At 48.8% G+C, this 249,543-nt stretch overlaps 1 protein-coding gene and 1 long non-coding RNA gene across 6 annotated transcripts; both read left to right on the top strand.

Annotated features, from left to right (window-relative positions):
- The first annotated feature begins 47,405 nt into the window (after positions 1-47,405).
- Positions 47,406-224,312, top strand: MEF2D (myocyte enhancer factor 2D). Of its 5 annotated transcripts, XM_067569624.1 has the most exons (13): positions 47,406-47,712; positions 96,394-96,463; positions 138,814-139,093; positions 155,166-155,369; positions 177,059-177,196; positions 183,912-184,122; positions 185,851-185,907; positions 192,748-192,938; positions 195,232-195,252; positions 200,391-200,520; positions 204,696-204,879; positions 209,260-209,578; positions 211,381-224,312. In XM_067569624.1, the coding sequence occupies exons 3-13, from the start codon at positions 139,040-139,042 to the stop codon at positions 211,420-211,422; spliced, it is 1,551 nt and encodes a 516-aa protein (XP_067425725.1). In that variant the 5' UTR covers positions 47,406-47,712; positions 96,394-96,463; positions 138,814-139,039; the 3' UTR covers positions 211,423-224,312. The 5 variants fall into 5 exon arrangements, with proteins under 5 accessions (XP_067425725.1, XP_067425726.1, XP_067425727.1 ...); XM_067569625.1 differs by lacking the exon at positions 96,394-96,463; XM_067569626.1 differs by lacking the exon at positions 195,232-195,252.
- A 7,089-nt stretch (positions 224,313-231,401) lies between these two features.
- On the top strand, positions 231,402-234,675 carry LOC137167502 (uncharacterized). Its single transcript, XR_010924122.1, has 3 exons — positions 231,402-231,484; positions 233,743-233,824; positions 234,474-234,675. It is a non-coding gene; the product is annotated as an uncharacterized lncRNA (long non-coding RNA).
- Positions 234,676-249,543: the final 14,868 nt, after the last annotated feature.

Here is a 249,543-nt window from a genome sequence, read left to right as displayed (position 1 = left end):
ATGGTTGATATCTGACAGAGGTGATTCTAGAATGAATAATCCCGAGGCCATGAGGGGAAATACAGACTAGGCCCTCGGTCTTGCAAGACACCTTTATGCCTGTGTTTAACTTTAAGCATGAATAATGCTATTGATAGCCCTAGTCATGGACCAAGACCCCCACGGTGCTAGGAGCTGTACAAATACAGTACACAAAGATGGCCCCTTCTCCCCAGACTTTACAATCAAAAGTGCCCTAGGGTTACTCATGTGCGTGCGTGGGGGGAGAAAGGGGTCTAAGATGGCAGATGTCTGTACCCCTGTGTTACAAAAGCACCTGCTATTTCTTATAACCTTATGTACTCGGAATTTTTCTTCTCAGTAATTTTTAGAACCCCAGTAAGACACTAATGAAACCTGCCCCCCTAGCGCTAACAACACTCCACTGCCTATTCCGGGGCATGTACTCAGCATGCCTACAAGTGCCTGTTATAGTCAGGCAACAAAGCAGCCCGGCGAATGCTTTATATTACTTGTGTTTTATAACATGGTGTTGGGGGTGTGCAGGACACTTCACAGGGCTCGTCTCCACTACACAGTTAAATTCGAGTTCTGTCCCGAAGTCGAATTCCTTGGATGTATACACACCTTTAAATCAAGTGGGCTAGCTAGGTGGCCACAGCTTGTTAGCACAACGCGCCAGCTACCATAATTGCTCTGTGCTGTTTGAGTGTAACTTAAGTGTGAGCGGCCGCCCCGGCCTGAGTTATCCACCCTCAAGAGAACTCTGCAGTGAAGACATAACCATCGCTGAGCAAGGCAGTGTGGTCCAGTGGACTGGGAGCTAGGAGGCTGAGGATAGAGCCCTAGCTGTGCTAGTTACCTGCTGGGTGACCAGGGCTAGGCCTCAGCTTCCCAGTCTATGAAACAGGGATAGTAAAAGAATACCTAGCTGGTTACAGAGAGAACCATTTATCATCCACTTCTATAAAGCAATGTGAGCTCTGTGGATGAAAAGGCCTGTGTTAACGCTGCGTGTTAAAACGGGCACGTCTCTGCCTAAGAGATCTTAGACTAAATAATAGATTCGTAACCCTTAGGACCCTGGCATTTTCCATGCCCCTTGCCAAGGCATACTGTTGGCCAGATCTTCAGCTGATGCAAATTGGCAATGGAGCCAGGCTGTCTTCCTCCGGTGGAGGCTCTGGCGCAGCCTGTGTAAGGCTGCAACCTTGAAAGGGCAAGAGAAAGACGCCCTGAGCTGGGTGTTCGTGGTAACGAAGGACGATTGCTTTAGCGGCAGCAGAAAATTTATCTTAAAGTCCAGCTTCAGCTCCCTTTAAAACACGCTCCTTTGCGGACACACTGTCACCTCGTGGCCTATGGGAGTATTGCCTTTTAAAATACATTTTAACTTCAAGCTGTGGGGAGGGTTATGAATCTGCTACAGGGAGTTGGTGTTAGCTTTACAAAGCAGTATTATAACAACAGACATTTTTTTCAATGACATAATTTTGCAGAAGCTCAGGAGTGAAGGGGGGGTGTGTGTGTGCGTGCGTGTGTGTGTGTGTGTAAGGAACTAGGAGTTATGGTAGATTAAACTGAATATGAACCAACAACACGGTGCAGCTGTGAAAAAGGCTAATATCCTGTTGGGGTGTATTAATAGGGGTGGCACATGTAAGAGATGGGAGATAACGGTCCTGATCTACTCAGCACTGGAGAGACCTCATCTGGAGTACTGGGTCCCGTTCTGGGTTCCACACTTCTAGACAAATTGGGGAGAGTCCAGAGGAGAGTGACAAAACTGTCAGGTTTTTTAAAACCTTTGATCCGAGGAGGAAAGGCTGAAAAAATGGGTATGTTTAATCTTGAGGAAAAAAAGATTTGAAGGGAGACCTGATAAGTCTTCAACTATGTTCAGGGTGTTATAAAGAGGACTGTGATCAGTTGTTCTCCAGGTCCACTGAAGATAGGACAAGAAGTAAGGGGCTTAATCTGCAGTAAGGGAGATTAAGGTTTGATACTAGGAAAAAAAGTCTGATGCACTTCATCAGTGATCCCCTGGAAGAGCTGTTTAGTAACCATCCTCCCTGCCCAGCTGTTAGATTTATACTACCCTCCAAGTGAGGACAGAGCCAGGTCTAAACTTAAGAGTCCTGAATCACCAACAGAGACTGGGCCCTTTGTGCTGGGAGCTGTACGTACACATGGTCAGAGACAATCTGTGGCTCATAGAGCTTTGGCCAGGTCTGCATTAGGGTATAGGTCTGCCAGCATGCTATACCGCCAAAGCATCCTAGCCTATATGAGCACAATAAGCAATATTGCTAATTCCACCCCACCCTGAGCGAAACAAGCCATGCCCCAGAAAGCACGGTTTTGCCAGCATGCCTGCATCGGCGGTAGCGATCTCTGCTGGCATAGCGGTGTTGATCGGAAACCACACCTCTTCCCGCCCCGCATCTACATTGTTACACCACCAGAAGTCTAGTGTAGACCTGGCCTCAATCTAAATAGACAAAAGTTGGGAGAAAAGGATGGTTTATCTCGCCCTATCTTCATGATGCAGATGGGGAACCGAGGTATGTCTACACAGCCCGCACCAGCGACCTTCTCAGGCCTGGTTGGCAGACTCGGGCTAGCTGGGCTCACGCGAGTGTTCTAAAAATCGCTGTGTAGGTCGTACTTCAAAGTTGGCGTGCAGGGTCTGAAGCGCTCTCTGCTCCCTGATGTTTCACAGTCTGCCCCAACCTCAGATACCTCTTCAAAGTGCTGCCTGCCCCGCTGGTTTTCAAGTGCTAGCCCCAGACTGGCTGGGCTTGATTCTCTATTGCCTTGATCCTTGCCGAGTCAGTTTGCACCTGTACAGAGCGGGTGGAAAATACTATTCTGCTGTGGTAGCAACGTCCACCCACTGCAAGGCAACAGAATCGAGCCTGTTGTCTTCGCTCAGGACCCGGGAACGAAGAGACTGAGGTCTGAATCCCCAATCCAGGGCCTTAACCACTAGGCGAACCTTCCTTTCTCATCAGGGGCATGGGCGTGTGCTCTCAGGAATTCCACCAGTGCCATAAGCAGGGCCTGCGTCTTGTTCCCTTTATGCTGCTGTGGCAGCACAAAGAAGCCTTAAAGCCGCTGTCAACTCGTCACACCCAGGGGGTTCAGGCACTAGACTGAGCGGCAGGAGACCTGGTTTTGATTCCCTACTTTGTCCAGCCTCTCTGTGTGAGGTTGGACAAGTCTCTGTAAAACCTTCCCTCTCTCCCAGGGGTGGCGGGAGCCTAAATGCACTGAAGATCGCAAGGTGCTTGGATACTACAGTAATGGGAGGCAGATCAGTACACAGACACTGAAAGGGGCCTTGATATCAGTGAGAACCTAGCCCAAGTCAAGATCTCCTCCAGCTAACAACCTGCGCTGTCAGAATGCTGCCTTCCTCCCGGTATGCAATAAAGGGGAGCTTCTAACCCGTCCAGTTCTAGCTATTCCCCGTGGGTACTGGTTTGGAGTCTGTTTTAAAATATAGCTGAATTAGAGATGGAGCTAAATCTGCTGCTTTTTTCAATGCAATAATACGTGTTTGGATTTAGCCTTCTGACCAGCCCGGGCTCCTTTCCCAGTTGCTGGGAAATGCCTAAAACATCCAACATTTCAGGGGCTGTCTCAGCTGGCTTTTGCCCAAACCAAAAAAACATCACACGTCAAACATCTTTTTGTCTAGTGAGGTTGCACTCAACCAATTGCCAGCTCGTACATTAGGGCCCAATCCTGCAAGATGCTGAGGGCACTGGCCCTGATCCAGGACGAAAGCACTCGTGGGCCTGATCCTGCCAAGCGTTGCACATCCTCTGTTCCCGTGAAGCCAGATCCTGCTCCTCTCGGCACTGGAATAAACCAAGAGTAACTCTCTGCAGAAGTAATTTCATTGCTAGAAGGGGGAAAAAATGGTGTGGAGCAGAACTGGGCCTGTAGACGTCAATAGGGATAGAGAGTGATGGGGATTGTGCAGAACCGGGTCCTAAAAAGAGATTCGGGTAGCAATCAAGGAGCTGATCCTCATTTACACTCCGGCCCCTCTTTGCACCCTTCTGGCAGTGTAAAGGGAGCTTAAAGCCAGTCTAAATTAAAGTGGGGACCTTATCTTTTAACTGTAATTTATACCTAAGCAAAGTCCCCATTACACTGGCAGAGCAGCGTAAAGAGGGCCGGAGTGTGAGTGAGAATCAGACTGTCACACCGATATATGTGCTCGTGTAACTCACCTTCCGGCGCAGTCGTGACGCTCTGGGATATTCTCTCACACGGCGCGGTTAAGCTGGGAACTGTATTGCTGTCTAACGGTCTTGGAGACCAGTTCCTGCTGTGTCTCTGGAAGGAATTTTTGTGTTTTTTATATCTGTTTTCACTTTTGTCATGCAATTGCTGTACATAGTGTGTTAGTCCTACCTCGCCAAGCTCGTGTATGCTGTACTCAAATCGCCATTGCTTCTCTACGCCCGCACCTGGCTCGGGTTATTCCAAATAAATGTGTGTCTGGAAAGAAATGGTAGTTCAGTTATTTTTGTTACAGATCAATTCTCTGGAGCAGAGGGCAGCATGGTGTAGTGGCTAGAGCATTGCACTTAGAGTCAGAGGACCTAGATTCTATTCCTGCTTCTGCCACTGGTCTGCGGGGTGACCCTGGACAAGTCACATCCCTGCTCTGTGCCTCTGTTTCCCCTTTGGCCATTTTGTCTATTTAGTTTATAAGGCAAGAACTATCTATATCAGTGATACTCAGACCTCAGTGGTTCAGGAGCCAAATTAGCAACCAGCATTACCCAGAAAAGCCACAGTGGCGTGAATTCATTGTTTCATTTCCTAGTTTTATTTATATATATATATATATATATATATATATATATATATATATAATTCTCACAGCAAAACGACTGACCAAGCATTATGATTTTATCAGCTAAGAGTGGTTAATAACAGAGGGAAGGCCTCCTCGTTGGTTAAGAACTTAGACCGGTTAATAATTAAATCACAGTGTTTTAAAATCACGGGCTGCAGGGGACGCATTGAAAAGCCACTTGGGGCTCGGGCGCCTCAGTCTGAGTATCGCTTCTCTACACAGTCAGCACCTGGAGCAACAGGACTGTGACTTTAAACTATGTCGTCTTGATGCTACTTTAAGTAATAATAAGGGCCAAATTCCACCTCTGTAGCTCTTATTGCATTGAAGGAGAAACAAGTACAGTCCCGTGGGCAGACTCCAAGTGCAAGGAGGCCGAGGGGGGGGGGGGGGGCTGCTTTTCGATCAATATTCTTAGCAAAAACGACCCCCACTTGATCGTCTTGAAATGCCACAGATAAACACCTTTTGTGTTTATACCGCCTCCTCATGGCGAGAGGGATCCCAAAGCACTAGGTGTTGGGGTGGATGTACCCTACACTGGCCAAGAAAGGGTTAACCCCACACGATGGGCAGAGGAAGTCCTGCCCCTTCCTCCTCCCCAACCACCTGCCTCAGTATAAAAGGGAGCAGCCCGGCCCAGCTCACTCTAGGCTTACCACCAAGGTGGAAGGACGCATGGTGGAGGTGCTAACCCTGGAGCTACTACAGTCTTTGCCTGGGAACCAGGCAGGATCCCCAGTGCCTACGGGCTTCTGACGTGAGTCAGACTCTCAGGGAACTACCTGTGCCGGGGAGCCTGGTGGTGCTGATGACCTGTGGACCACCACGTCAGGAGATGAGGTAGGAAGTGGCCCAGGGAGCGGGTGGGGACAACTGCGACCCCACCTGGGAAGGGTCAGTGTGTTGTTGGATTTCTCCACTGATCGGCTGGGGAGCACCCTTGCCACTGCCAGGGGCCTGGGTTGGGACCCGGTGGAGTGGGGGGGTCTGGGTCCTCTTGCACTGGCTACCCTTCCCCTGGCGACTGCTGTATTGACTGGCAATGGAGCCACATCGCCCTGGTCCTCAGAGCAGCAATATTGACTGTGGCTGCTCGGCTGTACCGTCTTGAGGCAAAAGATGGTCAGGTGAGTGCTCACCATGGGGCTGCCCCACACCCCAAAGAAGGCTGGGGTGGACATACCCTGTGAGAGGGTCAAAAAATCCTTTGAATCCTTCAGGGAAAGGCAGCCACTGCTGGGGTGAAGCACGCCTGCTGTTCCACAGCAACATCGCTGTTCCAAGTGAAGATTTTCTTTTATCCAACTCAAACCACAAGATAAAAATCTCTTCAGGCAAGAGAAACATAATTACCCTCATGGGATTCTGGCCAACGTAAAGGCGCTACCCTCCCTCGACTTTTATGAAGAGTGCTGTAGGATTAGTGGCTTCCAATGCTCACCTTGCCCCCTGGCCATCCCAGTTCAGTGGGCGGTGCGCCACCTACTGCCACGCACGCCTTCGCTTGAGATTACACAAGATACCATGTGAAATTCATGGCTGAGAGGTAAAAATGTGGCCTGACCTTACAGGCAGGAAGGCTGGCCTTGTGGTGAAGGCACAGGGTTGGGTTTTGTGTGATGTGGCTGCAGCCGTTGACTCTGCTCCAGCTTCCCTGTGCTGGGCAAGTCATTTAACCTCTGGGCTCTGGGCTTCATCTGTAACACAGGGCTCTTGTCTCCCCATGTGCTTAGATTGACAGTTCTTTGGGACGGGGACTGTTTCTCACGAGGTGTACGTACAGCCCCCAGCGCAGTTGGGGTTGCGTATACAAACAAGCCAGGCATTTCCAAAAGGGGGAGAGAGTCATTTCTCCCCCTGGTGTCCAACCTCAAACCCTGGCGCTGAGCGTGAGCTGGGACACCTGCCCTTTGACAATCCAGCCCCACCCAGGTGTCTCCAAAATAGCTGTCGGAGAAGCTCAGCCACAGCTAATGATAGGGCGGCTGGGACTTCTGTCCGGTGAGATGATTGACGGTCGGTAGGTGGCGGTCATGCGGGCAGAGCGTCGCTATTTGTGACTAAGCCCAGCGGGCGAGGCCTGCACTTGCATTCTTATTTACTCACTTCTAATCCATTGAAATTCCATGGAGCTGGGAAAACAAGATCACGCAGCAAAACCCGTCCCCTCCAACCCCCCACCCCCATTTTGCCTGCCTTCTGCTGCACCTCCCCGGGATTAATATGCAGTGCAGATCATTCCGTTTATAATGAGCGAGATAATAGCGACGTTAGCCCAGAATGCGCTTCGTTTAAGTCCTACTGAGTCAGATGCTTAGGTATCTATTCAGCTCTTGTGCAGGGAATTTAGACCACTTTCAGACACACTTAATTCTTACATAAATACTATGATTACAGCTCATAAAGACTATGATTATATCTGTAAAAGAATAAATTTGTAGCAAGCTGCAGAAACTCTTCACGTTCTAAAATCGGAGCGAGCGGTGGTTAACCTGTTGGATGCTGCGCCACGAGAAGAAAGCTTATGTACATGAACAGTCCGGCTGGGGGGGGGGCAGGAGGGTGATGTGTGGCTATTTTTTTCCCCTTCTTCCATTTGCAGCTGAGAAATAATAGGTCCTTATCTGAAACACACAGTTATCTCTTCAGCTGCGACGCAGCGTGTTCCCTTGCTCTCGGCAGTCTAAACCTTTCAGCCTCAACTTGGTTTGAGCTAGGAAGCTGCTGTCAAGACGTTCACAAGTAACAAGTGATTTTTTTTGGGGGGGGGTGTTTCAAGTGCTAGAGGCCCTGTGGGAGATCCCTTTAATAATCATAATGCCTACCTCTCTTCAGCGGCAGATCTCAAAGCACTTTACAAAGGAGGTCAGTATCATTTATCCCCCTTCTCCGATGGAGAAACTGAGGCACGGGGAAGGAAGTGACTTGGCCAAGTTCACGCCGGTGAAGGAGGGGTGGAGCCTGGACTTGAACTGCAGTCTCTTAAGTCCTAGTGTTCTAGCCACTAGGCAAGGCTGTCTCCTCGCCCTCTGAAAATCCAGTCCCTTGAAGGTGTCTTAATTGAATATCTAAAAATCACTTGCCCGCTTTGAAAATTGTGGCCTGGATATTTTGGGGGGAGGAGGTTTACTGCTGAGACACTTCCCCGTGGTGTCTGTGCACCTGACACAATGCTATTCTCACCCCCCACCCCTGGTGTTTGCTTACCCTGCTCAGGCAGTATTATTATCCTCCTCATACAGCTGGGGAAACTGAGGCACAGAGTGCCAGGGCCTGGTTCTCTGCTGCCAGGCACATGGCGGCAGTCATCGGCAACAATGCAAAGTGAGTGGCGAAACACTACCCTTCCGCTTTGCTGCACGCTCCCTCTTGGCTGATGTAAATATCTGCCCCATTGGGCTCATGGAAGGGTCTGTGGCCAAGCCAGGAATCCAAGCCTGAGCTCTTGTGTCCTATAGCAGCGTCTTAAGCACAGGACCAGCCCTCAGGCCGGTTCGTGTTTCTAATAGCAACATTTAGCTCATTGGTTGTCCTCCCTTTCCTCTCCTCCTCCCCCCAGCCCCTCAAAAAAGAAAAGCACGCGTCCATGGCCCAGATTTCAGCTCTGGTGTAAATCAGTCTCACTTCACTGATGTCAGCGGGGCCAGATCTTCAGCGGATGTGAATGGGCGCCGTGTCGTAGCGCTCAGCAGCGCCGTGTCCACTCACGCCACCCTGGGCTCTGACCCTAAATCCCTGAAGCAGCTGGTGGTGTTTTGGACCCAGTGGAACCACATTTTAAGGCGTGCTGGGCGGCTCTCTGTTGCAACCTGGCCTTGGCTGCTGCTCCAAGCCAGGTGTGAGGTTTTTGTTTCCTCACCGCATGTTTAAAAGGTGAAGGGGGGGGGGGGGGGGGGGGAGAAATCCTGAAAATGTGATCGAGCTGCCGCACCAGCAGGATCTCCAGCGGCAGTGCCACTAGATGTCATTGTATCCTGGGGAACGGTACACCATGGGGGGAGGATGTTCTGCTGGGCTGGCGACGCTGTATCACGGGAGTGTGACAATAATACTTCGAACTCGTATAATAATTCCGCTGTGGAGCTCTGCGGTGGGCAAGTAACGCTGCCCGTGGTTTTACAGAGGGGAAACTGAGGCACAGAGGGGGCTGATTTGGCCAATGGCTACCATCTAAATAATAAACTCTCCAGGCTGCCTTTTTGTTCTGTGTCCATGCGGCTCCTAGGTGCTGCCTCTGTGCAAATAATCGTAATTATGTATATAATAAAAGTGGCTAGAGGCTGCAATCGGGATTGTGTTGCGCCAGGTGCTGTACGTACGGGTAGTCAGACAATCCCTTGTCCCAAAGAGCTTAACATCTAAATAAATGAGGCATTGTAGAGTGAAGGTGATGCATCAGGCCAGGCAATAGGCCCTGTATCTCCAGAATCCCAGAGATATTGCCTTGTCCTGCCCCCTCTTTGTTGTGCTATTCCTGGCCCCCCACCCCACCCCACCCCGTCTACCCCCATGTGCTTCTCCTAGGGGCTGGAGGAGGGATCATCTTTTGGATTGTTGAGACTTTTCCGGCTCAGGGGGGTCAGGTGCTGGGGACAGAGACCGGGCAGGTGATCACATAGGACTTTAAGACACGCCCGCCGCTGACCTGCCTGCCATAATTTGGGGACCCCGCCCAGTCCTTCTCCCCCAGTTCTCTCCCTCCCAGATGGCTGGGAGCGGTACAGATTCCAGCCCCAGTCCCTCTTGCGTCATGTGGCCCTCCAACCCCCTAGGCCCAGCTTCGGGGTGGAGCAGTGGGTGTGCTGCAGGGAGGGGGGGCGAATTCCCCAATTTCATCACAGCTCCCCGCCCAGTCCCACTCTCCCCAGCACGAGCGCCTCTCTCCTGCCCCCCCCCCCCCCCCGCGGCTCTGCACGAAGCGCGTCACCTCGCCCAGGATGGGGCTGTGGAGTCAGACAAATCGCCAGTTGCCAGGCAACCCCTAGCAACAGCCTTCCCGCTTCCCAGCCCCACTCCATCTCCCTTGTTCTCCATTATCCTCCGTGCCTCCGTGAGCATAAACTATTTCAAACGCTCTGACAGATGGGTGCGTTGTTGGGTTTTGTGTGTGGTTCTTGATGGAATGCGGCCAGCAACGTGAGAGCCACGTGGCCTGGGGACGGGGTGTGCGTGGGATTTCACAGCTAACCTGGCCAAAGATATTTTTTTTTTGGGGGGGGGATTCAGATTTAACCCCCAGGGGATTGTGGCTCTTCAGAGGTTAAACACCCCAGGGTCTGATCCTTGACTTGTGTGACTCCCTTGTACTTCTGGGGAGCTGAGCTGGCTGAGGCATTCATCCTTCACCCGCGGAGGAGGCTGGGAGAGAGTAGACTGACGTGCGATTTAAAAGTATTTTGGTGGCCTGTGCCCTTCTCGGACGCATAGGTCGTAAGGTCAGAAGGGACCGTTCTGATCGAGTCTTCGCCTGTAAGCTCTTTGGGGCAGGGGCTGTCTTTTTGTTGTGTGTTCGTACAGGGCCTAGCACAGTGGGGTCTTGGTTCATGACCGAGGCTCGTATGCGCTACCATTATACGCAGAATCGCAAAGAAGAGTGTACCGCAGTTAGCAAAATAGGGTCCTATTCCGTGACTGGGGTGCCTAGGTGCTACTGTAAAACCGCGAATAGCAATAAAAAGGTACAGCATCTAGCACAAGGGGAGCTTGGTCCCTGACTGTGGCTTGACTTTTTTTTAAATGGGAGTTAGGTGCCTGTGTGTCTGACCCCAGGTCATACAGGGAGGCTGTAGCTTTGTAAAGCGCTTTAAGATCTACTGATGAAATAATAATAATACCCACCTTTTACCAAGATCTTTTCCTCTCTAGCTGTCAAAACACTTTCTCAAAAGAAGATAGCCTCCTCGTTTTCCAGATAGGGGAAACTGAGGCACAGAGCCGTGAAATGACTTCCTCAAGGTCACACAGCAGGTCAACGGCAGGGCTCCTGCATCCTGAGCCAGTGCTTTCACCCCCCTGCCCCAAGCCACGCAGGCATTCACAGCCAACATAACCCCAGAGAAGCCCCATTTCCCAGTTTGCAGTGGTGAAACAATTTGAAGTCCCAGGAAGGCAAGGCCTTGTCATTTGAGTCCGAGCCTTATTCTGAGGGAGTCTGTTATAGTGTGGAGTGGTTTAGCTAGCAGGTACCACATCTCTGGGCCTCTCAGGCATATTGCTGTGAGATCATAAAGTGTGTATTTGTGACTGTTAAATATCCTATAGCCCTCTTGCATAAGAGGAGGAATTTACCCCATTGTTCTCAGCCAAAATTATATCTTCTGAGCAGCCCTGATTGTTTCACCTCTGAAAATCCAGATCCCGGACATCCAAGGCAAAACCCAAATTTGGCCATATTGGATTTAAAATTTCAATACGGTGGGTTGCTCTGCTCCACCCCAGAGCTGGCTGCCTTCCTGATGGTGCTGTAACTTTCCGAAAGGCTCTGAGATCCTGCTGTGGGCGCTGTACATGGAAGAATAATCTCATTCTCTTCTGCGGGTAGCAGCTTCGTTGTAGGAGAAGGGAAAAAGCACAAATCGAATGAGGGAAGAAAATAAAATGGGAATGTTTGCCGACTGTCTGCTGTGTGTTGTTGCTGTTTGTTGTGTTTCTGCAGTTGCCATGGCAATGCTGGGGAAGACATGCCAGGCTGCAGCATCATGGGTACCAATGTGCTGTTAAAAAATGTCAGGTTTTTTTGGGAGGGAGGGTCGCAGGTCCCCCTTTCTCTCTCACTGGGCTTAGATTGTTTTTCAGTCTGTTGAAATGACCAGACTCCTACGGAGGCCCTGATTCATTTGGGGCATGTGTTTAAACTTAGACAGGTGCTTAGGTCCCATTGAAAAGGAAGGGTTTGTCTACATGGGGGAATTGACCGGAACAGGTATTCAAGAATAAGTGTCTACAGGGGGAGTGAATCCGGAATAGCATTAGCTCCTCAGTCACACCCTAACTTAGTCCCAATTAACTTCTCCGCATAGAGAAGCCGTGAGGTTACATGCCGTCCGATTTCCTGAATCCGTACCTAGGGCAGGACTGAATGTGGTTTGTTAGCATCATGGACAAGTGGCTGGAATACAAGGCTTTCAGGCCTGCTCTACATACGGATTTGACCCCTGTATAACCGTGATCAATCGTTCTCCTGTGTCCGCTGTCGGCTGGACAAGAAGTAATGGGCTGAACCTGCAGCAAGGGAGATCTGGGCTCGATATAGGGAAACCTGTCTAACGCTAAGGGTAGTTAAACTCTGGAACAGGGCCCGATGGAGGCCGTGGAATCCCTGTCATGGGAGAGTTTTTTTTCAGAACACGTTGGCCAATGCCTGTCCGCCATGGTCTGCGATTACTTGGCCCTGCCTCATCCTAGGGGCTGGACTCGATGACTTCTCAAAGTCCCTTCCTGCCCCGGGTTTCTAGGACTCTGTCTGCTAAGGGGGGGGTGATGGTTTTTTACCAGTCGTTTGGTTGGTCCAACCCCCTAGTGTGGCTGCAGTTGTAAAGGGGCCGTAGCCTGCTGTTGTACTGAGGCATGGGGGGACATGGGCAGCGAGCGGGGACTCGAAGCTGGGTGTGTCGAGTCCCACTACCCTGCTTGACGCACAAGGGCGATCTCCGCTGCCAGTCCCTGCCTGCTCAGGCAGTACCCGGACAGCTCCGCCGGGAGCTGCAGAAGAACAATTCGAGCCAAACCAGGCGATTCTCACCTGCCGGGAGCTGAGCACAGGATGGTGCCCACCTCCAGGGGGAGATGGATGGACGGGTGGGGGCCCTTCCCTGACTCCTCAACACTCCCCCAGCCCTGCAGCAACCTGCCTCCGCAGGGAGATCGGCGCTTTCAAGTTGCCAGCCAGTGAGGAACGCCCAGAGGCGTCCCCCGGGCTTAACTTTGTTCCCGGGGAGTGGGTGAAGAATTCGCCTCTGGGGACGGGCTGCTGCTCTCCCAGCAGAGTCTGATTTTAAACACCCACGCGCTCCGGGGCGGCCTCTTAACCCCCAAAGTGCTGGAGGAGGCCAGCTTGGTGCCGAGTTTGAGCCACTGAGCAGGGATGGCTCCTGGAGGGTCACGGCTCTGCTGGAGCAGCAGGCGACCCGGGTGTTTCACCTGCTTTTCACGGCGCCCTACTCCATTCCGGGGGGGGGGGGGGGGTTGCCATTCAGGGCACGTGCCAGGAGAACAGAGGGTGGCTGTTAAATGTTCCCTAGGCCTTTGCCGTAGTGTCCTTGGCCAGACGGATCTTCCGAAGCAGCCCAAGTGACTCAAGGTTTAACAACCGGTCAAGTGTATTTCTGTTCTGGGCAGGCTCTTATTCCACCCTCAGCTGTGCCTTTTTGGAGCCCCTTCCCGTGGAGCATTATGCCACGTGACCCCCATCCCTTGCGCGTGGTTCGTTCACGCCCTTGCCCAGGGGAGAGGGGTTTCTGTGCTGGGGTGGGTGGTTTCAGTAGGTTTTTCTTGTTAAATGGCCCTGCTGCTCTGTGTTCCTAGCCGAGGAGGTTGCTCAGAGGAGAGCCCCGAGCACTTCGGATGGGCAGGGACGATCCTTAGTTCCTGTGGGAAGTCTGTCTACAGTCTCAGGCCAGCGCCTGACTTGCCTGAGTCCAGGCCCCCTGTCTCCTGTAGGCTGGAGACTGAAATCCATTGCTTAGCCCCACAGCGGCATCAGTGTGGAGTTCTCTGCCTCCAACCCTCTGCATCTGCCAGCAAGGAAGACCAGTAGAGGTGGTTTTGTGAGACAGACGCCTGTCTGTGAGTGACTAGGCTGAGGCCCAGCAAACTCACTTCACGTAGGTCACCCGTGGGGGCGACCACTTTCACTTGCTACCAGCCGGAGCAGGATTCAAACTGGTGACCATGGAGTGAAGGATTTCCGCTTCCATTACTATGGAGGGGCCCAACTCTAGGCTATAGAAAACAACCCCTCCCAGAGCTCAGCGACCCCCCCACAAGTCCTGGTCCAGTCCTGCTGTAACCAGCAGCACCGTCCCCACCGGGAACTACCAGTAGAATCCAGGAGCCTTGTATCCCGGTCTCCCTGCTCTGGTTGCTAGTCTCACTTTCCCTCCTACAGCTGGAAAAAGACCCCAGGCCTTTTATCCCCCCTGCCCCATGCCACCTATCTCCCTAACCACTAAGCAACACACCTTTTCTAATCTCTCCTGCAGTGTAAAGGGGCCTGGGCCTTTCTTCTGGTTTGTTTCCTTTTGCAAACAAACCCGCTCCGCGAATGTGATCTGGAGGGCAGCCTGCGGAAGGGCCGGGGATCGCTGTGTGCACAGGCCACGGTGGCTATTCGGTGCCCACAGGCCCCTTGCAGAATGAGAGGTGGTCTAGGGATCTCAAAACCCCTTTACAGACAGGTGTCCGTAGCGTGATACTCCTTTCGCAGAAGGTGAAACTGAGGCACAGAGAGGGGGCGGGAGCCTGACCAGGAGTGCCTGTTCCCTGCTGTAACCACTCGAGAAAATGCCCTCCAAGTGCCAGGTTGCCTAGTGGTTAAAGCAGCGTTTTATGAACCAGGGAGCCCCCCCAACCACCACTGTAGGATTTTATTCCCTCCATGACACAGCCCGTGAAGCGGGGCGCAGTGCTCTTATCCCACTGCGCAGAAGGGGAAACAGTGATTTGGCCAAGGTCACACAGGGAATCGGTGGCAGAGCAGAGAACTGACACCCCACCACCACCATTTCCTCCACTCCTGCTCCATGCTGCCCTCTTCCTTTCCCTGCATTGCCCACTCCCCCTGTGCCTCTGTGTCAGTATGAATCCTCCCACCACATAGTCTGTACCCCCACCCCACCCCATACTTTCAGAGCTTTGTCCCCTCCCTCCCTTGCCTCCCCCATGTGGGAATTATCTTGCTCCAGGTGCTGAACCAGTTCAGGCAACCCTGGCGCTTCCTGCCAGGCCCCTCTGTCCCCTGTGCACCGTCTCTGCCATTCGACTGCCTCCACACAGCCCTGTTGCCTCTGTCCTTGATTTGCCCTTGGTGGAGTGCAGAGTCCCCAGAGAGGCAGCCTTCCACTGCTCCCAGGCTCTGTCCTGGCTCCCAGCCCCCCCCCCCCCCCTGCTTTCCTTCCACAGTCACAGCGGGGGGATGGTGCCAAATCCAGCCCTGTTTTTCTTTCCTCTCATCCTGGTTCGTTACAGAGCTGGGCAAATTCTGAGTGTCACACCAGGGTAAATCCAGAGTCACTCTGACACTGGCAGAGCTAGAACCAGATCCTGATCCCAGTCTCACCGCTGTAAATCTGGAGTCATTCTACTGACCCTGATGCAGTGAGGGCCAGAGTGTTATGGCAGTACACCAGTGTAAATCCAGAGTCACTCCGTTGACTTCAATGAAGTGACTTTGGATTTACACTAGCGTATCTGAGGACAGAATCTGCCCTCTGTTCTCAGTTTCCGTGGACTGGATTTTGCTCTTCTTCATGCTAATATGACCCCATTGACCTCCGTGAAGTTACTCCTTCTTTACCCAAAGCCAAACAGGATTAGAATCAAATCCAGTATGTCTGACTCACCTTGGTATTCAATGATTAATTAAAATGTTGCACCTAAGGATCTCGCAGCACTTTGCTGTCATTAATAATTTAGCACTTTCATCTTCAGATAAATAGCTGAGCAGTGGAACCCTCTACTGTGCCATAGGGCATTTATTCTCCCCATTTCACACGTGGGGAAACTGAGGCACAAAGCAGGTAATGACTTGCCTGAAGACACACAACAAAACAGCAGTAGAGTAGGGAACTCAGGAATGCTGCCTTCTCACGCACTTCTCTAACTGCGAGACCCTACTCATCTCCCAGAACTAGGAAAGAAAGCCAGGAGTCCTGATTTCCAGGACTCCGCTCTAACCACTAGACCACACAAAGATGGCATCAGATCATAGCTGATGAGTCATTAGATGATGGGGGGGGAGGGGGGGGCGGGAATCCCTCATTAGTCCATTATCTAGAAGGGCCAGAGTCTTTTGACTTATGAATCTGGTTTTTTGTTTTTCTTCAGTCTCTTTCTCCAACTGCCAGAAACAGTCTCCTCCCAGCCTCCTCTCCCCATTCCTCCCAGATGAACAAGTGCAGCAGAGAATTGGAATCAGTTGAGCCCAGGGTCCCAATTAAAAGTTGAAAAGAGAGAGGGGTTTTTTTCTGCAGGGGTGCAGCATCTCAATGCCGTCAGCATGGGACCGACTGCTGGGATGGGTTGAAATCTCATGGGAAATACACAGGAGTCTCTAGTATTTTTATTACGGTAGCACCTAGAAACCCATACTATGATCAGGCCTCATTGTGCTAGGTGCTGTACATACACGAGAGAAAGGAATTTCCATTGCAGGCTCTTCTGCACAGGGCTTGGCTCTGTAGGTGTAAGACCCAAAAGGATGGATTCCCGAGAGCTCAGCCCCCACCCACATCTGTGCCTGGATTTTCCAAAGAACTCTGCACTCGTTTAGAGGCAGATTTTTTCAGGTGCTCGGGATCCAGCAGCTCCTGCTGTGACCCTTGGAGCTAGATATTCCACCCAACGTGCTCAGCTCTTTGGAAAGACCTGGCACTTCAATGGGAGCTGCCTAGGCCTTCTTGAAAATCTGGCTCATTTTTTGGTTGGTGAGTCCTGGGGGAAAAATAGCCCCATGCAACTTGTCCATGTCTGCACAGGGAACCTGGCCAGAGCCAGGGAATAGAACCAGGCTCTCCACAAGCCCATCCGTCCTTCCCATCTCCGATTGAGCCTTCCTGTAATTAGCGAGGGCCCTGCGCATTCTGCCAACATTTGGCAGAGGCTACTTAGCGCAGGAGCCATGCTCGGCTGCTGGTTGGAACGCAGACTGCAGCCAGAAACCAGAGTGCACCATATCAGAAATGACTGACTGGAGCAAGTTCCTGGGCCAACAGCTCTTCCCGGAAGGGACAGACAAGTTCTCCTCCAACACCCTGCGAAGGAACGCAAAGCGAGCAGTGCAAAGGCCCATGGGGCATGTGGTCCCGGAGGTCCCCAGTGCCACCTGCAAGTGAATGCATTGCAGTCCCAGCCTGCATGCAGTCCCGCACGTGTTTTGCAGACTGGCTGCTCTCCCTCGGGCTAGGTCACCTTGAGAGAAATAACTCGCGAGCAGAGACGTTCTAAAGCCACACCCAGTCTGCATGGCGCTGTCCTCTAGTGAGTAACTTGCAGAAAAGACACGGGGTTAGTCTCCAAAGCCGTACAGAGTCTGATCCTGGCGCTGCAGAGCATAGACGACATCCAGGGTACTTAGTTTTTCCGCTTGGCATGCGTGGTGTAAGTAATGACTAGCCACGGTCGCTAGGTTTGCAAAGCTGCATCTGTTCTCCTCCTAGTGGCAGCCACAGACCGGGGGGTGATGAGCCGGCTATGGCCCCGGCTGACATCTGGGTCTCTTAGCTCTGGCCGAGAAGATTCATGGGTTAAGTGCCTAAGATTCCATTCCTGCTGCCCACAACCCACCCAGGAAGGTGACACAGACTTACCCCGGGTGTAAGTGGGGTGAGCGAGAGGCCTGACTTGTGGCTGCATTCGCCAGGGGGATCAAGCAGTCGAGCAATTAGGCAAAGCAGCAGAGTTTGTGAGGGATTAGCGCCGGGGAAGCCAAAGCCTTGCAGGCGTGAAGGAATGTATCCAAAAGAAAGCGAGCCAGAAGGGAAGGTGCTGGAGCTCCAGGGAGAGACAGTGAGAGTAAGTACAAGGCCCAGCGATTAGAGAAGTGAATCAGGACTTCAGAATGATTAGGGAAAGAAATCAGGTTTTACACCAATTAGGTAAAGTTCCCCAAGTGATTAGATAGGGTGGTGTCTGAAAACAAAGCTTCCTGGAGGCCCTCGGTGGAGATGGGGCTGAGAATTGATTTAAAGGAGGCATGGGAGGCCGGGAGCAATTTGATAAGAAAACAAAACAGTGGATCAATTAGCCGGAGAAAGCGGCTGAGGCTGGGAGATAGTGAGCGGAGGGGAATGGAGCTACAGAAGGATTGGCTTGTAAAATAAATCAAAGAGGAGGCCTTGAACCAGCAAAGAATGCAGTGAGGACTTGAGAGGAAGAAGGGCCTAACAGATAAGTTCTTTGTCGGGGGGGGGTGCAAACACTCTTGTTTTCTTTATAGTTAGATGACAACAGGTTCCCCCAAAACTTTGTTTTCCTTTGAGAGCCCTAATATAGTACAGGTTGAGAGCCACTTGTGTAGGGGTTAAGGCACTGGAACTCAGGCAACCTGTGTTCAGCATCTGGCTCTGCCACAGACTCACTGTGTGACCTTGGTCATGTCACTTAGGACCAGATTTTTAAAAAGTATTTAGGTGCCATTGAAAAAAGTGGGGAGACAGGTGCATAGCGGGATTTTTAAAAGCACTTATCTGCATCTTTAAGTGCATAAATACCATTAAAAATCTGTCCCTCAATCTGTCCGGGCCTCAGTTCCCCATCTGCAAAAGAGGAGAACACTATTCTTCTTGTCTATTAGTTTGTAAGCTGTCCAGCACAGGGACCGCCAGAAAGAGTTCGTGTCCCTTGCATCTGAAGCAGCAGGAAGGTAGATCCAACCAATGAGAGGCTTGGAATAAGTGGGAGTACATTGGGCCTGATTCAGATCTCATTTACACAGGTGTAACTCTACTGATCCAGAGTGACTCTGGATTGATACCTGTATAAGGTGGGCCACTGGGTCAAATTCTGCTCTCATTTATATCCGCATTAACTCAGAGTAATGTCACTGGGTTAAATTTCAGGGACAAATTTCACCCTCTGGCTTCAGTGGAGTCAGTCCAGATTCACACCAATGTAACTGAGAACAGAATCGGGCCCTTTAACTCTTAATTATTCATGAGCCTGATTCTGCTCTTGGTTACAAATCTGGAGTAATCCATTCATTTAAAACTGAGTCACTCCAAATTTACACCCATGTAAGTGAGAACTGACCCCAGGTGCTTGGGGAGCATTTAGATGAGGGAGCCAGGCTGGCAGAAAAAACAATTTAGGTAACGCAACGGAGCCTTGGAATAATTAGATCAAGGAACACAGCGAGATGGGTTCAGTGAGGAAATGGAGCCTTGGAGAGCCTGAGATGAGGAGGACGCTCAGGTCGAGGTGCAATTAGCTAGAGAAAGTCTGCTCCAGTCTGATTAGAGGAAGAGAGAAGAGCTCTGTACGCAATGGAGTGAGAAAGATCAACTCAGGGCAAGACTGGGTGAAGGAAATAGGGCATGGAAGAGATGAGGATAGGATATCAGTGGGAAGGCAGATATCCAGGGATCAGAAATTAGACCAGATGGCTAGATAAGAAACTTTCCCCATTTAAGGGGGATTAGGGTGGGGCACAGAATTTGGAGAGGGCCCTAGATGGGAGGGGATTGGGCGAGGGATTGGAGAGAGTGTTAGGGAACAGACACAGGTTTGGTGCAGTGGGCAGGGACAGGTTCTCTCTCTCGGGAATTAAATGTGTGAACCTGAGTCTCTGATCTGGTGACGGAGGGGAACCAGGAATCCTAGCCATATGTAGAAGGAGAAGAAGAAATGGAAGGATGGCAGCTGGGAGGTGTGGTTGCCTAGTGGCTAGCACCTAGGTCTGGGAATCAGGCTGCCTGGGTTCTACTCCTGAGTCTAGTGGGGATGGGGAATGGATGGGGAACTGAGACGCACTGACTTGCTCAAGGTGACACAGGAAGTTGGTAGCAGAGCAAGAACTTTTAAGTGCTGGACTAATGACCTAACCACCAGGCCATCCTTCCCCTTAATGACTAACACAAGCGGTGATGTTCAGTAGATATAGCAGTGGAGTAGGCGTCCAGAGACCTAGGTTCTAATCTTGACTCTGCCACAGATTTCCTCTTTAACCTTGGGCAAGCCATTTAGATTCAAATCCTCCAAAAGGTGCTTAGCTCTCCTTAAAATCCTACTGAACTCAAAGGGAGTTGGGTGCCTTTGAGGATCTGGGCTGTAATCTCTCTGTGCTTCAGTTACCTGACAGTGCCAGCGTCACACATTCAAAACCCATGAGCCCCCACCCCCCAAAGCAGAAGATTTTAACAGTTCATACACTTGGGGCTCATTTTATGCTTTTGGATTCTGAGTCTTTTACACTCGGTTTGTATTTTCTAGCTTTTCTCTGCAACACAGCCCTAGAAACTTGCTTTTTATTTAAAAAAAAAAAAAAAGAAAAAAAGCTGCAATGCTCATGTAATCACGTGACTTCAGCAGCTGGGGTTTGAAGGAAAACATCAAGTATTTCCTACTCAGTAAGTTTTCAGACAAGCACCTTTGTGCTTTTTTTTTCCCCACTGCCCCTCACGCTTGGAAGACAGCCCCAGTCACCATCCACAAAACCACCTCATTCGCCTTCAGATCCCTTCTTCAAACTCTCCTTTGCTGTGATGTATACACAACACTTGACAACAGTTCGGCTGCTGGTGCGTCAGCCAATCATGCTAACCAATATTGACTCACTGTTTCCTTGTACTCCCCCATCTGTCTGTCCGTCTGTCTCCATCTGTTGTCGCTTGTCCTACACTTATGTAACCTCTTTGCCAGGTGTTCTCAGCAGCAAATAGGGCCAGGTTCCATTATCTAGGGCTGCCTTCTGAGAACTTAAATAACACGGACTCAAGCCCTCTCCCACAATGCTGGGACAGCTATGGGTATGTCTTCTCTGCCATGAAAAAGTCCTGCAGTGCCAAGTCTGGGAGAGCAGGTGAATTAGCTCAAGGCTGCGGGGCTAAAAATAACCCTGGAGCCATTTGGGCTCTGAGACCCTTCCCCTTCATGGGGCCTCAGACCCGGGACTCCAGCCTGCGCCCGAACATCTACACTGCAATTTTTTAGCCACACCATGGGTCTTTTATTGCCGTGTAGACGCATGGTAAATTACCACCCCATGGCCCCTGGGATGGGCAATAATTCCCCATGTGCAAGCACTGAGTCCAGGGCTTTAAAACAAAGAGAACATGATTGGTGACTGGGGTGGCGAAGGGGGCGGGCAACAGTATAAAGGTGGGGAAACCGCCAATTAAAAAATAATCTGTTAGGTAAGAGCCCTCCCCCTGCCCCACCTGGTTGGCCTGGTGACAGCCTGACATCTTTGCCTCGGTCCTCCACCCACCATGGCCAGCGATGACTGAGGCAACATGCTCTAACACTGGCCACTTCCTTCCTCCACGGCTGCACGTCCTGGGTGGTGGGAGTCCAAAACGCGGGCAGGGCTGTCTCTAGCCTCCTCAGGGAAGGCTGCTGGGGGAGCTCTCCCCTCTGTCCCAGCTGAAGTGATCACAGCTCTGGTGCCAAGAAAGGAGAGCCACCCCAGTTTGCTTTAGCTCAGTTCAAGCCAACACTGTGCTATCAGCTGGCTGTGTACTGACTTTTCAGAAAGAGATCCACCCACTCTGATCCATTCTGTACCGTACCGTACCGTACCACATCTCCCCAAACCCCTGTAAATAGACCAGTTCTTGGCTCTGTTACTCAGCCAGCCCAGACTATGAACAAGTCAGGGTGACTCCCTCACCCCAGGCATGTAGGTGCCTTTCTCTTGCATTTTCATTTCCCGACAGGGACGACAATGTTCTGTTACCCCCAAACTCAAAACATCACTGTATTTTGGCAAAATGTCCTCAAAGTGACATAAAACTGGCATGCAAAGTGTGGCCCCTTCTCGGGTTTCCCCTGGCTCACCAACAGATAGCAGCAGAGAGCTCCTTCCCAATGGAGCCCTGTCCATCTGGCATTCTCAAGCCATTCTCCTCCCTGTTCACCTGCAGGTGTTAATAACGAGCTTTGTAATCTCTAGGGCTTCTGGCCACACGGCTGGTACTTAGATTTTACATACTTTGGGGGCAGGGCCCATCTATTTGTTCTGTGTTTGTACAGCACCTAGCACCATGGGGTCCTGGCCTGTGACGGAGGCTCCTCTGATAATACAAACAATAAATAATAATGAATTAATGGCAGCTGACAATACTGTTTACTCCTCTGTAATATTGGGTCATGTCTATTTACACTGTAAGCTCCTCGGGGCAGGGGACTGTCTCATTTTTGTTTATGCAGCACCCAGGACAACAGAGCCCTGATGCTGCAGGTGCTACCATGAAACAAGCAATAGTAGTGGGCTGTAAACAGAGCTAAGCCCAAGGTCACGCAGCTGGTCCCCGGCAGATCCGTGGCTAGCAATATGCTGCAGCCTTGGGGGCTTGATTCCTATTTGATCCGCTTTGGTGTTGCTGTCGTAGACCTGCCTGGCTTTCTCTACTCCAGCGTGGATCTGTTTTTTCTTCTGAGTAAGGCCTCAGCTGCAGACACTAAGCTGGACCGTGACTCTTTGCATCTTCACTCCGTGAACACAAGAAGAAAGGCAAGCGAAGCCGAGGAAGGGACAGGGAAACACGGCATCATCCCGGCACATGATGCTGACTTGGGTGCCGGCGGAGGGGAACTTGTGGTTTCGCTGTCGGGTCAAATATCAGGCCTCGGAAATGGCCCCTTGGAAAGATAAGCGGTGGCTTACCAAGTATGGTAAGGACTGGAACTTTGCTCTGCTCCATTCTCCGGGCGAGGGGGAAAGACTGCAGGGCATCGGAATGTCATTGAGCTCAACGCTTCAGAGTTGTAAATGGAGTGGGCCCTTTTGAGAGAGACTCTCACAACGGGGCTGCATTTTTAAACGGCGATCAGGCTTAAAATAATAAACCTGTTTCCCTTTTGCAGGTTTCAGCGTTTTTCTGACCATGTGGTTGCACAGTGGAGATCAGGTTAGTCATATAATCCAGGGCTTGGTCCTGAAGTGGGATATAGAATTAGTCATATGGGCTGGTGGCTGGAGTAAAATACTTTAGATTGGAAGCTCTTTATGGTAGGGCCCTTTTTTTTTTTTGTTCTGTGTATGGTACCAAGCACCACCCGGCCCAGGTCTGTGACTACCACAATGCAAAGAATACAGGTCTAGTCCTCAGTTGGTGTGATTCAATCTACCCCAGTTTACTCCAGAGTGGGGAACTTGCCCTTGGATTTTACTCCTCTGCTGGCTGTCCTCAGACAAATCACTTCACTGCTCTGTGCCTCAGTTTCTCCATCCGGAAAAATTGAGGCAATCACATTTGAGGCTGTGACACCACACTGCCTCTTTTTCAGTTTACTGCAACCATAAATCTTTCTGGAAACTGCCTGTCTGCTGAGGCAGCAGCCCTCTTGTTCTTAAAGGAGAGAGAGCACAGCGTGCATCTCTGTTCTCCATGCAGACTTCACTCTTGGTCTGTCTTGTTTTCCTTAAATCTAAAATAAGCTTCATTCAGACTAAAAAACATAAGATACAGGAAACATAACCGCACCTGGCCTCTAACTGCCCGAGAGCCCTGGTGAAAGGTGCTATGTAAGAACAATGGGCCAGATCCTCCTGTGTTGGGGAGGGAGCGTGTCCTAATGGGTAGTGCACCGGAGTTGGTATCTGGAGACCTGCCATTAGCCTGCTGTGAGCTAATGCAAACCACTTCCCCATGATGTGCCTCAGTTTCCCCATATGTAAAATGGGGAAAAAGAAACCGATGTGTTTTGAGAGCTACGATGAAAACAGTAGCTCTGTTGCTATCCCTGTAGCTAAGGATCTGGTCCAACAGCTGCAGTTTGCTCTCTCCTGGAGCAATGCCTGATTTACAAGAGGAGAAAGCAGCCTTGGATCTTTCATGCCCCCCCGCACCCCCTCGTGGCTCTGTCTCTTTTAAGGATGTTGGCTTGGCGCCGGTGTAATTACACCCACATGAACTCTTCAGGTGGGGTATAAACCCCAGTGGGGCAACACAGCTTCACTGCTTCTTATTATTTGCACAACAGTAGCATGGTGGGGCCCCAGTGCAAACTAAGGCCTCAGCGTGCGAGGCGCTACACGTACGAGTTCCCGTTTCCAAAGCGCTTCGAGTGTAAGCAGAAAGGTGAGAGGGGAAGTGACTTGCCCAAAGTCACCCAGCGGGTCAGTGGCAGAGCTGAGAAATTAGAAGCCGGGTCTCTTCACTGGTAGGCTAGCGCTGTAGCCCCGGGACAGCACCGCTCTCCCCGGTGCAGGCCGGGAGCGATGTAAACAAGGCCTCTTCTTCACGTGAGCACTCCTGTTGCAAAGCCTGTTGCTCGCACCCCCGTCGCTTGCTCAGGGAGCCGCGATGCAGCAAGAAGAAGCTGCGCTGACAGCACGCGGGGCTGCCTTCGAGACGATCAGCTGGAGCTGTCACCAAACGCCCTGCAGTGTAATAAGAGCAGCCTTCGCTTCCTGCCAGTCAGCTGCTAGCGCCGCACAGGGCTGCGGGGGAGCTGCCTGCGCCCCATTGCCGGCTGACAGGCCGACCCCAGAGGGGCTGTGCAGGAAGAGGCGCCTGGAATTCTCTAAGGCACCCCCCTGAGCGCTGCGATTCTTGGCTTGCGCACACACTTTAAAACGGTGCTTTTTTAAATTTCCTAGTGGGTTTCGCGCAGCTGAAAGGACCCAGCCTGAGGGCCTCTTCACCTGCTGACCAGCCGCGGCATGGGCAGTGGTAAGGTAAAGCTTCCACATGCACGCACCCACTGTTCCCTGCCAGTGCATCTCACCCTGCCTCCAGCAACGGAAGGAGAATTCTTCAGCGGGCTCATTGAGCCTTCGGCTTCTCTGCTGAGCCAGGGGACCAGCTGTGCTGGGGGTTTTCGGATGGCCAGGTTCCGCTAGGACCTGGACTGAGACCGGCCCTACTGGTGTCAGACTAACCCCAAAGAGCGCTCGTGTCCAAAGAGGAAGGGTCATCCGGGGGCTAGGATGCTAGCCTGCCATTCTGCAAAGCAAGGTTTAATTCCGTGCTCTGCCCTGGACTTCCTCCGGGATCTTTGGCACTTAGAGATCTTTGTGAGTCCCGCTCGAAGGGATTTACTGCCATGGATTTCAGTTCCAAAGTCAGGCAGCTTTGAGTCTGTGCGTCTCTGTGCCTTAGTTTCCCAGCTATAGACTGAGCTAATGGTCTTGTGCACAATGGATCCCTTAAGGGGGGTGTGGTGCTCTGATTCAATGGAGACGGGGCTCACAAATCTACCAGAGAATGAACGAGTATCGGCTGGGGCTGAATTTGAGCTTGGAAGCGTAGAATGGGAAAGGCTCCATGTCCCAGACTCCTTATCCTAGGCCCATACCTTTATCCGAGGAGCCTGCATCTCGTTGGACAACCACAAAGGCTCTCACCTCCTTCATCCCATCAGCACATTGTGTGGATGGGAAGAAAGCCAGGAAAGGCTCAGTAATGATGGGGCCAGTGGGGAAATAGCACAGAGCTGTTTGGGAAACCATCTCTGGGCTTGATGCTGATCTCACACCCGCTTTATGCCAGCGTAACTCTACTGTCTTCAACAGAGCTACTTCTGATGTGCTGCGGCGTGAGAGGAGACTGAGGCTACGTCTACACTTAAAACACTAGGGTGACATGGCTTCAGCCCTGTAGTGCTTCAGTGTAGATGCTCACTACAGCCATGGGAGGGGTTCGCCTGTCACTGGAGTTTAATCCACCTCCCTGGGAGACGGGTGAGGTTGAGGGAAGAATTCCTAGTGCTGTCTAGGCCGGGCGTTGGGTTGGCTTAATTACACCGCTCAGGGGTCGCACCCCCAAAAGACGTAGCTAGGCCGGTGTAAGTTTGCAGTGGAGAGCAGCTCTGGTGCTTTGACTCCTAATTTACACCAGCGGGAGAGGAGATTTCTGGGGATTTACTCCAGATTTTACACCAGTGGAAGTGAAAGCAGCTGCTGGCCTTGTACTTCTAATTTTAGTCTTCCGCCCAAGAATGAGAATGAAATAAAATCCAGGGTCAGACCTCCCTCCTGCTATCGATTGCTGTAGAGCCCCTGAAGTCAAGGGGCCAGAGCCCCCAGTGGTGGACAACCTGGGTTTCACTGTTGTGACTCCTTTTTTAATTTCTTTTTAAAATGTCAATGAAAATGCAGCTGAGGAAAAGGCAAATGTTTGGACATTTCGCTGACAGGCTGTGTGGCTGGGAAGGTTCTGACTGATCTGCTGCCATGGAGCACTGATTACGTGCGTGGTTATGAAACGCCGGCACGAAACGCCGGCTCAAAAGCTACGTGCCTCTCCAACGGCCTTTCTTTGGGTGAATGCTCGGCTCTAAAAAGTTTTGTGCACCCAGGAGGAATTTAGCTGCAGAATGGCCAGCCCCACAGGCTCAAAACCCGGGAGGCGGGTCCCCCCAAAATCCCTAGAGATTTTCGTAAAAGAATGAATAATTGTTGGATGCTCATTTATTTACCCGTCTGGTTTTTGGACGCTTTATTGCTCTGATCTGACAGCTGATCGCTGCAGCTGTGATGGCTCGACGCTTGGGCCCAGCTCCTCAACGGTTTGAGAATGTGGGTCTGGGTATTTATTTTTAAACGAAAGCTGAGCCGCTCGAGTCATCACTTGAGTCCAGGAGCTGAGGCTTTGAGCAGCAGCCTGAACAAAAGGCACGAGTGAGCACTGCCAGGGTCACGCAGCCGGCGCTGCAGCACTTTCTATCTGCTTGCAAGTTCAAACCCACCGTGCGCCAGTGGGGCGGGTCTCGTTAAACAGACCCGATTCAGTGTTGCCATAGAGACCGGAACAATCCTGCTCTATTTTAGGTACTTGCAGGGCTCAGTTACCAGAGAACCTCACAACCTTTAACGTAGTTATATGCACCTCCCCCGCTTCTGGGGCAGGGCAGTGCTCTTATCACCCTTTCACTGATGGGGAAACTGAGGCACAGACATGCCAAGAGATTTTTACCTAAAGTCACCCAGGGAATCTGGCAGAGCAGGGACTTGAAGGTGGGTCCTCCAAGCCCTAGATGAGCGCCCTGGACCGTCCATTCTATGCAGGGGATGCTCCCCCCCGGCACAGAGCAGGCTCTGCCTGCAGGGGCTGGGGTGTGGGCGGGAGGTAGGTTGCAGAAGGGCTGGGCAGCCCTGTACTGGTGCAAAGACACTTGGAGTGTCACGGGGGCCTGCCCTGCCCTGCAGCAGGGGCTGACCTGGCCTCCAGAGTCTCCCAGTAAAAGCACAAGCTGCCCGTGCTGGTCCCTGCCTGTGCTGGTGCAGGGAGGAAGCGGCCCCTAGTGGGCAGGTGTCTGCACCGCAAAATCCTCCATCCACCTTAGCAGAGAGGACCGGATGGGCCGTGGAGACCCAACTCCCCTTCTCTCCCCTCGAGGGTGGAGCTCGCTGCTGTGGACAAACGGGGGGGGAGGAAGGGGTTTTAGGTTTTATGAGGCTCCCCAATCCAGCGCTACCTTCCCCGCCGCCAGAGAGCTGCTCCCACCCCGAAACTTGCCCTGCCCCACCCTGTTTTTCTATCACACCCTTGTTCTTCCTCTCAAGGCGATCCAGGAGCTGAGAGAGGCAGAAGGGGCTAGACCTGTTCCCCACCACCCAGGCTGGGCTTTAACCCCACCCAAGGCCAGGGGGACTGGAATAGCAGGGCTGCCGGGGCCTCTCCCCTCTCTCAGGTCTGGGAGCTCATCTGACGGATGCTCTGCTTTGTTACATGTTCATCCCAGCTCCCTCTCCCTGCCTCTGCAGCTGCCTCTCCCTCCCACTGCCAGGTCAGGACTGGATCTCTGCTGTCAGTGACCCGCACCCTCCACCCACCGGCTCTGCCTCTGCCCTGCGGAGGAGGTGGACATTTCACCCAGACCCAGGGGCCCTCAGTGGATCCATCATTGCCCCATGGTGCCTCACGCAGCAGTGGTGGCCTTTTCTCAGAGGATTTGCGACTGTCTCCCTCCAGTAAGGGCGTACTCTGTGTACGTACAGCACCTAGCACCGTGGGAGAGAGTGGGTTAGACCAAAGAGCTGCAGAACTGGATGGAACCCTTTCGGTAGTCTGTGCCAAAGGGTCCTTTAAGTTGGCATTGGGGCTCAGTTACTCACAGGCCCCTTTGCCTGTTGTTATAATTGCCCCTTGGGAAGTGATGATTCTAGGAGGCCTTTTCCCACCTCAAACTCCAGTAAGGCTACAGCCCTGTGAAGTTCAGCTTGTTTTCCCCCCCCCCCTCCCCCTTCCAGTGAGTCACCAGGACTGAGGAAAATAAATCTCTCTAAAGAAGCGGAGGGCTGCCACTGTGTCTGAAAAGGCTTTGCTCCACTAAAGCAGAGGCTGTGAACCAGGGGTTTTCATCGCATTGCTGTCTGGATGCGGCCTCCCGTTCCACTGCTTCAGGAGACTTCTGTCCTTTTTAAGACAGAAGAGGGAATCTGGACGCCTGGGTTCTGTTTTCAGTTCTGGAAGGGAGCGAGAGTGGGGGGTTGTTGTTGGAACAGGGGACTGGGAATCAGGAATTCTTCTTCTCCGCTCAAGGAGGATGGGGTCTAGTGGTTAGAGCACGGGACAGGGCACCAGGATTCTAGTCTCAAATCTGCAGCTGTGTGACCTTGAGAAGATCTCTCCCTTCTCCCTCGCGGGGGCAATGATCTCCACCTCACAGGCTCCATTAATTCATGTTTGGGAAGTGCCATACAAGCCTTGCAGAGTAGTGAACGTCTCATCACTAGCTGCCTGCGGAGATAGGCTTATTCCGAGACTCTGCTCGGAGAGGCGATTTCTCCAGCTGCTTTTCTTATTTTCTTATCTCAAACTCCCCCAGCCTTCGCTGTGTGAAATGTTGAAACTTTCAGTTGCATCAAGCCCAATGTTTGTTTTGGGTTGTTCTTTTTTTTAAAGAAAAAGGAGACCACTGCCTTCTATTGGATGGAATCAGAACAACTCCGCTGTGTGTCAAAGGCCCTATATAGCTGTTGGAGATTCTCCCATAGCTTAGGTGGCCCAAGTCTGTTCTTTAGAAGCAAGGAGGCCATGAAGTCTTAAGTGGCTGCATCTCCACTGCAAGGAGATTTTATTTTGCCCTTTAAGCTCGGTGGATGGATAAACCCGTTAGCTGACCCCAGAGGCAGAGATCTGGGATCTGTTGGGGGTGGGGATGGGGGAACATCCTTTGCTAAGGTTTCATGCTTGGCGTGGGAGGCAGCCAGCAAGTCACAGGCCCAAGCCAGATGCGTTTACCTCGTGGGTGGCTTGGGCGGCAGTGGGTTCCGACTCCCCCCCATCTCTCTCTCTCTCTCTCTCTCTCTCTCTGCTCTCGTTAACGTGACCCCTTATTACACTCCGCAGGCTCTGCCTCGCTGCCGTTGCCAAGGCAACGTGTCGTCTCCACGGCAACCATGACAACCTTATGTTCATTAATTTAAAAAGGTTCACAGTGTAACAAATGAAATAGTTATAAGCTTGTCAGGGTGTTAAGCCCCCCCCCAATCTCACCAGTTCTAGAATATCAGCGCCCCATCTGCCTCCCCCCTACTCATCCCTACTCAGGAGTCTCGGAGCGGCCCATTTTAGGGTCCAGCCTGGAGGTTTCCCACTGGTAAAGGAAATGGGATGTGTGTGTGCTCTAGCGGCCCCCCCAGAGACCTGGATCCAGATCGCTGATCGAGGGGGGGGCCCTCCTGGATGTAGAGCACATGGGACAAAGGCGGCTTCCAAAATCTGGGTCTGCCTGGGTTGGGGAGGCCCCCGTTCGCCTCCCCCACCCCAGCGTAAATGAGAGCAGTCCCAGGGCTGCTCTGACATTTGCTACTTGCAACGGCTCCCTAGGGAGCTGTCCAGCAGTCCAACTTAGCTGGTGCATGCAGCAGTCTGGACCTGCCCCCTTCCATGGCTTACTCACACAATGGGTGAGTGGTCAGATTGTTTACACCAGCCTGCCCCATTGTGGGGGGGATTCCCAGTTAGGGGGGACCTCCTTGAGGGCCCCAGCAGAGAAAAGGGGCTGAAATGCAGCCCAGACAGCGCCTTGACTTTGATTCCTCCCGGCTGATGTTTGATGGTACTTTTGTGCAGTCAGTTTCTCCCTTTCTCCCATACCGTCTGTGTGCTAGGCTGTTTGTCTGGGTCTCAGGCGGTGATGGAGCAGAGAGACACGGAGAATGAAAGTGGACATGTGTGATTGTAAATCCACACAAAATTGGCTCGGGGCAGGTGGTGTTCCCAGAACTATAGACAGGGCCAGATCCACAGTGGGTGCAGATGAGTGTCACTCCATTGAAGTCAACAAAGCTATGCTGATTTACATCAGCCGAGGAGGTTGCGCTTAATTCATTTGGTTTTAACCTGAGCAGACGTCGGTGTGACAGCGCCTCTTTAATCCAAAACAAAGGCCATTCTGGGCTGCAGATGTTGGCTCGCTGGATGTGGGAACATGAAAGGAGCAGGTTTTTAAAAACCTCCTGCCATTGAGATGCCATTCAACGAGCTGAAAATAAGGTCACTTTTCAGCAAGAAAAGCAGGAGGGGCCAAAAGGAGTTAAAAAGCGGTGGGGCAGATGATCAGCTGATGTAAGTGAGGTAATGCGCCGACTGGCAGCCTCTCAGAACCGGGCTCTGTACTTTCAAGCACAAGCAGAATACAGGTGTTTTGTTTAACATTTCTGTAGGGCACCATGGGTGTGGACAGGACCTTACAGAGCAAAACAGGATGTGGGACCTAATTCTAATCTCGCTTACACTGGTGTAAATCTGGAGTCACTCCCTGGGCCTGATTCGGGTATCAAGATGGCTTGAAGCCATCTTTAGTCTGAATCCTACCCAGCCGCAGTGTAAGTTAGAGCAGCCTCGGGGTTGCTCTCACTTCCCCTCTGCTCCCCATGGGAAGCAAAGAATACCCATAGTACTGTGTGCTCCAGCCATGGCCCCCAAAGCCACCCCCCTGCATTCCAGAAGGTGGGAGTATGGTGGGTGCAGGGCCCTTATGCTAACTCCATACAGGCTAGGGAGGCCCCAGTGCAGGGGAGATCCTCAGGCCATCGCAGCATGAAGGGGTGTTGCGTGTGACTGATCCCACATACCACTCATTCCCGCCTCCCCATCTCCTAGGCGCTCCGTGTCCCTTTAAACGGTTCCTCCACTGGGAATGTGCCTTGCGCTTGTAGAAGGGTGAGGCCTCCCTAACCCAGTACTGCTCTGCTCCCTGCTGTGGCTCAGTGTGGGGCACGTAGACCCATCACACTGGCCTATGGCCCCCTACCCTGGGTAGCTTCCAGTCCAGCGTTGATCCGTCAAACACTGGCCCGTGAGTAACTTTACTCAAAGATGACACCAATAACTAGCTATTTTTCCTCCCTAGACCTCAAAGCGCTTGACAAAGGAGGTCAGTATCATGACGCCCCCATTGGACAGATGGGGAAACTGAGGCACAGAGAGGGGAAGGCACACAGGGGGTCAATGGCAGAACCCAGGAATAGAACACTGGGTTCCTGACTACCAAGCCAGACTACGCTACGCTGTCCTGTACTAGGAATCCCAGTGAAAGGAAAGTTACTCAAAGACAAGCGTCCGCAGGACGGGTCTTAGCTTGGAGGCAGTGTGTGCCATGGGAGTATGGCCTAAAGGGACTCTGATCTTGGTTATGGCCTCTGAGTGCTGCTGTACGATAAATATTAATCCCTAGCTCTTATATAGCCCTTTTCATCAGTAGATCTCATAGCACATTACAGATGGTGAAACTGAGGCACAGAGAGGGGAAGTGACTTGCCCGAGGTCACCCAGCAGGCTAGTGGCAGAGCTGGGAATAGAACCCAGGTCTGTCTGCTGAGTCCTAGCCCAGTGCTTGATCACTAGGCCACATTGCCTCCCATACAGCATGTGAAGTGTCGGTGACAGACATTGGCTTCTTCCCACAAAGAAGTGGTGCAGTTGGAAAAGAATTACCTGGGTGCGCCTGTCATCAGTTCCTGAGCTTTAATAGATCCTTCAAAATCTTTCTCAATAATTAAACAAGCAAGGACTAAAAATAGCACTGAGTTCTACAATATGTGGCAGGCTAATTTAAGGGGAAAGCAGGGCTCTAGGGAAGAAAATGTCCTTCTCCCAGCCTCTCCTGATTACTCAAATAATGGGCATTGGATGGGCATATACATTTTGCCACATTTGAGGTGACAGACTCTTGTTGATGGATGGTCTGAATGTCTTTCAAAATGACTGTGCACAATGGGCACTGAAAAATTTCACTCTGAGGAGGTGAAGCTGTTTATTCTTTCTTTGTGTTGCAGTCGCACCTAGTCATGCTCAAATGCTCTGCACTGTGCAGATCCATGCACAGTGCCTGCCCCATAGAGCTTGCAATCTGTTATGATCCCAGCACACACAGAAGTTAGAATACTCTTTCTGGAAAGCTGCAACATAACGCTGCTTTATTGCTTAGAATCCAGAACGATAACCCATTAGACCAAAAAAACAAAAACAGAAACCAGAAAGAAACAAAACAGGCTGCTCCCGAAAGCAGACAGGCATCACTCACTCCAGCTTGCTCTAATATGGCTCTTTTCAGACTTGCCTCATCTGGATCCCATGCTACCATACAGCATCCCCTAGCCTGCAGGCAGGCCCAGGAATTTAAAATGTTAACGTGATAGCATGTCATTTTAACACACTTTTCAATGCACCTTGCCACCGAAAAAGCCAAAACAAAGGGTGCGAGAGGAAAGAGAGGAGGGAAGTGACGTGGTCTAAGTCAGGCAGAGTCTGGAAGAGAACCTAGGTGTACTGCACTCTCAGGTCCTAATCACAGCCAACCCCCAAACAACGGCATCTCTTCAGCCTGCCACAGGGTAGATACAACCATGCTGTCGAGCCGACACGAATATCACCTCTAAGGTGAACTCTGTTCCTCTGGTTCTCCTCTGTGTTGCTTCCAGAGGGAGGAAGGCTGGTTTGTGGCTCAGGCCGTGTCTAGATTACAGTGACTCCTGCCACTCCACTGTGGTGTCAATGCTTCCTACGTCGATGGGAGGGGTTTGTCCTGTCGTTTCTAGGAGAGGTGGTAGCCGTGCTTATGCTGGAGGTTAGGATGACCTAACTCTGGTGCTCACGGCACAACATTTTTCACAGCCCTGAGCGACGTAGCTAAGTATATCTAGGATTCAAGAGACTTGGGGTCAGTCCCTCGGTTTGCTACAGACTCTGTGACTTCATCTCTCAGCTCCCCGTCCGTCTCATGGAGCTGGTCATTCTGAGGTGGCTATTTAGACTGCAAACTCTTCAGGACAGGGACGGTCGCCCTCATTGTGCACAGCTGCTTAAATAGCCTCGGACCTTGCTCTGCGCTGGGGTTTTTGGGTGGTCTTGGAAGAATGATCTACTGATTACGGAGCTCTGCACCGGGGGAGTGAAAGGTGAACGAAGCCTTCTGGCCCACAACATTGATATTCGAGCACCCTACGAACGTCAGTGAGTTTAGTTTCACAGCTCTGCTCCGGCAGGGCAAACGGGTGTAAATTATACTGAGTGTCACGGGGCCTGTGCATAACGCCATTGGCGTGGATGAGCGTTGCTCCTGATTTACACTGGTTTACCAAGGGCATGTCTACGCTACAGCGGCACCGCTGTTGCATGGATAGTATAGATGCTCCCTGCATCGACGGAAGGGTTTATTTCCATTGCTGTCGTTAATCCACCTCTCCGAGAGGTGGTAGCTAAGTCAACAGAAGAATTCTTCCATTGGTCTCGTTGCAAACTACAGTGGGGGTTTAGGTCACCCAAACGACGGTGCTCGTGAAGTCGCATTTTTCACAGTCCTGAGCGCTGTAGCAAGGTTGAGCTAAGTTTTAGGTGTAGGCGAGGGCCAAGAATCAGACTGCACTAACATAGGTGGTAGCTTTTCACACCCACTCAGTACCGGTGTCAATGACCGCACAGTGTGCGGGCAGCAGAGGCCGGGAGAGCAGGAGCCTTGCCCAAAGTCACCCAGCGGGAGAACGGCAGAGCCAGGAACAGAAACCGGATATCACGAGTCTCCCGCCAGCGCTCCATGCACTAGGTCACGCTGCCTCCCGTGACAGCCCTTGCCCTAAAGGGCCGACAGTCTAAGAGTCCGATCCTGCAATCCGAATTATGCGGAGATCTACTCAAGTCTATGTGGTGTGGGTGGGTGGGGGATTTTCGCTGGCCCAGGCACTCCCTGTGCATGTATCTGAATGCAGGATGTCGGGCCTAAACAGGCCGGGTGGGGAAAGGAGAGGCAAACACACAAGCAGAGCGAGCCAGGGGACGGGGAGCGAACGTTCTGATTGTTCTGCGGGCGCCTGAGCTGCACTGAGCACATTTACAGCATTAAACAAATGACGAACGGGGCTATTACCGCTCACTAATTTAGCCTGGTGACGGTGATCCTGTGGTTAAATTCCATTTAATGTCAGACAATTCAAATTTCCTACACCCAACTTGCACATGGCCTCTCCTCCTCACGCTAGGTGCTGTACAGACGCAGACGGTCTCTGCTTTGGAGAGCTTACAATCAAAATAGAGCAGACGCAGGGTAGGGAGAAAGGGTTAAAACACACCAGCAGAGAAAACATCATGATAGTTCTGCAATTTTTTTTCGGGGGGAGGGGAGGGATTTAGTTAGGAGGGGTCAGCTAAATGGAAAGAAAAGTGAAGGGCGCGGGGACACGGAGGGGAAGGAAGGCGAGGGAGACAGAGCAGTGGAGAAGAGTCATTGTGACTGGGCTGTTCCTTGCATTGCAATAATCAGCTGGCATGAGGGTCCCGTCCCTGGCCCTGTCGCTAACACGTCCCTTTGCAACACGAGGAAGGCAGCTCAGCTGCACATTACATCACCGGGAAAAATTTGTTCTCTGGAGCCCGGTGGCTCCTGGCCAACGTTTGGCATTAAAGCGAAGGACGCTGGGAGGGAAACTTGGATTACAGGGATAGGTGATGGCAGCAGGTCGCTGCTCAATAGCAAATGAGCAGCAGCAGGCTGTGACAGCAAATGCCTTGGAGAGGTTTCGTTTTAAAGGGACACAGTCCAGAGAAGGATCACTAGCAATTGATTCGCTACTTCCCTGCACCTTCTACGCCACCATCAAGTGGGTGTAAAATGCTGTCGAATACGAATGGAGGGCCGGCTTCTCAGCTGACGGCAGTGGGGCTAGCATGTGCCCAATCATGGTTCGATTGTTGACGCGCTCACTTTGCACAGGTGTAACCCACGAGACAATTTGCAGGACAGTCTAGAGTCAGGTCCTGCCAGTAAGGCCCTGTCTACACAGAGAAGTCGCTCTTAAATTGACCCAGTAGCATTACCATGGAGTAGATTTCCCCCAAGATGTCCTAGCCACATGAAATGGGGCCTGATTCTGATCTCACCTCTGCTGGTGGAATGCCATTAACTTACTTGGAGTTAGAATCATAGAATATTAGAGGTGGAAGGGACCTCAGGAGGTATCTAGTCCAAAGCAGGACTAACCTCAGCTAAATCATCCCAGCCAGGGCTTTGTCAAGCCGCAGCTTAAAAACCTTCTGATTTAGGTCTGCAAAGTGTAACTTTAAGGAGTCCATTGAAACCAGACTGCAGCCGTGCAGCGCTACTCCTCACAGGTGCCAGGAGCTGGCTGAATGAGCGCCCCACTGAGCCTAGAATTGGGCCCACAATAAAGCCACACACAACTCACCAAAAAAGGGAAAGCCAGGGTGTCACTGCGTGCTTAAAAAAGAGAGCGAGAGATCTGGTTCCTTTGAAATCTCAGACACTTTGCATTTTTGTTCTGTGAGACAAATATTTTCATAGCCTCATTAGCTGATAAACAGCACTGCTGGGCTCAGTCCTCCAGGCTTCTCCCCTGCCAGTAAATCCAACGCATTGGGAATTGGGGAAGGAAGTCTCCATGAGGCCTTGTGCATGCTGCGAATTTGCCCCAGTTACAGCCACTGGGGTAGCCAGAAACCGCCAGTGTAGACAGGCAAAGCTGCTATTAGCTCCATTGAGTTTATCCCAGGCAGGGGTAAACTTCACCAGTGGCAGTTTTACTGGTTTTCAGCTGTGTAAGTACCAGTGCAATTGTACCAGTGACTGTAAGCAGTTATGTCCAGGTCCTTGGAACTGGTGAGGCCTAATTCTCCATTATGCTAAGGCCCCATTACACCACTCGGGCAGTGTAATGGGGCAAGAATGGTGTAAAAGAGCCTCAGCGTGAATGAGAATCACGCTCCAGGGCTCAGAACGGGTCGGAAAAAATTTCAATCCCACTGCAAAATGCCAAAAGTGCTTCTCACGTCCAGGCTGGGCTTCTCTGCTCAGGAGGGACACGCCCGGCAATAGCTAAGGGTTGAGTGGTTAGGGCAGTCACCTGGGAGACCAGCATCAAGCCCCCGCTGCGAATCAGATAGAACAGGGACTTAAATCTGGGTCCGCTACTTCGCAGGCGAGTGCTCGAAGTATCAAGCTGTCGGATACCCTTTGGTTGGAGGGTCTTTCATATTTTGTCCTCAACATTTTTGGGATGGTCTCTGGTTTGTGCTGCTGCGGAATGAAAACAAATGCCAAAACCTTGAAAGCTTTCTGCAAAACAGTTTCCCAGCCAGCCCCACCCGGAGGATTTGAATTCCAACTTCAGCAGGTAGTTCCCTCGGGTGAGGTCAGTTGGCTTCATGGCCTTCAAGGGAGTTATGCTGATGGACCCCAGCTGAGGATCCAACAGCACGGCCACAGCATTTTACATGGATGGGGACAAGGGCCCAAATGAAAGGATCTGAATTCTGGGGTGTTTGAAATCCAGTTCCAGATTCTGCAGCTTGACTCAGCTTTACTAAAAAGGAAACACATTCAAGGGCTGGACTGAAGACTAAATAATAATGTAACAAATTAGCCCCCATTCCCTGTTGCACTTCCCAGCGGGGGCAATTCCCCATGGCTCTGCACCTTGCACAGTTGTGAGACGATTGTTGAAGCCCGTTACAGGCATGCTGTCGAGAGGAAGGATGATCTCGTGGTTGGGGTGCTAGCCTAACGCCTGCTAGATGTGGGTTCAATGCCTTACTCTGCCACTGACTTCCTGTGTGATCACAGGCTGGTCTCTCTCTGACTCACTTCCCCAGGTATCAAATGGAGACCTTGGTGCCCTGCCTCGCAGGGGGAGCTGTGAAGATGAATATGTTACAGACCGTGAGGTGCTCGGAGGCTGCGGTAATAGAGGCCACGTGAAAACATAAGAGATGCTTGAAGAAGAGCTCTGTGGAAGCTCGAAAGTTTGTCTCTCTCACCAACAGAAAGAAGTTGGTCCGGTCACAGATATTACCTCACCCACCTTGTATCTCTGAGACCCCTCGTGCTGCATGGATGGCTGCAGCTGTCACTTTACGGAGAACTTCACAAGGAAATCAGGGCTAGAACTGGGATCCTCCCGCCTCTAAAAGCCCTAGTCCCTTTTTGACCCAAGGGAGAGTCTCTGTTAGCTGTATACGGTCTGTGACACACAGGGGTGGTGTTCCGATACCGTCCAGTAGAAGGCAGACACTTATACGAGCCACCAGTTTGTTACCGTATTATTAGGTAGAGAGAGGTAAAACAATCTCACTTCAAGACCGAGGATTAGGCACAGGAATGAAAGTGCTCATACAAATACTACAGAAACCTAGAGCCACACAAATTCATTGCACATAATAGAGGGGAAAGGAGCAAAAATACATCCCATGGCTGCAATGTTGGCTCAGGCAGGAAGCGGATAGTTTACAAGGGTGGGGGTGTATGGAATTTCCTTAGCTCCCCTCAACCCCGCTGCATGTGAATCATTGGGTAACTTCACCAAGTTTATTTTTAGTGGTGTAACAAAATGTCCAGGAGCAAAAAAAAAATTGCAAACGGATCTAAAGAAACGCACCTGTGACCTTGCAAAAATTCATGTACCCCAGGTCTGAGACCTGGCACAACTCATTCCACCCAAGATCTTGCACATCTCATTCCTGCCAAACACCCTGGACAACTCATTTCACCCCCATCCCCAAGATCCTGCACAACTCACTTTACACCCCCATGCCCATGAACTTGCACAGCTCAGACCATACCGTGACTGAGACGCCACACAACTCATTCCACTCCACACTTCAGTCCCCACTTGTGCAAACTTAAAGCCATGTGATTTCAGATAATGGGGAAGATCTGCCAAACATCATTCAGGTTTTCGGGTTTATTTGGAGCCCAGATCTCAAAGCTCAATTGAAACCATCCGGATTAGCCGGTTCAGCGCATACGGTATGCAAATAACAGAGGGACCCGGGGGGGGGGGGGTTTGGCCCGGCCACGCGTGTCCTGGGGCTGCAGCCTGGAAGGTTGCAGAAATGCGGTGGCGTGGAGGAGCAGGGGTTCAAGGCCGTGACAAAAGGTTTGCACGTGGGGCTCTAACACAAACCAGTTTGCTCTTGGCCTATGATGAGTCCCCTCCCCACCAGGGAACGGGTTTCAATTCAGGATTTGGCGGAGCAGCAGCAGCTGTAAGGATGGCCTGGGGGCAAAACACACCGGTCACACTGGGCACACTCCTCTCCTGCACCCACACTATCCAGGCCCGCCGTCTTCCTAGGCTGTATCTCAGCTAGGGTTTTACAGGCACAGTCTTGATATTTGGGGCTTTTTCTTACATAGGGACCTATTACCCCGCCCCCCCCCCACTTCCTGTCCTGATTTTTCACACTGGCGATCTGGCCACCCTCAGCTCACCCCAGCCACAGCCGCAATCCAGGGCTGCAGGCTCTGAGGCTGCCCCAACACCCCACACGGTCTAGGGATGCAGCCCCCGGGGGGAGAGACGGGGTGTGGCTCTAGCCCCTCATGCAATCCAAGCCCCTGGGGGAGGAGGGGGGCCCCCTGAACCCCCTGAGTGCTCTGGTTTGAGTTGCCACCCCCTCCCCCCACTTGCCACCCCCAAAGCAGGCGCCTGCCTCTTTAAATCTCTCTCTCCCACGTGCTGTCTGGTCGTGCTGGAGACGGTGACGCACGCGGGACGTCAATGGAGGCGGTGGGAGAATTTAGATTGGGGGGGAGGGGCCACCCCTTTGCAATACAGCGGTGCCCAGCCAGGGGGGCGGGGAGCGGGGCGCAGGGCAGGGCTGGTTCGGGCCCGGTGCATGCTCCAGCTGGAGGGGGGGGGGAGGCTCATCCCCAGCCCTTCCCAGGGTGCATCCCCCCCCCGCAACCCCCTCAGCCTCTGCTCAAGCTGCGTGTTGCAGTAAACACTGTGTCCCTCCGCCGCCAGCTGGGGAGGGCAAATAATCCCCCCGGGTGTGCCCGTGAGACGGGCAGCTGGGCGCGTGGCAGCTGCTGAGAGCAGCCGAGCAGCTGATTGGGGGAGGGCATGGAGCCAGGGCTGCCCCCCCCATTTCCCATCCAGTTCCCCCCCTCCCGCAGGGTGACCAGATAGCAAGTGTGAACAGTCAGGGCAGGGGGTGGGGGTAATAGGCCCCCATAGAAGAAAAAGCCCCAAATATTGGGTCTATCCTTATACAAGCAGGACATTACCCTCCCCTCCCCGCGCTGCCCCTGGCGTCCTGCATCGTGCACCCAGCCTGGCTCCTGGTGCGTCCCCAGTTCCCAAGGCTGCCGCTCCCTCTAACGCCCCACTCCCCGGCTTGGCCCTGGGGTCAGCCCCTCGTCCAGCCAGGTCCTGGGCCCGGCTTTTGTCACCTGACCAGCATGACCAGCTGGTGGTGTGTTCGTGTCCCCAGATGTGCCCAAGCCACAGAGGATATGGGGCACCCCATGGCTGCCCCTCGTATAGCGTATAACAGGGTGCCCTGGTTGCCAAGAAGGCTAATGGCACGTTGGGCTGCATTAGTAAGAGCATTGCCAGCAGATGAGGGGAAGTGATTATTCCCCTCTATTCAGCACTGGTGTGGCCACATCTGGAGTATTGTATCCAGTTTTGGGCCCCCCACTACAGGAAGGATGTGGACAAATTGGAGAGATTCCAGCGGAGGGCAACGAAAATGATGAGGGGGCTGAAGCACAAGACTTCTGAGGAGAGGCTGAGGGAACTGGGCTTGTTTAGTCTGCAGAAGAGAAGAGTGAGGGGGGATTTGATAGCGGCCTTCAACTACCTGAAGGGGTGTTCCAGGCAGAATGGAGCTAGGCTGTTCTCAGTGGTGGCAGATGACAGAACAAGGAGCAATGGTCTCAGGTTGCAGTGGGCTAGGCTGGATATTAGGAAAAACTTTTTCAGGAGGGTGGTGAAGCTCTGGAATGGGTTACCGAGGGAGGTGGTGGAATCTCTATTCTTAGAGGTTTTTAAGCTGCGGCTTGACAAAGCTGATTTAGCTGAGGTTAGTCCTGCTTTGAGCAGGGGGTTGGACTAGATACCTCCTGAGGTCCCTTCCAACGCTAATATTCTAGGATTCTATGATGCAGCATGCATGAAGCACTGATTCCCCGTGCCCAGAGCCTTCCCCTTTGCACCTCTTATCTCCAGGGGCCTGGCCCAGTGCATACACATTGCTGGCTCCTAGACAGAGCTCTTAGCCTGTCACCAGCCCTAGGGAGAGGCCCCTTGGGGAAGCAGACGGAGGAGGGAGTCGGCTTTTTTAAACGGTGCCACAGAAATATTGGGGGGGGGGGGGGGCAAACAGTAACTGAAAAAAATCCTGAAATATTTTCAGGATGAGTTTTGAAAATCAAAAAGATTTTTGTTTTATTTTCATTGAAAAATCAGAAATTCTTGGAAAGGAGGAATTTTTTTCTGCAAAAAAAAAAAAAAGTGCGTGTGTGTTTTTTAAAAAAAAAAAAGCGTTTTCTTTAAAAATAGCAGGTTGGCCAGCTCCAGCGATCTGGGAACGTTTTGCACAGCGTTTCCACTGGTGCGGGTCACAGCGCAAGGTGCAGCACCACAGAGAATTGAGGCTGCAGTCCCAGACTCTGCCTTGCTCCCTCCTGAGTTCTCTGTAGAGCCCTGTGTGTGTGTGTGTGTGTGGGGGGGGTTGAGCCTTCAACCCTGGCCCAGTTGGACTAGAAAGAACAGCCTGCGGGCTTGTGGTTGGAAAGCTGATCGTCAGGGAAATTGCTGAGCGGGGCCAGGCCTTTTGCACCAGGGAGGATTTATATCTTGATGAGCGATAGACTTTGCCCTTATACTATATAATGCTTCTATTTCACAGGCTTTGTAATAACCAGCCGAGTTTCACACGCCACCTGTGTGTGGTAGGGAAGTGTTAATATGCCCACTTTGGAGCTGGGGGAAACTGATACCCAGAGGGTTAAATGAGGAGCCCAAAGTTGGCGCAACGAGCGTGGAAAAGACAGGGTGGGCCAGTGGAGCGGGCAGTGGACTAGTGGAGCGGGCAGTGGGCTAGGAGATTTGGATTCTGTTACCAGCTCCCCATTAACCTGCTCTATAACCTTGAGTGAGTCACTACTCCGTGGACCTCTGTTTCCCTTCCCACCCTTTGTCTGTCCTGTCTATTTAGATTGTAAGCTCCTTGGGACAGAGGCTGGCTCCTGTTATATTTATATAGCACCTGGCGCAGGGGCTTTGAGCTGCTGTTATAATACTACCAGTCATGGCAATGACAGAATTAGGAATAGACCCCAGCAGTCCCGGTCCTGTTGTCCAACCGCTAGACCGTGCTGCCTCTTGCCAGAGGTGTGAAACTGTTCACATCTGTCACTCACTCACTTCTTTGTGCCTCGGTTTCCCCACCTACAACAGGAGGCTAATGACAAGGGCCTGCCTCGGGAGGAGGTTGTGTTAAAAATACTCGGAATGATGCTCAGAACAAAGGTGTCCCCATACTTAATTATACGCAGCTTTTTCCAGCTGTGCGTGACCTGCTGCAGGGAGACCCTAGCACTCTGGACCGCAACTCAGTAGACGTGAGTCCTGTACGTGGCTCTGCCACGGGGTGACCTCGGGCAAGTCACGTCACTGCTCTGTGCCTCAGTTTCCCTATGTGCGCCACAGGGATAAGGATAATGACCTCCCTTTGTAAAAGCAGTTTGAGATCTATGAATGAAAAGTGCAATATAAGAGTCAGGTTTGCTTTTTGACCCCATTATAGACCCAATGGGGGGGGGGGGGGTTGTGTGTTGTGGGGGGGAACAGCATCAGTGGAAATACGCATCAGTGGCTGACTGGTCAGAGACAAGAAGAGCTGGGAAATACCTGTGTAATAACATCCCCTCCTCCTGCTCCCCCAGAGTCATCAACAGGGTCTGAATGCAGGGCTTTCAGCACCAAAGCAGAGACTGCTGCCATTTGCGCTAAAGGAGACATACCGTAGTGCTCTGTAACTCTTTCTCATTCTTTAGCAGCATAAAGTGGCTAATGGAATCCTTTCTTTAGCTAAAGCTAAAAGCCCTGTGAGTTTGAACCCCACCGATGTCCCAATGGGCCCTGCTTACTCTGGCAGCAGTAGTAAGTTGTTATCCTCTAGCTGACTAGCCACTAGACGGGGATGTTGGTGCATGCTGGTGTGCTACCTATAGTTGTGTCTGAAGGCCCAGATTCCCCTGTAGCTCTGTGGAAGTCAATGCTGCTATATACCAGCTGATGATCTTCATCCTAACTGCAGGGAAATTATACTCCTGCTATTTACGCAATGTGTGAAAGCAGCAAACATTTTTCACCCTTCGTCTGAGCTGCACAAGCGGGGGGTGGCGTGTATTTATGATTGAACATCTAGGATTCCTCCTCCTATCCGTCCCATCCCCCTTCCCGGCACGGGGCAAGGGAAAGCAATAGACTGCATACCAGCTGTAGGAAAAGATCAACCCATCGCTGGGGTGTGGGAAGAGAGTTACTCAGCATTTGGTTCCCAAGAGAAAAATTGCAGCTCAAACTGACTTTCCAACATACTCGGAGGCGCCCTTGCAGTAATATTCTAGGTTTCCAGGGGCTGCCAGGAGCCTAATAAATATCCTGGGCTTCATTCTTCGCTTGTTTGCACCAGGACAGATGAAGAGGAACTCCATGGAAATAAGCTAGTGTAGGAGAGAGAGTTGGGCCTGTTGGAGATGAGTTTTTTTTTTCTGGTTACATGATTGCAGCTGATTGGAAAACAAACACCCAAGAATCCTTGCAAACAGCCCTCGGTGGGATGACTAATTCCGTCTCAGTATAAACTGATATGGTGCTAAAAATAGAGCCACTAACAATAATAATACTAAAAAAAACCAACAACAAACAGTCCAAAAGCCAAACAAACAGAAAAGTCCACCAGAAAGATGCATCATGAGATGACGTGGGAAGGGACTGACATGAAATTTGCTAGGATCATCTCACTTTATCCTTTCCTGGGCTTTGTTGCCCATAGTCCTTTCTGTTCTCAGCCTGTGGTACTGCCATAGTTTAGTCTCCAGAGCTCTAGATGACCTGGTGGTCCCTTCTAGTCTTAAACTCTATGAGCCCAGGCAACTTTAACTGTGGCAGACAAAGGGAAGATGGCAGGGTTGTTAATTAAAGGGTCCTTATCGCTTCACTCTGGTCCAGAATGTAGGTCTCCTAAAAAATAATAATGTATAAATATATTTTGTTGCACAAAAAAAATATGAATATTGATAGAGGCCATCGCATAAATCAGATTCCTTACAGGTCAGCTGAAAGATTTTAGGCCTCAATCCTGCAATCGGCTCCGTTCGTGTAACAACCTTTTGCTCGGACTGGAAGCTCTTTGAGGCAAAGGCTGTCTGTTCGTTCTGTGGGTGCATGGTAGCCCGATCTCAGATCCAGGCCTCTTGCTGTTACTGCAGAACAAATGTGACTAATCACGTTTATTGCAGTCATGCCTAGAGGCCAGCAAAGAAGGGGTTCCAGTGTGGTAGGTACTGATCGCCATAGTTTGGGGTCTGGAAGGCATTTTCCCTCGGGTCAGATTGGCAGATATCCGGGGGGGGGTTTTTGCCTTCCTCTGCAGCATGGGGCCCAGGTCACTTGGAGGAGTGTAAATGGCAGATTCTCTGTCACTTGAAATCTTTAAATCATGATTTGAGGACTTCAGTAACTCAGCCGGAGGTTAGGGGTCTATTACAGGAGGGGATGGGTGAGGTTCTGTGGCCTGCGATGTACAGGAGGTCAGACTAGATGATCATGATGGTCTCTTCTGGCGGTAAAGTCTCTGAATAGGAGGCAGTCCTTGGCCCCAGAAAGTTACAATTTAAATAATAAAGCACCCCCCTGCATGAGTCATCAATGGGGCTTGAATCCAGAAATGTCCATTGCGCTAGGTGTTATACACAGAGAATAAAAACCCAAAGAGCTCGCAGTCTATGTGTCAAGAGACAACAGATGGATACAGACAGATGGGAGAGTCCAAGGAAACAACGACAGCATATTGGTCAACATGACCAAAGCATAGACCCTGCGGAGTAGCTCCTCTAGCTGGCAGCAATAATAGGTTGTTACCCTGTACGCAAACCAGATGCAACACACGCCATTATTGGAGTTATGGGAGTGTGGAAAGGCCTCTTTGTACCAGGTGCTCTACCTGCACGTAGTAAGAGACAGTCAGTCCCAAAGAGCTGACAATCTAAATAGACCAGATGGCTGGTTATCCCCAAATTACAGCGGGGGAAACTGAGGCACAAAGCAGTTCAGGTTGGGATTTTCATGGATGTTTGATGTCCAAGTCTTTGGCTTTTTTGAAGGTCTCAGGTTAAGTGATTTGCCCAACAGGGAAACTGAAACTAGGTTTGCTGAGTCCCACTCCAGTGCCTTAACCCCGATCTTCATCTTACAGGAGCAGCCGACAAGCTTACTTCTTTTTTCTCTTTCTGAAACCTCAGGCACCCATCAGTTATCTGTATTTCAGTAGTGCCTCTGAGCTCCAGTCCTGGACCATGACCCTGCTGTGCTAGGTGCTGTACCAACACAGAACAAAAAGACAGTCCTTGCCCCAAAGCGATTACAATCTAAGATCAGACAAGAGACGACAGCTGGGTACAGACAGACGGGAGTACAAGGAAATAATGAGACAGCATTGATCACTACTGAACATCCAACGTCCTTTATGAGCTCCTTTTCAGTATAAATGCAGTGTTTATCTACCTCTCCCGGCCATAAAGCCTCCTGGTGCTGCTGCGTTCACACATGTTGTATAAAAGTCACCACCTACCTTCCATGCACGGGGAGCCGCCTCCTACGCGAAATGCATTGTAAAACTTCCCTATTCCTCACACAAACTCTTCCTCCTCATCCTGAGTCACTCGCTTTGTGGGTCCTCTCCTTGCCTCAGCGGCGCCGGAACTTGTGCTCTGGAAGAAGCTGAAGGCTGTGAAAAAGAGGTTTCACTGGAGCCTGCATGTTGCTGAGCTCCCACGCCGGCAGAATCCTTTGCGGGTAGAAACTGTCTTTTGGGTCTGTGTCGGTAGAGTTCCTCGCACGGGGGAGGGAGAGGGGGGAAGGGAGGGAGGGTCCTGGCCCATAACCCGAGCTACTAGCTGTTACCCCAATACAAACAATACAGCATTACAATAATTCTGCTGGCAGAAATACAGTACTTGGCCTGTCGTCCTTCCCACTCCACGCTGCCCCGATTATTCTCGGGGCCTGACACTCCTTTTGCTCCTGAGCGCCAGGGACGAAGGTGGCTTTAAGGCCCCCTTTGTGCCTCTCAGATTCTGGGGCCACGTAGGGTCCTGCACAGTTCATACGATAAGTTGGAACTGACTGCTCTGATTTACGCACCGCTTCCCATGCTCTCATAATGCATGTACTCTGGCCACACAACCCCCTATTTCCAGGCTGGAAGCAGGGCCCTTATATCAGGGAGGCCCCCTGTGCAGGGGGGATTCTCTGTGGGTCATTTCCACCCACTTTAAGGCTCTTTGTGCTGTTGGAGTGGCCTAAGGGGACCTTATTGTCTCTGAGAACCTGGTCTTTCAGATCCCCCATCAATAAGGCGGCAGGTGTGCTCCCAGTCTCCAGCACACATCAAAGAGGAGGTGGGATGCTGTGTAACTGGTGGTAAGTGTGTCAGGTGCTTCTAGCTTTCCTGAGGATTATCTCATTTTCCCAGAAAAGTCATTCCCAATCAGGTGACTTGCCCAAGGTCACATGGGGAGGCTGTGGCAGAGAGGGAAACTAAATCCCGAACTCCTGGGTCCCATTCTGATGCCTTAGCCACAGGACCAGCCTTTTTAGTCTTGAAACATTAGAGGAGCAAATTGTGAGTAATACATTTTCCAGTGTGAATTTTAAGACTAATAATGACTCATGTTGAAGGATTGAGCATGGGGCTAGGGGCCAGAAACTCCTGGATCCTAATTAAGCCTCTGCCATTGAGTTGGGCGAATCATTTCACTGCTGTGTCTGTTTCCCCTCTAAAATGCTGATAATCTATCACCCCCCCCCCCCCCATACAGAAGCGCTGTCGGGCATTAGTGAATGTTTGTACAGTGCCTGGAAATTGTAAAACACTAAATATTATTATGTAAGATACGAGTACATTTTTGGCTTTTATATATTTTGGGCCAGAGCCTCGGTGGTGTAAATTTGATGTAGCTGCATTTTAGTCAATGGGATGGATTCCTAGTGGGTATAGATCAGCTTAGTTCCATTGAAGTCAATGGGTTAGATCCCCAGATGGTGTAAATTGGCATCGGTTCATTGAAATCCGGGGCCCAGTTCCTTGTTCTAATCCACATGGCCGTGCAGGGCTACGGACAAAACCCCGAGCCCTGACTTCCAGGCCTCAGCTCTAACCACTAGATCAAAGCCGCCTTCCAGAAACAAGAATAGAACCCAGGAATCCTGACTCCCAGCACCCTCTTCTCTAACTACTGGACCACACTGCCCTTTGTCCAGTTTATATCCTGCAATGTTGCTGCCTGTCTAAAAACACCCCGCTGCCTTCCAAAATCCACCAGCAGTGCAGAGGTGCCGGTGGAAGGGGGGGGGGGGGAGCTCCACCCCCCTCTCTTGAAGTGGTTTCCATCATTGGAGGGGTTCTGCAACTTTTTTTGCTGGGACCCCCTTTGAAAATATTTCAGGCTGGGATGACCCCCCCACATGCCATACCATCCGTACGGGTATGTGTGGGGGCTGACAGCTCATAAACCCCCCCATAATAACCTTGTGACCCCTTGAAGGGCCGTGACCCACAGTGTGAGACCCCCACCCCTCAATATACAGTTTTGTTCAACGGCTCTCAGCACCCCCCCCTACCAATTGTCCCGAGGCCTGGCTTAGGGCATGGCTGAACGGCGCTCAGGCGCTGAGCGTGGCGCCAGAACCTCTGCGGAACAAAACGGGGGCAAGTGGGGATTTTGCTTGGGAGCCCCTTTCCTTGCCCCTGGTGCGGGGGGGGGGGGTGTGTGTGTGGGTGGAGGCCAAAAAAAAAAAACCCCAGAGGTGCAAGCTGGGTCTGAAGGAGCTCGCCCCTGACCTCCAGGCTAGTCTAGCTGGAGGGAAAAGATGGATGGAGAAGGAAAGCAGCCCCCAGCCTAGCCAGGGCCCTTTAAACCCTGCCTGCTACAGAATCCAGCCAGGCGGAAGGATTTTCAGCAGGCACGCTGCAGCCTAGCTTGGGGGTGGGGGTGGAGGGGAGGGATCCCGGGTGACTGATCCCGCCCTCCCGGCCCTGGGCCTTGGCCATTGGTGGTTGGGAGGCATCTGTCTGTCCCCCAGGCTAGGCTGTGCCGGGCTTGTTACGTTGTTGCTTTTCACCCTCCCCCCCCCCCACTGGGGTTGGGAAGTAGTTACCTTTGTAGCCAAAAAGGAGGAAGGAAGGAACTGAAACACACACACACACACTCACTCACAATCACACACGCACAGGGAGGAAGTTCACTGAGGCACCGAGATTGCTCCTGGTTTTGTTTGGGTCGCTGCTGGCGGTGGGTGTTTGTTGCATTTTTTTTGGGGGGGAAAGGGGGCGCAGGCGCCTCCCTCTTCTCCAGCCCCCCCCCGCAGCTGGTTCCCCTCCTCCTTCCCGGCTCGTCACCTGGCCTTTTTTGGGGGGGGAGGAGGAGGAGGAGGAGGAGAAGGACAGCGCCGAGCAGAGGCTGCCAGCTGGAGGGTAAGTCGAGTCCGGGGGGGGCACACGCACAGGGCGGGGGGGCGGACAACTCTGGAGTCCCCCGGGGTGATGGGCTTGGGTGGAAACCGTTTGGCAATGGCTGGAGTTGGGGGTGACCAAAAAATTGGGTTGGGGGGGGGGGGGGAGAAGCGTTTCTAAACCCAGCCCCCGATATCGGGGCTGCCCCTCGAAAAGCAGGACATCGGGGCAGCCTGGCCCGGGCGCCGCGGTGCTGGGCGGGCGGCGCTGGGGCTGGGGCTGGGGGGGCCCGTGGCCGGGGCTCGGACCGCGGGCGGGGTGCGCATCCTCCAGCCCGGCGCTGACATTTCACAACAAACCCTCCCCAAAATGGTGCAGAGGTGCCCGGCGAAGGACAGGCGGAGGGGAGCTGCTGCTGCCTCCCGTGTGGCCGGCTGTTTGCACCGGTGGAGGGGGGCAGGACACTGATAGCCCCCCAGGGTAGTGGGGGGGGGGTCGATTTCCCTCCCCCCCCCGCCCTGGTCTTAGATGCTGCTTCGGGTGGGTGACAGGAAGGAGGGAGAGGTGCTGGTGCCGTTTGCTAGCAACAACCGGGAAAAAAAATGGTGCAGAGGGGCGAGTTGTTGCCAGGGTCGGAAGGGGGCTGGGGGTGCCCCGGGGAAGGGTGCCTGGGAGACAGCAGAGTCCCAGATCTGTGGTGTTCGCCTGTTGTTTGGGGAAGGGGGGGGGGTGGTGACAGCTGAGGTTGTTGCTGAGGTTGGAGGAGGGGGGGGGGGCACTTTGGATCATGCCATCTAGCAGCGCAACAGCCACCAAAATGGTGCAGAGGGGAAGGAGGATCTGTCCCGGGAGGGTGAAGGGGGCAGGCGGTGTCGGGTGGGGGGCAGGCGGTGTCTGGTAACTGGGGGGGCGGTGGGGGGACAGCAGCAGTTTGGAGTGAGTACAGAGAGGGTCCCAGAGCTGCTAAATGCCAGAGTGTGCGCCTCTGCCCCGGGCAGCTGTTCCTTCCCCCGGCGTGATGGCCAGCAACTCAAACCACCGAAATGGGACAGGGGGGTTGGAGCAGTGGGATCTGTCCTGTGTGTGGGGAACTAGGGGGGATGGGAGCAATGGCCCCCCCCCCGTGTTGTGGGAGCTGGGGGGGTGCAAGCAATGGGCCCCCCTGTGTTGGGGTACGGGTGGGGGGGTTAAAGCGGTGCCCTCTGTGTTTGGGAGGCTGTCTGGCTTCGTGTATGGAGCACCGGGAGGGGGCGGGTGTTTGATTGGCAACAGCAGCTTTTAAATAAATAGAGTCCCGGGGCTTCAATGACTTGGACAACTGCCTGTTCTGGGGACTGACAGCTGGGGTTGTTTGTTCCTCTCCGGCTGAAATACTGCTGAAGGCTGGTCTGTGTGTGTGGGAGGGGGGCGGGGGGCAGAGGGGGAAACTGGGGAGGGTGGAAATGGGGGCGTAAGAAGAGGCACTTCTGCCATTTGACAACAGCTGGAAGAAGGTGCCATGGTGAAGCTCCGAGACTCTCCTTGGGGTGTGTGGAGGTTGGGGTGTGTGTGTGTCTGGGGGGGGTGACAGCAGCCGCCATATGACGGGTGTGCGCATGCAGGTTTAGGGGACCTGGCAGCTCCGGGGGATGCTGGGCTTTGGCTCCGAGGGTGTCCGCGTCGCTGAGGGTGACAGGAGATGGAGAGGCGCTCCTGCCATCACCATGTCGCAGGACCTGAATGGGGCGGCACTGGCAGGCCAGCGGAAGTACTGCAGGAGAGAAGGGGGGGTTAAGAAGATGTTTCGGAGGGCTGAGTGCCTTGGGATCTGGGTCTTGCTTGGCATATAAGATACAGCTTAGCTGCTTGTTTGCCATCGGTAGGTCTCTGCACAAACAGCTGACTCCTGGGCTTGGTTGTTGACTGTCTCTTGCACAGACACACCCGCCGGCTCTGGGTGTCCGTTCTGTCTCTGGTGCCAAATCCCCAAGTCGCGTTCTCCAAATCTGAAGGGAGAGGGGGTGATGACTGGGAAGGGTCGGCCGCAAGTTGGTCCATTTCCTCTTCCTGCTTGCTTCCCGCCCCACCATCCCGTGTCCCTGGCTCTCCCCACCCGGCGGAGCTGACGGACGGCCTTTCCTCTGCTGTCCCTGCCGGTTTGGTTTTGGGACGGGAGTGGGAGCTGAGCGCTGGGCCTTGTGACAGTCCGTGGAACAGAACCTGGGGCGCACCTACCGAGGCTGCTTGGTTTGGGAAGTGACTTGTGAGCACCACAGCTTCCCTTCGACTGTCTGATTCTCATTTACACTGAGGAGCCTTTACCCCTCTCTGGCTGCGTGAAACACAGATTTTGCACTCGAATAACTAGGTCAGTTAATGGTGCTATTTCCTCCCCCCCGATACAGTTATACCAGTACAACCGCTCGTGTGGATGCCGTTATCAAGGGACCTTTATACCAGGATACTTATTCCTCTGTAGCTATCCAAGTATAAGCCTGTTTATCCAGGTATAACTACATTCACACTGGGGGTATATCACTTTAACTATGCCGCTATACGAGCTGTGCGCCAACAAGCCCTTGAACTATTTTTCTCTGTCCGGGCCAATGTGTTATAGACGGAGAGGGCCTGATTCTCTGTTGCTTTACAAGTTGTGTAGGCTTGGAGGAAGCGATGCGTTCTCCCCCCACCCAGTGCACTGCCTGTGAACCGATTCCTAGAACGGGCTCGTCAGGGAAGCGCTGAGAACCCTGGGATATGCCCCCGGAAATCCTAGTGCCAAATCTGGGTCACTGCAACGTGGCTGCAGCTAGACGGGTACAGAGGGCGCGTGGCTCTGCAGCGCGGGCACTCGGCAAGCACGAGTTTGCCTGTGCGGGCGCCCGGCTGTGGGCACGCTCTGCAGTGCAGGCGTGATCCTCAGGCCCTGATTCAGCAAAGCACTGACGCCCGTGCTCCGCTGCTGGCACGTGAGCGGCGCTATCAACGTCGCCAGGGCCGCGTCCCTGCTTAAAGTTAAGCCCGGCTTTAAGCGTCGGGCTGACCTGACGCCTAACAAAGGGGATGTAGAAAAAAGATCCCACTCTGCTCTGGGAGCAATTAATGCTCACCTTGCCCTGGTGTAAATAACGTCTCCAGCTGAAAAGCAGGAGGGGTTTGCACCCCAACGGACTCCTCTGTTTGACCTTGGGCAAAGCCTGATCTACACGTCAAAGGTTTAGTGGTGCAACGCTTTGAGGAGTGTGTGAGATTTTGGGTTTTTTTTACTGAAATAATGATGCCAATAAAAGCCCAAGCGTGATTTAGTTATTCTGGACTAGTTTATATTGCTTCAATTGCAGTGAGCTACATGGATACAAGCACTTTTGTTCCGTTCTCATTGCATCTGCAGCTGAGGGGCTTGTTTTTGTTTGTTTTTGTTTTGGCCACTTTAATGAGGCTGGTATCAAATCACAGAACTGGAAGAGACCTCAAGAGGTCATCTAGTCCTGTGCTGAGGCACGATCGAAGAAACCTACACCACGGGTTTGTGCAACCTGTTCTTTAAAACAACCTCCTTTGGATGCCTTCGAGTTAGAAAGTTTTTCCTAATGTCTCACCTAAATCTCCCTGCAAAAGATTCCTCCTTGTCCTAGCCTCGGTGGACATAGAGAACAATTGATCACTGTCCTCTTTCTATCAACGTTTTACTGTTGTCATGGCCCCCCTCAGTTTTCCCTTCTCTACTCTAAACATGCCCATTTCTTTCAACCTTGCCTCACCGGTCATGTATAATTAAAGCAATACTACTTCTAAGTGTTCACAGGTTCTTACTGCCTTTATGGCTCACTTTCTTCATCTGTAAAATGGGGATAGTAGCATCTCTCTAGCTTACCCTTTGATGTCTGTCTACTTAGACCAGGGCTCGACAAACCCCGGGAGCCATGGCGCCTAGAAATTTAAGTCTGGCTCCTAGTATTTCTCCGGGGGGAGCGACTGCTGCACTCCAGCCAGGGCGCCCCGCCACTGAGCCCACGTTGTCTGGCTCCTTAATTTTTGGGCTGACTCCTAGCTCCAAAACAAATTTGTCGAGCCCTGACTTAGACTATAAGGATTTGGGGCTAGGGACTGTTTTATTATTGAACATTTGTATTGTGGTAGTGCCTGGGGGCACTCAGGTCTGGACCCCATTGTGCTAGGGGCTGTGTAAACATAGAGCAAATGACAGTCCCTGTCTTAAAGAATTTAGACTTAAAGACGTAATCGGGGGCGAGAGAATGGTTTGCTTTTAAAAATGTATCTAAATGACATGCTGCTTTTTTAAAAAACAAACAAACAAACAAACAAACAAAAAAACCGTTGAAACAGTTTCAGATTTTCTTTTCCCAGGTTGTTTCTCCCTATTAAATTGTTTGTGTTTGCGTGTGCATGAAAATCAATATTTTGTTCTCAGGATCTCTGAATTCATGTGTGCTGGGGACAGGGCACTAGCTGGGACTGAGGGTCTATTTTCTTGGCTTTGCCATTGACCTGGAGCATCTCTGTGCTTCTGTTTCCACTCCCACCCTTTGTCTGTTTTGTCTCTTTGCATTGCAAGCTCTTTGGAGTAATAATAAGACCACCTATCTCTTACACAATGCTTTACAAAGGTCAGTATTCATTAGCCCCATTTTAGAGATGGGAAAATTGAGGCATAGAAAGGGGGCGGGACTTGCCAAAGGTCAGCCAGCAGCAGAGGAACCTAGATTTCTGGAGTCCATGTCCAGTGCTCTGTCCTCTAGATTGTGCTGTCTTTTGCTGGGGCTTAACCTGCATGCAGAAATTGTTCTGATCTAACCCTATTTCTAAGCAAATGTATTTAAATCGGCCCGACTCTGTTGCGATAAATTGGTTTAAAAAAGTCCACATCAGGCGATTGCAGTGATTTAACTAAAGGCTAATCTCCACACACATTTGCACTGAAATAACAAAAAGTGTGAATTAAAACCAGACCTGATTGTCCTTTATACCAAAGCCGTGTGTACACTACAAGGCCTACAGTGACTTTACGCCTCCCCCACCAACTTCCCAGCAGAATAAAGGGGCCTTTAGCTAGGAATGGTGTAATTTACACCCATTTTTGGGCTGGTGCAAAGGGGTCATAGTGTGAAGGACAATCAGGCCCAGCTGACTTTAGCTAAGTGCTCGTCTATGCACGGATGTTGCACTGGGGCAGCTTTAATCAATATAGTTGAACCGAAACTATTTTGGTGGAATGCGTCACCTTGCGATTTCCACTGGTGTAATTAATTTTAGCCACTTTTAACTTCTAAATAAGAATTCCTACACTGGCTACCTCTTCACTAGAGAAAAAGGAGCGTTCCTAACTTGAGTTAGGGCTTGTCTACATGTGGTTGGGCAGGAACATTAATCTGAAGTAACTAAGGTATGACCACACTTCGGCAGTGACAGCAGCACAACTGCTTCCGCTGACCTAGCTGCATCCGCAGTGGGGGTTAGGTTGAATTTAGTTATGGTGCACAGGACATGACATTTTTCATAGCCCTGAGTGATGTAACTAGGTTGATCTAAATTTTAGTTGTACAGCAGGCCCCACGTTGTGAACTTGAAGTGGATAAGTTAAACTGTATTAAATCCCTGTGTGAATGCGGTTATTCAGACTGAAAGTGACCTTAATTTGGTTCCAAAAGTGAATTAAGATAAATCAAATTAAGGATGCTTGAATTCTGAATGAGGGTGCTCACACGGGTTTAATGCAGTTTAAATAATCCACTTTAAATTTATACCTTTAGTTAATTTGGATAAATTTTCCTGGATGTCCCCCTCGAGACAAAGCCCATAATCGATTTAGAAACTAGTTTAGTTAAATCAGTGCCATTTCTGTGTGTAGACAAAGTCCTGTGTGCTTGTACAGCCCCTAGCACAATAGGGATTCTGATCTTGGTTGGTGCAAATGCCACTGAAATAAGGAATAATAACAATAAGGCCGTCCGAGTTAAGCTGGCACAGATCAGCTCATGTCTTCTAAGAAATTATATTTTATACTTTTCTTTCCCTGGCATTTATTTCTTCTTTTTAAAAAATTACATAAACCTTTCAGTAAAGAGCTGTATTTTATTAAACATCTGGATTGATCAGAATTTAGGTGATGGTGGGAGACAGCTAGGCTGACCTTTTTTAGTGTATTAAAAAAAATTTTTTTATAAAAGAAGCAGTTTGCTGTGTGTGGTGCTTTTCCCTTTAAGGTGAATCTAGTCATCTCTGACTGTCATCTACCAGCAGCTCTGTCTTCGCAGATCTGTCGTTTTCAATCTTTCACTCTGGCGTCACGTGCAGCATCTTTTTTTCTTTGCATGTGTTTGCGTGCAGTTTTTTATTTCCTCCTGTTTAAAACAATAATAATTATATATAATAAAAAGCATTGGGGCTATAAAAGAAATAAATCTTTCTTCAAAAGGTACCGAGAAGTATATTCAAACCACTTTACTCTTTGGGCTGGGCAATAAACCAGTGTTTCCTAAAGTGTGGAGCAGAAGGGCTAGATGAAGGGTGTGTGTGTGAGGGGAGAGGGACGTGGGTGTGGGGGGGAATGATCCAATGTCTTAAGACCTCCTCAGTTACTAAAAATTTTTACTGGGAAAGCTTGCCCAGTTCCTTGAGAGACATGCAGGAATCCTATAATATTGTTAGTTCTTTGGGGGCAAGAATGGTCTTTGTATTCTGCTTTTGTACAGCACCTGGCACGATGGGGCATGACTGAAGCTCTTGGGTGCATCTACAATATAATAATAATGTACACAGCCGCTAGCCCGCCGTACCCAGCAACAATTTCCCAGAAGGCAATGCGCCTGAAGGCGGGGGACACTGGGATGCCTACCCACAATGCACTATGCTTGGTGCTGACATAAAGCACCAGCAAAAGCAGCAGACCGTGAATGCACTTCTCCAAACTAGTTTTGTTCATGGCACTGTGCTGGCAAAACTTTTGCCAGTGAAACTTCCTACTGTAGGCAAAGCCCATGTAGCCTGAGTTTGCAGAGAGCCTGGAACAATAGCTCTAAGGTGTCAATTGCCCCATTCATTTAAATGGGTGCTAACTCAGATGCTCAGGATGCATTAAATGTGAACATTGGTAAGTATTTCTTTGCTCAGCTCAGCATATTAGAAAGGAGAGGGAAAATCAGATTATAATATAGCTTTTTTTAGCCCCAGATCTCAAAGTGCTTTAGAAAGGAGGTCAGTATCATCATCCCCATGGTACAGAAGGGGAAACAGAGGTGAAGTGACTCACCCAGGATCACCCAGTAGCCCAGCAGCAGGGCCAGGAATAGAACTCCTCTCTCTTGAGTCCCTGTCCGCTAGGCCACACCACCAGTTATGAAGTATTTCCCAAGGGCAGTGTGTGAAGCACTATCTCGTAGGGGGGAGGGTTGCACATGGAAGACGTGAATATAACAGCCGTGCTTTGTGGCTCCCCTCTGAGCTGGGGTCGACTCCGCTCTGAGACGTCCCAGCTCATATGACTCCTCTGCTGAAACAGCCAGGGACGTGCCAAGTGCCAGAGATGCATGTTTAACTTACTGCTCTGTGACAAGCAGGGCATATATTATCCCTGCAACACGCAATTAAGTGCTGGTCTTTCTAGAGGCCGAATGTGTACGTCTCGCCATTGGAGTTGGAACTCTGCCACTCTTTGGCTAGCATTGCTCTGTGCAAATGTCTCGGCCATGGCCCGATACATGTGCTGTGCTTGTACAGAGAGGAACTGAAGCCACAGGCCTTATGATCCATACCAAAAAAATAAAAATATTGCTGGTTTCTTTCCCTGCTTCTTGGTAAAGATCTGAACAACAGATACTTACACCTAGGATTTTATTCTTTGTATCAAATAGACATTTACTAACATGCTATGAAGTGTTCTAGGATGGTGAAACTAAAATGGAGGGCCTGAATTCTTTACCTGTGGTAGCATCTGGATACACCTTAAACAGGGTGTACTTCAGAGCTATATTCATGTGACCGAGTCCCACAGGGCTCGTGCCCTTGAACCACTCGGGCGCAGCCAGTCAGGACTCTAAGGGCTTCGGCGTCTGCCTCTCGGGTCTCCGCACACCTGTGTCACCGCCTTCTGACTCTGGCCCTGCAGGGTTCAGCCCCCCCTGCTTCACCTGGAACTCCTCCTGTGAGATCCTTCTCTAAGTGCTGTAGCTATATCAACCTAAATTCTAAGTGTAGACCAGACCTGTAATTTACATTCAGAGCGGAGGAAGGAGGTCTTAGTATAAATGAGAATTCGGCCTTTTAAATCAGTAGTGATTAGGGTCCGATTTTTCCAGGCACTGATCACTTTCATCTTCCACTGAAGTCAGTTGAGGGATACTCAGGGTTAGATTCTCCATCTCAAAATGCAGTGGGTCTCCCCGTTTCTGGAGTGAATTAACCTGTGTAGGACTGAATGGTTTTTGTTTTTTTAGTTGGAGCAGGAGGGTAAAACACGGCCTTTTTGGTTGGGGAGAAGGGGTGACGTTCCCTGGCAGGCGGGGGTGATTTTTCTAATGGTTCCTGCTGGAAGCTGTTTGTAGCTTTGAAACGTTGTCACCCCAGCAGAGAGGTGTCGGTGGGCAGAGTGCAGGTGAAAGAGCTAAAGGCGCATGAAATTGATCTCTGACCTCGCCACGAGGCAAAAATCAGTGATTTACACCATTGTCTCCTGGATGTCATCCCTCCACACAGGGCAAATACCGGATAGACCGGTGATTTGTTTGTAAAGTGCAGTGGGGTGAAGAGCATTCTGTTATTTGAAATCGACATACCTTAGGGCAACGGTTCCCAACCTGGGGGGGTGGGGGCGCCAAAGATTACAAGGTATCCAGGAGGCTTCGGTAATATTGAGGTCATTTAGCCCCCCGAGCTCCATGCCGGCTGGAGCGGAGGAGCAGCCCTCACCCCTTCCCCCCAGACCCACGCCGGCCAGGTGCCCAGCCGGAGAGGAGCAGCCCTGCGCTGGTGGGGGTCTGGAGTAGCCCCGGCCAACCTGCCAGAGCCCGCTTCCGTGACTCCCAGTCCATAAGGGATGGGAAGAGGCAGGGCCACACGGGGAAGGCTTAGCTTCTGATTCAGGTAAGAGTGATTTACGATGATGATGATGTAATTTAGTGTTGTTGTTCTCATTATCTGTGTTTACGGTCAGTGAGGTGGTGGGTCGGGGGGGGGGTGGGTGGGTGGGCGCGTGTTTTACCTAGTGTTAACTAGCGGGACTTTCGCCCAAAAAGCTTGGGAACCGCTGCCTTAGGGTGAATGCTAGCTGGACCTGTCTGGGGTCGGAATAGCCGCTCTGACTTTCCTAGTGAAAATAAATGGGGCGACCGTACAGTCGCCTTTCTGTGGTCAGTGGGTGGCACCAATCAACGATATCGCCGGCCAGGTGTGTGAACTGGCGCCTGAATGCATGGGGCTGTCTACCTTTGAGCTGGGAGGTGTGATTCCCTGCTCGCGTGGACGTACCTGTGCTAGCCCTGCTCGAGCCAGTGTGCTAAAAATAGCAGCCTGGTGAGCTAGCCACGTGAGTACAAACCCACCTGGATCTCCAGGTACATACTCGGGTAACTAGCCGGAGCCGCCACCCATGGCCACCCGGCTATTTTCAGCATGCCACCTCTGCTTCAGAGGGCAACTCTGCGTGAGCTGGGAATCACACCTCTCAGCTCCAATGTAAATGTGTCCTATATCATAGAATCATAGAATATTAGAGTTGGAAGGGACCTCAGGAGGTATCTAGTCCAACCCCCTGCTCAAAGCAGGACTAACCTCAGCTATATCATCCCAGCCAGGGCTTTGTCAAGCCTCAGCTTAAAAACCTCTAAAGATGGAGATTCCCCCACCTCCCTAGGTAACCCATGCCAGTGCTTCACCACCCTCCTAGTGAAAAACCTTTTTTCCTAATGTCCAACCTAGACCTCCCCCCCTGCAACTTGAGACCATTGCTCCTTGTTCTGTCATCTGCCACCACCGAGAACAGCCTAACCCCATCCTCCCTGGAACCCCCTTTCAGGTAGTTAAAGGCCGCTATCAAATCCCCCCTCATTCTTCTCTTTTACAGACTAAACAAGCCCAGTTTCCCTCTGGGAAGTCTTCTTGGTCTTGCTGTCCTCTTAAATAGGTTAGGTCCTTAGCTGGTGTAAACCGGTGTCACTCCATTGACATCTGTGGAGTGACCCTGATTTACCCCGGCAGAGGGATCCGGCTTATACAGGATCAGCTGAAGTCATTGTTAGTGCAAAGGCAGCGTCTCAAGATGGTTAATAGACTGACAAAGCCAATTACCTGCAGTTAATGCTGCTTTCTCTGGGCCTTAGAGGAACAGTCAGCAAAGCGTGCCTGCTTTTGCTTCTGTCTTATTGCCCCTTAATGTTATAAGATGTACCTGGGTGTATTAGGATTCTGTAAAGTGAGTTCAGTCACACTTAATATTGAAGAAATGGATTAAATAGATTGGAAAGGGTTAATAAATGACGGTCTAACCATGTTATGGACGTCGTCATCATTGACGGTCTGTGTTGTGCCAGCCCATGGAAGCCCCGTCATGGAGCAGGGCATTGAGGTGCTTCTGTAATGCAAATAAATAATAAGGAACAGAATCCAGTTCTCTTCGCTTCTTGAATTGTGCTTTTAAACCCTGGGCCATGTCTCCTTTAGTCAGTACCTGACAATCCAGAGGCAATTACAAAGAAGGCGTGTGTCTAAAGGGCGTGGGATTGTCATGAAACCAATTGCAGTGCGCCTATTGGTCAATCTGACAAAGCAATGTAATTTACTTGTCATGGAGCTGCTGAGCAGGTAGATTGTTCGATACAGATCTTGGTAACGCCATTAAATGCATAGGTCGGTTCGTTGTCCTGCCAAGTTGTTATCCTAAAGTCTAGAAAGGAAACGGCCTTTCCATGAACAGCTCGCGGGCTGGTTCTTTCCCCTCGCTGATACCTCTGGCTTTGCTGGGGTTAATCCTGATTTCGCTCTGGTGTTCAGGAGAGGGGAGCCAGGCCTGTGATGGGAGGGAATCTCCAAACCTAGCTCCCACGCACCAATTTTCCTGACTGTCGTGAAATCTTTAGTTATAATTTTATGGCACTTAATTCTGCAGGCATCCTTCTGGCGTGGAACTTCCATTGAAATCAATGGACAGTTGGCAGGACTGGGGTCCTGTCTTCCAATTTTGGGGACAGCTGTTCTCATTCCTTGCTGAATCTGAAAGTCACGGCCATTCTCTGTATTACAGCAGTGCCACAGAACCCCATTGTGCTGGATGTGCAGATAGCAAGAGAGTCCTTGCTTCAAAGAGCTTACATCTTAATTAGTCAAGGCAAACAAGGATGATTATCCCCATTTTACAGGTGGGAAACTGAACTGAGGTTCAGTGATTTGCCAAGAAAGTCTGTGACAGAGCCAGAAACGGAATAGGCCAGTGTCATCACCACAAGACCAGCCCACCATTGTGCTGTGTGCATTATTGTGGCCGATGTCATCAGGCGGCACGTTTTGCATACAGTTTTCCAAGTTCTCTGTATTTGAGCAAGTTTTTAGTCTTGGAAGAAATGCTTGTGTTGCTGATGGTTGAGTTACAAGGCTCTCGGTAGAGAAAGCTGTGACGAGCAGTTAGAAGGTTTAATTTCTGCTAGAGTCCGTTCTTGGCGCAGAGTTGCGGCATTGGGGTGGAGGTGAGATTTCTGGAAGGGAACATTGTCTGGACGTTGCTTGTGATCATAAATCAGGATTGCTGTATATGTGTAAATAGAGCAAGTGACACTTAGTGGTGTAGAGTTTGGGTATATTCTAACTTCTGTTCCCCTGGGAAGCCAATGTGCAAAGGCCCCAGATACCTGCTACTGCCCATCAGAGGACGATGTTAGTGTCAGAACATAACAATGGTGTTGGAAGAAGGAGCATCGACACTAAAGGGGTTGAAATTCGTATGATATTGAAAATTGTTGCTCTAGCTGGCTTATGAGCTGTTGAAAACTAAATGCTTGGGAAATGGTAGATACAAGGAGAGTGTAAGCCCCAGGCGTAAGGAGCACATAAGTGTTGCATAGGGATTGTGAATTTCACCCTGTAAAGCCATGGTGGTATGTGCATTTTCGTGGATTGTGTAGACAGACTCTTGCATTTGCCACAGCTAAGAAATACGCTAGCCAAAGAGTTGAGCTTCGCATGCATGAAATTATCTCGTGTCTTCTATAGCCATATCCCTATCTATCAATATCTATATATACTGCAGTTCACAGACCTTGATTAATAACTTACTGGAAACCTGATGCATTAAGTCATTCCTTTTGCGCTGAGAATTGAGTCTCTCCTACAATTCTCATGCTTCCGAGGGCTTTGGCAAAGGGGTGAGGTGCCAGGAAGTTCATCGCTTGCGCCCCAGGGTGTGGTTATCTCAGGGTGCTGCCTCTTGTTCTTACGAAAACTCTCGTTATGGAAGCAGGTGGTTTTGGTGACTGGAAAGTGGACTGGGTCAGGTGGGTTCAAACGGGTCCCCAAACGGGTCCCCAAAATCCTAATGTGTTGCACTTTGTTTGCTTGTGTTTTGCTTTTTTGAGTCACGTTTATGCTGAGGCTGATTTAAAATATGCAGCTGCATCCCGTCCATGGGCTGAACTCCAGGCAAAGTCCACACAATGCAACTTTATTTGTCCGTGTCAATGGAGGAAGGGTGGTCCCGTGGTCGAGGCAGTGAAATGGCAGCTCATCTCAGCCATGGGCTGGATTTTCAAGGGTGGAGTGCTCACAAGTGGGGCTGTTTTTTCCACACAGTTCATGTTCATGCACCTAATTAAAGGCCAGATTTGTAAAGCTTTCCAGCACCTCCCACCATGAAACTGCCGGCCGTGTTTTCAAGAGCTCGATACCCAATGGGCTTTTGAGAAGCTAGCCCCACCTGACTTGCCAGGAATCAAACCCAGATCTACTGAACCCCAGTCTGGTACTTCAACCACAAGCTCAGTCTTCCTTGACAGACGTACAGCCCTGCTTCCTGCTGGCTTGCAGGACGCCATGTAGAAAGTGGACCGTCTTAGCTCTTTTCTGCTCATTTGTTCAAAAGTACCTGCAAGCCAACCCTGAAGATGTTGCCCAGAGCTCTTGCTGGGTGCTGCTGCTGCATCCTCATTCTGGAGAAATCTGTCGCCTTTATCTGCAGGCGGGAGGACAGGAGATGTGTATCTATAAGACCCTTGCTTTTTAAAACAGAAACGGACCGGGTGTTCTAAGCAGGATCCTTGTTGCTCAAGCAGCCGCATCTCTGTTCCTAGGTGGCTTGTATGGTTCTTGCTCCCTGCACCAACCCCGTGGATGGAAGCTGCTGAGGTCCTTTCTCGTGGGCCGGGGCTTGGTGAAAAGGAGCCGTGTGGTATTGAGCAGGATGGAAGCATGTTCCCCATTTCTTTTCACGCAGGGCACACACGGGAGTTTCCATTTTACCTAGGCACTGATGCATGCCTCCCCCCAGCCACGAGCTGAAGGATGCATTTATTATTATTTATTATTTGTACTGCTGTAACACTTAGGAGCCCTAGTCCTGGATCCGTGTGTGCCAGGTGCTGTACAAATACAGAACCAAAAGACAGTTCCGGCTCTAAGGTGCCTGTGGTCTTCACTATTTTTACAAGTGGGGGGGCCACTTTGGCAAAAAACCTTCAATGTGAGAGCCACATCAGTTACTAAATTAACACGTTGCTTGCAGCTCCTTAATGAGGTAATGCTACAGAGCAACTCATGTAACAAAACCAAAGTCTACTTGTACAATAAAACAATACCACTTTTATTAAAAAAACCCAGGAAAAGATATGTAATTAAAAAGGCACCGATGGTCAGTGTGACGCGTAAAGAAGGCGGATTTATAGGCTCAGCACATAGTCTAATGTTGAAAATAAAATAAATTGGAATATAAACAATTAGTCAGGGAACTGCATTTAGGGTTGATTGGAGCCGCCACTGGCTCCCGGGCCTTGCAATGAAGAACACTGATCTATGCTGTTGCAGTCTTTTGCACCAGTGTGAAGTGTGGGTGTGAAAAACTGAGCTGGGGTGCATTATCCACTCACTTCTAATTCAGTAAATGACTGTATCAGGTGATGGGCAGCAGGGAATCAGGCCCCTAACGTAGACCGTGTTGACACCAAAGCTGCGGGAATGGCACCGGAAGCCAGGCACCGGTGCAAAACACGTCTACAACTGGGGCTTGCCCACGGATCACTCTGTAGGCCAGGCCTAAGAGGAACGGCCTTATTCAGGGTCTTCGGTATTTTGTGTGGCTCAGACTTAAAAGGAACATTATCCTCTTAAAACATAAGCCAATCCTCCTACGTGTTACGGTACAGCAGCTCCGATCTGGCACGTCCGACGGGTGGGAGAAATAAACGCACAATCAGATTTGTTCTCTCCTCCATCCTTCCTTGAATCCCGTTGTGTGCCCTCCCCCCGCACTTCTGACTCGAAGGAAGCATCTGTGAGTCACTCGGCAGAGGTGGGGTGGCCTAGGAAATGTGAGATTGGAGTGGGAGGGTGGCAGTGTCTAGGCTTGGTGGTAAGCGGGTGGCTGGAGGACTGTCTGAGGGTGACCTCCTTCGGTATGCGGAAAGAGAAGGACGAAGCATCAGGGGCACCCAAAGGACTTTATGAATGAACAAACCCAGAGCAACTTGTGGCGGTTTTGGGGATTTGAAACATCTCCTTCCCCCTCCGAGAAGCACACCTACCTCCTTGAACTACTAGATCTAAGCCTTTCCACCTCCCAGGGCGGTCTGTTCCTGGATGGGTAGGGGGCTGGTACGTCCTTCACGTTGCCAACCCCAAATGTTCAAAAATCATGAGATTGGCTTAAAAAATGAGATGGAAAAAATACATTTTGGCGTCTATTTATTTATCTTCTGGTTTTTGAGCCTTTGGGCTTCCTAGATTTTAAAGCCAGAAGGGACCATTTGAATCATCTGGTTGGGATATATTGAGGTTAGGTTTGCATGCTTTCCCTCATGCCTGTGAGGGTTGTAACTTCTGTGTTTTTTGAAGTGCAAGCTAAGCTTCTCAGATTCCCAGAGTTCCAGGAGGTGGGGCTTGAGGAAAATATAACAATTATCCCGAGACTTGCATGAGAGTTGGCAATGCTGTGTATTGCATCGCTTTGAAAGAAACTGGAGGGCTGTTTGTTTGTAATCATTGGGGTCTGTCAGGTTTAAGAGGATTTTATTTAGATGAGCAGTGATCGCAAATGATACAAGAACATCGGAACAATTGATGAAGTAGAAAGCAGGCTAATTCAGAACTGATAAAGGAGATCCTTTTTCAGGCAGCACACAGTTAGACTGTGGAACTCATTGCCACAGGATGTCACGGAGGCCAAGGCCCAGATCTTCAACTGAAGTAGATGGGAGCTAGATGCCTAAATGCTCGGCAGATTTTAAGAAAACCTGGGGTACCCTGGTATGGGAGGAGGGAGAAATGGGGGTGGTACTCAGAACTCCTGGCAGGGGGGAGATTGGGAGGAGGAGTCCCTGAAATAGGGGAGCCAGAAGGGTGCTTCACACAGAGATTGTGAAGTGGAATGGTCCTGGTGACTTAGAAGTGCTGTAAAACCTCATGTTCCCTCTAACTGATCAAGGTCAGGAAGATCCTTCTTTTAGGGACAGGTTATCCAATCAGTACGTGGAAGCAGTTGGTATTGGCCACCGTTAGTGAGAGGACTAAATGGACCGCTGATCTGATGTGTCATTTCCTATAGTCCTCAATGTATTGCTGGTACTTGAAAAGGTAGTGAAGGTTGCTTTGCATACGATCTAGATCTGCCACAACAGAACAGAGCACAGGTGGTGTCTTTTTGTTATGCAAATGCCAGTTGGCTCTTCTGCTTCTCTAAGCCCCATAAGTTTTCAGGCAAACCTGGCAGCTCAGGTTGCTTCTAAAAGCAAAGTTAACATCTACAAAACCGTGACATTGGACTCCGGGGCCAGATTTTTCAGCGCTCCGTTCCCGTGAAGGCCTGGAGTTGGGTGCTGAGCTCTTTTGAAAACCCAGTCCCAGTTCTGGGTGCTGGCACTTACCCCAGCTGGTTTTAATGGGCGTAGCTGGGGCCAGGTCTCCAGCTGGTGTCAACTGGCATTACTCCATTGAAGCCCAGGGAGCCGTGCTGATTTAGACCATCTGAAGCTCTCCTCCCAGGTGCTGCACATCAGAGCAGATGCCAGTTCTCTCACTTCCCCTGCTGTTGTGACCATCTGTTGGAAGAGTGCGTGGGAGAAGGTGGCTGTGGGCTGAGGGTGTGTGGTGTACCATAGGTTTTCTGGGCTCCTTTGGGGCTTTGCCTGCCGGCGGGGCAGAGAATGTGACGCTGAAGTCCTTGTGGTGACGGAAACCAGTGTGAGGTGGCCATGAAATTGGGTCCTGGACCATTAAGTTGCACCTGCAAATTTACTGACGTTAGCGAAACGTTGTTAACTCAGAGCTGAGGATGCTCGACGCTGCCTCGAGCCCTTCGGGAATGTGGAGGTGGCTAAGCGCAAACCTCGGCAAAGCAGGAAATGCAGAGTAAAGAGAATGTCCCCACACCACGTCTGAGTGTGGTGTGATCTGAGCTGACCCTGTCTCATGGTACCTGTGCAGATCACTTTCTCTGGGGCATGTCCCTTCACAGAGCCAGGCAGAACCTCTGATAACTCCTGAAACATGGCTTCCCTTGGCCAGGAGCAGGGTGCTGGATGCTAGCTGAGGTCAAATCCAACCAGTTGAGCTCAATTTAGGGCATATCAGTGCGATCGTTTGAGCCACGGGTGTGTGCAAAAAAGTGATACAAATAGGTCAAAAGTATGGCCCATTCCTTGTTCTCTAGGCACTGTATCTCCGGAACCCCTGCACTAAAATGACCCCAAATTTGCACCACTAACCCTACCCAAAGCCCCACTGAGGGGGAGCCGTTTTCAAGACAATGTGAGCGTACATGTGGATTTCAGAGCACTTCGAAATGATGGTTTTTAATATGGGAGTTCTGCTCAACCTTAACTAGGGAGTGACAATATTTTTTTTTAAAACCAACTGTTTTAAAATCAAATGATTAGTTAGTACCCCTACGGGGGTTTGCATCAGTTCGACTAAATCGGTTTAAAAAAAAAATCACATATCCCGTTAAACCGCTAAACTTTGTATGTCATTCCAGGCCCTCATGTAGACGCTTTGCCATTTAACCCAGCTCACAGCAAATGCAAATCAGGGCAGAGGCTGACAAAGCTGCCTGGAGAATTCTGACACGCTGCTCCCATTTATTGCAGCGCGTGTCTAAATCCTCTAGGCGAATTTGAAAATCTCAGGCACAGCGTTAAGCATGCTCGCGACTGCAGGAGCCTTATATATACTAGGGCTCCCACCAATGCAGCTGCAGAAAGATCCCCTCGTGTCAGCTGATTCTCTTTGCACGGGAGCACATCCGCCCGCCTAGGTTTGAGGTTGGGAGGGGTGTGGGACAGTTGAAGTCAGTGGAATTCTGCCCAGGAGGAGTTTGGTTCAAAGATTTCAGGGGCTTCTCCTTTTCCCCCTAATGCGCCTTACCCCATTGTGCTAATGATCCAGGATCTTTTGTTACATTGGATGCATCACTGCCGCCCAGCAAGATCTGGGCCCCCTTGCAGTTGCTCAGTGACTCACATGGAGTAAGAGACAGCCCCTAGCCCAAAGCGGTTCTAATTGAAACAGACAAAGTGCGGATTATGATCAGATGGGGAGCTAAAGCACTGGGAGATTAACTGGCTCACCAAGGGTGTCTGTGGGTAGGTCAGTGCTGCTATCGGTGATGTGCCTGCATCACAGATTTGCATACTCTAGCTAGCCCTAATTTAGCTAGCCCTAATCTAGCTCGCATGGCTAAAAATAGCAATGAGGACACAGCGGCCGGGGCTAGGAGCACACAGGCCTCAGGTGCTGCCATGTCTTCACTGCTATTTTTAGCCATGAGCACGGGCGTAGAGGAATCGCGTCTCCAGAGAGAATGCAGACATACCGCAGAAACTGAGCCCGTGTCTCCCCAGCCTTTGTCGGGTGCCTGAACTACAAAGCCGCCCTTCTTCTCCGGCAGCCCTCTGGTTTAAACCCATGCGTTTTCCCCTCGTCACAGTTCCTCTGCTTAAGTCTCTACGGCGGAAATGATGGCATCACAGTCATTTCCATGGCAACGCTGTGGGATATTTAAAAAAAAAACAAAAAAAAAACACAACCCCCAATCCCTCCTCCCTCCACTGGATTATGACTTCACTGAAGGATGAGGCTGAAGGAGAATCTGGGTCATGGTGGGAGGAAGCTTGTTCTCCAGTGTCTCCTCAGTAATTCCTAATGCTATCTGGGCAGCGCTGAACGCTGCTGGCAAGGGGGAAACAATTGAGGTGATAAGGATATTTAGCGCATAGATTGTGCTTTTCAAGTATTAGCTAACTATGGGATCAGGACTGCTCAACTGTGTGTCATAGGCCCTATACAGCTAACTGCAAATGGGGATGATCCTTTAGCTCAAACATCAGGGGAGTGAGCTTTTGCAGCAGGAAGAGAGAGGCTAGGATGTTGTGGCTATTCTCCAACCTCTTTATGTCACAGAAGGGGAGTAAAGGGGCCAGGATATAGCTAAGAATCAATGCCCAGGTCTCCTGGCCCCCTGCCCAGCGCCCAAATCGCTGGATTATACCGGGCCACTGCCCTATGTTAAAAAGAAGGCCATATAGGGTATTATGGCAAACATGGAAGCCACTCTCGTCACGAGAGGGGCTGACTCTCCTGGGCGGTATATGAATGAGATCTTGTTAGATTCTCCAGGCGTAAGCCCCAGGAAAGAATATACTTAGTAAATTAAGTATTCCCACCAGAAATCTTGGATCCTAAACAAAAGTCTTTATATTGCGAGGCGCGCAGTGTTGGCAGGAGCGACCGAAACACTTTTTTTTTTTTTTTTTTGCCTCCGCAGTTTGTACATTGCAAGTTTTCTCTCTCATCCCCCAAAATAAACACTTATTTTTTTCCACACCCCCGGAGCCGCTGTTGCTCATGGCAGGTTGCCCAGACTCCGTAGGAACACAGAAACGCTGCCGCATCCAGGCCCTATCTTCGCTCTTGGTTTTTAGTCCTAAGGGGATAAAATGGGAGGGCATTTTGTTTCTTTTTCCAGGAGATGTATAGACTTTCTCACCAGTCAAGACAAGCACATTGTGGGACCAGGGCAGCAAATTTCCTCTGCAAGTTTCCAGCATCAATTTCCCTAATCTTTGGCTCTTTAAAATTCAGTTGCCTTTTGTATGTTGATTTGTTTTGAAACCAGCTGACACAGATGGCAGCCTGCGTCCCCTGGGTCCCAGCATTTGTCTTGGGAGGACGTGGTGGGAACATCTTCCCTCCTGTTGGACCCGAAAGCCACTTGAGACAGTTGCCTCTTCTTACTGGTCCATTTGAGGAGAGCTCAGAGGCGGTTGCAGACTCTCGATGTGTTTTGTGAGGCTATCTCCAGGCAACAGCGGACAATGTTTGATGAGACCTCCCCTGGTATCTATATTTCATTAAACGCCATAACTCTATTTCTGGGCCTTATCTTTCCCATCTGTAAGATTCATAGAGTTTAAGGCTAGAAGAGATCATTAGGTCATCTAGTCTGACCTCCTGTATAACAGAGGCCATAGAGTTTTCTCCAGTTCCCTCTGTATTGAGCCCGATCTAGGGTGACCAGATAGCAAGTGTGAAAAATCGGGATGGGGGATGGAGGGTAATAGGTGCCTATATTGGGGGGGAAGGCCCTGAATATCGGGACTGTTCCTATAAAATCAGGACATCTGGTCACCCTAGCCCAATCACTTGCGTTTGACTAACGCTTCTCCTCCAGAAAGGTGGCCAGCCTTGATCTGAAGTCATCAAAAGATGGAAAATCCACCATTTCCTTTGGTAGCTTGTAAAAGTCACTTCTGAATGTATCCAGTAGCAGTCATTAACAGGTAGCGCTCTGGGAAATAGCGGGACTTCCAATCAGACTGTGTAGCCCATGCTGTGAGACTGTTTGGGTGCCTTTACTATGTATTGCCATATCTGAAAGTGTTTGGATTTCTTTGCCGTTTTACCTTAACTCTGAATTCCCTGGCGTCGCCAGACTTCTTTTGGGGAGAAGTGCAGCGTTCCTGGGATTGATTTGTATTCTTACATTACTGATTGGCGTTCTTGGCTTTGCAATGCTGTTTTTTGGCTACCAATACAATTTAAGGGGCTGACTCTTATTTACACTACAGACCCTCATTATAGTGCCAGGGTACCTTTAAATGGAGTTACCCTCACTCTACAGCTGCTTTACAGAGCCCTATAAAGGGGTCTTAGTGTAGATGACAAGAAGCTCCTTCATCTGCAATTATCAGCTTTGTCTGAACTGAGTGTCAAGCCAATTTGAGCCAAAACTGGGCCCGAGGGATTTAAGAAAATGAAGAGTGATGATGTATAATGGCATTTTTCGGGGTTGGCTGACGTTGTACAAAAGCTCTTTACGACCTATATTATTTTAGGAAACCCATAAGGCAGTGGATCAGTGTTACTTCTTAAAGTGTGTTATTATGGCAAAGTATTATTAATACAAATAATGAAGTGCGTTAAGCTAAAGAGGGACAACACATCCTTATTCTGGAACGAGAGGCTCTGCACATGTATTTATTCCGAAGTAGTAGTTCCTGAATAGCTCCGTGTATAGGTAAGACGAGACTTAAAGCCTCATCACACTACCCCGGCAGTGTAAAAGGGCCTTATGTGTCACTGTAATTTACTGCCACTTAATATGCCTCCTCTCGGTGAAAGGGCCTTACTGTAAATATGAATCCGACCCAATGGGTGGGAGAATGTATTATCCCCATTTTACAGATGGGGAACTGAGGCACCGAGCAGGAAAGGTCCTGATGCTGTCTGTTGCCTTGAATATTGCACCGTCTGCTTTGCGCTCGTGTAATGCTCTGCCATTCTGATCGGGAGTTGATCATGCTCCCTTTGCCCGGGTGTCGGGCAGCAGTGAATTGGGCATGGGGACGGGGCAGACTTTTAAGGGTTCAGAGCCCACGGGTGGGGCTAGGTTCTCAAAAGAGTTCTCGTCCCCATTTGGCCCTGCATAAGGGCCGGATCCAGAAAAGAGTGCGGCGCCCAGCAGTCTGAGCGCGCATGAAAACCTGGCTCTAAAAGTATGTCTACACTGCACTGTAAAGCTGGGACATGGGCTTTTGGACTTGATGTTTCCAAGTCCATGCTTGAGCATCCGCACTGCTTGGTAAACTGGGGTTTACAACTGCGGGACCCAGGTCTCCCAGCCGTGCTAACACATCCATACTACGCTCTGAAGACCTTCCGATTTGGGTCTGCATCTTGAGCTGCGTCCACATGGCGAAATGACCCAAGTCACAGCAGGACTTAGGCTCTGACCTCTCCACCAGCAGGGTCCTAGGCCCTGGCTCCCGAGTGCTGGCCGACCCGATTCAGGCTGATTTGTGTGTGTACGGAAGGGGGCTTGGGCTTAAACCTGAGTCAGAGCCTGCGGTGAGTGTGCAGTGTAGACACACCCTAAGTGACTTGCTCAAGGTCACACCCGGATCCTGTAGCAGAGCAGGAAATGGAACCTTGATCTCCTGAGTCCTCTGCCAGGACATGAACAACAAATCCTGTCATTGGGATGGAGCCGTGCTTCCCAAAGTTAGGGCAAGTGAAGCCTAAACGTAAATTACCAGCGCTTGGCAATGGGGTGACGCTTTGATTTTTGGATGGAAAAAGAGCAAGCGAGTCTGCTGGCCAGATCTCTGCAGGGGGAGAATGCCCGTGAATTGGGGGCAAAGGCTCCCTGTTGTGGATGCAGCTGCGGGGAGCTGACTAGTTCCAGGTCCTGATGCAAACTTTGAGAGGTGTAAAGTGCCACCAAGGTGACCTGAGGAGGACAGGAATAAACCAGGTCAGTTAGAACGAAGGACACAGGATTGGGAAGGACCTCCCGGGTCTCTGCTGTCACAAGCCAGTTCCGTCATATCCTCCTGTTCATAAACTGATCAAGCTCCATCTTCCACCTGATTAGGTTCTTTGCCCCTCATTGCACTTCTAGAACCTCCCTCCTCTTATGGTTAGAAACCTGCTCATTTCTTTCCCTGCTGTGTGATGAATAAAGAAGACCTGGGGTTTTTTTCCTTTCTTTTTTTCCTCCTTGATCTTTATTATTATGCATTTGTCTGACACTAGCATTGCTAGAGGCCTCAGAGGACGTCAGGTCCCTGTTGTAAGAAAAAGAGACTGTCCCTGTCCTTAACATCTTAACGACTTAAATAGATAAAGGCTGGGCACAGAGAATTCTCCTCCTCCTTTTACAGATGGGGAACCAAGAATCAGAGAGAGTCAGTGATTTTTTCCCAGGGTCACACAGGGAGTCTGGGAACTGGACTGAGACCTCGTTGGTCCCAGTCTGAAAGAACCAGAAACTCGTGGCACATTGAGGAAACGTTGGGAACTAACCCTGGACCAGGAATAGAGGTTTGTGCTGAATCACTGACCCCTGGGCGTGGTTCTTCAGCTCCAGCAGCACACCGCTCATGGGTTTTATCGCGGGCAAGAGGCAATAGCCAGCTGGAGAATCCATTAGGCCATGATCAGAGTGGTCGGAGAAAGTCCCGATTTGGATTTGGAAGGGCTGAGAGGGGGCTGCTGCTCCGACTCGCTTTGCAGGGTCGGTGCTTTGCTTAGTATATTACTGCATCCTGGTTGTGAGGAGCTTCCCAGTGCAGAGGAGGGCACAGGGCACTTCCCCACCTCCCTGCCCCAAATAAATACCTAAATAAAACCCTTGTGTGATCGGCGCATGGGCCGGGCAGAACTGCGGCCCGTGGACTCAGGGTCCTTACCTCCCTAGGGACACAGGGGGTCCCCAAAAGGCGTGGGATGGAGGCGGGGCACTGGCTTTGCTGCCCCTCAGTGGCGAGTGCAGCATAGTGAACTACACGCCCGCGAGCATACAGCTTCTGTTGCAGGGATTTTAGGAGGGATTCTGAGTGTGAGCCAGGGCTCTCTCTGGGACTCAGCCCTCCCCGTTTTCGTAAGAGCTGTGCCAAGATGAGATTTAAGTGCTGGCAACTCTGGTTCACATGTCTGATGATTAATGGGGTTGAATCTTAAATTCCCAGTGATTTCATTTTGCAGCTGGTTTTCTCAAGGGTGGGTTTTGTTGTACTTTTATTTATTTATTTTTTGCCGGGAGGGGCGTGACACTCCATTCTCAAATCTGATTAGATAAGGGAAAGACGCCTGTGGGGGAAAAAAGAAATTGTTACCAGATAATTATTTATACGTCCATGTGCGTCACTAGTAAACATCTGAACCTGCACCAAACACCTTCGGTTGATTTGTTTTAAAGTCTCTGACATGGATGTTTTCAAATTCCCTCCCATTCCTGCTCCCCCCTCAACCAGTGGCATTGGAACAGTTTTTACCATGGATTGAAGGCCACTGAACAAAACTGTAAACCCCGTTTATAATGGAAACCACTTCAAGCCAAGAGGTGCTATTGCATCCCCAACACCCCTGCTCTGGCCTTTCTTGGGTTATTTACAACTTTGCCAAAATTAGGGGTAGGATTTTTTCACCTAACTCCTGTGCGGCCATCTTCTTATTTTGAGCCTAGTGATATTTGGTGTCTGTCTTTCTTAAAGCCCCAGCTCCTGGGCTCCTGTGACAATGTGAAAACCTCAGCTTTCATTTGTGAAAATAAATAAATATCTTTAAAAGGTTTCGAGCTCTCATGGTGGCAGAGAAAAGCTTGGAAATGTATCCCCCTCAAAGCTCTAACACCAGGAGGCTAAGAAAGAGCTCTGCAAAAATATTATTTTGTTTTAAAGTCGCATGACTTTTTTAAGCCAATCTCATGATTTCAGGGGGCCTGATTCATGATTCTGGGACGCTTGGACAGTCTTTTGGTTCTGGGTTTATGCATCGCCTAGCTGGTCCATGATGAGGGCTCCCATTGAATGAGGATTTCAACTCCCAGCTACCTTAGGCTCCTTTGAAAATCTCCACAGAGATAAATAACTCAGCCATGGTCACAAATAGGACCAGGCGCGCCATCCTCCTGCCCTCGTGCAGTCTCTACATCAGTGCACAGTGGGTACAAGGCGCCACCAGATCCGAGTGGTAAGGTCTGATTTGCTTTGCACTCAGGCCCCTTGGCATTGCTCTGGCCATGTAATTTTCTCAGATAAACAAGCCCTTCGTGTGAATGAGAGTACGATCCTTCCATTCTGGTTTGGAAGCACTTTGCTCCAGGGCTGGTCCTAGGGTAGTTTGCTGCCCAGGGCAGAAAATGCCTCCCCCACGGCCCACCAACAAAACAAAACAAATGTGATGCCCCCTCCAGATACTGATTTCGTGGTGCCCAGTGTGACTGGCCCTGCATTGCACTAGTGTAAATGGCTGTGTGAGACATAAGGCAGTGGTAAATCTGGCCCATAAGGAGTTAAAAAAACAGGGTGGGGGGGATGTGTGGGGGATGGTGGGGGGAGGAGGCAGAGGGCATCGTTGTCTGATTTTTAAGACCACATGGGAAAGATTTTTTTCAGACATAACCAGTGACCTCAGGTTTCGAACTTGAGACAAATCAGGCACGTTTGAGGTGTCGCAAGTCAAGCACCTGAAAACTGAGTCATCCGAAATGATTAGTCACGTCTGAAAATCTTGCCCATTTGGATTGTGACCGGAGAGCCACGTTTTCCCTGACTTCGTGGGGGTTCAGGTCTGGTCCTCCATCTCTGCTTCTAACACTTACCGAAAATGCATTAATGATACGCTCAGTCCTTTAATCTTTTAAAAATGGTATTTGACTATTCCTGTGTTAGGATCCCATTGTGAGCTTGTTATCCAGTCACAGGGCAGTGTTACAAGTGGAGTTACAGCACCTGCAAAAAGAAAGTCGCTTTGGAATCGGACACGGACTGGGGATACTCATGTTCGTGTTATGTTCATGGCATCCAATCAGAGAAGTGAGATAAAAAGATCAAATACCCTAACCTGACCCAATTTCTTCAGCTCCAGAACCTTGCTGCGCAAGAACCAAAACCAGAGAGAGACAAATCAGGCTGCTCTCTAAGGCAGAAAGGCACAGACCAGCTCTTTGCAGACTTGACTGCACGAGGCCCAGAACCCACTCTTCCCTACAAAGCCCCCTAGCCTGAAAACAGGACTAGGAAACCCCCCTGAGAATTTCAAGTGACAGCTTGCAACTTGAACACCGTTTTCGAGACACCACAGTTAGAGAGGTGGGTTCAGCTGTGTGTCAGATCGTTTTTCTCTGCTCCAATAGGCATGAAAACCTCGAAACATCACTCTTCCTTTGCATTGCTGCCTGCGTGTCAGCTGCCCGGCTCACCAGCTCTGAGAGGGCAGTGCCTTTCGAATGCCTCTCTTGTCTTTTCCTATTCCTATAATTAACCCTGGCTCCCTGCCATCCTATACTGTACAATCCTGGAAAGAGGTCACGGCCTCTTTTGAAATTCCTGGGAACGTGGTAGCTACTTTCACAGCTGGGTAAGCTGTGGAATTTTCGAGGAGATAAGAAAATGGAGGCAAATGCAGTCTGCTTCTGCAAATAAGGGGGGAGAGGGGGGGCGCGCACATATATGGCATCTGGATGTTCCCCCGCCTTCCATTGCTTGAAGGAACAAAATGATCCTCTGAAGCAGTACGGCGCAGCTGAGGCTTTACAAAGGTGTTATTAGCGTCTTTCAGAGATGGGGGAAACTGAGGCGAGAGGGGAAGTGGTTTACCCAAAGAGGCTGAAATTCCCAGCCACCTTCAGCTCGTTGCAAGGTCTCCATACAAACCCGGAATGCGAGAGAAGGGAGTGGAGAGGCAGTGCCTTTCGAATGCCTCTCTTGTCTTTTCCTATGCAACGCTAGGGGTGTGTGAATTTCAGTATTAACCTCGCACCCGAATGTGAGTTGTTTGTTGCCCTGGATTTTTGTGTTTCCCTCTCCCTCCCCTCTCCGGTTTTTAGGGCTTGTCTAGACTTAGGCGTTGTCTGCGCTACAAAGATAAGTCGCCCAATGTGGGAGCGGAGAGCCCGGTCTTTCAGCTCTGTTGGCAGCTCTCCCCTCCTGGCTCCCAGCCAGGAGTGGGGTCCGGCTGCTCAGCTCTCCAGCCCAGAGGGGGGGCAGCTGAGCTGTAGCTGCCCAGCTTTCTTGTGAATTTCACAGTTCCCAGGGAGCCGTGAAATTGACAAGAATGACAGCCAACAGCAGAACCCCCTGTCTACACTGACACTGCGGCACCCTGACTACACCGACATAAGTCCTACGCCTCTCGTTGAGGTAATTTTATTATGTTGGCATAACAAGGGAGTTGCATCAGTAGGAGGAGCATTTCAGTGTGTAGATCTCCACCGTTTTGTTGACAAAACTCTGTAGTGTAGACCAGCCCTTAGGGAAATTTGCAGTAGTGTAAATATAATGATAGTTCCCGGGCTGCAAACAACTAGAACTTGAGTCTCATTTGCACTGTAAAGCATAAAGGGCCTTAAAGTGAATGTAAATTTCACTGATTTAGTAGTGTTTGACACCTGCTTAGCATGGGTGTGAAAATAACGGGGTGGTGGAGAATCAGTCCCAATGGTTCTGCTCACAAACGGAAAATTACTCACACATGTAAGGGTCAGATTCTCATTTACACTAACGCTCCGGTGGGCCACTCTCAAAGTGCCTCAGGGGAGACAGTGGGGCCTGGTGGCTAGACCTGTGGCCTCAGACTCAGGAGACCTGGGTTTACTTCCCTGCCTTGTGCCTCAGTTTCCCCATCTGTAAAATGGGGATTGTGAATACTGACCTCCTTTGTAAAGCGCTTTCAGATCTATTGATGAAAAGCTCTGTGTGAGTGTATTTTTTTTATTATTATATTCAAGTGCATATAGCTGTAATTTATGTCCAGAGTTGTGTAAGAGGACATTAGTGTAATGGAGGCTCAGACCCAGTAAAATGATTAAAATCTGTAGCGTGACATGGTTAAGGACCAATTTATAGTTTTAAATAAAACGTACTGTTCTGCGTCTCATTTACATTAAGGCCCTCCTACCCAGTTTTGGGTATCAAGGGGCCTTAGAGTGGTTGTAGCTTGCACACATTTTAAGGCCTCTTTACACTACCAGGGTTGTGCAAAGGGGACTTAAATCCTTATCCACAGGAGAAAGCTGCACTGATTTAACTTAATGGGATTTTTAAACTGATTTAGCTGAATTGATGCAACCCTCTTGTGGGCGCTCTCATTTTGGTTTAGCTGAAGTCAAGTTAGGAGTCGAATAAACCAACCAGCTAAACCAACAGAAGCCACTCTTTTACTGAAATAGGGGTTCTCTTTCAGGAGTGGGAACCAATTTAATTGAGATGGTTTAAAATCACACCTGAAGTTAAACTGGTGCAGTTGTCTCATGTAACAAGGCCTTACGGTGAGACTCTAGGTCTCTAGCTGCTCTGATGGGCTACAGGGGCAAATTCTGGTTTCTTGGTGAAACTTGAGACTGATCTGCACTGAAAAAGGTTGTGTCGGTAAGGGGATGATGATTTTACTGAAATAATTATGCTGGAGTTCTCCGAGCCCTGCTCGGTTATACTGGTATAAAGCGCTGTATATTGCTAGATTGTTTCACTATGCCAAACTGGAATATGATGTACTATTAGCACTTTTATGTAGCATAACTGGGTCTGCACAGAGGAGGTTTGCCTGTCCAACTGTGCTGACATACTTAGAACAGTAAAACTTTTAAGTGTAAACCAGGCCTGCTATGACAAAACTTCTAAGCCCTTTTCATCCCATGGGGGATGGCGTTAGCTAGGGGTAGTCTGATTTTCCTAATCACCTCCCCTGACTCTGCCCCATCAGATATTCAAAGTGAAAGAGTATTTTTAAAATGTAAAACTCCCCCCACCACCCACTGAGAAGAAGTTCCCCAACTAAAAAGTTTCTAAAAATTTCTGATTTTTTTTTTAAATAGTACAGTAATTCTGAGAAAAATGTGGGATACAGATAATCAGTGGGAGAGGACAGGAATAAATGTTGCCCTGATTCTCCAATCCTTTACTCGTCTTTATGGCATTATGCTGGTGTGTTGAGCATGACCGATTCCTATCGTTCAGGAGTCGGGCCTCCCAAAAATCATGATTTTAAAAAAAAAGAAACCCAAAAAATTACATTCAGGGTTCTTTTGATTTGGTTTCTGAGTCTTTGGGGCTCGTGTTTTAAATCTCTTCTCCACAACTATGAGGGCTAGACACTTATTTTTTTTTTTTTTAATGGAAGCTAAGATTTCCACTTAATCACATGAGTCCAGGAGCTGGAACTTTCAGAAAAAACGCCAAGGGTGAAATCATGGCCCCACTGAAATCTGTGGCAATTTTGCCAATGACTTTAATGGGGCCAGGGTTTCACCCCACATTGCGAAACTCCCAACTTGTACAATTTTACTGTCAATCCTGTGACAACATTAGCGCGTCTCATGATGTTATCAGTCTCATGATGTTTGGTGATTATTTGACACCAGAAGCCGGGGTGTCAAACACACGCAAGGGAGAAGGCTAGATTCTATGCTTAAGTAAGGCCTTTGGGCCAGGGTACCTGGATAACATTATTATTCAGAGTTAGAAGACTTCATGCTAACATAAAGTTTGGAAGAAATATTAAACCTCATGGTTCAGCTCTTAGGTCTTGGTCTCTGTGGGTTTGTCTACACACGAAAATTAATCCAGAATAATTTAAAGTGGATTCACTATTCCTCATTAATTCCCTGTGTGGATGCCTTGTTCTGAATTAGTTTAATCCACTTTGGAAAGGAATTAAATTAATTTGGAATAATGTGCTGTTACTCCAGAATAAGAGCATCCACACAGGAAGTTCACGAGGAATAGCTATTCTGTCTTAAATTTGCACCCCACTCGCATCTGAATTCAAGTGTCTTCCCTGTGTAGACAAACCCGTAACCATAAGATAATATTTCCTCCCCAGATAAAGTCATCTGTTTACAGTCCTTGAGGCAAGATTTATCAGATTTATCAATCCATTATCCTATCAAGTCAATTTTTAGGCCCAACTACCTTTGATGGCACAAATATCGCAGTATTCCTGTCCATTCTGGGATTTCTTACTATTACTCTCCTCTCTGACCTGAGCCATCCCTCTTAAGGTTTGTCTACACAGGGAGCTATCCTGGAGTAGCTATTCCGGATTAGCTCCATGGGTGGGCGCTTTTATTCCTGAATAAGTCGATGTAACCCCACTGAATGCATTGACACGGACGTACGCCAGCTGAAAACCTGGCCCTGTCGTTCGCAAGCCCAGGCTGGATTTTTGGTTTTCCTGAGGCTGCTCTGTCCACCCCTGGCTGGAAGGTTGGGCGTTTTCCCTTCCCTTCTTTGCTTGCGCTCGTTGGATCCTGCTTCAGTCATGAATCAAACCGATTCTGATCAGAGAAGGCTCTGAGGGAGGTCAGCACAGGAAGGGCTTTCATGTGATTTCTCAGAGGAGTTTCCCAGCAGGGCTGTGGCGTGGGATGGGCCCACCTACCACTATGCTCAAAAAGACCCCTGGGCTTCAAGACCTTGTGACCTCGAGGCTTCAGCTCCCACGGAACCACGCAAAGCATCTTCTATTCTTAACAGGCAGAATCCCCTGTGGTCTTGACTCAGGCAAAACGCCTTGGAGTCGATGGCCACATTGTTTGTACAGCTCCTAGTTTGATGAGGCCCAACATTATGTGTATTACAGTAGCATCATGATTCATAGGTTGCCAAACCAGAAGGATCCATTGTGATCAGCTAGTCTGACTTCCCGCGTAACACTGATTTTTAACACCCCTCCTCCCCCCCGCCACCACCACCACACACCCACCAATTTCTATTGACGCTTGCTGGAATTTAGAGACAGGCAAACTAAGAGAAATGCTGCTTGGAAACTGATTAGCATGTGATCTGAGGATATTTCCTTTGGGTCTTTTGACATGTGATGTTGACAATTTGTGTGTTCCCAGTTATAAAACTATAATTCTTTCAAGTGCAGCCTCTACGGCCATTAAATAGTTATTGTCTGACCCCTCCCTTCCCCCCGTAGCTTCCCATAACTGGGAACATTTGAATAGATAAAAATTGGGGGGGAAAAAATGCTTAAACATAGATAGTATCCGTCGAAGTTATACAAATGTAAAAATCGCATTCTGCCAGGCCTAGTTCTAGTGCATAATATAGTCTGTGCTCCAGAGAACTCACAGGGACAAGGCTGACGAAGGAAAGGTTATGTTTTCCCCGTCTTACAGATGACGAACTGAGCTTTGCTTCTCCATTGCCTTGCACCGTGTGTAGTCATTTAAACCAGGACGAGGCACCAGACTAAATAATCACGTCAGAGGAAGGTGTGCTCAGGAGTAAGTGACTTTTTGCTGAAGATCACACAGGGAATCTGGGGCAGAACCAAGAATTCAAGTGAGATCTCCTGAGTCCCAGTCTGATGCCTTACACCCGAAGCCAGCTTTTCTCTGAGCAGACGCTCCTTTTTAGTCTCCGTTGCAAGACACCTTTAAGAAAAGCTGGAAGTGCCAGATGATGAAGGCGGCGGGCATTTTGCACCCCTCTGCTGGGCTCGGATCCAGCTCTGTCCTGATCTGGAGGTGGGATGATCTGAAAGCTGAATGGAAAGCTGTGAGGGGATTCAAAGCAACCTGGTTAATTTACAGCTCACGCGTGTCCTAGGAATGCCCCGTACATAGCAACTGCATCAACCATAAAACATCTCAAGGCCTACCCTTTGATATTTCTTGGTCTTTATTTGCAGTAACTAATAATCAGCTGGGTGCTGGCCATGAAAGAGATTAATGACAAGCCTGGGTGGTGTTTTGGCTTCCCCCCCAGTCAGTTGTTAACCCCCCAGGAAAAGCCCTTTACCTCGACTCATTAGGCTTAATTACAGCCGGGAGGTGACTTACAAACTGCCTGTTTTGTCAGAGTTAGGAGAGTTACAGGCTGGAAGGCTTGGACCTGGGCAGACTTGTTTGTTTTGTTTCCATGGCAGGCGGACAGGGCCCTGCAGTCAGTCCAACCCGGGGCTGCTGGGGGAGGCGTGAGCCTCATGTGGTTGAAAAATGTCCCGTGGAAGTTACAGGGCAGGCGGCTGCTGACTCATGCAAAAGGAGAGCGCGGTGGGGAGAGGGAGCCTCGATCTGCCCATCTCTGGAAGCTTCACAGCCGCTGCCTCGCTCGTCCCACCCTGGCCCGCAGCCGGCCACGCCTCACCTCGTGGCCGTGGAATTTGAACCTGTCTCACAGATAGAGCGTGGAGGCCTGAGGAGGACGCCTGCCCCAGAGCTCTGCCAAGAGCCTGTTCCTGGTTGCCCCGCTGCGGGCCTGCATGCGGGGAGGAGGCGGAGGGTATCTCTTACCCAGCTCTCGTCTGGTGACTGGCCCGAAGGAGAGCTTGGCTGCCTCCCAGCTGATTTAAAATCCCAGCTTCTGGGAGGGTGATGATGGCCTGCCTGAAATCAGCCTGGCCGGCTGCTTTGCTTCCTTCACCGGATGCCAAGGGCCAAACCCATCCCTGGTGTAGCGGAGTCATAAGATCGAGCCTGAAGAATTTTTCTCATTTCTTTGGCCAGTTTCCTCATTGCAGAGGCCCTTAAAAGAGGGGAGGCCTGGCTTGAATGGACTAGTTCTGGACTCTTTCCTGTTAAACCCTCTTTATGGGAGTTCCCGAGGGGTAGCCGTGTTTGTCTGCTGCTTAAAAAACAGCAAGAGGCCTGTGGAACCTGAAAGACTAACACATTTATTTGGGCAGAAACCCGCTTCGTTGGACGTTTTCCCCTTCGCGCATCTGACGAAGTGGGTTTCTGCCCACAAAACCTTATGCCCAAATAAATGTGTTAGTCTTTCAGGTGCCACAGGGCTGTCGCTGTTTTTTCCTATTTCTATGACTCCCCTCCTCTGCCTTTCCTCTCAGGGGCCACCACTAGAGTTTTAAAGGCAGCATGATCCAGTGGTTAGAGCCCTGGACTGACACTTGAGACCTCTGTTCTGTTCCTGGCTCTGCCCCTGACCCGCTGGGTGACCTTGCGCAAATTACTTCCCCTCCGTGCCTCAGTTTCCCCTCCCACTCTGCACCTGTCTTGTCGATTTTAGATGGTAGGCTATTCGGGGCAGAGAGCCTCTCTCGTGATGTGTCTGTGCAGAGCTCAACAGGGCCTCTCTGTGCTTCTGGATACATCTACGCAACAACTTTTAACTGAGTTTGTCGCTGGTTTTGCGTTAGGGTTGGCTCCAGAGAGAGTTTGTGTCCACACACAACTCTCAGAAACCATGGCAGCAGCCTTGGCTGGTACATGGATGTCTTCCAGAGAGTGGCTGCGTACCCTGGTTTATTGCAGTATAGGCAACACCGCCTCTATGGAATCCGTTTGGCCAGAAGGCATTGCTCCATGTGGTGTTGGTGCTTTTCCGGGGGCACATCTCCTGAGTGCACTATCTTGACGGAGGCATTATGGGATAGCTGCCTGGATTTTCCCAGAATGCACTGGTCTGCCAACAGTGCCTCCCACACACAGCATAAAAAAGCTTGCACAACTCGACCGGGGCTGTTGTAACTGGTTGAGATGAGATGGTCGTAGATTGGTTACAGAAATGCAGTTGTGCTTGTGGGGGAAGCAGGGCCCTTAAAATTCAATTCACTGTGAACGTAGCGCTGCTCTGAACACGTGTAACTGCTCGGCAGTTGTGGCTTGTGGTGAAACAAGTTGCTCTCTGCTTTAGCTTTGCAAAGCCTTCAAAAACGGTTGCCCTACCCCCCCCCAAATCTCATGTATCACTGGCACTGATTTCTATCACTAACCTGTATATTTGCAATTCTTGAGAAATCACTCGAATCAATGGACAAAAGGGCTCCAGTTAAAAACCGAAGGAACAAATCAATAAAGCGAACAGGGCCTGATCCTCAGGCTTGGTCTACGCTTAAAATCACATTAGGGTAGCTACATCGGTCAGGGGTGTGAAACCCCCCTCCCCCCAAGTGATGTAGCTATGCCGACAAACCCCCCCCCCATATAGACACAGCTGCATCAGTGGAAGAGGTCTTCTCTTGACATAGCTAACACCATTCCACACCAACAGAAAAAGTAGGCTGTGTCTATTCTAAGGGGCTCGGCTGGTATAGCTATGTGGACGTGGTTATGGTGATCAAGGCTCTGTAGTGTAGAGATACCCAGAGGGGCCCTGTGTCTTGTGCAGTCAGACTCGCTGGCATAAGAAGTGGGTGCAAAATGCTACGGAACGATAGCATTTTGCATCCACCACTTTATACTCACTGGACCAGATTCTCAGCTGATGTAAATCAGCTTTGCTCCACTGACTTCAATGGAGCTGAGAATCCAGCCCCCTTTGTGTTGGGTGCAGGGCAGTGGAAATCAGGTTTGTGAAGTATTTGATGGGTGTAAACGGCAAAGGAGGGGATAACTATTGCATATGGCCCCACTGGTGATAGAACTAGGAGTGATGGGTTGAGATGAAGAAAGAGAACATGGAGGCTAAGTACCAGGGAGAAAAAAAATCCTGAGGTTGAGATGTATTAAGCTCTGGAATAGTCTTCCAAAGAAAGTGAGGGAGACCTCTATGGGCTGGTCTACACTGGACAATTAGGTTGACTTTTTCACCCCCCCAAGAGACATAGTTAAGCTAAGCCACTGTGCAGAGAGCACAGGAAATGTGGGTTCGGCTCAGGTCTGCCGTAGACTCCTTGCATGACCTTGGAAAGGTTGCACGAGGCAGGCTGTTCTAAAGGGCTCAGCTCCCAGCCAGGCGTCTTTATGAATTAACTGGACAGTTACTGAGCTTTTGAGAACCTGGCACTGTAATCTCTCTCTCTCTCTGCCTCAATTCCCCATCTGCAAAATGGGGCTGACGATTCTCCTGTCTCCCGCCCTTTGTCGTGTTTATAACGTCATAGAGGGTGGGAGGGGCACAGCGAAGTGATCTGCCGAATGTCGTGCAGTGGATCAGTGGGAGAGCTGGGAATAAACTCAAGGTCTCCTGATGCTCGGTCCAGGCCCCTACCCGGCGGGCCAGACTGCCTTTGGTCGCTTTAAGGACAGAGACCGTGTCTCACTGTGTGTTTGCAGCGCCTAGTTTAATGGGGCCCCAATCTCAGTTGGTGCCTGTATTCTTGTAAGACACATGAAAAAACAGGGTCGCCAAACAATCGCTCGTGAACTGTGTTCTGTGGCTGGCTGTTAACAGTGGCAGCCTGCCCGCGAGAGCTCTGAAACTCAGTTAATATGATTTGCACTGCCTAGCTTTCGTGCAGTCGGATATTTATCAAAAGACTGAACCCCCTCGATTACCACATTAACACGTCTTTAATTGCATGCATACGTAGCATACCTATCGGCCCGGAGCTAGACAGTCTTCTGGTCCTCCGCACAGCTTTTCTCTTCAGTTCCATCCACGAGCCCCTCATTAAGGATCGCAACCCAGCTTTCAGCACTAAGCTTGCCGGCTGGTTCTCCCAGTAAAAAGCGGGTGTTGGTGTGGGATTTATGGGCCTTTGGGGCCACGTCCACACCAGGGTTGAAGATGTTTAAAAACCAGTTTAGCTAACCTGTTGTAAAACCTTTCTGTGTTGTAACGTGTGTGTTGGTTGAGACGAAGTCTAGGAGGGAACCTAGTGTTCACTGTGACCCACTAAAATGTGTTCTGCTACAATTTGCCCAGGCACTAGGGTTTTAATGCAACAGGGAATCAGGTGCAGGCATACCAGCAGAGGAGGATGGTTCGCACACGCACATGTTCATTGCTGAGAGTGATGCTGTGCGAGACCTAACGACAGCATTATATAACACTGCAGCGTACCTAGCGTGTGATTAACCGAAGGCCTTTAAATCATTAATGCCTCAGGAGGGCTGCTGGTAAGTAGGTCAAAAATTAGCAAAGAAAACAGAGCGGTGACTCCTTTGATTGGCCGCGCCTGCCGTTGTCAATTAGACATTGTCACCCTTCTGACTCGGTGTTGACACACCCTGGAAGTGCCTGGTGCTTGGCGCTCCGGAGGGGGCAGTCGCGCCTGGTCTGGTGTCTGACGTTTCTGTGCCAGGTTGAGTTGGAGTTCACCAGGCGCATCTCGACAGTGTCCTGGGTTTCAGAGGCTTAAGGTTAGCTGCATTCTGGGCAGGGCACCAGGCAGCATTAGGCAACCTTAACTCTGTGCTAACGAAGTTTGGAGGCCGTTAATTATCAGCTTTCACAGGCACATCTCTTAAAATATACTGTAGTTACCCAGCCGTACTCAGCTATTAAATGTGTCCCATAAATCTTTAAGTAAAACCACGAGGTACATAGTCTAGGGGACGATGCACTGGACTAGGAGTTCTCCTTGGGTATGTCTACACTGTATTGTGGACCCGGGCTTGTGGATTTGGTGTTTCCAAGCCCATGCTTGAGCATCCAAACTGGGGACCCAGGTCTCGCGGCTCTGCAGGTGTGTCCGTGCTGCACTACGCCCACCTTCCGGCTCAGGTCTGCGTCCACACTGCAAAGTGACAGGGCTTGGCTCCAAGTCACAGTGGGACCCTCCCCTAGTAGGGTCTTAGGCCCTGGGTCCCGAGTGCTTGCTGATCCGAGTCAGACTGATTTGTGTGTGGACGGCAGCGGGGCTTGGGCTCAAACTGGAATCAGAGCCTGGGCTTAGTGTGCGGTGTAGACAGACCCTTTTTTGGCTCTGATGGCAATCTGCTGTGTGACCTTGGCCAAGTCACTTCTCTTCTCTGTGCCTGTCTCCCCAGCCGCCCTTGTGTCTGCCTGTATCTGTGCCGTGCCCAGCACAGTGGGGGTCCTGATCTCAATTGGGGACCTCTAGGTGCTACTGTAACACTAATAATAACTCCCCTGATAAACTTTAAATGACGCCCAGCATAATTCACTTTCATTTCCTTTACCTTTACCACCTCTGCTGCGTTCCCCTGTGCCTCTCTCTCACAGGGAAAGTGTAGGTGAGCAGGTGAGACCTGAATTCTGTCCTGAAGGCTGCAAAAGCCAGTCTCTGGTAAACCGAGGCAGGGAGTGAGTTCCAACCCCAAGTAAACTTAGGGAGGCTGTTAGCTTGAAAGCCATGGGAGTTGCAATTACAAGGAGGAGGGGCCCCAAACAATTAGCAAGAGAGAGGTGGCAACTAACAGGGGGAGGAATGAGCATCAGGACTCCTGGGTTCTTTTCCTGTCTCTCTGAGGGAGTTTGGCCAGCTGGTTAGAGCAGGGGCGCCTGGGAATCAGGCTGTACAGAGCTCTGGGAGAGGGTACGGTCAAGAAGTTAGAAATAGAGGGACTCCTGGATTCTCTGCCTGGCTCTGACACCGATTTACCGGGGGCAAATCACTTAACCTCTGTTACTCATCAGTAAAATGGGAGTAATCACTGTGCCCATCTGTGGAACTGGAAGGGTTGATTGTAAAGTGCCTGGAGGTCTGCCAGAGTGCCTTGTAATTTAGAAGCACTGTGTCTGGCAAGCCGACGGTCGGCCCTGCTAAATTGCCTGGGCCAGTAGGTGTCACTCTGGATCATACTTCTGTTCTGAAGGGCAAATATGAAAACCAGAGGGCCGCATTCTCAGCCGCCCTGTGTCTTCTGCCGCCCTGTGTCTTGTGCTGCCCTGTGCACCTGGGGCGTGTGCTGTGCACTTTGCCTGGGTGTAGATGACTGCCCACGGAGCAGGGCAAGAGTCTGTCAGGGCCTCTGTGTCCTTGGTTCATCTCGAAAACAAATTCAAGCCTAGGGTCTCCCCCAACCTCGTCCCACGCTGTATGTTCTCCTTGCCAAGTTCTGGCCGGGGCTGAGTTTCGTCTGCTGAATCCTCTGGATGGGAATGAGGGAGCAGGGTAGGAATGGTGCGCTGGATGCAGAGGGGCTAAGGGAGGCATTATAGGGTAGGGGGTAGGGGTCAGGAGAGTGGCTGTACTTGAGAGAGGCAATGCAGCCCTGTCAGTAGGTCTGGGCTTGGGCACTAAGATTCGTGGGTTCTGTTTCCAACTCGGCTGTTTGCGCTCTGTGGCAAGGGGCGGCATCACTCTGTGCCTCAGTTTCCCCTTTGGCAAGGGACGTGTAACGATGCTTGCAGGGGGCTGTGAGATCCTCCGATGACACACACTGTAAAGTGCCGAGAGCACCTGGTGTCGTGCAGAGTATGGGGGTACCCGGGCGCTGGGTCTGAGTTGTTTGGGCCGCACCCTCAGATGGTGTAAACTGGTTTGGCTCCTTCGATACGCTCTTGCCTGTGTGGGTAGGTGGGGGGTATTTCTGCCGCATCCAGATGTGTGTGGGGGCGAGGGAGGGCATTCCGGCCACATCCAGATGTGTGTGGGGGCGAGGGAGGGCATTCTGGCCACATCCAGATGTGTGTGGGGGCGAGGGAGGGCATTCCGGCCACATCCAGATGTGTGTGGGGGCGAGAGAAGGCATTCCGGCCGTGCCCAGGTGTGGAAGGCAGGGTGGATTCATATGGATCCCAGCTGGCGGGGGAACGGGGGGTGGCAGGAGAGGCGGTGCTCGTGCTGCAGTCAGGTACCTGCCCGTCCGTGCCACGGTAACGTCTTTTTGTAGACGCCCCAAATATTTTGTTCGTTAACGTTTTCCGTTGCACAGCAACAGGCAGCGCGATGACTGGCTTGCGTTGGGCTCCATGCGAAATGCCTGTCCCTCCTACACCTCCCGCTCCTACTCATCATGCTCCCCCCCACCCCCCCCAGCTACCCCCACTCCTGCAGCATCCATCCAGCTGTCAGTTTCACTTCTGTATCTGCCCTGGCAAGAAGGAAGTTGGCCAGTGAGAGTGAAACTCGGCGGCGCTAACGGTCACACATCACCCCACATTCCCCCCTTCGCATCCCGTGGGCCTGGGGCGGCCTATGGCCGCTCTCGCAACACCTGCTCTCTCAGTCGCTGCTGCGTCGTCCATTGAGCTACCCTGTCACTGTCCCGTGGCCCCCGCCAGCCCTCCCTGCCACCTAACAATTGTCCCTCTAGCTCGGTGACCTAGCCCATACCATGACACCCTGCTCCCTCCCCGTGCTATAACAGGAAAACGTTTCAGGAACCCACCCAGCCTATAAAGAAAGAGGGAGGGATGATACCTGCCCCCCGAATACCTGTTCACAACTGCCAGGTGGAGAAACTATGGTCCCCGTTTTACTGATGGGAAACTGAGGCACAGAGTGACTAAATGACTTACCTAAGGTCAAGCAGGGAGTCTATGGTAGATCAGGCAACTGAACCCAAGTTTCTAGTGGCCTGCAACTTGACTCTAACCACTGGACCGTCCTTCCTTTCCTAACCTCATCTTTCTCCCTCCTGCTTTTCTCTCCACCTACACCTTCCCTGCCAAAAAGATGTGGTTTTACACTGAGCGGTGTCTCAAGATCACCGTGACCCTGTATCCCCTAGCTGTGCTTGGGGCCATAGTGTTGACCTTGACGACTGACATCAAGCTAAAAGCCACCTTTGCCTTGCCTCCACTAGGGTTTTACGCCAAGATAGCTATCTTCGTGTGAAACGCCCACCTGTCTGCGCAGGGGAGACCTAGCCTCCCCTCTGTCTCTAGTCTGCTGCCTCCCTCATTCTTGTTTGTATGAAGGTAGCAGCAGCCGACCTCTGAGAGCGCCAACGCAACCATTTCAGCCGCCACCTCTGAGAACCAAGCCCCCAGAGGCCGGCGGGAACGCGCTCGCTCCCCCTTTCCGTGACACCTCGCCCTAGCGCATCACCCGCCCCTGTTCTCACGGCCGCAGTGACGTTCCTATGGGAGCATGCGGGCTGGAACGTCCACGGCGTTGCCCGTTTCCCTTCTGCTGGGGAAGTGTCGTGCCGCCCCCGCTTTCTGATCTCTTCACAGACTTTCCTTCCTTCTTGCCTTCTGAAGGCAGAGCCGAGAGGCAAAAGCCCCCTTTGGCCTGATGGAGAGCTTGGGAAACTCCCACTGCCCCCTGGCCTTTGAATATCAGGCCATGTGTTTATTGGCCTGCGATGGAGAAGAGCTGTTCCTGGTGGACGCCTCGGTCCCTTGAAGTGGCTCTGGTCACCCGCTGGCTGTGCCAAGGAGCCTTTAAAATGAGCAACTCCGCGATTTCTCCCCATTTTGAGGTCTCTTGACGCCGGCAGGGTGGTGTTAACAGAGCCTTTGTGGAATGAGAATGAGGTCCTGACTTTCTCTGTGTTAAGTCTGGCCCGTTGCAAGACAGGAAACCAGGTACCTAGGGGCCCTCAAAAATCAGAGCTGGCTTAGGAGTCGCATGCTGCCCGAATGATGGGGAAGTGTGGATCGGAGACCAAAGGTTGTGGTCCAGGCTCGTTGCTAGAGGAAACTCAAAAAAGGGAAGGGGAGATTGCGGTAATGCCACCCTTCCCCCTCTGCGATCTGGGCCTGGTTCTCACTTGGACTCAGATCCCTTTAGGCTGCTCTGACAGAGTAAAGCGGGTGGAAACAGCCCCCTTAGGTGTAGGGGGTGGTCTGGCGGCATGGCTGGAGTGCTCCGATTTGTGCATATTTGCTGCTTCCCAGGGCCCGTAGGGGCTTGTGGGGAGCAGCGTGTAAGTTAGAGCAGCTCTGAGGTTGCTCTAGCAAGCTGACGCCAGGAGCCAGGCAGGCCACAGCATGCAGTGAGGTGGTTTAAATCCACCTTCCCCCCCACTCCACCCCTGCCCTGAGTGCAGAAACAGAGGACCCGAAAATCAGGCCCTGTGTCTTAACAGACGTCCCTTAAGCTAAGCATGAAAGCCAGGCTGCCGTGAGCCCCACGGCCTCTGGGGAAACCGCAGTTAAGAAATCCTCCCTGGGGAGTTGGCCTTTTGCAGTGATTAGCCACGTCCTCCTGCCAGCCAGCTGCCCACGGGCAAAGCAGTGGAGAATGTGGTTCCCATGCAGGGAGACAGCAATGGGGAAGGTATTGTCCCAGTCGTTTCACATCAGTGGACTCATTAGCTCACGACTGATTTAATGATGGGGCCGGGGCTTCCTCTGAGTGCCTTAAAGACTTCAGCTGATGACTCATGGGGCAGTTTAATACCAAACCACCTTGTTCCACAAGAGGCAGATTTCCCAAGAAATTGTACGGACCTGAGCCCCCCGCAGAGACTAGCATAGCATAGCAAATCCTCACAGAAGGGAGGGGAGTGTGGTCTAGTGGCTAGAGCAGTGGGCTGGGAGTCAGGACCCATGGACCTTGTCTATACACCAAAGTTGTGCTGCTTTAACTACACCGATAGCAGTAAGCCGCCCTCCCACCCCCCAAGTGGATGCAGTTCTATTGGTAGCATACAGGCATAGCTTCTATATGGATAAGGGGATAAGCTGTACCGCTATAGGGCACCTTTATACCAGTCATACTCCACTGGGGTGGTACTGGTATTACTGTACTGGCGAAAAAATCAGTCCCCGGCCCAACATGATTATCCCAGGACAAAGCCCGGGTGCAGACCAGCCCTTGGAGTGTAGTCCTGACTTTGCCGGAGGGTCTGGGCTAGTGAGAAGATGGTGACCAGGGCTGCCGGGTTCTTGCCCTGTCTCAGTCACAGCGAGATGTGCCCTTTCCTTCAGTCTGTTTGGCCACCTTTGTGGCCATTTCCCTCTCTGCCAGAATGGAGGCAGTCGGACCCGCCTGACGGGGGTGAAGCGGAAGCGTTTCCGTTTTCAAAAAGGAACGAGTTTCCGTTTTCCTTCGGGATCTTTTTCAAAAGTTTTTATCCAAAAGGTTCTTCCTTTCCTCCTCTTTCTTTCCCTCCCTCTCTCCCCCCTTCCTTTCCTATTTTTTCACTGAAAAGGAGGGGGGAGGGAAAGGAGGAACAAGACAGCCCCATCCCCCGCCACAAGCCAACCCTGAAAATATTCTGTTTTGTCCAAATGATTTTTTGCAAATATTTCCATTAGCCTCTTTTTTTTTTTTTTTTTTTTTTTTTGGACATTTTAAAAATGAAACGTGAGCCAAATACGGCTGGATTGGACTTGCTTTCCCGAGCTCCGCATGCTGTGAGCTCCAAAATTGTGTCCGTTTGAACCGTTCTAGTCCCAGCCTGGCTGCAGACTGGCCAAAACGCTCACTGCCCCCCCTTCCTCCGCCCCCACCTCCCGCTGCTGTGCCAGGGTGCACTGTGTGACCTTTGGAAATCTCCCAGTGTCCACCGCTTCTGGGAGCTGTGCCCGGACGGCATTGCAGTGGGAACTCTCGCACAGAACTAATGTGGACGCCAGGCAAACTTGTGAAGTTCCTTAACTCAGAGCAATGAGGTTCGTTAGGGGGGTGGCTGAGCTGTCTGTGCTTAAAACAGGTCCCTCCAATGGGTCAGTAAGTGTAGCATACTTGCAGCCTTTGGGCTCGGTGCTTCAGAGGGAATGAACGGAACAGGGCAATTAATGAGTGATCCGCTCCTGTCATACAGTCCCAGCTTCTGGCATCGAGATGAATTAGGAAGGTGCCCGGAGCCTGTTGACCCTGAGGCCAGTGAGTTTTGCTGTTGATTTCATTGGACTTTGGATTAGGCTGTCCTAAATCCAACCCCCTGCTCCCTCAGAACCACTGTCAGGTTAAAACTATCCTGGGACTAATCCAGGGTCACCAAGGCCTTCCCATGTGTCACTACGCTGCCTGTCATAGCCAGTGCGAATGCCACAGCAGTAGAGGGAATAGAGCCCGCAGTCTCTTGATCCAAGAGCACAGGCCTCCTGAGTTTAAGGAGAGTCACCATTAGCAAATAGCAATATAAGGCATATGACACACAGGTGAGCAATTCCAACTGAATGCACTGACTTGAGGATGATAAATGTGCATGCACACACTCTCTGAACCCCTCCCCCCAGTCATTACAATACATTTTAAGACACGTATTTTAACAGTGAAGGCGATTAACCGTTTGAACCAACTACCGTGGGAAGCAATGGATTCTCCATCTTTTGGTGTCCTCAGATCAAGACTGGCTGTCCTCCCGGAAGAGATGCTGTATCCAAACACAAGTTATTTGGCTCAGGGTACCTTAGTGAAAGCTAATGGGGCTGGGCTGTGCAGGAGGTCTGGCTATATAAGCGACCAAAAATCGTTGCCACGTGACGGTTTGGTGCTTTAATGCGAAATGTCTTGGGGGGTCTCCATGTCACCACTCAGCAGACAAGCCAAGGTTCCAACGGGACTCGGTTGGCCCCGCTGGGTCAGGCAGGCAGTCTTTCTAAGGGCTTCTTGTATCATTAGATGCCCCTCCCTAGGGCGGAAGGGCTTCTGAGCAATGAGTGAGGACCCTAGAGACCTGGATTCAGTTTTTAGCTTTGTTTCAGACTCCATGTGTGACCAGGGGCAAATCACTTCCTTCCCTAGTACCTCCACTGTAAAGTCAATATTACACCATTAAGAGCTAGAGGTCCCTGTCCTGCCTCCCCCCAAGGTCACATTGGCAGGGACCTTGGTTTTTTTCCACCTTACCCTGCGGCTTGGGGCATGGGTCACTTGCTAGGATCATCTGGGTATATCTCACTTAATCAAGTCCCCGCCATTGCCAGGGCCTCGGGCATTGATGCATCTTGGTCCCTCCTGTTCTCTGCCTGTGGCACGTGCTAGTTTAGTCTCCTGTGGGCTGTGAGACTGGTCTAATTTTGGTTGTTGGTGTTAGTGTGTGGGCAGAGGTTAGTGGCCTGTGATTAAACAGGCGGTTGGACTAGGCGGTCTGGTGGCCCCTTCTGGCTATAAACTCGGTGGGTTTGTCCACATTACAATGTGAGCTCAGGGTGAGGAGGACTCGAGTTAGCAGACCCAGGGTATGTTATCCGAGGGCTTGAGCATCTACACTCGTTTGTAACCCCAGGTTAGGAAGTGTTGAGCCCTGGGTCCCAACCTGGGGCTGCAGCGTCTACACTGCATTATGTGGGCCCAAGTCCAACCACTGGTATCACAGACTTCCTGCCGCCCTCCCAAAAGGTGGCTGCTCCAGCACTTTGTTTGTGGTGCAGTGTGGGAAATCTTGACTGTTCACCAAACTTGACTGTCTAGAGGACAGAGAAAGTCGGCGTGTGGGATACTTTCGGCAGACTCCCGGCGCATGAATCCAGTGTGGCTGCGTCTACACTGCAAAGTAACAGAGCTTGAACTGTGGGTTCCGGCTTGACTCCGGCTCTGCTCCTCCATCCCTGTGCGGGCCTAGGACCCTGGGTCCAAGCCCTGGGTTAGTGCAATTTGTGTGTAGACAGAAGGGGGTTAGGCTTGAACCTGGGTTCCAACCCTGGGCTTACACTGCAGCATATCCTATAACTGAGATCAGGGCCCCATTCTGCTAGGTGCTGCCCAGACACGTAGGGCGAGACAGTCCCTGCACTCAAGGAACTTACAAACAAATCCTCAAAACAGATAAAGGGGAAGCAGAGAGGGGTAGCAACTTACCCAAAGTCTGACAGCGGATCAGCATCAGCAGACCCGGGGTTGGAGCCCACAGGGCAATGCCCTGATCATTTATTTGCCTTGTTTCTGTGCCTATTGTCTTGAATCCTCATTATGCTGGGAGCTCTACAGACTCACAGCAAACGAAGAGCGGGGGCCCAGATCCTGAAATCGATGGAAGTTAAGAACCTAAATATCTTGGAGGAGTTGAAGCTGGCAGTCTAAAAGATCAGATGTAACCGGGGGTGGAGAGAAACAAGTGGGGGTTGGGAGCAAACACAACTAACCACATGGCCAGCAGTCCTGGGGGTGCAGTGATTGTTTACAACAAATAGTAACAAGGCTGTGGGAAAGAGGGTGGCAATCAATTGTTCTGTGTCCGCTCAGGGTCGGATGAGAAAGAATTGGCTTGGCTTGCTGGAAGGGAAGGTTAGGTTGGATATTAGGAAAAGCTTTCGAATTTTAAGGGGAGGGGGGTGGTGCTCAGCACTGGATCGGGGAAGCTAGGGAGGTTACGAAATCCCCGTCATTGGAGGTTTTTAAAGATAGTTTGGGCAAACACCTGTCAGGGATGGTTGGATACCCTTGATCCGACGCTGGCACGGGGGATGGACTAGATGACCCCTGGAGGTCCGCTCCAGCCCCACAGTTCTGTGGTTAATAGAACCATTCGTTCCATAAAAATGTTGAAATAAGCAGAAAAGACGACGCTGCTGTCTAGTGTGTAGGCTTGGTAAACAATAGCTGACATCTACAGCAGTTGCCAGGCTGTGGAAAGGAAGTGGTCTAGTGGTTAAGGCACGCGGGCGTCCTGGGTTCAAGTCCTTGCTCTGCTACAGCTCTTGGGTAAGTCACCTAGTCTGTCTCTGTGCTTTACCTCCCCTTCTGTGCCATGGAGATAACAGCGGTGCCTTACCTCACCGGGGTGTTACCGTGTTAAAGAGCATGAGGTGCTCAGGTGGAAAGTTGAACTCCTGTAGGAAGCTTCCAGTGTAGACAGAGGCCATGTCTATAGGCTGTGCCGCTGTGAGAGCACTCGTGTAGCTGCGTTATGCCGACGGGAGAGACCTCGTAAATCCAGCTCAATGAGCAGCAGTAGCTATGTTAGCAGGACAGCGTCTTCCGCCCGACATAGAGCTGTCCACACGAGCATTGATGCCAGCAAAATTTACATCGCTCGGGAGGGGAGGGGGGATGTTTTGCACACCCCTGAGTGACAAAAGTTTTGCCCACAGAAGTGCTAGTGTAGACATGGCCATAGCCTCAGTCCAGATTATTGAGCCTCATTCTTTCATTTCTCCTACCCCTTGAACAGTCATTTCCACCAGTGCAAAGTGGTCTAAAATGCTGCCGGATCAGAAGAGTAGCATTTCACACCCATGTTGCGCTCACTCGACACTGGCGGAAGTAACTGCACAAGTGCAGAGCAGCAGAGGATCAAGCACTATGTATAATATAGTGACCACTTTACTCCTCACTGAAATGCTTCCACCTCTGACTGGGAATGCAGCAGCTGTTTTAACAACATGCGGCAACCAACACGTGCAATTTTTTTATTGTAACCCTTGTGATAATTTGGTCTTTTAAAGCCCCAGCATCTGGACTCAGGAAATAGAACCTCAGCTTTCATTTTCTTTAAAAAAAAAAAAAGTTTCTAGCCCTTGTACGTGCAATAAAATGCTTGAAAATGTGGCTGCTGAAAGCTCTTAAAGCAGAAGGCAAATTAAAAGAACCCAAAGATGTCATTTTAAAAATACCCTTGTGATTTCTAAGACAATCTCAGGATATTTTGGGGGCCTGTCTCACAGTTATTGAATGCCTGGTGGTTGCAACACTGTTAACGGTGGGAGGAAATGTAAGCCTGGTGTATACAGAGATTTTGTACTGGTACCACTACATCTGTGAGGAGTGTAATTTTTTACCGAAATAGCGACACCAGTATAATCACCAGAAGTTATAAGCGTATAAAGGCCCTTATGCTGGGATAACATGTATAGGAATAAGTGGTCTCAGTATAAGCACGTTGATACCAGTACAATTGTGCCCACATTAGGGGGTTTGCACCACGGTGACTGTACTGGTTATGTATACGCGTATGGCCAGGACATTGGGGTTAACACCCTGACTCCAACTTGTGATATCTGGGTAGGCCAGGTGTTGCTGTGGGTTGTAGGTGTAGGTTGAAAGACAGAACCCATCTCCACTCAGATCAAGGGGCTGCTCGCCTGGAATGACCCTGATTATCTTGAGGTCTGAAAGGATTGCAGTGCGTGGAGTGCAAAGATGTGTTTGCTGACGGCAAGGGTTTGTAGTGGCATTTTTTTAGAGCCCTGCGGATGTGCTCTGAAGACAGCACGGAGAACAGGGGCAGGGAAAGAGGCTGGAGATGAGGGGAGCGGACGCGGTGAGGGCTCAGCGTTGCAGAGCAAACCCTGCATAATGACCTAAACCACACGTTCACACATCCTCCACCCACACTGCAGTCCCCATCCTTTCACACTTCAGGGTGTTGGCAAAGTGCTCTCTGCACAGCTCGGCCGGGCACTCGGGCCAACGTCTCATGCCCGCTTTAAGTTCAGGAGGGCTCATTCTCAGAGCAGTTGCTGCTGAGATCACTGGGAGCTGCACGTGCCAATACGGTAGCCTCTAGAGGCCCTGACCAAGATTGGGGCCATGTGTTGCACAGACACATAGTGAGAGACGGCGCCTGCCCCAAAGAGCTTCCAGTCTAAATAGGCAAAAGGGAGAGAAAGCGGCTCGGCCCAGGTAATGCAGGAAGCCTGTGTGAGAGCCAGGAATTGAATCCCTATCACCTGAGTTCCAGTCCAGTGCCTTATCCATAAGACCCTGGCTTTGTCTAGACTAGAACTTTTGTTGGTAAAACTTTTGTTGGTATGGGGCGTGGGAAAAAAACCACACCTCTGACTGACAAAAGTTTCACCGACAAAAGCGCCGCTGTGGACAGCGCTATGTCAGCAGGAGACACTTTTCCCACCGACACAGAGCGGCTACACGGGAGACCTGACAGCGGCGCAGCTACACTGGTACTGTAATGTAGACATAGCCCCAGATTTCCTCCCTTTGAAATCCCCTTCGCCTCTTGTGATGGAGTAATTGGTCAGATCTGAGGCCTTAATATCTTTGGACAGCTCCTCTCTATTAAGGAAAGCAGAGGGCCAGAATCTGAGCTGACGGGAACTTAACACACACACTGCCCCCCATAAAGTGCCAGCTAGCCGGTGGAGGATAATTATGAATCCTATTCCGTTGCTACCCCAGATCCAACTGAGGAAAAGGGTTGGAATCTCCCTCCACCCCTTCTCTGTCGATTGGAGCTAAGCAGATTTACTCATTTGCTTCAGGAAGCTGGAAAACTTTGCAGCTCATATGTCTGAAGGGATCCGGCCCTCATGTTTCAAGGCTTGATGTGTTCTGACAGCTAGAAAGCTGTCTGTGCCTCAGCTGTTTTGGGGAATTGTGTACAGCGTCTTCCTCTGGCAGGCCATTGGGTGAGGGAGATATTTGTTACAGCGAAGACTTCGGTTACGAGACGGGGCCCTTAACTGAACCCCTCCAGCTTCCAACAGCCCTGAGCTGTGCACGTGGATGAGGTTTTAAGCTGTGCGATTCTCTGGTCCATCTGCGCTCAGACTGCGTTTTGTAACATCAGGAAATGAGCTGGTAATGGGAGGGGTAGGCGGCTCAGTGAGAGGAAGGTTGGCTTTGTGGTTAAAACGGAGGACTCAGAATCAGAAAAAGTGGGCTCAATTCCCAGCTCTGCTGCAGACTCCCTGTGTGACCTTGGACAAATCACTTAGGCCTGGTCTCCACCGAAAACTTAGCTACGTCGCTCAGGGGTCGTTTAAAACGCCGTTGTTTAAAAACGTTCTAGCTAAACTGTTTGTTTTTTGATGGGACATGGGGGTTTTCATACAATTACAATTTTCACCAGAAGGGTCTGTGATCCATGGAAAATTTTGATTTTTCCTTCAAAAAAAATTGAAGCCCAAACCTCCAGAATATTTCAGTTTGGGCATCCTGGGGAAGTGCCTTGTGGAATTTGTAGTTCAGCTGACTTACGGTTCTCATTCTCCTCTGTGAGCTGGGCTCCCTAGCCAGACTGCATCTTCCATCATGCAGCACGACTGGCCAGGGACTTCCAAGACGCACGTTCCCTTTCCAGGAAGGGAGACCGCCGTGCGTTGTGGGAGATGTAGTCGACCAGGGAGCCAGCCTATAGAGAGAAATGGGAGTGCGAGGCGCCGGAACGACAACTCCCATAGGACACGGAGTCAAAATATTTCAGTATTCAAATTGTTGCTTAAAAATCAGACTTTTCTGCAGGAAAAAAACCCTCATTTTCTGACACCCCCTAATGTTTGGATATTTCAGGCCATCTCCTCACCTGGGAGAGGGAAGTCTGACCTTGAAACTAAAAGAGCAAAAGTCAGATCAGATGGCTTCTGGTGCAAGTTCATTGACTTCAATGGAAAGGCACCTACTTATACTGGTCTGAATTTAGGCCTTCTTTACTGCGTACATTGGGTCTGATTCTGACCACACTTCCACTTGTGTAACTCATTTGACTTCTAGATGGAGTTACTGATGTCAATAGGATCAGAATCTGGCCCATTGTGGTTAATTTTTGTTCTTGCTCTCGGAGGTGTAAATCTGGAGTAACTCCAGATTCACACTGGTATGGCTAAGAGCAGAATGTGCAAACTGCACAGACCTTAAGCGATGGCTGCTGTGGGTTATGCAGTCTTTGTGGAATGAGGACTGCTTGGGTTTTGTAACACCTGAGTTCAACCTGAGGCATTGTGGGCCTTTCAAATGTGACTTTTGGTCCACCGGCTTGATTCTTGAACAACTGGCAGGGTAGACAGCTGGTTTTCCAGTTCCAGATCTTTCTGTCTGTCTGTCTTTGTGGGATTGGGAAAGAAAGAAAGTTTTGTTGTCCCTCAGCTCCAAGGAGTAGAGAGCCCTCAGTACTTTGCAGAATCAGGGTCTTAGCTCCCTTTCTCTCAGGTTTCCTGAAATTTTCAGTCGGGTCAAAACAAATCTCTGGATGAAATCCGCAAAACCAAAAGCATAAATGACTGGACCAAGTATGGACCTTGAGATCCCGGCTCCTTACAGGCAAGGGATGCCCTGACAGGACAGGGAGGGGAGGGGTCCCTGATTCCCGGTATTTCCTTGCATCCAGGACAGAATATGCACTTTATCTGCATTGTTCAGTTTATCTCCTTGGAACTGAAGGGCATTTTCCTTTTTCAGTTTGATTGACAGGCAGCGGCTACGAATTGCCTTCTGGAGTGAGCTGAAGATGCAGCCATCCGACTAACAGGTAGGGGGGCAAATCCCTGTTTAACACCCACTGTTGATTGTTTGTTTGTTTGTTTTTTATGCGGGTTGTATTGCTGCCTTGCCTGAACTGCAGGGATTTCATAGAGGTTTGAGCCCCATGCTCTGTGGCCCATGACAAAGAGACGACTTGGGAAGAGAATCCCCAGCCGGGGTAGAATGGCATAGTTCCATTGAAGTCAATGGGCCAGATCGCCAACTGGTGCAGATTAGCAGAAATAAGGGGCATGCCGCCAGTCTACACCAGCTGAGCATCTGACCTGTAATTACTAATTAGGATTTAGTTTCAAGGCAGAAAGCAATGGAGGAAAAAAATAGCTGGTTTCCTCCCTGCCCAGCGTCGTGTTCTCTAATGGGCGTTGCGCCATTGATGCGTCAATGGGCCAGATCTCTGGTGCAAACCAGAGCCGCTCTGTAGAAGGCCAGCTGACGACCTGCTCCAGTATCTCCAGGGCATCTTCCTTTTGAATGGGACAAGATAGCGGTTCCCTGGCTTGTGATTCATGAACCTCCTTGCCAGCCGGTCCACAGGGCAAAAGGTTCTGGGATCCCAGCGTTGGTGGGAACTGGGGGGCCCGGGGTGGAGGATGAAATGGTTTCAGGATGGAATCTCCCTCCTGACGGGGCTGCATGAAAAACCTAGAAAACTGTGAGGTTTAGGGAATGTCTCCTGCACGCTCCACCCTTCCAAGTATGGCAGTGTCTTCCGTCTGCCCTGCTGTTTGCCGAGGAGAGGGAGAGCGAGTGAGAAGGCAGAAATTTCCCCTCCCTATTTGGAAGGAGAGGCTGAGCTGAGATCACATTTCCTGTGGTCAAACTGGATGGGGTAATAACAGTTTGACGTGCAGCTATTTGATAGCACAGGACGGCTTTGCCAGCCTCCTCTGGATGAATCCTGCAGGGGGTTGCATCCAAATCTCCATTTGTTACCAGTTGCAAAGCAATAGGGGGTATGGTAACTGCTTAATCTGCCTTGAGCACAAGCTGAGGAGGAGGATTCAGTTCGGAGAGTTGCTTAGAGAGATGGGCTTTTCCTTGCATAGTGGGGAGGAATGAATGGGGGCTCTGGAGCTGAAATGAGTCGGACAGTGGTCGGGGGGCAGCTAAGGGACTGTCCTAGGGTCCAGGCATTCAGAGAATGGGTGTCTTCAATACTGCTTCGGGGAAATGCACCTACCCTCTGAAGTGCCGAATGGGATCCAGAGCCTCTAAGGTGCTGGCTTGAATCCAGCCCAGCTGGGTAGCGAGTAAATGCCATTGCCACCTGAGGGGTGCTGTGTGTGAAATGAGTTGGTTGGGGCTCAGCCCAGGCCCCAGCTGGCAGAGGTCCTGCTCACCACCACTGGCACTAATTAGCCCTCATGTTGGCAGCCTGAGCCGAGAGACCACCGGGCCTGATTCACCATTGCCCTGCACCTTGTGCAACCAGTTACACTAGTGCAAAGTGCGAGTGAAGCCTTCCTGGGTCAGAGCTGTGCAGTCTGGTGCAAATGACTACACAAGGTGCGGGGCAGGAGAGCAGCCGGCTCTGAATTCCTCTCGTCCCGGAAAGGGAGGTTCCCACCAGACTCAGGAGCGTGGCATGTTGGCAGGGGGCAGTCTGTGTGGGAATTGCGCCTGGCCCATGGCCAAGCGGTGCCTGTTTGAAGTGTCGTGTGTAAAGAGGGGCCTTCTGTCACCAGCGCTGTCAACCTGGTGTCGTTCACAAGCAATTTCAAGGGGCCTTAAAGTGATCTTAAATTACGGTTGCTTCCGCTTTAAGGTCCCTTTGCACCTATGGCAGCATAAAGGGGCCTTAGTATAAATGAAAACCTAGCCATGAATGCGCATGACAGGCCAGATTCTCCGTCACACCAGCCTGACAGTGTAAAGGGCTCTTAACGTACATGCCCCTGTAATTTATTCCTATTTTAATAATAATTAGAATCCCTAGTTCTTCTATACCACTTTTCACGCGTAGCTCTCAAAATGCTTTACAAAGGAGGTCAGTATCGTTATCCCCATGTCACATGGGGATACTGAGGCACGGAGCGGTGAAGTGTTGTTGAAGGTCACCGGTTGACCAGTGGCAGAGCCAGGAATAGAACCCAGGTGCTCTGTATATTAGGCTACAGTGCTTGTAAGACCCTTTTATGCTGCCAGAGAGGTGTAAAGGCGCCCCCGGGTTTGTTTATACACGTGCTACACACGGTCAGACTGAGAGGCCATTTCAGGTGGGGTCCCACAAGGTGCGTCCTGGGTCCAGTGCTACTCAAGATTTGCATTAACAAGCGGAGGACAGCGTGAAGAGTACACTCGTAACAGTTACGAACTGCACAAAGCCGGGAGAGATTGCAAGGACTTCGGAGTGCAGGATTAGAACTCAAAATGACCGTGATAAATTGGAGAACTGGTCTGAATTCACTCAGATGGGATTCGGTAAAGATAAGGGAAAGTGCTTGGTGTGGGAGGGAGGGAAGAATCAAATGCATAAAACGCAATGGGGAGTAATAGGCTAGGTGGCTGTACTGCTGAAAAGGATCAAGGAGTTATAGTGGATCAAAAATGGAATGTGAGGCAACAGTGTGATGATGCTGAAAAAAAGGCGTCCTGGGATGTATCAACAGGAGTGTCAGGTGTAAGACACTGACCGTAATTGTTCCGCTGTACTTGATGGACAGGCTACCAAGGGGGAGACTGTAAAATCCTCGTCACTGGAGCTTTTTAAGAACAAGTGAAACAAGCATCTGTCAGGAATGGTCTAGTTATACTTAATCCTGCCTTGGGTGCAGGGGGCTGGTCTAGATCAGTGTTTCTCAACGACTGGCCCGTGGACCGGCACCGATCCCTGAGATCTCCCAGACACGGTTTAGGAAGGGAAACAAACACTGGTCTAGATGACATCTTGAGGTCTCTTCCAACCCTACATTTCTATGAAAAGTTGTATCATTTTAACTATCCTGGTATGGATAAAGTGATCTAACCCACCAGTGTGAAAGCAGTTATACTGGTATAAAAGTGCTTGTACTGGAATCACTGTTCTCCTAAAGGAAAGAGAATAAGGTGTGATGATATAAGGTACTTTCATGCTGACATAACTGCATCTGCAGTAGGGGTTGTACCGATATAATTATTTTGTTAGAAAATCACAGCCCTAACTGACATAGTTATACCAGAACAAAACCTGTGTGCAGAGCACAACTGAGTGTAAGTCGGAATCAGGCCACTGTCATTGACACTAGTGTCTGCGCCTTTGTGGTTTGGTAGTGATTTACATCCACTTTGTACTGGTGTAAGTGGATACTCCACCTGAAGAACAGTGTAGAATCAGGTCCTTAAATCTTCTAACAACCAGGCGATAACATGTGCGTGGACATCGGGAAGGATACCCATTTAAAAGGTCTGTAGCTAGCCAGAGTCCCCCAAGCAGCACTGAGTGGATGTCTCCAAGGTTTTATTCCTCCAGTTGCATCCCGAATGGGATAAGTCCTGTCAACAAGGCTGTAAATTTCCCATGTAAATTTCAATGTCAAAAGATGTTGCAATAAACAAAGAACAAGATGAGAGCAGATTTGGCCATAGTGGCTGGGATTGCTCATGCAAGAACTCAAGCGTCGGCAGAAAACCTGGTCTTCGGCTGTGCCAGCTTGCAGGGGTCCAGGAGCAGTGCTGATTAGAGATAACTACAGGGCCAGATCCTGAGCTGGTGTAAACCAGTTGCAGCGCCATTGAAGTCAGTAGAGCTAGACAGAATGACAGCAGCTGGGAATCACTGTGCCTCTTACGACCATGGTCTGAATTCTCGTATGCACTAAGGCCCCTTTACGCCACTGTGATAGAGTAAAGGGGTCTTAAAGTGTAACAGATTGACACCCTCGTCAATGCCCCTTTGTAAATAAGAATCACGTCCCTGAGGTCTGCATAAAGGGTGTGACCATGAAGCTATTGGACGGAAGAGAGGAATCTCAGAGCATCTATTTCTCTATGAAATGATTCTTTGCCTTTATATGAAGACCTCTTATCTGAGGCTCTCAAAGTGCTTTGCAAACATTCATTACAAACTCTGAGAGTTAAAGTATCATCACCCTTTTATAGATGGAGAAACTGAGGCACGAACCCAGCGATGGGAGTTTCCCATGACCACGCAGAGATTAGGTGGCAGACGTGGGTACAGAACTCAGTTTCCCGAGTCCCACTAGTCCGTTCTAACCACTAGACTCCATTCCTCTCCAGTGCCAGGAGCCCCGACTCCCTGTCCTCTGCTCTAACTACTAGACAACATTCCCTTCCTGTGGAAGCAGATTGTATATGTGGTCTCATCCATCATGAATCTGAAATATGTGTGAAAAGAGTCTTATCCTGTCCCTATCTCCTTCCCATCCCCGGAAATGAGGACTGCTGATGGCAATAACAGAGGGGGGACGTAGGAATAATTTAAAAGAGGGTATTTTTATTTTCTAGAACTCGTATCGCTGTTTATTGCTGTTACAGTAAATGTTTGTATCTCCATTGTCTGTAATGAGGTTGTGGGTAGAGACAAGGCCGGGTAACCGTTTTATGAGGTTCTATGGTTTCATGTAATGTGTATTCTGCATCTGATATTAAGATCAATACAAGGAAAGATTTTAAAAATAATCTGACACCAGCTCCCAAAAGGGGGGTGGTTATTTTCTCTGCTGAGCAAGCAGGTTTTGCTGGGTGTTCTGAAGAGGATGGAGTCAGACCTGGGGCAGATAATAGACTTGAAATCATAGTGGCTGTATATGGAAAAGCCCTAGTGAGGTCATTGTCTCTTCCCAAGGTCAGGGTTGATGGCCTAATTCTGATCTAAATGACACCAGTGTAAATCACGGAAATATGCCAGTGTAAAATCAGTAGAAGATCCCCATGTATTTCCCTAGATGAAAACTTCTGGATCTTAAAGTATTAATTCATAGAATCACAGAATCATAGAATATTAGAGTTGGAAGGGACCTCAGGAGGTCATATAGTCCAACCCCCTGCTCAAAATATTATGATTATTATTTGTTACAGTAATACATAAAGGCCTCAGCCGAGTTCAAGACTAAATGCTGCACAAAAACATATAGAGAGACTGTTCCTCCCCTGAAGAGCTTATGATCTAAGGGCATGTCTACACTAAGGGTGCAACAGTGGTAGTGTAGATACTTTCTATATTAACGGAAGGAGTTTTTCTGTTGCAGTAGGTAATCCACCTGCCTGAGTGACTGTAGCTAGGTCGATGGAAGAATTCTCCCGTCATCTTAACCACACCTAAACCTGGGGGTAGGTCGGCTTCACTATGGTGCTTGGCGTCGGGATTTTTCACACCCCTGAGCAATGTAGCTAGGCCAGCCTAATTTTCAGTGTAGATCAAGCCTTAATATATAAAAAAGAATCAGGCCCTAAGTCCCAGACCTGGTCTACACATAAAATTAGGTCGACCTAACTGCACTGTTCAGGGCTGAGAGAAATTTTGCACCCTGTGTGCCATGGTTAGGTTGACCTAACCCCTGGCATGGACATGGCAAAGTGGATGAAAGAATTCTACCGGCGACCGAGCTGCCGCTACTTCTTGGAGAGGTGGGTTAACTGCATCGATGGGAAAAAAAAACCCAAAAAACCCTTCCGCCAATGCAGGAAGTGTCTATGTTGCACCAGAGCAGTGCCACTGTAGTGCAGATGTACCCCCTAGATTCACAAAGATGCGTAGGGGCCTGGGTCCCATTGGATTCCCACAGGGAGCTGGTAACAGAACCCAGGAACTGAATCCAGCTCCTATTCTAATTCTTAACTCTCTGGTCATTCTTTCCCTTTTTGGAGTGGAACCTGAGCGCACTTTCCTGGTTTCTTTAGCGAGCTTGTCGACACTAGAAAGTTTGGCTAGTTTAACCATGCAGGTAAAACTAAACCAGTAAACCCCGCTAGTGTGGGTGCGGTTCCGCTGGTATCAAAGTGCTTAGTCTGGTATAGCTTATGCTGGTTCAGTAACTGGGGAGATCTGGCTTATGAGGTCCAGTTATACGGGTGTACCTGTACCCACACTGGGACATACACTGGAGATCGGTACATTGGTATAAAATCACCTTTGTAACCAACAGAGCTAGACTAGTGTAACTCTTCCAGTGTAGACCAGGTCTAGGTGACAAAATGTTGCTGTTTGGAGGATACCGGTGTTGTTGCAGGGTCTCCAGACATAGGTTTTGACTGCAGGGCAGAAGGCCCCAGTTCTTGGCTGATACATTTAGTTTTTGACCAGAGCAGGGTTTTTAGCAGTTGCCCTGAGGCTGCGGAATTGCTCACTTCCTGGGTTGACCGCGTCAGGTGTGAGCATGGAGGAGGTCATCCGAAAAGCACTGCTTTGAAACTCATCCCCTTTCTGTTCTCCAAGCCAGCCTCGCGGGAGGAGTGGAGCAATTAAATAAGCGCATTATTGACCCTGCCTCAAAAGTATGTGACAACCAACACCGGGGTGATTTAAAACCCACATGGCCAGGTCCTCGTGTCCCGTAATGTGCAGCGCTGCTGTCCAGGATCGATAGGCACTTTGGTTCCTGTGTCCTTGAGATACGCCAAGAAAACCTCTCCTGCATTCTGTACCCAACCACTTCTGGTGCAGAAAGGCTCTCCGGGACCGGGACCGTACGTGAATGGCTGCTTTCACATTCCAGAGTCCTGCAGCATCGTCCCACCGCAACTGTGCTCAGTAAATGACATGCTTGGGAGAGGGACGACCCTGTTGTACCCTGCGCTCCATCTGCAGGGCCTATGCTTTTTGCCTGTGCCAGTCCGGTGAAAGAGCTCCCTAACCGAGCCTCTGTTTTATACTGTACGGCGTGAGCCTGATTTTCAAAAGTGCAGAGCATCTGTTGGAGTCAATGAGAGATGTGGTTGCTCAGTACCTCTAAAAAATCTGGTCCGATGAGGATCTAGATCATACTCAAAGCATATGCCACATCTTGCCCTTCCCACACTCTGGAAAGTTAGGATCCAGATCTGACTCCATTTCCAGTTTGAATGAACTGATGGTTTGATTTCCCAGGGTTGAAAAGGTAACACTGAAAATAAGAGCCTTGTGTTTAAGGTTCTGTCCTAGTACTAAGGAGCCGTGGATTCAATCCCTGGTCTGCAGCAGACTCCCCGTGTGACCTTGGGCAGGATATTTACACTCTCTGTGCCTCAGTTTCCCATAAACTTTTTGGAGCAGGGGCTGCCTCTTACATGTATGTCCAGGACAATGAGGAGCTGACAACGGGCGGGGCCATGAGATGCTACTGCAGTGCAAATTGTAAAGCAGCATTGCCAGCTCCTAGGTGCTCAAAAATCATGGGTCAAACCCCAAAAAATCATGAGACCGACTTAAAAATCATGAGATTTTAAAAAAAGATATAGATACAGCTCAATCTTGGGTTCCTTTTACTGGCTTTATGGAAAATGTCCTTTCAATGAGAAATGGCTTTTTGTCAAAAATGGACTTTTTCACAGGAAAAAAAATCTCATTTTTTACTACATTTTTCCAGTCTTTCAAGGAAAAAAAGCCTAAGCCCCCCATGAACTCTGGGGAGGTGGGTAACGCTTTGCCCTTTGGTGTAAGAGGTGGGGCTGTCCTCTGTGTTTGGAAAGATTCCTAACAGGTTGAAATCTCCATTTCAGAGTTGGGGAAACTGATTCCCAGTAGAGAGGCAAAGTGAGTGACTAGAGACTGCACAACAAATCAGTGGTATAGCTAGGGATAGAACCCAGGAATCCTGATTCGCCAGCCTCATCTGCTCTAACCAGTAGACCATACAGCTCTCCCGGAGCTGGGAATAGAACTCAGGAGTCCTGATTCTCCGCCCCCGCAACCAGCAGGCCGTCTCCCCTTCCAGAAATCAGGCTGAGAACCTAGGAATCCTGATGCCCAGCCCTTGTCCTTTAACCCCGAGACCTCAGTTCTGCTACTCATCTAGGTAGCTTAAGGCAAGTTTTGTCCTTCTGACTCATCCATTGCCATTTGGTGTCTTGAGACTGACTGAGCTCCGTTTTCAAACCAAGAAAGGAAGCATCATATATGATGTTGATCATATCTTAAGTCTCTGGCCTAATATGGCTAGGCTAAAATCTTACAGGCTTCAGCCTGTAGGCTTCGTGTTTCAGCCCTGCTTACCAAGGCTACGTCTACACTTACAGACCTAACAGCAGCACACCGCACCACTGCAGCTGAGCCGCTGTGAGGTCTCCCGCGTAGCTGCTCTATGCCAATGGGAGAGAGCTCTCCCGTAGGTGTAATTAAACCGCCCCCAACGAACGGTGGTAGCCGTGTCAGCAGCGGGGTGTCTCCTGCTAACGTAGCCCTGATGGTCAAACTGATGTTGGTCGGGGTGGAGTGTTTTTCACACCCGTGACCAACAAAAGTTTTCTCGACAAAAGTGCTAGCGTAGAGACATAGCCTTGGCTACCTACTGCATGCTCACCCCTTCTAATTGCTGATCAGTCGTATGCTTTTTGAATCCTGCAATTTAAATGTAGTTAGCGTACGATGATTATATATAACCGAACGTGTTCGCTAATCACAACATCAGACAATCAATCAATAATAAAATAAAGCCGTTGGCTGCAGTATAGTTAAAGGGCAATCCTCAGTCTGTCTCCCTGTGTTTGCATATTTGTTCCAGACTAGTCCTCGTCTCTCACACTCATTGCCCCCAGTGTCAAGTGGTCCCATTCTGTCTGAGTAGCCGTTTACAACCCACTGAGCGCTGGTGCAAGTGTCCACTCATGCAGCGCAATGGAAGAATCGAGCCCTGGGTGTGTGTTTCCTAGTTCCCTTTCCACCGTGAGATTGCAGGGCTACCCGGGGAGCAAGCGGGGGAGAGCGGGTCGACAGAGCTGGTAGTGATGGTGGTGCGTGGACGTGCAAGGGGTGCGCGGGTGTGGACGTTCGGAGGGTTTTCAGTCCAGGTAATGCTAGCCTGCCTTGCTGTCTGATCCGCCAGGGAGCGCGGATTTTGCAGGCTCCCCCACCCGACCACACACTGTGGTCACCACTCCTTTGGCTGTAAAGGAAGCAAGCCAAGCGGCTGCTTTCAACAGCTGTTTCCATGCAGGCCGCTTTGGCGTCTCCCATCCCCCCCTTCTCCCCCCCCTGCACACTTTACCACCTCCCTCTAGTTCTACATCTGTCTCTGCCCTTTAGACAGGCCGAGTTCTTTCTGTCACTCTAGGACAGTGTTTGGGGGAAAGAGTGGGGGTTGGCGCGTTCCCTCCATCGAGTGTCAGTGACAGATTGGGGACAGTTGTTCAGGCGCTGGCGAGGCGGGGGTGGAGGGGAAGACACGGGACCCAAGACTGCTTTCCTGCAGGGCTGGGACTGGCTCCCTTGTCCTCAGAGCTTCCTTTCAGACGTCCAGGGCTGAGCATACGTGGAAAAGGACGCAGCCATCCTGTCTCCTGTAAGTACCTCTCACTCTTTCCACTGGGGAGTTTAAAATTAGCAACTTCTTTTTTTAAAAAGCAGGCGTTGCTTTAGTTTGACCAGCCCAACTGCGTTAGGGCTTTTTTGGGTTTTGTTTTTAAGCTTGGATGACTCTCCAATGGCCCATGGGGTTTAGGAGACAAATCAAAAGCCCGATTCTTTTCCCCCCCCCATCCTCCCGACCAGCTTGCTGAAGGATTGCCTTGTGCTGAGAGCTGGGCGGTGTTTTGCGTCCTTCTTTGTTGTCACTCTCTGGTTTTGTTGCACCGGTTGTCTTTTTTTGCTGGAGGTTTTGTTATGATTCTGGTGATGATGATTAATACTCGTGAAGTAGATCTTCTGTGAATGTTTCTTCTTGAGCCAAATTTCTGAGCAAAGTCAGGGGCTTTGTTATTATGTGTATTACGGTAGCACCCAGATATCGGAGCCCTGCTGTGCTAGGTGCTGCACAAGCACATAGTAAGAGACTGTCCTTGAAAAGGTTGCGGTCTAAATGGACCAGACAGACACAAGGTAGGATGGGGAAACTGAGGCACCGAGCAGGGACGGGACTTGTCCAAGTGGGCCCGTGGCAGAGCCAGGAATAGAACTCGGGTCTTCCGAGTCCTGGTCCAGTGTGCTAGGCTTTGGGCCCTGCTGCCCAAAAATAAACAAAAGCCAAGCCATGCAGGTAAGAATGTCGAGGGGGTGGATTCAGAATCCACATGTTGTCCCTACCCCTAACAAAAAACAGGCATCCTGACCGCCACAGAAGTCCGCGTCATGGGAGGGGGCCTCTTTTCTTCTAGAAAGAGGAACGCTGCTGCTTTAAGAATAAGAAGTCAAATAGCTCCCATCTCCCAGGGACAAGGGTGTTTAGAAAGAACTGATTTCAGTTGGCTCCCTTGCATTACCTTTGGGTAGGCTGTGCTATGGGGCTGACCTAATGGCCCCTTCACAGGGGGTCCTTCTGCCAAGCGCAGAGCTAGATCTGATAGCCCCTGCAGGAACCCCCTGGCTCCTGGGGTCATCAGGGAATGGGAGACATAGCTGGTGTGATTCTTAAATTGTAAGCTTTTTGGGGCAGGGACTGTCTTTTCAATCTGTTTGTACAGTGCCTAGCGCCAGGGGATCCTGATCCGGGGCTCCTAGGTTCTGCGGTAATACAACGGATTAATAATAATACATTCCTGGTTGCCACGAAACCTAGAGAGGTTATGGCAGTGGGGGAGGCAAGTTATTCTGTAGGCTATTTAGGGCAGCAGCTGTCTTATAGGTGAGTGCAGCACCCAGCACCGTGGGGCCATGATCCTTGGTGGGGGAAGAGAGTAGCCTTTGGAGCTCCTGCAAGACCAATAATAAGTTAGGTCAGCACTGGGAATCAGTTGGCCCAGGGAGCCCCAGAATAGGGGAGACGTAAGTTGCTTCCCCCATTCTCTGTGCGACAGTGCAGGGCTGAATATCTGCATGGAGTCTCAGCATGGCATCTCTCAAACATAGCAAGATGGTCAATTTCAGGGCTGTGAAGCAGCCTGGAACATGCTGCGAAAGCAAACAGGAAGCAGGGCTGGGAGCAACCCACTTTATTTACTTGCTTTTAGCCAGGCTGTTGACAGTGGTTCCTCTGAGGTCTTTTTTTCTCTAACATCCTTCTGCAGAAGTGATTGCACGGGGTTGTTTTGTTTCCATCAGGTTTTGTTGTATTGCAGAGTGGAAATTTACACTGTGGGTGGGACGGCGAATGTGTCCGGGGCCAAATTTTTTCCAAAATTACTCAAGTTTCTTGGGGGTCAGAGTTTCCAAAGAGATCAGCACTCAGTGAGGTGGAGATTTCAAAAGTGTGCTGAGATGAAGCTATTTATGTGAGTGATTTAAATGGGAACCAAGGTCTCCTGAAAAACCTGTCTCTGGATTGTTGTTGTTAATAATACCCAGCTCTTTTTGTCAGTAGACCTTATCATTCCCATTTTGTAGACGGGGGAAACTGAGGCACAGCGAGTGGGAGTAACTGGCCCAAGAGTCCCCCAGTGGGCCCAGAAACCAGAATCAAACTCTGGTCTCCTGAGTCAGTCCCAGTCTACCGCTCTAGCCACGAGGCCAGGCTTATTCTGGAAGCACTTTGAGAGCAACCAGCAATGGTGCCCCGTTGTGCAAGGCGCTGTACAAACACAGCATAGACAGCTGACAACCGAATAGAGGCAACAAACCCAAGGTAGGGGAAAGGGGTAAAACCCTACGTACTTTGTGTGATTGTGTGTGCTGAGTTCTTTTAAAACTTCTGGCCGAATTGTACTGGATCAGATAGGACTGTGGGCTACCTTAGGAGCATTTTGCAGGGTTGAACAGATTGTTTAAGGTTGGGACTTCCAACAGGCTATTTTGAAAATCCCTGCTGAAGGCTAATGGTCTCTGCTGCCTAGATCTATTCACAAAGCAGGAACATAACTGGAGCAGAAGAAAAAATTATCAGGCAAGGTCTCAGAATCCGGGTGAAATTCTTCTAATGATGAGTCTGTTTTTCCAGTACCTTCTGCTATCATTCTGCATCTGTGCAAAGTTGGGGAGATTTCCCCAGATTTGATGCTTTAAGGAAGAGCAGGAATCCTTTTCTATTCTGTTCAGTTTTTTTTTCACTTCCCTCATCATCATGGTATCTGAGCACTTGCTAAACCGGGTATCAAGCTATGAGACTGGCATTTTTCATGTGAGTTTTTATTCTGTCTCTAGGGGGAAAATTGTGTATGGATTTTGGGGGGGGAGAGGGGGGGTTTGTGTGGAAAAGAGTTAGACTTTTTGGGGGGTGGGGAATTCAAAATTTCAAAACTGAAAAAAATAATTTAGATAGGTTGAAAAATTCGAAAGATCTGCTCTCTCTTTTTGAACCCCTTTAGCTGTATCTGTGGATGAAGTTATATTGGTAGAAAGGTGCATATACTGTTACAGATTATTCCCATAAACTCTGTCTGCTGGTTCCTGTGCATGATGTGCTGTATGCTTATATTAGCGAAGACAAGGTCAGCATGCCTTGTGTTTGAACAGAAGTGGTAAATCCTGGCTCTCGGTTGTGGGAAGCAGTATGGCCGGGGGCGGAGATTGGGCTGGCAGTTGGGAACTAAAGGTTCTAATCCTGCTCTTTTTGTTCTGCGCTCCTGTGCATGTCACTTCCTCTCTCTGAATCTCGCTAGGTGGGTAATTGATGCTTGCTTCCCTTTCTAAAGCACTTGAGGGTTATGGTTGATAGACCCAAGTATTATTATGTTTTCATGATCTCACTTTTGCTGTTATTATGAAGCCTATGGTGGAAAGGCCACAAAAAGAAAACCAATGAGTATTCCACAGAACTTCAAACATCTCTGCCCCCCCGGGATAGGGCACTGCCCTGGGAATCAGGACACCTGGGTTCTATACTGGCTCTGTGGGTGACCTTGGGAAAATCCTTCATCTGTCTTGTCTTTTTAGACTGTCAGCTCTTTGGGGTAAAGGCTGTACAGTATGGTGATCTTTGCTGGAGCCTCTAGTCACTGCTGAAATAGAAATAATAATAATAATGTAGAAAAACTCCTAAGCAGGAAAACAAGGTCTTGTTCAAATGGTTTTTCCACACGAATCATAATTGGGCGGTGGAAATCATTGCCACCAGAAGTAAGCGAAGACAAGAATGCAGCAAGATTCAGAAAGGGATTAGCCATTGATAATGGATTTCAAGGATATCCAGAGTTATCATCATTAATGATAAATATCCTGGAAAAGATTTTAAACTTCACCCTTCAGGCTTAAACCAAGAGGAGACCAGGAGAAGAGAGTGTGTGTGTGTGTGTGTGTTGGGGTGGGGCAGGTTAGAACTTCTGCTGCTGTGTTCTTACATCTTCCTCTGTAGCACCTGGCAGGCTGCTGTTGGAGACAGGCTACTGAGCAAGATGGAGCAGGTCTGGTCCAGGCTAGTGATCTCTCTTTAGAATGACTGCATCCATACAAATGAGCTAATACACTTTTACTGAGGGCGACTGGACTCCTGGGTTCTATTCCTTGCGCCGTCATTGATCTTGGACAATTTTGTGCCTCAGTTTACTCAGTTTTGAGACATTTACGACGACCTTTCATGTCCCTGTTTGCTCTCTCTTATGCAAACGGATATCGCTGGACAAATTTTTTTCTGGAAGTTTTGTTTGTATGTTTGTGTTTGACAAAAACATGATTTTTATTTTCCTAAATGAACGTTTTCAGAGGAGGTTTCCATTTCTATCCAGATATGTCTGGGTTTTGAAAACCATACATTCTTTTTAACTGACCCTTCCCCACCCCCCAAAAAAGTTCAGTGAAAAATATTTTTAAATGAAAATTTTGTTTCTTTCAAAGAATTTTTTTTGGCAGTAAATACGTTTTCTGAGCAGCGCCAGTGATCAAGGGCATCCAATATAAATGTGCTCCTTTAACTGAAACGCTTAAATGGCCACAGCTACATCTGAGCACCTTATGATCTTTAAGGTATTTATCCTCACAACATCTCTCTGAGGTAGGGCAATACTATTGTCTCAATTCAACAGATGGAGAACTAAGGCACATTCCCAAGATCACGCAAAAAGTCTATGGCAGAGCAGAGAATTGAAGGCAGGTTCTCCGAGCCGGAGGCTAACACCTTAACCACTAGACAATTCTTGCTTTCATCTGTCCCTGCTCAAAAGACATCCATATATCTGAAGCAGCTTTGAAAAGCCCAGCCCTTGATTTTCTCTTTCAGGCCAGTTTTTAAGCACATGAAGCCGTAATTGGCCATCTCATATGGCCCGCAGGTGATGCTTCCATACGGAGCTGCTCTCTGCCTTTTCTCGGTTCATAAGCCCAAACGCAACAAGCGTGAATTCCACCATCCTAGACTGCTGGTGTCTTATCCCCGTGGATGTGCAATGATGTCTTTGGCTTGGAAGCCATGTAAGGGGTATTGGGGCCAATTGGGGGAGTAAATCTCTCATGGATTTACTGTGCATAAAGCCATGCTGTTTCAAGCAAAGCCATTCAGTTTTGTGGAGCCATATTTACTGGAGAGATGTCTGGAGGCCAAATTTCCTTAGTGGAGTGAGCGTGCAGCTGAGTTAGTCCTGGCTTCCGTTCCCAGCTCTGGAAGGTAATAGGGTCTAGTGGTTAGAGTTGGGGACTGGAGTCAGGACTCCTAGGAGGCCAGCTCTGGGAATGAATGTAGTCTGCTGGTAAGGGCAGGGGAACTGTGAATCTATTTCTGGCTTTGACAGGAAGTGTGTCTAAGCAGGGATTCTGTTGCCAACTCTCCACCTGACTTTGGCCAAGTCACAAGTGCCTCGGTTTCCTTGTCTGTGCAGTGGGCATAGCTACCCTCCAAAGTACGTTGGCGATCTGTCTGGTTGGAATCACGGCCCAAAGCAAGATGTCCTTTGGCATTGGCTCAGCAGTGACTCAGAAGGAAGAGTGACACTTACTGAATCACTGGTTCCTCTCACTGCAGTATCCTGGGAATTCCACAGAGGCGTCCCTGCTGAATGCTCCCCAGGTGGCCCTGTTTTGCTGGTGGGAGTTGGCAGGATGATTGCCTGATTTCAGGTCATGAGAATGGCTCTATCCATCCATGGCTCCCTTTAGGTGCTGTGTTAGGAGATGTTAATACTCATCATACTGCCATTGCCTTTGCTGGCTTTTGGGATTTGAACGGTATCATTTCCACCTGGATGGGCGAAGAACTTGGATTTTGGCAAGAAGCGTCATGAGCTGGTTTGTGCGTGAGAGAGAGAGTGTGAGAGCGATGCTCTCTACTGGATGGAATCGGGACAGCCCACCTATGTATCATATGCCTTATACCGCTAAGCATTTGTGGTGATTCTCCTTTTGCTTAGGTGGCAGAGATCTGTTCTTTTGGAACAATAAGATTTAAGGGTCTAACCCCACCGTCACCATCAAGAACACACTACAAGTTCCTGTGGCGCAGCACGGAGGCAGATGGTGGGCCACTGATTTGCATCAATAGTTTGCCAGGCTGCTTCTGCAGGGAAAAATTCCTTTCTTCTAAGAGCACTGGACAGGAATGGGATTAAAACGCTTCCTTCTAAAAACAGATTTGGTCTGGGGTAGCCTTCTCTGCTAACAGGAAACATTAGGCAGCGAGTCGGTGACTAGAGACAAGGCAAGCTTATTTGTTTATTTTAATTTTCACTTCCAGTTTGGCCCTGCTCAACCTATGTCATTTACAGGCAGAAGGGCCAATGACACAGAGCGGTGGAGACCGGTTTTGTGTGTGTTTGTGTGTGTGTCTGCAGAGTATGTTTCCTATGAGTGAGTGGCAACAGCTGATAACCAGCTGTCTCTTTGCATTTCAGTTCCTGATTCTCACTTGCACCGAGCCCCTTTTGCACCAATCTGGCTTTAATGTGGGTGTCAGTAGGCCTCTTTACATTGCCAGAGTGGGCGTAAAGAGGCCTTAGAGATGAGGATTAGTCCCTAGCTTCCATCCTCAGCCTTTTGCTTGTGGACCTATGCGCGGGTGGGCGTTGTTAGAGTTAAGGGAGGGAGTTGTATCTCTTACTAGCAGGTGGGAAAGCCCGTTGTCCAGGCTGCCCCGGGATGTGCCTGTGAATCAGTTGCATTCCTTTGGATGTGGCAACATGCACGACCGAATGTACCTTGTCATCGTGCGGTCACGTGCCTCGGTGGAGCCATGAGTCATGCAGCTGGAGGCACAAGGGACCCGCCCCATGAACGCTCAGTTCTCCCTATCCCTTGTGTGGTCAAAAGCACCGGTGCAAACGGTGTACAAAATGCTACTTGATTCTGATTCGGTTGTATTCAACACCCACTTCGCCCTGGTCTCAATGGCGGCCCAAGGGGCAGAGCAATGGAAAATCAAGCCCATTATTGCTCTGCTCAGAGAGCAGCATGGCGTGAACCCCAATATCCATGCACCCCCAAAACGGAAAGTTCAGACTCGAGGTACAAATTTCATGGCCGAACCAAAAAAACAAAAAACAACCCCCCAAACCAAAAATCTGGATCCCTTTAAAACAGAGAGGTTCTAAGCCAGGTTCTGAACTATTCCAGAGAGGTAGCTGTGTTAGTCTGTATACAGCAAAAACAACCAGAGGCCTGTAGCACTTTAAAGACTAACAAATTCAATTTCTGCAGGCATAAGCATCTGATGAAGTGGGTTGCAGCCCACAAAAGCTTATGCCTGCAGAAATTAAATTTGTTAGTCTTTAAAGTGCTACAGGACTCTCATTGTGTTTGTTCTGAACTCTGTAACTCCCAGCCTAACTTGTCACTCGGCTACATCTCCTTTGGTCTTCTCTTGGTTGACAATAACAGCAGTTGGTATCCGAATGCTAGTACTGACGGAGTAGCGTGGCGTAGCAGCTAGCAGAGTGGCTTGCGGAAAGCTAGGTTCTAGTCCCATTGCTGCTTCTGGGTGATGTTAGCTGGCTAATTGTGTCTCCAGTGCTTTGTCTGCTCAGATTATAAGAAGCTTGTCTGAGCAAGGGCTGCCGCTCGCTAGGTATCTGTGCAGCGCACATTGAAGACTGCTCATATTATTGTAGACCGGGACCCAGTTGTGCTCGGTGCTGTACAAACACAGAGGCAGTCCCTACCCCTTGATCTCGGTTATCACCTCAGGTTCCATTGCAAAATAATTAATAAATAAATCACAGATGTAATCCCACTGCTGGACATCTTCTATGACATTTCAAAGCACTCTGTGCAGGAGCATGTGGGTAAGAAAAAGTAACTGAGAGAAGGAAATTAAAAAAAAAAAAAAAAAGTTGGAAAAACTAGTCAGATGTAGCTAGTGGGGAGGGAAAAATATATGAAAGTAATTAACCAGCTTTTTAAAAGTACGTGTTAAAAGGCAAGATTACAAAGAGAATAATTTTGTTTGTTTGTTTGAAATGTGGAACTCCCTGCTGCTTGATCAGAGTGGCTTTTGTTTTGCTTTTTTTCACTCTGGTGTTTAAAGAAACTCTGTGATTTAACTGCTAGCACCATTAGCTCTACAAAATCTCATCGTACAGAAAGTGAGGCTTTGAACTGGCAGTGTCTGTGTGTAGGGGTCTGAGTGGATTAGACGATAAGAGCATTATGATGGGGGAATGGAGGGAACTATGTGCGCTTCTGTATTTCATTTGTGTACCTGATCTGGATTGATTTGATCAGTGCTTCACATACGAATGCAATTAACAGTTGGATAATGCAAATAAAACCCACACGCCCATGATGTTTATTATTATTATATTATTGGTCAAGATTTTCAAAAGAAACTAAGGATTTTGGATGCCCAACTTGAAACACATTAAAGAGGCCTGATTTTCAGAGGATGGGTGCTGAAGTTGGACATCCAAAATGACACCACTTTCTATCTCTATATTCCTACCAACCTCTCTTTCCCTCCAAAAAATCAATCCAAAAACCCAACCCCGAGCAGAATTTAGACCCTGAAAATGGAGTAGTGTCAGAGACTCCATGAAATCCACTAAGGACTTTGCTGTTGCTATTGGTTTTACATGCTCAGATACTATGGTGATGGATCGTGGTCCAAAACACAAGGATAGAAGCACCAAATAGCTGTTATTTGTACATCAGTAGCACCTGGGCCAGAGAAAAAATACCCGAAGTGGTAAACAAAAACTGATCATCGGAAAGATAAAATAAAAAGTGGAAAATTGTAACTGGAAATTGAAAATGTATATGGAAAGAACTCTGGTGATTAGAAAATGAAGGAAAAAATGGATAAGTGAGAAAAGAAAAAAGTAAAAAAACCCCAAACAAACTCAACAACAACAGTTTTCAAGAAGAAAACATTTGAAAAATGGAAAACAATGAGAAAATCAAAATGTTTTTGTAAAATTGTCGTATTGGAAAAAAAATGACCGCATTTAACTGAAAAGTTTTTTGTTTTTTTTTTCCAAATAAAAAATGTCAACCAGCTCCAATCATTGCGAATGTGCCGTTGGCTTGCGCCATATTCATTAATGTCTCTTGCTATCTATATTATTATTACTATTACTAATTATTGCAGTAGTACCATTGTGCTAGGTGCTGTACAAACATAGAAAAACTATTCTATTCTATTCTATTCTATTCTATTCTATATAGTCTTCTACTGCCTTCATCACTGTAATACCTGAGTGCCTTCTAGTAGAGCAGTAAGCAATATAGCTAACATCTGGTGTACGTGGGAGGTGTCCATGCAGAGATCTCACTGAGAAGGAAGATCAGGGGATGATAGGCTTGATTTTGCTCTCATTTATGGTGGTGTAAATCAGGAGTGTCTCTGTTGAATGGGGCCTGATTCTCATTGTGATTTATACCAGTGCAAAGTGGGACGTAAAACAGTACCAGAACGGTAGCATTTCCCACCCACGTTGCACTGGTGTGAATGACTGAAGAAGATGCTGGGCAACAGAGAATCTGTCCAGTGGAGTTTCCCCTGGGTAAAACCCACCTGTTGGAGAGCAGAATCAGCTGCTCTGAATCTTGGGGGGAAAACCCAACACTCATTATGGATAACCCCTAACTTTCCTTCAGAATACCGCCGCCTCTCTGCACCCAGTAATGCTTCTTCACTAGGTATTTTGCCTTGGTTCCAGCCTTCGGAGTACAAGATAATTGGCTTGCGGGCGCAAACCTCATTCTTCTCGGGTCCTTACATACTGTCCTTGGGGACAGCTCAGCATTTCCTGCTTCCCCTTTGTAAACTGCTGTCCGACTTGCTGCCCTTCTGAGACCTGAGGCACCATCCACCGCAGGCCTTGCATTGATTCCCATGGCCTGGTAGCTAGGGTGCTGGTTTAGGGTTTGATAGACCTAGCTTCAAATTCCTGCTCTACCCCAGACTTCTTGTGTGACCTTGGGTGAGTCACTTAGCCTCTCTGTGCCTTCTGTTCTATAGAGGTTCTCATGGCTCCATTCCCCATCTGTAAAATGGGGGAAAATAGCCCATCCCCTGCTTCACAGGGGTTGTGAAGAACAAACATATTCAAGGCTGTGAAGAGCTCCGCTACTATGGTGACGGAGGGCCAGAGAAGTACCGTAGGTGCATAGATGGGCTCATGGAGTGCATGTCACACTCAGGTCCTGTCACCTGGCTCTGAGCTGTGGACATACCTGCCTCTTGCCTTTAGCTTCCGTGGCTCCTCGGCTCTTTCTCCGTCAGACGTCAGTGCTGACATGTTGTCTCCAGAGATGAACATAGAGGTGCCAGCGATGTTCTCTCAGGAGGGACTAAATCAGCAGTGCCGTTGGAGCCACCTTTCCTCGCCCAGACATGACGGCAAACTGCACTTCATCCGGCTGCTCAGTCTCCCGGCTGCTTGGGCGTCTTTCTTGGGTCTCTGGGCTTCGGTCACGTTCCCGGAGGGGGTGTTGCAGTCTCGCCACGGAGCTCGAGCTGGCTGGTTTTGCCTTGCCGTCTCTTCCTTAAGATCCAGGCCACATGACACAAAGGGTAGGAACAGATGCTGGTTGGTTCCCCTCCATCCTCCGTGTGAAATGTCTGGTCTCAAGACACACATCTTCTCTGCCATACAATGAGGGGAATGTGCCATACCTTTATATTGGTAGAACTGCATCCCTACTAGGGGCTGCACAACTGTGCAGATTAAGTGGTCCAACTTTTGTGTGTAGACAAGGCTTTAGTCTGGAGACAAGTAGCTGGGCAATCAGGCTGGCCATGGTGGCTCAGTCAGCTGAGCCTTCTGGTCCGGGCAGGTGTGCAGGGCTACATCTGAGATTGCTGTCAAGGTCCTTCCATGGTACGTGAGCTGAACACATTTCAGCTTGGACGAGGTCTCAGTTTCAGATGTCACAGATCAACAGATTACAGAATAGGAAATGGCCAGCGCCGGCTAATCTGATTTAAAATCGATGTGCTAGGAAGGGGAAGTGTTGGCTAATGGTTAGAGCAATGGGGACTGGATTTCTGTTATTGGCTCCACAACAGTGTCTCTGCAAGACCTTGGGCACCTCGCTCTCTGTGCAAACCATTTCCCCACTTAAAATCCTGTTTGACTGCAGCTCATTTTTACCGAGCCTGCCGATTCATCTGTAACCACTTACGTGTTGGTATATTATTATTATTTATTTTCCAGTTGGGCCTAGAGGCACCAATGGAGATCAGGGCCCTGTTGTGCCAGGTGCTGTACAAACACAAAGAATAAGACAATCCCTGTCCCTAAGAAGTTACAGTCTAATTAGACAAGTCCAAGAAAAGGTGGGAGAGGAAACAGAAGCACAGAGAGAGGAAGTGATTAGCTCAGAGACCCCTGGCAGGTCAGCAGAACTGCGTCTACACCAGGGGTTTTGCCGGGATAGAAATGTGATGAAAATAAATCCCACCCCTAACTAGGACTGTGCAAATAAGGGACATTTTGATTCGCTGGCAATTCGGGGTGGCGGGGGGGAAGAAATTGTTTCAAGTCAAACTGAAAACAAAATTTTTCAAACTTTTCAGAGAATTGAAAAGCTGAAAAATGTTTGGTTTTTTTTTTTGTCTCGATCAAAACATTTAGTTCCGATGAAATCAACATATTTGGCCGTTTAAAACATTTGGAATTGTTTTATTAAGAACAGTAAAAGAAATGTCGAAAGAAAAAGCCTCTTCAGGCTGAAAAATGAAAACACTTCTTTTTTTTTACTCCAGATTTTTTTTTTTTGTTTGGGCTTAAACAATTTGTCCAAATCAACCCAGACTCACAGAACACTGAGGCATCAGCAGATCTGCATTTTTCACCCTCTCCCCCCCAAAGTTGTGTGTGAAAAATTTCACCAGCCTCTCCCTGTAACTGACAATGCTACATCTGTGATAGTTTCTAGAGGAGATCTGGCTTGTGATGAATTCCTACTTTTACCCATCCGATCGCTGGGGTAACTCTACTGACATCCTCCTGCTTTACCCCACCGTGGATGAGAACAGAATTCGGCCTATAACCGTGTGTGTGTATTAATGAGCCAACCTCTCATCTGTCACATGAAACCTCCTCATTACCAGGTATCTAAATTTTGCTCTGACAATAGTGACAGGGGATGCTCCAGCAATCCTGCCATGGCATGCAGCTCTGGGGAGTTGGCAGGTGGTTATTTAATGCCCTGCAGGGAGCCGAGAGGGGTGGGTGAGGGAACGATTTTAATGGGCTCTCGCTTCCCTTCATTTAGAAAACCGTAGTTAGTGCAGAGGAAAATTATCCGAGTCCCCAGCTCGGGAGCTGTCGATTGATAAAGGACAGTAGGGAAATGAAACAGCAACTCCAAATGAGGCGTCTGCTCCCTTTTCCCCTACCGGAGAAGAAGCTGCAATTCATTCTGCAAATAACTCAGGCAACTTAGTTCAACTTGCTCTTGGCTTGTCGGCCTGGTGCTTGGAGTCCAGGACTCCTGGGTTCTCTTCCTGCCTCTGGGAAGGGGTGTAGTTAGAGGAGAATGCTTGGAGCCAGGACTCCACGGTTCTGTTCCTGTGTGCCCCTGAGACCTTGGGCAAGCCGCTGGCCTCAGTTTCCCGCCTTGTGTGACGGGAATGATGATGACTACAGACGAGTGCACGTCTGTGAAACAACCTGTGCTGTTCAAATCTAAAGATGTTCCCCGGGAACAACCATCGGCGGCCACCGAACGTTGAAGGGTGTGGATCCAAACTTTGAAGCGCGTCCCAGCCCTGTCGTGGGCTGGACCAGAACTCCAGATCCGAAGATGGGGCTTTGGCACCGAACCCATCTCAAGGTTCCGCAAACCTGGCCACGTTTCCCAGCGTTAGCGTGGGTCGGTCACTGGAGGGGAGATCTCTGGGGAAAACCAGCAGGACGTGATGCCCATGAGGCTCTTCTTTCCTGGGCAATGAGTCTGCATGGGGGGTGATGTGTGGTGCCAGGTAGCTGGGGCCACCCCTGCCCTTCCTCTAGCAGGGTGGTGGTCTGAAAAGGCTGAGAGCTGCTATGCTGCTAGAGAGACCAAGCCAGAATTTCCCTTGCACTCAGGCTCCTTTGCCTCAGCTCTGGCAGTCAATGGGACGCTAGGCGAGCGATTTCACCAAGGACTCCCTACTCCGTATCCGGGCCCATTGGATTCTAGGCCTGATCCAAAGCCCGTGGGGGGTCTTTCCACTGACTTCAAGGAGCTGCCAGGCAGCTCCGAGAAGTGTGATGTTACCAAGACCCTGCTCATACAGCGTCTGAGCGCCGGGCTCTTTTTTCTCCCCCTGTGGATCGCTAGGCCAGATCCTCAGCTGGTGTAAAGGGGCCACGGGTCTGGTGAAGCTGGGGAAACGCTATGGCCTGCTGACGTGGGATAGCAAGCCTGATTGTTCCCTTACGTTTCTCTGTGAGCAGAGCTCCCCTCTGAAGGACAGGATAGCCTGGCTTTCAAATGGGAAACCACACGGGAGAATGACTTATAAATCCTCGTTTGCCCTGGGTCCCTAAACTCTCTCTGAGGTTTTTCTCGGCCTTTGGTCGGGGTAGGAAAACTCTCCGGTCGGCTGTGGCCGGCCAGTTCTTGGTGAGGTCTGGACAGGATTCGCGGACATGCCTGCAAGATCGCTCTCTCGGAGATCACCAGTTCCTCATAACCCTGCTTCCCTCGCATCGACAGCTGCCAGCTGTCCTGTCCAGAAAGCAGCTGCAGCGCGTACAGCCCCCGAGCCTCCCGTTCTCAGTTACACTAAAGCCCCTGTAGGCCAGACTGGCAAGCCTGAGGCCTTAAAGTGGGTGGAGATGTGCCCCCGCCGAGTCCCCCTCCCTGGTTGGTGGGGAGATGGCAGAATGGTGCAGTGGGTGGATCGCGGGTGTAGCTAGAGTGCTCCATGCTGTGGTTATTCTCAGGCCTGGTCTACAAACATTTGATCAACTCCGTCATGTCACTCAGGGCTGCAAAAAATTTCACACCTCACTTAGGTCAGCCTGACTCTGGTGTAGGTGTGGCTAGGCTGACAGAAGGATTCGTCGGTTTACCAAACTACCGCCTCTCAGAGAACAGGATTAACTTTGTCAGCTGAAAACCCCCGTCCGCTGGGGGAGGACGCGTCAGCTTTATGGCACGCGAGCAGTCCGGCTTCAGTGCTGTAGTGTAGACATACCTTCTGTGTCCCACTGGTGTATGTTACCGCAACCCTGAGTTAGTACCGAAGCAGGTTAAAGCAGAGGAGTGGGACTCAGGGGACCCGGATTCTGTCCCCAGTTGTGGGGTTTAGGGGATTAAAGTAGAGGATGTGGAGTCAGGACTCTTGGATTCTGTTACACCCACTGACTTGTTCTTTAATGTTGGCCAAATCACAGGTAAATTCTGTGCCTCAGTTTCCTCATCTGCAAAATGGGGATTGTGTCCTTACTTCCAGGGGTGTTGTGTTCCATTAATAATAATCCCTAGCTCTTATCTAGTGCTTTTCATCCATAGATCTCAAAGCGCTTTACAAAGGAGGTCAGTATCACTGTCCTCATTTTACAGATGGGGAAATTGAGGCACAGAGAAGGGAAGCCCAAGGTTATTCAGCAGGCCAGTGGCAGATGTGGGAACAGAATCCAGGTCTCCGGAGCTATGCACTAGGTCCCACTGCCGTTAATGCTTATGAGGGGCTCACTTACTGGAGCAATGAACACTATGGAAAAGCTTATGGAAATAAAGAGCCCCTGTCCTACAGAAATGCAAAGGTAGGGTCTTGAGCATTTAGGCTGCTGGTTTTCTGTGGTAAAAGGCAGCCAGCGTGCTTGCCTGGTGCTGTACAACTCCTGCAGCCATTTGCACCACGGCAAAGTGTGTATGCATTTCACGCTTTCTTTGTACTGGTGCAAATGACTGCAGGTGTAGGGCAGCAGAGACGTGGGCCCACTAATATTCATTATTTCTTGCCCTTCCTTCAGCAGCCCCCCCGCAAGACATGCACGGATTTTCAAGAGTTGTGCTTTTCTCCACAGACCCTGTAGATCTTGGCATGGACGGTGATTTTCTTACAGCCCAGCAGAGCTGACAGTGCAGTTGGCATCTGCTTTTCTCCAGAGAATGCCTGAATCTGGGTCAGGAATATATGTATCTTTTAAAACTCCTCAGGGGCCTTATTGAATCCAACCTCAATTTTTATTCTCTGAGCCTCCTGAAGATTGTACCTGAAATCTAGGGGATGGATTCTGTTATACAGGTGTAAGGGCCTGATCCAGTCAGTCCATTGAAGGGGAGTCTTTGGAATAGGCCAGGAACCCCTTGGGCCTGATTCTAATCTCAGATATATCTGTGCAAAGCAGGAGTCATTTCCCCTGAAATCCATGGAACGAGGCCACTGTGAGAGCCCTAGAAGGGAGATTGGAATCAGGCCATTGTCTCCTGTGCAGTTTACTCTGGATTTACATCCGTTTGTGGGTGAAATTTGGCTCCGCGAAGCTGAGCTGAGAGGAGCCGGACTGTGGCATTAGGTCCCTGCAGCTGCATTTCCGAGGGCGAAGTTTTTGTTTCAAGGCTGCACTTTTGTTCGCTCTCCCCTTCCCCTCCCCACGTCTGTAGGCTCGACACCGGAACCTAGATAGCATCATCCTGAAACCAGAATAGAAGCTTTGGAGGAGACTTTAACATGTTTGTGCGGTTTGATCTCGGTTTGCAGATAAAGAGGTGCTAAGCAATGCCGTGTTTGGTGACTTACTGCACTCAACATCTCTGAGCACTGAGGGCGATGGGGAAAACACACACGACGTTATGTCTCTGCCTTCTTCAGTAGGGGGCTTTAGCTAAGGCGTGTGCAGCTCTTGCAATGAGCTCTTGGGTGGGTTTGCACAAGATGAGTTCTGGTTTCATTTTCAGAGGGTGAGCGCTCACATGAGAGTGCCAGGTTCTCAGCACCTTTAAAAATCAGCCCCTTACAGGGCCCCCACGCGGGGGTGAAAAAGGGTACACTTTACCAGGGCCCGGAGGCCCTGGGGATCCCGGCCCAGGCTGCAACCCCCATGACTACGAGGAAAAAAATTTTCACGGCTCATGAGATTGTATGGCTGGGCTGAGGGATTGTGGTATGTGTGTGGGATGGGGCCCGGGTTACAAGTTTGTACTGGGCCCGAAAAAATTATGCAGGGTCCCTGGCTGTGTCGCTTTCAGTCCCTTTCCTTAAAGACCAGGCTTCCCCCTCCACTGGCCTATTTGCTTTAACCAACTTTGCCTGGGTAGTTAGTGGGATTTGAACCTCCGGCCTCTGACGCTATGAGCGTCTACCACCAGAACCAGGGTGCAGTTCCAGACCGGAACCATTAGCCCCTAAACCAATCCAGGGCTGTGTTTGAACTGAACTGTTTGGTAACTTCAGGTACAGGAACAAATAGTTGGACGTTGACCCTGTTAAAGGAGCAACGAACCTTAACTTCCCTTTGCTTGTTTCAGGACAGGGCTGGGCGTGTCCGAACACACGGTTTGTGAGGGAAATTTGGGGCTGGGTTGAGTGTGGAGTCATTTGACCAGTTGATAACCAAGCCAGGTGGAAGCCTGTGGGAAGCCTTCTCAATCCAAAGTGTTGGACCAGAGCTGCCCACTACATAGACCTCTAAAGTGCAGGCTTGCTACTGCTTGTGGGCCTCCGAGGCAGAGAGCAACAGTCGCAAAGCTTTAACGCAACTCACAGGTTATAGGGTTAAAGAGGTGACGCAACTCTTCGCCGGTCTGCACTGCACCCCAGAATGTAACAGCATCAGCCTCTATTGCTTGTGTCGAAGAATTAATGGTCTGCAAACTGCTACAGGTGGCAGAGTCATGGACCAGCCTGGAGGTGGACAAATACCCACACCTTTTTTGCAGAGGTTATACTGGCATTATGTCCCCCTCGTACTTGGGAGAATCTCCCTGTAAACATCCCCACAGATACTCAGTGGTCTCCTTTAAATTGCTCCTTCAAACTCTCCAGTGCTATGATGCCTATGTTCTGAGACCACACCCGCTCCTGCTGACTAATTCTCTCATTGTTTCCTGGTGCTCCCCTGTCAGTCCATAAATCTTTCTCTCTTTTTTTGACCAAAATGGCTTTCTTCTGTGAGTATTTTCAGTTTGGTCAAAATATTTTGTTCTTTCCCTTCCCAAACAGTCAGAAACCGGAAAAAAAAATTACTAAAAATATTTACTAAACAAACCAAATACTTTGTATTTTTTAAAAAGATTTCAGATTTTCAGCAACAAAGGGAAAAATCTTCATGGGAAATTCTGGGGGGAAAATGATTTTTTTTCCGCCCCTAAATTTTGCATGAAAAATAAATGACCTATTTGTGACCTACTCTTCTTACGGGACATTTAGAGAAGTAATGTCCAGCCTCTGATCCTTAAATGGTGGTTTATTAGAACAGTTAAAGCTAGCACATGTGCAAAAGAAGCTCCAAGAATCGCCCAAAATTTGGTTCAATAAGTTAACTGTAGTTGAGCAGCCACAATGTGATTAAGTTCAATATCCTTTGCAGAGGGAAGAAAGATACCAAAAATTGACCTCTGAGATTAAATTTTAAAAAGGGGGATTTTTTTTTTTTTTTAAAAGGAAGCTGGTCAAAAAAGAATCTAAAGCCAGTGAGGAAATTACAACCCTTAGATCAGTGTGGCGGATAAGTAAGAAACAATAACTGAGTCACAGACGGCATGCATAGACCTCTATGAAAAAGGAAACAGGAAGACAAGAAATGTGGTTAAATAGCCAGGTTCAAGAGGTTATTATAGCTAAACATGTATCCTTCAGAAAATTGAAATCTTGCCTGTATCTGCAGTAGTGACGGCTGGTCTTTGGGTTCAGCATTGCCATGGGACCCGGGAGATCTGGGTTTGATCTTGGTTCTACTGCAGATTTCCTTGGGCAAGTCACTTAAGTCTGAACTCTCAGCTGTGTTTTGATATTGCTTTTTGACCTATTCTATGGCCCTTTATGCTGGCTGAGTAGTCTGGTCTACTCACAAAAGTTGTACTATTTTAATTATACCGTGATAGTTAAAGTGATATAAACCTCCCTTCTGTGAATGCAGTTATAACAGTATAAACATGTTTATACCGGGATAGTTTATTCTCATATGGCAAAGGGAATAAGGTATACTAGTATAAAGCACTACGTCCACACTGAGGTTGTATCAATACAAAAATCACACCCCTAACCAACAGTTATACTGGTACAAAACCAGTATGAAGACCAGGCCTTAATTTAACTGAGAATTCAGGCCTGTATCTCTCTGTGCCTCAGTTCCCCATGTGTAAAGTGGGGATAATAACTCTCTCTTATCTTGTCTGTTTAGACTGCAAGCTTTTCAGAGCAGGGACTGTCTCGCTGTGGCTATGGACATCAAGGCCCTGATCTCAACTGGGGCTTCCAGGTGCTACAGATAATTATTAATAAGAATAACAATAGTGAAACCCATAGAAAGGCGCATATACAATGCCAAGTGAAGTATCAGAGGGAAATTTGGTGACTACAGGGGAATATGAAGAGCAAATAATCAAAGAGATTTAAAAAAAAAAATCTTTCCACTAGATAATCATCTCGGTCTTACCGGCCCAAGTCAGTGGAGTTACTCCAGATTTAAACCAGTCCACATGAGATCAGAACCTTGTCCTCTAAGTTCATGAGAAGCAGGAAGCTCACACCAGAACTGGGGGTTGGGCCAGCTGCTTTGGTCTGGGAGTAAAATGAGATGTTAAGGAGGCTAAAGAGAGTGCAGAGAAGCTCTGTGATTTCATGCCATCAATCTTCGCCACAGAAAATGCTGGGAAAATGCCTGGCCTAGATGGATGCTGTTCAGGGACCCGCTGCACGGTGAGATGCTACATAAAAACTGTATCAACCAGGTGAACCTTAGGGCTTTCTAATATGATGTGTCCTGATTGGACACAGGCCATTCAGGAGATGATGAGATGAATATCCTACAGATTCTGCGCTCTCAGGGCAATGATCCAAAACCCACTGAAGTCCGTGGGAAAGATTCCTTTATTGACTCGAATGGGGTTTAGTTCAGACCCCAAATCTATGGCAGAGTACAAGTACTTCGGTTGATTTCAATGGGAACTTACCCAGATGTATAAATATAATGAAAATCTACGGGGCAGTGTTTTTTCTTTGCATGGTTTTAGAGCGAGGGCTGCAGATTCTAAGTCCACTTTATTTTTATATTATTTCTGTGCAAGAAAGAACTGAGCAACTAAAATCGAGGAACAGAAGAATACTGGAATTGGCAGCCTGGATCGGGGCTCTATGTATTTCAATATTCTGTCTCTGGCAGTGGCTGTTACCAGCTGTTTCAGGGGCAGGGGTGAGACACCCTGCAGTGACGGGATAGCCTGCTGCAACAGGGGGGATGCCTCCACTGCTGTTGAAAACCTGCACCTGGCCCGGGTGGCTTGGGCTGCAGGGCTGTTGAATTGCAGTGAAGCCATCTGAGCTCGGGCTGGAGCCTTTGCTCTAGGACCCTGCGAGGTGGGAGGGTCCCAGAGCTCTGGCTGCAGCCGAAGCGGGAACGTCTAAACTGCAGTTCTACAGTCCCGCAGCCTAAGCCCCACAAGTCCCAGTCAGTTGGAACGGGCCAGCTGTGGGTGTCTAGTTGCAGTGTAGACATACCCACGGAAAGCAGGGAAGAAGCCATGTGCGTTTGACATCCTCAGCTCTAACCACTAGACCCCATTGCTACACATTTTAAAACCAGTTACTTATCTTCCATTTTCTAAGTTCAGGGACTCTATGCTTCTGTTATATGAGGTCATATAGGGCCTCGCTCTCTGCAACGGGTGCCAAGAGCGCAGATTTAACCACTGATATCTGTTGTGACAGGGTAACACAGGATCTGAAACTTAAGGCTTTCTAAAGACACAGAGGCCAGGATTTTCAAGTAAGCCTACTCATTTTGTCTGCTTCAGTTTTCAGAAGCTCAGCTTGAGACACCTTAAAGAGGTGTGACTTTCAGAAAGTGCTGAGAATCCACTCCCTGAAAATCAGGCCTCTTTAAAGCGCCTCAAATCGGGCACTAGGAAATAACAAGTTACTTTGAAAATCATGGCCAGGTTTTCTTAAATAACTTTCTTTTTTTAAAAAAAGTTTACAGTTCCGTTACATTAAAATATTTTTAAAACAAGAAATGTCATTGTATTACTGATGATATTCAGAATATTAAAACCGAAAGGATTTTTAAAATCCAAACTGACTTTTCATGCTCTGTTGATTGCTCTCTTTGTTACATTTGAATGACCTTGAACAATGAAAAAAACGGGTCAGTTTCTAGTCAATTTCACTTTGAGCCTTTGATCTCACTGTCCTAGTGTGGGGTTCTGGTCCTCCCAGCTGGAGAGGATATTTTTGCATTAGAAGAGGTTCAGGGGCAGGTGACAAGAATGATTAGGAGCATGGAAAACTTCTCATGAGGAGAAACGGCAAAGACAGATTATTTCAGTGTTAACAACGATAAACTTTCAAAAAATCGAGTCAGTCCCCTCCCCTGTGACATCATGAGTTTGGTTTAAAATTCATGGGATTTTAAAAATAAAAACCTAAATTTTATGTATTTGCCTTCTGGTTTAGAAATTGATGAGATTCTCACAGAATCACGAGGTTCCTGGAACTGGGCTTTAAGGAAAAGATATCATGAACCTCCCAACAAATCATGACAGCTGGCAACCCTTTAGAAAGGAGGCAAATAAGAAGGGACAATGTTAAAAAAAATATATACAGGATAATGAATGGCCTTGAGAAAGTGGATGTAGAATTTCTCTTCACCTTGTCTAGTAGCATAAGAGCCAGGGGACTTTCAGTGAAATTGAGAGAAGGCAAATTAAAAAATTATGAAAGGAAATACTTTCCCCTCATCCACTGCACAATTAGCCTGTGGCATTCATTGCCACAAGATATCAGTGGGGCCAAAGTTTAGTAGGATTTTAAAAAGGGATTAATATGGATAACAAGAAGATCCAGTGGCAAGAGATTTGGATGCGAGACAAACTCTCCTACTGAATTGTCCACTCCCTAAACGTGGGGGGATTGGATCATGTAGACCCAGACTCCTAACCAACCCTGCTTTTGCAAAAACATTTCCCCGCTGAGATGATTTTTTCCCCCCCTTAGCAAAATGCAAACTCTGCTCTCTCGTCCGTCTCTCCAATTTAAAGCAATTTATGTGGAGTCGGGTCTGAATTACTCAATGCAGAGTTAACCAGCACCTGCTTGTATTTAATTGGCACGTCTGTTAATTGCTGTGATAGTCATACTTGCATAATATCGAGGAGGTGGGCGGAGCGATTCAGCAGTTCTCTGCTGCCTCCATTCCCTACCAGGCTCCGTAGCCCGAGTGTTTTGTTGCGTGCCTCTGGTGAAGGGATCCATCAAAGATCTATCTCCTCCCTGGGTTGATAGTTCTCATGTATTGGATGCCCTTTAAAGACACCCAGGTCCCTCAAGCCGCTAAATTGGTCTCTTCTGGACTGTACAATTATTTGTTGTCCAGTAGCGCCTCAATGTCTCAACTGAAGTCAGCGCCCCATTGCATGAGGTGCTGAGTGACCGCAGAGTGAGAAAGGAAACAGCCAAGAAAGGAACAGCTCTTCCCACTTTGCATGTGGGGTGGTGAGGCACAGAGAGACTGAAGGGCTTGCCCAAGGTCCCAGAGGGAGTCTGGGAGAGAGGAAAGAATTGGACCCAAATCTCCTGAGTCCCAGCCCAGTGCCTTAACTGCATGCCCATTCGACCTCTGGGGAGACACATTTCAAGTGCAGGGTGGGAAGTCAAGGCCTGACCCAAAAACCTGGAGTTGGAAGGCTGAGTGTTTGGATCAGATCTGACTATTCCCAGAGCGCCAGATCAATAATACAGATCTCCTCTATAGGCCATGTCAGATACAGGGCTCAACGTACTTTACAAAGAGACCCTTCCACCCACTCAGACTCCCAGGGGCAGCCCATGGGGCTGTGTGTGAGAGTTGGTGTGGTGTAGCAGGATTGTAGTGAAACTCAGGAGGGCCACAATCTGCTCCCAGCTCCGCCACTGAGCTGCTGTGTAGCCCTGGGTGAGTCTCTGCCCCTCTGTATCTCTCATACTTACATAGCCGCCATCACTGGAGTGTTTGAGCACCTCCCAATTGCCACGGGAGACGGGGGCAGTCCCATTTGACAAGTGGATAAACGAGGTCTGGATGGACAAAGGTATTGAGGGAATTATGTGCCCAGCTCCCATATAGCTCCTGGGGGGGGGGGGGGGGGTTTTTTCCCCTTTTCACAATGCTGAGCGCTTTAATGTGCCTAGAGATGGACGAGAGGCTGCGACATATCTTTGGAGGGGGGTCTGGATAAAGCAGTTGAACTCTGCCATCCCCGAGAGCCGCGGGCGTCGATGACTCAAGCGCTCGCTCGCCCGTCAATCCGCGGCGGCCCGTTCTTTACCGCTGGCACCAAGCGGCAGAAAACCGAGCGAGTAAGGGAAGAAAATCCGAAGAGCGGTTGCATGGTGACTGTTGCCACGGAGACCACTTCATCCGTAGCCATGCGTTCAGAGTGTCTGGCTCTCTCTGTGCCCGGCTCTCGGAGAAGCGGGATAAAGGTGATAGAAAAACAGTGTCCGCACCTGAACTGGGATGACTGCAGGCCTGTTGAAACCACGGGAGTTAAAGTAGGGAGGAACTAATCCTAGATTCCAAAGCCAGAAGGGACCATTGTGGTGATCTAGTCTGAGCTCTGGGCTAACGCGTGCCATAGACCTTCCCAAAATAACTCCTACTGCCTGGATGGGCTAGTGTCTTATGCAAGGCTCTGAAGACCTGGGCCCAGTTCCTGCTCCCGCCAGACTTCCTTGTATGACTTAGGCCAGTTACATAGCATACCCTGTGCCTTTGTTCCCCATCTATAAAAGGGAAAGAATACTTGTGCCTCACAGGAGGTGTGAGAAGGGAAGAAAATATGTTCATGATTGCGAGGATCTTGGATTCCACAGGGATGAGGGCTTGATACTTGGATTCTGCGCACTTTAGGGCTGGGACCGCCTTTTCGTACAATGCCTTGAACAAGGGGGTTCTGGTCCATGACTGGGATTCCCAGGTTAGGATGACCAGCTAGCAAGTGTGAAAAACCGGCACGGGGGTGGGGAGAAATAGGTACCTCTATAAAACAAAGCCCCAAATATCAGGATTATCCCTATAAACTAGGACATCTGGTCACCTTACTCCCAGGTGCTACGAAATATAAATAATAATTAACAAATAACAGCTATGTGCTTGTGCAGAGTGGAATAGCAAATGTTATGTCCAGAGGCAAAGATGATCTCTCTCACCTGAATAATATAATACAATGTTCTTGGTATTGGGGTAGCACCGACAGTCAAGGGTCAGGGACCCAGTGTATTATGCGCTTTGCATCCACATGGTAAGAGGTCTTGTCTTGGAGAATTTACAATCAAACTACAGCACCAATCAAAGTTTGGATTAGGAGGGGACAGTCAATTGGTTCACTAGGTAATAAATCTTCCCTCTCTCATAGCAATTTTTCATTTGCTCCTCCCAGAGGAAGGTCAGTATTGTTATCCCCATTTATGGAAGGGGAAACTGAGGCACAGACGGGGAAGTGACTTGCCCAAGGTCACCCAGCAGGCCCATGGCCAAGGCAGAAAACAGAACCCAGCTCTCTGAACTCCCATTCTCATGCCCTCTCCGTTAGCCCTCACAGATTCCCTGCTCCGCCAGCAATTCTTTTATTTCTGTGGCAGTCACTCAGCTAACCTGTTGCATCCATTTCCTCGCATCTTGTGTAACCATTTGCATTGGTGCAGAAGGCAGCGTTTCCGCACCCACTTGGTGCTGGTGTAGACGAGGGCATGAAGCGCAAGGCAATGGTCTCCAGCTAGATTTCCTTTGCATACAAGCCCTGCCTGAAAGCGCCCTTTTGTGGTTAGTCTAAGCAGCCATTTGGTCCGGCCACTTGAAAGAATAAGTGGATTTTAAAGTGTGTTTAAAAAAAAGCAACCAAACAACAGCATCGCTATGAAAATGCAAGTGACTTGTCCCTTCTCCTGGCCGGTTGATCACACGCAGGCGACTCTGCACCCTCAGCTGTTGTCTGTCATAAAACAATCACTGCAAGTGAGGGCAGGTTGGGGTGTGTGTCCTTCCCTCCCTTTGAAATAGCCAGGCAGATGGGTGGATTTTCAAGCATCTTTAAGAATGTGTCTGTCAAGGGCTGGATTATTCCTTAATGAGATCTTCACCTCTGCTTGGATGCTGAACTCAAAATACAGCCCACTGCAGCAGCACTGGTAACGGTTTGCCTGCAAGTCGCTTCCTTTTCTTTTCTGGTCAGGTTCTTCTTACTACATTAGAGCAGAGTCTAGAAGCTGCCCAGTGCTAGGCGGATCCCATGCGGGGTCACCTCAGCTGATTGATTGCCTTCCGTTGCAGGGAGCTTGGCCGTTGGTGCCCCTTGGTCGCCTGTTCTCTGCCTGCGGCACACGGCAGTTTAGTCTCCTGAGGACTGAGATGCGTTAGCTGAACTAAAGTCAGTGGGCTCGATATAGGGGAACGTGGGTGAACGTGTCCTGTGATACCCAATAGGTCAGACTACATGATCTAATGGGCCCTTCTAACCTTAATCTATAGGAAATGGGTGGATGCTGAACCAGCACCTAGTGAGAGAGAGTCCCCGCCCAAAAGAGCTTACAGTCGATATAGCCAACTGGTAGGCGGGGAAACTGAGGCAGAAAGAGGGGCGGCGCCAAGGTCACATGGCAGAGCTGGGTATGGAAACCATATCTTCTAACTCTCAGGGAATTGCCTAATCCACCAGATCCCACCGCCGGTCTGTGCTGCGTCTGTCACAGTGATGTCTGAGCGGCTGTCGGCATGACGCAGCCAACATCTGTCACAGGAGGTTAATGCCGTCTTCCCTTGTTTTTCATGGATGTGGATTGATCTGGATGGAGGACGGAGTGGTTCTTTCCACAGTCTCCAGTGTTTTCTTTGCCCTGCCCACTCATCCCTTGCTTGTACCGAGTGTGCTTTTATCTAGGGCAGCCAAAATTGCGTACCCTAGGGTCTGCGTCCCAGGCGAAAAAGTCCACTCATTTCTTAGTGACCTTCTCCATGTTCGTCATGTAACAGGAGCTAGCTCACGGGAGTGGGAGTGCACTCGGCCCCGCTGAACATGAGGTGGTAAGTAACTTGCCCCCGAAGTGATACACTGAGCCAGCAGCACAATCAGTAGCTGAACTTAAGTTTCTGTTCTCACTGCTAGGCCATACTGCCTCACGAAGGCAGGAACAGAGACCAGTGGTCCTCACTCTAACCCACCCCAAGCATCGGTTCTGCAGCCCAGAAATCTCTGAGTCCTTGCTGCCGCTCTTGACACACCCTCTCTGAGACCTGGGAATAAAACACTGGTTTGGGCATTTCAGTTTCCCCTTGTTTTAATAGCTAGACAAGCTATGAGTAGACGCCAGGTGTTCTGGCATGCCAATTCCACTGCTCTAATCTCCCTCCCAGACCTGGAAATACACCCCAAAGGTATGTCTACACTGCAATAAAAACCCCCTGGCGCCAAGTTTCAGAGTCTAGGTTAGCAGGATCGGGCTATGGGGCTAAAAAGAGCTGGGTAGACACCCAGGTTCATGCTGGAGCCGGTGCTCTAAGCTCTTCTCCCTTCACAGGGTCTCGGAACCTGGACTCCAGACCAAGCCTGAACGTCTACACTGCAATTTTATAGCCTCATGGGCCCGTGTCAGCTGACTCAGGCCAGCTCAGGCTGTGCCGCGAGTCTTTGATTGCAGTGTGGATGTACCCCAAGAGTCTATAGCAGCCTGTTTCCCATGCTTCCTTCTTGGAGAAAGCTCCAGTTCCCAGTTGCCTGCTCTCTCCATTTGGCTATACTCCCCCCCCCCTCAAAGCTGGGAATAGAACCCAGCAGTCTTGAGGCCCTGAACCCAGGTGTCCTGACACCCTTTGGCTCCAGACACTGTGGGTTCAGGACATCTCCAATACAAACGATTGGTTTAGAAGAGTCGGCTCCAAGTTCCATAAACAGACAGAGCTCCATTTCTCTCTCCTGTCTTGTGACACACGAGAAGGCAGGATGAAACCAGCAGAAGCTTAGCATCCCGGGGCTGCGGGGCCTTGATTGGGTTGTCAGATTTGGGAGCCTTGTCTTCCTGCCTCAGGGGGCCTCAGTGTTGCTCATTATTGAAAAAGGAAAGGAAAGACAAGGACTGTCAGCAGAGACTGACTTGCAATTCATCCCCTTTGTATAAGCATTAACCCAGCTCCGTTCATGGACAGCTGAATCTCACAGTGGATCTTAATAATGCCTCGCTTTTCCAAATCCCTTTTTTCTCCCTCCTGAAGGTCTGAATTGTCATGGGCTATTTTTTTGGTTGTTGGCTTGTTTGGGAGAAAGGGATTAATTTTGTAAAGTCACAGATTCTTTTTCTCCTTGTTGTGACAGACACAAGAAGCCGTGCAGCATTTTCTTTTTCCTACAGTGTTGTCTAGTGGTGAGAGCAAAGTACTGGATGTCAGGATGCCGGGGGTTTTTTAACCAGCTAGGGAAGAAGTGTTGGCTAACAGTTAAAAGAAGGAGCTAGCTGCCAGGAGTCAGAGGTTTTGTTCCAACTCTGGGAGGTAATGGTCAAAGCAGGTGACTGAGATGTAGGACTCCTGGGTTCCGTATCCAGCTCTGGGAAGGAATATGGTCTAGTGGTTATTGTATTAGGACACCTGAGTTTTAGTTGGGGCTCTGGAGGGGGCGTGCTGTGTAATCCTGTCACTGCCTTTTTCTGTGACTTGATTTTCAGAAATGCTAAGCATCCACTGCTTCTGCTGTAACGCTGATAACTTCAGTATCCAAATCTGTTATTTATTAATCCCGCTAAACTCTTGGCTTAAATAATAACTTGTTGCAGTGAGTTCCACTGGCTAATGGTGGAACAGTAAATTTGTGGGGAACTCCCATTGACTCTAATGGTGCAGAATTAGGCCCTCAGGCCTTAAACGTCAAATATGGCGATTTTGGGTGCCAATTGTGTACCCATCATGAGGCGAGAAGGGCTCAATTTTCAGAGGTGTTGGGGACCCTCAGTTCCGGTTGACTTTGGGAGGCTGCAGATACTCATCCCTTTTGCAAAATCCAGCTTTAAGGTGGCATCCAAAGTCACTGACTGGTTTTGAAAAGAAAGGGCTAGGCAATGTTGCCAACATACACATATTTAACGCAACATATAATTAACTTGTGGAACTCACGGCCACTGGATATTATTTAGGCTTGCAGTAGAAATATGCCAAACAGGATTAGACATTTTTATGGACAATAAGGACATACACACTTATATGTGATAGGATTAAACATTTATAAGGGATGTAAATACTCATGCTCTAGGGCATAAACACTAAGTGCCAGGGTTAGGAAGAAATTTCTCTCAGGATCGGATTATTACATATTTGTATATTAGGGGGTTATTTGTATTGTCCTCTGCAGCAGCTGGATTTGGGACATGAACCAAAGGTCTGATTTTGAACAGCATACACCTTTAGCAGAACATAGAGCCCTTTCAGCCTGAATGCTTTTTATTTCAGGTGAAGAAAAGCAGCAAATGAAGGAAAAACCAGCATAAAGTATCCACGAGAGAGTAATCACTGCATCTCTCTCATTAATGACTGGGTCAGATCCTCAGGTAGTGTAACTCAGCCTCATTTCATTGAGGTCAATGGAACCATGCTGACATATGCCAGCTGAGGTCCATTATGTATATTTCCAGCACGGGGATCTTTCCTGTTGTGATATAAACAGCTAGTGATACACCAGCTTGAGTTGAATGAAACTTTTCCTTTGAAACCTTTTTTTTCTTTTTTTTGGATAGAAAATACCCTGTGAGTAGAAATGTTTCATGGTTTGACAAAAAATAAAAATAGAATTGAACTCTTTGTTTAATCTCAAGGAGGAAAAACAAAGCAAACAGCTCCACTTCTTTCACTTTCCCGCTAGGGGCTGGTTCCTGGTACACATCTAGCATTCTGGCTGAAAGTTTAATCCTCTAGACCAGTGGTTTTCAACCTGTGGGTCCGCAGACTATGTCTAAGGGGTCTGTGAAAAGTCATTACCATAGAACAGTGGCTTTCAATCTGTGGTGTGCAGACCCCTGGGGGTCCTCAGACTATGTCTAAGATTTCCAAAGGGGTCCGCACCTCCATTCTAAATTTTTTAAGTGTCCACAAGCGAAAAAAAGTAGAAAACCACTGAGCTAGCCCATTCTTCTTAGCCAGCTAGACCATTGCCCTGGTCTGATGTAGCAGGAAGTGGGTGATTGGGAAGCACTACTGGCCGGATTTGGTACTGCAGAAGGTGGGCCACTGGCGGGCCCGTAGTCTCACTTGGTATGGCAGAAAGTGGGATACTGAACTACCGGTCCCATGTATCGTGTCCTATCTTATCATTATATAGAGCGGGCCCCCATCACACATGATCATATAGGTCTCGCTTCCCTTTTGCTGTTGCTCTTCCATCGCCAAACCACTGTCGCAACGCTGCAGCTGCACGACCGTTTATTAACTGCAAAGGGAAAGGTGCTTACGTTTAAATAAATAAATAAAAACTAGGGTTCAACCGGTAAATGTCGTTTCAATACCATTTTGCCTGGTAAAGAATCTTGGTACTCGGGAGATCAAAAGAGGTTTTTGTTGCTTGTCTGTCTGTGATCTCCTGTGAATAAGCCTGTCTTAGGGTTCTAAGCGTTCCTCTTTCATGAAAAATGAATAGTGGGTTTTGGAGAAGAAATATTCCCCCTGTTATGCTTTGATACTTGAGTCAATAGGACAGACAAAGAAGCCAATTCCTGCTGCCATGCCATTTATTTATGGCATTATTAGCAAATGTGATAATATATATACACACAGACATTGACTAATATCCTTGGTATAAACCCTTTTACCCAGAATTAAAGTAAGCGATACAGAAGAAATAAAGTAGACACAGTCAAACTTCATGGCAAACAAAGCAGGGAAGACGAGGGCTGCCTGCTTTTTGGGCAGGTAGTCTAGTGGTTAGGACAGTGGAGTGGGAGTCAGATCTCCTGGGAATTCTTCTGGATCTGGGAGGAAGTATGGTCTAGTGTCAGACCAGGGGACCAGGAGTCAAGATTCCTGGGTTCTCTTCCTAGTTTTGCTACATTGATATCTTGTGGCACTGAGTTCCAGGTTAATTCTGCGTTGTGTGAAAAAAATTGTATTGGTGAAGCCGTTGGGAGATCTTAGGATGAAGCGCTATAAATCTGGGCCGGGGCCATATTTATTTCTGTACAGCAACTAGCAAGCACTTGGGGTCTGATTCTGATCCAGGCACTCAAGATGCCGCGGTAGCACAATGTAATATTATTATTACTGTTTTTATTGCTAGCTGGAAAAAGAAGCAGAGGGGAAACTATATGCAAAACTTTCATCCCCATTTTCCCCACCAACATGTGAAATTTCAAGGAAAAATTGTACTCCGAATTTTGAATTTGACCTGCTGTTGTTTTTGTCCACTGAATGAAACCGTGTCGGGGCTCAAAAGCCATTGGGGGAGCTGACGCTTGGGCTGAAAAAGGAGCTGCCAAGAGCTTTTAAGGGTGACGTTGCGAGCTAGAATGGCTCAGCCTAGTCGAAAAACGAAGAGCTGCCAACTTTGGAATCCTATTGCGGGCGGCTCAGCCCCACTCCCTGCTGAGACATGCCGTCTCCTGGGGGCTGATTGTAACACTAAACAGTCGGGTGCTTTGCCTTGCTGGGTCACTTCAGCCTCTTCGAAACACCCCTGAAAATATTCCTGCTGCTCAGGCCTCTTTCTGTGGCCTTTTAGCAGGTGAAATTCACCCCTCTAGGGCCAGCACTAAGCTTAGAGAGGAAGGGAAAGGTGGTGCAGTGGTTAGGGCAGTAGCCATAGAGCTGAGCTTATGTCTCTGCTCTTCCACAAACTTCCTGCGTCCCCTTGGTCAAGTCACTGGGCTGCCTCAGTTCTTCATCCATAAAATGGAGAGAAAAGCATTGACCTCCCTCACAGGGATGTTGTGAGGATAAATACACTAACGGTTGTGAGATAGGGGACATAAAAATGCCTCAGATCGCTTATTGTCTGACGTGTTTGGGGCAGCATTCAGTCTGTGCGCTATCAAAGGCAGGATCAGTGCCTAAATAAACCAATGAAGTCCACTTATCCCCTTTATACAGACCAAGGAACTGAGGCACAGACTGACTTGCCTGGGGTGTGTCTACACATGGGGTGTGTCTACACTGCCGTCAGGGGGTGTGATTGCAGCTCCCGGAGACATACCGGAGTGAACTTTATCTGGCTCGGGTATTGAAGCCGTGGCAGAGAGCATCATGGATGTCAGTGGGAGCTGCCTACGGCCTAGTGTTTCTCCACCCCGCCCCCCGCCATTCTCTCCTTATCACAGCTGAGACCGCATGCGGCGGGACATGCTGGATTCCAGGTTTCCTGGAAGTAGGAGGAACAGCTAGCTGTTGTTATGGAGGGGCCAGCCATGGCTTTGTCATCGGGAATGAGTTGAGTTTTACTCGTAAAGCTGGGATTCCCTTGCTTTGCATTCTGTGAAGAATGACAACACATCTCCCCACCACCCCCCCCCCCCCCCCCGATTGCTGCACTTGCTTTTTCAGAATACAGAATCTGAAGCAGAAAGATTTAAATAAATATCTACCTAAAACCAGAACGATCAGACCATTCCAAATCTGATTGTTGTTAATAACAGAAAAACCCCAAGACCATTTTGGTTTCTTTTTAAAAAAAATTTTTCTCTTCGATGCCCTTTAATAAAGACGTTTCTGTGTGTGATCGGGTACAGACATTTTACAGTGCAAAACTGAAGATTCATGAAGAAAGCGGAGAAGAATGTATCCAGGGTAATCACCAGCCGCTTGCCTTCTTATGACTTAAAAACCAAAACCACAACCCCCTCGCCTCTCCCCCCCTCCACCCCACCACACACACACTGCTTTTCCAGTCACAAAGGAACAGTGATTCACTGGTGTATTATTGCCATCTTCTCCCACCCTCATGTGTGCTTCTTGTTTGTGCCCTGGTCAGTTCTCTGCTGTCTCAAAAGGCCCGTGGAACTTGGGTCGAAGGCTGACCCTGGATTCCTGTCCCCGTTCTATCCCAGACTTGTAGTGCAACCTGCAGTCATGGTTTGAGTTGCTCAGCGCCTGCGGTTTGGGCTATATTCGAAGGCGCTCAGCTCCTAGGTAGGCACTTAATAAAGGGCGGCTTTTCAAAAGGGCTCAGCACCTCCTATGTACTTCTGAAATCTCACCGCTTCCTTTGGTGCTTGACCGAGGTCTGAGATCTTTGGGAAGTCTGGCCATGCGTCTCTTAGCACCTCTGTAAAATGGGCATAACGTGCCCTGATGTCAGTGAAATTTCCATTCGCTTGAAGGCGCCTTTGTGCTGCTGGAGAGGTATAAAGAGGCCTTAAGATAAATAAGAATCAGCCCCAGTAGTTCTCCCTCCCTGGCACCTTTGTCTGCCTTGTCTAGTTGGACTGTAAGCCCTTTGGGGCAGGGGCTCACTCTGCGTACGTACAGCACCTCGCTCAAGGAGGCCCCCATCTCAGTCACGACCCCTAGTCCTTGTACGCAATAAGCAATTAAAACGTAAGGAACCGCCACAGATTAATTTATGCTGAGTCTTCATTTGTCTGGGGGTTGTCTAGATTTTTTGACAGTGCCATGGCTGGACAAACAGCTCAGGCCTGCTCCAGACACAGGTTTTGTCCTGGTATAACTATGTTGGTGTGTGATTTTTTGGGGTTTTTTTTTCCTGATGTAGTAATACCCGTACAGCCACAAGTCTAGATGCACTTATACTGGTATAAAGAGCTTAGTCCCCTTTGCGTATGGAAATGGCCGTATCAGTATAAGCCCATTTATACCAGTCTAGCGGCACCGGCACGCAGCGTTCTGCAGTACAGGTAAAGCAGTGTGGAGGCAAGGTCTGGGGTGACCATCTTTTCAAAATGCAAAAATGCCCTGGGTGGGGTGCCGGGGGGCCCAAGAGCAGGCCCATGTCCCCACCTCCCAGGGCGCACCACCCAGGGCAAGTGGAGGGTCCGGGGCTCCTCATGGAGCAGCACCACAGGGAATCGGGGACAAACAGTGTCTTGGAGTCATTCAGCCCGGGACAGGGACTTGAAATGTACGTTTCGGGACTGTCCTGCCCAATTAGGGACAGGTGGTCACCCGAGCCAGGCCTCAAGGGTGGCCTGCACTTAAAATGTAGATTGACCTAGCTACGTCCCTCAGGAGGAGTGAAAAATTCAGCCCCCTGAGCGGTGTAGTTAAGCTGACTTCTACCCTCCCCCCCCAACCCCCTCCCACAGTGCAGTTGCAACTAGGTTGACAGAAGAATTCTTCCATTGACCTAGCTATCCACCGGAGAGGTGGATTGACTACAGCAATGGAAACCCGCCCTCACTCCCCCATTGATGTAGGAAGCGTCTACAGTCTGGTGCTACAGCAGTGTAATAGCGCCTGTAGTGTAGACGTGGCCTAAGCTACAGTGGTAATGGGTATGGTACAAACCGAGACAGGTTAGCTGCTTTCTGTTACCAGAGTCAGTGTAAATCATCTTAATGCAGTTGTGTTTATCCGGATGGTAGGAAGTTTGTTCTGCATCCTGGTTTTGTGTGTGTATTGTTCTGTTGTTGCATGTATTTAGTTTCTTGAGATTGGAAGCTCCTTGGGGCTGGGATGATCTTTCACTGTGTCTCTGCAGCGTCTAGCACAATGGGGCCCGGGTACCTACTGGAGTCTCTCGCTTTTACCGTAATGCATTGTGGCTCAGAGATTGTCTTTTTGTTCTGTTTGAACCACCCCTAGCACAATGGGATCCTGGTCCATGGTTGGACTGCTAGGTGCTACGGTAATAGGAATAATAATGATTGGCAAAGCTTTGCTTGGAAAATGTTTTCACTCCTTTTTTCCTCTCTTCCCTAGGTTTCCAAGCAGCCCTGGGAGGTCCCTCCACCTGGAATTAACCGGACGGCAGAATAACATGAATTGAGGAAGACACAACCTGGATTTTTGTTTGGTTTTGTTTTAAAAACTTTTACATTTAAAAAAAAAAAAAAATTCTTTCATGAGAACATTTTAAAACCGGGATTACTTTTCCCCTTCCCCGAAAAACAAAGTCATCCCCATACGGTGAGGATTTCCGGAGAAGATGGGGAGGAAAAAGATCCAGATCCAGCGGATAACGGATGAGCGAAATCGACAGGTCAGTCATTCCTGATCTTTTTGTAGGGCTGATTCTGCCCCACCCCCCAACATTGAAGTTCAAAGACCAAACGCCCATTTGTTTGTGCCTCAGTTTCCCATCTGTAAAATGGCCTACATTTTCCAAAGCGATGAGCAATTTTGGCTGCCCAAACTCCGATGTCTTAAAGAGGCTGATTTTTCAGACACTGCAGAGCATCCGCTCTCTGAAAATTCTCCTTTACATTGTCTTAAGTTGGGGCAACCAGCATCGCTAGTTGCTTTGGCAAATGCGGGCCAATGACAGGCGCCCTCCTTTCTAAAGTGGTTTGAGATCAGCAGATGAAAAGTGCTCCAAGGAGGTAAGCCAGCCCGGTTTGTAGCTTGGGAATTTTAGAGGTACAATAGCCAGCTCGATGCAAAGCAGTGGCATTACTGAATAGTGATGCATTAATGGGAGTAAGGTCTGGGGCTGGAGGCTGCAGCTCTTAGAGCTCAGCAAAACTTTTCCATCTAAACATTTTGTTCCAGATGGAAAGTGCCCCCTTCTCCTCCACCCAGTCCCCAGGGGTTACGACCTGGAGTCCTGTCCGTCGTGATGGAGGTGCGGCTGGGCCAAACCTGAACTTTGCTGTGATCCTGCATGCCAGATCACAGCAGCACTCAAGTTTAGGGGGCATCGCAAACGGGGGGAGGATTGGGGCAAACAGTCCCTTTTTGCCCCCCTCCGGATGGCCCTGTCACCACTTTGCAGGATCGAGCCCAGGTTGTGCATATGGAGCATCTGTCTCGCCCCTCGCAGTTGCAAGATTTGGGCATGAGTGTTTCACAGCTGAGGCTCTGCTCTGGAGCAGTCCCTGGGTTCCCTGGGGACCCTGAGCTTGGATTGCCACAGGCGATTGTGACAGCTGACATGGTGGCCAACACACGGGGGATTGAACGGCAGATCTCTCGACCTAAAAACATCCACAGCTACAGGTTGAGCTGAAAAGCCCAGGGTCTGTAATTTGGAGCTGGAACAATTTATATCCTTGGAATCTGGGCATAGATTGGGGTCTCGGGACAATGGCGTCTACAATGATCTGCCCATAAGCCACCCGTGTTGCTGCAGAATCGAAAGACGGCACTGTCTCCACCCAGACTGCTTGGCGGTGGGTTGTCAGTTTTCCCTGAGTGTGGAATCCATGGATGGGGGAAGAGAAACAATATCATAGACATGCGGGACAGCTCTGCACGAGCCGGAGGACGGATCAGATAATCAGGATCAGATAATCAGGCAGGCCTGTCTCTCTCTCTCTGAAATAAGAGGAGTAGCTCTGAGTTATAATAAGCAAAACTTACCCCCACCTGCATCGTGCCCCAGTGATTGCTGTACTTGCCAGAAGCCCTGCCGTTCCATAGCTGGCAGTGGGGATTCTTCGAGGAGGCTGCTATGGGGAAGTTGTGGGTTATTGCTGCAGCAGAATTCTCCTAACCTTCAGGGAACACCCTCAAGGTTATTAGGTCTTAAAATTAACCCACCGTGACAGATGCCCTGTTTAGTAGTTCTTACCTTACGGATCCGTAAACCCAGTGGGTTTGTTATCTTGATAGCAATCCGGGAGCCTGCAAAGCCTATTCCAAAAAAAAAAAACCAAAAAAAGCAAGCTCTGGTGTGCATGTTCTGCGTGATAAAAGCTTAGTGAGGGAGTGTGGGCTAGAGCTCAGAGCTGGGGGCAAGGAGTCAGGACTCCTGGGTTCCATTTTTCTGCTCCGAGAGGGCGTGGTCACTGCTGGGGAACGAGCGTTAGGAGTCCTGGGTTCTGCTCCCACATAGTCTAGTGGCTACAGCTGGGGAACAGGCTTAGTGGCTAGAACTGGGTGTGGGGGGGGGTAGAGATCTGCACTTCTGAGGCCAGATTTTCCAAAGGTCTCCACTCCCGACAGGCAGCTAGAGCTGCTGAAAAGCTGGCTCTGTTTTCAGTGCCTAAATGGCAGCTGTTCGTCGCGTCACGTGATGCCCGACTGGACGGTGCTCAGATGCTGCGATGAAGCACGCGATATAAGGACCTCTGTAGATGCCAACAGAATTGAGCTCTTTGGAAAACAGGGCCCCAGGCGTGCTGAGACCTCGAACCCCTGTATCTCCTGCAACAAGCAGGGTGCACTTAGCCTGTGACAGGGTCTGCCACCTCAGAGCGAACCTCAGGAGAGAAGTGCAAGGCATACAGGTGAAAGCCTGCGGCACTTGTGAGTGGGGCTGCAGGTCCGAAATTGGTCACTGGTTTCATCTCTGGACCCGCAATTGGCGACTGTCACTTCTCCGTCGAACTCGACGGGTGACTCCTCAGCATTCCTAACCCAGCATAGGGATTTTGCTGCTAAAAGAAAAACCATTAGCAGCAAGTTCCACCAAGTCGCTTTTTCGTTCCACGTTGAAACAAGAGAAAATTGCAGGTTTTCTTCATTAAAGTTTCACTTGGGCGGGCGAAGGGGGGAGAAATATTTCCGAAAGTATCCCAGTTGCTCAGGGCACTGTTTATTTCCATAACTAGCAGGAAATGGTGCATTAGTGATTATTAAAGGAGCTGGAGCTTTTTTATTAGGGCAGCACGGCTATCTGGCATGCCAGTACATTGCTGAATGCCGTACATAGGCAGGAGGTTATAACATATATAAAGCCGGTTATTGGAGCCCCATTAGAAGTTAAAATGAATGGAAAATATTTAGTAATCCTGGAGTTTGATGGCCTGCTCTAGCCCAGTTTTATAACCCTTTAGGAAAGGAAAGAGTGAATTTGCTGCCAAAGCCCAGGGTCCAAGTGAACTGGATGTTTCGGGGGGGTGGTTAAATTGCTATATGGTCTGTGAGTTCCTTTAGCCAAACTTGGGTGAGAAGACAGTTGGGAGGAAGGGCTTGAGATTAAAGCACTGGAGTAGGACCTGGTAGATGTGGGTTTGGTTTGTGGCTTTCTGCACTGACTCACCTTGGGCAAGTCAGTTAATCTGTACATGCCTCAATGGCCTGGGGCTTATGAGACCTGGGTTCTGTGCCCAGCTCTGCCATTGGCCTGCTGGGCGACCTCGGGCAAGTCACTTCCCGTTTCTCCATCTGTAAAATGGGGATAATCACCCCTTGTCTGTCATCTTATACATAGATTGTAAGCTCCTCAGGGCAGGGAGTGTCTCTGTTCTGTGTTTGTACAGCACCTAGTACCACAGAACCTCGATCCATGACTGGGGACCCTCTGTTTGCTCCCATCGAATAAATAAATAACAATGTGGAGAGGGTGTAAAAATGAACAAAGAAAGGGGTAAGAGGTGGTCAATATTGGCTGTAGGACTCAGTTTCTCCTACCTGCCCACAGGTCACCTTTGTGAAGGACTTTTCTCCACTGATTTTGTGGTTAGGCGGGGAATAGGAGATGGGTGTGACAGTCGGGTTCGGGTTCCCACGGGAGCTACTTCAGCATTGCCAGCTCTTGCAATTTTATCGTGAGTCTCACGATATCAGGTGCTTTTTTCAAAACTCCAACTCCTGGAGTCAGGTGATTAGACAAGACTGTTGACTTGCTTTTTTTAATTTTAATTTCTAACCTTCATGATTACAGAGGACAGCTGGGGAATGTGACCTGAGCATCATCCAAAAGGCTCAGAAACCAGAAAGCCTATAGAAAGTGCCTCCCCCGCCCGCCCCCCGTGGTTAAAAAACCCCCAACTCATTATTTTTAATCCAGTCTCATGTTTTTGGGGGGCCTGCCTCATGAGTTCTGAATGGTTGGGGTTAGCAGCACTGGCTGCTGCGCTTCTCACAGTGCCACAGCTCTGTGTGGACTGGGGGCCAGGTCTGCTGACATCAACAACCAGGCTCTTCCTTTGAAGATGACGGTCATCCCCATGCAGCCTCAGTTAAGCTTTGTGCTAACCATCCGTGCAGGGGCGAAATAAACGCCTAGCTACCTGGGCTTGGATTTCCAGGGGTGCTGAGCAGAAGAGCCCACATTGAAATTGACAGTGGGGTGAATAGTGCCAACATTTGATGGCACGCACTGGATCCACTGGCTGTCATGCCGACCAATACTGTGTCATTGTCTCCTTGTATTCCCCCATCTTCTGTATCCCTATGTTGTCTTGTATTTAGCACCCGAGTGGCCCGGTCCTGTGCTCCTAAGTGCTACGGTAATATAAGAGCCACTGAGATCATGGCCCCAGTGTGCAAGGCGCTGTACATACACATAGTGAGATAGAGAGAGCCCTGCTTCAAAGAGATCCCAGTCTAAATAGACCAAGCGGGGGAAATGAGACACAGAGAGAAAGTGACTTACCCGAAAGGTCAGTGTTGGCGCTGGAGCCCAGGTTTCCAGCGTCTCGGCGCTGTGCCCGATCTGCCAGGTCACGCTGCACTCCTTGGAGCACCTCTCTCCTCCGCCTTTCTTCCTGCTTTGCCACAGCACTGCCGGCAGGAGAGATGCAGGGAGCTCGGGAGCCAACAGTGAGGACAAAAACAACGAGGGGAAAAAAAAAAAGGGAATCTGGCAGTGGGATTTATAGCTACTATAAAGGGCTAATGGAAAAAGAAAAAGAGAGCTGAGTACAGTATGTGCACGATACCTATAATAAAAACACAAAGTGGGTCTGATACAAAGAGAGAGACAATTGAGGGCTTGAGAACATCTGGCTGGAACGGTCGCCTGGGGGCGAGTCAAGGGGCTCCTTTATCTTTCCTGCAGCTTTTTTTTAAAATCTTGTTCTCTCTCTGCCCTCCCATTGTCATCACAAACATTTCGAACTGGGATGCTTCTTATCTGACACTGCTGGGATTCCATAAAGAACCTCCCAGTCGCCCCCCCGCCCAGGCTTTGAACCACGCTCTTTGCCTCTTTGCATGATCAAGGAATGTATCGGTTTGCTTTTAAAACAAACCCAGCGCAAACCCTCTCTGAGCCAAGAAGTTAACGAAGCAGCAGGCTGTTTAATTGGTCATCAGAGCTGGCTTCAGAGTCAATGATTTCCCCTCGCTCCCTCCCTTGCCCAGCAACGATGCGCTGGGATGAGAGGCAAGAAGCAGCTTTTGGAAGAATCACAGCTCTGGGCAGCGGGCCCGATCCCCATCTGGTGGAGATCGGTGCAGCTCTGTTGATGCCATTGGCTCTACGCTGGTTTAAATCAGCCCAAGATCTGGCCCATGGTCTATTTAGGTATTTATATGGTCCCTTAGTACCTGAGCTGCTCACAGACCTGAGTGATTCTGAAAGGAGGGTAGCGTGGCTCAGTGGATTGGGTGCCTGTCTGATGCTCAGAAGACTTATGGACTTCGAGGTCAGAGAGGGCCATTATGATCCTGTAGTCTGATCTCCTGCATAATCCAGGCCTTAGAAACTCACTCAGTGATTCCTGTATCAAGCCCTTTATCTTCCAGCTGCGCTATAGCGGTGCTTTGGAAAGAAATCCAGTCCTGATTTAAAGACGTTGTGTGATGGAGAATCTGCTGCATCCTTAGCTGAGACCTCGGCAGCTGTGTCCACGATCAGTCAAACTCTCAACCCTCTGATCCGAAGTCAGATGCCTTATCCATTAGGCACACGTTCATGGGACCTGCAGCCTCCCTTTGGCCCTGCTACAGTCTTTCTGTGTGACCTTGGTCATGTTACTTAATGCCTTTGGGACTCAGTTCCTCATCAGAAAAATAGGCATAATAATCATTCCTTTTCCTGCCCGTATCTATTTAGATTGTAAATCTATTCCTTCTCTCACTCTGTGTACGTACAGCGCCTAGCACAATGGGGCTCGGATCTCACTTGCAGTCTCTAGGCGCTAATAAAGGTCCCACCTTTCTTACATCGTTTCTCACCCCTCTATTGTTTCAGTTCCAGGATCTAAACCCATGGTCCCCCAAATTTTTACCCAGCGCCCCCACTTACCTCTGTCTGTGCCCACCTGTCCCTTCCCCATCTGGGGGCGGGGAGATGGTTGGGGCTAGGGGCTGTGGCTGGGAGTGGGGCCACGGCCGGAGCAGAGCTTTGAGTGGCTGGGTGGCCCAGCCCAGCCCACCTCCTCCCCTCCCCCCGAACTTTGGGTGTGATTCACAAGTTTGGGGACCTTTGCTCTAAACTGTCCATAGGGGTGTGTTGTGGACATCGTATGACTCCGGAACCGCCCTAACTAGTTGCACAGTATTGACTCAAAATGGGGTGGGGAAAACTGGTTTTAATCCAAAACTCAGGTCCGCCCTGCATCCTTAGCCCATGCTGGGTGGCAGCTCAGCTATTACATTTTCCATCCCCGTCTCCATGGAAGCTTTTCCTGAGATCCTGAGAGGGGAGAATCTCGCCTCTCTCGTGCTGCTCACCAGGAGCTAAGGACTCTGATGCTGCTGAATTATGCATGTGCCGTGGCTCTACCTCTGGAAATCAAGGTCTTCCCATTAATGCTGCTTTACATGTGGGTTGTTGCCGCATATTACCCCCCCCCCCCTGTGTGTGTGTGTGTGTGTGTGTGTGTGTGCTCGCTTTAGGGTGTACACGCTTGCTTACATACCAGAACTATTAGCTCTCGACCGAACCTGACCTCACTGAATACTTGCAATTAGGCAGGTTCTTGGATTGTCGTTATTTAACACTGATATGGCAGTAGCACCCATTGTGCTAGGAGCTGTACGAACACATAGCAAAGGCCCCAAAGAGCTTACAATCCCAGGCCCTGACCCTTTTCTCAAGGATGCCTGATCCATCATTATTACATGTGTTGCGGTAGCACCCAAAGCATAGTTTCTCAACCTGGGGTATGCGAGACACAGGCAGGGGGTACGCGGTGAAAAACCCAGTGAAGGGAGGCCATGGGGAGCGCTGCTATCCACTCTGGTGGGCCGCTTGTGCCTGCTCAGACCTCACAAGTTCCCGCCTGTGTGAGGAGAACCCCACGTTACTCCGCCATCAGGCCATAGTCATTGGCTGGCGTTGACCTTTGCTCCTATATGGAGGAAGGGGAGGATGAAGGAGGGGAGAAACAGCAGGGGGTTTTGTGATCTACACAGCACTGCAGAACTCAGAACTCTCCTGCTTTATGAGAAATACAGTCGTCCAGCAGTAAAGGGGGAAAAGGTTGCATTTCTCAGAGTGGAAAATTGAGTGTTGGGTACTTATTACAATTTTCAGAAGTTAGGGGGCACCTGTTACCTAAAAGGTTGAGAAACACTGACCTAAAGGACTCAGGCTAGAGCGGAGCTCCATTGTATGCACACATAGGAAGACACAGACCGGGCTCCGGAGAGCGTACCGTCCGAGTTGAAGAGACAGACGAAGGTGTTTTGCAGATGGGGGACCCGAGGCCTGTAGGGATTAAGTGAGTCATTGCAGGTCACACAGATCACCCAAATCCAACTCTAGAGCCTTGACCACACGACCATCCTTCCCGTCTGGGTGATCTCTGGGGAGTAACCAATGATTCTGCTCCCTGTGCAAATGTAATTCCTAAATAATCATTTGCCTCGGCCGTGTAAGGATCTCCAAGATGTTGGGGCCCTGATCCAAAGCCCTGCACGTCGGTGGCAGAGTGAAAACCAAAGATAGGTCTCCTGAGAGCTAGTCCGCTGCCTTAGCTGCAAGTCCTGTCTTCCTCTCTTGAGCTGTGTGGGTCTCGTATGGACCTTGCCAGACCTGATCTGCATCTTTGCAACATCAGTGTGCTGCACCGAGTTCTATTTAGACTCCAAGGGCATGATTTTGGCTGAGCTAGGAAATCAAGTTGACTCCCCTGAAATCAATGGAGTTACCATTGATCAATGACACTAGAATCAAGGCCCTAGAGTAGAAACCAAACACAAGAGAGGAGAGCCAGTAATAGTCTCTAATGACATTAGGGGAATTATGGATAGGATTTGCCATAACAGATCAGCTCACTAGTCCATCAAGGCGAGTCTGGCAAAGGCCAGTACCTGATGCATCAGGGGAAGACAAAAATCCTCCTATAGCACAGGACTGTGTGTGGAAGTAATTCCTTCCTGACCCCTATTGTGATCAGCTTATGCCCTGGAGCATGAGATTTAATTACCCTCTTATAAGGTTAATTCTTCTAGATGAGGGTCAGGCTCATGTAAATCCCAGCCTGTCTGCTTAGCTACAGTTGAAAGATTTTTGGTTTCTTTCCTTTTTCACGGTAACGTGGTAGACTTGAATGGCAGGATAATGTTAACTGATGGTTAGTATATATCAGGGGCTTTGCTAGTGGCTAGAACTAAGCACTGAAAGTTGGGACTCTGGGGTTCTATTCCTGGAACTGGAAGGAGGGGTGGGTCTAGATATAGCAGCGTTGAGTGGGCGACAGGACTCCACAGGGTTCAATTCCTAATTCTGGAGAGGAAGTATAACCTAGTCATTAAGTTGAGGATCCTGGACTCCTGGGTGCTATTTCTGATTCTGCCAGAGTCTGGTTTGTTGATCTTGTCTGCAGAGCAGGGAATTTAACACCAAACCCTAACCACTGGACCATCCTTCTTGTCTCAGAGGGTTGAGAGCACCCAGCATGCTTGCTCTGCTCTCCCCCTTTTCCAGGTTCAGCTCAACAGATATGGCCATGAGCCACATCCTTGCCCCCATCGGTCCCAGGTAGCCCTGTAATTGGTCACTCTCAGTGTTGCCACCACGGAGTGAGCCCAGTGGGACAAACTCCAGCTGTGACCCCATGAAACGTCACAGCACAGCGTGTAAGGGCTGTTTATTGACACATCACAGTGAATCAAATCATTCTAGCTCCTGTCTCCTCCTTGGGTGTGCATCTTATATGGCCATGGACACCTGATTGAAGTGAGTCTGAAATGTTCCCACCTTGAGTGTAACTGAGCCAAGGATCTGGAATTGGTAGCATGGGATTATCTACCACTGGGCACAGCTGTAGCAGGCTCCACATGCCATTGCAGGTCCTCAACCATATTCCTGCTTGGCGTGATTCCGTCAAAGTCAAAACCGTTAGACAGGGGATGAATCTGGTGCAATGTTTTGTGGATTCCCAAAACAGAAACCTCTAAATAAAGCTCTTCATCATTTTTTGTGTGAACTTTTTTGGGGGGGTCAAATAATGGCCTTTTTATCCAAAAACAAAACTTTGCATCTGCGGTATCAATTTTTTTTCCCCCCTCATTTTCCACAAAACTTTCCATGATATATATTCCTGGCATTTTTACAAAAATCATTTTCAAAACGGTTGTGTACTGAAAACCCGAAAAAAACCGCGGTTTTAGTAAAAGAACAATTTTAGTAACCAAAAAAAAAATAGCATTGTGGGAAAAGTTCATGAAAACCTGAGTTCGTGTTGAACCCTGTGTTGTTACACAAATACATTTTCAGATTAATTTCACCCCATCAGCTGTAGCTGAATGACTCATGGACAGATCCGGTTTCTGTGAACCTATTTGTTGTGCATAGGTGTCTACCAGATAACTTACTGATTTTCAACCCGCTGGCCCATTTGCAAGCTATCTGTTATTTCTGCGTCTGGTCTGTGTCTCTGGTCCTCCGAGTCACAAGCTGTTGTTTCTGTCATCCAGTGGGGGAGAGGAATTTGTTTAAAGGGAAGGTGAAAAGAATCAGCAAATATAACTAGCCTATATTCCCAGGAGCTGAGTCTCAGTGACACTAAAAAGGTTTGTCTACCCTTAGAGCTGTGGGTGTGGTTCTCAGTTCGAGGGGACATTCCCACGCTCGCTCTGATTGAGCCAGCACACTCAAAAGGGAATGTAGTTGTGACAGAAATGGCAGCAGGGGTTAGCCAACCAAGTACTTCGATTGTGTCTTAGATGAGCCCAAACTCGGGGTGGCTAGCTTCTCGCAGGGCCGCGGCTACACGATCTTGATCAGAGCTGGCGGGGGGGTTGAAATCGGGTGCAAAATGCGTTAAAGGCCTCTTTATGCTACCAGAGCCCTGTGAAGGGGCTTTGCTCAGTGTGAATGAGAGGAGTTCGCACGGTGGACTTGAGAACAAAACGCCATTGGGGCAGCTCTGGGATTCCTGGCCAGTTTCATGAATAACCTGGCTGTTGTGTGACTGCTCATATAGGAATGACTCTGGGAATAAGAGTGGAGCCGGCTCCCCCCTGTAGTGGTGAGACAGTGTACCGGCTGCTTTGGTGTTACTCGCCCAGTTCTTCAAGAAACCTTTTCTTTTCAGAGGGGGAAGATCAAATTTATTTTAATTTCTCTCACTTTCTCAGTTCATATGTGTGGTTCTATCCATTCATCCATCCATCCCCATACACACCCTTCCATCTAGCTAGCTATTACCATATATACCCCTCCATCTAGCTAGCTGTCCCCATACATACCCCAGTATCTAATCCAGTGGTTTTCAGCCTGTGGTCTGAGGTCCACAGACTGTCTTAGATTTCCAAAGGGGTCCACACCTCCATTTGAAATTTTGTAAGGGTTCACAAATGAAAAAGGGTTGAAAACCACTGATCTAATCTGTCTGTCCCCATACACACCCCTTTCTCTATCTAGTTATATCCCCATTCTTACCCCTCTATCTAGCCATCTAACCTATCAATCTCTGTAAACACTCCCATATATGAATCTATCATCCATCCATCCATCCATCGCCCACCTATCTGGTCTCTGAGCCCTGGACTCAGTTGCTCAGATGCTAAGGTGATGGCTGCTCTGCCACTAGACAGAATGAGATGCCTTTCAGTGGGGGAAAGAGCTGCCCCTTATAAGCGTGGTGCACAGGGCATTTTAATTCCCCTCTCCTTGCAAGAGCCAGGGGAGAGAATGGCTGGTGGCTCCCCACGTAAGCCCCTGGGAGCAGAAGTTTTGAGCTTCCAAGATATCCTTATCATGCAGCAAGGTTAAGCTGCTCCCTCCCCCCGTCTGTCAGCGGGCAGCAGAGAGCGAGGTGGAGTCTGACGATCATCCTGAAGTAATTTGATTTGCCCGTCGAGCAGGCTGGCGCTCTCGGAGACCCTGGCAACGTGACCGTGACGGCTCAGAGGCAGAGAGAGAGAGGGAGTTAGTCCAGAAGACAAAGTATCAGAGGGGTTAGCCGCCTCACGTGGCGGGGAGCAGCTGCGAGGTGTGCCGTCCCTGCACTTTAAAAGGGATGAGAGGATTAGAGCCGAATCTCGTTACTACTTAATCACATCAGAGAGGGGAGGGAAGAGGCTGGGAGGGTGGAGCTGGCGGCCACCCAACCTAAGCCCCGGGTGAGGCACCCAATGTAAACCCCCGGGCCCGATGCTCCTGGGCACCGAGGGCTCGTCCACACTTGGAACGCTAGCACGGCACCGCCGGAGCACACGCCGGCTCCGCCGACAGGAGGGGTTCCCCGGTCGACGTCGATGATCCACCTCCCCGAGAAGTGGAAGCAAGGTTGACGGAAGAATTCATCCATCGCCCTCGTCCTGTCTACACGGAGACTTAGGCGGGGTAAACTACCCTGCTCAGGGGTGCGGGTTATTCACACCCTTGAGCGACGTAGTTATGCCCGGGGCTAGGGCCCCTGTAACACTGCCAGAGCAGTGTAGAGGGGCCAGGGAGAATCAGAGCAAGAGACGGGCCCTGCCCCCAGGTGCTTACAGGCGAAGGCTCCAGTTCAAGGAAGGGTTTAAGCAGGTGCTTAACTTTAAGCGCTTAACGCCATCTGAACAGGGATGCTTTCCTAAACCGGGGCCTAAAACGCAGTGGAGACGTCCCCTCAGCGTGCAGCAGGCTACAGACGTGTCTGCGTAGACAAGCCCTGAGATTGTAAGTTCATCAGGGCAAGGACCGTCTCTCGCTTTGTGTGCGTGCGGCACCCAGCGGCAGGAGTTGCTGTAATGCCTGTGATCGTGTTGGAACTGGACAGCAAAGCAGATTTATTGGCTCACTGGCGCGTTCTCCTCCCCGGCCCCAGCTTGATGCAGCGTCACTTTCTGAGCAGCCTTAGGGCAGAAGCCCCAGCTGAGCTCAGGGCCCTGTTGCGCTAGGCACTGTACGTGCACACAGTGTGAGACAGTCACTCAGACCAAATGATACCTTACGGCATTTAAACCAGTCTTCGGATACCTGTCTCGGTTTCAGCGCGTTTGTAAGTGCGGTGGTTTGCACGTTGTCCAAGAGCAGATTTTCCTCAACCTTCATTTAGCCGCTGACAGTTTGGTCGAGACTGATTTGCTCTTTGAAATTTTGGGCCCGGGAATTTCAGCAACGGGTCCTTGTTCTGCTAGCTGTTTGCAAGCCTTCAGCAGCTGTGTGGTGTTGCTTAGTTTTGATTGGCTGTGTTGGTTGCTTGGTTTCTCTTGACCCTCTCTGATTGGATGAGGGGGATTCTGAGGGTGTGATCCTCATTTATACTAAGGCCCTTTTACACTCATGTCTGTCGGTGCAAAAGGATTCAACTATAATTTCCACCCATTTTGAAGCCCCTTTACACCACCACAGCCATGTAAAGAGACCTTAGGATAAATAAGATTCTGGCCTATTTCAGTCTGAATGGTAAGGGCCTGATCTTGCAAATCCTTGCTCTCATGAGTATTCCTTACTCCTATGGGTGAGTGCCTGGCCTACCAGTGGGAGAAAGGGTTTCACAGGATCGGGGGCAAGCTACAGTTTTTATGGCCTTGTCACAGAGGGACCTGTGTACCCCAGTCCCAAAGGAAGCATACGCCTGGACAGGTTTGTTGGCTGATTCTCCTATACAGAGCAGCAGGAAGCCGCGGCGAGGGGGATTAGTTCAGACCAGAGTAGGCCCCCGGCAGAGAAATCTAGGATTTGGAAGCGAGCTTACATGCATGTGAGACTGACCTGTGATGGGCATAGACCTGGGGCCCTGAGGAGGGAGAGATGGGTGGCAGGGTGTTGCGGACGCGCCCAGAGGCCGGGCGGGAGGTGGTTTATCCTCTGCCAGGTCTGGTTTTCTGTTGCCTCAGCAGTTCTCGTTCACACCCGTGCAAAATGGGTGCCAAAATATCAGCACGGCTCCGTTGTACACCCCAGTCTTCGCACTGGTGCAAATGGCGGCCGAGCTGCAGGGTAACGGAGAATCAAGCCCTTTAATCTTCACTGACACAGGTTCTTCAATCCAATAAGAAGCCAATCCTCTGAGCGCTCTTCAGTTTCCATTTGCCATGCCCTCTGCTGAAGTGCACAGTGCGATAAGACGCAGCCTGCCACGGATCAGGTGGCCTTATCTGCAGATAAGGGCAGGCAGTGCTCCTATTTGTCAGGAGCAAAAGGAATAGAGGATCTGCCCAGCAAAGGACGCCTCTTTAGCTGACATCGCTAATAACAGCTACTTTCGAGGCGGGGCGGGTGAGGAAGACGGGGGAAGTGGGTCACGAGTGCGGTGACCCTCCAGATCTGACAGGCGATGTGGAAAAACGCTCAGACAAGGTCATGAGGGCAGTGGTGGTGAAGGCTGCGCCAGCTGAGGGCTGTATCTGATATGTGGGACACCCGAGGAGACCATCCTGGTGTGCTTAAAGTATCCAGATGCTCAGAGTGTCTCTGAGAAAAGAGCAACGCCTGTAGGAAGAAAGGGACAGGTCTGCACAGTGGCCCTCTCATGCACTGAGGAAAGAAGGGGCAAGCTATTATTATTATTTATTTGTAATATCCTGGTACCTAGCTCGACAACTGAGATTGTGGAATCATGGTGCTAGGTGCTGTACAGACACAAAGTAAGAGTTTGTGTAAAGATGGGAGTGACTCTGGAGCAGCTATGCCAGATTAACATTTCCTGCGTAACTCCCTGTGTGGGTGCACTTATTCAGGAATAAGAGTTCCTTATTCCAAATTAGTTTAATCCACTTCTACAGTGAATTGGTTGAATCCATTTTGGAAATGGATTAAGCTATTTTAGAACAAGAGACTTCTTACTCTGGAATAAGAGCATCCTCATGGGATGTTAATCAGGAAGAACTACTCTGCTTTAAACTCACACCCTGCCTTAATCTGAATTAACTTCTCAGTGTAGACAAGCCCTAAGAGACAGTTCCTGCCCTAGAGAGTCCAACCTGACTTGGCAAGGCAGGCAAATGGCCTGGTGGGTAGGACAGTAGACCTGGTTTCTGCCCTGGCTCTGCCATTGATCTGCGGGTGACTGGGAGCAAATCATAGGAATTGTTAGACTGGGTGGGACCTGAGGTCCACCTCATCCAAGATCCTGGTTCTGACAGTGACCAGCTTCTGGAAAAGGTGCAAGAACCCCACACTAGGCAGATGAGGGATAATCTGGTCTTTAAGGATGTGTTTATACTACAAAAAAACACCCACAGGAGTGAATCTCAGAGCCCGGGTCTACAGACTTGGGCTCATGCTGTAGTGCTAAAAATAGCCAGGTACACGTTCCCCCTTGGGGTCTGAAGCCACCCCTGTCCTGGGGCTTCAGAGCCTGAGCTCTGGCGTGAGCAGTAACGTCTCTGTACCCTATGAGTATGTCTACACTGCAATGTAATGTGGGGTCTGTGGGAACCGGGCTTGTGCATTTGGTGTTTCCAAGCCATGAATGGTTAATGAAGCCAGCGGGAAGGTGCCAGCATTGGTTTATGGTGGCATTTGAGTTGCTGGGATGCAGCGGGATGCTCGCTGACTCCGGCACGGGGTGAGTGAACATGCTGTCTGTGTGCCCGAAGCACAGCTAGGGACCGCAGCGGCCACTGCTGGTTTGGAGTCCAGGGCAGGCAGAGTATAACGGCAGGAAGTTATGTGCAGTGGGCTCCAGACGGCACCTCTTTGCTGTCGTGCAAAGTGAGTGTGCAACGCTGCCAGATCAGGACGGGCAGCGTTTCCCGCTCACTGGGCACTGGGGGTCTATGACAGCGCAAGGTTCCAGGGGGTGGAGAATCAGGCCCAGAATTTGCGAGGCCTTTAAGACAGGATCGCAGAAACCTACGGGCCTGGTTGCCCCGCACCTTGTGGAGTGGTTTGCACCAGTACGAACTGGGTGTCTAACTCCACTGCTCGCATTTGGGCGCGTTTCCCACGCCCTTTGCACCAGAGCAAATAACTACGCCAAAGAGGCCATGACACCCACCGTAAGGCCCCTGTCAGATAGGTGTGATGCAGGGTCCCCCGATGACCCACTTTGCACTGGTATAGAGGAGGCGCAGGGCAGTGGAGAGATGCTCTTCAGTTCTTACTGTCATTGGAAACTCGAGGCCTGATTCTCAATGATGCCATGACCCCTTTACTGGGCCTTAGGTCCCTTTATGCTGCCAGGGTGGGGTAAAGAGGCCTGAGCAGAACTGAGAATCGGCCCCCTTGGCTTTAGCCCTGCAGTTTCCTGCGAACTGTGCTCTCTGAGCGAGTGCAGCACGTGCCGAAGAGATCTCTCCTGCTCGAAAATCGGTCTTAAAAAAGCCAGGCAGATGGTGGCTCTGCTGGGGATTTTGCTAAAATTTATTTTCCCTTGGTTCCGCAATATGTAACTTCCAACGACGATAATCATCTTTGCACTTTGGTAGCATCTGCCTTCGGAGGATCCCAAAGCGGTTGGCAAATGTGAATCGGGTCTGCCTCGCCAAAGCCCAGAGGAGGAGGGGGGGGCGCTTGGTATTATCCTCCCCATTGTCCAGTTGGGGAAACTGAGGCATAAAAGGGCAAGTCCTTGCCCTGTGATTTGCCACCCCTCTCACTCCATTCCCCTTTCTCTATCCCTCTATCTCTGTCCTCCTCCTCTCTGCCTCCCCTTTATCTTTCCCTCTTGCACTTTCTCTCCCCTTTTGCCCGCTCTCACATATAACTTCCAATATGGTTCCCAACCCCCTCCTGTCCTCTCCTCCTCCCACCCGTGACTCCGGCTGTGCATCTTTTTAAACCTCCCATAATGCCGAGCTCGGCAGCCCCCCTGCAGCACGGCAGCCCAGAGCACGTATGTTCCCCCTTCTGTCCCATGCTAGCGGTGTGGCTGGTCCAATCAGGAGGTCCAAAAGATCCAAAGTCCTTTCCCCGCACCTATTAACCTGCTGGCCTCCTCCTCAGACCCAGCCCGGAAGAGGTGATTTAGCCAAACACAAATTACCGGGCTCAATCCGGGGGAAACCAGGTGGAACAATTCTGTGACCTTCGTGATGCAGAAGGCCGGGCTCGATGATTTCATGGTTCCTTTTGAGACCTATGACTCTCTGAATCTCCTGCCTTCTCCCTGCAGGTGACCTTCACCAAGCGGAAGTTCGGCCTGATGAAGAAAGCCTACGAGCTGAGCGTCCTGTGCGACTGCGAGATCGCCCTGATCATCTTCAACCACTCCAACAAGCTGTTCCAGTATGCCAGCACCGACATGGACAAGGTGCTGCTCAAATACACCGAGTACAACGAGCCGCACGAGAGCCGGACCAATGCAGACATCATCGAGGTGAGACCCGGCCTTCCCTTCTCCCCGACCCCCCAACTTCTCCCTGGCAGTTAGCCGCGGCGAGAGTCTGAGGCCCTGTTTGTAACTCCAGAGTCGCCAACTCTGGGGTCGCTACAGGTTCGGCAGCATTGCAAGGCTCACCGTGTTTGGTGTCTCCCGTAAAGTCCCAGCTCCTGGAGGCATGTGATGGTAGGGGAATCGCCACTTTTGTTTAACAAAGAAGGCAGTGTCTAGCCCTGGAAAGTGCAGAGAAAAGCTGGACAATGTGGCCACTAGCAACCCAAAAAACGAGAAGGCGAATGCAAAAGGACCCCAACGTTATTTATTTATTTAAAATCGCCTGATTTTTAAAGCCAATCTCGTGAGTTCTTTGGCCCGACGTACGATTTTGTAGTGCTTTGCCATGGAGTGTTGCCAGCTCTCGGGGTTTTATCTTCGTCTCGCAGTATATGGCGTTTCTCTTAAAGCACCCGCTGCTGGAGTCATGGGATGATGTGAAAATCTAAGCTTTGGTTTAAAAAAAAAAGGACGTTTCTAGCCCTGGTGGTGGAGAAAAGCTGGAAAATGCGGCACCTGTGAACGCTAAAGGCTCAAAAGCCAGACAGTAAATAAAAAGAAGTCCAAATTTATTATCGTCTTTCAAAGAAATCGTGATTTTTGAAGCCAAACTCATGATTGCTTAGGCCTGACTCACTGCTCCCATTCTCAGGGTCTAACTGATGGCCACGTGTGGGGTCAGGAGGGAATTTCCCCGCAGGTCCGATCCACAAGGACGTTGGGTTTTTTCCACCTCTGCTGCGAAGTGTGGGCGTGGGTCATTGGCAGGATTATCTGGGTGTATCACAAGCAGTTCCCTGCCATTGCAGGTGTCTGCTGTACCTCGGCCCCTCCTATTCTTCCCTGTTGCACATTATAGTCTAGTCTGTGGGTCCTGGTACGTGGGTCTCATTTTGGTTGTTGGGTTTGGCGTGTGGGTGCTGGGGGGTGTTTAGAGGACTGTGCTACGCAGCAGTTCGGACTAGATGACCTGGGGGTCCCTTCTGGACTTACATAAAGTCATGGAGTTTATTTTGCCCTTGCAAATGAAGGGCAAGAGATGGGAATTGTGGGATGGCACCGGAGGCTTGTGGGAATCGGTTGTTGCCTCATGGTGCTGCCACGATCACGACTGAGCTATGCACGGTACCTCTTAGCATGGGCTGTACCCAACTCTGCTGCATGGCTTCTGCCATGAGCAGTGCATGACTGAGGGGCTCTGGTGTTTGGATGGCAGGAGGCCGAGGATCAGGGTATCTTGACCTTGAGATAAAGCTTTAAATTGCAAATAGGATCAAGGTGATGATGGGAACCAGGATCCCCATCCCACACAATCCTGGCTCCTCGGTGTAATCTCCTAGGTCTCAATGGGAGCGTTTAATGAGGCGGAAAGCTTGCTGGAGCGGACTTCATGAAATGAGCGTGCGTTTGCCCCACTCAGTGAGTTGTGCAGAGAATTAGGAGCTGTGCATTGAGTTATAGGTGCCGGGGGGAGATGGCTGGAGAGACCTTTTGTTGTTTTTTTCTTCAAAACTTTTTTGCGGGGGGAGGAATCGTTTCCCAGCCAGCTAAAAATCTGGACCCTGTTGTGGGTGTTGAAAAAACCAGGCGTGAGTATGTGTGTGTTTAAGCGCTATTCTATATCCGCATTACAGAGGAGTCGCATTGGCAGCTGACGAGTTGTGCTCACTTGAGTTTTAATACACGCCCTCTTTGGGTCTTTCTTCACTGCAGAGTTAGCTCCAGTAATCTACACTCAAGTGACTCCTCTTGTGTTAGCCAAACTCATGAGAGAACTGCCCCATTGCGAAATAATCCTCAAGTTACTGTGTCCACACTGGCACCTCACTCACTCCTGTGGTGCTAGGACTTCTGGGGACACATCCCGGGGTCCTTAGCATTGCAGGGAGCTGAGCTGTTCTATGAATTCTTTCCCCAGGGATTGTGGGAGAACCTGTCTGTCCTTTCCAGGGACACAGGGGGAATTGTGGGAAAGCATTGGAGGACTAGTTGCACTTGAGTGGCGCTACCCTGTGTCCACACTTCAGAGTGGTTGTGTTAGCAGCTGATGAGTTGTGCTCACTCAAGTTTTGGCCTATACATCCCCCTCAGGCCGGGGCAGCTTGAACGAATAGCATCGCTGCACTTGAGTGATAGGGTTTCGTGTGTGGACGGGGTTAGGAGCGACCCTCGAGTTATAACTCAAGTTAACGTCACAGTGAAGATGATCGTGTTTGTGCAGAACTTGTACTGCCGCAGCCGGCACCGAGGACCGCTCTGCGTTGGAGAATCTCCACCTCTCAGCTGTCAATCCATCTCCCTTCCCACCGGCAGTGAATTCGCAAGCACAAAAGGATCTGCGAGACGTGCGCCATGTTCCCAAGAGCAGAGAAAGCCGTGATCAGAGTCGTGCATTTGTCACTTTCAATGAAGGAGCGGCTTGTGGGCAACTCCCTTTACGTCCGAGCACATTTCGACAAATGAAAGGGTGGGCCGGGTAATTATTGCCATTACAGGCGGACGTAAATTATTGCACACAGAGCCCTTAGTCATTCAATTTATCTGCTGGAGACGGCGCGGATGCGAAGAACCCTTGAAAAGATCAGCGAACGGCTGTGCAGGCCGTATGATTGCGCTTGGACTTCACACAGCAGCAAGGTTTAACCTCTTCAAAGTGCTGCTGGAGAAATAATCTCCCCCCTGCTGTTCTGGCCGTGTCACATCTGCTTTTAAATCCCTTTGGTGTGTACTGGCAGCCTCGATCATCTATCTGAGGCTTTGATTTCTTGGGGGGGGGGGGGGGGGGTTACTGGAACCCTCCCAAATCTTGCTTCTTTTCTTTTCTTTTCTTTTCTTTCAATATGCCGCGTTGGTTGGGGTTTTTTGGGGGGTTTTTTTGAGAGCAAGCTTTGAACTAAGGTGCTTTTCACTTCTTTGTTCAGCTGATAAAACCTGGAGCCAGATTCTCATTTATGTCTACATGAGGGGCACTTTCCCAGTATTGCAATATCAGTCTGCTATAGCGGCAAAGCACTCCTCGTGTGGACGCAGCTGGACTGGCAAAGCTGTGGTCTGTACCCAGAGAGTAAAGCCTCTCCCCCGGGAGCAAAGCGAGCTGTCCTGGCGGAAGCATGTTGTTGCCAGTCTAACTTCAGCTACATCAGGGCCATGTGCTCTTCCGGTCAGAGATCACACCTCTCCCCACTCCTGCCGTCGCAGCTCTGCCAGCGGAAGTCTGTAAGGTAACACTTGGCCTCTCTCGCAGTTTTTGTACTGGAGTGACGATGGCCATGTCTACACCAGTGTGCTTACGGCGGCGCAGCTGTACCGACGTGGCTGCGCCGCCAGAAAACCACTCGTGTAGCCGCTCTGTGCCGGCGGGAGAGAGCTCTCCTGTCGACATAATAAAACCTCCACCTTCTCCAGGAGGAGCCCACCCGCCAACACAGCGCCGTGCACACGGCCACTGGTGCCAGTGAAACGGATGCCGTGCAGGGGGGTGTTTTTTCCCACCCCTGAGCGACATACGTTTTGCCGGCGTAAGTGGCAGTGTAGACACGGCCTCGGTAAGTTAGTGGTGCGATCTTTTACCGATCTAGTTTACAGCACAATCCCTAGTGGGGACGCTGTTCTACTGAAATAAAGTTGTCTTGCCCCCGTATAGCTTATTCCCCTTCTGTACAGGCATAGCTACACCAGTGTAAGAACCTCTATGCTGGTATAGCCGCGTCCCCACCAAGGGGTTGCTCCACTTTAACTACATAGGGGTAGTTAAAGTGCTGTCTCCACACAAAAGCTTGTAGCGCTTTGAATTCAGGCCATAGGGCAACAAGGGATCACAATGTTTGGTCTTTCTTACTGGACCCATTTTCAATTGCATGAAGGACCCTTTACGCTGCTTTGGCAGCCTAAAGAGGTGTCCAAGTGAGAGTCAGTGTAATTTACTCCAGCTTCCATAGTGGTGTGAAGGGGCCTGAGTGTAAACAAGAATCTTGTCCTTTGTGCAGTTGTATTTACACCACTGCCAAGTCAGTGTAAAATTCTACCCTCCCGATCCGATGGTGTTTCACTCCCACGTTGCACTGGTGTGGATGACCATACAAGGTGCCGAGCGAGCATAGGTCCAGGCCCACAATGGCTCTGATTTGGCTCCCATTGACACTGGTGTAAATCCTCTGTGACTCAAGCCAGTGGAATTACCCTGGTGCCAGTGAGCTCCGAATCAACCCCTATGTGGGGGTGAAATAACTGCCCCCCCCTCCCCCCGACAGATGCAGCCATTTGCTCCCATGTGAGTGGAGCTGTGTGAAGTCCCTCCTTCGCTAGCCTATAATAACATCCTCACCCGCCTTCTCCATGGTGCTCGTTCTGCTTAGCTCGCACCGTTCAACAGATTTGTCTTGGCCTAAAAATATCGTAAACATTTTGGGCAGCGTTCTCCTCTCCTTATGGTCCAAGATCCAAACACTTAGTCAGTTAGTCAGTCAGCCCCTGGCACCCAGGGAAATGCTTTCCTTACACCAAATAAATAGATGGATCCGCATCCAAAACTGAAATAAGAAAAGAGGGGGAAAGTACTAGTGAATGTGCAAGAAAAATGAATGTTTTGGGCTCTACAACTCTGTCAGTGGGACCATGTAGCGCCGGATTCCCCCCACCCAACCACCCAGAAGAGGAAGACCCCCATATGGATGGATTCTTAACCCTCCGTTACAGCCCTCCCTGCCCCTGTCTGGTCCCCCGGCACAACTTAGAGCAGCCTGAAAGTTGCTCTAAGTTTTCCCCAGATTCTTCCCACCCCAAGAGGCTGTTCCAGCACCCAGGGATAGTCAAGGTGAGGCACTTCAGATATGCTCCCTTTCCCTGAGCCATGATCAATATGCCAGGTGACAGAGTAGATCGTCAAAACCAGCTCTTTGATGTCAGCGTATGAAGAGCTGGTGTGTAAACCACTTCTTTAGGAGCTGGAGCTGACTCTCCCGGAAGCCAGCGATCTACACTGATGTGCTACCGGCGCGGAGCAGATCCCATTGACCCTTACTAGGCAAAAACAAACCAGAAATGGCACCAAGGCTCTCGGTGGGGTTTGGAAGTTGCTTTGGGTCGCCTGGTATAGTTCACTGTCCACTGCCCTCCACCCCGAACAGCATCTCGACGAGGTTCATCGAATAACTGAGTAGCAGCTTCCAGAGTGCGCGGAACGCAGAGTCTCTTTTGAAGCCCCGGGGACAGAGAGTTTTTAATTTGCTGCCTGAGCTGATGCTTTTTTTTGCTTTGCCGGCGAGACAAGCACTGATCTAAATCTGTGTTAAGGTGTTTCCTCTCCAGAAGGGATTAGACGGCTCATCCTCCACCTAGGAGCGGCAAGTGGCTTGGTTTTTTTTTATTTCAGACATCGGCTTCTAACCTGATTACAAGGGAACTACACCATTTTGCATCAGCTGAAGCGTGGGACCCCTGATTTACTCTCTATGCTGCTTTGCTCCCCCCGCAAATTCAAGCAAATGGGGATCCCCCACCTCCCATTCAGAAGAGACCGCATGGTTCAGTGGCTAGCACGCTGGACTGGAAGACTTAGCTCCTTTTTGCAGCTGTGTCCCCGGCCTGCTGGGTGACCTTGGGCAATTCACTTCCCCCCCTCTCTCTGTGCCCCCTTACATCCTTTGTCTTGTCCATTTAGCTTCTCTGATTTTCAAGGCAGGGACTTTCCCTGGCTGCGTGCCGTGCCCAGCACGGTGGGGCCCTGATTTCGGTCCGTGCCTCCAGGAGATATTGACGCGGCGGTGGGATACAAGTGACTATCTCGCCATGTCATTGCCACTTCTGCTACCCTATCAGAGAGGTCTCGTTTGCACTCAATGTGACCTGGCCCTCAGACGCAAAGCTTCCCTCCCTTCTTGCCCATGTGTCTCTATCCTTGGATGGGGTGGAGCATCTGCTCTGGTCACCCTCCCTGTTCTGCATTAACAAACCCTTGGTAAGCGCATTTAGCGAGCAGCCCCAGCGGTAGAGAGAATCTGCTCTGAAGACAGATTGGGATGGGCAGGTTGGGAGCCAGGAGGAGGTGATGGTGTTTGGTCTCTGGGGAAGGAGGACAAGCTGCTGGCTGGGGAGGCAGGAGGGTTGGTGTTAGCTGGAAAGGTGTCAATTTAGCCTTGTGTCAGCTGCAAGAAGGGTGCCGTGAATCAGCCAAGTGTGAACGTGTGTGTGTGTGTGTGTAGGCGAGTGTGTGAATGTGAGCATGTGTGCGTGTTTGTCTGAGGAACAGGGGGTGCGTGTGAATGTAAATACATGTGTTTACGTATGAAAGTGAGCGAGTGTGCCTATGTGTATACGCCAATATGCGTGTGTGAACGAACACGTGTGTAGTGGGTACATATATATATATATGAGTGTGACCATGTGAGTGTATGGGATTGTGTGTTGTGTGCACGTGTGTGTGAGCTGGAGTGTGTGTGTGTAATTGCATGCGTGTGCATATGTGTGGGTGGAGAGATCTAAAGGCTGCTGTAACTCCCATGGGGCCGGGGAGCACAAAGATGGCTTAAAACCAGCCTGTCCCTATCCCTGACACAAGTGCAGGAAGGGAGGCCCAGAAACTGAAATCACTGAGTTAGGCACTAAATACCTTCCAGGATCTGAGCCAAAGCAATGAAGGATCAGACTCCCCGGCTTTTGGCCTGCTGTAGAGACAAGATATTGCCGTGACTTTCCGTATGTTTGACAGCGACAAGCCCAGTCCCTGTTTCTCCGCATGTCCAAGCCGGCAGCCAGATGGCTGTGGAACTCGATGGCCGGTATCCTGGTTGCACGCCCCAGAAAGGGTGGCCAGCGACTCTGTGCTCTCTCACAGAGAGTGCAGCATGTTTTCTTTTCTCTGGCGATGCAGGGGAGACCCAAGGAGCAAGGGCCAGGTCTCCGTGCTGAGTGCAGGGACAACGGAAGCCTTGTAAAGGACGAATCGAGCGTCCCTTGCTTAGCCCTTAGGGGTTGCTAACTTTGCTATGCTAACCCTTGAGCCATCGTCGCATGAACACTTAAAGGAACAGACTAGCCCTCAGCTGCAAAAGCTTCACCATCTGTAAAGTGGGGATAAGGAGACTGACCAAAGCCACTCTTAGGGGAAATCTACACTCCAGAGTTAAGTCGACCCAGCTACATCATTCAGGGGTGTGAAAAATCCACCCCTCTGCGTGACAGAGTTAAGCCGGCCGGTGTAGACAGCTCCAGGTCGATGGAAGAATTCTCCTGTCGTCCTAGCTACCTTCCCATCACTGTAGTGAGCGGTCACACTGAAGCGCGACCGTAGCAGGTGTGGCACTGTAGAGTAGCCCTTTTGTCCAAAACCAGAGCGTAGCAGCCGGTCACTGAATCAGTTTAAACTCACACCTTAAGATGGGGTGTCGTTTCGGAAACATTCGGTGGGGTGAGGGCAAAATTGTGTCAGCATGTAGAGCATTGTCTGTGATTATATGATATCCTGCAGGGGGCAAAAAGTCGGGTATATAGACCCATGGAAAGTCTGGATGGGAGAACTGCCCCCTCACCCTATAGCAAATGACATGCCTGGCCTGAAGTTAAAACTATGGAGCTTTTTATGCAGACAAGCCTTGTGAGAAGAATATGGGGAAACTATTCTTTGCCTGGGAACCCAGAAGAACCTGGGATAATTTTTCCAGAAGGTAATCCTGGTCAGTTCGGAGCTTGGTTCATTAAGTCCAAGTGAGAAGATGAATAGATGAAATCTTAAGTGATTCAAGTTTGACGCTCTTTGCTGAGGTCGTGTTTCTGTCTGTAGCTTTCCATTCTTCTGTCTAATGTAGTATTTCCCAAAGGGCAGGGAGTGAAGGATTCGCTAGATGTGCATGGCGAGACCTCACAGTCATTCTCCAGAGCCCCTGCTCTCATTAAAGAAACAAGAGTCAGTCTCCAGCTGTTACAGTTGCAAAGAAAAGCTTCAAAATGTAACTGAAGTGTAACCCGGATAGAGATGTCTGCCTGAGTTTGCAGGGTGCCTGAGATATGAGCTGCCCCATTCATCTCAATGGGTGCCGACTCAGATGGCAGCGATACGGCATGAAGTGTCAGCAGTGTTCACTGTTTCACAGATCATCAAATCATGGAAGAAAGGAGAAGTCTCTTATTATGAAGTTGTCAACCAGCATGTCTCAAAATGAGAGAGGGGTGTGGCAGAGGTATAAATGAAGCTGTGCAGGCTGTTATCAACACATGGCAGGCTTTTGGTGGGGCTGATGAGTTTCATTTTCCTGAAGAGGGCAAGGAGAGGAGGGTGGCGGCTCAGTTTTCAAAGGTTTTGAAACACTGACAGGTACTGCCCACTTGTGATGTTATCACGAATGTTGTGAGTGGTTTCCTTAAAGCCCCGGCTCCTAGAATCCTGTGAGGATTGAGCATCTCAGTTTTCATTTTTTTAAGCAAGTTTCTAGCCCTTATGGTTGTGGAGAATTGCTTGCAAATGGGGCACCTGACGGCTCAGAAGTCAGCTGGAAAATAAACACAAACAAATGTATAATGTTAAAGCCAATTTATGATTTTTAAGCTAATCCCAAGAGTTTTGGGGGCCTGGGTCATGATGTTTGAACTCTTGGAATTGGTAACACTGCACAGTTCTAGTGGATAATCAATGTATTATGGTGGTAGCATGCACCTAGGAACCCCAGCCATGGACAAGGACCACATGGTACTAGGTGCTGTGCAAACACAGAACACAAAGACTGTCCCTGCTCCTCAGGTAATCTGAAGCCAATGGAGAGGTTAAGTTGCCTAGATGTTATTTATATCAGTGTCAAGTAGAAGAAAAGGGGCTTTTCCATCCTTATATAATGATAGGCGCTGATACTGGCTGAGCAGATTGTTCTCTGGGAGTCAAAGATGTTTTTCATGATTGACCCGTGCCTTTCCCTTCCACACCACTGTGGAATCTGCAAGCGGGAAATTGCTTGTGGATTTTGCCACTTGCTTGTGTGTCCATTTGCACTGGGGAGTTTGAAATGCGCCTACAGAACTGCATCCAAGCAGAGATCCGAGTCCAGACTTTTCTAAAGTGCGAGGGTGAGAAGGGCTGGATTTGGAGTTCCAGCTTAGACCCATTTTTCTATAGAGAGATGACCATGGTGTAAAAGTATGGAGCTAAGATTTAATCCACATTTCCCCCTAGTTAAGAGTGCTTTATATACAGCGAGGAAGGTTGGTCTTGCAGTTAAGACACTGGGTTGGCACTCGTGAGATCTGGGTAAAATTCCTGGCACTTATTTGATCTTGGGCAAGCTGCTTAGTTTCTTTGAACCTCAGTTCTTTGTGTCTATAATGGAGATTATATATTTCCTTTCTGCTTCCTCCCCAAGGAAAAATCGTGAGATTTTAAAAAGATAATAAATGTTGGGTTCTTTTTCTTTGCCTTCTGGTGTCTGAACTTTTAAGGGTCTTGTTTTCCAGCCTTCCTTTGCAACCAGGAGCGTGACAAACATAGACCCAGATCCTCAAAACTATTTAGACAACTATGGGAGAGAGGCGCCGAAGTCCCTTTGAAGATCTGGGCCTTACTGTGTTCTTAAAATTAACACTGAGATTCTTGCATCATCCCATGACTCCAAGAGCTGGAGCTTGAAGAAAAACCAAGGGGTATCGGGAGACTCGCAATAGTATGGTGATACTGGAATGGTCTCTGTGTCTGTACTGCACCCATCACAGTGGGGCTCCAGTCGCGGGGGGGGGGAGGGGGGGCTGGAAGTTCTGAGGGAACACACATAAGAGCAATTAATGTGGTGGGGCAGTTGGAAGACTGAAGGCTGAGTCAGGATTATTTTCAGGTCAACGGGATCTTTTTAGAGAGAGGCATGAGTCACACAGTTTGGAGCTGTCTAGATCTGGCCCAGTTTAAGAGGGCTCCTTGAACTCCAGCTGCCATTTCGGACCAATCTCTTAGATGAAATGCCCCGCAGAGAAATATTGCAAAGCGTTAGTGAAATGGCAGTGTCAATCAGTTTAGGATTTTAGCCGCATGGCCCCCGTGCCTCTTTCTGGCCCTGGCAAAGTCCTGGCTATTCCAAGCTTTTAAGTCGGAGAAAATCTCTTTTAATGCAAAGGGGGGTTTCCTTAATCGGGCAAGGGACAGATGAGTCCCCTAGACAGGCACACTGGCGGCCACGTGCTTGTTAAAGTTGAGATCACGCCGGCTTTGCTCCTTGCTGTCGCTTCTCATTTCCTTACAGCCTGGCTGACGTGCCAGTTTCTGGTAAGTGACTTGGACGGGAACATGGCTGTCAGGAGACTGGGTGCTCTGAATCCATTTAAAGCCACACAGCGTTCTTCCCTTCCCTTCCCGCATTCAAAAGCCCAACCTGGGGCTTGATTTTTTACCCCCTTCTGTGCACGCTTGTGTGGTCATTTTCACACACCCACAGTGCTACCCAGGCCAGCTCTTTATGCCGGTTTTTAATGACAGTGCAAGTTGCAAGAGATGGAGAATCTGGCCTACAAGGTTCAAAACAAGGGTGTAGATGGTAAATTCTGATCCAGATTCAAACATCTGAGGTTGTTTCAACCACAGCCTACCTCCTTTAAAAGAAGTGGACCCCGTCCTGAATGAGTGTCCTGTGCTCTCGCGTGCCCTGAATTTCCTGCTGGCTCTTGAACCATTCCGGAGTTAGAATGCTATCCCTTTAAAAGCAAGGCAGGCTGGGATTGGAATCGTTTCCTGGGTATAAATAGGAGAGCTGCCATTTGTCAAAGGAAAGGGCATCTGCGGCAGTCCATACTGAAGGGCCAAACCGACGGCCATGGCAGTGGTGGTGCATCATTGGAATGAAGGCTGCTTGAAAACTGGGAATCCTTTTCCACTAAAAAAAATTTGAATGCAATTAACATTTTTGTCATGTTTGAAAATGTTCCGATTTTTCGATGAAAGTGACAGACGTTGTCTGACCTCCATTTGTGACCCACCGTTGCTCCTCTGACTGCTCCAGCGGTTGATCTTATGGGACCTGGATTCGGCCTTTCGTCCCTTGAATGCAGTTCTGAGCTTTGAGATCCAGAGGACAAAGTCTCGTGCTGAGCATGTTGCCCACCGTTGTTGCTGTCTCTGCTCCAGCTGGTGATATGAGGGTCCCTTCCATCCAGCAGAGCAGCGTGTTATCCCAGCCTGCTGCCAGTTGGAAAGAACTAGCCATGCTCTTGAACAAATAGCGGGCTCCCCCTTCCTCCTCCTCCTCCGTACAAGCTGCCTGGTGGCTAGAAAGGGCCGTGATGGAGATTAGCAAGTGCTAAAGAATCTGCAGCCTACGTTACACATGGCATTATTGTTTGCCACAGAAGTACACTGTGCTTCCCCATGGCGGATGAATCCCCTGCCCCAGAATGCTTACAGTCTAAGATGAGAGCCGGCAAAGGAGGGCTGGGAGAGTAGTGTGGGATCATGGAATCATTTAGGAGGCTAATGTGTGTGTGGTCAAATGGATAGGGCACTGGACTGGGCTGGGAGTCGAGAGTTCTAGTCCCAGCTCTGCCAGTGAGCTTGGGCAAACGACTTACTTTCTGTGCCTCAGTTTCCCCTCGCTCCCTGTAAGTTCTGCGGGGCTCTCCTGCTGTGTTTACATGGAGCTCAGAGCAATTGGAGGGGGGGTCCAAATCTTGGTTGCGGATGCTACTGGAATACAAAAAAATAATATTGAGCTGGTTTAGAAAGGGGCAGGAGGGATTTTCCCCCTCCCCCGCTCCAGAAATGTAGCTGAATTTCCCCCCGACCCTGTTTTCTGTGCTGACATTTTGAAATGTTCATGAAAAAATGTCCTTGAAACGTCTCAGTTCAGAACACGTTGACCAGCACTGCAAAGCAGCCGTTGTTAGCAATGGGCTGGCTGCTGGCACATGCAATGCTGACCAGCAACAGGGGAGTGGGAACTAGTCTGCTGGGGATCCTAGGGCTAGATTCTCAGTTGGTTTAAACTGGTGCAGCTCCCTTGATTGCCTGTGCTTTATAATTTAGTGGAGCATGGTACATACCATAAAATCACCAGTTCTCAGTATCAGCCAACCCCTTGTCCCCAGAGAGAGCCCGTGTGGGAGGGTGGAAGGTTCCCCAGTTGGCCATATCCAAAGGTATGTGCTGGTTTTACAGTGGATCCAAGCGGTGCGAAGCTCTGTATCTGCTATATGTGGCGTCTTCGTCAAATTATACGGTCAGCCTGGGAGAACACAATGCTATTTGAACAGGAGGGGCTTGTTTTTCCCCCATCTTTGACCTCCTCTGGCTGAACCTTGTGGAAAACCAAGACCTGCTGAGGAGCGAAAGACGCTTTGCATGAAAAACTACATAGTCGAAAACCCAATTTGCTGCTGAATCGCTGTTTTGATGGACGATTTTCCAGCTGCCCTAGTTGATAGGCAATACCTGGCTCAGCCCAAGATAAATTCCGCTTTTAATCATTTTACGGGGGGCCGACAGCTGTCAATTCAACCCTAGCCTAAATTTACAGCACTGTGTCGTCTTAGGTATGCCAGTCACTCAGGCCCTGCTCCAAAGATTTTTGAAGGCAGTGGGAGGGTTCCATAGGGGCTTTGGATGGGACCCTATGTGCCTTTTGCTGGAGAAGCCTTTAAGCGCACACACAGAGCATCTTTGAGGGCAGACTTAAAGGAGATTTCATCTGAACATTGTTCTCCCTTTGCACTCCCATCTGCAGCTTTGTTCTATATCCAGACAGCAGAATATATGCTGGTAGGGGCAGAGCTGGGGTAGTTGAAAGGATTCAACCCAAGTGTTCATTAAGGGAGATGCCAGCCAGGGTTGAATTCACCTCTTTGAAAGTTACCCAGAGCCTTCTTTGATCTTCCGTTTCACCCACTCATGCAGGTTGCAATTAATTTAACCTCATCGCTGAAGGAAACCACCTGTCCGCACCTCCCTCAAGCGTTTTCTTGCTGGAGATTTCAGTGCAATAAGACTGGGTGATAAGATAAGATAAGCTGTGAGAGAACTATAGTGATTTCTGACCGTGCAAACCCACCAGGCTCAGTCTCTGGCCTGCTGGGTGACTTTGAACCAGTCAGTTCATCTCTCTGCGCCTCAGTTTCCCTATCTGTAAAATGGCAATAGTGATACTGTTCTCTTTGTAAAGCACTCTGAGACCTACTGATGACCAGCCCTAGATAAGAGTGAGGGATTATTGTTATTTTAAATGCTTTGTGAAAAATTTTAGTTTGGAGGGTTTTTTCCCTTCTTTTCTACCCCCCAACTCCCATTTTTTTGTTTCCTTTTTCCATTTCATCACTGAAAAGTAAGAGAAGCGAGGAGAAAGGTTAGAAGAAAACAAAAACAGAGAAAACAACTCAATGTGTCATTGCTGGAACAAAGGAAAATTTTAGGAAAAAATTCTGATTCTCAAACAAGGAGAAATTTTTTCCACCGAAAACCAAACCAAAAGCAATTTAGATTTTTTGTTTTACCAGTTCTAAAGAAAAGTACAGCAAAAGTCTTTTACTTTGTTAAAACTTGATCCCTTGGTTCTTTTACAAAGTGTGTGTGTGGGGGGTAGGGATGGAGGGGGGCAGGAGGTCTTGGCTAATCCTTGGGGTTATTATTTTTTGAACCCTGTTATACTTTTGGCCTTCACAACGTCCCCTGGCAATGAGTTCCCCAGATTGACTGTGCATAGTGCAAAGAAGTACTTTCTTTTGTTCATTTTAAACCTGCTGCCTGTTCATTTCATTGGGTGGCCCTGGTTCTTTTGTGTTATGTGAAGGGGTAGATAACACTTCCTTATTCACTTTCTCCACACCAGTCATGATTTTATAGGCCTCTATCATATCCCTCCTTATTCTTCTCTTTTCTAAGCTGAACAGTGCCAGTCTTTTTAATCTTGCCTCATATGGAAGCTGTTCCGTACCCCCTAATCATTTTTGTTGACCTTTTCTGTATTTTTCCAATTCTAATGTATCTTTTTTGAGATAGAACGACCGGAACTGCACACAGTATTCGAGGTGTGGGCGTACCAGGGATTTATATAGCAGCATTATGATATTTGCTGTCTTATTAGTTATCCCTTTCTTAATGCTTCCTAACATTTTGTTAGCTTTTTTGATTGCCACTGCACACTAAGCAGATGCTTTCAGAGCACTATCCACAGAGAGGCTGACATCTCTTTCTTGGGTGGTAACAGCTAATTTAGATCCCATCATTTTGTATGTGTAGTTGGGATGATTTTTTTCCAATGTACATTACTTTGCACTTATCAACACTGAATTTCATCTGCCATTTTGTCACCCAGTCACCCAGGTTTGTAAAATCTCTTTGTAACTTCTTGCAGTCTGCTTTGGATTTAACTATCCTGCGTAATTGTGTATCATCTGCAAATTTTGCCACCTCACTGTTCACCCCTTTTTCCAGATCATTAATGAAAGTGTTGAACAGCACAGATCCCAAAACAGATCCTTGGGGGACACCGCTATTTGCCTCACTCCACTGTGAAATCTGACCATTTATTCCTACCCTTTATTTCCTATCTTTTAACCAGTTACTGATCCCGGAGAGAACCTTCCATCTTATCCCATGACTGCTTAGTTTACCTAAAAGCCTTTGGTGAGGGACCTTGTCAAAAGCTTTCTGAAAGTCCAAGTACATTGTATCCACTGGATCACCCTTGTCCACACGCGTGTTGACTCCTTTAGAGAATTCCAGTAGATGGGCGAGGCATGTTTTCCTTTTACAAAAGCCATGTTGTCTCTTCCCCAATATATTGTGTTCATCTATGTGTCTAATAATTTTGTTCTTTACTATTGTTTCAACCAATTTGCCTGGTTCTGAAGTTAGGCTTATTAGCCTGTAATTGCCAGGATCGCCTCTGCTGGAGCCTTTGTTTAAAAATCAGCATTACATTAGCTACACTGCAATTATCTGGCTGATTTAAGCAATAGGTTACACACCACAGTTAGTAGTTCTGCAATTTCATATTTGAGTGCCTTCAGAACTCTTGGATGGATACCGTCTACTCCTGGTGACTTATTAGTGTTTAATTTATCAGTTTGTTCCAAAACCTCCTCTATTTACACCTCAGTCTGGGATCGTTCCTCAGATTTGTCCTCTGAAAAGAATGTGCAGGATGTGGGGATTCGTCCCCAGTGAAGATAGATGCAAAGAATTAATTTAGCTTCTCTGCAATAGGCTTGTCTTCCTTGAGTGCCCCTTTAGCCCTTGATCATCCAGTGGCCCCCCTGACAGTTTGGCGGGTGTCCTGCTTCTGATGTACTTGAATTTTTTTTTGCTATTCATTTTTGTATCCTTAGCTAGTTGCTTTACAAATTCTTTCTTGACCTGTCTAATTATACATTACACTTGACTGGGCAGTGTATGCTCCTTTCTGTTTTCCTCACTCGGATTTGACTTTCAGTTTTAAAAGATGCCTTTTTGCCTTTAACCGCCTCTCTCTAAATTCCCTTGCTGTTTCAGTTGGGCCCAGGTTTAATCTTCCTGTGGACTTAACTTTCCTAACTGTTGTGTAATGTTGCTGTTCTCAGCTAAACAGCTGTGGTGTTTCCCCCCAGAGGTGGCTGCATTTCAGTGCTGGATGAATGATCTTTGTTCAGGATTTGTGTAGGCCAGCAAACCATTTACAGTGTTCCACCCCAGAGGTAGCTGCATTTCAGTGCTGGGTGAGTGATCCCCATGCAAGTGTTGCTGTACGCCAGTGAAACACATCAGAGGTGGCTGCATTTCACTGGAGGGTGAATTAAAAATTGTATACAGCTGAGCACTTGGTTTTGTGGGTAAGGTGCTAGATTTGCAACTCAGGTGCTTTTGAATCCGAAGCCCCAGTTCTGTCACAGACTGCCTGTGTGAACTTGGGCAAGCCATAGGGCTCTGGATTCTCATTTACATCACTCTGATAGTATAAAGGGGCCTTGAAGTGAGAGTAACTAACTTACACCCAGTCTAGAAGGGTTTGAAGGGGCCTTAGTGTATGTGGGAACCACGTTTTTGGGTGTGTACAGCACCTAGCACAATGAGCCGTGATCTTGGGGCCTCCAGGTGCTACCATAATACAGATAAGAAACCAACTCATGGAGAAGGTGTTTGCTGGAGTTACGTTCAGGACAGAATAGTGATATGGATTTTTTCCCCTCCACCCCAGTGGTTTAAATCAAAGCAGCGTAATAATGGGCCTTAAATACCATGAATTTGAAACGTAAAGTATAGGATAAAAGAATTAATGCTGTGAAGTTCAGACAGAGAGAGAGAGGTTCATAAATAAGAAGTAGGGTAGAAAGTGAACTTACAGCGAGACCTATTAATAGCGGTATAGGAAAGAAATGGTAGTTTCCTCTGTGCTGCCCTCTGTGGGAGGCTTCTCACTCAGGGTCCTCTCTGACCTTGTTCGGTACCAATCCACATTTGATCTTGAGCAAGCTGGGGCCTGTTATGTGTGGTGTAGTGGAGCAACCCCAAAGTTCATGTGGGACCTGGTGGTGTGCATGGACTGATTGATCCCAGTCTCAGCCTATTGAGGGGACTCGGGCGGTAGGGAATAGAGGGGTGAGACCTCCAAACATAACTGCACCAAACGATCCCCTCCATGAACCCCCTTATAAAGCAGGCCCTGGCTTCTGAAGGTTTATCTCCACTTTGGGGGGCAGATTCTGATCTCCGTTATATCGGTGTAAGTCCAGAGTCACTCCTTTGAGTTCAGTAGCATTAGGACCAGATGCTGCTCTCAGTTTTTCAGGTGTATATCCGGAATCGGTCCATGGAACTCAGCAGAGATAAGTTGAGATTCTGAACCGAGTCACACGGATGTAACAGGTGTGGAATTTGGATCCCAGTCACTGTTCAGATCTTATCCCAGCCGTACGGGGGTATTTGGCTCTGGGAGGTTTGGGCTTCGGTATGCTCAGCAATACCGAGGCATTGGAATCTGAAGGTTGTGACTGGCCCTGTTTCATTAGCAATAACTGATGGAGCAGGCAGAGTTGTAGGAAAGAGATCTTTATTGAGCGTGCAGAGGCGCCAATTACATAGTGAAAGGCTTGTGTTCATCTGGTAGCAGCCTGAATATCAGGTTGCACTCCAGAGCCGCTAGATGTCACATCAAACTAGTTCCCTCCTGAAACCTGACTCACTTTCTTCAGTTCCATTCCCACGCAACAGACTACAGACTTCAGGCCCTGTCTCTGTTTTTAATATTGTTGTTGGGCCCGGACTGAGAAGACTCCTTCTATCTTACAAAGGCGATGATGTGATGGGTGTAGTTTTGGCAACACAAGATCATCTGAGCGCTGCAAAATGGGTTACGTTACGCTTGTGTTAGTGTGTGCTCATGCTGCACGTGTGTGCATTGCGGGAAAGAGGGAAGAAAGTACTTCACAGCTCTTTAATGTTCAAAATAATAACAACATCCTAATTAATTATTTTAAAACTGATGGCAGCCAACCTAGTCAGCCCGTGTGCGCAGCCCTCCATCCATGTGCAATCTGCAACAAGCCAGATACTACGGTGATGAGCATGGTATAAAAGCAGAATCGAACGGGCAATGAGCCATGGTGCCCAGTGATGGCACTTGTGCAGTAATTAACTAGTCGATGCAGTCTAGGTTCATAGATCATGCTCCAATAACAAACCAGCGTGTCTCCTATGATTTGAAGTAGCAAGGAAATGGATTTCACTTCCATTCACCCAAGGGATTATTAGAGATGCTTGAAATTTTCCTGCGCAAAAAAGGTTTTCTGTGCGTGTGTTTGTGTGTTTATATGCGCACTTTTTGGCAATATAACTTGTCACGGAAAATGCATTATTGAAATCTTTGTGGGGGGGGAGGTGAGGCGAGGGGGGAAGTTGCTAAATTTTTCATCTCATTTTATAATCAAAATTGTCAGCAGAACAGTTTGCTTACTTGAAAACCCAAACAATTTTGAAAATGATTTCAGTTCAAACATTGGTAACAAATACTGCAGGTAAAAAAAAAATTTGGTGAAAAAGGGAGAGGGAAATGGGTTTGTTTCAAATGTTGCAAAACCAGAAGTAGCTTCAAAGTGTGTCATAAAATCAGGTTTTCCATTATTTCACCAGCTGTATGCAATAAGGGAAAATGTTACATCTTATTATTAAATAATAATAATAATAATACCTATCTCTTATATAACACGTTTTCATCAGTAGATCTCAAAGCACTTTGAAATATTATTATTTATTGCAGTAGCACTTCAGAGCTCCAGAAATGGACCAGAACCCCATTGTGCTGGGTGCTGTACAAACACAGAACAAAAAGCCAGTCTCTGCCCCACGGACCTTAGAATCTTAAGTCAGTTCCATTATAAACCCATATTTCCCAGTGCTCACAGTGTAAGTAAGAAACCTCTTTGGGATAAAATTTGGCCTAGAAGCAGATATGTTTATCTGTGTTTGGGAAGACGAGAGGAGAATTGTCAAGGCATTTTTTTTTTCCTTTCAAGTTTGGCATGAAAAGAGATCAAGACTTCCAGGAAATTATGTAGCTTTGACTTTAAAAAAAATTGGCAAGTGCTGGTTCCATAATAATGCCTAATTGCTTCTGGTATTTTGAAAATAAAATGATTAAATGTGCATGTGTAATGCAATCTGTAAATTGGCTACTGAACACGAGACAGGAACTTTTTGTACAAACTCTCCGAAGGATTCTTACTGTACACAGTGCATAGCCTAAACATGGGCTGCCTGTGTTTCCAGTTAATGGCACTTCCTTCAGAGTGGAAAGATGGATCTGCAGTTCAGGAGCTGCAGCTGAGTCAGGAGATCCAGTTCCTTGATCTGCTACAGACTCCTTGGCCTGCCTTCTCTCCCCTGCTAATGGCTTGTCTACACTAAATAGTTTTACGTCCTGTCTATAATAGGAGTCTTTTTAATACACCAGCAAAGCGATCCTCATGTGGAAGCAGCGTATAGCTGCATATACTGGTATAGCTTGTTACACCTTCCCTTCCTCCACCCCAAATGAAACAAGCTCTACTGGTAAAAGCACAGCTTACCCTCAGTTATACCGGCAATCTCCCCACCTATGGCACTGCAGCTGTAGCGTTGTAGCGTAGGTGCTTCCTACATAGACGGAAGGGGTTTTCCATCAATGTAGTTAATCCACCTCTCCGAGAGGCGGTAGCGAGGTCAATGGAAGAATTTTTCCTTGTCTACACAGGGGGTGAGGTCAACCTAACTACATTGCACAGGGTGCAAAATTTTTCCCAGCTCTGAGCAACATAGTTAGGTCAATCTAGTTTTAAAAGTAGACCCAGGCTGAGTCGACAGTATGGGATTCTGTTGTCCTAGCTCTGTGGTTCAGGGGTCACACCTCTGCCCTCTATAGCTATGTTGGCAGAAGTTTGCAGTGTAGACAAAGCCATACGGCTTTCACTATACTGGCGTTGTTAAAGTGATACAACCCTCCTAGTAGAAGAGCTCCAGAGGAGTAGCCGTGTTAGTCTGTATACAGCAAAAACAACGAGAGTTCTGTGGCACTTTAAAGACTAACAAATTTAATTTCAGCAGAAATTACACTGGCATAAAGGTGTTTATACTGGTATAGCTATGGGTGCGCCTGCAGTACACATCACTGTGTATAGCTGTCCACACTAGGGCCTTTACTGGTGTGTCTATTTGAGTAAAATAAATCACACCCTTAACTGAAATAGTTCTATCAGTAATCAGGCCTGCAGCTACTCTTGCAGGGTAATACATCTCATTTCAAGGCCCCTTTACACTGGCAGAATAGCACAAAGAACTCTTAGTGCCAATGAGAATCAGTCCAAGGTGCCGGAGCCGCAAAATTCAGCTCCAGATTTCAAACACTGCAAAGATTCAAGCTCAGTCAGGTTAGCTCCCGTCTGCATTTCCCCTGGGTGCAACATTCTTCTTTGAGATCAACTCTAACGGGTGTCATTTGGGTCCAGATTTCGAACACCCCAAGGTCAGGCTGGCACAGTAGCAGGTCTTTCCCTGTTTTGTGAGGTGCCCAGCCCATTTGGGGGCATTTGGTAAATAATAGGTAAAGCAATAACAAAGCCAGAGCAACAGAATTGAGTAGAGAGCTGCTAAACACACTGGGACAGATTCTGATCTCACTTACCTCAGTGTGAATCCAGAGTGACTCCACTTCCCCTCAGTGGTGTTGCTGCGGGTTTACACAATGTAAGTGAAATCAGAACCCGACCCCCTGATTTCAAGAGTTGTAACCCAGCTTATGCCAAAGGTGAATTTGGCAGCTGGCCATTGGAAATGTGTGCCTGTTATTTTTTTAATTAAAGAGGACCGTTGCCATGCAAAATATACATCGCTTCTTGGTGCAGACACAACCTACTTCTTTAATAAAGTTCTGTGCTGGGCTTGCCAGGTTCCATTGTACCATGCTCCCAACCCCCTTATATCTATTTAAAACAAGCTTGCAGAATTCCACCCACCCATTTTGCTTGGGGCAAGTAATATTTTTGTTGTTTTAATAGAAGAGGAAATATTTTAATAGGAGAGTAAATATCATTAGTGTTTCCCTCCCTCCCGCCGCCCCTCCCCTCATCATTGTAATGGTGGGAGAATAGGTTTTGTGTCTCAGCTGGCACAGGGCCAAATTCATTCCTGGTGTAAATGGATCCTTTGAAGTCAATAAAGTTCCACTCGCACTGTCTTGGGTTCATATTCTCTTCTAAAACAGAGGTGTGATCCTAATAAAATCCTATGGGCTAGATCCTTATTACAAATGAGAATAAGGCCCATAATCTTGCTGAATCCTGCTAATCTCAGTGGTATCTTGTGGCAGTGAGTTCCATGGATTAACGGGCACTGTTAGTTCATAAAACTCTATTCAATTCTAGAGGAGGGTTCCAAAGATCTGTCGTTTGTCTATTAAATTTTGTCATTTGTCTTTTAAACACTGCAGGTCTGATTCTCATTTATACCATTCTGGCAGTGTAAAGGGCCTTTAAAATGGGAATGAATTACATGTACACCCACTTTAAAGAAGAATCCACACCTCTGTGATTTGCCCATGATCACATAACAGGTCTAGGGCACAGCTGAGCCTTGAGCCTGTAAGGATAAAGTCATAAGCGCTACAATTATTATGATAAGCACCGTGCCTTAACCACAGCTCCAGAGCGATATAGCGGAGTCCTGGAGTAAATGTGGATCAGCCTTGTAGGCCTTTTCTCGTAACAAGGAAGCACAGAGGTGGTTGAATGTTGGGTGATTTTTTTTTTTTTTTTAATGAAATTTTAATGATTCCCTCCCCCCCCCCCTTTTTTTTTTTTTAAACATTTTGAAGATTGTTTTTCCATGGTTTTGAAATGATTAGTTTTCTTCAAATACTTAGAATTTCGGATTAGTTTTTTCACCCCTTTACATTTCGTTGCTGTTTTTACTCATTTTGTTTTTGAAATACTGATATTTTTCCCCACAATTTTTTTTCAAAACATGGAGTAATTTCCCCCCCGGATTCAGGCCATATACCCCTTCCCCCAGCCTTTTTCCAAACCAGCTCTATTGGAAAGGCAGCCACAACGTTTTGAACAAACCCCCGCCCATCCCTCCATGTCACATACCTGCCTCCAACACCCCACACCGGCTTTGCCCTCTCCATCAGACCCGTCCTGCTCCAGATCTCAACCTCTCCTGGTTGTGTTTTCAGACATTAAGAAAGAAAGGTTTTAACGGTTGCGACAGCCCGGAACCCGACGGAGATGACTCCATTGACCAGAGCCCCCTGATGGAGGATAAATATCGCAAAGCCAGCGAGGATCTGGATATTCTGTTCAAACGCTACGGTGTAAGTACTCGCCCCTCTGGCTAGAAATCCTTCATTATGTGTTTTGTTTCTTTTTTTTTCTTTTTTTTTTTCCTTTTGTTCGATTTCTTTCCAATCCCACCCCTTCCCCAACACCTCCCCACCCCCTAAACGTAACAGGCGCTGAACAAGAAGCACAGGGAATGCGAGAGCCCGGAAGGGGACGAGGTGTTTGCGCTGACCCCGCAGACGGAGGAGAAATATAAAAAGATTGATGAGGAGTTTGATAAAATGATGCAGAGTTACAGGCTCGCAGTGAGTAGCTGGTGGCCTGCACATCCTGCCCTGGACCCGTAGCAACTTAGAACGCGACGTGGCGGGGACCACAACTTTGCATGGCTTTGCTTATGGAGCCTTGCTCTGCCTTGTCAGTTTGCTCCCGTCGGACGAAGCCAACCCAGGGCTGTCGGGGAGGCAGCGTTGTCTAATGGTTAGAAACAGGCCTAGTGATCTGAGGCTCGGTGATGCTGAGGCCCCTTTAGGTCACTCAGTGGCGTCAAAGTGGATGGAAATGCCCTCCCCTGCCCAGCTGATGTGGAGCTGGCAGAAGTAGCCTGCACCCACCCATCTCTCCTTTTATGGCATGGGGGGGTGATTGGGGGCATGGCTAGAACACACAGCATTATGGTTGTTCCCTGCCATATAGGGCTTGAGTCTCAGTTACACCACTCTGGCCTTAAAATGGGTCTAAATTACTACTAGATTGGCTTTAAGGCCCCTTTACGCTGTCAGAGTGGTGTGAAGAATTCTCAGGCTGGTTTACACTTAAAAATGTTTTACGGGTGTAACTATTTTGCTCAGGGGGGCAGGTGTCATTTTTTAACAGAAATCATTCACCCTGCACAGCCCCCAGTGCGGCCACAGTGACAAAAGTGCCTTTCACCGGGATGCCTTATTCCCCTCCCCGGACAAGAAGAAGATAAAGCGCCATAGCTGCATCTGTGCTGGGGGATTTGTGCGGTTGACTGCTTCATTTAGAGGAATGCAGCTTTTATCTCTAGACAAGCCCTTAGTGTAAATGACAATCAGGTCCTAGGCCCCAAATTCTCGGATATATTTAGGTGCCTAGATCCTATTGATTTTGAAGGGAGTTAGCTGCCTAAATACATCTGAGGATCTGGGCTTTGCTGCCTAACTTCAGGCCCCCGCGTTTGAAAAGTTCAACCCCAGGACCTTAAAAATCTGCCCCATTGCTATTAATACTGAGTCAGATCCTGAGGGTTTTTACTCCACCAAACTCCTCGTAACTTCAGTGGGAGTTTTGCTTGAGTTAAGACCCTCGTTGTTACTCTGAGTCATGGTGGGGAAAGGGAGGGTCAGGTTAAGACAGTTGCACCCGCTTTGGGATCAGGTCTAATTTGGGCCATTCCACTTTCAGTCCGTGCGAATCCATAAAGCTCCTGGCACAGCTGGTGGATGTGGCAGAAATCCAAGGTGGTTTTAGCCTGTGATTTCAGAGACAACGGCACTGGGGTGGCATCAGGACAACGATGAAAGGGATTTGTGTCGAAGGAGGGAACAGGGGCATTGCAAATTAGTTGTTAGTTCAAGGGAGCAAAGACAGTTGAGGCAGGCAAGCCATCTTCAGAGGGATTAGCCTTTCTTCTCAGGCAGCCGTAATTAATGTTGCAGGGAGTAAAAAGGGGGGCTGCTTTCCAAGTGGTGGATTCAGTATGAAAAAAACGCCAACATCCTTCCTACTGCTCCTTACAAGGACCACGTGAGCTTATTTTTTGTTTTTTTGAGACTTCACTTTGGCAAAACCCAGAGGTGGTTTTGTTTTGGGCTTTTTTTTATTTTTGGCTGACTCAGCCAGTAAGAAATTGTGGGCCTGATACTCATTTCCCCTGTTCCACCCATCCGGCAACATAAAGAGACCTTAAAGTGAGTGTAACTGCCTCATATGCTTTACGCTACCAGAGTGGTGTAAAGAGATCTTACTGTAAATTAGAATCAGGCCCTCCTTCTTCAGCCCAGGGCTCTGTCAGCAAGATGATGGTTTGAACCAAATCCCAACCAAGGACCAGTTTCTCAGTTACACTAAGGCCACACCACACCACCAGAGCCGTGTAAACGCCCCTTGAAGTGGGTGGAACTAAAATACACACCCATTTACACTGCCAAACTGGGATAAATGGGTTTTAGGGCTTATTACTTATGGAGTTGTTCCTGAATAACTCCATGTGTTGACACTCGTATTCTGGAAGAAGAGTGCCTTCTTTCTGTTTGGCTTAACTCCCTCTGAAAGTGGGTTCAACTAACCAAGGGATAAGGCACTCTTATTCCAGATTCAGACCATCTACACATGGAGTTACTCAGTTGCAGCTGTTGCACTTTAAATTCATGCCCTACCTTAATCTGCATTATCTTTCGAGTGTAGACAAACCCTTAGTGTAAATGACAATCGAGCCCCCCGGCACTGGATTTTAAGGGAAGTTTAGCTCAGTGGGCTGGATTCTGCCTTATGCGATTCATCTGGAGCTTTGCCAGGGTCTTAGTTGGTTCAAGGATCGCAGGGTGAAATTCTACGTCCTGTGCTAAGCCAGGGTCAGACTGGTTGATCTCAATGGTCACTTCTGCCCTTAGAATCTGCGGGTCTAATTCTCAGCTGCCCTTGTTCTGTTGTTTACAGCTGTGCGAAGTGGGTGTAAAACACTGCCAGATGAGTTCATGGCATTTAGCGCTTGCTTTGCCTTGGGGAAGGTAGTTACACAAGGGCAAGTCAAGGGGAGAACAGGGCGCCATCAACCTAGAATTTCTCTTTTATTTGCATGACAGTAGCGACTGCAGGCTGCAGTCCAGGATCAGGGCCCCGTTATGCTAGGTGATGTGAACACAGGATTAAAAAAAGGGAAAGTCCCTGCCCCAAAGATCTTGCAGTCTTGCAGGCTGATTGGTCGCAAAAGCATAGCATCTGCCTCCTTGACAACGCCTCTCTTGTGACAGGATCGAATAGTGGATTGTTGGAGCAGATGCTTTTCTTCTTAACCAGCTTTTTGTGTGATTTATGAGAACTAACACAACTCATCTGCCGGGGAAGCTAATGACGGCCTGTTCCAGACAAACTGGCCTTAACAGGGCCCTGCATTCAGTGTGCATTTGAAACTGGCTTTCAAGAAACAGAAAGTCGTTGACGTTTGACTGATTAACGAACCGCTCCCCACCCCCCGGATTTTGGATTGTTGTGTTCATTCCAAACCTTTGCTCGCCATAACACTCACTGCAGCTCCTGCTGCTCGGTAATCAGCAGCTGGCCTGTGGGAGGACGGGAGCTGCTGGTTGAATGGCCCCTTGTGTGCACACAACTGGGCAGCAGCATTGGGAGGATCGGTTGGCTAATGGTTCGAAGGTTCAGTGTGATAGTTAAGAGCCAAATCCTGTCCTCAATCCATTCATGTAACTCCCGTTTATGTCAGCAGGTTTCACACGTGCATCTGGGGTAGAACCATGCCCTAAGTTTCTTTCTTTCTTTCTTTCTTTCGTTCGTTCGTTCGTTCGTTCTGTGCTTTAGTTTCTCCTCTCTTTATTGTTATTTATTACACAGTCTTGCATTGTAGATGTGCAACAGCCAAACATATAAGAGCCTGATTCTCATTGACAGTCAGGGTGTGTCTACACTAGCAATGCTGCTCTGGCACTCCCGCTGTGCTGTAGCTGCGTTGCTCCAGCATGGAGGCTTCCTACAGAATGAAGGGAGGAGACCTGTTGCTGTAATATAGCCCCCTCTCTGAGGCCTGCTGTACGCTACAGGGTTAGGTTGACGTAAGCTGCCATGCGTCAACCTGGCGGTGGAAATGTCTTCACGTAAATTTCACTCCCACCGACGTACTGATTTAGCAACACCACCTCCCCAGGCGGCGTGGAGTCACGGTCGATGTAATTAGGTCGACGCTGGGACAGTGCAGGGCTTACGTGGGCCCCTGACTAGCTTTCAGGAGCCATCGCACAATGCTCCATGCTGACAATACAATCACTACAAGCGCACACCGCCAACACAAGGAGCCGAGTGTGCGCGCACACACACAAGCGATTTAATCCCTGCGGTGGCTGTAGGCCGACAAAAGTTAGGTTGACATAATTTTGTAGCGTAGACGTGGCCCGAGCGGCGGTAGCGAGGTCGACAGAAATCTTGTGTCAACCGAGCCGTGACTGCATTGTGCCTTAGGTTGGCTTAATGACATCGCACAGGGCATGAAAGTTTTCACAGGCCTGAGGCATGTAGTATAGCCAACCTAACTTTGGAGTGTAGACCAGCCTTGAGTCTCCTCCATGGCCGTGAAGGGGCCTTCGTGTCAATGAGGATCCAGCCCATAAGAGTCCCTTGCCCTGCAGAGCTTTCAGTCTTTAAGTCTTCTTCAGTCTGAAGTTCAGAGCAGGGAGTGGTCCTCAGTGCCTGCTTGCTGCCTGGAACAGCTGAATGCCCTGGAGATCTTTGAAGGAGATGGGGGATGATGGGCAGGCAGGAGGCTTTCCCAACCAGGAGCCCCTGGGAGAATGGAGGCCCGGCTCATCCTCTCTCACACTCGTTCTTCCTCTCCTGCAATAAAAAGCTGTGTTTGCCCAGCAGCGCTTTAGTGATAACATCTCGGCAACACCAAAAGGCTGGGAAGCTTCCTGGCTTCCCAGGGCCAATGAAATTGAAAGGGGGCTTTAGCAAAGCCCTGGCAAAGCCTCTGAGCAGGTGCCTGCTCCTGCTAATGAAAAGCAAATCAGTGACATAAGAAAGAGTGATAGGATAATCTGGGCAAAGTCTGGCTTTAACAGGAACCAAGCTAGGTGGATCTGTCCCTTGAGCAGCAGACGATCATGAATTAGAAGAGTTTCTGCTGCTTCGGGGGTGTCAGGGCCCCACGTCTATCCATTAACTGGCATCCCAGCAGCTCCATGAATTGGTAGGAGCAAAGCTGCACTTTGGGAATGCTCCGATCGGTCACTCTTTCTATGCCAGTAGCCAGCTAGAGGCTCCAGTGGAGGTCGGCTGTGTTGGGCAGGGACCGTCTTTTTGTTTGTACAGCGCCTAGCGCAATGGGATCTTGGTCCAGGGGCTGCCTGCTCACAGTGAGACAGCCCCTGCCGCTATAGCGTTCACAATTCCGGAGTTTGTCTATACATGACAGTTTGAACTCAGATCCTTTCAGGCAAAAAACTAAAACATCCAGGCCAGCTTTCCCGGGGGCCTCCTGCACTGCAATAGTTGCAACCACATCAGTTTGTACCCACAGAAAAAAACACCCCAGGAAACCACCCGTGGACGCTGCAATGGGGTAACTGCACACGCAGGCATCTGAGCTGCGTGCACGCTTATTCCAAGGAATATTCGACACCTTACGTTTCTGTAGAACTCTTCTTCCAGAAGCGCCCCAAAGCACGGGCCAGACCCTGAGCTGCTGTAACTTGGTTTCGCACCATTGCCATCAATGGAGCTTCTCTGATTTACACCATCTAAGGAGCTAGCCCCAGATACATACAGCAGGCTGTTGAAATACAACCATCTCATTATTCATATTATGGTAACATACACCCCAAGCCAGGACCTCGTTGTGCCAGATGTTGTACATACACCCAGTAAAAGATGGTCCCTGCCTTGAAGAGTTTACAATTTAAATAGGCAAAGGAGGTATTATTTTCCCCATTTAAGAGGTGGGGGATTGAAACACAGAGAAATTAAGTGACTTGCCTAAGGGTCTTTGCTAGGGTCTGTGGCAGAGGTGGGAACAGAACGCAGGGCTCCTGACTCCAAGGGCAGGTTAGTACCGTAACCCCAAGACCATGCTCCTCCTGGAGCGAGCACAGGCATTATCAACCTTCATACCAGCATGGAGGGAAGAGGAAGCTCTTCAGAGCTGGGTCTGTGTGTCTGTACCCGAGTCTCGCACAGTCCCGATTGGAGCCCCTAGGTGCTGCAGGGATACAAATAACGGCTGTGAAGAGGGCCCTGGGATCATGCACTTCTGTGTGGAACCTGCAGGCTCTTTTCACTGAGACAGCCTCTGCCAGGTCCTCAGCCGTGTAAATCAGTGTAGCTCCATTGACTTCAAAACAGCTGTGACCACTTACACCAACAGAGGATCTGGTCTGTTGAGACTCCCATGGGGCTCTGTTTATTTACCTCGGAGGTTGAAGGGCAGCGTTAACCCATCTGGCACTTGTCTCCTGTGGTTTCAGAGCTTCTCATCCTAAGACCACTGCGTTATTCCCCTCTCTGGCGTTCCAAGGGTGCCTCTTTAATGCTTTGAGACATTTCCAGCTACCTCTCTGTAAGCTGTTTTAGAAACACTTGGTCGAGCTCTGGAGGTAAATAAATGCAGCAGGTTGCAGTGCTTTTCAGCTTTGGTGTGCCCAGCTGGATATCCATTTGCCCTTCTTTCTCTGTCTTCACGGAGGGGATCCATGCCCCTTTGTGCATTGGGCCAGATTCCCCACTGCCCTCCGCTATTTTCACCAGTGTAAAGTGGCTGCAGAATGCTAGCAGCGTAGAACAATGCAAATGACTGCACAAGTTGCAGGACAATAATGAGCTGGGTTCATGTTTGGACCAGATTCCTAGCTGGTGTAAATCAGTGTCGCTGCCTTCCAGGCTGAGAATCTGGCCCCTTATTACGCCATGAACCTAGCAGAAGCCTGCTCCTTGGCCAAGCAAGTACCTCTGGGTGACTCCTCAGCGCCAGTCCCCAGTTTCATCTGCCTCTCTGTTCAGTCTGCAGTGCCCGCTCCAAACTTCGCCATGCCAGTTACGGTTCCGGTGACCAACCAAAACACGTTACAGTTCAGCAACCCTGGAGGCTCCTTAGTGACCCAGTCGCTGGTGACCTCTTCGTTGACGGACCCGAGACTCCTGTCGCCCCAGCAGTCGGCTCTGCAGAGAAATACCGTGTCGCCCGGTTTGCCGCAGAGGCCAGCCAGTGCAGGTGAGTGTTTGACCTAGTGCTAGAATAGCCAAGAGAGGGCACCAGTGTCTTCGGTCCCCTACTTGAGTCCATCACTTCTCTCACCTCCAGAGATCCCACTCCTTCCATCTGTTGTCTGTACAGCACCTAGTACAATAGGGTGTTGGTCCACAACTGGGGCTCTTAAGCGGTACTGCAGTACAAGTAATAAATAATAATAATAATACTTGAGAAGGTCCTGGGTGCTCAGCAAACATCCTATGGAGTGCAAATGGCAAACACAATTATTGTATAGCCACTAGAACTGGGAAGAGAACAGATGTTTTCAGTTCACTGGCAAGTCCGAAAAATCAGGGGAGGACAGGACTTGTTTTGAGGGGAGGGCATTTCTTCCCCGTTGGCTCAGAGGTCCCTCTGAGGCAGCTGCTGCCAGCATTTCCTTCCTGGGTGCTTAGCGCATTGAAGAAATCCCGTTTCATAGGCACTGCGTGCTTGCACGTTGTGAAGTGCTTTTTCACCCTGCGCATCAGAGGAGAACAAAGATCCGCCCTGCAGTTTCTAAATCCAAAGTGGCGTGAACGGAGCCGAGCGCGTGGTCGCCCGGTGTGAGGTATAGGCTAATGCCCTCTGCGAGAAGCGTCTCTGAAACTGTTACACAGAACCCTGTGTATTGTGTGTGTCCGAGATGATTAGTGCTGGTCAGAGACCTCTGAACTCTGCCCTAGAATCACATGAACCTGATGTCACTTACTGGACGGCTGCTGCACTCCACTCTGTCTCTGTGGAAGGGCGTTAAAATGAGTGTGATGGTGATGTACATCCCCTTTAAAGCCCCTTTACATTGCCAGAGCCGTGTAAAGGGGCCTTCATGCAAATGAAAATCTGGTCCTAATTATCTACCACTGGGATTTACTGGTCCAAAAAAATTCCTAGTGCAGACATTCATCTGAGGATATGTGCTCCTGACTTCTGTTCTTAGCTCAGAGAAGGGATTGCGGTCTAGTGAGTAGAGCAGGGGACTGAGAATCAGGACTCCTGGGTTCTAGCGCCTGATTTTGAGAGGGGAGTGTGGGTTAGTGGTTAGAGCAGGGGACTGGGAATATGGACTCCTGGGTTCCTTTCCCAGCTCTCTAAGATGCCTAGATGGTTATAGTGGGGGAGAGGGAATGTGGATTGCTGGAATAAATAACAGTCTTGAGATGTGGTCAAACAATTCAAAATAGCAAATAAATAGTCAAAGTCCGTTTGCAAAGCGGATAAAGGGTTTGATCCTTCCCTGGAAGCAGCTTTCCAAGCCCTAAGTGAAAAGCAACATTTCCCAACCGTTTGTCTTCACATGACACCACCATGGCAGGCTCATCGTCACGGCTCTCTGGCTGCTTGCGGGAATGGTTTCTATTCGGTGCAAATGTTATCCGACAGATCTTCTTTCCAGTCCAGAGCCGGGGGGTGGGTTCTCTTCTGCAGACTGTGTCCCCAGGAGGGCTTGGAACGGCAGAGCCACGCTGTTTTCCAAAAGCCGAGTGTTCTGGCCTGAGCGTCTGTGCTGCGTGCCTCGTCCCCGAAGGAAATGTATCTGTGTGGATTTTGTTTCCAAGCCTGGAAGGGCTGTACATTTTATCCTGGATTTTCTTGATGGGAATGTAACACGGTTGATTTCCCCTTCCCCCCACCTGCGAACAGTCAAAGGCTGCTCAATGCACTGTGTTGTGAACTAACTCTGTCCCTGTGTCTCCCGTTGCTTTGCAGGGGCGATGCTTGGGGGAGACCTGAACAACACAAATGGAGCCTGCCCGAGCCCAGTTGGTGAGTGAGAATGGGGAGCTCCTCCTTTTTTGGAGGCAGGGTGGCCAAGAGCACGGGACTGGGATTCAAAAATACCTGGGGTCTATTCCCAGCTCTGCCACCGGCCTGCTGGGTGACCGTCGGCGTGTCGCTGACCCGCTCCGTGCCTCAGTTTCCCCATCTGTAAAATGGGGATAATGATACTTGCCCTCCTTGAGACCTATTGATGAAAAGTGCTGGGTGTCGTTATTGGTAGTGACGATCCCCTCAAGCGGCTAAAGTCAGACGTGGAGTGCAAGTTCAAGCAGCACCCGGTCTTTTAGATGTGGATTTTCAGGTCGGCCAGTTTTGTGTGGTAGGATGGTCCTGTGTTTAAACTGCTAGACTGGGACACAGGAGGTCTGGGTTTGGTTCCTGACTCTGCCATAGGGGATAATTTTCTCTCTCCCATCTCCGGTCCTTTTTACAGTTATGTCTCAAGGGAGACATAAACCCAATAAAATTCAAATTTGAGTCAAACTTCCCTTAGTCTGCTGGAGGAGAATGGTAGCCTTGTGGGCAAAGGAATTGACTGGGACTAGGAGAGCTACATTCAGTTCCCAGCTGTGTCAGGGACTGTGTGTCTTTGATGTTGGGCAAGACACTTAAGGCCTGCTTCTCACTTATGCTAAGGCCCATATACCACTCTGGCATCATAAAGGGACCTTAAATGTTGGTGCAACATCCACTTAAAGGTCCCTTTCCACTGCCAGTGTGGGATAAAGGGGCTTAGAGTCAATGAGAACCAGGTCCTCTGTGTCAGTTCCTCATCTGTAAAATGGGGCTAATAACACTCCACTTGTCCCATGTCTTGTCTATTTAAATTGTAAGCTGTCCAGGGCACGGCTGGTCTCTTATTAGGTGCGTGTACAGCACCTAGCACAGCCCAGCCCTGATCTCAGTTGGGTCTGCACGTGCTACCGTACTGTTGCTTTTAACAATCATGATCCAAATCAGGCAAAAAGAGCCCTACATCCAAACCAAGTTGCTGGGTTTCATGAGAGGTGGCTCGCGTGGCCTCTTTGATGCGGCACAGAGAGGGTTAAATCAAGGATGCGCTCTGCCCTGGATGCTTTCGTGTAAAGGAGATGGGGATTCGTCTCCCAAGTGAGATTCAGGTCGGGGGCTCAAGACTAAAAGTCCTGTTTATTCTGCTGCGAAGGCTGGGCTACGGATTCCAACCCTCCCCAAGTGAAAAAAAGCTGATCCTAGAGTCACGTGGACCCTTTATAACAGGGCCAAACTAAAACCCCACATCTAAACACCCCAGGGTGCTGAGTCTCTGCTGCCCCCACGGCCGCCCATCCCAGGCTGCCTATGGGCTGCCGTGCGGTCCAGAATCCCCATCGCGCCATGCACTAGGGGCCAGCGACCGGCATGTCCCCTATGTCAGGGCTGGCTGTGGGAGCGAGGCAACGTAAGGCAGCTTATGGCAGACCTGCACTGGGGGGGTTTCTCCCTTGCCCTGCTGCGGTGCCTTTAGGCCTTCTGTATATTGCCGGAGCGGTGAGCAGAGGCCAGAGCCTGTCCCTGGGTCTTCAGAGCGTTCGAAATCTGACTCTGAATTTTGCTGCTTGAGTTCGTCGGCAAAGTCAGAGCTGCTGGGGAAGAGGCACTAAGGACTGGCCCGTACCTCCAGGCAGAGACACGCTCTGTCACTTTCTATCAATCCCTCCCCCCTCCCTCCCCGAAACTCACCCGCCTCCCCCCCAAACCCCCACCTCAGCTGTTGTGAGCGGCTGTTCCAGCTTCAAACTTGGCAGGTTCCATGAATGTCAGAATTGACGTCACTGACGCATTCTTCTCATTCCTCCGGCCACTCCAGGAAACGGGAGCGGGGAAGCGGGGCCTGTGGGGCTGCAGGCAGGCCTGCAATTCTATCGGCGCCTCTCGTTTTCGACCCAGGCCTCCTGGCCCCTGTCCCCACCAAGCCCCAGACTCAGCATTTGGACAGAGAGGTGGGGAAGGTGGATGAGAGTCTAAGGAGCTTCCAGTGTGTTTTGGGGCCAGCCGTCGACTTCACGTTCGGTCGCTGCCCTTCTCCTGCCTCTTTTCCATTCTCAAGTCTGTGATCGGGCCCCTCGGCGAGGGAGCTGAGCCTGGCAGGCACCCACTCAGCACCGTGCGATCACCGGCTACCTCGGATTCATTCTCCTCTCTGGACCCCTCTGACTGCAGGCTTGGGTCACATTGTGATTCCCAGCCGGCGTGGTGGAGCTGGCGTCAGGGTTCTGTACCCTGCGCCCAGCCCCGGGCGTAGAGGGTGGGTTAGGGACCTGGCCAGAACGCGTTGCACGACAGCTATTCCCCTCTCCCCAGGATTAATTGCGGGGCAGCTCGGGGGTATGGCCGATCTCTCTTCCAAGCCGATAGGGGGTGAGTAGGTGCATGGCCAGAGCGCATTGCACTGTGGCGATTCTCTGCTCCCAGGGCTCATAGGGGGTAGACTGGGCCCATGGGCAGAGCGGAGTGCGCTGTGGCTATTCTGTGCTTCCTAGGGTCCATAGGGGACTGCAGGGAGCAGAGCCTGAGGCGGCTCTAACTTACACTGGGGCTGGGCCTGATGCAAACAATCTCAGGATACAAGTGCGAACACGTCGAAGCCCGGGAATAGAGTAACTGAGAATCAGGCCCCGTGTTTTCAGCCCTCCCTTGCTTCCGCTGAGTCCCGCTCTGTGGAACAACGTAGGGCTATAGGATAAGGGGCTTTGAGAGAGCAGCTAATACACTATGAGGTGTAACAAAGACCCCCGGCCGGCCGGTTAGTTGCTTTGCAACATCTCAGCCTCACAGTCGCCAAAGAGAACAGCTTCCTCCGCGACGCCCTCCCGTGTGCCTTCGAGCTCACGTTCACCTTTGGAAGGAGTGGTGCTTGTCGCCTCCCCAGGAGTGGATCCCTGCCAAGTCCCTCATTTCCTCTCTGAAGCCAGCATTTGCTGCCTCTTAGCTCCCGTCTCTTTTCCCTGGGATGGGGGCGGGGGATCAGAAACGTGGGAGATCCTCTGGGTCGAGGCGATAGATGTTTGTTCCCAGTGGCGCATCTGGGTGACCAGTGTCGCTGGGAATCACACCAGGGGGTTTTGAGGAGAACTAGGCCCGAGCAGAAGGCGCTGAGATCCTGCTCTTCGGCTGACTTGTGTTCCTCTGCCCCCCCGGCTGCAGTCAGCGGATGGGACATAGCAGAACAGCTGAAACGTGGCACGTTGGCCTCTCAGAGCAGCCTGCTTCCTGTGTGGCTTTGACACACCACATAAGGCTTCTGGGCCAGATGCTGGCAGGTGGCCCGCAAATATCAGCAGGCACCTGGCCAGCCGTGCTGCCGGTTGTGGGGGTTGGATGCAGTGGTGTCAAGATGGGTGAGGCTTTTCTTCTGCTGCACTTCAGCCCGCATCTCCCTCCTGACCGTGAACTGCCCCACCCAACCCCCTGAAAGACACACCTCTGTGGGTCCCGGGGCCTTCATAATGGTCGCTATTCTGCACGGGCTCAACATTTCATGGTGGTGTCAGGGTTAGAACTCAACTCCTCCTGTTTTTAAAGTGCAAGCCCGTGCTGCTTGAATACAAGGAGAATCCCTGTTAATAGTATAGGGCTTATGACACACGGCGAGCAGTTCCGATTCCATCTAGCAGAGGGCAGTGTTGTGCATGCACCCCAGCCAGCCCGTTGCAATACACACACCCAAATCTGCACAGACAATAAGGCAAAATACCGCAGTTATGGTTGCCATGGAAGCCATTTGTGCGTTTATGTTAAGGCAGCCTTATGGGTAGAAAACATAAGCGTTTTGAACTTGATTCGGCCTTGCCCCATGCTGCTTGCGCACAGTTTTGCATAAAACCCTATAACAAGCGGAGGTAAAAGAAATCTGCCGAAAGCGGTGAAGGTCGCACAGGAAATTTTATGTACCTCCGTCATCAATTAATATAAAAGCCGGTGGCCTTGCAAAGTGAAAACTGTATATGCAGAACGCAGTGCACCATGTACCAGGCTAACGTACTGATTTATCAACATGCTCGGGAGTTGCATTGGAGGCCAGGGTACATGCCCCTGCTCCCCAAATTCTTTGTCAGGGCATAAACCAGCCTCTAACTGTTTGAGGTCAGGAGGAAACCTTCCTCAAGGAATAGTTACCCTATTGTAGCTGGGGTTCTTGTGTGTTTCTTGGAAGCAACTGGGACTGGCTACTGTTAGAAACAGCATACCCAGATGGACCACGGGCCTGGCAGGTCCTACGTTTCTTCGGTACAAAGCAGCCCAAAACAAGGCAGATTCAACTCCCCCCGGGAAGATCCCTTGTCCCTATCCTTCAGTGGTATAGACTTGCTGTACCGGCTCTGTCAGCACCCCCTTCCCTGTGCCAGCATAAGGGTACCGTCAAGGAAAGGGATATGGCCTGAGTTCCTTTATGTTCCAGTGATCCCCAGCTGCAGGACAAATTCTGGAGGCCATTGGCAGCTGAGGCAAATTAGAGCAGCCTTTAGGCTTCTCTAACTTAAATGGGGGGGGGGGGTCCAAGTTGGCACAGAGCAGCCCTTGAATCAGATGAGAGCAAAGGTGGCGTTAAGGCAGCTTTGCCCCCTCCCTCCAGCTCAGCTGTGTCAAGCACTGATGGCCCAGTAATCTCACAACACATCTTCAGTGTCTCCTTGTTCACTCGCACCTTCTCCCTGGGCCTTCTTCTCCTCTCCCGCCGAGCCGGATCCAAAGCCCAGCTGCAGGCCGGGGGAGCATTTCCATCGGCTTTGGCAGGCTCAGACATGTACCGTGGTGTGGGCAGCTCTTGTGACGTCAGTGCATTTCCAGGTTTGCAGCGATGCAGAACACTGCATCCGTGCACCAGGCCAGCGTGCTGATTTACCAACACACTAGGAAGATGCACATGAGGCAGAGCTACACAAACACACACACACACACACGTGCAGGGCTACATGCGCACACAGACACACAGTCACTGAGCCTCTGGTGTCAGCAAATTACTGTTAGGGTTCAGAGGCCTGGCAGGGTAATTAGTGAGTATAAATTACAGTTACACTCACTTTAAAACCCCTGCACCAGAGCAGTTGTGAGGCAGGTCAGGCCTATGGGACGACCCACAGTAGCCAGGTGAGCCGGTTTTCACCCCAGCTGGGCGCACATCATGTCTGAAGCCCCACTGCCACCACGCCGCCCCCTAAAATGCAGATGTAGCGCGCCTGTGAATCTGATTAATAATGCAATCAGCGACCTATTTTTCCCGGTCTAATGTGTGATGAATATGAGGGCTGAATCTTGGTGATTGCTAAATGCCTTTCTATCTTAGGGGCCTATTCATAAAAAAAATATAATAATTTCATCAGAACAATAATCTCATCCAATTTATTCTTTTCCTGACGTTCATCAAATCTTTTTTTAATTTTTAATGTTATTTATTTTTTTTTGCTTCGCACATAAAATGCTAAACTGGGGCGGGATGGGGGGGGGGGGAAGAGGAGAACGGAGCTCTGCACTTCACAGGGTATTAAGATAAGGGGGCCTGATTCTCCGTTACACCTTAAAGTCGGTGTGATTGTCATTTATGCCCTCTTCAAGGTCCCTTTACGCTGCCAGAACGGCTTAAAGAGGCCTCCGTGTAAATGAGAATCAGGCCCTTAATATTTATTCTTGTATTGCAGTCGTGCCTAGAGACCCCAGTAAGTGAGAGGAAGGGTGGTTAGGTGAGGCTGTAAACCGGGGCTCTAGAGACGTGGGTTCAAGTCTCAGACTTTTGTGTGACCGTAGGCCATCTTTGTGTCTCGGTTCCCCTTCTCTACAAAGGGGATGACAACACTCTTCTGCCTGTATAGCAATGTTGTGAGGCTCAGAGGGGTTTGTGGCATGAGAGAGGACGGTCTCTAGTGGTCAAGGCACTGGACTGGAACTTGGGGGGGGGGGATGGGTTTAGAGCTCAACATTGCCACAGATTTAAAACTAAATCAGTTTCACAGGTTCCTTCTTACCCCAGTTATCAGCATGTCAGTTTCACACGCTGAATGCCCCAAGTTCATGCCTCAGCCAGGGCAGCATTTTTACATGAGAAACAAACACTTGATCACGGGCTCTTCAGTCTAGCAGAGAAAGGTCCAATACGATCCAAAGGTTGGAAGTTGAAGCGAGGCAACTTCAGACTGGAAAGAAGATGCACTGTTCTGGGTAATTAGCCGTTGGAATAACTTACCAAAGGTCATGGTGGGATTCGTCATCCCCGGCAATTTTAAATCAAAGATTGGCCCTTTTCCTAAAAGATGGGCTCTAGGAATTACTTTAGGGAAAGTCTCTGGCCTGTGTTATTGAGCAGGTCAGATTCAAACACAGTGAATCTATGGGGAGAAAATGCACTGAAGATTGTGAGGTGCTCAGATCCTGCGGGAATGGGACCAGCTGAGAACTGAAATAGATCGAGCCGGGTGCTGGGCATTTTTGCCCCAAAGAGCTTACAGTTCAAATAGACCAAACCGACAAAGGAGAGAGCAAGGAAGGGTCATGAGGCCTGATTCTCATTTACACTAAGGCCCCTTCGTGTCACTCTAGCAATGCAAAGGGGCCTTAAAATGCGCAGAAATGACTTTAAGCCCTCATTGCGCTGCTGGAGCAGTGTAAACCGGACTTCGTTGAAGTCAGAATTAGGTCCTGCTTTCTGGCTTTGCAGGCTTTTTATGCTCATTTGGTAGGGGTGTAAAGGACTGGAAGATATGCCAGGCTATGGAGAATGGGGTCCAAGGTGCAGGGCAATGGAAAATCGAGCCCCACGTTTCTCCTTCAGACTATTTCCAAAATCTGTGTCCCTGCTTTCTGTCCCTGCAGGAAACGGCTATGTCAGTGCCAGAGCTTCGCCAGGTCTCCTCCCAGTATCAAATGGCAACACCTTGGGCAAAATCATCCCAGCAAAATCGCCTCCACCTCCCTCCCACGGCACGCAGCTCGCCGCCAACAGCCGCAAGCCGGACTTACGTGTGATCACCTCGCAGGGCGCCAAAGGCTTGATGCACCATTTGGTGAGTGCTGCTGAGTTCTTGGAGGGCGGGGAGGGGAGAATTCTCTAGGCCTCTGAGCTGATGCAACTCCCTCTGCCAACTGCAAATCAGGCCAGGCAGCTGTAGAGAGACTCTGAGTCCTGCCGTGTTCCCCAGTAATAGCCCGCCCTGCCAAGAGATTGTTATTCCGGAATGCCGCAGCTGTAGACGGCGTTGCTACTGGGTTATCACTATAAAATACCCTTAATATTCCCCAGGGATGGCCCGTCACTGCGATTTACAGTGGTGTTTCTTTTGGGCCATCCCTATACATGCTGCCATATTCCCCAGTAGTAGCCTGTCACGACCTAGGACGTGGCAAGCTAACAAGATTTTACTTGGTCCTGCCTCAGTGCAGGGGGCTGACTCTCTTTTACTTTGTGGCTGCTTCGCACCACCCTGGTAACATAAAAAAAGTTTTAAAGCAAGCGTAAATGCAGTGGATCAGATTGTCAGTTATGCCCAGGCCATTTTAAACCCCTCATGAAGCGACCACACAAAGTAATTTATACTCGTTTTCAGGCCCCTTCATACTGCCAGAGCTGTGTAAAATGGCCTCCGTGTAAATGAGAATCAAGTCCTGGGCGCTAACGGGAGTTTCATTCTGGGCTCGTCTTCCCTGCAAAATTAACTTGAGTTATAACCTGAGCATTGCCTCTCACTTGAGTCCTGTCCACACACACAAACCCTTAACCCGAGTGTGGTGCTATTAGCACACGTTGGCTGGCCTCTTAGGGGGTGTAGATTACAGCTTGAGTTAGCACGTCAACTGCGAACACATCACTGTGGTTCTGTCCACACTGCAAATAAAAGGTGTGTTCTTGATGCAGGTTAGCTACTTAGAGTAAAATAGCAGAGAAGACATGGTAACTCAGCTTGTAACTTGGGTTAGAGCTCGAATTTAACTCCAGGCTCCCGTGGGCTTTAATGCAAGATGCTCACCTAAATGAAGAATACAGTGTTTTGAAATGTAGACCTGCTCTCCATGCAGGAATCCAATCACTCTGTGCAGCTGGAGTGTTATTTTACAGTGTGTCCTCTCTCATTCAAGCTAGGCTAACTGGAGTGGTGTTAACTTGAGTTAACTTTGTAGATAACTTTGTAACTTTGAGTATAGATAACTCGAGTTAACTTTGCAGTGAAGATGCAGGTAGTGAGTTAGCTAACTTAGTTTTAAAACCCCTCAGACCTTTCTTCCCAGCCTAGAGAGTCCCTGTGGGACTACTCAGAATATGTCTACACTGGAGCTGCTATTTTTACAGCTGTGCTACTGTAGTGCTGTAGTGTAGACGCTTCCTACATTGATGGAAGGGTTTTTTCCATTGATATAGGTAATCCACCTCTCCAAGGGTGGACAGAATTCTTTCATTGACCTAGTCATATCCACACCAAAAATTAGGTCAACCCAACTATGGTGCTTAGGGTGTGAAATTTTTCACAGCCTTGAACAACGTAGCTTGGTCAAATTTTAGGTGTAGGCCAGGCCTCATACGTTGAAAGTTATGAACTCACATAAGTGTAGGTAAGACTGGGGCTGAAGAGAATCTGTCAAACCTGACAAGGCAAAAAATAAAACTAAGCAAAATATTCTGATACACAAAAAAACATGGAGAAGTTTTGAAAAACAAAACATTTGGAGAAAACATGTTCCTGAGAATTTGTTTTCTAGAAGAGGCTACATTTCGTAAAAAAGATTTTTTTTTAACGAACAGCGTTGGCCAGCTTAAATCCAAAATAATGGACAGGGATCAAACCAAATTTCTGAGACCTTGTCTATACACAAAAGTTGTCCCATGTTAACTATAGCAGTATAGTTAAAGGGATACGCCCTCCCCCAGTGTGGACACAGTTATACTGGTAAAAGGTGCTTACACTGGTGCAGCTATTCCTGTACAGGGGTTGTATCGGTATAACTGCATCAGTAAAAAATCACACTCCTAACCTATACAGCTATACTAGTGCATGAACTGTGTGCAGAGCAAGCTTTAGACGTTTCTCAGGAAGATAAATGCAATGGCCTCTTTATTTCTCCTCATGAGAACTGAAGGCTTGAATTCTTATTTACACTAAGGCCATTCTGGCAGTGTAAGAGAGACCTGACGTGGATATTAATGTAATTTATGGCCGTCTTAAGGCCCCTTTATCCTGCCAGAGAAGGGTAAAGGGGCCTTAGTGTAAATGAGAATCTGGCGTTTGGAATTGGGCTTGGAAACAGTTGTGAAAGGTGTAAATGTAACGGTGCCTTTTGGTTTTATTTCTGTTCTTTGGCATTCAGACGGAAGACCACTTGGATCTGGTGAGTTGCCTTGCTGTGTGTGTGTTTCCTTAAAGTGACATGAGTCTTTTTGTTTCCTTTAACTCCTCCTTAAACACTGTGCCTGGGGGGGGATTAAAGAAGGGGTTAAAGAAGGTATTGAACATCATGGGCCTGATTCTCATTTACTCCAAGGCCCCCTTTACACTGCTCTGGTGGTGCAAAGGAGACTTAAAGTCAGTGTAACTGTAATTTCCAGCCCTGTTATTCTACAGAGCAACAGAGAATCGGGCCCTAGGGGGGGGTCTGTATTTTAGAGAGAATCATTTTCTGCATGGAAAAGTAAAGCTATAGGCCCATGTCCCCAGCAGTTTAAATTAGCAAAGCTCCGCAGAAGTCCAAAGACCAGTTCCTCTACTGGTGTTACTCTACTGGAGTCAATGGGCCAGATTCCTAGCCTGGGTAAATCAGCATTACTCCATTGGCGTCAGTGAGTCATATCCTCAGCTGATGTAAATCAGCAGAGCTCCAGGAAGTTCAAAAGAGCTCCAGTGATTTTACACCACATGCGGAGCTGGCCTGTAGCCATGACGTGGGAAGCAGGAAATAAATCAATTTCTTTAAATAGGAAGGGGAACTTTTAATTTAAAAGCAAAACAAAAACAAAGGAAAGGAAAGGGAAATCTGAATTCACTGTCCCACAAGTTCATTCACAAGAACTAATTCCCGCAGAGGAACACGGCTTCTCATTGTTTTTACAGCTTTTCCTGCCGGCAAAGTGGACGGTGTCACCTTGTTTGTGGCAATAATACCATGTCATACTGATGCTATTCTGGTAACAGGGTCGTAGGGTCGTGGCAGCCGGGGAAGGTTGTGATAGCCATAAATTACAGTGTTACAGAGCAAGGGATTGCAGAGCACCTGATGGAAAAGTCTCCAGATGCAAGTTGCATCTAGACACAGGCAGGTGCCTCCCGCCCTCCTCTCCCCCTGCGAGGAGGCAGTGTGGCCTAGTAGATAAAACACTGGGCAGGGACTCAGCTGATGTAGGTTCTACTTCTGGCTCTGCTGCTGGCTGGACCTTAGTCAAGACACTTCCCTGCTCTGTGCCTCAGTTTCCCTTTCCATACAATGAGGATGAGGATACTGCCCTCCTTGGTAAAGCACTTTGAGATCTGCTGATGAGAAGTGCTGTCTGAGAGCTAGATAGTACAAACCCACCCCATTTAGGGGCAATCCTCCCCTGGCTCTATTAACACAAAGGTCAGCTCAAACCTTCCCCCTCACACTTGACTCCTCCATATTGCTCAGCCCACACCCCAGATCCTCTTTCTATAAACAACCTCTCCCATCTCCTTTATAGCCAGGCAGGCTGATGAGTCACCTGACTCTCATTTAGTCAGTGGAACCCACTTAAACCTTTGCCAGCAGGATCAACCTCTGCTAACAGAGTGGGCGTGTGTCTGGCCGTTTCTAAATCATAGAACACAGAGAGCACCCGGAGAGGGTTCGCAGATTATTTAAAGGGATACTACCCTATTCTTTCCTATACCCTACACTGAGATTCTGACTCTTCATTTGAAGTGTAGAGCAGTCACCATCCACCAACCCTTCAGCTTCAAGCGATTTCACCTGGGAGCATGTGTGCATGATTTTGTAATCATCTTGAATGGAAGTGTGGTACTCAGAACAGTTCACAATCTTGCATGGCTGTCAAAATAACTGGGGGGCGGGGGCTGCATTAAAATGCTGGCAAAATTTGCCTGCATGGATAGGCACTGAAACTTTGTTAATTACAACGTGACATGGTGCGAAATCACAGTGAGTCCTAAGTTGCTGACTTGATTGCAGTATTGAAGCCTGATTCTCATTTACACCAAGGCCCCTTTATACCACTCAGGGAGTTAGTGTAAATTACACTAACACCTACTTTAAGGCTCCTTTATTCTGCCAGAGTGGTGGGAAAGGGCCTCAGTGTAAATGAGAATCAGGCCCTGTGTGCTTTAAAGTTTTGTCATCCTGCTATTAGTGTAACACTCCCATCAACCGTACAGAACAGAAGAAGCTGTTTGCTCTTTAAGGGAGTTGGTTTTTCAGATTGTTTGAGGAAAAGTTGTTTGTTTGACATCATCATGAGCAGAGGGTCAGCAGAAAATCGGTACATTACTACAAGGCTTGTCTACGTGGAGAAATTGACCGGAATAACTATTGTGGAATTAACTGTTCTGCAAAAACTATTCCAGAATAACTCTCGTGTATGCTTCTATTCTGGAACAGCTATAGTGCTTTAGGGTTTGTCTGCACATGAAACTTATTCCAGATTAAGGTAGGTTGTTCATTTAAAGCAGACTAGCTATTTTTGAATAACTCCATGTGTGGGCCCCGTTATTCTGGAGCAAGAGTGGCTTTTTCTGGTTTAGCTTAATCCACTTCCAAAATGGATTACGCTAATTCAGAATAAAACACCCTTATTCTGGAATAAGAACATGCATACATGGAGTTTTCCAGAATAGTTATTCCTGAATAAATATTTCAAATAACTCCAGATGTAGACGTGCCCTTAAATTTCCACCCTACCTTATTCTGAAACAACTTTTCCTTGTGGACCTGCCCTTACAAATTCCACTTAAATCCCAGTGTGAGAACTAAGGGCCTGATTCTCCATTGCCCTTTACCTTGGGGAAAAGGAATACAAAATACCCCCAGTCTCATCTGGTAGTGCTTTGCACTTGTTTTGTGCTGGTGTGAAGGGGGCCTGATTCTCATTTACATTAAGGCCCCTTTACACCACTCTGGCAGTGTAAAGAGACCTTAAAATGAGAGTGACTGTAATTTATTGCCAGGGAGCTGGAAAGGTGCCATTGGGACTTGTCCACACTTACCCTTTTGCTGACATAGCTTTACCAGTACAGCTATGTCATCACAGCTGCCTAGTGTAGACACAGCCTACAGCAAGAGAAGGAGTTTACCTGTCAGAATAGTAATGCCACCTCCCAGAATGACAAATTATGCTGACAGAAGTCCTCTTCTGCCGGCATAACTGCGTCTGTGCTAGGGGTTTTGCCGACATAGCCGTGTCGGCTAGGGTGTGTGGTTTTTTTTCACACTTTTTACCGACAAAGCTATGCCAGCGAAAGCTCAAATGTAGCACATTTTGTTCGGGGAGCTGGTGGAAGCTGTCCCAGCAAGAACCGTGTTGCCAGTGTAAGCTGCAAGAGGGAAAGGTGAACTCCTCGCTGCCTCTAAGACATTTGTCTTAAATACTCTTAACCCAGCGGGGGCAGTGGTCACAACCCTGGCTATTGTGGGCTGCAGGATGAATGCCAGGAAAACCTGTTTCTCCAGCCTCAAGGATTTAGTAATTATAGGCCGTATAATCGTCTTCACTCGCTTATGTAGAGCCGAGCTGTACACCGAGCCAGCACGACCTGCAGCTTTGCTCAGAGCTGGCTTCAGAAACTGGTTCGTCAGGGAGACACTGTCTGGGCAGAGGGGCTCAGGAGTTAGGTCAGCCTTGAGCAGGAGTCCAGTGTGAATCGGTCTATGTCTAGAAGTTCTATAGCCCCCGTCTCCGTTGTATCTAAATGCTTGCCCGGTAAATCGGATCAGCACTGCAGAGGTTTCCCTGGCAACATCTTCACGTGCCGTTTTCTGACGCGGCTCCTTTGCTCCCTTTCCTTCACAACCCCGATCCTGCAAGGCAACGGTCGCCGTCAACGCCCATGGACCTGGCACGGACAGAAACTCACCGTCTTGACCGGGTCCCTAAAGGACATGGCGGGCATCGTGCCACGCCCAGGACAATTTAAGCTGGATTCTGTTTCGGGCTTCGTCGAATGACATGTTCCCGGGTGCCTCAGATTATAGCCAAGCCTCTTGATTCCCATTTAAATCAGATTAGCATAGACAGCTCAGATGATCTGATTTGTAAACAGGGCTGAATCCTGCCCTCCGATCCACCCAAGTGACCCCCGCCCCACCCAGTCTAACCAATGGGATGGGGGAGGGGTTAGGGGGTGATATCCAAAGGGCAGAATTTTTGCATAGTGTGTCAGGCCTCAGGGACCACTCTTAAAGTGGGGGCATATTAATGACTGAGACCCATCAGCCTCACTCGGGGCCCAGTCCCGTGAAGAATTTAGCACTCCAAGACCTGCTGAGTACTCTCAGTTCCCCGAGAAGTCCAAGGGGCTGATTCTCAGGCATGTTCGATGCAGGGAGGGAGGGGGTTAAGGTAGTTTTAAGTCACCTCTGTACTTCTCTGGCGTGATCCTCATTTACAGTAGTCCCTTTATACTGTTCTTGAGTGTACTCTGGTAACATAAAGGGGCCTTAAACTGGGTGTAAATTACCTTGGACAAGTCAACGTCTCTCTGTGCCTCAGTTTCCTCATCTGTACAATGATAGCACTGCCTGACCTCACAAGGGGGGTTGTGAAGACAAATGCATTAGAGACTGTAGGGTGCTCACGTACTGTGGTGATAGGGGCCAGATAATTATCTAAGATAAATCGCCTTTCCAGCCCCTAGAGTTTAAATTAGAGCAACCTCAGGGCATTCATCCTTAAGGGTAAAATTCACCCTTGTGCAGAGTGCCGGCACAAGACCTATGCAAACCAGCAAAACAGGATTTAAGTGGGACATAAGTGGTGCATAGGAACTCTTCTCTGCGTGGGGTGACTGTCCCTTAAAGCACTGCGCCAGCCTCCACGGTGGTTGTGTTTAAAAAAGAAGCAGCTCTTCGAACCAATTCACTTTGGCTGGTTTGCTGAGGTCAAGTTACGTTGAACTATATTCTTCTTTAAGTGAAGGCCTCTTTTCCCTGCTCTGGTTCCTTCATGCCAGGAGAATCAGCCTCGGGGTATTTTAAATGTCAGAAGGAAAAAAATAAAATAAAACTCAGTACAAATGAGCCTGCAAATGGAGGGTGTAGGGGTCCTGAGAGCCTGTAACTGATGGATTTGAAAGAGGTATGGTGGTGTTGTAATCTGCTGTGTACAGGAATTTCCCGAGCGGCTCCGACCAGCTGTTCGTCTAGCCTACTGTCCTGTCTCCAACAGTGGCCAGACGCAGGTGCCGGGGACCCTGCAGTCGGCGGTTACAGATGAGGTTTTGGAAATCTAACCTACTGGTGGTGAAAACCCAGCCGGGTTATAACTCCTTCTCCTTTTGCTTCCCCAGCAAAATGCACAGAGGTTAGGAGTCTCCCAAGCAACTCATTCTTTAACCACACCCGTCGTTTCGGTGGCCACCCCGAGTTTGCTGACCCAGGGCCTGCCTTTCTCTGCCATGCCCACAGCATACAACACAGGTAAGTGTGATGGACATGAAATTATAGTATTGGTTGGAACTGACAAGTGTCCCGTTGCCATGATGTTGCCAACTTTTCCCACACAATACATAAGCACCCTGTGGAACTCATTGCCACAAGATATCTCTGAGGACCGGAGCTTAGCAGTATTTTTTGTTTTTAAAACATCCACCGTTACAGCCGTAAGGATTTTAAGGCTCTGATTCTCATTTACACTGAGGCCTCATGACTCCATTTTGGAAATGGAAAGATGCCTCGAAGTGCCTTGAATTACATCTACTTCATGGCCCTTTAATGATTCTAGTGTGGTGTAAAGAAGTCTTTGGTGCAAATGAGCATCCGGCCCAAAACCCAGCAGGCTTCTGGGCATTAGCCAATTGCTAACTGATGGGGGTTAGCAAGAAAGAAAGACGAAGGTTATGAGACACCTGTCCCCAGAAAAGGCATTATTCCTCTGGATTCTGTCTCACACTTCTGCAGAGTTGAAGGCTTATCGGTGTCTTGTGTAACTCAGTTTGGCACCTGCTCAGAGAATATCTTGTAAAAATGCGAGACGAAGCTGTTTGTCTGGAAGAGCCCGGAATAGGTGTGTGGGGAACACCCTGTTCTAATTAATAGGTGTAGCCCAGCAGATGTCTGCTCCCAGGCAAGTAGAAGACACCTCTCTGTGCGTGGATTTCAGTCTTGTGCAGAGCAGCCAGGGCAAGGCTTGTTCACTGCCCGAGTCCTCAAAGTAGATTGTAAGGGGAGTATAGGCCTGTGTTCTGCCCTCTGCACCGGGGTGAATTGCAGCCTCTCTCCCTGTTTTTCTCTTGCAAAGAAACCAGAGGGAAAAAATGTTCAAACGTGACCACCTGAATATTTGACTAAAAGGCTGATATCAGAGATGTTACTAGGATGATCATTCCTTACGTTACTGTGGGGCTTCGCTGTCCCAGATGAGATCAGGGCCCCCTTATGCTGGGTGCTACACACACACACACACACACACACCATGAGGGACAGTCTCTTCCCCAAAGAGATCCCTGTCTAAGAGCATCTCATCTTTCATCCGCTCTTTGACTGGGCAGAATTCTTCTCTTCTGTACAAGTCCTAGCGGATGAGCCAATCTAATAACAACAATGTCCAAAGTGAATTAAACTAAACCCAGTTAAGGCCACTTGAATTCTGAATGAGAGTGTCCACACGGGAGTTTAATGTGGTTTAACTACTCCACTTTCAATTCACACCATTAAGTGAGATTAATTTTCTTGAGTGTCCCCCTGTAGACATTCCCCAGATAGGGTTATCTGGAATTTGAACTGCCATGGGTGGTAGATGGGCTTGGGGTGACTGTCCTCCACCCAGGAGAAGTCTATAACCCACTCGTGTGTGTGTGTGTGTGTGTGTGTGTCCGTCCGTCCGTCCGTCCGTCCCTCCCCTTCTATGCCTGCTCTGCAGAGCCTACCCAATTAGCTCAAATTGTAGCCATGTAAATTTCCACTCATGGGAAAATCTGCAGTTCAATATTCAAGCATTGGCCAAAGCTGGTGGCTGTCGCACCCAGCGGCAGTAAAGTGGCTATCAAGCCCGAAGGGTTCACACTGTTGTAATTGTCTGAGCCAGGCACAGAGCCGCAGAGGATCAAGAGGTGGGACTTTCTGGTGGGTGTGCCTCGAATCAGCCTCCTAACTTTGGCAGCATTTCAGCTCCCCTTCAGCCATCTCTTTGTGACACGCTGCCGCAGGCAGGTGTGTCCCTGTAGGGGTGGGGAAGACTGAAACCACAGACGCCCAAAATGAGGGGTGGAGTGGGTGATGAGTTGCGCACAGGAATTCTGGATCTGCTGTTTGCGCATGAAACGCAGAGACAATACGGCAGAACCGCCTTTGATCAAAGGTCAGTTCTTTTCCCAGAAGACAATACATTTCTCTGGCAACAAGTAGTTACACACAGTCTTGTCAGCTCTTGTGATTTCACAATTTTCATGATGTTTGGTCTTTTTCCAAAAGCTCCAGCTCCTGGAGTCATGTGATTATATGAAATGTCGTCTTTTTTTTTCTTTTTTTTTTTTTTAAAGTACATTTCCAGCCCTCATGATTGTAGAGAAAAGCTGGAAAACATGACACCCCAAAAACAGTCTCGTGATTTTTCAGGGGCATGATTCATGATGTCTAAGCACCTGGGATTGACAGAACTGTTATTGTCTCTTTGAGTTTGATGTGCACAACAGATATCCCCACCCCTGAGAGGTTACAAGAACTGTATACGTAAAAAGTACTTACATCCCCTAATATAGAGGAGTAAAGAAGTCTTAACGTAAAATAAGGCCCAGTATCTCTGTGTATGTACTTACTAAAACAAGGGGGAAAAAATTGCCACTAGAAATTTGTCCCCTTCCAAAAACAAACAAACAAACCCAACAACTATGCATTTTTCAGGGCACCAAAATGATTTGTGAATTTGGATCAAATCTGCAAAATAGTTTCAGCCACCCGAGCCTTTGCACTTGAGTGCAATCCCGCTCTCCCCTGCCTCCTGGCCAGGAGGAAGCATCTCTCACAGCTCCTCTGGGCAGGGCTGGATTTCCAGTTGGGGGCACAGTAGGCAAGTGCCTAGGGGCACCTAAACAGTGGCAGATTATCGCCCGGGGTCAATGGGGGCCCGTGCCCAGCAGCCCTGGCCAATTTGGGGGCCCCCCCGACACGAGCTCCGGAACTCTGGCCCCGCCCCCTGCTCCTCCTCTTTCCCCTGAGGCCCCGCCCCCTGGCCAGGCCGGAAACCGGAGCCCAGAGGTGGGCATATTCCCCCCGCCTGGATCTGGCTGAGCTGGTCGCCCCAGCCCCTCTCCCCACCAATCCCCTGGCACGGAGTGAGCCCAGCCAGCCTCTCTCTGCCCCGTCCCGCTCCCAGCCTCCACCCCCATGCATGGAAAACACAAAGATCAGCTGTAGGTGGGATGGGGGGGGCGCTGTTGTTGCTGTACCTAGGGGCGGGTAAGGTGTAAATCCAGCCCTGCCTCTCGGTCCAGCTGGTTAGCTTCCCCAATATTCTCCTGCCTTCAGCCCTCTCTGGCCCTTAGCCGGCAGCTCCTTCTGTGCTCCTCCTCCCCCTGCCTTCAGCATGTACAGCACCTAGCACACTGAGGCTTCTAGCCGCTTCCACAATATAAATAAAGAGACCACAAGATCTTTGAAAGGCTGAGGATGGAGGGAGAAGAAAGGAGAGGAGGGGGCTGCCGTGCTGCGGAGGGTGGGGTGGAGCAGATCTGGAAGCAAAGATAGCTTGTATCTGATTACACAGTATGATCACATGCAGTTCATTAACGTGATAGCCTGGCTGACGTGCCAGCTAACTCAATTAAACAGCAGCGAGATCAATGTCTGCAGCCGCTTTTATCGTGCCAGGCATCTCAAGGACCTTTCATAACAGAATAAGACGCTGATCAAACACAAAAAGTGGATTTGGCCATTAAGACGCGGGCGTGTCTTTGATTCAGACGTAAACTAATTCTAATCAACGGAACGTACCATTCCTGCTTCCACTTCCTCTGGGCTGCTTGGTCCTGCTGTGTGGGGTAAAAGTGCCGCTTGGTGCACTTTACAGAGTGTAATAAACTGGGTAAGTGTATGTCTGTAGTGGTGTCTATACACCATTGCCCGGTGTGGGGTGGAATCGGTGTACATGTTTGTGTTTATTTATTACTGTCCTGTTCTGGATGTAATGTGTGAGTGTGTTTTATATACCGCTACCGTCTGCTGGATGGAATCAGCGTGTGTGTGCGCGTGTGTTTCTACACCACTTCCCTGTACTGGATTTAATCTCTTTATGTGTGCGCATGATCTTCTGCAGTCTCTTGGATGAAATCAGAGTTGCACATTCATGTGTCAGGAGCCCCCTACTGCACACAGCAAATGGTGATTCTCCTTTAGCTCAAGCGGCAGGGGTCTGTGATTTTGGAGGAGGAGGTGCGTTCTATCCCCAGTTTTGCTGGGATGGTCCGAGCAGCAACTGTGCATGGCACAGTGACACCTGTGAGGTTCCTTAGCCGCCTACAGATGCGTTACAACACAGAGAAGGATTTGATCTCCACCCTCTTTTGTAACAGACGCCGAGCTCAGGATTCGGCGTGTAGACGCCTTGCTGCTGAAACCGTGAAACGTTTTCTTCTGAACAGCGTGCCTTCTTGTTTCAGATTATCAGCTGACCAGTGCGGAGTTATCATCCCTCCCGGCGTTCAGCTCACCCGGCGGGTTGTCACTCGGCAATATCTCTGCCTGGCAGCAGCAGCAGCAGCAGCAGCAACAACAACAACAACAACAGCAGCAGCAACAACAGCAGCAACAACATCTTGTTCCTGTATCACTAAGCAACTTAATGTAAGGGAAACGGCAGCATTGGTTACTCTGTCCGTGTTGTCTTAATGGACTCGTAGTTTGAGTTCCATAGAGTTTAAGGCCAGACAGGGCCATTAGCCTGTCTACTCTGACCTCCTGGGTGTCACGGGCCATTACATGTCACCCAGGTACCCCTGTATTGAGCTCAGTCACTTGGCTTAGGCGAAAGCATTTCAGTCCTCAGTGGGTTTGTGACTCGAACACTGTGTATTTCAACCGCGGTTATTCGTGATTTGGGGAGGCAGCTTTTCCTACTGGTTGGAGCAAAGGGGATGTGGCACCAGCACTCCTGGGTTCCATGCCTGCCTGGGCTGCAGACTGCCGAGTCACTTCCCTGCTCCGTGCCTCAGGTCCCCAGGCGTAAAAAGAGGAGAATGATACTGATCTATCTCTCAGGGCCTTCATTTAAGGTGTTTTGAGAGTCTGGTCCAGAGAATTCTCTAGAAGGATAAATTCTTATTTCTTTCATGTGTGAGATGGTTGACATTTTGGTGAAAAATCGACCTATTTCTCGTCTGAAATCCTGCTGTGGTGCCTCATGGGAGCTGTAGTTTGGGTGCCTCATTCTCCCATTCTCTACAGGAAGGGCTCCCTCAACAGACTACATTTCCCATGCTGCACCATGGCGTCCTCCCCCACGCCCCCCCGGTAAGGGCAGGCAGTTGCATCATGGGAGACCCTGACCATGGTGCATCATGGGAGATGTAGTCAAGAGTGGGGACACAAGGAAACGGCGCTACGGCTCCTATGCGGCACCACAGAAGCGATCCAAATCGCAATATTTCAGTGTTTTGGCTGAAATAACTAGCTTGGTTTGTCAATGGAAAGGGAAGTTTTCTGTGGAAAGCAGGACCTTTTTGCAAAAAAATTCAGTTAGTAGAAAACCTGATTTTCCATCGAAAAACTGCCTTAGCTCTGAGTGTCATAGCTAGAGGAAAGCAAAATATTCAGCGGGAAGTGTGGAATTCCTGTCGAGTTCAGAACCTGTCGGACCTGCTGGCCGAAGCCGCTGTTGAGTAAGAACACACTGCTGTTCCCCATTCCACTCTAGCCTACAGACAACACTGTCATTAAGATGGGCCCAGGCTGTGCCCCAGGATTTAGCAGTAATGAGACTGATCTCAACATTGTGGGTGGCCCATAGGTCCATAACGAACCAACCCAAAAGAGCCGTGAACTTTGGGGGGTTCTGTATCTGATCTCTGTTATTAATACCAGGGGCTTAATTTGCTAAGGGACATGGGGGGGCAATTACCTCCCCATCCAGACCTCGGTTTGTCCACTCCCCGCTCAGCTTTTCCTAGGTCTGTTTGCTTTGTTATGTCTTTCGTTTCCTCCCCTCCGCGACTTGGCAGGATATAATCTAATCACATACGATATTCTATAGATTGACACGACTTTGTCTCCTCCACCCCCAAATGAAATGAAGCCCCTGATTAATACAGTAACATCTAGCAGCACCAATTGAGGTCAGGCCTTACAATGCTCCTGGTGCTGCACAGATATTTCGGGTCCGTCTACACTGCAGTAAAAAACCCGCAGCACCAAGTCTCCCAGCCCGGGTCAGCCCACCCCCACCTGGCAGGTCTCAGAGCCCAGGCTCCAGCCGGAGCTCAAACGTCTATGTTGCAATGGGATAGCCCCGCGACCTGGGTCAGCCGTGCCCATGCGGCGGGCCTTTTATTTTGTAGACATACCCTTAGTAAGGGACGGTCCCTGCCCCAAATATCTTGCTGTCTAAATAGACAAAGGAAGAATTATTGGCCTCATTCCCGACTGGGAAACTGAGGCCCAGAAAGCATACGGTCCTGTCTGCATGGGGACACTGCCCCAAGTAGCTTGTGTACAGTAGCTCCCCTCGGGGACACTTTATTTGGGAATAATTAAGAGTGTTTCCAAAGCAGTAATTATTCTTCCACTGAGTGTCTACACGGGGAGCCGTTGCCATCCGTTTCCCGACGCAGACAAGCCCTCAGGGTGTGTCTACACTGTAGAGCTTCCCAGCTGGGGTCCACAGACTTGTGCTAATGCGCTAAGAGAAGCCGTGTAGACGTTGCCACCCGGGTCCTCAAGCTGAGGGGTGGGGTGGACTTGAGAGCCGGAGTTACAACCTCAAAGCAACCTCTACCCACAGCTATTTTTAGCGTGCTAGCACCAGCCTGCCAAGCAGGCCGGAAGGCTTGCTCCGAGGTGCAGTGCAGACAGGGCCCCAGCATAATTTTTTCGGGCCCGGTACAAACTTGTAAGACGGGCCCCCTCCCACACACATACCACAATCCCTCAGCCCAGCCATACAGTCTCAGGAGCCATGACAATTTTTTTTCCTCATGGTAATGGGGATTGCAGCCTGGACCGGGCTGCTGGGCCCCAGTAAAGTGTACCCTTCCCCCCCCATGTGGGGGCCCTGAACGTAGTCATGGCCCAGGTCACACAACACAGAGGCGGTAGAGGCAGGAATTGAAGTGCCCTGAATCCTAGCCAGGGGCACTGGGAATCTTGGAGGGAAGCTCTGCCTGCAGCCGAAGGCAGGTTGGATAGCCAAGTGCCGCACATTCAGGCCGAGTTCTCAGTGGAGGCAGGGGTGGGTGACCTTCCTCTGTCCTTGGCCTGAACCGAGCGGGTGCTGAAGTCTCTCGTATGGTAAGGCGCAGCGAAGGGGACACGCCGGCCTGTATGCAGACTATAGGCATAGGGGAGAATGTTGCAGCCAGCTGGCTACTGTGTGTAGGCCACTGCCATCTACCGGCTGGAATCAGAACTGCGTGTCATTGGCCCTGTACTCCCTGGTGTAACAGCTGTTTGCTTATTGTTATTATTTATATTGTTATTGTTTTTCGTTTGTATTACCATAGCACCTAGATGTCCTATTCGTGGGCTAGCACCCCGGTGTGCCAGGCATTGCACAAACACAGAACCGTGCTTAGGGGACCCAACCAAGATTTTCTTACCCCCACCCCCTTGTGCTAGGTGCTGCACAGGCATTTAGGGGGGTTGTGTACACTTAAAACACTGCAGTGGTGCCGCTGTAGCACTTCAGTGGAGACACTGCCTACAAGAACGGGCAGGGTTATCCCGTTGGCATGGTAATCCACCTCCCCAAGAGACGGTAGCTAAGTGGACGGAAGAATCCTAGTGCTATCTGTACTAGGAGTTAGGGCATTTCAACTGAGTCGCTCAGGGGTGTTGGATTTTTCACACCCCTGTTTGGTACAGTTATACTGAGCTAACTTCCTCGTGTAGCCCAACCCACAGCAAGAGGCTGTCTTTGTTCCAAAGAGCATACACCCAATAGAACTGCCTAGAAATCATTTCTTTCCCCCACATGAGAAATGTCAATGAATATTTTGTTATTTTCAGCTATGGTTTTCTATAGTGTTAATGCAGCTGTATTGGTCCCAAGTTATGAGAAAGACAAGGTGGGTGAGGTAATATCTTTTATTGGACCAACTTCTCTTGATGCAAGAGAAAAGCTTCAAGCTACACAGCTTAGAGTCGAGTTAGCCAAGACAAACAAAGGGTAGGGGTGGGAAAAAGATCCACAGAGAGGAAGTGGCTTGCTCAGGGTCACACAGGCGGGCAGCGTGGCCAAGGGCAGATTGCGCTTCTCCTGGTTCCCAGTCTAGTGCATTCTCCGTGCCTATATTGCCTTCCAACCGCACTAGCAGCAGCAAACTGTGCTGCTGGCAATAACTGTCGAGTGAGGGGTAGTGTCTGTCTGGGCCTGGAACGATCAAACCATCCAACGGCCGGGTTGTGACTTTTCTAGGTGAATGCAGCTGGCCGGTTACAGAAGCCCCCTAGGACTTTTAGTTCCGAGCGTCCCCGATGACTTCCAAAGGACACAAACGTCCTTTATCCATACAGGAAATGCATTCGATGCTAACACAGTGAGTTTCACTGCCGAACATTAGGGCCTAGGTTCTTCTTGACATGCAGGCCCTGTATGTTGCTCCCGCAATCCAGGTAGGGTGGTCTTGTGTGAAGGCATTAGGTTGGGCTTTAAAAGACGTGGGTTCTAGTCCTGTCTCTGCCCCAGACCTGGGGGGGTTTGGGGGCAAGTTACTTCCTTTCTCTCTGTCTCTGCTTCGCCGTGTAAACCGATATTAAACTGCACTGAGAAGGGTGGATGATAAGACCGCTGAATTTCTGTGATAGAAAAGGCCTTTACAAAAATTAATTATCAATATTTCTCTCTTTCTCTTTCTCCATCCGTCTCTTTTTTACCTTCCCTCCATCTCTCTGACCCCTGTGTGCACTCCGCTACGTTTTCTCTCCCACCCTCTTGCCACTTGTCTTCCCCCTTCCCTTCTTTTCTCCCCTTCCTCTCTCTCCAATCCCCACCCCTCCACCGGCTGGCTGCAGACAAGGGAGTCACTTATCTCACACCACCACGTTGACTGTCAACACCAACCCCAACATCAGCATCAAGTCGGAGCCCGTCTCGCCCAACCGGGAGCGTAACACTGCCACGCCGCTCAGCTCCTTCCCGCACCAGAGCCGGCACGAGCCGACGGGGCGTTCTCCCGTCGACAGCCTCAGCAGCAATGCCAGCTCCTACGAAGGCAACGAGCGGGATGACCCCGCCCGAGCCGATTTCAGCTCATCCCTCGGCCTCCTGAGACCCACGACCGAGGCCGAGGGAGAGAGCCCGTCAGTAAAGCGCGTGCGGCTGGACGCCTGGGTAACATAACCAGCTCCAATTCTCTTCGAGCTCCTTTCTGCTCACGTCTGGGTGGGGGTGGGCAGATGTGGGGGTGGGGTGGGGCGGTTACCAGTGGCAGGGTTGGGAGGGGAAAAGGGAGGGCCGGGGTGCAGCTAAACGGGTTTGGGGCAGGGGCGGGGACTTATTATAAACTGCCTGAGAAATAGCTTTAGGATTTTGTAGGCATTCATTCTAGCGCAGCAGGCAACGTTTGCAGTACATAAAGCACTCCATGGCTGAGAGCAGCTTAGAATCAAGAATAAGAGGGAGGGTAGGGGGGGGGGGGGGGGGAAGTGTCACCAAAAAAAAAATCAATCACTTATCCCAGTGAGCAAGTGTCAGGCGTGTGTGCTAGGTTGTTGTCGATAAAATTCACCCACTGGCGAGCGGGAGTCAGGGAGGGCTTGACCCAAAGGCCCAGTTTATAAGGCCAGACCTAATTCTGAGAGAAGAGTGCCTTTGACGATAAGGGTTCGAAAGGAACTGTACCCAGGACGTCTGTTTGGATGCGTTGCAGAGGATTTCTTATGCACCCACATATATGCACATTTTAGCTCTGAGTCCACCAGGCTCTGTGCACTCTAAACTCCCTTTTCGGTCCCTTTTCAGCCAAATTCAAATAGATCTGATTTTTTTTTTTGCGCCCTGTGCTCCCAGTGAAAGGGTGGCATTCACCTTCCACGCAGAATGGCGAGCATGACGTAGCCGCATCATTTAAGTTCCACTAAAAAAAAAAAAAAATAGCACTTCAGTGAGACGAAAGCGATGCCTCTTTTTTCTTCTCCCTCAGCACAACGGGGTGGATGTCACCTAGCACGAACTGGTAACCTACCAGTGAGGGTGGGTCAGATGCCGTGTCGCTGCTCTGTCTGTAGTTCGCTCCGACAGGCTTGGATCAGAATGCTGATCAATATCACAGTTAGGAGGCTTGGCTTTTCCTAATCAGTTTCAACTCCAATTATGTTGCTAAATTGAAAATGAATAGTAATCATCCATTCAAAGAGAGCTTTCCAAATCCAATCTGTAGGGCCAGATTCTCAGCCTCGCTGCATGGCATAAGGGGTGCGCTTGTCTAGCAAGTGTAAATGCATGCCATTTAAAGGTCCCTTTGCACTGCCAGAACCATATAAAGGGGCCTTAGGGTAAATGAGAATCAGGCCCTTGATTTTTAGGGCCTTCTCTGGCTGTTCAGATGAAATTTAATTAAAGACCACATCCCCGCTGGTAGATCACCAGATTTGTTCCACACACCTTTGCAAAGTGCAAGTTTTTGAACACCCCACTGAGGTCTAGAATGGTAAATAGTGGAAATATGGCTTATACCTGAATCAAAACACATTTAAAATGGGGGAAAGATTTTTTTTTTTTTAATCAGTTTCAGCAACCAAAGATAGAAAAAAAAATTACAAAGAAACAGCTAAATCTCTCATCAATTAAAACTCATACTAATTGGATGTCAGTGAAGTTGTAGATTTAAATTCGAGATGGTAAAAAAAAAAACAGGAAAAAATGATTCCTGGAGATTTCTTAAGATTTTTTAAAATTGAAATTCTAGTTTTTAATTGAAATTTGAAGAATTCTGACAATGCCCTTGAACAACGTGTGAGGGATATCAGCAAAAATGTCATCAACTTTTTTTTCTTCTTCACCAAAATGAAAAATGTTTATCAGTAATTTGAAATTAGAAAGTTTTAGTCAGTTCTACAGTTGGTTGAAAAACTCGGGGGAAAATGTACAAAAATATCATTGAACTTTGTTTTCCTTCCTCTTCTCCTCATCAGAATCTGGACATTTTTCCTCATTTTGAACTTCAAAAGTTCTGACCTGTACTATCGCCTGGTCACAAAAACAGGTGAAAAAAAGTGGCAAACGTTTTATTGATCGTCCCTCCTGTTTATTGGTTTCAATGTCGCAATCTCGATGAAAATTTTCTTCGTGAGTTGAAAAATTCCAACGTAACGTTTTACGTTAGCGGTTCAATTGAGGGAAGTCAGCACAGTATAAACTAGTGAGGACAGCGCCCTGTGATACTTTCTTCTAGGGCGTGCCGTTCAAACGGATTTCTCGTGTCCCAAAGGATCAGGCAGTTAGCTACATCACAGATGGGACAGAACATGCATCTTCATCCCATCCTGACAATATTACTGCCAATGTCCTGTACTGACCTGACCCTAATATATTGTAATCGGCTCAGCTAAAGCTTTGTACTATCCAGTGAGTAGAAACACACATGCTGTGGAAGGGAAATTAAGGTTTCTCCCTGCTTAACCTTTATGGATGACAACGTTGTCCATATAAGACTTCATCAGAGTATAAACAAAGGCTGATAAAACCACAATCAGGTTCATGAATTAGCAGGAAAAAAATTATATTCTGCAAGAGCCATATCCGTTGGTCCGACTTTCCACTGATGTCCATGGAAGCTTTGCCCCTTATTTCAATGATAGTAAGATTTGTGCTTAAGGGTTGAGCTGAGATACAGCTTATGTGCGCTGAGTGCTTGTCTGTGCAGGGTAAAATTCACTCCACGCAGAGGCCCCATGTACCACTTGTCTTATCTGGGCGGGTTTCAGGTGAGGTATAGACGTGGGGCTGGCGTGTCTGCATGGGTTGAATCCCAGCCATCCACCCAAATCCCTGACTGCCTTGAAGCAAATGGTACAAAGGGCCCATTAACTTCAGTGGGCCGGGAGCCATATAATTATGCTAAGCAGTTATCTGACGGGCGCTTGTCCCCTTCGGTTACTGTCTCTAATGTTAGTGTGTGAAATCAGAAGACCTGTTCGAAATCAGGAGATTGCACTTTTCTACCCAGAGGGTCTCAGGGCACTCAAACGCACCCCTTTGCCCCCTTGCCATGATGGCACCGCGGAAGGGTTGGCAGGTTAGCAGGTGTGTTCAAATGGCAGCTGCTGTGCATTCCAGTCAGAAATGCCAAGCTGCCCCCCCTGCCCCTCTCTTTAATTTCCTATCCCACACACCTCTGACTTTTTTATTTTGTGCCCCGATCTCCAGCAGGGAGGAACATATTTTTTCCACTCTTAACCCCCTCCCAAGAATTAAATAACCCAAAGGGCAAAATCCTCCCTGGTGTATGTTGACACATAAAGGAGCTAACGCCCGATTGACCCCTGCTGAGGGACTGGCAAAGTGCATGGTCATCTGAGGTACAGGGAGCATGGCAGATTATGGGGCAAATGGCGAGTGGGGGTTCTTTAGTCATTTCTAGTAGCCATTCTTCTCCCTGTGGTTATTGATCTAATTTATATGTGTGTGCCACGCCTCCATCTCATTGCCCAGCTCGCAAACACTGGGGAGGCTGTGGGGTGGCAGCTTCCTCTCTCATCATTAGGTGAGATCTTCAAAAGCTTTGTTCTCCAGCAGTAAACGCTGGGTATCCTGTCCCCTGGGATCAGCGAATTGAATCGAGAAGGGAAATCGGTGCAGTTAGCTCAGGAATCTTGTATGGCCGGGCTTTGGAGAGCTCCTGCAGATAACGTCCGAGTCCTCTGCAGCCAAATGTTCAGTCTGTCCTTTCGCCTGCATTTGTGAATGGATGAGCACTAGTATCAGGGCTCAGTTTATTCCCTAACCTGCTCTCCCATCCGGCCTTTTATGTTGATCCTCTGCTTGAAATCATGGTCCCCCACCAAACCCGCTAGGGCATCTCAGCTCTGCAGCTACCCAGCTGCAGGGGAGCTTTGTTTTCACTTGGTTAATTCTGTAATTACCTATGATTGGTAGTAGCCAGTGGAATTCTGCTCCCGTTTGTGGCTGCTCCTTGGGAGAGTTTGAGAAAGCTAATTCTCTTTCAGCATCTACCAGCTCAGTGGTTTCCCAAGATGGGTGGCTTTGGGATCCGCCGAACAGGCCCAAAAATACTTCAATGGAGGAGAAAAATGTCCTGGTAGGACTTGTAAGTGTAGTTGACTTCTTGTGGCCCAGCATTTATTCCAGAAGCCTATAGACGTCTAGAATACTTCCAGCTCGGTGGGAGATGGAAGACTGAGAAACAGAGGCCTGTTGAGATTAGAGCAGCTAAATAATAATAATAAGAAGAAAGCACTAAAAAGTGAGATGGTTTCCAAACAGAACATTTTGGGGGTTTTTTTCCAACATTTTCTGCAACATTTTTTTCCAAAGGAATTTTTTCATCTTTTTTTTTTTTTTTTCCCCTGGTCCATTTTTTAAAATTCTCAATTTGAAAAATGGACATTTTCAGTTTTGGAAAAGCTCTTCCATGCAAGGATGCTATGCTATGCTATGCTGGCCAACCAAAACTAGCAATAAGGAGAGAGGGGGGAAAAAACCCTCCAGATCCCAAAAATAAACAGTTGCATGAAAATGCAATGCAATAATTTCAGGTTTTCTTGGGAGGGGGAAGTGTAAACAAAATCTAATTTGGGGGGTGACATTTTTCTTCCTTTTTTAAATGCCATTTTTTGATGGATTAATTTTTCATTTAATTTTTTTTTTTTTTTTTTTTTTTTTTTGCCCGGTTCTCCCAGATCTAAAGCCTCTCTAAATATATCTGTGCAGTTCAAACACTGCTTTCTTTGGTAGATTTCAATCCATTCCCTGCATGGTCATAAGTTCTCATCACAAAAACCACCGTCGCCACTGGCACAAACTAGACCCTTTTGCTAGCAGCCTCAGCAGAAAGGCCATGGCTGGAACGTGCACAGAGACTGAACTCCCCTGGGGGCAGTTACTCCAGAGCAATAGTAGTAGCAATGCAGCTGACTGCGTGGTTCTATGGATCAAGGAAAGACATTGTCCAAGTCCATCAACCTTTCCCTTGTGAATAGCAGGGCTCAACTGGCACTGCCTGTCTTACATAATCAGATGCTAACTTAGCACTTTGTGTTGCAATTTCAGATGAATTCGCTAGCACGTTCTTCCATTGATAACTTGTACCATGACTTTTTTCCCCTTTAAATGAAATCACTCGATATGCAAAGGCCCAGTCAAGGCCTATAGAACACTAGCCCGCTAGTATCCAAGCCATATGGCTTAAATAGGAATTAAGTGGTGTATGCATCTCATGTTAGCCCCTCTGCGTGTGGGTGAGTTTCATCCTGGGGGTTAGCTCTCCTGCAAGTGTAAATCGGTGTATTTCCATTGCTCTGCACTCACTGGGGATCTGGACCTTGGTGAATTCTGTGCTTACAGACTTCTGCCGCCTTGCAAAATTAGCGTGAACATTTATCAGACTGGGAGCAAAATCCTACTCGTCATGATGATGGACAAATCAACAAATTATTCTATTTGCTCGTCAAAGAGACATCAAAAGTTGAGCAGCTTGCAACTTTGACAGCACTTTTTTGAGAAAAAGTTTTGATTGTTGTTATTTTTTGTTTCGTTTTGTTTAAAAAAAAAGGTTCCAAATTTCAACAGATTTTTTCCATCATGCTAATGTTGATTACTCTCCTGCAGAGTGGAATTTTGCAAGGCTACGGGGGCTGTGCTGCAAACTGGGCGGTATTCGGGAGGTCTCTGTGGCAAGTTTTGTGTTGCCTCCATATGTCAGGCTAAGCAGAAGTCCCCAATCTGAATTTTATCTGACCATCAAAATCAGATCAAGTCCCATTTTATTACCTTAGCGACGCCTGGGTACCATCCATCCATCCGAAGCCTTTGCACGGCCTTGCTTTGAAATTAGTCATCGATTTTATTTTTCCTCCACTATCCTGCAAATACACACTTTCTTTCCTGTTGGGAGGCTTACGGTGGAATGTCATTTGCAGCTCTCAGTGCATTCTTTAGTCCAGAGGATCCCAAATGGTTAACTCCATTGACAGGTATAAAAGACCATCTGGTACTCAGCATTTGACTGCTTGAACATCGATGTAGAACAAACCTGAGGAAAATCCTTTTTGCTCATTAACTTCATACCCTAACTCCCAACTTGGCACGTCTACCTTGGAGCTGAGAGCTTGGAAAATAAAATCACAACCTGGGTGCATATATATAGAGAGACAGACAGACAGACAGACAGACCACCAATTGACTGACTAAATCAGTTACAAAATGGCATTAAACTAGCACCAAGCAGTTAACATTTCAAATAAATAATAAATAAAAAGCCAAGAATCAAAGCTGATCTTCAGAGATCTGGTGGTGGGATGCTAAACCTTGCATTGGCTCAAGCCATTTGCAAATATGGCTTGTGGGAAAGTTGGGACTGTGCAACAGGAATGGATGGAGGGGAGCGTGGGGTTTGACAATGGCGTTAGCGTCATCATTTTGGTGAAATGGTTTTTGGATTTGTTTGGGTTTTTTTCGTCTGGGTTATTCTCTATTTCCCCACAGACTGTAGAATACAGTAAACGCCTCCTAATTTTCAAAAGACAACCAGAAGAATGACAATCTAAGAAATCAACACCCTCCTTTGTGCTTCTATAAATATGTTTCTGATCTTTTAATTTTATTTCTCGTGCTCCACTGTACTGTTGACAGTTACATTGTGTATAATTTTTTTTTTAATTTGGAATTTTGTGTTGTATAGGGTTTAGTTTTAAAAATATATATATATATATATTTTTTCCATTTTTTAAAAAGGGGTGTTGCAAAAAAAAAATTGCACGATTTAAATGACAAATAGTTAAAATGCTGCAGTTTTTAGAGATGTGGAGGCAAAATGGAGCTTATTTATTCTCAAAAGCTATAAAAGGTGTAAAATGCATGAAGAAAAAAAAAACATTTACAAAAAACAAAAACAAAAACAAAGACAAAAAAAGTGTAACCTGAACAAAGTGTAGCGTTTAAAAAACTTTAAACGATGACAACAATGAAAACAGCTAATATATTGTGTTTGGCTAGTTTGCTTTTGTTTTTAATTGTTCCTTTTTTTTTTTTTTTTTTTGGAGAATGAAATACAATTGTGTATATTTTCATATAAGAAGTATGCACTTATATGTTTCTAAAAATGATATATTACTTTCTAAAGGTGTGGTTACTTACCAAAGTCTGTTTCTGATCTTTTCCTTCTTGAAACCTATGTGGATCCTTCAACATACATACTCTGGGGTTCAATACAAGAGGCCTAACTCAAGTTACGCTAAGACCTCTTTACATTGCTTTGAAAGTGCAAAGCGGGGTGGAAATTACAGTGACACCATCTTAAAGCTTCTTTACACTGCCAGAGCGGCGTAAAGAGTCCTGAGGGTAACTGGTTTACTTCTCAAGCGACTCAGATATGGGGTTTGCCTGGATGTGTGGTACCTTCCCTACCAACACCAAAAATGTAGGGCGTCGCCTAGGCCATGAACAGATTTTTAACCACAGGTTAAATGTTCCATCAAAGACTGTTTTAACCCATCAGGAGAACAAAATTGTCCTTCAAGGATGGGGCGTGAGACAAATCAAGACATGCACTGAGGATTTCATGGGTAAATTAAGAATCAAATACAACACTGGACTCCTGTTTAAAGTCCGATTTTGTCGAGCAGATTCCAGTGCATGAAATTGGATCAGGAGTTTCGTCCATTTACATCGGAGGTGATGATCTTGGGAGCTGTAGCATTTTGGTACCCTGGTTGCTGTTCATTTCAACCCCTGGGTGTGCTTATGTTTGACCGTAACAGAGGCCATTTGACTGCGTTGGGCCAGCTTGTGGTCGTATGTATGGTTTTTGCAGCCCGAAGGCTTACAGAAATTTTAGGCCACTTCAAAAATAATGTTCTATTTCCTGTCATCTCTTAGGGAAAGGAGTTGGGTTTGATTCTCCTCCTTCCAAACAAGGAACTGGGGTTGGGGACAAGGGAGCAAAATTTCAGAGATCGGTGTATTTTCAAAATTGGGTTTGCGGCAAAATATTATCCAAGGTGCAATCAATCTGTGTAACGTGGCGTCTCCCGCATTATAAGGCCAGAAAGAAGATTTCTCTAAGATGGAGTAGAGTGGAGAGAGATCGGAGTTAAATAAGAGTCTGAGTCACGAGCAGTGTAAAGTGACCTCAAAGTGGAAGTCAGTTACAGTGGTACCTACTTTAAGGACCCTTTATGCTGCCAGAGTGGTGTAAAGAGACCTTGGTGTAAAGGAGAATTCAAGTCTGGGAGCAACTGAATAGAAATAATTGGACAGCCAAACTCTTAACAGATTTATCCAATGGCTATCAGGTACCATTGCATATGGGAATGGGTATAAATTGGGTTGAATGAAGTACTGGATGGAGATAAGTCGACAGGAAAATCTTGGATCCTACCACCCCTTTGCTTTGGCGGGGGGGGGTGGGGGAGTGGGGGTGGCTGGCTGTGAATGCAAATTTCATATTTGGCTCCTATCTCTTTAATGGGCTAAAGCCGAAAGTGAAGGGCCTAGTTCTTCGCTGGCCCGCTCCTCGTGTAATCACTGACGCCGTTGCAAAGTGGGTGTGGTATCATATGGTCACGTTTCACGCTCACGTTGCACTGACTTCAATGAGCGAGCAAGGGGCTGGGCAGCTGCGAACCAGCGAGAGCGAAATCCAGAACAGAGCTGCGGTCTGAGCCCACCTCTGGTTTTAGGCAGCAAAGTACATTGGGCCAAATCCTCAGCTGGTGTAAACCAGAGCCAATGGAAGTAGGCTGAGGCTCACAGCCTGAGGAGTGGCTATAATTGAGTTCTCTCCAACCTGGGTGCTGTTACTACCATTTGTTCCTTCAGGCATAGCAGAAATGTCCTCCATAATACCTGTTGTATCAGCAACACAGCAGATGGTTTTCTGAAATTTTGCATACCACAGATCTTACGCTAATCCCCCGCCCCACCCTCAGTTATACAACCATAAAGCAATATTACTACCCAGAAGGTTGACGCGGGTATATAATTGAGGGCAGAGTTTGGTGTAAACTAGAGCCGGTTGAAAAAAGAGTGAATGTGTTTTGCAGGAGGAAGAAAAGAAAATGGTCTAACTTCCACGTGGCTCAAAACTCTCATCCATTTTAAAAATACAAATGGATTTAAAAAAAAAAAACAACCCAAAAAGTTCATTTTTTGGCCAGCAAATTCTGTTGAAATTTTAAAAAATAAATGTTGACTGGCTTAAAAAAAAACAAACTCCCTCCACAAATTTCAGCAGCAATTTGAAACATTTTGACCAGCTCTAGGATAAACATTGTAAAACTGTTAATAACCAGGCGGACGGGTAATAGAGAGAGAAATATTTATTTCTTTTAGTGGCTCGCTTAAGAGATATTGCAGGAAAAGAATATATATATAAATATATATATAGCTACATGGGAGTTCTTAAGCTCCTTTTTTTTTGTTTGGTAAATGCCAACTCCCTACGTTGCTTAGCTATCCGTACTAGCTGCAAGGTTTCTAGCGAAAGTTTACATAGCTTTGTAACCTGATGGAGTCAAAGAATTGTTTTCAGTTTGCTAAAAGGTTTCAGGTGTGTTTCTTCCCCGGCCTGTTGTTCCATGCCATTCCCCATCTCATCGTGATGTGTCCCACCCTGTCCTCTCTTCCCCCTTCTCTCCCCCAAATGTAGGATTTGGAGAGATCCCGTCCATTTAAAGCATCCGAAAGGTGTTCTTCGACGGCCTGTAGTTCTTTTCACCGAATGAAATCGTGGCGGTGAGAGAGGGAAGTGATAGAGGGACCGGCCCTGGTCCTCCCTGGCCTGTCCGGTTGTTAGGCTTTGCTCCACGTTTGGATTGGTGTACGACTGTTCGCCATCTTGGCTTAGCTGGAGTTAGGAGAGGCTGGCAGAGCAATGGCGGAAAGAACAGTGGTTGTGGGAACTGTGTGTGCCTGAGGCACTTGAGTGGCGCCTGGTGGTCCTCTCCTGCTGTACGCCAGGGGCTGCCTCGGGTGAAGCGGGAACTGCCCACTGGCAAGATTGCTATCCCACTCTCGAGTTTAGGTTCCCCAGTTGGGTTTAAGGAGGCGTCATGCCTTCCCGGATAAACTTAAATACCCCCCCCCCCCCACACACACACACACACAGGCCTCCTCTATCCAAAGCTCAAAGGCTGACACAAGATGAGTCAGTGGAGTGACCTGGGACCATTAGCACCAAAAGCATAGGTTCTACCACTTGAGCAAAAAGAGTATCTCCCTTAGCTGGTAGCAACAGCAAGCTTTTATCCTCTTCAACGACCACTAGCGGGGGACATGACAGCCTCATCCCATGCATTGCCTCAGCTCTGCTGAAAAGATCAAAGGCCCCGTTGGCTGGAGGGGGCAGATGGGTGCTAGCTGCGACATGGCTGCTGGTCTCCAATCTGTCAGGGTTAGGCTGGGATGCCGGGCTGGGACACCGCCGGCAGGAACCAGGGCGCAGCTCTGCTCTGGTGTGGGGAAGCTCAGGCTGAATGGGATTTCCCTGTTGTAGAGGGCCTGAGAGTAAATCAACTGGGCTTACTCCCATGAGGAAAGCGAGCCCGGTTTGGCCCAGAGCCATTCGGAGGGCGTTGAGCTGGGGGGAACTCATCTCTACAGTTATAAAAGGCCAGATACTACGTCCCGATTGAGGCCTAGAGTCAAATAAGATGATGTCCCGCTGTGCTAGGACCCAGTGCTTGGAGCCCAAAGCAGTTTGGGAATGTCCCCCGGCAGCCGTACGGGCTCTGCTAGCTGGGCCAGACGAGAGACAGGTGCTTGATCCGCCTTCCCCCCACACCCCAAAACTGCCCCGGGGGGGTGCTGAGAAATCAAGACTGGGTCATGAAGGGCTGTCGCTGTGCTCTCCGCTCCCGCCAGCTTGCCTTGGTGGCGACCTCCCTGCTCCCGGAGAGCCCCCGAACTGAATGGCAGCTGGGCAAGGAACTGATCCTTACCAACCCTGTCCTGACATAGCTGACATTTCCCTCCTCTCCCTTACATCTTACCATGAGCCACGTCCTCGACCGGTGTAAATCAGCAGAGCTCTGTTGGGGGAGCCCATTTACATCTGTTAAGGGTTAAGCCCTGTATTTTCATCCTTTCTCACCTCTCTGTTTCCATCCTTCTCCCCCCGCCCCTTCACCCTCCCTCCTTCCCTCTGTTAAAAAAAAACACCCCACCCCATAAACTGAGTGTTATCTTCTCGCTACCTCCGTCATCCCTCCTTTCATCTGAAAACCAGAAGCCATGAACAGTTTGTAGAAAAGGGCCTCTCCTCTGGTTTTTCTTTCTTCTTGAGATGCTGTCTCCCTGTCTTTCCTCCCTTCTCCCTGATCTTTAACTTGTAGTATTTTACCTGGCTACTGTAATTGTAAATAGCAAGTTTCAATATGTTAGCAATGGTAACAGTACGGGAAACTGTTTTTTTGTTGTATTGATATGAAATGAGATTATATTTTTGTCAGAGTATATTGTAATAATACTGACTTTGAACATGGCCGCAACTGTACAGCTTATTCTTGGTTTTGCCCTCTGTTGATCTGTCCTTCTTCCACTCCTTTATCCACAGACCTTCTCCCTCCTCCCCTTCCCCCGTTTGTTATATATTGCAGAATTGCAACCCACCAAGGCTCTGTTTCAGGGTGGATAGAGGGCCAGGAGTTGGTGATGAATTGAGCAAAGAGAAAGCTTGCACCAGAGCCCAGAAGAGAAGCCTTGAAAGCTCAAGGGCCCTGTTCACCCACGCCTTTGCACATTACACCCGTGCAAAGTGAGCATGTAGAGCACCAGCGTTCTGATTTGGTTAGCGTCTCACGCCGGCTTTGCACAGGTGTCACTGACAAGGCGAGCGGAGTGTAACAGCTCTCCTGGCTGGGCTGCCTGAGGAATGAACCTGAGATCTCAGGATCTAAAAGCAGGATCCTCTGACTCCTGCCTGAGCTAGCCCGTGTGCCGTCCAACCCATAAACTGCTAGTCAGCCTCTAGCCGCTACAGGGGACAGAGGCTAAAGGCAGCGAGGAATCAGGCCTCTGTTTCCCAGTGGATTTAGCAGGTTGCTATCAGATCTTCAGCTAGCGTAAACGTATTCAGCGCTCTGTCGACGACAACAGAGCTGTGCTGAGTTATACGGCTGAGCATCTGGCCCAGCTATGTAACAGTGTGGTGGTGTCTGTTGTGATTGTTCCCCCGCTGGTTTTTAAATGGAAACGGCCCACCTAGAAGGGTGACTGTCTCAGACGCTGATTGATGCCAGGCTGGTGGAGGTTCCACTCCAGATGTCCCCATGAGGCCTCCTGAGGTCCCTCCCAACCCTCATATTCTATTATTCTGTTCTCTGCTGGTGGTGGCCAGCCCACAAAGGCGTGGCTGGCCTTCCACCACCTTGGCTAAAGAGGCCTTTTAGTAAGCAGTGGAGGCTCGTGCATTCAGAGCCGGAAGTGCCAGGTGCAATCCTTCCTGCAGACAAAGTACCACTAAGAAACAGTATTGGAAAAGGGAGTTATGATCACATCACGGACCCACGGCCAGCTTGGGTGAATTCCTCCTCCCCACCCCATTCAGAGAAGCCAGCGTGAGCTACTAGAATCCCATGTAAGCCTTCAAGATAAATCTCAAGTGAGGCATACGTCTTGCGTTGGCCCCTCTGCATGTGGGTGAATTGCACCCCCCCTCCTCTGTATTGCCCCTAAGAGGCGGAGAAGTTGAGAGAGGCTCTTCTTGCACTGGAGCAGCCGCAGGAGTGCTCAGACCTTGTTGTCTTTTTGGGAGGGTTGTGAAAGGACCTTCCTGAGCCTTTATTTCCCCCTTAATTATTGCGGAAACTCCTATTTTTGTTAAGGTTGATCATTTTTTCTAAAAAAAAAAGCCAGAGAGGGGCTTGGGCCATGAACTTGGAAGTCCAATCTGGATCGGAACGTTCCCGAAGTTCTGGGTGGGTCCGTTCCACTCTGTTTAATAAATCTTGCTTTGCTAGCAAAAAGGAAATTGTGTGTGACTATACTGGGGAGAGAACATTTTCCTCGCACATCTGGGCCGGCTCTTGGGTATCCCCTATTCCCAATGTAGGAACTATTCCCAGCTGGTGTAGAAATCAGAGTAGCTCCATTGAATTCAATGGGCCAGATCCCCGGCTGCTGTAACGTCTGTGAAATCAATGGAGCTATGCAAATTTACATTAGCTGGGTCCCTGCCCCACTGGGCCTAATTCCCATTTTCCCTGAGGCCCCTTTGCGCCGTTCTGGCAGGATCAGAGTGCGTCAGTGTAAATGAGAATCAAGCAGACTGCATTTATTTCGCCATTAGAATATTTCTCTCTGGTCCTTTCATTTCTGTCTGTCCAGCAGAGAAAACAAATCTGAGACCTTCCAGGCTGAGCCTACAAACCCCCAACAATTGAGTGGGGTCAAAGTTAGGGACAGTGATCTGCCAGCCCCGAATCTAAAGGCCTGGTTCTCATTTACACTAACACCTGCTCTGTACACAGATTTTTTGTCCCAGTATAACTATATCATCTAGAGAGGATGATTATTTCACCAATATAGTTATTCCAGTGCAACCCCTGGTGTGCATGCACTTATACCAGTATAAAGGTGCCTTGTATGGGCGTAGTTTATTCCCTTTTTCCCAGCCAGAATTATGTAAAAAGGGCCACATTCTCCTTAAAGAAGACAAGCCAGAAAGCACACTTTCTGGTCACGCTCGGTGCAGTTGCACTTTGTTTCAGCTCAGTACAGGCCCCTCTTTTCCACCAGCCGCCTGTTTCACCAGAGCTTGCCGTTACTGGCACGATACTAAAATTCTCAGGATTGTGGCCGCAGTGTGGTTTGTGACCACGCATGCCTATCTCAGATCTCTTATGGGTGATGTTAACATCAGGGCCTTTTTTCCCTCCTGCTCTGCACCCTCCCCGCTCCCTGTAAACCAGAGAGATCAGGATAGATATAGTGTTCTCTGGGCTATGTGCAAAGACCTTTGTAAAATAGAATAAACTCTTTAAATTATGCACTAAAAAACAAAACAAAACCCCAACATATATATATTGTGGTTAGTCGAATTTCCTACACAATTCAGCCCGGCTGTGTTATCACGGGCAGCTTTTATTTCCCCTCCCATGATGGTGCAAATGTACAAAAAAAATTGTGCACTTCCCCTTACTAGTTTTATTTATTGTTTAGAAAGGCAATTTAAAAAAGCTATACTGTGTATCTCTAAGTATATATATATATCTATATATATATTTAACCTCTTCTTTCCCGCCCACCCAGCCCTACTGCTCACTTCCCTTTATTGTGTGTCAATTAAGGGATTCTGTTCTCTTGTGTGGCGACAGATCAGTTTAAAACAAAAAAAAAAAAAAATCCATGATCTTTGTGTAGGAGAGAGAGTGGGGAAAGGGTGATTTTTCTGGGATGTTGCACCTCTTTGATACATCTGGATCTTTCGAGTCCAATGATCCACTGGAAGCAAGAAAGCAGTAGAAAGGTGGATAGATGCTAGTTGCTTGTAAATTTCCAGCCGGAATCTTTTACTAGTTCCATCTTTCTCTAGGCCATGGGGTCTGGCCTTCTATAGTAACCTCCCAACCCCAGGAGCTCTTTCTTGGTACATCCTTGCTTTCTTATCCCCAATCCTATCCCTTCCCACCCCCACCCCCTCTTGACAATCAGTGGCTCCTTCCCAGGGACAGCAGCACGTTGGTGAGATGTCCGTTTTGTTTTTTCAATATTCCTTTCTTTGTGCTGTATGGTGATGATTTATTGTATATTACACGATAAGAAAAAGAGATAAAAAAAATTACCATGAAAAATTCTTATGAGTTTTGTTTGGAAACTCTTTCACTATATTTGTTGTAAAGAGGTTTACTATTAAAAAGAAAAAAAAATACACGTTTCTGATAACTTTCCTTGCCTCTGATTATTTCCCATCCCCCCTCCTCTGATCAACACGTTCAGCGTGACTGTGTGAATGCTAGAGCTGGGGGGGGGAGAGGGAGTTTTCTCATTTTGAAATTCACAATTCACTGGGGGGAGAGTGGCGGGGCCAGGGGAGAGAATTTCAGTGACATGTTTGCTAATTTGCTACCATGTTTTCCGGTCAGTTACAGAGCAGATCACGTTTTTTCCCTTAAATCTTAAGATTTAAAGCTTAAAGCATAAGTGCTTGTGTGGACAGGCCTATGTCGGTGGGAGATGCTCTCCCGTCACCATCGCTACCGCTGCCTGTGTGGGTGGTTTTAGTATGTCAGCAGCAGAGCTCGCTCTTGTCAACATAATGTGGCTACACAAGCGCTTTATGCCGGCAAAATGTGTTTTTTCCACACCCCTGCACGACAAAAGTTTTGCCAGCATAAGTGCTAGTGTAGACAAGGCCTTAGTATTTTTTTAAGGTTTCTTCGATGAAGAACTAATTTGTTCCAAAAGACGTTGACAAGCTCTGATAAGCCCCTCGCAGGATCAGGCCTGTGACTGCCTCTGACCCTTCTTGAGAAGGTGGTGGTTGCCTTCTGCACTTGCGTCTGTGTGTTTGTGAAGGGGTCAGTTGTCCTCATGCACCGTCCCACTCAGGCCCCCTCTGCTCATGCCTTTGTGCCCCAGAGTGTAGTGCTGGGAAATAACTGGGAGCCGTGTTCTGCCCAGGGCCATTTAGCTGTTTGCATCGGTCAGATGGACCTTGGCTTGCACTTAAATGTGAGAGAAACAAACTGCCTAATTGGGCAGAGCATTGTACAGGAGTGTGTGTGTATGTTTGTGTAACTCACAAACTTGGTGGCTAGGCTGAGCAATTGTACCGGTGTGTGTGTGTGTGTGTGTGTGTGTGTGTGTGTGTGTGTGTGTGTGTGTGTGTGTGTGTGTGTGTGTGTGTGTGTGTGTGTGTGTGTGTGTGTGTGTGTGTGTGTGTGTGTGTGTGTACATTTCGTCCTCTAGTGGCTGGGCTGAGCAATTCTACAGGGATGTGTGTGTACATCTCATGCTCTGTGCAGCATGGCGTTTTGCCCTGCAGTGGCAGGTTCCTGCTGATAAATCAAATGCATTCCCTATCCCCGCTACCTGGAGCGCTTTACAAAAGAAGTCAGTCTCATTGTCCCCATTTCGCAGACAGGGAAGTGTGTTGTGCAAGATCACCCAGCAGCAGAACCAGACATGGCGCACACATCTGCTGAGTCCCAGCCTCAGGCTTGATCCCCCAGGCCATCCACACTGCTGCCTTAGCAAGCCTCTCTGGTGCAGGGTCAGTAGCATCGTCTCGCTGGGAAGCCAGCATCCAAACTACATAGAACTAACACAAAGCACAGATGGTCCATCCCGTTTTGTTCCATGCCTGGTGCTTCCCCAATGTGCTGCTTCCAAAACAGGAGCTTTACAAGCCTAAGGATGGTCAGAATGTTTCCATTTAAACTGGTTTTCAATGGAAAATCAGGGTTTCAGATCAATTAAATTTTTACAAAATGTATCCATTTCCTGTGGAAAAATCTTGATTCTTTTTTGTCCAAAAAAGACCCCCAAAACCAAAGTATTTTCCATTTTCAGCTAAAAACTGACCTATTTCAGCTGAAAAACACAATATTTCAATTCTGGAATGCCAGCACACTGCCTTGTGGGAGTTCAAGGGGAGGGGCCTTGTGCCTGCATTCTCCTCTATGGGCCAGGCTCTCCAGCCGACTTCATTCCTCATGATGCACCATGGCCATGTGACTACAGTGATGCACTGCCTTGCCTCACCAAGAGGGTGGCTATGGTGCATCATGGGAGATGTAGTCCAACCAAAGAGCCTGGCTTATAGGAGGGAATGGCAGCATGAGGCTCTTGAACTACAACTCCTATGAGGCACCAGAGCATTCCTTCTTGGTGAGGAGAGGCAGTGCATCATGGCAGTTGCATGGCTGCAGTGCATCATGGGAGATGAAGTCTGTCAGGGGAGCCCAGCCCAGGGAGAATAGGAGTCCGAAGCACCTAAAGTACAATTCCTGGGAGGTGCCATGACAGTATTTCCAAATTGAAATATGTTGTGGTTTGACTGGCAAAAGTCCTCATTGCCTGGTGGTATCTGCCAAAAGTTTTGGGGTCTCAGCTCAGATCCTACTGTCCCTGACACAAAGCCCCCATCACATCACACTCAACGCCAGCTCAGCAAAGACAGTGCAACGTGAATGCCCAGTTCTCTTCTTCCCCTACAGGATGCCTCTGTGCCACAGAATTCACATCGGTGACGGGCACCAGAGCTAGCCCAGGCTGAGTGTGAGCGAACACATGGAAAAGCCCTGTCTGAGTTGTTGCATCCATCCGAAGGGGCTGCACTCCACTGTGTGTGTGTGTCACTCGGATTTCTGGGTGCAGATCCCACATGGTTTGGTGCTGCAGTGAGCTGAGCCGTTTGGATTCTTTCCCAGTAAATTGGGGAAGGACTTGTCTGTTCTTCTGGGCCCCTGGGGGCAGTGTGGGAAGGTGCTGTGGAGAACTAGCAGCTTTTGAGTGGCTTACTCTGTGTCCTGAGTACAGAGCGGGTGGGTTACCAGCCCTCGTGAAAGAGAACCTGAACTCTAGCCTATCCCACCTTTCTTTCTTTCTTTCGTTGAAAGCCCCACTAAACTTGGGTGAGGGAGGGTTTTGGGTGTGGATGGAAAGGGGGGTTAGAGGCATCTCCTGGGCAGGTGCCTGGGCCAACTCTGCAGTGAAGACATAGGCACAGAAGCTAGAGCTGGGTGAAATTTCTTGACCAAAAAGTTTTTGTTGTTATTGAAAAATGCAGAGTTGGGTTGACCAAAAAAATTTTGTGAGGTCGTGTCACTTTCACCTAATTGTTTCTGTCAAAAAAGGAATGAAAACCCTTTAAAAAATGGAAGAATTTTGGTTTGACATTGTTGAAATGAAACTGATTTTTTTTTTTTAATTTGCCATGATTTTTTTGTTTAAAAATGTCCTTTGATTTTTATGAAAAAAAAAAACAATTAAGACATTTAAAAAATGCCCAAAATTTAAATGGTTCATTTCGGGTCAAACGCAAGTTTTGTGCAACATGACACAATTTCCCCCCTCAGTTTTTTGGCAATACAAAACCTGGTATTCACACAGCTCCAGCAGAGAGTTGAACAGTTTGGTTCAGGATTCACATGCTGGATTTATACTGCTATGCTCTGTGCTTTTTCTTTTCTTTTCTTTCGAAAATAGAGGTTTTCTTTTCCCTGAATGTTCTTGGCTGCACTAAATTCACTTTATCTGAAAGAAAAGCAAAACAAAAAACAAACCAGACAAAAAAATCTCCATTGATAATTGTGGCAACAACTAGTTTAATTGATGAGCATCCGCCACAACAACTGGGCGTAATTCTTCCTTTAAGCCACGAGGTGGCTCCAGGTTGCAACACAATGGCTGAAAGCTGAAAAGAACAGGCAAGTGCTGAAAGGTCTGCAGTTGAGGCCCCAGACGGGGACCCAGGACGCCTGGGTTCAGTTCCCAGACCCAGCTCTGTCACAGACTCCCTGTGTGAACTTAGACAGGTCACTTAGACTAACATTTTCAAAGGTGCCTCAGAGACTTAAGAAATTAAATTCCATTAACTTTCAATGAGACAAGTACCTACGTCACTTTGGAAAATTGAACCCTCTGTGAGCCTCAGTTCCCCCTCCTGTAAAATGGGAAGAATAAGCCTTCCTTGGTCTATCCTTTCTCTTTAGGTTATAAATTCTCTGGGGCAGGCCTTGTCTTTTGCTCTGTGTACGTACAGAGCCTAGCACCCCAGGGCTGTGCTCTCAGCAGTGGTCTCTAGGCGCGAGACCATGATAGAAACGTTAACAACAATAAAGTGGATTATGTCATGACCTGCCCTCTGTGACTGCTGTGCGATTTCCCTTTCACTGCCAGTATCCCGCTGCTGTCCTCACATCTGGATAGCAGCAGCATGGCCGGACAGCCATCCTGCTCTCCAGCGCCAGATGGTGTGTCTTTAAGCGGTTGGTAACTTTGGGTAGGACGTCGTGGCCGTGTTAGCGTGCGGGAGCTGCACGCAAGCTGCTGCGTCCACACTGGCACTGCTGTCATTCATGGGACCAGGTAACTGAGCTGCTCTATGCCGTCTTTCCCAGGGAAATTGTAGGAGACTTTGTCTGTCCTTTCTGGGTGCACAGGGGGAATTGTGGGAAGGCACTGGAGGACTAGCTGCACGCATGGGATGCTGGGACTTGAGGTAGGGGCCACATCCACTTGAACTCAATGGCCGTTAGGCACCCGGTGCGTTTGAAACTCCCACTAGGCATCTGTCTGCATCTTTCAGCACCTTTAAAAATCTAATCCTAAGCGCTGCAGAGTGACGGATAGAAATTGTTTCTCTAAGCGACTCCTGCTTGAAAAAGCACCTGCAGGTTGTGCACCTCAAAAGCCCAGGTCTGCTCACAAGGAGATACCACCCTAAGCCCATTTTGCAGCACTTAGGGACTCTATGGTCCGGACACTAGTGTAAGTGTATAGGGAGCATTTGAGCCAGTGTGTAGCGGTGGGTAGTGGTCTGTAGACAAGAGACCTGGGTTCAGTTTCCAGCTCTGCCATGGGGCTATTGTTTAAATTTCCACTCTCTGTGCCCCTGTTTCTCCATCTGTGAAATGGGGCTAATGGCGCTGTAATTTTTACAAGGCGCTTTGAGATCAGTGGATGACAGACGCGATGTGACTGTTTCCATCAAGAGGTGGGATTAATTCTCCATCCTTTGAAGTCTTTACCTCAGGACTGGTCTCTAAAAGATGCTCTCTCGTTCAGTCCCAGGCCTTTGAGCTCAAATGCAGGAATCAGAAGATGAGGCAGTCCCGTGTTGTGTTATGCATGAGGTCAGACGGGAAGATCATAATGGTCCCTTTTGGCCTTAAAAAATCTATCAAGCTTCATAATTACTTTCCTTCAAATCACGCTGTGCCTCAGTTTCCCCTGCCTCTGGGTGCGCTTTTACCTGCTTCATACTTACAAATAGCACGTTTTTATTTTCCAGCTAGAAAGAGGCTGCCGTTCATTTGCATTTCTGTGTTAATTTTATTTTTATAGCTAAATATTTAACCATTTTTTCCCCAATGAAAAACGTCTTTTTGACAAAGGAGCAATGTTCTACCTCCTGCCCCCAAATAAAGGTCAATTTCTGTCAAAAATGTTCAGCTTTTCATCAAAAAACGGAAACCCGACGGTTTAGGCTTTTTGACAAAAAGCAGAAAATTTGGGGGAAAAAAGAGAAAAGTTTATGTTTGTGTCCATTTCTTCCCCAGGAAATTGAAAATAAATTCCATATCTCCTCTAACTCGCAGAACTGGGTAATGGGTAAGCAGCTGCAGATTTGCTGGCGACAGGATTTTATCATTTCCAGCCCTATAAAAATGGGACGCATTCTGTGCTGGGACGTAGGCTTTTTCCTCTCTGCTTTTATGACGTGAATATCGGCTTGGGAAGCTGCCTGAGACATGTAGAAGTCAGATAATGTCGGCCCTTTTATTGGCCCAACAAATAAATTATACGCCAGATATCATTTATAGCAAGCAGCACCTCCCGGCGTGGCTTTCTGCTGCCTGATATGTCCCCTTGCCAATCTCTCCAAAGGCATAGTTCCTTACAAATGTAGATTAAAAAGGCTTCAAAGTGACGTGGTATCTCAGGAGCATTTGGAATGCCTCACTCTAAGCATTAAAAAATGGACTGTGGAGAAGTTCCCTGCACTAACAGAGAGATGGATTCATTGGAAATTAACGATAATAAGGCAGCCCTTAATTCTGTAGCGCTCCTCGTAGAGATCAGTGCTTTAGAATGGATTCAGTCCCTGCTCAGAACCCAGCCAGAGGATTGTGATGTTAAAAAACAATGGGGTAAATTCAAGCCCTGAGAGTTGCTTTTACAGAGACAGCTAGAGGCCTGGATTTAAGAATCAGGAGACCTGGGGGCTATCCCTGCCTTTTAATGTGAGACCGTAGCCAAGTCATATTTCCTTTTATTCCCCTCTGTCCATCTTGTGCACATATTCAGATTGTAAGCTCTTTGGGTCGTATCCATTGTAATAGATGCTGGGGACAGGGCTAATGCAATATAAATATTAAGCATATGAACTGTGTCCTGTAACCTAATGACTCAAATATTGCCGACGGGATCCTCGTTGTTTGAGAAGAACCCCCCCCAAAAAAAAAATTATTTTCTGAGACCCGTTTGGGTCAGTGCCCTCCTTCGGCTTTCTAAAAGGAGCCCTTTGCCCACAGGAAGAGTCTCAGAGAATGCGTCTGGGGCATTGCATCCAAGGCGTAAGAGCATCAGACGCGGTAGCTGGCGGTAAAGGGCTTGCCTTGGGGTGACTGGATCCTCCTCATGTGGGACATTTAAAATTAGACTGGACGAAAGAGGCACTGCCGGGAGCCCTCCCACATTGGCTGGGGGAGATGTACTGGCTTGGGCGGATAGACCAGAGATAGAAAAAATCTGTGATTCTGCCACTCAAGGCCCAAACATCTGTGCCTCGCAAATGATCCAATCTGGCCACCAAGGGGCAGTATTGAGTAGCAGACCTGCTCTGGCTGATGATGTGTGTGTGTGTGTGAGAGAGAGAGAGAGACACACACACACACACACACACACCAATAACTGTGTTTGACCACATCCCTTCTAGTTCCACATGTGTGTCTAGCCCCTTTACTCTAAAACACTCCTGGCCATGGAAGACTCTTTTAAAAGCACATGCCGGATGTTCTGCCCCAGAGACAATAAGGGGGATGTGTCTAGATAACAGAGCTCTTCTTTATTTGCATTACTGCAGCCCCCAGGAATCTCTAGACCAGGATCCCATTGTGCCAGATGCTGTCCAAACAGAATAATAATAATAATAAAAAAAAGACCAGCCCTTCTCTCTTTCTTTCACCATCACCCCCTTCTCTTCCAGGGTCCAAAACAGCCTCTTGCCAAGGCTGGGCCCCGTCAGTCACTTAGCTTTAAGTAGCTGAGTAATCCTGTGGGCATTCACAGGCCTGTTCCTGTGCTTAAAGTTAAACACCTGTGTAAATGTTTAAGGGCTCCGGGCCTATGCCAAGTCTCTTGCCTCATCTCAAAGAGAATTTGCCAGACCTGGTGAGTGGTTAAGATTTTGGTGCTGATTCATTTTCTTGGTTGGGGCTATTCACCTACTTAGAGTTAACCTGTAAATAAATTCTGGGATTAGGGTCCTCTTAAAAATGGTTCTGGTAAATAGTGAAAAATGGAAAATTGATTCTGGATCTTTATTGTTTTGTACCTTGAAAAAAAAAAGATAGAGACACATTTAAATAAGCCCAGAAAGGTAGATATGACTCTCAAGATTTTAATTAATTCTGGGGGTTTTTTTCTATTGTTTTCCCTGTTCAAACAAAACCCTACAGAGAAACAGCAGGGAAGAAATAGACGATATATTTGTGCAAGCAGGTGTTATTTTCTAGCCAGGCAGCATTTAGTTTGAAACAGAACAGGAGGGCTGAGCTGGATCTTAGATAAAATTGCAAGAAGCCTAAAAAGGCTGACTTTCATTTACACTGAGGTCTCTTTGCATTCTGGAACCATAAAGGAGCCTCACACAATCAAAGCTGTGTAAAGGGGCCTTACAGTAAATGAGAATCTGGCCCCCAAATGCCGGTAACTTGAAAGAGTTAAACTCAGCTGACCCTGTTTCTCATTCAGGTTTGGGGGGGTTCTGTTTGAAATTGTAGCATTTTGCAACAGGAAATGAAATGAATTTGGAAAATAGAGCAGAAATCCAATACAGACTTAAAAATCAAGAAAGAAAGATCTAGGAGGAACAAGAAAGAAATAGCAATCTGGGTAGGTGAAAATATTTCTCTGAATAAGGGGAAAGTGCCTTTTTTATATTGTTTTTAAAGAAAGGAACATAACATTCAAACTAGAATAAAAACTGAACATGGAGCTATAATTTTTTTCACTCTAAGATTTTTGTCCTCTTTTCTTTGCGTGAAATATATATGAAAGCAGTAAGTTAGTCTCAACATTAATTACAGTGATGCTATTTCCCAAGGATTATATTTATGTAAATATAAGCAAAGTTACTTTTATTCATAATTCCAAACACTTTGCTACATTTATAAATATAACTTCAATCAGGTATTTTTTCACACTTGCTTTTAAATAGACAACATGTTTTCCAGTGAATTGTGTTTTTTAAATATAAAACTGGCGGGTTTTTGTCTTATGCAATTGATTAGATCGTTAGAAAGTTAATAAAAGGAATTTACTACAACTGGCCCCTCCTTAGAAATATAACAGGAATGATCACTTCCTTTGTTGCAATAACAAAATTCCTGATTAATAATTATGAATAATATACAGTGCAATAAGCTGATAAAAACAAGAATTATATGTTTGGTGAATGCACTTGCAAATATTGAATCTTTTAATCCCAAAATTCTAGTTTAGGATTTATTTTACTAATACATTTTAAATAAAAGAAGGACTCGTATTAAATAGAAATTATTTCTGCACAGATGCAGGAGAGTTTCATTGTCTCTGACAAATATTCCACCCCTTTTCAGGCTCTGGTATTGAGAAATAGTCCCTTTTCTTTCATTACAACTTTAATTTAAGTGAAATATATTACCTCTTTTATTTTTTCCCCCCAACAATCAGACCTGCTTTTTTCCCCCCCTGTCTCATATTTTATTTGTTGTCTTTGGAATTTAACATCAGAGAAATGTTGTTAAAATTGTCTTAGAGTTTAAAGGGAAAAGATCTTTAAAGTGTGTATGTCTTGCAAGTGCGGGTGTATGGTTTGGAGTGGGGGTGCTTGGTCTCATGGCTGCACCACGGTCAGAGGAAGGTCATTTTCCCTCGTGTTTTCCTGCTAGTGTTTGAAATTTGTTAATAGAGAACTATAGGGAGTCTCTTGGTTTCTTGTTATTTAACATCCAAGTAGTTAGAACATAAACATGGAGGCAGGAGAGTATTACAGGGATTTTATGGTATGAAATTATGGTAAGAGTCTGTATGAGAAGATGGGGAAATGCCTTAGTAATAACTTCATTGTTTAAGTTCAGTGTGCCCAATACATGAGTCATAAGTGTGTGTGTGTGTCTTTGCCTTGTGTATAAATGTGGAAAATACTGCTCCTCAGTATCACAAATATATCTGTAAAATCGAATACATTTGCCTTTTTGTTTCATTTGACTCTCTTTCTCCAATAGCACCTTGTAAAATGTAAACCTTGGACCATTTCTGAGCATTACAAGTTAGAACAGCGGCTTGTTTGCTTTCTTAATCCAAGGGACTTTTTTCATTTGTTTTGTCCCGCAAAAATATTTAAAGCAAAAATGTGTCAAAAATGGGCCGGCTTTTAAATCTTCCAGGAGTTCCAGACAGACGGGCGGGGTCGCTGGCACCCTCCTGCATTCCCTCCCTCCTGGATTCAGTGTGCTGCGGGTTGTGGAGGTATTGGTTTATGATCTTTCCTCTTCCTGGCTGGTGTTGTGCAGGAAGCACAGAGCTACACAAGGGGTGTGTAGCTAGGTCGAGTCCTGGTCTAGAGACACAGAAACATCAGCAGGGATGGCTTCCACCCTGCCAGTGAAACGCCTGGGTTCCTCTTTCATTGCGGGTGAACTTTGCAACCAGGTGGGAAAAAAAAAACCCCCAAACCCCGAGATCAACAGGCGGAAAGAATAAATGGAAACCACCAGAACTAACCCCGGATCTGCCCCGGGCCCGGGCCACTCCCAGCACCGCCGGTTTGCGCAGCGATGCTGGGCGGGCTTTAAAGCGGATGCCCCCTCACCCCCCAAGTTGGCCCCCCTATTTTGTGATCACGTGGGAGGATGCCCCCAAAGCAACTTTTCTCCCTGCCCTCGGGCTGCTGTGGTCAACCTAGATCCAACCTAGAACCCACTGGGTCTGCCCAGCCCAGCCCAGCCCAGCCCAGTCCCCAGGCAGCTTTTCTTCATTCCGAATGTTCTTGTGTCCCCCCCACCGCAAAAAAAACCCCTTAAAATGCCCACCTAGCTTTGGAGGATGGGGTTGAAGTGCCTTAATGTGATGCAGCTTATCCCCCCCCCCCAAAAAAAAATCTATGTTATTGTTGCAGGGCAAAGGACAGAGCCAGTGTGCAACCGAAATATTGCAGCCCCCACAGAACTCCTGCCTGAGGGAAAGCAGAGTTCATGGGGAGGGGACTGGTTTGCAGAGGCGTCCCCTTGCGAAATAAATATGAGGGGAGTGAAACCAGATCAGTTCGTTCCTTTTGCCTCCTGCCTCCCCCCTCCCCGATTGATTTGGTTTCCTCTTCATTTAAATCCTTTTGTATTTATTTTTTCTCCCTCTGAAATCCAGAGCTCCCAGTCCCGGCTTCCTGCCCGCCTCACAGACTATCTTAAACAGAGATCACGCCTCCTGCAGAAGGAGGGGGTGGGAAAGTCGAAGGCTGCCCTCGATTGTGTTGCCCCAGAAGCGTTTGCTGGGCCAGTGTCCGAGGGGCCATTCAAGCCCGGCTCCTGCAAGGCAGCGGCGTTGTATCCGCAGGTGTAGCTGGTGCTTTAACTCTGCGCAGAGCAGGGCAGCGGTTATTGCAAGGCGGGAGGAAAACTGGTTTTCCCATCGCCTCCCAGCCGGGAACGGGGAGAGCAGAGATGAGCCCAGAGTTGGCACCTTTTATTTCCAGGAGTTCCTGGGCGTGAGGGTTTCCCAGCAGTTTGCCTTGCCTTTAAAGGTTAACTTACATGGTGCTTTGGTCGTTCTGTGTGCACCTCCCCCCATCGAGTCCTGGTGGGGGGGGGGGGGGAGGAGAGAGAGTGTGTGTGTGTGTGTGTGTGTGGCGGGGGTTAGAAAATATATCCGTGTTTTCACACTGAGTTTTTTCCTCCGGGAGACAGACAACGGAAGCACACAATAACAACAACACAAACCAAATTCAAATAATAATAAAAAAAAAAAACCCAGACAAGCCCCCAAACTCTAAAACAACACACACACACACACACACACACAAAGAAAAAACCTTCCCCCAAAATCACACGAGGACAGAAACAAATCTCACAAATCTCCTAAACGAAGATCTAACCAGTCCAACAAACTCCAGAACTCTGGGGAGCCCCTCACCGCACCCCAAGGAGAAGTACCAGACAGAAGCAAGTCCTGACCGACAGCCATGCTGCCATCAGTTAAATCAAATTGTTTTACAAACAAAATAACCCTCTCCTGTCTCTACTAACGTTTGCAATCCAAATTCTGCAGCCAGGACAAATGACTTGTGAAAGTGACTAGAGACAAAAGTGAAATTGACATACTTGATTTTCTTTGATTAATCTCAGAGACAAATTCAAATGCCAATAGGATTTTTTGTTTAAACTTTCCTTTTTAATTCGTGTGTTCTGATTTTGAGTAACGAGTGTGTGTGTGTGGGGGGGGGGGGGGGACATTTAAATTTCATTTTAAAATGGAAATGTCCCTTTAAACAGCCAGTCCTCTAAAGATGCCTCGCTTAAAATCTGGGGGCTGTATCACAGCTTCTCTTTATCACTCGGGGTTTCAGCAAATCTGCTCTTGATAAATTTCACTAGCACTTTTAATAGGATTCTCAAAGATTCTCCAAATGTATGCCTAATTCCTCTCCTGAGAGGTTTATCTGTTGATGAAGCTTTGCCAGAGACGATTCCAGTCTTGAACTGAAATGGCGCCGATAAAATAACAGGGTAGTGTCAATATTTATTTCGTTTAATTATTGAAAAGTAAATATTAATTTATTTTTAACATATTTACGTGAGCCCATGGGCAGAAAGCAAACCGAGCTAATGATCCCTTCCCTTCGCAGGCCAAAATGTTGGGTATTTCTTCTCTTGACTTTTATGGGTAATTTAATTGAACATATATTTCTTTACCATTTTCTCTTTTTAAAATAAGTGTTTTTACACAGTGGATTTTTCTCCCTCGTGTTTACACGACACTGGCCACCAGATGGCGCTGGAACAGAAGAGTCAGCCTGGTCTCACCATCCATCCCCATGTACTGTATGTCCGTCTGCCTCCTTCTCTGACAACTGGCATGTCAGCATCTTCCTGGAGCGTTTTTAGTCTTCATAAATGCAGCTTGCTCCCTCTCCCAATCAACAGGATTTTTTTTTTAAGCCACCTGCCTGGATCTACTTTGTCCACCCTCCTTTGACTTTCAAAAGATTTTGCAAACGGCCCACAGCTTGTTTCTGCACAGAATAAGGCATCAGGGGTTGCCTGTTGGCAAAAGAGAGGAAAGGGGCTGGAGGGGGAGGGAGGATAAAACGTTGGGATGATTCAGGAAAACCTGATTTAGCAGGCGAGATGTTTTAGATAATAAATAGGGCCGGATCAGTTTGGTGAGTGGATTTCAGGCCTCCTTGAGAGGTGAGGTTCTTGCTCAGCATTGAAATGAGGTGTTTCCCAGTGCTCCCAGGTCAGTCTGCCATCCTGACAGCCTTGCTGCCTGACAGCAGCTTCCCTGGATTTCCCCTGCACTGTGGCATGGAGCTGGGTTCTGGTGTTGCTGTTCGCAGCTGGCTGTAAAGTCTTTGAGCTTCCTGTTACTGATTTGGATTCTGCAGGGTTAAAAAAAAAAGGGGGGGGAGGGGGTGTCAGATCTTCAGCTGGGGTAAATTGGCCCCTCTTGGTTGACTTCAGGGGAATTATACCAGTAAATTTGTGCATCTGAGGACAGAATCGGGCCCACAGTGCGTTACAACACATTTCCACTTGTGGGATCAGATTCTGATTCCAGTTTCTCTGGTGTAGGCCCAGAGAGTGAAATCCACAGCTTCTATAGGTTGACATAACTCCAGGGCTTGTCTCCCAGAGAATAACTCTTCTGAAATCAACAGGAGCCGAACATGTGAATAACTAGAAGACTTTAAAAGGCATGTTTAAAATGGAGCGATAATGTTATTTATATAACAGAGCCTCATTGTGTTAGACACCTAGTGAGAGACAGTCCGTGCCCTAAAGAGACAACTCAGACAATGGGTGGGAGAGGAAGCAACTTGCCCAAGTCGTGCAACAGATCAATGGCAGAACTGCCTGGGAATATAATCTGGATTTTCTGTGTCTCACTCTAGTTTACCGCCCAGCAAGCTGTGGGGAATTGGCAGGTTGTCTGTGCTACAAAGATGCTGTGAGACCTTCTGCAGGTCATGTCCCCTCTCTGTGCCTCAGTTTCCCCCTCTGTCCAATAGGGATCTTGCTTTTCTAAAGCTTTTTGCAGGTGTAAAGTATTGTGCTGGTGTTAGGTGCACAACCCTATCTCTGGCATTTCCCGACGTCTTTGCCTGGGGGTAGATTTCTTGGTATGGAAGGTAGAATATAAGATAACACAAAGCATTAAAAATCATAGTCCATCTTCATTTGCCGCTAATAAGCATAGGAGAGACAGTTGTTGTACTAAACCTGGGTCATGTCCATGTCAGAGAGAAGAAGGCTTCTTGGATTTCCAGTGCCTGTCTTACACTATTACGTTTGCACGTGCACACACCCAGCTATACGTACACACCCATCCATGCACCCGCATCCAGATACACACTCGCACATGCACACAAGGTGTATATGCATCCATCCAGACAGGCCCACACATCTGTATATATCATAGAATCAGAGAAGATTAGGGTTGGAAAGGACCTCAGGAGGTGTCTAGTCCAGCCCCCTACTCAAAGCAGGACCAAACCCAATTAAATCATCCCAGCCAGGATTTGTCAAACTGGGTCTTAAAAACCTCTAAGGACGGAGATTTCACCACCTCCCTAGGTAACCCATTCCAGTGCTTCACCACCCTCCTAGTGGAAAAGATTGTCCTAATATCCAACCTAGACCTCCCCCACTGCAACTTGAGACCATTGCTCCTTGTTCAGTCATCTGCCATCATTGAGAACAGCCTAGCTCCACACACATCTAGAGAATGCACCCATTCAGAAACGCAGGTACCTATAACCACACACACGCACTTAGAGACACATGTATCCATCCAGATAGATACACCCACACCATTCAGACAAACACGCACAATTCCAGTTACACAAACGCCTATCCCGACTCTCCCAAACAGATCCAAATATGCACAGGCACGCACGCGAGCGTTTGTAATTTTCTAGCAAATACGAGAGTCCTGCTTCTATCTACTTAATGAGTATTTCTTTTACAGAAGATCATGCTCCAACTTGGAAGTAGATTTAAACAACAACAACAACAAAAGTGATAAGCCCAGTGTAAATCTTTAATCAGAACATATTTTTCCCCCTCTGCGCTTGCACGGCAGTGTACAATCAGAACGCAAATCAAAAGAAAGCGTAGTAAATTATTCATGTGGAATCTATTTCTGCGTTTGCTACATAGGAGATTCAGCTGGCTAGTTCTGGTGCATCGGGCGGTCTCCGCGCCATTAATATTCATTCGGATAAGTTGAGTTATGTCCCCAGCATCAAGAGCTTACGGAGCTGTCAATTACTTTGGAGCCTGAAGTGTCCTGTTTATCCACCTTTGGGCTTTCCAGGTATTTGTTGTCGGCTAGTTTATAAATTCTTCAGAGACGAGAGGAATTGGTTACTCACAGGGGGCCATGTTCTCAGCTGGTTAAATTGGGAAAGTTCCATTGCAGTAAACGGGCCTTATTTTTATTTACCGTAGGCCCCTTTACACAGCTGGAACAAAGTAAAGGGGACTTAAGGTGGGTGCTGCTATAATTTGGCCTTATTTTAAGACCTCTTTACACCACCATAATCATATAGCGGGGCCTTAGTCTAAATGAGAATCAAGTCCAATGGAGCTACACCAATTTACACCCACTGAGGATATGGCCCCATCGACTGTTAGATATTCCTTACAAGATATTTTCAGGCCTATCTATCTTGAGAACTCCCTCCATCCACCTACGCATGCTATTTATAAACCGCCCCTTGGAATATACAGCAGACACAAAACCGTGTCTTTCCTATGAAATATCACACGATGTCGTTTGCTTTGTGTTTTGCTGCTAACATGACACAGAGGCGTTTGAAAGATCTAAACATTTAGGCAGGATTGCGAAAGCTGTTCAGAGCACGGCACTAGGTATACCTTATTGTTTGCGGTGGTGTGACACTATGAGGAATGCTGGGGTCCCTATAGATAAATGTCCCACATGATAAATTAATCTCAGGATAAAGTGGAATCCTAACGTAAATGCTCGATTCAACAGATCAAACTGCAAAATAAATTTTCAACAGTAAAACAGACCTTTCTCTTAACCGCCTTCCATCCAGCCTTTCCTTCCTTGAAATCTAAAGCAGTGAAGGATTTCATTGAAAATAATGGATCATTTTCCCATTTACGCATGATTCAAGGATTAATAACCTAATCCCATCAAAGGACATCTGCTTATATTGTTCCTTGTCAGTGAAAGTAAATAGACCCTTTTAGTCTTTAGACCTAAACTCCTCTGAGATTATTGTGCTGGGGGAACCTCCTACAAAACCGTTGCTTTCTATTTCACTCCTGCTGCGACTAACCCTGGAGGGAGAAAAACAAACTTTGCTGGTCCCTAGACATAAAGGTTATTCGCTAGAATGGAGAAGGGTTTTATAGGAGTCTGGGTAAATTTAGAGACCAATTCTCCCCTAAGGTTAGGATATAAGAGGAGGTCATTGCCTGGGAAGAGCTTTGAGGGTACTGTCCTTTATCTATATAAGATTTCCCCTTTCAGAAGATTCATACAGTCCCTTCATGCCCCTGTGGCTAAAGGCTTGCCCTCTGTCCCCATCAAAAACTGCCTTATTTACAACGGGTTTCCTATCGCAGGACCTGATCCAAAGCCCCTTGAGGTCAACAGTGTCTCATTGACTCCACCAGGCTTTGGAGCCGACCAAGGAATTAGCTGTTTTTTAAATCTCTTGACATAGTGGGCCGGATTCTTAGCTAGTGCGTACTGGTGTTACTCCACTGTAGCCACTGGTGTTACTCCACTGTAGCAATAGTGTGCCGGTGGGTGTGTAGACGGTAGCTAGCACAATGAAGTTCCGATAGCGAGGGACCATGGGTGCCGCTGTGATAGAAATATATAATAATGATCATGTGAGGTCAAGCAGCTTGGAAAATGTGTGCTCTTATTCGAGGATAGTAACAATAACAGCTTAGTTCGTGTGCAGCGCGGTTCATCAGTAGATCTCCAAGTTCTTAACAAAGGAGGACTGTCGCAGTTTTAACAGATGGGGAAACCGAGGCACGGGACAGGGCAACGACTTGCCGAAGGTCACTCAGCAGGCCAGTAGCATATGGTGATGATAAAAGCTTCCCCTGCTATGCAGACTTCCATGAGCGGATATTAAGGCGCTTAGCAAATATAAATGAATTCGCCTTCCCCCTGTGCGCTAGTTTTGAACCATCTCCATTTTTAAAATGGGGACTCTGTCTCTCTCACATAGTTACATGGCCATTGAACACCCCCCAGTCTTTAGCGAACTTACTCTCAGAACATCTCGGGGAAGCAGAACAGGTCTATTATCCCCACTGCACAGATGAGGAAACCGAGGCAAAGGCGGCTGAGTGACTTGCCTGAAGTCAAACAGAAAGTCTGTGGCACAGTAGAGGCCTGAACCTGGGTTTCCCAAATCCAGTGGGTCAGGCAGTAAGCCTAGGACCTTTCTTCCTCTCAGCTGGAGAGAGACAGGCTGGCTCACGATAACACAGCAAATCCGCAGCATAGTCCAGAACCAATTCTCCCTTCCTCCCACCCCCTTCACACACTAACTCTTATGTGCGTGTCTGATTAAATAAGTCTTGTGCTTCGGTTATCATGTGCAATGGAAAGGACATAGGGGTGTCATTTATTGTATGCATTTTATGGAATCCAAGATTCCATGTTACCTTGGAAGTAGAACAAGCAATATTCTTTGAAAGGCACCGTCATCTACCCCGTTTCAGGGTAATGAAATTGTTGTCGTGTTGGATGGGTTTCTTGTAAGCTACAAACAAAAATCAGCGAGGTTATAGCCTCACACAAAAAGCATTTCAAATACACGACCAATAATAACAATCATGTTTTACTGTTGTTTTTTATTTTAGCACCGGGCGAACTAGTCTGAAATTAGGCCTCTATTGTTCTAGGCCCTCTATATAGACCACCTCAGCCCTTCTTATTCCCAGGGAAAGGTTGCATCCACGCTTTAGTCCATCTGTAGCCAGCTTAATTCGCCCCACTGAGCCTCAGAGGCCCTCAGTTCTTGCAGACCGAGATACCCTAGGCGGCGTTTACTGAGTCTAAGCGTATGCGGATAAGGAACCCGTTGAAAGCCAAGGTCCATAAAGAAGCTATATTGAGCTAAATTATCACAATTCTCCCTACATCCTATTACTTGAAGATGAGACTATTTAAAAACACATATTATCCTGCAAATACCCAGCGATGGGTTTTTGAACAAGCACATTGACTATCAGGCCCTGTGCATACAGGCCCCTTTGGATAACACAGACCCTTCTCCAAATGAGCAATTAACGTCTGACCCAAAGCCTGCTGAACTTGATGGAAAAGTTTCCTTTGACTTCAGGGGCTTTTGGATCATGCCCGTAGCTTCTCAGTCCATTTTTGGACACTAGGAGTAAGCACCTACGTGACTTTCAGTGGGATTTCACCCGGTAAGGCCCAGATCCTCCAGTGTCTTTAGGCGCCCGGCTCAATGGGAGTTAAGTGTCTCAACTTTTGAGGATTGGGGCCTAAATCCAGTTTGAAAAGAGGAGCGAGGCTCCTAAATCATGCAGGTACATTTGAAACTTTTACCCCTGAGGGTCTTGGTGGGTGGGTGGAAGCAGGGCGCCAAGCATAACTTTTTCGGGCCCAGTACAAACTTGTAACACGGGCCCCCTCCCACACACACACCCGTGGGGGTTGCACCCTGGGCTGGGCCGTCCAGGGCCTCCGGGCCCTGGTGAAGTGAACCCTTCCTGTGGGGGCCCGGGGTGGGATTAGCCCTGTCCGTGATCGTGTTTACAAGTCAGTACAAAATAGAGAGGTTTGGGGAAGAAAACAAAGCCACACTGGACCGTAACCCATTTCTTATAGACTAGTAAACCCCTCCTCACTTCCTAAAGAATTCTGTATACTGTCCCCGTGTTCCCGAAGGCGATAGCCCACGGCCCCAGTTTAGCACGGTGCTTGACTGTGTGCCTAGCTTTAAGCCATTCCACCCTCCTCTGGGATTACTTACCTGCTCAAAGTGAAGCATGCGCCTCAGGCTCTTACTGAATCAGGGTCATGGTGTTAGCGGCTGGCCCGTAACATTTCTGTTAATAACACTAATCCATCCAACTTCAGTTCTCAGATGCATTCCCTGGGTCTCTCTCTGCCATCATATAAAGTGATACTTTAGTTTCAAAGCAACAAACAAAATCTTGCTTCTGGGCAGCAAAACCAATTTTTAACACCTAAAATTCCTGGATAGGCAATAGTGGGACTAGGGGAACTCTAGATTCCCATTAAATTCAGGGAGCTGCACCTTTTTAAAAATTTTATTTCTATTTCACTTTCTACAGCGAGCTGTATTGCAGAATATAGGGAGTAGATTTAATGTAGCTAAATTGATTTTAAATTCGCTTTGGGCCCAATCCTGCAAAGTTCGGGGTCTTCAAAGTGACCACTAAATGCACTTCGTTAATCACATGCACGAAACTTTACCATTTTGGGGCCACAGAAATTTGTAATGAGGGTATTATAAGCAAGTCATATGAACATTATATACAGTATTTTATATGATAGACATGTAAAGTAATATAATCTGTACCTAAAATAATGTGTATATACACATTCATATATAGAATGCACGTGTATGTATCTAGTTACACTTATAAGCTACAAACACATACACATATATATATAATATATAATCTTGCCGCTAATACACCTGTTAAAAATGTCTATGGCCCTGTTCTTGCAAACGTGTGTGTAATTAAATATGTACATGGGTTTGTGTATTTGTGTGTGTGAGTATGTATACACACACACATACTCAGACATATGAGACTCATTCAGACATATATTTCTGTCTCTTGCTTATAATATACTTTTAAAAATTCCCATATGTGTAGAGACTGATATAGGTATAATATAAACTGTATGCATTTATTTCTTGTGAAGTCTTTTCTCTTATTGTTGTTTTAATTATTATCACAGATAGTGGGCTCCACCCTGTAGTTCTTATGAAATCAATCTCCCAGGAATTGTCTTAACATATTCCCTTTAAAAAATGAATATTTGTGACTTGAAAAAGTTCAGTTCCTTGCGAATAATGTTTCTGAAAAGATCATCGGGGAATGGACACTGAGGAGGGGGTGGGGAAGAGAGCAAAGAGGTTTACAATCATCCTTCAATAGGAACAGAACAGTTTTGACTATAAAATTCGTATTTTTTCTTTACTCGGGCTGCTATATGGTTCCTAAAATTGGTGGAAAGTTCTCAGGAGAACGGATCAAATAAATCCGAAGAGAATCTATGCTGAGATCATCTTTAAACATATATTTTCTTTTCTTTTTTTAAGACCCACCAGTAGAAAAAGAATAAAAAAATCCCATCTCAAAGAGATGAACATTTTCGACTTTCCGCTGGCTGAAGCAATCTGGGAATTCAGAGCAGCCGCTCGTTTGCTTCGCTTCTCAACAACATCGAGGGTCCTTATTATAAGATCCTTCCCAGACATTCAAACTTAATACTTAGACCAACACATCGGGCCTAGACCTCTGCGGATCTTTGAATGAGAGCTGCCTGGGGTAGCCCCTATTTCTTTAACATGGCTGGGTGGAGGTTTTAAAGCGTGTTGATTTTGGGGCTTAAATATTCTAGACCCCTCAGACTCTGACTAGATGAAGGTAGACGTGAGTCCCTCTTCTTTAACGTTTTCCTGTCTTTGATGTCAAAAGACTTTATTTCTAGTTTGTCTGAATGTTGCATTGGAAGACGAAGAAATCTCTGGAGCTCGAAAGCTTCTCTTTCACCAACAAAAGTCGGTCCAATAAAAGAGATTCTCTCTGCCCCAGCTGATCTCCCTCCAAACTTTGGGCTTACATCTAATCAATGCACATACAGGGATATGTTTAGCAAAATCCTTCTGCTGCCGTTGGAGTTCCTGGGTTAATGCTTCTCTTGTACAAGAGACACACTGCTTTTGTTTAATCGAGGTATGAGCCGTGAGGTGGGATGGTTTAGAAAGGACGTTGCAACGCCGTGACTTCTTTCTGCGTTTGTGGTCTGATCTGTGATCTTCCTTTCAAAGACGCTTGTATTTTATTCAGCGACCCGTGGTTGTCGTGCATATCTCTGGATATGAATCTTCACTTTAAAAAAAAAAATACCGATTCGAAGGATCAGGCTCTATTTTATGTTCAGCCTGAAAGAAAGACCCAAAAGTTGTTCCCGGCAGCGAGAGATTTAAGTTAACCTCGAAAGGGCTGGATTTAAAACAAAAAGAATTGCAAGACGCCCACTGCATTTTGAACAAAACGTTTATTGTCAGGTGCCCCTCCGGCCGAGTTCTCAACCCACCGCGAGTTAGTCCCACCGTTGCAAAGCGGATGAAGAAATAAAACGTGTGTGTGTCTGTATACAAATAACACACATTTTAGTAAATCCTCCCAATAGCAGAACAACTTTATTTTTTTAAAAACCCTTCTCTGAAATGACTTCTCCCCCGCCCGAGAAAAGAACGAGCAGGTGGAAGGTTTGAACACAGAATACTGGGGCTGCCTGGTCCAGCTGTCAGAAATACCAGTGCCGAAATTCTAGAGGTGAATGTGAAACGGACAAATACATCTATGTCGTGCACACACATTCATATTAAATACATCTATGTCGTGCACACACATTCATATTATAATAGAGGCAGAGAGATACGAATCTATGATGGCGTGATAATTCACATATTTAATATGCTTAAATATTAAATATATTTAATCGTGTCTATCTATATGTATTAAATAATATATAGTTATTTGACGTTATATAGCGAAGGGTGTATGTAATATAGGCATGATGTTGTTCTATATTATAATAATTAAAAACGCGAGGTATCTAACATACGATAAACAGCTTGTGCGTGTCCTAGATAGGTGATGCCGATATGCTATGCTGGGTATATAACAGGCATCTAACTTCGCGGGGTAATTAAAAGCTATTGGAGATCTGTAATTAGTTTTGAGCTCGTCTGTGTAATATAGAAATAAAATAAGGCATCATAAAATGCTCTTTGCATTCAGCTACTCTAGGAGAAACCGATCCGAGGATGTGATGTGATCTGACCAACGCTTTGACTAGTGAGGAGGGGAAAATGTTTTTTAAAAAAAATCTCGGCGGCGATTTCCCATCGGCCTCTTCCTTTCTTCCTGGCTTGGTTAAACGAATTTCTCTCCCTCCCTTGGAGACAGGGAGAGGTTTCGCTAGAGGCCCCGATCCCGGTCGACTGCAGGATCGGGCCCCAAGAGAAGCCGCTCTGTTCCCGAGCAGGTGAGACAGGGGCAGCCGACGCGGAGTCCGCCCGCTCTGGTTCCCTGCCGCGGCTGGCCGGGCTGCGGGGCCGGGGCCAAGAAAAGGGGGAAAAACTCCGTCTGCTGCCGCTGGCCCCACCGCCCTCCGCCCCACCGCCCTCCGTGCCTGTTGCATCTCAGCGCATCTCCTTGGGGAGCGGAGGGGCCCTTCCGAGTTACCGTTTGCAACTGAGGAGATATTGATGGGAGTGAAAAGTGTGTGTGTGCGGGCGTGTGTGTGCGGGCGTGTGTGTGCGCGTGTGTGCGCGAACAAATGTTTATTTTTGCTTTCGCCGCGCTGGACGAGCGGCTGCTGGCCGGCTGCAGGCCGCCGGGGCCGGAGTGAGTGTGAGTCTCTCTCGCACACGCACACGCACCGCGCACTTTTCAGCCCCGTGCGACCCTCAAGGTGGAGAGGAGCGACTTCCCACCGGCGCCCTGCGCACTAGGGGCTGGGGAACGGGCCGGGCCGGTCTGAGGCATATTTCGATGTAGCTCGTGTTCCCTGCTCGGGTATCCTCGTCTCTCTCTCCCCCCCCCCTCCCCCCCCCCCGCGTCCATTCTGTGTCCCTGACATGAGCTGATCGCCTGCCCAAGGGCCAGAGGTGACCGTGTCTGTGCACCTGGAAGCGAGTTCAAATGTCCCAGGGAAGCTGTTTCGTGGGCTCCCGGCGTCAAGAGCTGAGATGGAGCCACGTCAGTCCCTGGCGATGTCGTGAACTATCGTGAGCCAACCCCCCCCCCCCCCTAGAGAAATCTGTCTTCAGATGTAGCAGCTTCCTGGTGCTGCATCCCCTGCGCCCCTTTTCCAACAGGGCAAGTCCTGGTCAACTCCGGCAGCCGGGGATTCCCTTCTGCTGCTTGCAGGGTTCTCGCTAATGCACGTGCGCAGCCCGAATTATTAGTCTTTCCCCCCCCCTTCTCCTGATCCGGGTAGAAAAAAGATGCGGGTATGTCACGAGGTGATTACAGCCTCCGATTTCGTTTCCTTTTTAAAGGAGCATTTTTCCCTCGGCAGGAAAATGCTGGGAAACAATCCCTACCCACGCCAGCGTGGGTCAAAGGAAGGTGCCTTGCCTCAAAGACTCTCTCTCGCAGTCCTCACTTTGCAGCTAGCTGCACTATCTGCCACGCTTCAGGTAAAGGGACCCTCTTTCCTCTCCGCAGCGAATGTGTCTGGTTAAACCGCCGCCCCCGCCCCCCGCCAACCGTGATTATCAGCAAGAGAAGAACTGCACCTTGCACCAGAACCAGGGACTGGGCGGGGTGACTGGACCGTCGCCAGACACAAGGGGCTGGGTCGTGGGGAGCGTCCCTGTGGGAATCAGGACCAAGAAAAAAAAGAAAGGATGGCAAACGAAGTGAATTGAAAGGGGAAGAAAAAAATCATTAAAAGAAGCAAAGGATTTAAAAACAAACAAACAAACAAAAAACCCTGAACCACTTTTCTTTTCCTTTCAATAAAATGAAGTAAAAATTATTGAAGATGCAAAAACGTATGGATAACTTACCTATAAACTTCATGTAAGTGTCTGTATATCTACATATGTACACAATATATATGTGTACATCTCCTTGGGGGCATATATACATAGACAAATATGTCTATCTCCTATGAGTGTGTGTGTGTGTGTGTGTGTTTATATACACACCCGCACAGACAGAAAAGTGTGTGTGGATGTGCTTTTCTGTTTCCATATGACCAGAACGCTCATTACTAAAATAATAAACGCCTTCTGACGTTATTAAATATGATATAGGCATATGCTATCATTTGCATATATGTTTATTACATGCAATATGCCCCTCTGTGCATACAAGGATATTGTATATTTTGCATTTGTCACAAACCTTTCGATAGAAGAATAATATACTCGGGTTTTGCATCGCTCTAAATTGATCAGGTTTTGTATCTTCAAGAGTTGCATAAAGCCAGTTGTGCCAAAGGTTAGATGGTGATGTTAGGAAGTAGTGTGAAAAGGGAGGACGGGACGTTCATAAGGAATAGATCTGCATTTTAACGTCATTAAAGAAAGGAAAGCTAAATCAACAGGCAGGGGAAAATAGTAATTCGTCAACATTTTAAACTTCAGGAAAAGTCTCTGTATTCCTGTCTCTTTGTGTCACTTTTTTCCTCTTTAAAAGGGGAATAGAAAATAGACTTCCGAGTCAGTGCGATGATGCACAATGAACGGTGCCAAACGACCAATGCTATAGGCAGAAATATCAGTTCAAAGCAGAACAACTCCCGTGTTTTATAGTCTTGTATTGGACCAATGACCACAGATACAAACGTCCCGACGCTGCATTCTCGCTTGCGAAGTTGCATCAGGGAAAAATACAAGAGATCAGTAAAGCAATGCTCTGTGCAAGAGGGTGCTGGCAAACAACAGCCGGGTTGACAATAATTTGTGTTGCCTACAAAAGCCTCTCGCGTTTGCATTGCGCGTTTTCTTCCACACATCTTCATTTGCAGGCGGTTCAAAACAAAATAGGCGCAGCGCCGCTGGCCATCCAGATCCACGTTGAAGCAGCGAGAGGGAGAGGGAGCGCTGAAAAATGTCCCTGCCGCTTTAAAGCGTGTCTCTTTAAATAGTTTTAAAGCCCCCTTAACCCAGTCAAGGGAAGAGAGAGCAGAGACGGGCTGAGTTTTCAACAGAGCTTAGCTCCCTAAATGAAGTGGCTGGATGGTTCAGCGCCCAGCCGAGCACGATGGGGGCTTGTAAATGCTCTGAACTTTTTTAGCCACTCCATTTAGGTGCCTAAGTAGAAGCTAAAGTCTTTGGACTGCGTAATCTGGTCTCTGTGTTAAAGGGACTCCCCCCTCCCCAGAGCCCCTAGGTCCATAAGGGCATCTATGTCGATCTTTCGCGGTTTTTTCTCTGCAGAAGTCCCGTGACAAACTGGGGGCACGTTTCTCCCGAGGTTGATGTATTGTTCTATACTTTACTTTACGAACACCCTTTGCTAACCCTTTCCACCGCCCTTGTCTTGCCTCTATTGCAAATACCTTCAGGGCAATGGGTCTAGGAGGTATTTTCTCTCCCTTCCGTGTGCATCATTGCTCACGAGAGGATGGTCCACAATGAAGGGTAGGAATACCCGTTATTTAATAGGCTTCCACCGGTCTAGAACTGCAGCTGGGTGTGCACACGAAAGAATATAGACGCGTTTTACTGCTGTGTGGGGTCTGCCATACACAGGGTGCATATGGGCCGCTACTGTATGCACGTGCTCTGCAGCACATGCGTTCTGCAATTCGGCCTGGATCCAAAGCCCAGTGGAAGCAATGGAACTGACTTCAGTGCATTTGACTGAAGCCCAGACAGTGCAACCAGGTTTGTCTATGAGAGCTGCGTGTGTCTCGAATCACAGAAATCTGGGGCTGGAAGGGTGTGTGTGTGTGTGTAATTGCTATGTATATGTGCACATGTATAGACACACAGTCTGCATCTTCGTCCCTATTCATGTAGACATCTAGATGTGTTCATAAATGCACCATTGGCCACACAGAAATGTGTGTTTGTACGGATACACACACGCCCAGAGATACAGCTATGCTCTGTGTGCACAAAACAGGCTGCATAGTATGCAGGGATAGTCGCTGTACACAGACAACAGTTCCATATTTGCAGACTAAATACAGCCCATATTTGAATGGTGTAG

Source organism: Emydura macquarii, unplaced genomic scaffold (genome assembly GCF_026122565.2).
Source record: "Emydura macquarii macquarii isolate MOO-44397 ecotype Brisbane River unplaced genomic scaffold, CSIRO-AGI_Emac_v2 contig_2924, whole genome shotgun sequence".
Taxonomy (NCBI): Eukaryota; Metazoa; Chordata; order Testudines; family Chelidae; genus Emydura; species Emydura macquarii.
This window is presented reverse-complemented; position numbering and strand designations above follow the sequence as displayed.

Excerpts from the sequence above, each read along its gene's own strand:
- MEF2D (XM_067569625.1), top strand. The coding sequence starts at position 139,040 with ATGGGGAGGAAAAAGATCCAGATCCAGCGGATAACGGATGAGCGAAAT. Across the intron at positions 192,939-195,231 it reads AAGGCTTGATGCACCATTTG|ACGGAAGACCACTTGGATCT; the intron begins GTGAGTGCTGCT and ends TTTGGCATTCAG. Across the intron at positions 195,253-200,390 it reads CGGAAGACCACTTGGATCTG|CAAAATGCACAGAGGTTAGG; the intron begins GTGAGTTGCCTT and ends TTGCTTCCCCAG.